The sequence below is a fragment of the Spodoptera frugiperda genome, chromosome 20 (genome assembly GCF_023101765.2).
Source record: "Spodoptera frugiperda isolate SF20-4 chromosome 20, AGI-APGP_CSIRO_Sfru_2.0, whole genome shotgun sequence".
Lineage (NCBI taxonomy): Eukaryota > Metazoa > Arthropoda > Insecta > Lepidoptera > Noctuidae > Spodoptera > Spodoptera frugiperda.
The window spans coordinates 1245642-1510280 of record NC_064231.1 but is presented as its reverse complement, the minus strand read 5'-3'; the positions used below and the strand labels follow the sequence as shown (position 1 = coordinate 1510280).

General features: G+C 35.6%; 4 protein-coding genes and 2 long non-coding RNA genes across 15 annotated transcripts; 2 read left to right on the top strand and 4 right to left on the bottom strand.

The window, feature by feature from the left end:
• Nucleotides 1-42426: 42426 nt before the first annotated feature.
• Nucleotides 42427-94308, bottom strand: LOC118282289 (rho GTPase-activating protein 100F). Of its 8 annotated transcripts, none has more exons than XM_050701429.1 (21): nt 94099-94308; nt 55001-55120; nt 54464-54547; nt 54016-54114; nt 52588-52864; nt 52056-52185; nt 51417-51596; nt 51183-51332; nt 50970-51097; nt 50427-50889; nt 50266-50351; nt 50039-50190; nt 49696-49957; nt 49348-49607; nt 49076-49261; nt 48741-48957; nt 48237-48437; nt 47601-47882; nt 46689-46769; nt 46298-46410; nt 42427-46187 (listed from the first exon to the last, which is right to left on the bottom strand). In XM_050701429.1, exons 1-21 carry the CDS (start codon nt 94183-94185, stop codon nt 45573-45575), a joined length of 4173 nt encoding a protein of 1390 aa, XP_050557386.1. In that variant the 5' UTR covers nt 94186-94308; the 3' UTR covers nt 42427-45572. The 8 variants fall into 8 exon arrangements, with proteins under 8 accessions (XP_050557386.1, XP_050557388.1, XP_050557387.1 ...); XM_050701431.1 differs by having other exon boundaries at nt 50039-50166; XM_050701430.1 differs by having other exon boundaries at nt 51192-51332.
• A 6405-nt stretch (nt 94309-100713) lies between these two features.
• LOC118282273 (uncharacterized) lies at nt 100714-102558 on the bottom strand. The gene is made up of 2 exons (XR_004784281.2): nt 101826-102558; nt 100714-100954 (listed from the first exon to the last, which is right to left on the bottom strand). It is a non-coding gene; the product is annotated as an uncharacterized LOC118282273 (long non-coding RNA).
• A 1263-nt stretch (nt 102559-103821) lies between these two features.
• LOC118261731 (uncharacterized) lies at nt 103822-108589 on the bottom strand. Its single transcript, XR_007706532.1, has 2 exons — nt 108260-108589; nt 103822-104021 (listed from the first exon to the last, which is right to left on the bottom strand). It is a non-coding gene; the product is annotated as an uncharacterized LOC118261731 (long non-coding RNA).
• A 4370-nt stretch (nt 108590-112959) lies between these two features.
• On the top strand, nt 112960-181249 carry LOC118262119 (dedicator of cytokinesis protein 4). 3 transcript variants are annotated; one of them, XM_050701428.1, is made up of 37 exons: nt 112960-113141; nt 114679-114762; nt 115890-116083; nt 121803-121951; nt 144500-144614; nt 151844-152131; nt 153956-154168; nt 154460-154559; nt 157563-157798; nt 158495-158654; nt 159109-159232; nt 159688-159842; nt 160757-160925; nt 161217-161351; nt 161741-161987; nt 162453-162645; nt 163204-163451; nt 163836-163997; nt 166620-166748; nt 167195-167339; nt 167904-168132; nt 168822-168839; nt 169365-169521; nt 170069-170182; nt 170536-170664; nt 171113-171307; nt 171678-171819; nt 172338-172498; nt 172618-172725; nt 173007-173320; nt 173729-173818; nt 174954-175050; nt 175619-175794; nt 176514-176611; nt 176701-176847; nt 177422-177592; nt 178954-181245. In XM_050701428.1, the coding sequence occupies exons 1-36, from the start codon at nt 113105-113107 to the stop codon at nt 177589-177591; spliced, it is 5628 nt and encodes a 1875-aa protein (XP_050557385.1). In that variant the 5' UTR covers nt 112960-113104; the 3' UTR covers nt 177592; nt 178954-181245. The 3 variants fall into 3 exon arrangements, with proteins under 3 accessions (XP_050557385.1, XP_035429154.2, XP_035429155.2); XM_035573261.2 differs by having other exon boundaries at nt 177422-181249; XM_035573262.2 differs by lacking the exon at nt 168822-168839 and having other exon boundaries at nt 113083-113141; nt 177422-181249.
• LOC118262120 (innexin inx3) lies at nt 123037-137542 on the bottom strand. The gene is made up of 9 exons (XM_035573263.2): nt 137231-137542; nt 132989-133179; nt 126765-126961; nt 126373-126495; nt 126010-126105; nt 125526-125636; nt 125269-125405; nt 124960-125107; nt 123037-124856 (listed from the first exon to the last, which is right to left on the bottom strand). Exons 2-9 carry the CDS (start codon nt 133149-133151, stop codon nt 124671-124673), a joined length of 1161 nt encoding a protein of 386 aa, XP_035429156.1. The 5' UTR covers nt 133152-133179; nt 137231-137542; the 3' UTR covers nt 123037-124670.
• A 7293-nt stretch (nt 181250-188542) lies between the features above and the next one.
• Nucleotides 188543-189425, top strand: LOC118282317 (ubiquitin carboxyl-terminal hydrolase-like). Its single transcript, XM_035603340.2, has one exon. The coding sequence runs from the start codon at nt 188673-188675 to the stop codon at nt 189357-189359; it is 687 nt and encodes a 228-aa protein (XP_035459233.1). The 5' UTR covers nt 188543-188672; the 3' UTR covers nt 189360-189425.
• The last annotated feature ends 75214 nt before the right edge of the window (nt 189426-264639 follow it).

Sequence of the window (264639 nt, the reverse complement as noted above, 5' to 3'; positions counted from 1 at the left end):
GGTGGGATATAAAATGGTGGTGCTTCGCTCGATTGCTTTCCTTAAATCTGGTTTGATTTAATTTAATTTATCGTGATTCGGCCGATGGTACGCTTCTCGAATATTGTAGCATGTAATCGTAGTTGTATTAAAAGTACATAGATGTTTTTACGGTATAAGCCGGTAAACGAGCAGACGGGTCACCTGATGGTAAGCAATCGCCGCTGCCCATGGACACTTGAAACACCAGAGGCGAAACAAGTGCGTTGCCGGAAGTTAGAAATTGCTGTTAGAGAATCGGGGATTGAAAAGAATGGAAAGTGGAAGTAATTCTGCCTTCGGTAACCTCACTCACACAACGAAACACAACGCAAGCGTTGTTTCACGTCGATTCTCTGTAAGGAAAATAATCTGTATCCTTGAAAAAAATTGCACAATAACAAATTTCCTTTACCTTGAACCTTTTCTAACAATCATGATAACATACAATAATACTACCTCATCTTCATATTTTTATCCTAAAATGGTTCCCCTATTCCAATTTGCTCTCAAAGTGAAGAGATTGTCCGGAAAATAGGCGAGATACAAAATCATACACACACTCAATCACTACGTTATTGGTTAGCAAAGTTTGCTTTTGTGGTTCAAAATAGTAGAAATGGTGTGCATTTTGTTACAGCTTTGTTTGAACAATTAATTATTAAATTAGTTTATGTAAAACCATTAGCCGTGGAACAATTTTGAATGCATTTTAATTATTATACTTTTGGTCATGTTTCAATTTGACAATAATCTTTTCTAAATCAACTACAATGGTCTATGACAGTTCACTAACGGAAGTAGTGGATTAAGAGTCTCCTTGACGTAAAGAGTTTATGATAATCTTCAAATTTAACAGGTGGGTTGGAGATAACAGCTCAAAATAGACAAAATTAAGTCACAACCTAGACATAATTCACCTAGACCGGAACACTGGTATATATGTTAACTACATCATTATAAACAAAATGACATTTTGTCATCACAAATATATAAAACTTACTATTTCTGTGAAAAACGGATAGAACCGAATTATATCAGGGTCAAATGTCTATCTTGACCGGGCTGTAATAGATTTTAAGCTGATCAGAGAGAGCTTCTAACTAGTATCTATGTATGTATTGTATGTATTACCTAGTCTCTATAATGTATGTATTCTATCTAGGCAACACGCGTGAAAAGTTGGGGAATTTATTGCACATTAATTGCAAACTAGTCAGTAATAATACTTTACCCGACTTTGATATACAGTCTTGAAACTAATTTTCCATACAAAAGCTAATTATCGTAAGAAAAAACAAAGCAGTATAAATAGTCAATTAAGAAATATTAACGCACAAAAACTTAACACAAATAAATGGAGCCTCATTAGGATTTTTCCAGACCCCTTTTCCTGTCTGCGATCCCAGGGGGTAAGAAAAACAAAAATTGATTAGCTAGGCTGAAAGGAACTTTCTGCACTGGTTTCATGGTTCATTTTTGGTAGCTTTACAAGTAAAACAAATGTGCAGGGGAAAATAATAAAGACAATATAAATCATAACATTACATTCCTAATATTATTTCTGAAAGTATCGAAAGAAAACATATTATACCAGGTTCTATAGTATCATATTATATGACTTCTGTACTATAAGTAGTATATGGTACGTGCAAATACGCCGTGAGACAAAGCCAAAGAAATGTTTATATCTAGATACTATGTATTCCCATCTTCTCTGCTTTGCCGTGGGTGTCCTAATAACCACCTTTTTTTTTTTTTTTGTTTTGAGGGGGAAAATCATCCAATGACTTCTCCCGCCTTGGGCAAGGCGAAAGGGAGTGTCAGACTCTTACTGACTAAAAACCACCCCGTTCCTTCTCCTGCTTTTCGACCCGAAGCCCCGGTAAACCCGCTAGGTAGTCCGCAGCTCCGGATCAGGCATCAGCCCTACTGGGCCCCATCTGTGGTGGTCTGATGGCTCTTTGAGGCGCGCGCGGAACGCGACGCGCCGCACGCACGGGTCTGGATCTGGTCGGGCGGCGAGCTACCCTTGCTCGCCGTCCGCAGGCCCGCACTTACGGTGGCCGGAGATCGTCTCGCGATCCCCTACGCCCGGAGTGTCTCTCGCGACGGCTGGGGCGTGAGGAGGTTTGTTCTCTCACGCGCCCCGCCTCCTCCTTAGCTAGCATGACTGCTTCGCAGAAGGAGGAGACGGCATCCCAGTCCCTCTCGGTCCTAATAACCACCTAAGGTACTATTTGTCATACATCACACATGCCCATTTATCAGAGCAACCGAGATATCCAAAAAAGGTGGTGCACAGGCAGAGGTGCACCAAGTTTTCGGGTGGAGCCTATTGCCATATACCGGGCACAATTCCAGACTTCGTGCTACTACTGAGATATTTATGAAAAACCGGAAAAAGCCTAGTAATGCTTTGCCCGATCCGGTTATCGAACCACCAAACCCTTGGCCCGGCAGTCGCATTTGCCACCACTCGACCAACAAGGTAGTCAATAATTACAGCTTCTACATACATAATTGTTGACAATTAAGTATGAGCTGTCCATGGACGGCGCTGATGGCTTACCATTAGGTGAGAAGTCTGCACATTAGACCACTATTTAAAATTACCTAAAAAATACCTAAAAGTTTTTATTCCATGAATTGTTGTTGTTCGTATTCTCCGAATACTCAAATAATATTATCGAGTCCACGTTTCACAATATTTATAGTCCGATTTATTTATTAAATTAACAAACTCTCGGATACTCCTGCTAGCCTTCCTCGGATCACGTCCCACCCATCATGTCTCACAAAATAAATTGTCTTAAGTAACAGCTATATACATTTATATCCTTACATAAAACACGCGATTTTATGTTTTATTCGAATTAGGAAAAGGTTCTATTTTCAGCAGCAGTTTTCAGTTCATCTTTTCTACGAATTTGAGTCGTTAATGTCTTAGAGTAATACAATTACATTTTGCGTCGGACATTGTATTCTTCAATTGATTGATATACTTAGGTATTTCAGTTTTTCGAAAATTTCTTAGTAATCGTAGCACCGAGTACCTATACATGGGACTTATAAATGGTGAAAAGTGGGTGTACATTATATAGCGGGACTACCTGCCGTAATTTGCACCTCTGCCTACCCCTTCGGGGATAAAAAGGCGTGACGTTGTTAGTATTTGCTTATACATAATAGAATTGATCAATAAAAAAAAACCAGTTTGTGGGTTAAGCACAGTGACGTTGCTCAGTATACACGATAAGTAGTTTGGATTTGTAGCCTATAAACATAGTACCTATTTGAAGTCAACATTGATACCTAGAATCGAAACTAATGGATATCACACTAAATAAAGACGCTCTAACAGCACCAAATTACTCGATAAATAAGTTAATGAACACACGAATCGATTTTCCTTAAAAGAGAACCGACCTTGACCAAGACCCGACGTGACCCTAAAACACACGGACAATGCGATCAAAAATTTACCACGTACGGTACAAATTGACTACAATTTTACCTTTGACAATAACTCAGTCTAAACGGCAGCAACAATTAAATAAATTATAGCTATTGAAAATTGATGGTACGGCCTTGTTGTAGGCACCCCTCAGTATTGTGTACTGTACAACCATTAATAATTTGGGCAACACCATTAGGCCATCGGGCGTTCAGCGAACTTCATAATAAATCATCATTTTTCACCGCACCCTGTATAAATAGGGTCGTCAGTATGCGTCTAGGAAAATTAGTATTGACAACCCTCGTTTAGGGATCGGCATCGACATGGATATTGACGAGATAAATCCTATGAAATATTTTATTTCACTTTTGACACGAAAATATTTTGCAAATCTTTCGCTCGGATATATTCGATTTGTTAGCTTTGGCGTTTTTTAACATGACAGCTGCTATTTATTATCTAGAAACTGATAGAATAACGATGATATCTGATAAATAAAGATTTGTCTACTTACCTAAATAAAAAGAGAAAAGACAGTTTAAAAATTGTTCTCATATAAAATACCAAACATTAGCAATACAATTTGCAAGAAAACAAGGCTAAAAATACGGAATTGTCTTGTTCCATTTTAGTGGAAGCGCACCTAATGTCGGTGGAACTTGGTAAATGACAGCCCTGCACGCAATGCCCATGACTACGTACAACGAATGTAAGTTCTTTCCGAATGTAGACTGGAAAAACTTTGCAAATATTTTTGTACATTTAATATGGACTGATTTTTTTAGCTTTAAGGTTTTTTTTTATTGTTGCTTAATTTGATTACGAAATTCGTAGTTTCATAGGGTTACTAGCAAGCTAAAGCTGTGAAACTATGTGACCATTTTCAGAAATACTAAGCTATGTGTTCCAGCTCGAATATATGCGATGTATCAATAGTAAGGAAGCCATCAATAGCACGGATCTATAGCACGCATCTTTCTATATAAACAACATAGCTTTGCTAAGTCCATATCCACTGGTGATAAACTGTGTGTACCAATGAATGTGACTGGTGGAAGCCACAGCAACGTAGCATAACACATCTCTGGTGGAAAAGCACCCTTTACAACATTCAAAAACCAAAAGAACACTACAATTATAACCTACTAAGTATAATCTGCATAGACGCTGTAAAGCTGATAACTACGATCCACCTATAAATGTAACACAGAACTTAATTATAGTACTACGAGTGCCACTCAATTAACATTGCATATAACGTGTAATCCTACAGTATAGTACTTGCTCTCGAGCGCCGTATCATCTTGTATCAAGTGCATGTCAGCTTACAATGTAGTTATGATTAAGTGTGGGAGAGCCATGCTTCGGTACGAATGGGTCGGCTCAACCGGATTGATACAACGGCCTCACAGAAAAACGACGTGAAACAACGCCTGTGTTTCGTTGTGTGAGTGAAGTTGCCAGAGGCCCAATTGCCCCCTTCCCAATCCTAACAACCCTTAAATAGACCCTAGCCCCCAAAAGGTCGACAACTCACCTGTAACGCCTCTGGTGTTTCGGTTGTCCATCGGCGGCGGCGATTGCTTGCCATCAGGTGATCCGTCTGCTCATTTACAGGCTTATACAATAAAAAAAAAAACAAAATATCACACCACCTCTTTTCGAGAGGTCGGACAGTTGAAATTGTGTATTTTTATTTAAAAAAAGAACATCAAACTTTGTCCGTCTCGGAAATTGACCTACAAAGCAGAAAATTAAAGTTTCCGCCATACAAAAGTTTTCCGCTTACACTAACAATAATGACACTCTTGGATAACTACTGACACCCTTCGCTCAAGATTGGACTTAATTAAGGGTTTTGGATGTCCCGAAGATTTTACCTAACCAGTTTAGTTCGTGAAAGTTGGGCGAATTCTCAAAATCCCTAGTCAGTGATACTTAGTGAGGAAACCGTGATTTACTTACTATGTATTGACAAAATATTAGTATCCAACGTGTTTTTTAACATCTTCAAAGCAGTTTGTTCAAAAATCAGTAGAAAAAAAAGTTAATTTGAATTATACAGATAGAAATTTAATATGGTACTTAAAACAAAGCCAAAACATGACAGAAGACTGTATATTCTTATAATAACTATCCTGAGAAATTAAATAAAAATCACGGGTTTACTTACGTACATTAATGGAGCAAAGCTCTATAGTCCAGTCAATTTAGGAATTCACCTCGGAATTCGAGATACCCAGCTGTAATTTTGTATATACTTGTATATTGACCCCCTAAAACTTGTCTCAAAACCTTATGGTAAACCCTTAAAATTCGGGTCAAAGGGCCCAAAAATCGTTTTTTTGCGGTTTTTTCGAAATATCTCATTTCCTATGGGTTTTTGGTAGTTGTATTCAATAGCAATATTGTGGAATACAAAATTCTCTACAACTTTTGTGGAATATTTTTTTTTATACGGTACTTTTCGAGATAGAGGGCGGAGAGCGCGCGGTCACTGCATCTCTTAAAAAAAAATTTTTTCGTCTAACCTATCCGTGATGGTTGTCTATGGATAGGACATAAAAAAATACGTCATGGTTCCTAAAACCATTTTTCGTCAAAATCAATCGTTTGAAAGATAGACGCTTCCAAAGTGGAAAAATGAGGTCTATCGAATGTGTCCTGCCCTCTAACTTTTAAAATAAGTGAGTAAGAGTAGATTTTAATGGAAACTTTCAACGAAAATTGGTTTGAACGAGATATCATAATTAGTTTTTAGGAATTGATACATTTTTAAAAAAACACAGTTAATTTTCCACTTTCTCAATTCTTTTAATCAATTCTTAAAAACTAATTATGATATCTCGTTCAAACCAATTTTCGTTGAAAGTTTCCATTAAAATCTACAGCATATGTTAGAGGGCAGAACACATTCTATAGACCTCATTTTTCCACTTTGGAAGCGTCTATCTTTCAAACGATTGATTTTGACGAAAAATGGTTTTAGGAACCATGATGTATTTTTTAATGCCCTATCCATAGACAACCATCACGAATAGGTTAGTGGAAAAAAAATTTTTTTTAAGAGATGCAGTGACCGCGCGCTCTCCGCCCTCTATCTCGAAAACGGATCACCGTATAAAAAAAAGTTTACACAAAAGTTGTAGAGAATTTTGTATGCTACAATATTGCTATTGAATACAACTACCAAAAACCCATAGGAAATGAGATATTTCGAAAAAACCGCAAAAAAACGATTTTTGGGCCCTTTGATGAATTTTAAGGGTTGCTTAGTAGGTACAAGTTTTAGGGGGTCAATATACAAGTATATACAAAATTACAGCTGGGTATCTCGCATTCCGAGATTCTTACCTAATTTTGCCTTATTTGACTGGACTACTAATAGTTTTGAGTCATAGTGAAACTATTCATCATGAGCAACGTGCGCAGACGCGTAAGGTGCGCGATGTCGCCGCAATTAGGTTAAAACTAATAAATGACCTGTAAAACCTAACATACAAAGAAAAACGCTTAAGTGGCTTTGTACAAACTTTTTGCCTACTTACTGGAATAAATTTAGCAAAAAAAACAAAAAAAAAACAAAAGCGTTAGACCCGCAGCCTAGATAGGTGGCGTACCCTTATAAATTCTGATAAATGATAGCAAGGTCGACGGCAGCCATTAAGTTCGGAAAAATAAAATATACAATATTACAGAGACTGGAAAACAATGACAAATTGTTGCTTCATCGTCGTCCGGACGTTTATCATTGGTTATGCGAACTTATTTTCTTCTATAAAATTGTTTAATTAGGTTTAATGTTATGATAAATAAACTCAATTTCTATATATGACCCGTGAATACTTGACCTTTGGAATGAAAAAGTATCATAAGTCAGCTTTGTCTTTTTATCAAATTTCATCATAATCCGTTCACAGATTCATCGTGATTGACGGATAAACATCCAGAAAAACAAACTTTCATATTTATAATATTAGGGTAATTGAATGAACTATAAAGAGTAAACAGTAAATATTAAATTCTACATAGCTACATATTATAAATACGTTCTGAGAAAATACACATTTCGCATAAAACTCTTTGTGCTGTGAAAAATATGCTTACATTTCCTTTTCTGAGAAATTTGCAATTTAAACGCATATAATCATCTTAAATGGAGGCTAATACATTTGCTGGCACACTATTAAATAAGAAATTCTGGGAAACACTGAACTGTAGGTGAAGAAATCTTAGTAGTTTTTAAACAAGACTATCGTATTTTTTTGTGTGTGTGCCTTGTATGTTGTTTTGTTCCTATTAAGGTATTCACTTCACTTATTAAAGACATACGTTTTATCATCATCACAACTAGACTATGACATCATTCATCAAAGGCCTCTTCTCACACGGAGAAGATTTTAGCATTAATCACCACGGTTGCTCAATGCGGGCTGGCGATTTCAAACCTATAATTTAGAAATTATACTTTATTATAATTAGACTATAGCATCACATCATCCCTATCATTCATTAACAGTCCATGAGAGCTCAATGCTAAACTCTATTCTAGAGATCGCACAAAACTCTGCTGCTCAATTTCCAACACATAGACAAGGCACATGCTATACTATATACGAACTCAAATCAAAACAAGCAATCTAACAATTCTGAACAGACAGACTGACTATATAAAATATTTCTATAAATTATGTAAAGAAAAAAACAAACCCGTTCGTCGGTTCGTACCTTTCATTGCCATGAATAAAATACAAGTAAAAAGGTCCTCTCGATACAACCTTCAAGGAACAACGAGTAGGTACTGTGACAACGATTTTCTTCTGTCTTATACATGAATTATAAACGGTAGAGGTAGGGAACACGAGAAAGCAAGCAGTGGAGAGACTATGATCGATGTATGATGGTGTAAAATACCAAACTTTGTTTTAACGTAATGAGATTTTGAAAAAAATAAAACTACAATCTGAACTGATTCATAGAACCAGAATCGACTTCCACACTGTTCTCAATTGCAATATAGCCAGGTTTAAAATGTTTTAAGTACGGAAGAGCCATGCTTTGCACGAATGGGCCGGCTCGTCCGGAGTGATTTCACAGCCTCATAGAACACAACGTGAAACAACGGTTATGTTGTGTGAATGAGGTTACCGAACACCAAATTACCTCTCTCCCCAATTTTTACAATCCCCAATTCTCCCTTCCTCAACCCTTAAATTCCTAAAGTTCAAAACTTGTAAAGCCTCTGATGTTTGTGTCTGTCTGCTCGTTTACCGGCTTATAACGTAAATAAATGTCTACTACACATTAATATTTGAAACTATGACATCTCCATTTACTAACTACTCAGTGTCTTAACAATAGAAGTTTCTCCCGAGATATTGGTCTCAGGTGAGCCATTATGCAAATAGCAACTATTTAACGGAACGTACCGTACTGTGAATGTTCCCAAGTATTTACTTAGATTGACATTAATCTGTTTGCTTTGTTTCAAGTTCTTGTCTATCCTTGAAAGATGTTTAAATACTATAGTTTAGTAGAAGAGTTCTACAAAATTAACAACGGAAAGTGGCATTAATAAGTTGTAGAATCTATAGACTGAATGTAGGGCTGATACAAAGTATACTTGCACAACTAACTTGGAATAAGTCACATTGGTACTTGTCGATGGTAGGTTTCGAACCCACACTTCCATGCATGAGAAGCGACTTAAACCTTCGGGCTACTATGACATGTACATTTTAATTGTAATAATCTAAAACGTATAAATAATTCAATAACTTTCTTATCTTTCAACGGTGCAATAGACATGACGGTTCTTTGAACTTAAAATGCTAAACAGATTTCAAAACTTCGAGGCCCTTATAGTTCGCTTATTCGCTTAAAATTGAGCTCTAATTCTTAGATTATGCTGAATAAACTCAGTTATTTCAATGAATTTGTATTCAAATGCCGAGTTTTGAAAATCTAGTACTACAGAAGTTTCCATGAGTAATTTACTTAATATTACAATTTTCAATACCATTAGTACGAGTTTGCTTTACGTTTAAGAGAGCGTTTCACTCTGATTGGCCGACTCGAATAAACTAACCATTCAGAGCGCACCCACGTTGTGATACAAACTCATACTAAGGGTATTATGAAAGTACTTCTTACGACTTTTGAATGCCAATCATGTAGTAAAACTTGAAAATATTTTGTTGGGATACTAAGGCGACACGGATTATCTAATAGTAAAGAATTGGAGCCGCCAATGGTCACCCGAAACACCAGAAGAGTTACAAGTCATTTGCCCTCTTTTTGGGGATAAGGGACTTAACGATTAGGGGATTTGGAGATGGATAATGGGGTGCCCTTCCCCATCGGGCCTATGTATGTTAGACTACACCATTACTTTAATTATAATACCGTAACTATGGTATTAACAACTTGTAATTAAGCCGGTAAGCGCCGTCGGCTGGCGGCTAGGATAGATAAACGAGTGTAATTAGTGGACACACCGGTGATTATCACCGCGAACATTTCGCTATTATTATTATAATGGTCTATATACTATTTGGTTTATATATCGACGGTTAAAAGGAAATAGGGTATAGGCGACAAAAAATGAAATGTTCAGGAGAGCCGTTTAAACTCGTCGGTCGTCGAAAGAATACTAGGAAAATGTTTTTTTTTTTTAGGGTATAAACGCCAAAAATGTCATCGTAGAGCCATGAGAGTAAGCGTATTCGAAAGAGCGGAAAATTTTACGTAGGATAGCATAATAAACTCATTTTTGACCAAAATGTCGCTTATACCCTTTTAACCGTCGATATTAATGGGGCATTGTTTTCATTTAATTTACTAGCTAACGTAAAAGTATCTAGTATTTACTTCAAGTTCGTGACCCCATAGGTACATAGCACAAAAACTACAGATAAATAAAACACTGTTTTTTTTTTCATTTCACGCACCTGTGACTCCTCTAGAGTTGCGGGTGTCCATGGATGGCGCTGATCGCTAACCATCAGGTGACTCGTTTGCTCGATTGCCATCTATTTCATAAAAAAAAACTGCTGTGTCAGATATTATGCTGAACATACACTATTTAGAAATGCACATAATATGTAAGTATATTTTAAACAGCTTTTATGAATAAAAGACTTGTTGACTCCAAAAATTCTAAAATTAAATAAGAAATATAAAAATATCTTGAACATTTTTCTAGATGTCGCGTGTGTCATGCATTCTCTCCATATGAAACACTATCCAATCCGGACAACATTGCAGTCTTTGCAATTTATGTGCTAAGCAGGGTCCATTAAAATTTATAACGTTTACTAAATTCGAACAAATATACCAAAATCTATTCTTTGAAAATAACAGCAAAGATATTTATAGCGTCTAGTCTTTCCATTAAAGAATAAGTAACAATATACATTAATGCGAAAGTTTGTTTGTTTCCTCTTATCTGGTCTAGCAATCTTCTTGAAATTTTACATACATATTGTTGGGAGCCCTGCGAATATCATGGACTAAATTCACGGACAAAGCAGTGGGTATATACTAGTTTTAAAATTAAATGAAGTTTTTGTAAGACTCAAGATTAAATCGTCAAATGTTTTATATTGAATTCAAAGTAGTAGTTTTCATTAAAACTTTTTCTATTTAAGATAAACAATGAACAGCATTTTGAGTTGTTAAGTTATGAAAATTATTTTATGAATTTTATAACTTCTTAATGTATGCACGGAATGTTTGATTGGAATGCTTTTTATCTAAATAAAAAGGTAAGATAACACATTTTTACACAAAAGGCGCACCATGCCTTTTTTTGCAGTGTCCAACTTCTATTGCTTGATAGCTTTTTTACGCACATGACGAAACTCACCGCAAGCGTTATTTCACGTCAGTTTTGTGTCAGGCCATGGTATCAATCCGGTCGAGCTAGCCCATTCCTGCCAAAGAACGGCTCTTGCGTACGGAACACTTAAATACACACTTAAATTATGGCTATATTTGGGTCGTAATAGCATTTCCGAAAAATACCTTGAAAAAATATCTACCTATTTTAATCAGAACATTAACTACAGAAAATTAACAAAAAATAAAACAAAACCTTTCCTTCTCCATAATCTTGCAAAAACAACCCTGAAAGAATTGTGTCCATTAACGGCTTGAAATTTAGGTGAAAGTAAAAAAAAATATTTTGACGAAAATGTTCAGTTTTTCAATCCACGTTGAAAAATATTGTCGGTGACATCCCGTCATACTTAATTCGTGCACCCCTGACTCATTACATGCGCGGGTCTATAGAATATTCTAGAAGCGGCGGCCGAAGCACCGCTCTCCACAACATAGCCGCTTTATTTGCATAGAAAATAAGAGAAAAACATAAATGGAGTGGGAACTCGGAAAACTGGGACTGAATAATTGAAGGCTTTTTATTTGTACGTTGATTGTGGTAATTTGTTTGTAGGTCGAGTAGACATGCTGTGTTGTTGTGGCTTATAATAAAACACATCCTCTATTTTATTTTAATGCTTTATGCTTTCACGTTCTTGTTTGAAGTTCGTAATTATCATGTGGTATTAAAAATAATGTACAGTTGTGCTATGGATTGTGTAAGTATTTTTTTATAGCATAAGCCAGTAAACGAGCCAATAGATCACCTGGTTGTTAAGGGTTGTTGGGGAATCGGGGATTGGAAAGATTGGTAAGTGAGAGTAATTGGCCTCTGCTAACCTCACTCACACAATGAAACACAAGTTTTCTGTGAGGTCATCACTCCGGTCGAGCTGGCCCATTCATGCCGAAGCATGGCTCTCTCATATTTAAATAAGTCTGATTACTCACACAAGAAATACTAAGTCTAACACTTATATTATCATTAACGCGTGGAATTCTAAGTTTTGATCAACAGCTTGTACAAGGTGCATGTAGAGTAGATACATACTAAATCTCACCTTATTTAAAGATTTATCTAAAAAATATGTTAATCCCAATCCCAATCCACGGACGTAAAAAAACCTGAATAATGTACTCTAAGTGGATGTCCCCAGATTGCAACACGGCTTAAAATTTTCGAGGGATTCCTTAGAAAGTCTTCCGCCTTATCAGAATTTCAATGAGGGGTACTCCAAATTTGTGTATAAGGAGAGCCGTGTGATTGTCTCATTTACAATTCAAACTATAATGCCCCAAAAGCCTTCCACGGTTTTAATTATATTAATTGAATAGCTATCTATTAAGTCGGTCCTGTTGTTTTAACTTGAAGAGACTGTCAACTGCTGTCGCACTTATTAAATTCGCTTTATTAATTTCTGGGAAAGGACTTCATTTTGTGATATTGCTTTGCATGTTATGAGTTTTCTGTATTACGAAAAATAAGTGGTCTGTATTTTTGATTACTACAATTCAACCTACGTTAATGGTTCATGAGAAAAATTCAATATAATTTATTCCCATAAATAACAGTTTTTTTAAGATGCCGCACATGTGACACGTGACGTGAAAAGTAGGTATACATTGTATAGCGACATTACAATATGCCGTGATGTGCACCTCTGCTTACCCCTTCGGGGATAATATCCGTGACGTTGCATTGCATACTTTTACAATATAAATAAATTTGACAAACAGCAAACATATACAGCATTCACAAATAAACCAGAAAGTTTATTCCTAGCTTTGCAAAATGAAATATGAATTTTACAAAAGTCGTTTCACCAAACAAAAATACAACGTTGCAAAGGAAAATTTAATATTGAAATGTAGTTCCAACGATCCGACAATTTTGGTCGGCTCCAATATTGCTCTTACGGGTGTAATCGAAAATAGTCATGATTTATACCGGTTTAACCGAATTGGGTTTTAGCTGTAGTGTAGTCGGTGTGTACGGTGTACGGGTATTTGCTTGTAGTGGATATTGATTATATTATTTCACTGGGTTTGATATGTACATTTCTTGTTGTTGTGTGAAATACTGGCTAATGCCCGCTGCTTCGTGTGCGTGGGTAAGGAAGATGACTAATTTTTATTTTCATGTCCGTCTTGTAGATTATTTTAAAATATGACACGTATTGTTTTTACTTTCTTACGGAAACAAATACCTACTTTCCAAGATACATCAATTTGAAATATCGCGTGATGGTACTTCTAGGTACATTTTATGCGTAGAAATGACGTATTTGTTCCGACTCCTAAACTTTGATTTGTTTTGTCTAAGTATTGTTCTCTTATATGACAAAATAAAAAATTACGTATCTAATATTTTTTCATTACCTAACTGATGGACTACATAGGTTTTTAATTTACATACCCCGTCGTCATCCCTATTAGTGACTTCATTTTGTTAAATAATAAATGATATTTATTTTATATTAGTCTAAGTTATTCCTTAGTACATCAGCTACCTGCCAATAAAAGTCCCGTGTTTTACTACATCGTAAAAATAGTTATTAGTCTAGAAAATATGACGCCATGCATATTGATCTGCGAAAGGGTTAAGCAGAGATGCACCTTTTCAATGTGACTGGCGCAGAAACAGACCATGTGCTTACTATTTACGTGTTACTTCAAAATTTCAGAAAACTAAAAATACCCAAACTTGAAAATTTCACAATATACCGTTTGTTTAGCAATCAAATATCAGTAAAAATTGCAAATGCAATGACATTGTAGTGACGTCACTTGAATTCGACCAAATCAATTAATCACCATACAATTTAACTTTATGAGTCGAAAACATGTATCAGTGTATTGTGAAATTGAATTAAGCCGCACAAAGGGAAATCACGAGAATGCTACTTAAAAATTAATCCTTTGACTGAATTAATTATGTTGAGTGTTGTTCATGTTAATGTCCAATACATTTTCACTACATACATTTACGCCAACAATTTTAACTTGGTTTTATACCTATTTTGACTCAACCGGATTTATACCACGGCCTCACAGAAAACCTAAAAAACCTACGTGAAACAACGGACTGTGTTTCGTTATGTGAGTGAGGTTACCGAAGGCCCAATTACCCAATTTTCCCAATCTCTGATATCTCAACAACCCTGTAATTCTTAACCTACAAAAGGCATTCTAATATAGGCACAATAAATGCATATTAATATTGTATTTTAAATAATTACTTAACACATCCTGCACGGCGCTGCGCAACGTTTAGCGGGTTAGATTCCCGCACGGAGCAACTCTTTGTATCCAATGTTGTTTCGAGGCTGGATGTAATGCGTATGTGAAATTGTATGTTTATAAACATACCCACGACACAGGCAAACAGACTAGTGTGGGTCAAGGCTTTTAAAAGAAGATAAAAGCCGGCTTTCCATATACAATTTCCTTCAGCTCTTTTAAAGGACTTAAGAATCTATAGTAATGACATCAGATACTCTAAAGTTCCTTGAAGTATCGATTTTATTCCTTACTTACGTAGCTTAAGTAACTCGTTCCCTATCTCTTCAGTTTACAGCTAATGCGCATGCATTTACGATCACTATTAATGGCTCGTAAGAACAGAGACTCGAACACTAAAATCGTATAATATTATTACCTATAAATAGTATTTCTCAGTCAGTAGCGTAACTATACCTATTACATACCTTTATGTCAATCGTAATATGTTCCATGTAAAAATGCGGTGAAATAGTATTCATTAGTCATTTCATCTACACTAAACAAATGTAGGTTGAGTATTTGTTCCTGGAGCTGCGGACTGCCTGCCTGTTTCGTTGTGTGAGTGAGATTACCGGTGGCCCATATTACCCAGTCTTCCCAATCCCTGATTCCCCAACAACCCTTAAATTCCTAATCCCGCCGGCAATACACTTGTGATGATGATTGTGTGTCCATGGGCGGCGGCGATTGCTTACCATCAGGTGATCCGTATGACCGTTTACCGGCTTATACCATAAAGTTTGTTTGTTCTTCTTTTAAGACACAACGAAGCGTTTTTGAATCGGTACATGAATAGTCAGGAGGTTATAGAGTAAAAATTACTATGGACTGGGTTAAGTAACGTTTAGCGTTAGCTTCCACGAATGCATAATCACGCAAGGACTTCCTACTTCATACTCATCAAATTCCATTTTAATAATCATACCGCAGTATCACTACGTGTTACGACTCCTCTGGGCTCAAGTCTGTCACTCCCTAAGACACTTGACCCGTCACCACCACCTATTCAGGTCAACGTTTTAATTAGTTCATACCACAAGTTCTATTAAATGCCGTCATAGTTTTATAAACGAGAGAGGTTCATGAATGGTGAAGTTCAACAGTTGTATAGTGAATCTGACGACAAATTAGGACGAACTGCAATAAAGATTTGATATTATGATAAGTTAGGCATGAAGGACTTAGTTACCTTAAATATATAATTATGTTAGTTTTTTTTAAACGCCGCCCTTAACATGTGTTTTCTCCGGTGTCGTAGGTGCATTTATAAATATATTAGTTAAGACCCGAAGCAGCAACTTGCGGATCACGCAAAGAGTTGCTCCGTGCGGAAACCACACCCGCTACACGTTGCGTGGCACCCGGTTGCCTATCCACCGCACTTACCGTGCAGTTTATGTGCAGATAGGTAATAGGTAATTTAGAATTTTATCCCCTTCCTAAAATATACCTGGTCTGTGATTTGGTACACACTCTTTATTTTGATGATAATACAATAATTATAACCGCTTAACATAAAACATATATTTTATATATTACTTATTTAATTTAAAATTCTACTTAGTTTTATATAAATACTTGGTTATGGTTACTTCAAAAATATCATTTACCTATCGTATTACATTAGTTCTTTACCTTCCCGAAAAACAATTAATAATTGTATTATGCATACTACGCAGTGTCTATTCACTGTCTTAATTATTATGTTATCGGCTTACTCACGTATCGTTTTGACGAGGAACTCGACTAGTTTCAAGCCATGCTAGAGGCTCCTATTCATGAGCAGCATTACGCAACACACGACGCGGCGATTGTCGCACTGCTACTGAGTAAGCCGATAACATAATAATTAATTTAGTATGTCTCACGAAAGTTACAATAAATTCACTGTCTTGTTTTCAATGGAATAGCTAATAGCAGATCCTGTTGCAGTAATTAAATTCTATGTTCAATCAACTACGACGTCTCGAACAATACGCTGTGAAGCTGTGCTGTGACGTTTATTAGATGTCTATTATGTAATTATATTAAACTGAATATTATGCAGGTATTAAATCTAGTATCGCGATCGCTGATCCGGAGCTGCGAACTACCTAGTGGGTTTACCGGGGCTGAGGTTTGAAAATCAGAAGGAGGAACGGGGTAGTTTTAGTCAGTAAGAGTCTGACACTTCCTCTCGCCTCGCCCAGGGCGGGAAAAGGCATTGAAACACCAGGCACAATTAAAACCATATATCATACCCACCTGAATACAAAATCCACTAATAACATCGATCAGTAAAACAAATATTCCAAAATTGCATACCTAAAACCTTTCTTGATATAAGATTGAAAATAAATAATTCAAGATCGCAGCGCACGGCCTATCAAATGTTATACAACAGTGATTTCATAGCTGACGTAAGGGATTTTATTAGAAGTTCACGAAACCAATTTCAGTATATTGTCTTTTAAATATTTTATGCTGCCGAAGCCGTGGCCTTAATCATGGCGGAGGATTTGTACCTTCTTTATTGTATTGACGTTGTTCAGAAACCGTGCATGCTATATCAGTATTAAATAGGTTTGTTTATGGTTTAGCAGTTTCTGGTTTCGATTTTTAAGGCAATAAGTGAGTGTTTTTTTTTTCATTTTTTTAACAATCGTGTAGATAAAGAAAGAAAAACAGTTTATTTGCTTATATGTTATAAAAAATTGCAAGCAAAATAAGAAAATAATTTGAAGAGTAAAGAAATAATCAACACGGCGCAAAAAGGGCAGTGCTCAGCTGCCAAAATTTTCAACCCGAGCGCGACGGCTCGATTCATGGCGCGGATTTTCAGCACTAGCTAAAGATGATTATTTTTTACTTTGACTAGTACTTCACCTGCACAATAAAAAGATAAAATAAAACTTATAAATTATTGCCAGCATTCTAATTATCTTCATAACCAAAAAATATATCATAAAATCCATCCATCGCAAAATGTAAAAATACAAATAAACAAACATACATAAGAAAAAAACAAGTTAAAACTATTGTAACAATATTTCATTGTAGTACAAGTTATTTCGAAAAGATTTATATAATTACTTAAGCCGTACATTACCGTGTATTATTATAATAAGAATTAATAATACCTTCGTCCTACTTGTATTTGTTCCTGACACGAAACAAGCGAAGTGCTTTTAATAATAAACATGCAAATCCTCTTTTACATTACATAATAATATATTAAGGCTTATGTTTTCGCTCCGAAATTAAACTTTAAATGGAAAATATTTCATAATGTAGTTGGTTATTAGACGTTGCTTAATAAAGCTATTTATAAAAGCTTTCACATCAACAGTCTATACGTGGCCACTGCTGACCAAAGGGCTCTTTTCGCACGGAGAAAGATTGAGTATTAATCACCACGCTTGCTCAATGCGGGTTGGCATATCAGTCTATAATAGCTTTATTGTATATTTATTATTTTTATTGAATAAACTTCATATTATTAAGTCACAATAATTATGTTATACAATCTCTTTTTTCGTTTCTGTGTATGATCCACCAAAATTATTGTTCTGTTTATGAGCGTAATATGTATATGTTATTTTTTCTAAATGAACCATGACATTGAATAAAATTCTAATAAGAAGCCACGTCGATTTGGACATAATTATGGTGGCCTATGTTCAGTAGTAGACGTCTTTCAACTAAGATGACTATGTGTCTTTGTGTGATAATTATCCTTCTTCGTTTGAGAAGAGCTCATATAATTACCCACTAATAGGACGTTGATGTTATGTAATCAATATCCTATGATACAGTAAATTGTCTAAATCTACTTTAAATATAAAATCTTACTTAATACTAAAACAAATTACAAATCTCGTCAAAGATTTAATCAACAACACAAATACAGTTCAATAGATTCACGCTTAAATTGCTTTTGTTAATATAGTTACAACATGGCCAAAATCATTGAAAACCGTCTCTAAGTCACCGACCGCTCTTATTAGTACCCAGCTTTAGTAATATCGTATCTCATAGTTATTGGAACTTGGTAACAGGAATTTAGTTATTTGTCTCTCTAAGAGAAATATCTATGATAAATAATATTTACTTGACAACTGCTGAAAGCCTTTCGATTTTAGCTTCTTAAAAATATACTGAAGTGTTAATTATTATCGAATTGACACTTATAGCTTAGAAGTTAGAATTGGTTTTTGCTTATCCTATTGTCCAATGAATTTTATTTTGTATGATGTAGATGCAATTTTTAAGTTCAGTTGAACTTTTACTCGAATCATTCGAATGTGATAGATTTCTGTACTTTAATTTCGATTAATAATTCAATACTATAAGGAACAAAGATTGCAGCATTATTGAATTCTATGCTGTAATGAAATGGAAATTACATGCAATAAAAATATACTGTTACTCATTAAGCGCTAACCCTTAACAAAAGTAATTTGCTAAATAGTACGTACGTCATACAACCTCGCATATAAATGTACAACATGAATAATGTATCCAGAACAAAGTATTCACGCTCAGGTGAAGGCCCCATACAGCCTTCAGCAAGTTAAAACTGTGCCTTTTTAGACTACGTCAATATTTGCGTAGCAGGCCTGCTACGTCGTAGGCGTGCTACGAGATGTGACTACGAGATTGTGCTACGAAGATGTAGCCGAGAAATCCACTCATTTGTGATGAATGATATCTTTTCTAAGCCCGTTTATACGTGCGCTCGTTTCATTCAAGCTTTTACATAGGTTGTATGTTTAGTAACAGCTTTGATAGTGAATTTAATGGGTACTTAAGAAAGTATTTATAATTGACACTCTACTTTTAGAAGCTTAAAGGTCAAAACACTTTCCGCAGATGCATTAAGTCCCTAAACGAGATAATTAAATCTGAAACTGAATTAGTCTACAAGTCTACTCAATTACGTCATCCTTATTATCCACTAAGAGCACACTTCAGAAGATAACCTCAGGCAAATTTAGCTAAAGTGCTTCCATAGTATTAAAATAGCGAGAGTATTGCACCGAGGTTGCCTAATGTAATAACATCGTAGTAAAAGGTGTGAGCACATTCACATTACCGAGAAAGCTTTTTCCACGTAATAAAAAATACACGAAAATATACCTACGTACGTTAGAAACGCTTTGCTGTAATTTTTCAGTGTTCAACGTACAGGTGTGGGAGATGTTTAATGTTTATGTTTTGTTTTTTTTCTAATGTGCTTTAAAGTGCGGTATTTGTTGGTTGCAAAAGATTTTTAGAAAAGGTTTTGGTTCACAATTCTTTAGTAAACACACATTTATAATGGAGTGAAATAAAATTATTTTCTCTTTAATGCATTTAGGAAATTAAACTTGCACACATAGTGTTTATAAAACAGTGCGTACACACACATTGTCCACACACATATACACAAGACTAAATTAGGTCTATTCTATTGTAACGCCAAATTAAACCTGAGATCACGTGTTTGACAATCATAATAATTAATGATTACCCACCAAAACTAGGAAGTAACTACTCAATTCTTCGAAAACTGTTAATTCCCAAACGTTAACTCGAAACTGTAATCTAAATAGTTTGTCAGTCATTATTACTTGTTTAATTAAAGTGACAAGCAAGTTCTTATCTCAAACTACGGTAACAGGCTCACGTTATTCGATTACGTTAAATTTTAGGCCTAGTGCGCACCAGCGGACGCGCGGCAAAGATACTGAAAAAAAAAACACCATTTAGTGTGGGAGAGCTATGCTTCGGCACGAACGGGCCGGCTCGACCGGATTGGATACCCCGATATATGGGGTATATCTATATGTATAGGTAATATATGATATATATGGGATACCACGGCCTCACAGAAAACCGACGTGAAACAACGCTTGCGTTGTATTTCATTGTGTGAGTGAGGTTACCGTAGGCTAAATTAACCCCCATCCCACTTCCTGATTCCCCAAGAACCTTCAATTCCTAACCCTCAGAAGACCGGTAACGCAGCACTTGTAACGCTTCTAGTATTTCAATTGTGCATAGGTGGCGGCGATTGCTTACCATCAGGTGATTCATATTATTATGCCTTTTCCGTATAGCGCGTCTAGTCTTTGGCATGCTGTTTTCACCCATTTGCCATAATAGCTAAATTTCATTTTAATTTTATTTATTCTAGTACCTTTACCGCGCGTCCGCTAGTGTGCGCTGGGCCTTTAACGGCAGTTTAAACATTGTGTCAATTTTCATTATAGTTCTGACAGCGCACCGGTTCGAATTCGTTAACGTTTTCATAGTGCTAGTAGGTAAGTGAATTTTTAATCGAATCAGCGTCTAGTGGAGGATAACAATGTATGTTGTTTTTATTTTGTTAATTGATTTTGGTACGAGTAAATTGGGATTGGTGTGAATGGAAATGTGGAATGTTTTAAATATCATGTTTTCAGAAATTTCCTTTACATGCTGTACATTCAACGAAATCTTATTAAATCTGTTATTCTTCAAAGAGGTAAATATAGATATATTTTCATCTGTTAAGTTATCACATTCTTTTATGAAACCCTAGATAAAGATTTCCATCAAAAATCATATTTGCCGTAATAATGTCTAAAATGCAAGGCAGTTTGTCTATTCACACATACGTTTTTGTTACTTTCTTTACCTATATATGTATAGAGGCTTTATATACAAGCATGATTAACTTAATCTTTAGTGTATGTAATTTAATATTTAAGTTTATGTATGGTATATAAGGCCTTGAAGATTATACTGGTGTCTTCATTAGGAGGGATTTCATATACCCTTATTAATGACCGAAGCTTAGTCCAAAATGTGCTTCCGTTCGCCTCACTCTCATTAATTTAGATTTTGTTAATCATTCCTGATTATCTCGTAATCGCCGACTTTTCCTGGGTCAGATTTTTCAATAAGATGAAGTATTAATGTATTTTTTTACTTTTTAAATGTATCTAACTAATAGCAGGTATGCTACGAGTACGAACATGCTTGAAAAGACTGATAACTGTTAATGAAGCAAAAGAGGTACCGTATGTAAGATTCGTAGCAATTAGCGTTGCATTGTCTCTGCCTAAAAAATACGGCATAACCCCATGGGAGACAGAAGTATATTGTAAGTTTCTATATCAACTATAGTTCTATTACCTTAACTTCTGTTATTTACATTATGCTTTCTCTTCTGTAACTTTGCACCTACCACTACGTCATTCTGCACCACCTGTCAAAGAATGCCCTTGGCATTAAGCCCACCAATTTTACAGTGTATGCGCAATAAGGTTTTAAATAAATAAATATATAAACATTGGAAATAATATAGACATAACTCCAATCTGCATTCAAACTACCACCTTTTATACAATTGGGCCTATTTCAACACGTGAAATTAATTTACCAATATAGTTAATCTACGAAGGTGTCTCTGTCTATAGTCGACATAAAGCGAATACCTAGACCCGATTGTTCCCTATAACGTTGACGAGACGGGGACGACATGAATAATTCAACGACGCATAAATCACTTCATCTGTACCACGACACGCGACGGAGCCGTAACGTGAACGCTACGATTTTAAAATTTTATGTCACATTCGAATGTGGAGCGATATGGTTCGTGAATATCGAATTGAGTGTGTTCTTTAGTTATGAGTGTGGAGATGTAGTTATATAAGTACGTGTTTATGATCTTGTGTGATATATGAGAAAACTTCATGAATTTATAAATAGATGCTTTGGAAGAATGTGCATGACAAATAAATTATATAATAAGGCTTTCTATCTAGCGGATCACCGGCTCCACCTCGTAGAGCTGGAAAAAGAACGGGGTGATTTCTAGTCAGTAAGAGTCCGACAATCCCTCTCACCATACCGTAACTCCAAAAATACGGCTTACTCACAAAACTGTGTAATTTTATAAGTTCCTAAGAAAAACAATTACTTTCCATGTTTGTACATGTACAAGTTACTATGTCTACTATGTAAGACTTAGGCGGTGAACAAAATAGAAGGCAATTTCCTTTTTAAAAAAAAAAGAAGTTATCGTTAAACCGCTATCCGAAAAAAACACAAAAATAAGGGAATTCCAGAAGGAATTTATTAATTTAATATATGTACGTAATTTATCTTATCCTTGGAATCGTCATATTGTTCTGAAGCTAAAGAACAAAGAAAATACAAGCTTAAAGGACAATAGAATTTAAACAACACTTTGTTCTCAATGCGGTTACTAATGAATTATTTATGTGGGATTTGCGTTCTCAGGTAGAGAGGATGCCGTTATGCTACGACACGCCGTCAGCCTTATACTGTGTGGCTAGGTAACCAGCGTCTTTGAATGTTTTATTAAGCAAACATGCCCATGAAATCAAATAAATAATATAATAATAAATCAAACAATATATCAATGCTGTCTGTCTATGCAAAAGACAGTGAAAAGATACGAAATGTTAATCTATTGAAAATTGAAACGCAATGACCAGCCGAATACCTAATACAATGCCATATCTACCGAAAAGTTTAAATTTGTGAACATAATTAATAACAGAAACTAACGATAGTATTCCAAAAACAGTTTGTTATTATAGTAAATTAAATATCTGTCAGAGAATGTTTGATCTACTTAATCTTATGAGTTATTAGTGCATAAACATACCGCTAGCGAGCAATAATAACCTTACCTTACAACAATAATTTACACCGTCACAAAACAAATATCTTTAAGTGATTTTTTACCGCCGCTTTCAAAGCCCAACAAAAGCCTAAAGCGTGAGAACAACATCTCTCAGCTCGTAACTACGCACGTGTAAATGTAATAATGAATTATTGCGCCGCTGGTTTCGGGGCCCGACCACTAATCCATTTACACGGCATATAATCGTGTTTCAAATCGTTTCCAATCATTCCAATTATTATTCTGATTCTGAGTTACCAATTTTCGTGGCTACAGTTACGAGTATTTAGTTGCTTACAAAATATACTAAATATTATATATCCAAGAATTGGATCTAGACTAATAAATAAAATTGTAATGTCTATTTGTAATAGACGTACGATACACATACCAAAATAACATATTTGTCTGTCTGTGTATTCAAGCTAATCTCTAAAATGGCTGGACCGATTTCGATGGGACTGGTACTGTTTGTAAGAAAAGAGAGATCTTTGCAATCAAACGGGATTCTAGATTTGAATGTTATAGACTGTTTTGAAGGGCCTGAAAACATATTTACAAAATCTCTTTCATTTGTTATCATATTGGTTACATGTTACGAAGGTCAGATTTATATCTACAGATGATATTTTCATTATTGTGAATACTAAAAGTTACGATGTAGCCTTTTAGCAAACAAAGCCAAAAAAATATTGTTATAGTTACATTTTTCAACTCATGTATTTTCCAAACACGAAATGAACATTTATTTGTAAAGAAAGAGCATTATAATTCAATGCAGACGAAAATCCAACTTAGGTACATATTCCAAGGAATCTGATTTCTACGCTCGCTTCACAGTTTTCAAATAAAGTTTCATTCGAATACTGAAATATTTGGTAGTACGAGTAGTAAATCGAGTGGCGATATTGAAATATCGGATATAAACTCGATAAGCACTAGTTTTCAAGATTCGGTATACGAAGAATGTTCTTTTTGGAATGAAATATGTTTGTGTGTACTGGAATTATATTAACAGTAAATCCTGCAAAACAGTAATATTTGTTTATGTTGTTTGTCTATTCATACTCTATTCGAAGCTACATTTTGGAATCAACACTTAGCTTCACTGACAGACTGACTGACGGACGGACAGTTCCATTTGACGTTTCAAAAGTGCCTGATTTAAAATTGATTTAAATAAATAATTTGACTTTGACTTAAACATAAAAAAACATTCTACACTCTGTTGACAAAATAACCGAAATCTTGACTGTGTTTCAAGTCCATGGAAATATGAAGATTTCCATAAAAATAGTGTTGACCAGATTAAAATCTTCACAGAATTGTTTTTATTATAAAAATAGAATAAATAAAATTTCGGTAGATTGGCCCTAAGAAAAATGAAATAAGTACCTATTGTCTTAACTGGGTAGCAACCTACGCCGAAACTCGAAATACCTAAAAATAATACTTAAAATAACAAAATAAGACATTTCTACAAACAAAATATAATAAATTCAGTCATCATTACGCGTTGGCAACATTAATACCCATAAAAATTCTGAACCATAAACGCTCCAGGTAACTATGAGTACAAAAGGGACGGGTTCCCTTTCAATTCCTAATGATAACAAAAATCCCCTTGGCTCGGAAACTCGTGGGCGAAAACATGAATATTTCTAATGATATACGAATACCTTATTCAAGTGCTCGCCTCTCAGAACGGTAGGTAAAGGCTATTCAAGGTATTCCGCAAATTTTCTATACGCTATCCATTGAATTCTAATAATACTGGTATTGTATACAAATGCTGTTGTGTTTAGGTTTGGTAATATTTTTTTTAATTAACAATTTGGGAAACAAGTATTTAGTTACTAGTCATATTCAATACGTTTTTCATATTCAAAAACGATATTTTCTTGAAGTTTTGTATGAAATAGTCCGTTATCATGTCATCAGATTTTTACGTCAATTAACAGAAAATTTGCTAAATTTGCTAAAAAAAAATTTGCTAGAAAAAATCATAAATTAAAATCTATAAAGGAAAGTGTGATTATTTTTTAATATTTTATCGTATTGAAAAGTTGAAATAATTAATTTTTGATTGAGGAAACTACCTAATTGTTCGTTAAGTTCTAGATTATTTTCGAAGGATATTGTTGGACACCTAAAGTCGTCCATACTTTTATGTATAGATTCTGAAAGTAATCATTTACGAGAAACGACTTTATTTTCAAGAAACAATGATTAAAACATAATGAGTTACTATCTAATTTCAAATAAATCACTAGTTATATAATAAAACTAGCTACAAACACCAGCTATCGTATACAAAAGCTTCTACTAAAATCGATACCACTAAGCCTTTTCCAAAAACCATAATCCTTACCTTTAAAGTACCTGATCCAATCGTTTCTATTCCAATAAAATAGAGATTATAATTTGAACAAATTGGAAACAAATTCGATCGTGGATCAACCACGAGACTTCGTAGTCTGATGAGATTTGATAAATTAAGATTATGAGGTAATATCTATCTTAGGGGATGGAGATAAATAGATAGGTTGCGGTAAATTGACCTAGATTGATGATTTTGAAGTCAAACTGGTAGGTTGAGAGCTTGAGTCTTGAATTTTACGTGATTAGAATGTAATTTTGTTAGGGCATACATGATTTTTTAGCTGTTTTCTTTCGTTGGTGTAGTCTGAAGGAGAGAAATAAGTTTTATTTAATTAAAACGTGACAAAGAATATCAGTATTTTTATACTTAATCATCAAAATGGGAACTGCATGCTTAACCGCTGCCGGGCAATGTGTCGTGGGTTCGATTTCTGCACGGAGCAACTATTTGTGTGATCCACAAATCGTTGTTTTAGGTCTGGGTTTCATGTGTATGTGAACTTGTATGTTTATAAACGCACCCATGACACAGGAGAAAATCCAAATCTAAGTTTAAAAAAAGCATTATTATAGTGCAGTCATAACTTCCATGCGACTGCAATAAATCATTTTTGTTGTGTTTATTATTATAAGAAATGTATAAAAGAAAAATTTAACATAGCGTTCATGCAAAGCCAAGTCAGGCAGCTACTCAAATATAAATTCATATTACAGTTGCGAAAAAAAATTAAAAGGGGCCGAGTTCCAACGTAATTTATATGACACACGCAACGTTGGAAAAGAATTGTTTTAATTAACTGAGGCGATAATTCCAACCGCGTACTAACAGATGACGTTTATATGGGTGTAGGGTAGTAACTGTTTAATGACGTCATAAGGCAGGCATAAAATATTGGGTTATTAATTTTCTGGTTCACGATTTCTGGTGAGGAGAGCCATACTTCGGCATTAATGGGCCGGCTCGACTGAAATGATACCTGGTTCAACTTTTCTGGTAAAGAGAATCATGCTTCGCCACGAATGGACTGGCCTCAACCGGTGTGATACCACATTTACAGAAAATCGTCGTGAAACAACGCTTGCGTAGTGTTTCGTTGTGTGAGTGAAGTTACCGGAGGCCGAATTAACCTCTACTTCAATCTTCCCAATCTGCGATTTCCTAATCACCCTTAAATTCCTAACCCCCAAAAAGCCGGCAACGCACCTGTAACGCTGGTGATACGGGTGTCCATGGACGGCAGCAATTGCTTACTATCAGGTGATCCATCTGCTCGTTTACCAGCTTATACCATAAAAAAGGTATACTTAATACTATACTTAATATACATTATATTAGGATAAAGATACTCTGATTACTATGGTAAACGTATAAAAGCTTATTCAATTCAAAAGCTTCCCTTTAAAACCACAAAAATAACAACCACTGCAATATTTCGCGAAAGTAATTAATTCTCTATAAAAATACCATAGATTTCGACACGTTTATTGGTAATTCTTGAAATGCCTTTCACGGGAAACGTGGTATATTGCTGGTTGAATCCCCGTAGGTGTTTATAGCGCTGTTCATTTTTAGTACGTTGTTAAAAAAACAGAACAAAATGGAGTTCGTGGTAAAAGTATATTGATTTTAATATATTTTTTTTATCAGTTTGACACATGGATGATTAAAGCAGTGTACTTTGAATATGTCGTAAATTTTAATACTACTCCTGCATTTGATCTCGCAGTAGGCAGTAGGTTGGCCCGGTGGCTGGGCAACTGGCTGACACGTAACGTGTAGCGTTATTCACAAATTATTGTTTCAGGTCTGGGTGTTATGTGCATGTGAACTTGTATATTTGTAAACGCACCCGCGACACAAGAGAGGTTGCCAATTTAAAAAAAATGTAAGAGAGAAGTTGATGAGTACTCATAGACCCACTTACGTAGTTAATCATTCAACGATTTGTGTTAATACAGATTGTGATAATTTTAACGTTACAGATTTCCAAAGGTAAGTGATTTCCATCAAGCGAATCGTGAACTTGTAAAATAAGATACAATTACTACAAGTAAGTACATTGACCCACCAAGAACCGGTCTATTCTTATCTACAATAAAACTAAACTCCCTTATTAACCGTCTTTGAAAAAAAGAGGATGCGATAGAATACAAAGGAACCGAGTAGGATGTCACTAACAAGCTTTGAACAGATGTCACTAACAACGGAACAACGTTATTTGTACGATTTAATTTCCTTTTATTTTTGCGAAAAGGATAAACGTACATTTTTGTTCTAGAGATTTTTCTTGATCGCGTCGAAAATGTAACTAATGAGAATGTGATCGTCGCTTCTGATATTTATTTAGATTTATCTTTTTCCAAATTGTGACTTTATCTAGTTTAGTTAGTGTGTGTAGTAAGTTAAGGAGTAGAACAATTGAACTGACATGACATACATACTTACATACATATGTATGAAAGTTCTCTGATTAAATAACAGAAAAAACACTGACTTGATTTCCCAAACATAATTTTTATTATGGGATACGCAAACGAGCAGATGGGTCACCTGGTAATTCTTGACTGCCCATCACTCGAATACCAGAGAAATCACAGGTGCGTTGAAATTTATCTTTAAGGGGTATAGGCTCTTCAATTTTATACAGGGTGACTTTGAATTCGACGTAATCTCGGGAGGTGATAATACAACTAATTTCCTAATGTATTTCTGAGGTCCTTGGGCATAAAGTGGCTACGTTCTGAATATTCATACATTTTTGGTTTTGATAAAAAAATCCCGAATATGATTACGTCATCAATAAATAAAAAAAAACTGGTTGGATTTTAGTAAAAGTTTTAATGTCAGTTGCCAATACATCAGTTATTTTTTATAAATACTAATAATAGCAGGAATATCATTCGTTTTAAAATACAAGTATTTCCTATAAATTTTGTTTCGTGTCACAATTTGGTCGATAGAAAACTGGATTTATTTCAAAAAAAATATATGACACTAAGCGTACAAACTGTTAGAAAAACTTCCTTGATTAGCACTCAATATAAAATTATTTTAACATTCTCAAAAATAAATGAATTAATTGACTGATCTTAGAGTGTAAAGAGAAAAGGGCAATTTTAAAAACATAATTCGCAACAATTTTGTTCAACAGTGACTGTATAACAAGGGAAATGTAAAAATCGACCGGCGTTTTATTCATTCGAAAACCATAAGTCATGTAGTGGGATCGCCGCCAATATAACTCGTGGGAATCGAGACATCTTACCATTGCCGCACAGTAGTTCGATACTGCGCTGGATAAACTATCACAATATCCTTATTAGCCCCAAAAAGTCAACTGAGGTAATCTAAAAAAGCACAATTAACAGGTCAACGGATACGGTTTTGATTCAAATGTTTGGATGGGTATCATTAATAATGACTTGATTGGGCTCTACTTTTTACCCAACAATTTAAATGGACAGAAATAAGATGCATTTTTAAGAAATGAGCTAGGATCATTGTTTTAAATTTGAATTAAGAAACAAGATTATGAGTTTATTCGAACACGACGATTGTTTAGTGCACTATCAAACTACTGTGCGGCAGTGGTTGGATACATCGGTTTTCAGGCGTTGGATTGACAGGGTAATGTCCCACTACATGACTAAATGGCATGCACAATGAATAACCTAAGGCCGATTGATTTTTACATGAAGTTCCTTGTTTATACAGATGGAAAGAGGAGTATGTATCGAAATTTTTCTCCGAAACATATTTGAAGATAATGACGAAATAAGACGCATATTCAGTCCAAGAGTGACCGTCATAGAGATAAGGAAGCGTGTTCGAATATATTCGTCATAGGGGTCGACAACTTTGAACAAAATTTTGCAAATAAAGATATTTTTGAGTTGCCCTTTTCTCTTTACACTCTACTTATCATCAATTAATTCATTTGTTTATTGAAATTTTGAAATAATTTTACTATGTCTGGGTAGCTAATAAACCAAGGAAAGTTTTTCTAATAGTTTGTACGCTTAGTGTCAACATATTTTTTTGAAATAAAGTTTTCTATCGACCAAATTAGTGACACAAAACAAAATTTGATAAGAAATTACTTGCTATTTTAAATCGAATGATATTTCTGCTATTATTAGTATGTATAAATGATAACTGATGTATTGGCAACTGATTAAAACTAAAACTGCTACAATCCAACCAGTATTTTTTTATTTATTGATGTTTTTGTAATCAATTCGTAATTTTTTTACCAAACCCAAAAATGTTGAATATCTCAGAAACTAGCCACTTACCGCCCAAGGACCTCAGGGCTAATTTTGTAGGAAATTAGTTGTATTATCATTCCCGAGAAATACGTCGAATTCAAAGTCACCCTGTATATTTGGATATATTGTATAACTTTTGTACAACACGACTATGTCTTCAAAACCATTTTTCTTTTATTAAACAAATATACATATTAAGTCTAAAACGCCTACCGACTATCTTACATCAACAAGACGACCCAAAATCTGTCCAAATATATCCCCCACACCTGTCAGACGACTGATAACAAATAATAACCGCGTTTTATTACGAAAAATAATAGGTAAGGTCCCGACAATTCCTCATTTTAACACCTAACCCTTTTCAGAATATCGTGGTACGACAATAATCCTTATAAATGTGACACTGAGGTACATTCGACCACAAAAGATCCGTCTTTCAAAGTATTCGTGGACCCTTCCCCTTGCTACCTGGAAAATGAGGTCGACTCTCTTCATTATCGATTTTTCTTGACTATCGAATGGAAACCCCTATTTTTACAGTCCAATTCATTTCTCGTTCACGGATTATGTAAGATTTTTTTTATCTTGTAATGTACTTGTTAATGTGATGGAGGAATAGTTTTTTGCAAGGGGGTGAAATCATCCAATATCTTTTCCCGCCTTGGATAAAGCGAGAGGGAGTGGCAGACTCTTACGAACTAGAAATCACCACGTTTCTACTCCTGCTTTTCGAACCGGAGCTCCGGTAAACCCGCTAGGTAATGAAAAGTTATCATTACTTGAGCTCTGAAAATTCCAACCTTAGAAACAACCTTTACATACACAAACTTCCAACAACAGCCAAAAATATCTCATTTCCCATTCCACGACAAATATTGGCGAACACTGCACAAACATGACTTTCTTAGATACAACATTGACCTCACAGCTCCATTCACCCTTAAGGTGATCCCAAAATATTTACCGGGCGGACCTCTTAGATACAAAGTGTTGATGTACCCTTCTTGATCAAAAGGAGCTTTAGATAGTCCCTTTAAGTACAGCAAAGTAAATCTTCCTTCAGTGTATTATTAATGCTCATAAGTTAGATAAATGACTTATCTCCTAAGCCCGGTACGACAAAAATTGGTTGAGAAATTTTGGAGAAAATGGCAGTACGGCTTACTGCCATTTTGGGTTAAGTTAAAATGTACATAGAGTTTAGAAGGTGTAAACTAAAATATGTCGGAAAGCAAACACAATATTAATGGAATAATTGAATTAAGCACTGTCCAAATATGACTGTCAAACTCAGAGACATTTAATTATTACTTAAACTATACCTTAGTAACGATTTGGTATCGAAAATAATTGCTAAGGACAGGTTTAAGTAACCATTAAATGACTCTGAATACAGTGGTGAATGCTTAATGTAATAAAAATCAACAACACAATAGAAAGAAAAGAATCTTTTTAAATAGATAATTAACAATATCTACTCAAAATATGTATTAATGAGAATTTTTCTTTAATTCACCTGAGTAAATAGTTATATTTCTTTAGCAATAGTTTTGTAATATTATTTCTTACTGAATGATTTAAATTATGTCGAATCTTACATTTGTTAAAGGTTTTAAATAAATTGAATAGATACAATCATTTATCTTTTTTATGGTCGATTGCTTTTTTTGTTGAATGCACGAATACTTTTTATTTGAAAAACTAAGCAGAATATTAATGAAAACTAAAATAAATAAGTATCTAAGCTATAAGTAGATTAATTTTAACGTGGTAGGGGTCTTGAAACGTTACCTCATTAAAAACAAAATATACCTAACCTTATTGAAACACTAATAATGAATGAATTGAAGTACAAATAACTTGTGTGATATTATTTCAAGGTTATACATATTCTACAAAAAATCCACACTAATATTATAAATGGTAAAGTGTGATTGTTGGTTTGTTTATTTATCCTTTCTTCACATCCCGGGCGAGTTTATAACGAGATTTTTCAGTAAAGTTAGTTGTTAAATAGTTTCACAGCTTAGCTAAGCTGATATCTGATAGAAATGTACCTTAAAGCTAGCGACGGTTTACATAAAAATTAGAATAAACAAATCATATCTGTGTGTGTACCACAGCATAATTTCAAAAACCAACAAAGTAAAACCAAGTCTTGGTGGATATTAAAATTTCACTTGCTTACATGCAATCTGGAAAGCTCACGTTGGATTTTCCCTTTCGGTTTTTATGCAAATATTAATTCGACCATTCTGTGTCCACGCTCAAACAGCGGCGGCTTTGCGGAATCCATTAGTGATCATTACGAAAACTGACGTGCGGTTTAAACGTTAAACCATGTTTTTAAATGGTTAAACTTTTAATTCTGTTATTGTAAGGGAGTTTCAATATTTTATCCTCTGTTATAAAATAGTGTTTTATGTTATTTGTCATTTTGTTTTATCTCTAATTTGTAAAAGTTATATTTGGCTATGTTTTTTAATCGACTCCAAAAAAAAAACAGATTCACCGTTTTACCTGTATGTATGCATGTATGTCTTTCGGCATAGTATTTTTCAGACGTAGGAAAAGGTTTTAGGGATATTAACTGTCTTGCTAAAAATATAGGTGGTAAAGAAAATTGATTGCGATTCCCTTATTTATTAAGAGTTTTATGTTAAGTTCAACTCATTCTTTCACTATGAGCTCATCTCATTAATTTTAAAGGATTGGTGTATACGTAATATATGACAATATCAAACCCATCCTTCTTTTTGAGACATCAGTAAAATTATTTCTTCAATACCAATGAAGACATCAATAAACCCTGTCTAACAAAATAAATTGAAAAATAGTTCAGTAGCAACATAATCTGAGAGGGACATAAAAACCTTACCAGGGCTTACATAGTGGGGCTAAGGGAAACCAACTGGGAATAAAATTGAGCAGTCCTAAGGGCGGCTATGATACAACCAGATAAAGGCTTGAAGGGCTCCCCCAGACCCTTTCGAAAGCTGTTATTTGTATAGAGAATACAACGACGGAGCAATTTATTATATTGAATGTATTGCTTATTGCTTCGGGCGAATATATTAAAGTGTAACGAAACTTATCTGTCTTGTTTGACGCAGAACATATTTGTATTCTAGTATTTCATTGGAATATAATCAAATTGGACCTTTGAACAGTCTGGCCTTTGGATTTAAGTTTAAAAGGTTTTGTATTTACGTCTTGATACAAGTCTGTAAATATGCTCTACTTGAAAATTTTACCTAGTCACTAGTTCAGGTTTATTAAAAGTCATTGAGATATTCCTTGAATCGTACCCCTCTAAAACAAGCGAACCAATTCTTCGAAGCGTTTTAATGACAAAATATAAACAAAAATACTTAGCTGTAAGAATTAATAAAAATACTCCTAATTATAATATTATTTCTTATCCTAATTATTTCTAGCAACCTATCTCTCTAATATCGGCTACACAACTTTCGAGTTAACTGTGCAGTTTTAACTGTCCAGTCGAATTGTACAGTTAATTGTAAAGTTTAATTGTTTGTTGTATATGTAAGGTCATCAAGGCTGTACAGTTAAAACTGCACAATTAAACCGTAAGGGGTATAGCGTGCACAAAGACATCTACAACATAATTCAAAGAAAGAGTAAAATATCAAAATTCTAGTATGAACGTTTAACAATAAAGTATAATAAACATATTATTTTTATAATTCACAAAACGTGGGTTATTCATAAGTTTGAAAGGTGCACCTTTGTCCTTATTGTGCTAAAAATCCAATTTACCGCTGTCATCCCTTGTCAGAAAATATTGTTTTGTATCATCATATGGCTTAGTAAATCCTAAACTAAATAAAACGTGTTCATTTTCTTCAACTAGACACATGTACACTTTGCTGTGGACTAGCCTAGCGGGTTACCGGGGCTCCAGCTTAAAAAGCAGGAGTAGGAACGGGCAGGTTTTTAGTCAGTAAGAGTTTAACACTCTCTCTCACCCAAGGCGGGAGAAATCCCTAGATGATTGATGATCCCCTCAAAAAAGAGCCTTGTACATTTTAGTTAGATTAAGATTTCCTCATTTTAAAACGGACTAAGGGATTACACATTCAACACATACCAAGACAGAGAGACCAGATCTTTTAAAGTGCGATCTCCAACTAGAATATTATGTCCGTTAAAATATATGTACCTAACAAAATTTGTTAGTTTGTTTCGTGCCTGGTGCTAAATAAATATATTTTCTTTCTTTCAAATTACTTTTATAAGTCCTGAGGTTCAAAAAAGAAATAGGATGCTTCAAATCTAAGACCAATATCTTCGAAATACCTTGGTATCGGAAATCTTAAAATAGACTGTGGAAAGAGTATATTTGTAGCTTAGAATTCTTGGTTGCGGTCGTGTGACATTTTGTATCGAGGCAACAGTGCATACGTGATCAGGGAGGCTATTTTTAAATACTTTGTTTTGTAACTTACTCATGTACTTATTGTCGTCGTCCATCCTCTATGCCTTTTATCCCCGATGGGGTAGGCAGATGTGCACATTACGGTACGTAATGCCACTTTCCTATATACACCCACTTTTAACCACTTGTGTTAAGTAAACTATCATGTACCTAATGTATGTCGAGAAATGCTGCTTATGAAGACGCTCTTATAAGCGTCTAGTGTGGCTTGAAACTAGTCGAGTTCCTCGTCAAACAGTTACGACTAAGCCGCTAACCATAATAACAAATTTAGTATGTCTCTCAAAAGTTATAATACATCTATCATGTATGTACAAGTATTCATTATGTATCTACATAGTAATCATTATGATAACGAATTACACATCTTTGGTCGAATAACCATGACAATCCATTTCACAAACATAATTATTTGCAACAGCTAAGTACGTTATCTACAAACGAGAGGACCAACACGTCAGTTAGACTTGAAATGATTAATTGACTAAACCTCGTTATTAAAATACCTTTGACAGAGTAATCGTTCTTCTTTGATTGATGAACGAGTGAGCGTACCTGTTCGCAGATCTTACAATTTTAACGAGTTTATAGGTATTTTAGTTTCTGAAATTCATTGATGGTAAGTACACTTAAATGCTTAGTAATTGGATGATAAATGATAGTAATTGCTGATACAACAAAATATAGTTCTAAACTAAACGTTAATGTTTATTTACAACTAGCTTTTGCCCGCGACTTCGTTCGCGTGGAATAGTGACTTCCGGCAAATTTTTGGTTTTAACCACATAGTTCCCGATCTCGCGGGATCTCTTCAAAAATGAGATGTGGAAGATATTCCAGGGAACTCTTCAAAAATCAACATAATGAGCTCTGCGTTTGAATTTAATAGATGTATACTCACTTAGGGCATTGAAAAAATAGTTTAAAAACGGACTTAAACTAACTTAAAACTAAAGAAAGCTACTAATTTATAACAATTAAAAAAGAAACTATATTACAACCTATCCTCTATGATATAATAACCAAGCTTAAACTAAATAATTTAAAAGAAACGACTTAAATCTAATCTAATTAATAAAAAATTAGACCCAATTTTATTAAAAAAACTAACTACAGTAACTACTAATAATCGATATCAAACTAAACCTACGTTAAATAGTTTAACCAAAAAACCAGGAAAACCCAACAAATAAACTTATTAATTGACAAATACAACGAAACCAATTTAGAATATACGAAACAGCAGGACCACTACAGATAATCATACGACTGATAATACACTTTTTCTACGATAGTACCGAAGCGCTCGGCCGATACCCAACCAAATGAATGTAACGAAACCATAGCGCGATCTATTTCAATCCCAACGCCATCTATCGAATAAAGACAACTTGGATTATTTATTTATACTCCGTTCGGGCATTTTCTTTGTACTAAAAGTTTAATTATATTGATATTATTTTTTTCATACCTTTTTACTATTTATTTACTTTTTTTCGATGAATTAAAACAATAACATGAACCGAAGTCGTGTAACGATCGACATAGAATTATTTATAAATAATTTATTTCTTATTTTTATTTTTTGATTTTTGAAATAAAAATATATCTATGTCTTTTCTAAGGTTCTAAACTATATCTGTACCAAATTTCAACCAAATCCGTCAAATAGTTGCGGAGATTAATGGTATAAGCATAGAATGTTCGACGTGATCCTTTAATTTGACATAACTTCTTTGATTTATGAACCGATTGACATGAAACAAACACTAAATGTAAATTTAAGCATCCCACAATATATTCGTGAAAACCGCATCCAACTCGGATTTTAGCCGTTTCTGAGATTAGCGCGCACAGACGAACAGACAAACAGACAAACAGACAAACAGACAAAAAAAAAGTTAATTACATTTTTGGGTTCGACATCGACATAACAATAACCCCTGCTATTTTTTTTATTTTTATTTTCAATGTACAGACAGCACTTTTCTACGATTTTATTATATGTATAGATATATCTTTCGTCGCATAGGTAGAGACTGAAAAAAGATTCAAAATTTCCCATTAAATTCATGACCCCCAAAAGACCGGCCCCATAGGGCGGCGGAGATTGCGTACCATCAGATGATCCGTCTGCTCGTTCACCGACTTATACCATAAAAGTAGTAAAGCAACGAATAACACAGAAATAAAAACATCAAGTAGAATTTTTAACACAAACTATTGTAATATTTTTACTAAAGCGAAAGTACTCAATAATAAGGACATGCATCATCCACACCATTGCAAACAAAATTCAAATAAGATTACCGTACACAATATTTGCGTCCTCCTACTATCAGGATATTTCAAAGTAAGACGTAATCTAATATTTAAATCTTTATTAGAAAACAACATGGCTGCGTAGTCCTTAACAAAACCCATTTATTTTAAGAAAACAAGACAGAGAAGAAGATAAAATAATTAATGGACCTCTCCAAAAACAATTGCTTGCCAGCGACATTCATTTATGGTCGCAAAAAAAAAATATTCAAAATTCGAATACTCGACACAAACGTTTGAAAAACGAACGAATGAGACTGCTAACTTTTTTTTTGTGAGAATCAAAAAGTAATTTACGCTCCCGAAGCGCCTATCTATTATTACATTCTGTATAATTCATTCTTTCTTCCTTTTAATACATTTTCTCCTGAACTTTTGATTTGAAACCTTCAATTTAGGTCACAACGTTCATTTTACCATTTGTCCCTTAGACTTTAATGGTGCCTGAAGAAAGGAATTAGTCTGGAAATAAGCCATTTACATCTCTCAATGATTTAACTACTGTTTTGTGTTTCATCGATCAAGTTTAGTGGAGTTTTTAGATTTTTCAAGGACTATAAGTTTGTAAACTGACATGGTCACTAACACTATCATTAGACGAGATTATGAGTTTCCAATATTTCACCACTGTTGCAAGCGCCATGATTACGAATGAACTGATAACATTAATAAACATGGTAAATATCTCGTCTCAAGTTCTAATGATAATGTTTCAAAGTGATAAATGCAATTTCAACAACTATAAGCATGTATAGGTGAGAAGTAGTAACTTGTACTTAATTTACACCACTTTTTGCTAAGTTTACTCTAATAATATTGTTCCGTATTTTACTAATTGATAATTACATAATCCTTTACCACCATAATTTCCAAGTTAAAACATTTCAAACCAAACAGATCTTAATATCTCGTTTGATTTCATTCCCAAAAGGAGATGCGGGTCCACTGTTTTATTATCGAAGTTCCCTGCATATTTCACTTTATAACCAAAGTTTAACTTCAGTAACTTGCAATGACATTCCTTGAGGTACGATTTCCATCAGCTACATACCGGTTTTTACGATGTTTGCCTGCAGAAGATTCTATAATATGTTGGTTAATACGTTTGCTTTCAAAATTGCAGTATCTGCATAATAGGAGATATCAATATAGGAGATTTACTATATGTTTGTCCTCGGAGTGATATTAAACAACTACTTCACACCAGTATTCTTTAAAAGGATAATACATAACTATCGGTCGAGCCGACCCAATCGAGCTACATAATATAATAGCAACTAGGCTGATATTAGATAACATACTGGTCGCAACCTAAAGATTTTCTAAAGGTCACTAAAAACCAAAAAGCCACTGAACTTTAAATTGGCAAATTTTAACAAACCAGAACACAAATTGACCTTTCGAAATGGCACTTGAAGGCGCTCGTGTGCTCTCCTTGCCTTGAAACGTTGCAAATATATTGAAGCTTGGCTCTTGAGTGGATTTAAGTGATCCCTCTGATGGAAACCTGATTAGTGGGGTACTGAGAAACAGTGCCTTACTCTGAGATATACGTACCTACGTACATACATACATACATAAGTACGTATGTAGAATTAGACTTGTGTACTAATGTCATTTCTTGTGCCTTTAGTCGGTGTAAGATTGAGTTGATGCATTCAAATTGTAAGTTGATATAACTGCCTTGTAGATAAAGTGTAGAAACAAAGGGTAAGACGATTTCGGTTCTTGAATCGGGTAAGTAGCCATAGATTTTTTTCCATAACCAATTTCAGTACAAAATCTGAAATCGTGCTATTTAAAATGTAACAATAATCTCCTCCCTCACAGACCCATATAGATAACATCACCGGTCATGATTTCACGAATCCAATACTCCAGTACAAATGAGAAATAATTCAACCAACAACCACAAAAATAACAACCGCAAAATCCAACTCTGTTCCCATTAGCATAACAACAAAAATAGCATATCAGTGCTTTAATTAACGCAGTCACAAACAGTGCACAAGTTGGCAACAGAAGTACAACAACTAGTACAAGTTGTAAGTAAAAAACTTTTAGTTCGCAGCGGTTAAAGGGAATGCTGTGGAAATGATCTCTTTACTCTTTCTTGTTTTTGTTTCAAGTTTATTAAAACTGAGTTTTGCTTTTGTATTGTTTTGTTTTGTTTTAGTTCACTGGTTTTAATTTGTGTTGTAAAGAAATATACAACAGTCCCTGGCCAGATTAGTTAATGCATCTACATTATTTTAGATGTTTAGACGTTTCTATTAGAATGTAGAGTGATGTTATAAATCTGATAACCTATCTTACAAATGGAATATCCTCGACAAAAGATTTTTAAAGCGCAGAACAAACAAAATTTACAATTTTGTATTATGTAGTAGATATAGATATTACTCAACATTGTGATTCTACATTTTATAATATTGTGTAGTAAAGATATAAAAATGTACTTTGTTCTAATTCTACATTTAAAAAATTACATAACCCAATTCCAAACTTCATTTTGATCCCTTTAGCCATTTTGAATTAATTGCGTAACAAATATACACACAATCACACTAACCCACTAATTTTTTTTACATTTATTAAAATTTTACATTTATAATATTAGCAAGATAAACATATGAACCGCTGCGCCTTAATTCGGCGTTGTGTCGGACAAGTCCGTGAAGCCGAGCCTCGGTCGGAAACGGAAATGAATTCGATATCGCTATGTTATAGAGATGTTTAATATTGGAACGAAATCCAACCAGTTACACCTACATAGCTATACGTTTTATTGGTAAGCTGGGTACATTTAATACTGAGTACCTATTTTTCATTTTTGAGGGGAAAATTCGTCCAATGACTTCTCCCGCCTTGGGTGAGACGAGAGGGAGTATCAGACTCTTACTGATTAAAAACTACCCCGTTTCTACTCCTGCTCTTCAAATGGAAATAACCCGTTAGGTAGTCCATAGCTTGCTCGCAAAACTGTCGCGAAATACTGCTTATGAATATGCCTCTATATTTATTTCAATTAATCCTAAATTAGGCACTTTTGAAACGTCAAATTGAATTGTCCGTCAGTCTGTATGTCAGTGAAGCTAGGCGCTCGTTCCAAAGTGTAGCTTCGTATGGAGAAGAACGAGCAAGAAACTCTATCGTTACTCTTATTAAAAAGAAATGATTTGAAACTAGTCGAGCTCCTCGTTTAACAGTTACCTAAGTAAGCCGATAACATAATGATTAATTCAGTGTCTCACGGAATTTATAATAAAATTTTGCCATTTGTGTACATTAAGTGAAATACGGAATTTATTTGCGCAAATAATTTGCGGAATAAACGTTTGGATTCCGGAAAATTGTTTCAATTCTTGGAAGATTGGAATGTTCTCGTAATGTTGGATTTTGATCATTTCTGCGAATCCCGTAAGAGGATTTCCATAGGGAATCTTTTAATCATCCGATTTGATTCAATCTCAACCGGTACTGCTATTTATAAAGTAACTTTTCAGTAAAATTACTTCAATCCCAAAATATTTTAATTGTCATTTTGAGCAAATATATGTTATGGACATTTAATGATCTTGAAGTTATTGTGTTAAATAATTAATAGTATGTTCTTAATATGTCTACACCAGCAATGATAGTATGTGTGAATGTTTTTATATTTATAATATGATCTCAATGTAGTATCTAAATTATATTATATTCTATTCTAAAATATTTCATTTCATTTCTTCATATTTCTTTTTGCTTCGTTCACCAAGTGAAAAAAGATTTTCTAATCTCCTAACTACTACAAAATAATAATTTTAATACTTTATATAGAACAAATACATAATAGAACCTTTGAAGCGAATTTTTCAAAAATTATTCAGCCATTAGTCTCGTTTAACATTTTTCCAATTTATCTTCAAGGTTCCAGTGGTTTGTGAGAGCTTTTTATATATTTGTTATTCAAATAACTAAACAAAAAGGTTTACTTGAAATTTAAATTTGGGTACTCAAGTGACTTGAATATCTTCAAGTGCTCTATTTAAACAAACCTCGTCTTTTTAGAAAGTCAATCTGAAAGTAAACAAACGTAAAGTTCAAAATTAATGTAAATTGAATAATATTTTTAAATTCGAAGTGACTACGTAGATGCTAATAAGAGTTGATTGGCAATATCGAAAGCCTCTTGCCTATGTACCTATCTAAGAACAAATACTGATTTGCTTAAATCTAAAATTAGTTTATACGATAAATAATAATTAGTTAAATTAAGGATTTGATACAATGTGTTTATATAACTTTAATTTTGCTTTCTTTGCTTTTTCATAGGATAAAAGGGCCAAATCAAAAGTAGGTACTTTGAATAGACTGATGAACTGTTGATGTAGCGAAAGACGTATGTATGTATGTAGACCTATGGAGTTTCTTGCTCATACGTTATCTATAAATCTACAGGTTTGGAATGTAGCAAATAGCTTTACTAGAGGACTGATCAACATACATACGTTATTAATATTTATCTACTATATGCTTTGACGTTCAAAAGTGCCTACCTGGTCTATTTGAAATCCAATGATCTTGATTTTGACTTTTAAGATTCGTACATCATTAAACGACATCTTTAACAAGCCGTGGTGGTCACCGGTTAGACCGATAATAATAATGTTTATCGGAGGATATGTTGCCTTCAAATACGTTAAATCTATGCCTTGGCATGTCAAAGTTTCTTAACCTTCTCTAGTTGTAGTGAACCGCAACGCCATCTACCGCTAACATACTAAAGTAATTGCCAACCAAGCTGATCAACTCCTTCAAGTTTTCTTCTGGAGTTGTATAGTTGTTTAAAATAAAATGTTAAAATTCTTATAATGTCCATAACTTTACATAGGCTCTTGACCTAGTAGTAAGTTTAAGATTATCTAGAGGGCGCTTTTTATTTCTTGCAGGCATTGTAGAGTTCACATAGGTTTTTTTATGGAATAATTCGGTAAACGAGGATCACTCGATGGTAAGCAACTGCCGCCGCCCATTTGAAACACCAGAAGCGTTACAAGTGCGTTGCTGGCCTTTTGGGGGTTAGTAATTTAAGGGTTGTTGGGCCTCCGGTAACCTCACTCACACAACGCAAGCGTTGTTTCACGTCGGTTTTCTGTGAGGCCCTATCACTCCTGTCGAAACCGGCCTATTCGTGCCGAGGCATGTGAGAGAGCCACACTCAGCTATGCTATAGCACTTATGTATGTGATTTTAGTTTCTTGTCTATTACAGGGGACGTAAAGAAAACTAACTATATTATTAATGTGTTCTACGCTACAACGAATTTCATTATGGAAACGATTCTGCAAATTATTGAAAGGATTTATTTTGCTTAATATATGTATGTTATCTACCTTTCCACGGCATGATTAGGTACTAGATGAAAAACAGTTTTTTTTTGTGAATCGAATTCAAAATTCTCACTTGTAGCACAAATAATAAAATCTTGTTCATTCTTTGTTAATATCGTTCTACTCGACTCGATCTTATTTAGTTTAAGGATTAGCATTGAGTATATTAACCAGGTTTGGCTGAATGACAAGAATGGCTGTATCTTGATTAGAGCAATTAAGAACTGCCGCTCACAGTTTAACCAAATCGATTGATATAACATCTACTAACAACAATGGTACAATGCTACAGGGATATGAATAAATGAAACGATTATAACGTCGTATTATTTATTTTCGTGTGTGTTCCAGCCGCCCGGTACATATACGGGCAGCGTGTACTCTTTACGTTAAATTCACGTATGTAACGCTACTCTTTACCAAATTGTCGAAATACTGATATTATCCGAGGGACCATCGTCCCGCAACACAAACGTACAGCGGCATCAACTTTGAGAGAGTAACACTTGGCCATCTCTTGCATCAAATGTAACATCATAAAATCTAACAATAGAGAAGATTCTTTATAAATAGATATAGAAAAACACGATATTCTAAACTTTAAAGATATAGGTAGTCGTATCGAGTTTGTACGTAGGCCAAATTATATAGGTACTTTCTTATAACCAAGTTTGCTCTATAAATGACGCTATATAACCATCAGTTTGCATATAAAACTCTATCACTGTGTACATCAACAAACAAACAAATATAAAAATCAATAATGAAATTGTTTATCTACATTAAAATATATAGCATCTATCAATTAAATCGTTATATTCATTTAATTTGGAATATATCTAGTTAAACTTTTAATTGTTATAATATACAAGATATATGGGCGGGCAGATATCAAGTCAATGAATATGTAACTCTAATCGTGTATAATAAGTTTTTATTTTCAATAAATTAATTTTATATACTTATAGATGGATTCTAACAAGTGCTAAAATTACAAAGACGTAATAACTGTATTACAATTCATTGGTACCTAGGTGTAACGTTTCAGAACCTAAGTGTAGTCTCTCAGAATTATTGCCCCATTGAAGCCAACTTAAGCTGTGCGCCGTAGTCACTACACACTACCGCCGTATCGCGGCTGGCTACAGGACTGTCGAGCGACACTTCAAGCCACTCACAACATTTAGAGCTTGCTCGCATCGCTAACCTTCTGTTATACTGTTTCTGCCATCACTCGTCTCAACAAACTAAACCAGACCTTCTTACTACTGCTTTACGTTATAAATCTTTCAATAACTGACCCTACTTACACTTTTGTATATTACTCAACGCGGTACCCAGACAGTGACAGAGAACAACTCGTATAACAAAACGTCGACCATGCGAACACCCGTACAGCTATGAATCCAACCACCACGCCTTAGTCATGATTAAATGTGAACAATACAAGTCATGATCAATCGTATCAAAGTCTAAAGTAGTATAATAAAAGGCGATAGACCTACTGTCGATTACAATGTCTTATGATTACACGTGTATATTTTAAACGAATTTCGTTAAGCTCATAATTTTACTAGAACGAGTAAGGCGCAGCGAGTGGAAGCCGTCGGTCCCCATTACCGGACAACTATCGTGATAACAGTCACAACTAGATTTTCGTCCTTCAGACCAAAAGGACATCAGAAAAGACTCAAATATCTTCAAAATATTTATATAAGATCTCCCACCGAACAAAGAACTTATGACTGTACTACACTAAACACGTTTCTGATCAATATGATCCACTGCGATCATCCTCATTTATCTAAATTGAGTGTTTAAAACCCCTCTATTCTCTAATATTTAATATTAATATTTTGCAATAGAAATCATTTTTCCACACGTATATAAATAACATCTAAAACATTGAGTGTCCGGCAATACGAACCGACTGTCAAAATCTTTATGAAGGCGACCGTTCGATTAATACAATCCGTACGATCGGTTAAAATTATCGCTACATATTGTCATCGATTTTCAGCCTTCATACAAGATAATGTAACTATGTATTCGTACACGAATTCCTTTATAGTAAAACGTTATGACTGACGTCAGGCCCCTGCGAAGAATGAACTGAATGATTGAGAATAAAAGGAACTCGTGCACCAATATTGATATTATATAAATTTATAGAGGTACAGCAAGGCGAGGTTCTCCAACGAAGCCCTAGTCATTATTACAAACGAGGAACAGGTACAAAAAGTAAAAAGTATCAAAAACATTTTGTGTCCCATATCAGTCGTGTTATTTGTGCAATGCTATTTTTATAAACAGTTAATATTTAATAACAAAATTTCGTCTTGAAGTGTCGCTCAAAAGTAATAAGTAACCGTGTAGCCTCCGACAGACATATAAACAAGTGTATAATTAATATGCTTTCTAGTATAAATGGACCAATCATGGCAGTGAAAGTAGGATCAGTGCTGTCATTGGTCGATTTCTCCCACTCTTATATGTCTAGCAGACGCTAGATAAGAACTGAGGTTATGTTTTCGAATTTCGAATGCTAAACAATTTTGAATACAGTATAGTCTATAGCGAATCCATTCGACCATTCACATTATCCGAATTTCAAACACATCGCCCCTGATCTTGAGAATGCGACCGATCCACGCATTAAATTCCTCTCCTTCATAGAATTAGCGACTCGTAAAAATGCGTTCTAATACTATATTTAATTAATATAATAATATGTTATATATTTATTACTTTATTAAAGAACAGGGATTATTTGAATAGTACTTTAACATTCATAACAGCTTTGCGTTTTCTAGACGTTTTCCAATATGCCAACGTAATCGCTCGTTCTACGACGGATAGCCTTCGAGTCTACGAGCTACTCTGATATGGTCTCAGTCTCAAGACAGTCCGTACGTCTGATCTATGATACACTCTCCCTACTCGAGCTACTGACTTGTGTCCGTCGTCGATACTAACATTATAGTGTAATATTATTTATAGGTTAATTGTTTGGTTCTCGTAAGTCTTGTATTGGAAGCTGCTTTGTTTGGTGATTCTAGTCTGGACATTCACTTGATTGTTTCGATTCCGTACACAAGTCTCTGATATGTGGGATGATGTGTGTAGCGCCGCGGGCCGCCCGCCGCGGTCCCACCCGAATGGTACAAAATTGGAGCGTACCTACATATACGTTTATTATATACAATGTACAATACAATACGATAAACACTATAGTGGCTACGGGGCGGGACGCCGGCGGCCGGCGAGGCGTGTCACCTCGCGCCTCAGCATGTATACATTCTCACAGTAATATACATCGTAACTCGCTCTATATATAACAAACATTACACGAACGCGCACCACGCTCGTCGAATAAACAACATAATATACAGCGGAATCGTAGCACTCTTTCGATTCGATTAAAAAAATTGACTAGAAAATCTCAATTCGCTACGAGCACTATGCGTGCGTGGAGGACGAGGAGAATATGTCGGCGGCGCGCCACGCCTCGGCCTCCTCCTCCGCGTCGTACTGCTGCAGGAACGGGTTGGTGGAGCTGTAGCGCGGGCTCAGGCCGCCGCCCGCCGCGCGCCCCGGCGAGTTCAGCGTCACGGCCAGCCCCGCCGACGTGCCCGGGATCACTGACCGCGGGGACTCGCGGGATCCCGGCTCGCGGGGCCCGTCTCGCGGGGTGTGCTCGCGCGACGTATCGCGGGGCGTGTGCTCACGAGAGTTGTCACGAGGGGTGTGCTCTCGCGACGAGTCCCGCGAGGCATGCTCCCGTGCGTCCCGCGGCGTGCTAGTCCGCGGGGAGTCACGAGGCGAGGCTCTGGGAGACGCGCGCGGAGAAGACCGCGGTGACGACCGTGGTGATGCAGCGCGCTCCGGTTGCCTCAAAATGGAGGATACAGATCCTCCATGTTTAATAGTGTCCGCAGGGCTGTGACTGCCTGAGCTGCTACTGGGTGAACCTGGAGAGGAGACTGTCACCTGACGGGACCGAGGTGGAGCGGGCAGTGGGCCTCTGAGCGGCGACTGCGGACGATATTGGCCTGCCCTGACTGATGAGAGAACCTGCAAAAATATCAACATAACATAAGGCTCCTGACAGTCACTGAAATTATATGACCATTCAAATACAGGCTATTATATAAAAAAAAAATTGTATAATAATGATGACTTACATGTGCGGGCGGCGAGCGGTCTGGCGCGGGCCGACCCGAGAGAGCTGGCGGCGGAGATGCTGCTGATGCTGCCACTTGAGGCCGATATGGACTGACTGAGGGCGGAGCTCGGCCTGCCGACAAACAATACCTACTTAAACATCCTACCACGCGGCATACAAACAACCAAACGCTTTCAATTTCATACCAAGGAGGAGATGATTAGTAGACTCAACAGGAAAATGATTGAAAAGTGAAATGAGAAGTTTATTGAAGTTGACAAAACTGGGTAGGTACTAGGAACTATTGAAGTATTTATATTGAGTAAACTTGTTTTGTTTTTAGTCAAGTGTTCTCCTCTTTTTGTAAGGTATAATATTGCTTATTATACTCGTATTAAGGTATATTATACCTTGGGGGAGCGTGAGTGAGGCCGCTGGCGACGCACTGACTCTGTTTCCACGCGGCCCGGTTACTGACTCGCCGCGCCGAACTGTCTACAAACATACATGCGTTAAGGTACCGCTTAGCCTTTAGACATTCAGTGTTCTTGTCTAGTGTATAAGTATAGTAATAGAATAGCTAGAGCATGCAGAAGAAGGAATTGGAGAACTAAAGGGTGCTAATATGACGCGATAGACTTTAAAATGTAGCTTTAATCAGGCTTAGATTCACAGGATCCCTCTAAATGGACACTGGCCTTTGGACACCTCAGTTACAACTGCTATTTCCAGAATTTGAAGAAAAACATAAATTGTTTGTGAAGATCACATTCCTGATTTTTTATATCAGTTGTCTTCTCGGGTATTACTGCGATAAAAATTTTAAAAGTGACAAACTTTTCAGTGTCATATGAAAATATCAAATGACATTCATAAAATTGGTGTTCGCCTGGATAAGTTCGGAGTTAGATTGACAAATTCCAATCGTTATTATTATTTATTTGATATTAAGTATTTTTTAAATTATTTGGCCCTGAACAGCTTCAAAGATGAAATGAGTAGAGCAATAAATGAAGATAGCAACGTGCGGAGTGGATGTTGTCTAGTCGTGTCATGGAGGTTGGTTGGAGTATTCTAGTGGGTGCGTGCGTTTGTACTCAGAGTCAGTACAGGTAATGATGTAAAAAACAACAGTCATTATAAATTGAGATAGTGGTTCTAACTGCAGCCTTAATATTATGTATTTACTTTGATATACAAAAAAATCATCTTGTAAAGTTAAATATAAAAAAATAAAAATTAATTCCGACAAGAACCACAAAATATTGTTGTTTTTTACTCATTAAATGTAGTGTAAAAATTAAAACGGGAGATGACATTACCTGAACGTTTAGGCGCTGGCCAAATTTGCAGCAGACACTGCAGAACATTGATAGACCTCTGATAGTCCAATTCTGTTGGTGGTTGAGAATGGAGCATCAGAGGTGGTGCTAGAGCCACTGCAAGATGCTGTGGAGACATCTTGTTACGATCCTGAGCAGCTACCACGAGAGCCAAGTGGTCCAGTAAGAAGACCAAGGTCGCTCTCGAAGCTCGTGGTAGTAACTCGACTACTGAAGCCATCAATCGAGCGTTTCCTTCTCTGTCATCTGGGAGACATATGCCTAAAAGGAATTTAGGTGGTTAGTATGATTGATTAATATCATAATATAAATGACTAGCTACTTCCGCACGATTTCACCCGCTCTGCTTGGTTCCTATTGGTCATAGCGTGATGGTTTAGAAACTATAGCCTTCCTCGATAAATGCACTACCCAACACAAAAATTATTATTCAAATCGGACCAGTAGTTCCAGAGATTAGCGCGGTCAAACAAACAAACTCTTCAGCTTTATAATATTAGTATAGATATAATATATTTTTCATAAGATAGACCAAAGTAGTCATAAAACTGTTCTAAAACTAGAAATGAATATCTTCAGAGATGTACTCAAGTTACTTGGCAATGGAATACAAACCTAGAGCATCAAGGGTCATCTGATACATGCAGCGGCTGAACAGTGGCTGTGGTAGCTCCCGAAGGTAGTCCTTCAGCAGACCAGTGATGACGTTGATGTCTGGCACTGAATCCGGTGCCAGTTCCACGCCTCGAGCATTTCGTTCGAACGCTTCCCGCAGAATACGTTTTTTACTTGCCGACCCACATAGACGGTAAAGTCCTAGATACAAGAAGAACAGTTTTGTAATTTAAGAAAAAGAAATACAAAGGAAATAATCAAGATGTAATTATCTTAACTAGATAACTTTTGTGTTAAACATTCTGTTCCCTCAATTCCTTACTGAACAGTAATTTGTCGAAAACTGAATTTCCAATGGATTAACATTATTAAAGAGTTTTCTTTTAAACGAAAGCTGTTAGGTTCACTATGCGACAAATACACACAATAGCACTCATCACTCCAAATGTCTAAAGGATAAAAATATTTTATATTAAACTCAAAGTTAAAAAACTTTATACTCACCAATGATATCCAATCCACGCCTCTCAATCTCTTCAACACATCGCCTCACTATCAATGGCACAGGTGGAGCGTGCGGCGGGCGTGGTTCCCGAGCTACTACTGTGTCCAGTTCAGCACCGAACAGCGCAGAGCTTCGGGGAGGTGCGGGCCTTCTTCGGAAGAGATCGTGTGGTTCCGTGTGTCTCACACGCACGTATAGAGTGCCTCGAGGTTCCATCTGGAAATATGGTATGTAAACTTTAAACTGATTGCCTGTACTACCTTTTCTAATGATGATATTTTAGTGGTGGTTAATTAGTCTAAGGTGACTTAACACGTGATATTATGATATTTACCTTAATTGCCAGCTGATGAGCAGGTGCGCGCGACAACAAGTCAGGCAAAGTGACAGCGCCGCGGTAGCAGAGCTTGTGCCGATGTTGAGGGTCCCACGAGTAGACCAGGACATCCAACTGTCTGTTGTCAACTAGATCCAGCTCAAAAGACTCGTCCCAGTCGAATTGCAGCTCACCAGTACGAACCTGTAACAAAAATCGTCCCAAGTTTTACAATGGAAATCACCAAAAATACTTGTGTTGTAAAATTTTATTTTATCCTGAATACTTACCACTGTACGGGCTTTGTGTACACGATCGCATTCCAGTACGCAATACAAGTCTCTAGGTGCAACTGGAGGTTGTGCTGGCGCCAGTGGACCTGATGGTGGGGATCCTGGCGATGCTCCTGACGGCGATGGCCGAAGACCACGTCCAGCCAAGAGATGCACCCACAGCATACCAGAAATGCCACCAGACAACCGAGATAGACCCGTCATCGATGCAGAAAGACCACCAGTCGCTGGTTTCTCCACTTTATACTTTAGGAACTCTGCAAAAATGATGATTATTTAAGCACATGTATAAATAAACTTATTTTAGATATATTTTATGTGACAAAATGAACTCATAGTATTTACCGCTAGGATTAATATCAAGATGCCTCTGGTGCCGAGAACCAGGAGTTGGGACTGGGCTTGGGTTGGGGCAGTTGAACCGAGATCCTAGCTCAAGCAGCTGTCGGACCCGACGAGCTGATGGGGAACCGCCGGCTCCTCCTCCAAGCTGTTGCGTTGCTCCTAACTGCTGCGATGACACTGAGCGAGCTGGTAAGTGCCGCGGTCTTTCCACTCTACGACCCGCAAGACCTAATGATGATCCGAACCTGCTGCCACTTTCCATCTGAAAAGATAATGTATTAATCGCAAAGAAACATATCACTGCCATTTTACTTAACTGACCGAATACTGCGACAATTCTTACGTTTTTGAGCGCATCGTGTATATTTTCAGCTGAGTAGTGCGTAGGAAGTCTTGGGCGCAGTGTCTCGTAGAGTGCACTGGTGGAAGGCGCTCGGGACAGCCACGCTCTGTACTCGTCTGAAGTAAACACTGAAGGAGAGGACGGTAAACGACCTGTACATGAAATGGTGCCTTAAAAATAAGGTCTTTTAAAAAGGTTTTCTATTTTTAGTTTCTAATTTTACTCACCTCTGGAAGAACGAAGATCTAAACGAGAAGATAAAGGCTCCGGCTCATCTTGGAGAACACTTCCTGCACGTCTACTTAATCCCAATCTATACGAAAGGACAATAAATAATAGCTTTAACCTATATTACATACCAAATAATGTCATTGGAACCAATGCTTACCTTTGACCAGTTCCTCTCACATCCCTCGGTAAAGAATTAAACTTCGATCCAATATCCCTTCCTAAAGTGCTACTCCTGTAACCACTAAGTCCTGAGTAATAAGGAGTTCTAGTAGGAGCCGTAGCCTCAGTGTCTGAAGAGTAGTCGAGACTTCGATTCCTCCTAGCTGTTCCAAATTTACTACTATACGACGGTAGACCAAGTCCAGTGGTACCGTATGCTCCACTCAAAGTGGAACCTAGCCCTGTTCCTCCTAATCCTGAACCTAGGCCGGAGCTCGTCAACCCTGAACCGACGAGGCTGGAACCTGTGAGGCCGCTGAGTCCGGTGGTGGAAAGGCCAGAAGGAAGCCCAGGGCCCAAGCTGGTTCCAGTTAATGCAGAATCTGTTAATCCAGTGCCTGTCAGGCCAGATCCTGTCATCCCTACACCACCGTACCGTTGATTGTATCTTAAGCTTGACGCTAAAAGGAGAAGTATTTATTAGAAATTGGAATTTTATACTGACATACAAGATTATTTTCAAATATAAACGTTTTTTTACCTCCTGTCGCAGCAGAGGCCTTTAAGCTAGATCTGAGCAAAGAGTGTCTACCGAAATCGGAATGAGTTTCTGCCCTAGGCAACTGCTGTTCCGATCCTGATCTTGGAACTCGACCACCAAACCGTGTACTGAAATAAAAAAGAAAACAAATCAAAAGTGACCCTTAAAGAAGGTAATTTTAAGATAGTGATAGTAAAAAAAATCTTTTAGTACCTATCATACCTTCCGCTGTCGGCAGGGTAGAAAGAATGAACCTTCTCTGCCAAGCTATCCAAAGTATTTGGATAAGACCTTTCGTACGGTACGAAATGGGTCGCTTGGGACTTCGGCTGCTCTGTAATTACCGGTGGTGGTGGACGGTAGCTGAGAACGAAACGAAAATATATAACGTTTTTTAACGAAAAGAATGGTACTTAGATAGACCTTATAAGATGGTGTTGACCTTACCTCCAGGTGGAATGATCAGACGACGGCCGTGGATTGTAATATAAATCCAAAGCCGTGGAATCTGGTGACAGAGCACCGAGCTGTATCCGACTTCTTTCTTCTCTTCCGTCGCCAACTGGGCGAACTCCTCCACTGGGACCAGTAGACCGAAGTGTCCCATGTCTGGTGAGATGAAAATCACTACTCACTTACTTATTACACTGACTCTATAAATCTTCTTACTATTTTATGTTTTTAGTTAATTAAAGAGTTTCATTTACAATAGGGTAGATGACAAATTTTTATTTTAATATCCGTGTTGTAGATTGTTTTAAAATATTAGACACACATTTTTTATTTTCTTACAGTGACAAATACTTTCGATCTTTATTACTGTAAAATATCGCGGGACGTCACTTTTAGGTACATTTTATATGTAGATAATATGACGTATATGCTCCCACTCCTAAACTTTAAAATTTTATGCATGTCTAATATTTTTCTAAATTTTTTTATTACCTAACTGACGTACTACATAGATTTTTTATTGTCACACCCCAGCATCAACCCTATTATTATCAAGCCACTAGCAATTTCACAAAAGGGTCAATTATTGATATCTTGACGATTAACTAATTTATCTGTAGTTTGAATACTCACTGCGAATAAAGGCCATCAACCCTGTCCCGGTCTCTCTCGTCGTCATCTCGACAGTCCCTCTTGAGCACAACAACTGGCGGTGGCTTGTGCTCCGACCGCGGCATCGATGGAGAGCCTGGTCCTGATTTGCCTAATAATGATAATTGACAATAAATTTGATACAGATAAAAAAATTAGACCAGTTTTAAGAAAGGTGTACATACAAAAATTTTGATGTATTCAATTTGGAGATTTTTTAATCTTTTATTTTAGGGGTTTTTATTCTTAGATGACAACAACGGGGTCGTTGTTGTAGTAAGCAATACAACCAAATATTATATTCTAAGTAACAGGATATCAATTTGGATAATTTAATTTTAACCCCAGGATTTCTAACATATCTGAATATCCCACTTAATTATCATTGATTAAATGTGTTCTGCTACTTGATTTAAGTCTCCTCACAACTGCTCACCATGGAGTCCATTAGCCAAAATTAATCGATTGTCTTACATCTATGAGATTAATTTAAAAACTTTTTCCTTATACCAACCTTTCCTCTGCCTCGTACATAACAGTAGCCTCCTTGGTATCGACATGATGATAACGACATCATCCAGTGACATTCTCCGCACATCAACTAGATTCACCGCAAGGATCTCATCCCCAACTTTGAGGCAGCCACTGTTATAGACGGCAGATTCCAAAGCTATCCGAGATATGAACACTCCGTCTGTCCTCGCTCCACCATCTCCTTCTCTGATGTACAGTCCCAGGGTTTGACCGGGACGCTTCACAATTTCAACTAATTGGACTATGTGTCGAGAGTCCTGGGAACAATATGAATATTCATTGTTAATATTAAATAAGCCCATATAATAAAAAAAACCGTATTAAAGAAGAAAAAAAATAGAGCACAAAATCTTCAATACGTTTCATTGAAAATCTGGCAACAGATGCAGCCGTTTTCAATTCGAAACCAATCTGACACCTTACGACAATAGTATTGTATTGCACAAAGCAAAACCGCCGCAATTCAAGGAAACCGCAAATGGAATAAACCACAGAATCTATAGCGAACAATATTACATAGCTGTGGTATGAGCCGTACTGCACATCCCAACAATGCTGGTCTAAATTGCGTTCACATTCCCTACGATCTAGGCCAGCCGGGCTCGAACAAAAGGGTTCACTAGAGTAGCGTTCTTTCACAGTGGGTCCCGTACTAGGTTACGAGCAGACTATTCGGGTCAATGGAGCGGGAAAATTACCTGAGAACACTGGTGTTTTTCAAAAAAAGTAGTCTTCAAGTCTCAACGTCACCTCCACCGCCACTTCCAATCACAGTTCCCAACTAGTTTAAATATTCATGACCCTCGTTCTTTGTAAAGAACAGTGAAATGATTGGAGTAGGTATTTTATTGTTGTCTTCTTTTATATTTTCCAATCACGATATTCTAGTTTATTTTCATAGAAGTTCGTGGTATGATCAGTATTCAACTATTCATTGCGGCTTACGATTTGTTTTCAATTTATTGTTGTTAGTTTCGCTATTGTGTGTTATGGAAGACGTTGAGAGTTTATACAAAGTTGCTCCGACTTGAGGTAAAGGTATTGTTACGAACATAGATTGTTGTAAAGCGAAAACTATTAACTGTTCAAGTACGGAGTAATACAAGTTAGGCTAGCAGTAATTACAGCTGTACTCTACCAACTCCATACAAGTGTTTACTCGTTAGTCAATAAGATTAATTATTTTTCCAATATACTTCATACTGTAATATATCTGATTAATAAAGTTAGATGCTACTTTCATATCGAGAAATTATAGTTACTTGATTATAATTTACAGTCGCACTCAGAGACATTAAATGATTACTTAAACTATTCCTTAGTAACGATTTTGTTCTGAAACCAATTACTAAGGACTGGGTTAAGTAATCATTAAATGACTCTGAGTACGGCTGTTACTTTTGCTTACCTGTAATGAGAAGAATTTCTTGGCGGCTTCAATATTGTTACGGCCCACTTGTCTGATTTCAAGAATCCGTACGATCATCTCGCCGCGGCGCTCGACCGCCTGAAAGTAAAATAAATCATAACATCAAAATAAGATTAATACATTTATTAGTAGTTCATAAACCGCATGTTGTATTATAGAAGAAGCCTTAACTATTTATTAATAGAAATTTCCCTTGTCCAAACCAGGAAATAGACCCGATGATTTGACTTACAAATCAGTTACAGACTACATTTATAGAATCATCGTTTATACCATTGACTTAAAAGCAATATTCCAACCATTCCCTTACATAGCCTTCATTTAAAATCAATTAAGTTGAACATCAAAACATTTTCCCTGAGATATGCTTTGAATGCAAAGTATTTCACTTCTAAGAGAATGCATTAAATAATATTAAGGTACTGACCTCGAGCGCCGCGGCGGTGGTCGAATCGTGGTCATTCTCCACCATTTCAATCTGCCTGAATATTTCATTGCTCACTCCTGATACCTGTGTTACACAAATAATGACTTTAAATATAGGTTAAAGAAGATTTATTTTCAATCAATGGAAAAAACTGATGCAAACGTGTAAGATGAAAGAAAGTAGATTCGCGCCATAATGATATAAATAAAATGTGTTATTCGATTACAGATAAAAAAATGCGTTCATATTATTTCAAAAATGGAATGCAGACAATATTCCTATATTTTTTCAAATAAAAATACAATTGTTTTAACATTCCAAACTTAAAACACAATAAAAGTTTAGACAAATAATATTGTGATTTCAATTTGTATTTGTTCGATTTTTAAACATGCTTTTTGAACACGTGTTCCGAGCCATATTTAAAAAATAACCGGTGAAAGGCAAACTCTTCTAAACCTTTTTGTTAAAAAAAATGGAACTTGTAGAAAATGTAATGGTAGTATAATATACATATAATATAATATAATAATATACCTTTCGGAAGTCTGGCTGCAGCACGCAGGGCGGCGCATGGTTGGCGCGCGGCGGCTGCGGCGGCCCGGGCGGTGCTCGGCCCGGCGAGGCCGTCAGGTCCGGCGCCGCGCGCCCGTTCTCCTGTAACAATAAATATTATAATCACATTAATTTTGTAAAACATGATCTTAAAGAAACAATCGAAGTCTGTGGCATTAATTTGGGTTTACTATAACCTCATCTTTGTATATTGTTATAAAGAAAATCAAAGACGGATAGAATTATTTCAATTTCACTTCAACTACGACAGTAACTAGAAAAATTGGTCCGTAATATTAAACAAAAAGTCTCAATATTGCAGCTCCTTTTACCATTTACTGTTACCTAACCATAACTTGCTCTGTGTAACGCCTGTAAGTGACATTATTAGTTATTTTCTCCCACGATAACCGTTGAGCTACGTAAAACTGTATAAAAATAATGCCTAGAATAACTTTCTTAAGTGAAATGACCCTATTTCTTGCACTATTTGACGTAAAGTAGCAGTTTTATTTTATTTATTATCGTGACAGATCATTTTTATTGATCGCTTTACTACGTGTTTCTAGTGTAAAAGCTTTTTAAGGTCAGCTAGTGGTAGTTATGTGAAACAATTGACCATCTATGGCAAAGGTAAACTGAAGTTACACGCAATTGTTTCAATTTCATTTATAAAGATCATAGTCAAAACCTTTGCATTGTGTATAAAATCAATTTTTATTCACAGTTATATACGTATTTTACAGTAATGTATTTATCATAATATGTTATTGTATGTACCTATTTATATCGTACATTTATCCATTCATCAATTATTATCTTATCTAAAATTTCATGTCAGACTTATTTGCTCCTACTGTAGTATCAACATATAAAAGTTGACAAGAAAGAATGACTGTTGCATTATGTCCACCTTTGTACCATAATTATAAATAAATGAATAAACAGAAAAATTTAAATACGTTTATGTAATCATAGAAAATTTTCAATTCATTTACATCATCGGACTTATACTACGAAATTATATTCCAATTCTCAACCATCAACATTTTAACACAACATTCAATATTAAATATCACACCACAATACAGATCAAGTTCCCACATCCCAACAGATACAATATCCCGGGCCCCATCTCCTTCTACATTCCCGTCATTTCCTAGAGCCCGGCGCAAAGGCACAATACCTACATACAAGACACGTCCTATTGCTGATGAGATAAGATACTAATTAGCATATCTTATGAGTTCGATTTTCTACCTCGCGAAGGCTCTTTGAACGTCTTAATATGATATTAAATACGTGCTCCGTCGACGTTAAACAACGGGAATATTAGCACGTGAAAGGAAAATTCAAAATTATTTTACATATACATACAATATACTTCATTTATGTATGTATGTATGGCCTATGTAAACGTTACATTCTCTTCCTACACGTGCCAGGTTGAATGATTGTTTAAACTCTTGTTGTTGAAATGGAAAGACGAATGTTTAATTCTTTTTTCAACTAGTCCTTCCGATTTTTCAAAACAATTTGTCTTTCGATAACATTAGCGGCTTAGTTAGTCATGAATGGTTATTCTTAGTCGGTTGTCACTATTGCAATAGTTTAAAGGTAAATCTGATTTGAACAGTTCTCGATCCTAATTTAGATAAAACTCATATATTACACGTCGTTATTTATCTAGTCACTAGCTTCCCGTGGGGTAAAAATAATCCTATCACTAAAATCAGCTCATACTCTGTCTGTATACTAAATTTCATCGAAATCCGTTCAGTGATTGACGGAAGTATATCCAAACATCCCAACAAACAAAATATTCACGTTTATAACATAAGTGTGATTATAATTTAGATAGTAGATAATATATAGAACGTTCAAAAACCTCACTTCTAACAAATCCAAAATAATTGGAATACTTTCAAAAACTGTTCACAAACTAAATACAATACTGACCGCAGCCTAACCAAAGAAACTTTCATTTGAAATTCAAAGGCCACCGTCAAACACCGAACATAATGTAATGTATCGAACCCTTTTCATTCAAATATTATTAGACTGCAAACAAACATGGCCGCTATTCTTATTTCCTACGTTCTTCCGACGCGGGTAATATTGTCACATTCTTTGAATGTGGAATGTGAATGCGGTGCGAAGATATCGATAGGAAGGAGCCATTTTTATTTTTAAAATATATTATGGACTGCAGAGGTTTACTTTTTGAAATGTTATCTACAGTGTAGTATTTTAATGTAATATAACACTATTATGTGGTAAAAAAAACTTAAATAATAACGATCAGATACTATTTGGTTACTACTTGTTTGATATCAAATAGTTATTATAGCTCCATTTTTATTTTCAGGTTATCGTTTAAACTTTGTGTAAATAGAAAATATCAATCACATCACATTTATGAATAAATCTTTAAATAAACATGGAACTGAATGAAAAAACAGCGAATGACGTCACGTCATACAACGGTTCATGAATGATGAATGAAAACTCGAGTAGAAGTCAGCTGCAGCATGCAATTATTCATGAATTCCTAATTCAAATGATGGAAATAGAATGGAAAATACCAATGAGAAATATCAGCCAAACGAGTGCGTCACACAATTCTTGTAAGATTAGAACTTCTATCAAAAACTGATAATGTGTTTTAGAATATTTTCATGTAGTTTTAGGGATTAGTTCGCTTTTGTTGAATATTACTATAGTACTTCATTATTATATCATGCAATTACCTCAAATAAAATTACCTAACATTCAAAAGATTAAAAATAGTCAACCAGATTTTAATCTATTTTAAAGGAATCCAAAAGCCCTGTGTACAAAATTGAGTACCTAAGTCAAACTCCCCAATCTAATATCATCTTATAACAAATCAAAGAACGATTTGTCGGTCTATCATTGTCGTCCATCCCCTGATTCGTTTGTGTGAGCGTTAAAATTTTTGGCGGTCGATCAAGTGCGGGGCAGGGAGCCGAGGGGGCGGGGCCCTGACCTAGTTACGAGGCGCCCCTGCGCCCCTCTCGCGTACGCATGAGGTCACTGTACTGCAGTTGCAAGCCCCCAAATACCGCAGGGTGACTGGACTCATCCCACGACTGTATTAGCCACGCAACAACCGTACAATTGTATGCCAAAAACCGGTAAAGTTAAAAGAAATATGCACAGCCATGTGTCAAAATTAAAATTCGATTTGGGTTGGATGGGATGGACGTTTCAATTTTAGAATTGTATGTATTGTAGGTATTGTCACGAGGTTTGGGTAGTGATAACAAATTTATTTTTTAATAATAAAATGTCAAACATAACAAATGTATTTGAATCCTAAATATATGTATCGGAAATCTTTACATCAAATATGAGATTTTTTTATATTGATATTTCAAGTAGAAAAAATTAATATTTCTTTTTTTTAAGATTGCAGTAAAAATTCAACCACATGTGAAGATTTTATTTTAAATCTACTACATACACAAGAAGAGACTGCATCTGTATAGTAATATATTCAAGTAACTTGTATTCAAGCGCTACGCTACATGCAAATTTCTACGACAGTTAGACTGCTACGAGTTGCTACGAAATTCGTAGCCGCGTAGCAAAGTCTATTTTTTAAACATTCCTTTGTGTCTTTTACATCTTTACACGACGATGTATTTGTATGAACTCAATTTGTTCAACTTACTGAATAACCTTCCACAATAGAATAAATTGTATGGAATAAAGTAACGAAGTTTCGTAAGAAACGTTGGTTTGTAGGAAGACAAAATATTTGATGTTTTATTTCGTTTATAATGAGATCTTTTATTTTGAAAGAAGCGTCATAAAGTTGTTTGCTTCAGTCAACCTTCAAACATAACAAAAATATAAAAGCATGACTCAATTTTCAACAAAAATCAAGGCAGAGTTAATGATACCTAATTAAAGACTAGACTGCGAGTGTCTGTCTGTCTGAATTACATAATGATGGAAAATACCAACAAAAGGGTCATACAAAAAGTAATAAATATGTATGTTTATACACTACAAAGTAAATTCAAACCACACAATAGTACTAACGAAGTAATGACAACGTAATATAAAGGAGCGCGTCATGCAACAATATTTCACTTCAACAAATGTACCGTTGATTCATTCTGAGCCCGCCCTAATAGCTCCGACAAAAAAAAGTAAGTAAAAAAAGATCCGATTAAACCACACGATTCAGCAAACGGGCCTGCTAACCTTTCTGTTTGCATACCAATTACATGGCCAACATGGCCCATGTATTTACAAGAAGCAACTATGCAAACCACAACGACGTAACCACCTGCCGTTCGACATTAAATCCTATTCCAACAACGTAAGTGTCATTTTCATTTGTCAGTTGTTTTAATATTCTGTGGATAATAGACTTCTGTTGGCTGTCATGCAATATCCAGTGCAATATGGCTGCGGGATCTAATCTTAGGTTTTATTAGAGCACTAGACATAGGACACTGACTCGTTTGCTCGTAATCTAGGTCTTAAAGATATATTTAATGGCTTAGCCGAGTACTGCCATTAGATAAGAGTAGTTTAAATCAGATCGTTTTAACCTGTTTATTTTTATGAGTGATTTTTTTCCATCTGTTTGGCAAACAGATGTTATTTACGTAGAATAAAGTATCGGTGAGCTCGGTTTTTGAAAAAGTATCGATGGAGCAAAAACTCTATCGATACTTTTTGGAAAAAGCTTATTCTATTTTGACCTTTCAAAAATGCCTTTAAAAGGTTTAATTGAAATAAATGCTTTGACTTTGAGTGTAACTTTCAACTATCAATTGTAACGATTTACCTTAAAGGTATAATGAAACTCATTGGGAATTTTCCAACACTGATTAGACTTGAAAATTCCCAAATACTTTTAGTTGTAACTAAATGTCTGTAAAAAAAGAAATTAATCAAAATACACTATTAAAAATTAAAAGAACCCTAGTTCCAAGCTAGCTAGTCTCAAGCCATGTAAATATTTCACAAAGCTAAAAGGTCGTATTCATTGCTTATACGTTCTTCGAACGCCCACAAATAGATTACTAGGGGTTTCTGAATAAATGATTTTGACGAACTGCCGTCAAACAGGGCTAGACCTGTCATGCTCTGTCATGTTAGTCGGAAAACAAACTCAGGTACAAAGTGAACTTAAAGGGCATGTACTGTTTATATATAGAACTGAGATATTATGTAAGGTAAAATGTTCTGTGTTATTAGAAACTGTAAGGAGTAAGCCTTTGTTTCGCTCGTGGACGTCTTTTAGGTGATGATGATAATTTAATTAGACGCTAATTTTCTCTTTAAATTTTGTAAATACATACATACGAAAACTAACATCATTGTCTTATCAGGAAACATCTTTCATCTGTGATACTTTTAGCAAGGATGTAGATTCCTGAGAAAGTAGCCATTAGCTGAATACAAACTTTGAGAAGAGTGACGTGAAAAAAGTAGCATTAACTGCCAAAAAAAAGTGTTAAAGGCAAATCCTCTGTTAAGCGTCGGTCACCAGTGTCTGACGTGGCGGTTAAAGGTTTAAAAACTAAATCCGACTACGTGTTTTCACACCCTTTTGTATGTGCAATGAAAGTTAACGAATGCGTACCATTCAGGCTACATACAGGAAATCCTGTAAACAAACTTTACAGACATGTAGTTATAAAAATAAAACTAGTTTCTAGGGCAAACATAAAATAATTTTCAGTAGCTATCTCGCTGCGGATGCGCGCCGCGGAGTAATCACCGGCTCTAGTAATAAAACTGTCTCGCTGTACCCTCCTAGATTTATCATGTAGCTGTTCAAGAGTTCAACTACACTGATCTATTGAACTTTTCTCTAACATAACAGAAACTTAGGCTTGGTTTTATCACTAAAAATACAATCAATCAATTTACCTTTAAATGTAAATGTATGAACACTTTTTTCCGTAGGTACTTGAAACATGAGCGACATATTCGCTTCACGTATTGTCATATAGATAAAAATACTTCGCTTCAAATAAATTGACACCCGGAAAAGTAAGAGTGACATTTACGCCAATTTGATTCAACCTAATGATGACTGATTCAATGAACTCGCTACGCTACGCATGCATCGTAGCAAAAACGTAGCGTTCTCGTAGCGTAAAGAGTAACGTTTGTAGTAAAGTGCTACGCGTGAGTTGCTACGATCCAATTTGTGTATAACTGGTTAGTACCGTACGTTTGCGGTATGAAATGTGATTTAGATTGTTTAAACTGTTTTGAGTTTACTTTAAAAAATATGTGCATTCAAATATGATTACAAGATTCTATGACACACATAAAACAATAATTCTAATTTATGTCCCACAATATGTATCGACACTACCATAATTTCCAAACATAAATATCCCACTCAATAGCGAAACACGAGCACATAACAAGCCCATACATTTATTTAATACACTCATTACCCGCATAATTCCGAAACACAATAAATGGGAACAGGCTCGTTCGCAAACGTTGTTATCGGTATTAAATAACTCGGATTCGCCGCAACGTTGTAAATTCCATTAATTCACATAAACGTAGTGACAGCGAACCATTGCCGGTAATTAATACCAGACGCTGCTCATATTAACTACTGGCTTCTGCCAGTGGCTTCGCCCGCGTTCCCGTGGGGTAAAAAGTATTCTATCACACAATTTAGTTCATACCCTATCTGCACACCAAATTTGAACAAAATCCGTTCATTAGTTTCACCGTAATTGATGAACAAATATCCAAACAAACAAACTTTCATATTGATAATATTAGTGTAAAGTGTAATGTTACATCAACTAGTTTTTAAATTAAATAGCTATATTCATTGTTAAGTAATGCTCATGAACTTAATTGATGTTTTTCTTTAATTCAAGCAAAGATTTTTATTTGCCTGAAAATAAATACAAACTTCTGTAATTTTAAATCGTTAATTTGTAAGCTATATCGGTGTGCAGGCCGTAAGGACTTACGATTTAACTGTACAGTTCGACAGTTCAACTGTACAATTAAAACTAAAGGTGTAGCGTGCATAACTGTACAAAATGCCATGACCTCCATATCATTACAATCAATCATAGTCTTTACGGACGACCTTTGAAATCAATCATGGCTCTCTTTGTGTATTTAAATTTTAGATTAATTATAGTTAAAACAAACACAACATCCATTGGAATAATATACCTGAGTGATACCACGGCCTCACCGTAAACCGACGTGAAACAACGCTTGCGTTGTGTTTCGTTGTATGATTGAGTTAACCGGAGGCCCAATTACACCCCTTCCTCCCAATTATTCCAATTCCCCAACAACCTTTAAATCCTAAACCCTCAAAAGGCCGGCAAAACACTTGTAACGCCTCTGGTGTTTCGGGTGTCCATGGGCGGCGACGTTTGCTTACTATCAGGTGATCCGTCTATTCGTTTACCGGCTTGTACCATAAAATAACAACTATTTAATTTAATCCAATTAATATACATTACATTATAATTGTTTTTCACGAAGCTTAGACCTTGCAAACTGAATCTTAATATTATGAAAACTAAGTATAAATTTACTTTAGAAAACAAAATTAATAACGCTCTATAGAGAAACTTATTACATTCACTCTGTTTAATTAAATAAAATTAGTTCTTCGTTTATGTAAAGAATAAAGAAATAATTAATATTATGAAACATTGTACTGTATTAAATAACTCTAGCTATGATAGTTATTCTTCGTTCTTTAATATTCCTTTAGTTAGTTTTCTCAATCATTTGACTAACTGTTTTTCTTTTTGCTACCATTTAGATTGGTCATAAGTAATTTAATTCCTCACAATTTTAATCTAACAAAACAAATTAATATTTTCAAATTGCTGATATATGAGATTTGATACTTGAAAAAGTACCTTATTCGAAAATTTTGTACTATATCTATCATTTGTATCACTTCTCAATATTTCTTAAATATCATATAATAAGTCCAAATTACCTTCAGACTACACACGCGACATCAATCTGCATAACCTAAGCCACTTTAAAAACGTTTACCCATTCAAAAACTGACCGCGGCAAACGTAGCTTACCCTAATAGCGGTTAGTCCACGCGTCTATTACTGCGAGCTCCAACCAGTAATGAGTAGTTATTACCAAGATGAAATATGATGGCAAAATGAAGATCCTGACAAGAATGAGGTCAGGTGAACTGTGATAAATTATATTTTTAATTTTTGTAAAATATACTGGGTCGAGTTGTAAGGATTGCTTTATGTTAAATATGTTGTATGTTTAAGGGATGCAATGAGACTTCTAAAAGTTGTTTTGTATTAGTGTCTCCGTATGTGAGAAGTTATTAAAAAATCTGTATCTAAGGCAGCATAAATTCTACTGAATAAGGCCGTTATGTCCGTAATTTTGTTAGAACTTTAAAACTAATGTTATTAGATATTATGTGATAACAACAGACACAAATAACAATACAACAATTTCAAATAATAATTAAATCAGTCATTATAAGTATATCATTTAAATATGTCAATAATTAATGTATGTCATATCTAGGACAAATGGAAGCGTCGTGTTATGTTTTATTAAGTTTACGAGTTCAATGCTACAAGGCTCAGATTCGCGGTATGAATGAATAGCAATTTGTAAATTATTAACTTCAAAGTGAATGAATTGGAATAATGGTTTGCATTTCTCATTGTTAAGTTGTATGTATCAATTGGTTGTGAGTCAAAAAGTTTTTAACCGGCCACTCCCAGCGCCTCCCGAGCTTACACTCGTACAAATCAAAGTTACGTCAACGCCCTGAATGCCCCACGTGTTCCCGCCGCTATTCAATGGTAAATCGAATATACGCATATCGTGTGAACTGACTTTCTGCAGAACATTGAATAAAATGTTAAAATAAAAATCTAGGTAAACTAAATGAAATTTTTAAGTCAACGAAAATTAAACGTTCGTTTTGCCAAGGCAAACTATGTCCAACATATAATTAGTTGAAAAAATATACAGACAAATCCAAGACGTACATTAAAAAGACGTCGTGAAGCACACAAGGGGCCTCGGATCGATGGTCCGTCGTACTCCTAATCGATAGCGCCGTACTACTACCTCAATGGGGTGCGCGCGCCGCCCGCCTTACGTAACGCGCAGAACACCACCTGTTGCTTAATACTACCACCCATTTATAACCCGACCACGTTGAAAATGCCGTCTCACCTTCACGTAGAGCCGATGGAGCGGTACTACGAAATTTGGGCGGGTTACCTGGAGTCAATGCACTTGTGCAACCTTCGGCGCTGCACTCAAGGGTGCATAGTGGGGTAGCGGTGTGTAGGTATGATAATGATCTTCGTTACCGTTATTGGAAGGCGTAATGAAGAGTTTACGCTGCAAAGGGCATAGTAGTGCATAAAGTTTCTTGGTACAACTCGAGTAAAAATGGAGTCCTAACTAAACAGATTTGTACTTGCAGATTTTTAAGCTTGAGTGCAGAATGTTGTTTCACGGTCTAAATAGAGATTTAGATCCTGCATAATAATGTTATTGCAGGTTTTATTTTGGTAGTTTTTGAATTTTTCTCTTTTCTTTTAGTCCAAAACCTCTACAGACTTCGAGTGAATTAGCGTTCACCCGTAAATAACCGATAAAATCGTGCGAGAATCCGGTTTTCCGGATGGTTGCAGAGATCAGACGGCGCTACGCATAGGACCGGAAACTGTGCACATCACGGATGAGTGGACCGGTCGTATGCTTGTGTGTCCACTTGTTTCAAGTGCGGAACCCGGCAATCAGGCGGGAAATACTCAGACAAAATGTCTCAATGGAATTAGGTAATAGAGAAAGACTTACGAATATTTTAGAGCGTCAATAATTAATTAACTCAGAAATTTCTCAACTCTTTTGAAGTATGGCAAGAGCAATGACCTTTCAAATAAAAAAGCGATCTCAAAAAATATATTAATTAAATTACTTACCCTAAAAATGTACAAAAGGTTACTCGAACTAAATACGATATTGTTTTGAGATTTCACATTTAAAAAAGTTGACAAAGGGACCCTACGCACCCACGCAGGGTTGTTTAAAGAAGCCTGGGTACGAAGATCAAAATCATTGGACCAGTGACAGGTTGATAACTAACGCCTACGGAACCCAAGTTAAATGTTACCCTTGTTGAAGGGTAAAAGACATATTGCTTGACAATTGTATGGTATTAGGGTAATTGTTAAGAGCTTGTGTTTGCTTTAAGAAATGGCGCTCGATAACTGTCTTGACCTATCTAACACTGCGTTTCTGACTTAGTGAATGGTGAATTGGTTTTCACAATGATGTATTTATCTTTCATTCTTTTTTTCTTTAAAAAAAAACATAGCAAACAGGCCGCGCTAAGATTTTCTCCTGTATCGTAGGTGCGTTTACAAACATATAAGTACACATGCACATGACAACCAAACCCGAAATAATAATTTGTGAATCACACAAAGAGTTGCTCCGTGCGGGAATCAAACACGCTACACGTTGCACGGCAGTCAGTTGCCCAGTAAACACGTCAACCATGCAGTCTAAGACTTTTGCGATTTTTACAAGATAATTACTACTGGAGAAGAGCTACTTCAATGATGAAAGAAGACATTAAATTATCATACTATTAGATTCTGTGTCAAATTTTTGAGTCCAAAAATAGTTGTGCAACCTCTTGGCTTCAAAATAGAAGATTAAGATGAAAATAAGAGCACCAATCTAATCATAAAAGTAAGTCGTAAGTCGTTTAAATATAGACAACGCATAATTTCACCAATAAACATTATAGGATATTCTAAGACAAATGTCTCAAAACGACCTTTAGAAAATCATGCACATACGACATACAGGTACGACATTTCGTAATTCAATGAACAGGAACCGAACATAGACAAGATATTAATCAGTAACACTCATAACATTTATGTGAAATTGACACATGAAAGGTTCGTGAGGCGTATGAGCTCAACCTTTCAGCCCACGTGCCATCTGTACCGCCCACACGATGATATTCCCCAAATATTCTTATAAAATAATAATCGCTGACATTAAAAACATAGCCTTTAGCTACTTGAATAACATTATTTTAAATTAATGGTATTTTCTTACAAAAAATGTTATTTTTAAACACGTATTTAAATGAGATTTTTGGCGTGTTTGTTTACAAAGTAATTATTTAATGGTTAGTCATGTGGGTGGTTTCGGTTTGTAGACTTGTTCTTGAGTTTTATTTTAATAAGAACATTTTGTACTTCAAATAACATTGTACTTATTTATATGCCGAATAGATCACTTTTCATTCAATAACCTACTGCGAAAAGTACCAGCCACAATTCCAGACTTTAAACTGTCGGTGAAAAATCGGAATCAAAATCCGAATAATTGGCCTGTCCTCTTGTTCGGCCATGACACATGAGTCCACTCTATCAACAAGGCTTTCCAGTACAATTCAACCTACATTTTAATTATACCAATCACAATCATGTACAATGATAGATGATATTGATGATATTGACGTGTAAAAGTGTTATTTTATAACCTATTTACAAAATAAATATCATTTATCATTTATTTAACATGATACTTTGGACTTAAAACACCCAAAACGACCTATAATCAACAGCTCAGAGTAGAGTAGACTGCTGGACTATTGGTATCCTCTACAAAACAATGGATTTGCAGGCTAGGCTAGCGCTAGCGAAACAAGCGTGATCGTAGTTTTTTTCTGTCTTTTTTAACTTTGCCCACACTAGGATATCTTCGTATGCTGTGGTTGCGTTTAGCGACATACATACAAATGACACCCAGACCGAAACAACAATTTGTGGACCATACAAAGAGTTGCTCCGTACGGGAATCAGATGCGCTACATGCTGTGAGGCAGTTCGTTGCCCAGCTACTGCAACCGAGCAGTTTAAAACGGTGAGATATAAGAACATTGCTACTTGGTCTCTGTTAAATAATTATGTAGTCCCTTAGTTCACTATTACTCTTACGACCATGAAGCAAATACTAAAAGGAAATGTCATAACTGAATTTCCCTTTAACATAATGCGGGACAATGTCCTGAGAACGTGGGACGTTACAAACCACGCCTCATTTTCGTTCTCTAGGTCCAGTTGCCTACAAAATCTTTGCCAGTTGTCCACATTTTTATGTGCTACTTCCTGAGCGCTTATAACCTTTTTACTTATAATATCATTGGGCAGGGCCGTTTTTATGTGTCACCTCTTTGTACTTGCTTCATGCTTACGACCGCCGTGGGAAGAGTAGGTGACAAATGGTTCTACTTTACTGACACTATACAGCTAAAGTGACCCAAAATTAAATAATATTACATTCAGAATATCTTCGTAACCAAATTCCCATTGACTTGGTTCCCGTAACATAATTCTGTTACCCGTGATTCAAGCATTAAAACCACTTAGAGTTTCCTCACCCCATGAGAGAATTAGAGCGCGAAGATAAGTCCATTCAGTTTAATTATCCCATTCCAAGGGATACCATCAGATTGCTATGGAAGTTGGAAGAATTAGCTGACGAAATTATTTAATAATATGGCGTTTATGGAATTGTGAAAGATTTTTGGGTGAATGTAGGTAAATTATTTTTTATTGCTAATATATCATTGGTGTTATGGGAAAAACTATTAAAGAGCTATCAGACCAACACAGATGGGACCCAGTAGGGCTGATACCTGATCCGGAACTGCGGGCTACCTAGCGGTCTAATCGGGGCTCCGGCTTGAAAACCAAGAGTAGGAACGGGGTAGTTTTGATGAGAAAGAATCTGACACTCCTTCTCGTCTCGCCCAAGGTGGGAAAAGTCACTAGAGGATTTTCCCCACTCAAAAAAAACCTTTTCATAATTTGGTACATCGTTTTGAAATATATCCCCTATGTAAATATAATAAGTATCTATCAGTCTGTCTGTCTTTAGAATAAATTGATCGAATTATGGAAAAAATTTTAGAACTATAAATATTCTCGCTTAGACTTATCATATCTATATGCCTTTCTAGATACAAAGAAGTTACATAACTGTATTGTTTGGAGCCAAACGTATACGAAAAGCAAAAAGGATATGATTTGTGTTTACATTTTCTTTTCACCTCTTGCCAAACACTAACATCAAGCGCAGGAAAAATAAATTGTTTTCAGATTTAAGGAGATTTTAACAAAAACTTGGCATTGTATCAAGAAAGAATAAAATTTTTGGAGAGGAAATTATTTCGTTACGCAAATTGTTACTGCTTATAATATCTACAACTGAATGCTAAATAAACAGTTAAATACAAAACGGAATCATGATAATACGTTTGAAAACGACTCTTCAAAAATTCTTTTACAGTCCCATAATTGATTTTATTTCTTTCTCGAGTCTTACTTTTTTTGGGCAAAAATCAAATGACTTCTCCCGCCTTAGGCGAGGCGAGAGGGAGTGTCAGACTTACTGACTAAAAGCCACCCCGTTCCTACTCCTGCTTTTCGAGTCGAAACCTCGGTAACCTGCTAGGTAGTCCGCCACTAGAAATTAAATCTAAACATCATTTCAACCTACATAATTTATAAAAATCACTGTGCAATCACTTTGATCATCAATTCCTTACAGAAAAACCTCATGAGATATATATAACACAAGTAAATTATTCATAACCTCGTTTCCACACAACTCAATCTCCTACACACCTCACAGAAGCCTAACTAGAAAATATTTCATTAAATTCTTTCCACTTTTAGTGTACCCTAAGGTGTCAGTAAAAAGGAATAGCGAAAACACACGTCGCCCTATATAAAACATGTGCACATGAAATGGAGTGGTTTCAAAGACCCGTGAAATGGTGTCTCGTGAAAAAGGCACTTCGGAATGCGATAAAACTTGCCACAGCGTTTTGACGTTTTACTTGAAGATGCCAAGTACAATTTTTACTGTATACGAGAAGATAGAAATCTTTGCGACGTATGTAACAGTTGTAATTGGGTTGGAATTATTTTGTAGAAGTTCATGCTTAGTTAAAGTATTTTCAGTACAACGTTAATATTGTTTTTTTATGGTATAAAATGGTAAACGAGCAGACGCATCACCTGATGGTAAGTAATCGCCACCGCCCATGGATACCCAAAACTCCATAGGCGTTACAATTGCGTTGCCGGCCTTTTGGATTTAGATGCAATACTTTACAAGACGACACGCATGAATCTGATAACGAAATTTCATATCGTACTATTTCCGAAATACCTTAGCGTCTCTTGGTTAACTTTATCTCCCTAATGCTAATCACAAATCTATAAGAAAATCCTATAAGCAATTACTCACACAAACATCACAAATGGAATTTAGATTTTCACTTCAAAAAGTAAATAAATCTGCTCAATGGACTTGAAGGCATACATTGAATATTTGAATACCAAACAGTCTTCGATCTTTGATCAAAATATTCAGACGTTTCACTTAAGCTAAGCTGTATCAAAAAAAAAAACAAAACTAAAAAAAAGAAACGGTTGGTTCAAAAGCTTACAGGGTTACCACAAAATCAATTTTCTTGAAACAAAAAACAGGGGAAATGCAGTTTTATAAAAAAGCAATCAAGTTTTTCAATCAGGAAGGCTGCATGTAATATCTGAGGCTTGGGGCGATGGCTCGAGCAGGCTATTGGCTAGACAGGGCACGGACAACTGTCGGCTCTGATCATGTCATCTGATCTACAGCCAATTGCTTTCTATCATGAAATTCAGACGTTATTAATGTAACTGACTTGGTTTTGTTGAAAATTTGTACTAAGTAAATTCATAAGTTTGCCTTCGTATGATAATATTATTATTTTAAATCTTAGAGACATTTAATGATTACTTAAACTATTCATTACTGCCACACTCAGAGTCCTTTAATCATTACTGAACCTAGTCCTTAGGAATTGTTTTAGTAACGGAAGGACTGGGTTAAGCAACCATTAAATGATTCTGGGTACGGCAGTTAGATCTTAAAAGAAAATCTAATATCGCGTTTACTTTGCTATTAAATCTTTCCATACTTTCACCTACACATACTTTTTTTGATAGAAAATCATCACTTGCATTGTAAAATTAATCTCATGATTACATTGTTTTATTTTTATAATAGAGTTCTTATTTGTCCTCCATATTATTACAGTGCGAGAAAATCGAAAGAAAAAACAAACATCCATTAACTTTATATACCAAAGAAAATCTTAATCTTAATTTCAAATAACTTCTTCTAGAATCTACTACCCCTTAGCATAATTCTGTTTGGTAGTAGTTAGTAGCTCAAGGATATCGTCTAGACAGGAGACAACCACCATTATTAATAATGTCTACTGCAATATGTTTTATTGTTCATCTTGCTGGAAACTGATGTGTGTCGAGGTTAGCTAGACAAGTTTTAGGCTACCTAAACTTATGTATTATGTATTCCGTGGAAAATTAATGGGAATGCCATGGCAGATGAGTCATCGGGAATTCGTATCATATAAATTATGCAACTTAACTATTTAATATCACAATATTTTTGATAATTTCGTGAATGAAAATGTAAATCTAAGGACTTGTTACACAATGTCTGATTAACCGCTATGTATCAGATAACTTTGAATTAAGAACGTAATTTGTATGCTCTATCTGTCACATAAGTTTATCGGGCTCTTATATGAAGGTGGTAAAACAGACATTAAGTTTACGATGATTATTAAAAAAGCATAATAATTTTACCGAAATGTACTCTTTGGCTGACTAGATATCCAACACAAGACCACGTGCAAAGTCAAAGTGATCTGTCTATTTTCTATTTTTTATAGACTTTATATTATATGTAATAGACACATATTAAACCTAAATAAATAAAGAAAGAAATAACAAAAGTGCTAACTAAAATCTTCCATTAAAACCGCTTAGTGCGAAGTCGAGACAGGCGCCAGCCGTCAGCTAAACCCCATTACAAGGCTGGTGACACTATGACGTCATCACCCACAGATAATTGAAGCTTACGAGGACATCCCATGACCTTTCTGTGAGAAACGACCTATTTTACAGATGAATTGGTATCTTTTATCTTATATACTTATTTTATATTGATGGGTATTCTGTTAATTTGAGTTTACCTAGATTTTTGGTAACCATCGCATGCATACAAGACTGTATGTGTAACATGACCTCGGTACAAACTGGCCATTTAGAATCTTAAGGTGTTTGAAAAAAGAACTGAGATTGAATTTGAATTTTTCTTTTTTTTTGGTATTTTTAAGTTGTAAATAATGTGTTAGTTTAGATGAATAATATAATTTATTTTATCTTTTTATTTTGCTATTTTTGAGGATTGTTTTTTTCTTTTATTGACAACATTTTTACTGATACTATTTTATTCGATATTTAAACTAAAATAATTTATATGGACTGTGAGTGGTAATGGAACTGTCAAAGGATAAGTAATTTTATTACAATGTAAAATAAAGTTCACATTACTTCGTTACACACTTAATTCGTTGAAAAGCAAAATAATATTATACACAAGATAATAGCAAACGCACTAAACAATAGAATACACTACATGTTTCATACATTAAACATTTTCAATTCAAAGTAATAATTCTCTGAGAAGAATCCTCTACAATACATTACTGCAATTTATTTCAATTAAATACCTTATATTAATGTACAAAACGTGCAATCTCCTATAGAAACCTTTTGTGGCCACATACACAATGAAATGATTATATTTTATGATTTATGTCTAGAGATTAATTTTCATTAGTAAGTCTAGAATTTTCTGTCTAAACCTCTTTTAATTTTCAGTGGTGTTTTCTTTTAGTGTTTTTTATTAGATTTTTTAAGTGAATTCTATTTTGTTTAGTGTGTAGGATTAATAAATAAATAATTAAGCACCGACTGTAATTACTTTTTTTCTACGTAAATTTATAATGATTCCAAAAGTACGTGGCAATATTCAGCTGGCACCTTTATACGAGAGGGTTTGCCATTCGTTTTACGAGCTTACTCTAGAATCCAATTCCGATCGATCAACATTGATATTGTCAAATTTTGTACTCTTGAGTATGGGCTAACGCCCAGTGTTGCAAACACTAACGCCCATTACATCAGTATTGCGTGGATATTGAATGAACTAAATAGTTTTAAGTTTTGTTTCATATTCCATACTCTGAGTGCTATTTTAACAGCTACGATTAGGGTTGTATAGTTTTGACATTGAATAATTATTGAGATTTTATTGGATTGAAATATCATTAACATTGAGATTGGTTTCAAGAGCAAACGCCCTGATTTGTAAGAGAGCATTGGACCTATTTCTCTGTAAAGTGTCTTACTTTTTTTTTTTTTTTTTTTTTTTTGAGGGGGAAAATCTGAGTGCTATTTTAACAGCTACGATTAAGGTTGTATAGTTTTGACATTGAGTAATTGTTGAGATTTTATTGGATTGAAATTGCATTAACATTGAGATTGGTATCAAGAGCAAACGCCCTGATTTGTAAGAGAGCAATGGACGTGTCATCTCTGTAAATTGTCTTATAATTAATACCCACAGGAAGAATCAGGGTGCTGACAAACGTACTATTCTTCTCTGTCGTCACTACACTCCACAACTCTACTATGTAAATGTTAGTAAACTAAAGATGCTTGTGTTTGTCTGTATATGTGGGATTATCCTAATTATATGCTGTTTTGCAGAAGTAGTGTCATAATCCTTTTATCTGTGAGTTGCGTTGTGTCTGCGTCACTAGTGCAAAGTTTAAATATTAAAATTATGCTTGAAATATAATATTGTAATGTATGAGCTTAAGGAAACTATTAGAGTATGATATACGATGCTTAATTAAATCAACTTGAATATCTGTTGAAAACTGAAACCACTCAGCTACTTTATAATTTAATATTATATTTACTCTAATCAGTCAAAAAGATACTAAATTATAATCATTATTGCGTTAAAATCTAACCGAAATTTCAAATTCATTTTTTTTTTCAATATTGTACATGCTTGTAGTCTTAAATAATTACATCAATTTGAATTAGCCATGTCCTGCCCTTTAGGCAAACAAATAGTCAGGTAGAAGTATGAGTAAGCACATTAATAAATACAATTAATTCACGTAAAAAATAAAAACAAAGAAATACATCAATTATGATTTAGGGAGACCACATTATAGCAGTGATTAGTCCCATAAAAAGTATTTTATAGAGTAGAACTTGTGCACTTAAACCTAACATAAATTACCAATAAATAAAAACATAAACATACTACTTTATGTAGTAAACCAACAACACAATTTCCACCAATAAATGTCGTATTTAACCGACAAATAATTGATGTAGGAGAAGCCTTGCGGCGGTAATTCCACATAATTGTTTCATACGGCAAACTGTTGAAAGTACCCTTTGTACCCCTTAATTTATTCTCGACGTTTATACGTATATAGTACAAAACAAACGGTTACCTTGTAAACAATGCCGTCAGAGGAATTCCTTCGTCGAATAAAAGCTTTATGATACATCCCTCAACTTGATGTAATCTCAAGTATTACAGGATAAGTTATGGATAATTTTGAATTGTTTTCATGTTACCGTAAGTTGGGAAGAGCAAGTAATTTTGATATGAAACACGTGGAAGGTATAGTTTGTGAGTTATATATGTTACCCTTTGAAATCTGGACACGATGCTGCCGTTAAGAATTTTATTATTTATCTATAAATAGGGATGATGACGGGTATGAGAATTAAAAATCTATTTAGTCCGTCAGTTTGGAATTAGAAAATATTAGACACGTAGCATTCTTTTAATTCTCATGTAAGATAACAATACTTAGATAAAACGAATCAAAGTTTAGGAGTGGGAGTTAGGTACATCAATTCTACGTATAAAACGTACCTCAATATTTCGACATCACGCAATATTTCAAATACATAATATTATCTTTGAAAGTATTTGTTTCTCTTAGAAAATAAAAAAATACGTAGCTAATGTTTTAAAAAAAATACTGGACGGACATTAAAATAAAAATAATCATCAACCCTATTATCAAAACTTTGATCGATGATCAAAACTGCTTGTGAAAACCTAGTCCTCAATTTTGAGCCATGAGAGAAGCATCATCATTAATCCCGCTCCTAACTGAATTCCATGTTACTTTTCAAGCATGTATTTCGCCATTTATGTGTGAACAACGAAGTGTAAACTCCACAAAGCTGCCAGAGTCTAAATATCCCAATATCCCAAGTCAATAGTTCACTGTCTGGCGTTGTAGATTCAACCTTACCACAGACCACTAGCCTAGCATGCGGGTATTGCAAACAAATTACTCGATCTGCTATAGCAATGGGTTTGCAGATAGAACACATTGTTGAAGAAATGGGGTAAGGATTCCTATAGATATTGGCTCTTACTAGAATTCTATCTAGCCTATTTTTTTAATTTTATTTATGTCTTGTTTTATAATAGTTAATACGTACTGCTCATGTTGCATCCATAAATGAATATAAATAAAATAGAAAAAAAAGTGATTATATTTTTTTTTTTTTTTGATAAAAACCAGGTAGCGAGCAGATAGATCACCTGATGATAAGCGATCGCCACCGCCCATGGTCACCAGTATCACTCCGGTCGAGCCGGCCCTTTCGTGCCGAAGCATGGTTCTTCTGCACTTGAAAAATGTATAGAAATTAGCACGTCTTGGTTGCAAACTTTATAGATAGAATGCTGTAAATAAAACTGAACTCCAAACTCTCATTTGGTAAAGAAGTCACGTTAAATCAATCGTTTACTGTTTACTGCTTTAATATTTAAAAACCAATACATTAACTTGATAAGTTGCTTCTAAGTAAGTGAATCAATACGTCTTAAAGATTTCTCTTAAAGTTTATTTATTGAGCTCACGAACTAAGCTGCGATTTACGGGTTTCTTTGAAATCTATAAGAAAAGAAAATAAATATTCTAGTCTTCTAAAGGGGATTAATTCTTTGAATCTGTGGATTTTATAAATTCTGTGTAATCTATTATACGAGAATTCATATGAAAGCGTTGCATTACGAAGCTTAGAGGTCACAAACACATATTATTTTAACTTTTATAACAGTAATTTAGTGGGACGATTCTTCAACTGTCTCTCTAAGATTAAGATATATGACCGTTATTTTTTAGCCTTACTCTGAACTTTTTGTCTCTTTCTCTCTTTCTTTGTAAGGTTTTTCTAATAACTAATTTTCTTTTTCGCAACATTCGAAAGCTTAAAATAATAAAATTAATTTACAAAAACATATTTCTAAGTATCATGTTACGTTTTTTGCTACAAGTTGTCTCGTCCTACAGTTTTAATGTTTAGTTTAGAATAAGCTAAAGAAACCTTAGACAAAGTGTGGAATTACCAGGAGACGCCTACCCCACATAGCCAGGGGCTTTGGTGACTCACCGACTAAATTAATTCCTTTCTTTGTCCCGTTTGTACCGAGGGTGATTCAACTAAATAGGTATTAAGACTATAGTGAGAAGTTCTTCACATGTTTCTTAGTCATATGTTTACATTACTGCAAATATTATAATAGAGTAGTTGAGTAAAAGGAACGTTCTGGATAGTGATGTGATGTCACTTGTCCTTCGAAAAGGTTAAGTACTTAATTTATAATCTAAGTGAATCGACAAAATATACATACAAATGAAATAGAGGATATGATGAATCACTCATAATATGCATTGTTGTTTCCAATATGACTAAATAAAACCTACAATTTTCTCGCTATAACAATCTACATGAAACCCAGTGTTCTAGGTTATAAAGCTCGCACAAATCCATTGTTTACTATTTTCGATCTACAAGTACAATATAAAGACATCAAGCTTTACAAGGCAAAATTTAATAAAACACATATTTTAGGGCCCGTTGTACATTATTATAGCCCCAAAATAACTGTCATCGTCCCGGCCTATGTAAATATTTATGACACAACATTGCCAAAGTTTCATACTAAAAGCTTGAAGCTCTTGGCGAAAATTTTTAAGCGGGACATATTCACAAGTCGCGTAATGTCCCGTGGTGCTATTAAAGGCACTCCAGCGTGGTCCCACGTACGGGCCATTATAAACTTTGTACCATATTACCCTCTACGTCTTATGCCATATTGGGCTACTTTAAAAGGATTGGATATTTGCATTTTTAAATTTTAAGCAAAACTTCTTTGGTGAAGATTGATGATTTTGTTATTCAAAATTAAGTTGGAACCATTACTTGTGCACACATTTTCATTAAATGTAATCGTATATATCGTTCTGAAGAAATCCTGTGCTGTGGACTACCTAGCAGGTACTGGGGCTCCAGCTCGAAAAGCAAGACTAAAAATGCGGTGGTTTTTACTCAATAAGGGTCTCATTAACTCAAGAGTCTGATGACTCCATCTCACTCACTGAATTCATTCTCTTACTGACTAAAATCCACTGCGTACCTATTTCGACCCGAAGCCCGGTAAACCTGCTAGGCACTCCGCAGCTCCGAATCTGAAGAACCTAAAACTCTAAACATAACAAGCCCTTTATTTAATAAGATCAAAATTAAATGTAACTAAACCTTTCATATAAACATATATTTTACCATCATATTTGTCATCATAATTTTATCTTTAACCCTTTGTAAATAAAGGTCAAGTTGCATCGTAGATGTTACAACTCATTAAGGACGCCTCCACTCTACTCTAGACGGCCACGCCTCCTTGAATCTTACACGAGTTCTAGACAGATTTAATGTTGAATAATTCGTACATAACGAGTATTTGTTAAATAATTTCAGAGTATCTTGTTACTGAAATTGTATATTACAATAGGTAACAAACATTGCCTATTCTCTAATACAAAAGCTTAAAATAGGGTAGATGACTAATTTTTATTTTAATGTCCGTCTTGTAGATTATTTTAAAATATTAGACACGTATTTTTTATTTTCTTACGGAAACAAATACTTTCGAAGATATATCCATTTGAAATATCGCGTGACGTCACTTTAGAGTACGTTTTATACTCTATAGTGACGTAGTTAGCTCCCACTCCTAAACTTTGATTCATTTTATCTAAGTATTGTTATCTTATATGACAAAATAAAAAAATACGTGTCTAATATTTTTTCATTACCTAACTGACGGACTAATTACATTTTTAATTTTCATACCCCGTCATCATCCCTATTGCGTTACTAATCTTGTGTGTCTATTTAGGTTCAGTTTGTGTGTGTGATAATATTTAAATAACATAGTATATAGGTCAAATTGTTACTAATGAACACTGTGAGTTAAAATAAATAAATAACAATAAATAAAATGAGTACAAATTAAAACCCCGTTACAGTCAATATAAAAACCGATAAGTAACTGCAATAGAAATATCTAATGCAATAGATTAAAAGTAGTCAGCAAAATAAATAGTTTAGTAAAAGACCAATTGTATCAGGAAAACCTTAAATTCAAGTCACATACTCAAATGAATCGCGCACGACCAATTAAATGCAACTACAAATTACCGTGCAGCTACAACAAACTCAGCGAAGTATAAAATAAACGAATCACTCATAATCCAATTTGCAACTAGTCAACTACATAGTAATTGTTACATAGTACCTAACTGGAAAATTAATCACGTACTAAATACTGTGTTGTTTTTCAAGTCCATTAATTATTGTAGCACACATAAAATTACTCCTTTAATTGCTTGATAAGTGAAATGGCGACCGACGCTTTTAAGCGCTTCCCACCGCAGGTGTCGAACTATACATTATAAGTATGTTCTATTATGTGAATTATTGTAAGAGCTCTTGCTGTATACTGGGCGTTATGTAGTGATTCAATAGAGTTAGTATTTTAAAGCTATTTAGTGGATCAGTCATGAAGCATTTAACACCTACTTTCGTTTTCTAATTAGGTGTTACGTTATGTCCAAATTATACGTCTCAGATGAAGCGTATATACTTTAAATATTGCATGCTAACCAAATCATTATATCGAACAACATTTTTAATGTTCCAATTTTGACGTAAAATTAGATTTACCACTCGTAAATAATGTTGTAAATTATTACTTTAATTTGTTGTTCGCAGTGCTTAACGCCTCACGTTTTTATTTCCACACTAAATTATAAGTTACAAAGTCATAAAGCAACTTGTAATCATGGTTATTTATTGGTTTTGTCTCGCGACGAGCCTTACGAGCTTTCTGTTTTGTTATTTTTCAACGAAATCCCACGCATCAAAGTGCGCTAATATCAGTAAGTGAGACTGCGTGTAAGACTATGTACAGTTGTTATATAAAGAGCTGTGGAACAAAACGCTTCGTCTTAACGTACAATAGTCCTCCCGGTCTGACGCCCGACCACCCTCCCCCCCCCCTCCACATCACACGCCCTCGCCCGCCTGTCTCTGTGAGCGGCGCCTAATGAGAAGCGTTGAAACCTAAAATTTGGTGCCAACTCGAACTCTGAAGTGCTCTAGACGGTCGAGAGCTGAAACGTCGACAACTGGAGCGAAGCGTTAACATCAGTTACAAAGGAAAATAGCCCCTATCTCATAGAGATAAAAATAGAAAATGGATTCTGTAAATATATTTGTCAGTCTCAAGTGGCAAATGGCGGTATTGATAGAATTTTTACGGTTCTATTTTTAAAAGCTTTTATGTCAGCTGTAACCTGATTTTTCAAATACGATTGCTTTTACATTTCTTAAGCTTGCATTTCGTGTGGGACATTCCCAATACTCTTTACATTAATGTGTCAAACGAGTATGAAGTGACAGTAATATTTTGTTGTGACATGCAATTGTTTCTTTTCCCATTACCTTGTTGTATAACCATGAACACAAAATCAATACTTTCATCGTTAAAATTATTACTTAATCACCCCTACAAATCAACCGCTCGACCTACCAATCATTATGTTGATGTATAATTAAGTAGAAAGACACAACACATGATTAAAAAATACTTACGTAGAGTAATTGGTCGAACTGACAAAAAAATATACTGAGAATATTAAAGGAACCTAAGACTATCGGAAAACATGTTTAACATAAAAGAACTCCTTTACGGGCAAACAATGAGATTCATTAAATAACAAATACTTTGTCTTGTTAACAAAAGCTTTTGCAGGAAATTTCTCAATACCGAGCCTTCTTATGAACCCACAAAAAATGTCTTAAAAGCTATCAACGCGTACCGTTCCAAAGGCACTTTCTGAGTAAAGATTTTTTTGTATAAAAAATCAAAGTAAATCATTATCTAGAAGCAAATTAATAAGGTTTTTTCAAAGGAATGTCTAACAAAGAAAACATTTAGAGCTTATTAAAATTTTCTAAGTTGTAACGATGAATAGTTTTTCATCGTAGCTCGCTACGAGGGCTACGAGACTACGGGGGCTACGAACTTTCGTAGCATATTAGCGTTTTTATGGTACATTAAGGAGTTTGTATATTGACATGTTTATATAGTCAACCTCTCTTAAATATTCCTTATTGTTCTTCATTTTAAAGAAGTTTTTAATTTAAACGATACCCATATTCCATAGGAGTTACAACTTGAAGTCACTAAAGCGTGAAGTCCTGTTAGTCCAATTACTGAAGCTGTTAAAAGTTTACTCACTAACGGTTTACCATTAGCCGAGTGACTATTAGTACACAGATTTTACGCTACACTTACGCTTCTAGCGTGAAAATCGGAACCAATGTTACAAATGCCAGAGTATGTTTGTCTTTCTTTTACGTCACAACGAAACATTTTAGTATTTTTTTTATCTGGAGATATAACCATGGTTGGGAAGTTAATTCTTAGAAAAATTATCAAGTCGTTGTGGTCCCAAGGTTTAAGACACCTACTTCTTATGCATAAGTGTGCAGGTACGAAATCTACCATCGGCTAGTACCAATGTGACTTTTTCCGAGTTATAATGTGTACTTTCTTGGACCAATTAGACATCATTGACCAACAGTGAAAAAATATAGCGAAGAAACCTGGGGTTATGATTTCTAATTATAAATTTAAAATTGCCAACCCGCATTGAGCAAACGTAATGATTAATTCTCAAACCTTCTCATGCAAGTATAGGTTAGGTGTAAACGTTCACCGATTTCTTTCTAATTAGTATTTAAAATAATCCCTTCCTAAAACTAGAATGTAAACAGCTAATGGGTAAATAATTGCATTGACTTTCCATATCTATCGGTCGACTGTAATTTCAGTGAGAGATAAGAATCAAAATGGATTAACATTTCGTATTCCCGACGACCGCTTCTTTGAATTTTTTATTTTCATATTTATGTCAATGTGTGTGTAGAAGACATAGAGTTATTGGTGGAGGGGGACTTGTGTTGTTCTTTATTTAATCACTAGCTTCCGCCCGCGACTCAGTCCGCGCGGATGTCGGTCTTCGCTCGGATGTTTTATTTCTCCATTTTGAGTAACTCTGACAATGACATCTTATAAATATCTATTGGACCCAAATATGGCTAGGCCCATAATAATTAAATAGATCCCTCTATTGGGCTACTGCTGTTGAGCTCGCGTTCTATAGTATAAAACAGAAAAATTAAGTTTTTTTTTACGTATTTTTCCAGGATAAATGTGTCCTATTTTATGGCCACGATTTAATGAATTGTGTATTTTGAAATCAAAATCTAGAGTAATAATATGAATATTCTAATAATAATTGAGATCTAAACGATTGAATGATTACTTTTCAATCTGAAATGAAACATAAAAGGTGTAGAATTACGAATCCATCACCCAAGCTCACCATATTCAAATATTATGTTTGCCTAACTTTATACTTACTAACCAACTTTATAACCAACAGAAGCCGCGATAAAAATAATAAATTTAAGTGATATACATGTTATTCTGCCCCAAATAACATCAATAAACCATGGCGAAGAGCCAAATAAGGTCTATGGAAGGTTGTTCTGAAAACTAGGTTACATATTTATTTATGGTCTTAGCAAATCTATTGTCAATAATACAAACATAACCTACTTGGCATCGTCTGTGTTAGATAAACCAGATTTAGAAAAATAGAGTACCTATACTTTTTTTGGGATAAGACAGTAAACGAGCAGACGGATCACCTGATGGTGAGCAATCGTCGCCGCCCATGGACACTTGAAACACCGGAGGCGTTACAAGTACGTTGCCGGCCTTATGAGAGTTAGGAATCTAAGGGTTGTTGTGGAATCCGGGATTGGGAAGATTGGGAAGGGGGTAATTGGACCATGATAAAACATGATATAGGTACTCTATTTTTCTAAGCATAGACTACGGCCTATGTATATACTTATATGTACCAGAGTCTGCTATATTATGCTTAGACGTGCTCCATCATAGGCCGCATCAGCGCTAACCACCAGGCAAGATAGTGGCCAAACATCGACCCCCTCAAATATATAATATAAAAAATATATATCACGGAGAAAGCAATGGCTTTGACAGCCTTGATTTTAGAGGTATCCTTAGAAGAAATAAAATTTTATTTCTCCTATCTAAATGACTACTAGGGTCTGTAATTTACAAGAGAAGGCACCGCAATATAAAGTGCTAAATACGTTTCATCAACTTTTCGCTCGTTGCTTTAATTAACATTCTCTACCAACTAAAAATAGTCTCACCGTAGATTTAGTATGTGTGACTGAAGTCAGAAATGAAACTAAATTTCCCAGGAGACATCATAACCGTCCACTTAAAATGAAATAAATAAAATAAACAGACATATTTTTTATGTATACATTCCATATAAGCCGGTGATACCAATAAAGTAATAATTATGTTAAGGAAAATTCATTGTAAAAGAGATTTAAAGAGAAAAATCCGTCGAAAAGATGTTTTCCTTCGCATTATCTCGTACATTTACAAGGAAAACGTGTACAAATAATGTTTTTATTCAAATGTTTTCCTGATATTTCGTCCTTTAAGATTAACTTTTATTCTAAACCATTCTTGTAAGCAATAGGATTACATAAGATGAAATGAACACCAATAGAAATGAACTAGATGTTTTATCTTGCAAATATGATTTAACGTTTTTCTGTCCACGTCTTATGACACCATTAGTAACATAGGATATCGGAACATTAAATTAGGTGTAAGATTTTGTAATAACTATTGATATTGCAAATCTTCGCAAAATTATCAATAACTAACTTTCGGATTTTTATAAATATGAAAGTACACACGTGACTACAACAGAAAGGGGTAGGCAGAGATGCACGTCTGTTACGGCATGTAAAACCGCTATACACTTGTGTTATAAGTCCCATGTAATAGGAGATGATCATATTGCCATATGAATAAACTTTACAAGTTAGGTATAATCTGACACCCTTACTGACGCACTTTTTAATTCACTAAGGTTTCTCGTTCGATGCATCTACGTCCCACATGACGTCAGATGAGATGACGTCATTACGTGGGTGTTTATCTAAAGTTAGGTCACACGAGATGAACGCTTCGATGGATACAAGGATGCGTGATCATTGTGTGACATTTAGAATATTGGTAGCGTTCTATATTTTATGTTACGTTAGGTACCTATTAGTTATATTATTTTAGAAAGATCGCTGCTTCCACCTCCAACAGGGTTTCATAAAGTGAGGTCTAGAAGTTCGTAGTAGGTATGTGTACCAGCGATCCGTAGTAAGTCAGTTAAAAACAGTCTCTATGAGGTCAGGTTCTCGGTTTTGGTGTCGATAAATACAAAAAGTCGAAATCACTTGAACGCCCCCGATAACATGCGCCTTGCTTTGTTGAAGACAACTTCAGAATTCAACGTTCTTACCTTTTATTCTGAAGTGAAAAAATAAGTACAACACATCGGAAAACCTCCTTTAGAAACCTACAAAACTTGCCAAAGTCTTAACCTCGCCTAATAGTCTTCAGACTGTTGAATGTGACAGGAGATTTATGCTCATTAGTGACTAACTATTAAGCCCACTTACCCCAGTAACTACCAATTAACCGAATCAAATGTCATAGCAATTCATCAAACGAAAATTCATCAAAAATAATTCTAGTAATTTTCCTCAGCAGCGACAAAGGTTACAAACGTAAAACAAAGAAAGAAAATATACTTTTATACTGAAACAACGTTAAAAGTTGGGTAAATTGGTTAAACGACGAACAAAGACGGGAAAGTCGACGGACGATTGAATTTATTATATAAACCTATTGTGAATTGCCTCGGCTGATTTATTTAAATTGAGCCAGCTAAATGGAAGCAGTAGCTAGCTTCGAGCAATGATCCTTTCAATTTGTTTAAGATATTGTCTTAGAACGTTTGTTCTTTGATTCTTGCATTTTTTGTTATTGATTTTATAAGTTTTTTTTTAATTGTGATTGAGTTTGGTACACTTTTTTTAAGAGGGAAAATCATCCAGTGACTGATCCTGTCTTGGGCGACGCGAAAGGGAGTGTCAGATTCTTCTTGACTAAAAACCAGCCCGTTTCTACTCCTATTTTTCGAGCTGCAGCTCCGGGGTTTGTTAAAATAAGCAACCTTATTGAGATGTTTTTCTTTCATTGTCCTAACACCTATTTGTTGATAACAGCAATACCAATATTTTTTAAATAACCTTGTACTTTTTCTTTTTGTATTATGTACTAGGTATGTACCAACAAAAAAATACTTTTATATTTGATAAATGAACAGTATAAACATCTACTCGTATCACATCAATTTGCAATAATTACAGGTAATTCCAATAACAATATTACAACAACCCATCAAGTTCAATGAACTTTATAAATCGAAAACAATAACAATAACCATCAATAAACAAAAGCAACACAATATTCGAAATTCGAACGAGACAGCGAATGGATGGTTCCATAAATAACAGTTAATGCACTGTTACAATAATCGAATGAAATATCGATACGATTTCGAGTAATGTCATCGATGCATTGATATTCTTGTCTATGTATTGTTGCTGTTCTTGATGAAGAGTGATAGAAGAATAACTATTGTATACATTAGTTAATTCATGCTCCTAATTTTCTTTTTATGTGAATCATAGAAAGTTTTAGAAAAAGATCACCTTTGCCTCTACATTGTAAGCCAAGTGAGTAACAAGGAAAATATATGATACCTAAGTAGAATTCCAGAAACTCTCACATTTAGGATGCTTTTCCAGCAGAGATGTGCTATGCTATGAAGATGTAATAGCTAAGCTGTGAAACTATGTGACCGTTTCCACCGATAGTAGCAGTGCGAGGAAAATACGCAGCTCGAGTATACGTTGTATCGATAGTAGTGAAGCCTTTCATAGAAAAAACATAGCTTTGCTAAGTGAATTTCCGCCAGTGCTAAGCTACCTGTACCAATGAATAAGATTGGTGGAAGCCAAACGCATCCACAATAGGGTGGAGCGTCAAAAAAAATTTTTGATTTTCACATTTGAATAGCAGCAGTTTGTTGTATTGTACTCCCAAATGTACGAGAAAAATAATAAAAAAAATATTGGAACCCACTTTTAGCCCTCTACTGCCGCTTGAAGTTTATAAAAAATCTTGAAATCGACCCATACTAAAGAACTTCATATACAAAGAAATAAACAATTATTTTATTATTATTGTGAATTATAATATCCTGTATATCATAAATTTCATAATAAGTAGTCCATATAATGGTAATAAATTGCTAACGTATGATAATACTACGCCAAATTTATTAAAAATCCAATAGATAGTAAGATAGTGGGTACTTTGTAAGTTGAGTTGTGTAGTTGGAATGTTTTGATGATGATGTTATTTACATTTCTACCTTCACGTTAACATTATTCCAGTGCTATTAATTGTGTGATTCAGTTCGTTTTAAATTGTGAGTTTAAAATTAATAAAATACCTACGTTATAATGTCGAAGAGAATTTTCCGAAACGAAGCAGATTGCCCCATTTTTGGATCACCTTGTTTGATAAATAAATCTGTGCTTCCAACTGTAGCAGATACTTTAAAGCATATTATTTTTGTTAGAAACAAAGAAAAAGAGAAAAATATTGGAACAGCCTCTTATTTCTAGTGTTTACAAAAATCCGGGTAAAATGGCTCATGCGCGTTGGTTGACAACAGCTAACAGAATCTTGAGACTATATGTTTCCACACTCAATCCTTCAACACAGTTAATAAAGCTCACAGAATATATTGTTAAAGTTTATGCTCCCGTTTGGTTTTCTATAAAGAAAGAAAGTTCATTTAAACAAGGCCCAACACACGTATATAAATTAATAGAATTTTCCCGAAACCTTAGCTCTGACGTTAAGCAGATTATTGATCCAGTTATACAAAGAAATTCATTTTTTGCACATCCTGAAAATCTTTTATTAGCTATGTTATACGATAATCGGCCACATATAAAAGAATTGGCAATAAGACGAATAATCGCAGCCAGAAAAAGTCAACAATCTGGGATAAGATTATTAAAAGTTCTGAAGTTAAACTACGACGCAAAAGACTATACTGATATGATTGTATGGAGTGAATCACAGGTAACGTCTCCTCCAATATTAAGGGATATCAGTGACATAGAATTGGTAAATCTACTTGCATCTGACTTGCCAATTATGGTGGAATTGCCGGATTACCCATGTCACACAAAGCGGTAGAACGATGTGTAAAAATGGTCACTGAAGCATCAACTACAGTGTTTGGGAAAAAGCCAGAGATGGGTTAATTCGTTCTATAATAAAATTACGGTCAATAATGCCATATTTTGAGACGAAAAGAAATTTTGTGGTACCCAAAAAATAAATTAATAATTTCGGATTCTTTCTCGATTTTACCACTTCTTGCATTTCAATTTCTTATTTTTATTTTATTTTATTTTTCTCTAAAAAGATGTTTATATAAAACTGGTTTGTTTTTTTATAATCTGAATGATAAAATATACTGAAAATTTGATTTTTGTACCATTATCTATATGTTCAGAAAAATACATTATTTGATTTTTTTTTGAAACTTTAAGCTTTGGTAGAGGGCTAAAAAGTATATCAAAAAAAATAAAAAAATATATAATTACGTATAATTTTGCCAAATGCAACTTTCTGCAAGTATTCAAAAACGATTCGATTACTTTTTTTTCTCCATACATTGACGCTCCACCCTAATCCACAATAACGTAACATAGCACATCTCTGGCGGAAAAGCACCCCTAAACTAACACCACATAACACAACAAACGAATCAATCCACCTGTACAATAAAATCATCAATGCACAAAAGTCCTTGAACTTTGCCTATCATCCTATCGATATCCGAACACTGTTCCCATTCATGAAACAAGTTACCCTGAGTAAAGTTGTCCGCCCACGTAGTGACGTCATCAGCTGCAATATTGTGTGCTGTGACAATAGATAGTGGGACACTTTGGCAAGATAAAGAGGACGCACTAAGCCTATTAGCACGCTTCACTTAGCTGTTATCGTATCTAGTTGTCAGGGTTTTAGGGCTGCTTTTGTGAAAGAAGAAAATGTTTCGTATGTTTTGTGCTAAAATCTTTTGCTAGTAGTCCATTGAAATGTTACATGAGCTTTACATTTTTAGAGGACGCAATTTTATTTTTTGATCATGTAGGGGGGTCAATAGAAGCTTAACTTGAAGTTTGTGGGGTCGCAACCCTTGTCCCTCGGCCGCCATCTTGGAAAAAGGGATGGAAACACTTTTTTTGCTATATCTCGGAAACTATGCATCGTAATAAAATTTTTAAAATCATAATTTGTAGAAAATTATTTTGCCTACAAATATGTTTAATAACTTTTTGCCCTAAATTAACAATTAAAGAAGTTATAAGTAAAAAAGTGAAATTTTGTTAATAAAATTTTCTCTTTTGCTCTATAACTTTTTTTTTACATTTTATAAATAAATGGCTTCAGACCAATCTTGTAGAATATTTTTCGAGAAAAATTTTTCCCTACAACTGTTTTCAATTTCATTCATTAGAAACTCAGTTACAGCGCTCCGAAGTTAACCGGGTTCGTCAAATTAGTCCAGTCAAATAAGCTTAAATTAGGTAAGAATCTCGGAATGCGAGATGACCAGCTGTAATTTTGTAAATACTTGTATATTGACACCCTAAAACTTGTCTCAAAACCATGGTATATATGGTAGGGTGTAAGCAACTCTTAAAATTCAGGGTCAAAGGTCCCAAAAATCGTATTTTTGCGGTTTTTTGGAAATAACTCATTTCCTATGGGTTTTTGGTATTTGTATTCATTATCAATATTGTAGAATACAAAATTCTCTACAACTTTTGTCTAAATTTTTTTTTACATGGTGAACCGTTTTCGGGTTAGAGGGCGGAGAACGCACGGTCACTGCATCACATATCAGACATTTTTTTTTTCAGCTAACCTATCCGTGATGGTTGGTTATGGATAGGACATTAAAAAAGACGTTATGGTTTCTAAAACCATTTTTCGTCAAATTCAATTATTTGAAAGATAGACGCTTCCAAAGTGGAAAATTGACTGTGCGTTCTCCGCCCTCTAACTCGACAACGGTTCACCATGTAAAAAAAATTTTGACAAAAGTTGTAGAGAATTTTGTATTTTACAATATTGATAATGAATACAAATACCAAAAACCCATAGGAAATGAGTTATTTCCAAAAAACCGCAAAAGAACGATTTTTGGGACCTTTGACCCTGAATTTTAAGAGTTGCTTACACCCTACCATATATACCATGGTTTTGAGACAAGTTTTAGGGTGTCAATATACAAGTATTTACAAAATTACAGCTGGTCATCTCGCATTCCGAGATTCTTACCTAATTTAAGCTTATTTGACTGGACTAATTTGACGAACCCGGTTAACTTCGGAGCGCTGTAACTGAGTTTCTAATGAATGAAATTGAAAACAGTTGTAGGGAAAAATTTTTCTCGAAAAATATTCTACAAGATTGGTCTGAAGCCATTTATTTATAAAATGTAAAAAAAAGTTATAGAGCAAAAGAGAAAATTTTATTAACATAATTTCACTTTTTTACTTATAACTTCTTTAATTGTTAATTTAGGGCAAAAAGTTATTAAACATATTTGTAGGCAAAATAATTTTCTACAAATTATGATTTTAAAAATTTTATTACGATGCATAGTTTCCGAGATATAGCAAAAAAAGTGTTTCCATCCCTTTTTCCAAGATGGCGGCCGAGGGACAAGGGTGGCGACCCCACAAACTTCAAGTTAAGCTTCTATTGACCCCCCTACATGATCAAAAAATAAAATTGCGTCCTCTAAAAAATGCATAATTCGGCCCTCAAATTGTAACATTTCAATGGACTATAGTTGTTGCAACTTTTAACAATTTATCTTAGATAAACTAGAGCTATTGTTTGGTAATATATATTTTTTTATTATATTTCGTAGGAGTTGTGATGCATTTTTAGCTAAACTTTGGGAGAAATAATCCGTTAATATTATACCAGAAATGTATTCATTTCGCTCATAAAGAGTATGAAACATAAATGCCATAGAGAATCTGGCTATCATTGTGTTGAATCACACTGAAACTAAGCAACTCGTCAATAAGTACAGAACCTTTTACTATTTGGGACGGACTATCAAAGTTTTTAACAAATGTGTCAGGGTTGGTATATTTCAGCTGTGCATACAATCATATCTCATACATATTTTGCATCAAAACCTTATCAGTTTTTGAAAGCAACGAACTGCAGCTACGTTACACATAGGTAACAAATTTTATTTTTCCAATATTGCAGTCACTGTCGTGATAACAATTTTAATTTAGAGTATACGTCAGTATTGTTTCTCTTTTCTCTTTTCTCTTTAAAAAAACGTTGCCCCACATTAGGATTTTCTCCTGTGTCGTGGGTGCGTTTACAAACATACAAATTCACATACACATGACACCCAGACCCGAAACAACAATTTGTGGATCACACAAAGAGTTGCTCCGTGCGGGAATCGAACCCGCTACCCGTTGCGCGGCAGCCAGTTGCCCAGCCACCGCACCAACCGTGCAGTCATTTGTGATGCCATGAACTTATAAGCGTAAACAATTTTATTTGAGAGCGTTTTTCAGACTTTTGTGTATCGTTCAATGATGTTGAGTTTGGAATGAAAGAACCTATTGAAAAAGTAGGTATAATTACCTACACCTTCACTGCTAACGCGGTCATTATTGCTCTAAGTTAAATACCTTAGAATTTGCCTTCAACAGCTTTCAGTCAGCAGCTAATAAAGTCTTAAAAAGAAAAACCCGTTCAGAACTGCGAAAACAGTTTCACTAAGCCACTTAAAAGGACTTTCCAAACATAACCGAGAAATGTTAACTTCTCGGTATTTAAACTCCTTAACATAATTACTTTAACTATGTAAATCTACCCTTAACTGGGTGACACTTCATCATCGAGTCGCGACGGTAAATAGTTGTCAAGTGGTTCTAAGAAACCATGGAAAGTTAGTTACTAATTCAAAGTGCGTCGTACTTTGATTATCGTAATTTGACGTAAGCCACGCCCAGCTCGGGTAGCTCAACCCTCGGTGAAGGTTGAATGGAGTGGAGTACTGGAGTCACTTCACATCACAATATTGTGCCGTAGCGTTGATTATCTCTGTCGGTCTCGAGTTGTTTTGAATGCGGTACGCGAATGAAATATTGTTGTGTGTGAAAACTATGGAAAAGTGCGGTTGTACAATTCTTTTTAGAATGGATTGTATTGTTTGTTTCCTAACGGTTTCTATTGCAGTTTTCAAACTAGGTAATAATTAAATGGAATATCTACAGAAATCGATTTTACAGATTCGATTCCCGGGTCGGGCAAAGGATTACTGGTCTTTTGCCCACCCCTTCCGGGATAAAAAGCGTGACGTTGACGTTGCATCTACAGAAATCATTATATCCTTTTATAAAGTTCTTGTTAATTTATCTGAAAGGAACGAGCGAGAGCTTGTAATAAGTCTTATCATTTTCTTTTTGCCCAACTGCCAAAAAGACGATACTCAAAGACGAAACAACTCATGTCGCCTTAAAATACAACCTAATTACTAAAGTGTTTTAACATTTAACAACCAAAATACACTCGAAAAATGAACCAGTAAATATAAAATCGTTTTGATGGTCCCTCCCATCAGGTATGGTTCATGATGTAAGGTTGTATAAAATATGAAGACCCCCTACATATATTACGTCATCAGTGTAAAACCGACGGAATGGTTGATGCAAACGCTCTGTTGAATGTAGAAAAGTGTGGTACTAAAGAAAGAATGAGGGAATATGAATATTAAAGGTGTGTTTTACATGTGCAGGTTATGTCTGTCACCTTCGATTTGAGTTTGATATCAAGGTACAGTCATTTAAACTAAAAACTCACTGTTTACTTACGTACATTAATGGAGAAAATCTCTACTAGTTTCGAGTCACAGAGGGACTCTTTATTATGAGCAGCGTGTGTGGCGATGTCGCGCAGGCTACTGTCGGCGAAACTAGTAGAGCTTTTCTCCATTAATGTACGTGATTTTATTAGTTAATTTAGTATGTATATGATAGTTATTATAAAAATTTAAACATACTGAAATATAGTGTATTTTCAAGTTTAATTTTATTTATAAACGTTAGACACCCTAGTTTTATTTTAAATGACTTTAAAAAAGTAGGTTCTCTTTTTTACCTTGCAAAAATGTCTGCGAATAGCAATCTTTATTAAACAAAAATCTTTAAAATATCCCCATTTTACTCAAATTAAGAACAAAATCGTAAAGAACAGAGTTGAATATTGAATACCCATTTTTTATATCTGCCGAATTTCACCCCATGCTTTTTTTGGGGAGGATCATTGACCTACATAACTCGTAACCAACACGGTAGCGTTAATTATTAATTATTAAATGTAGCAATTACTTCAATCGGGATTTCTGTTTATCCAAAAATTAATAAAAGATTTATACAAACAGTGTAAATCTTTGAATTAAGTATACCTAAATGTATTTTTGATCGTTAAGTCGAAAGTTTTGAGCCCCTTTCCGCCTTTTGTAATTATGTTATGTGACTATATAATAAAGACAGAAATATCTCAATAAAAATGATGCTCCTCACCGAATACACACAAGCCGAATTCCAAGCCCATATACCGAAATATAAACCATGTAATGAAGTTACATCTTCACACAACTGAATTCTAAAAAATATTCTACCTAATGCCTTGTTCGGACTACGCGAGTACTTACTTTAGTCAAGTAGCGAGTATCTGGTAGTTCTCTCTCGCTTAGATTTTGGGACACGAGCGAGAAAGAACTACTAAGTACTTTGCTACTGGACTAAAATACTGGCGTAATGTGAACAAGGCATAAAGGTACTCAACAAACGGTCAACCAGTAAATCAAAAAGACAACCCACCCACATGGGACTTATAACACAAATGGTGAAAAATGGGTGTACATTATATAGCGACATTACATGTCGTAATACCTCTGCCTACCCCTTCGGGTATAAAAGGCGTAACGTTGCTATGACAACCCACAAAAAAGTATCTAAAATTAAAAATTCCCTTCAATCAAACCTAAAAACATCTAGATTTGTAAACTCAGTACACCTATATCAGATATGTATCTATACATCTATCTACACACAGTGAGCGATTCGTGACATAAATCATTACAGCGATATGACAATAAAACGCGACGAATAAAAGTCGAACTTACGTGATGGTAACACGAGTTATAGTTGTTCAAATATCCATATTTATAACATTACGGACGGAATGTAAAACATTTGTTTAGTGTGTTAATGTAATTACATCTCTATCTGCCTTGATATAGATGTGGTAATTGTGCAACTGCTTAAAAGTACTAGTAATAGAACTTTATCCGGCAAGACACAAATCTCGGTAGATGTAGACGACTATTCGACCAATGAGGTTATCGTATATATGCATATACCTATCTACATACTAAATAAATATATGATGCCAGATTTCATTGTAACTACCTATGGCTTTTGCAACCTGCCTGATACTTACTTACCATTTGTGTTATAAAGTCCCATGAATAGGAGGTTAGCCTTAATTAGTATTAAAGATAAATTATGAAAAGTGGGTGTACATTGTACAGTAGCATTACATGCCATAATTAGCAACTTTGCCTTCCCCTTCTGGGATAAAAGACGTGTCACGCCTTATATCCCAGATGTATTAATACACCTAAATAAATACATTATATCGATCTCAACCTTAGTAGTAGTACTCTCAACCTACTTAAAGTAATAAAGACAAAATTTTCCCCAACACTTCAGTAAGTAACTAATTTCTATAGTACCATTTGTAAAACGTTTACATTTAAAATGATTAATGATAGGCGACAAAAGTAATTCATAAGTATGTAGTATTTGAACTTAAACATCAGTTTAAGTGACAGCGATCGCACGATAACGTGTAATTACATTTCCAGTTTAAACGGCCATTAAATCTTCTGTGTGTGAGTATAAATTTGTATCTATGTTGTTATAATCTTTAATATGTGTGAGTATGTCAGGGGGTAGACAGAGTTGGAGCTATAGTCCAGTGTAGACATGGGAAGTTACGCTGTGAATGTTGCTTCAATGGTAAAGTGGCCGTAAATGCGACTGCTAAGTAAGATGTCTGGGGTTTGATTTCCATTCTAGGTAAAGTTTTAGAGCGACTTTTTCCGGTTTATCAATAATATGGAGCCTTTTTTTCTTTTTAAAAAATAACACTTGAGTTTTCTCCTGTGTCGTGGGTGCGTTAACAAACATATAAGTTCACCTACACATTTATGGATCAGAGTTGCTTCGTGCGGGAATCGAACCCGCTTCACGTTGCACAGCAGCCGGCCGAGCCCAGCCACCGCGCTAACCGTGCAGTCCAATTGGAATAGCGTTGAGTGTATGATATAGATATACGTTTTTGAGGCAAGTCAGTAGTGGTTGGTAGTGACTTACAACCACTATGCTATACCTAAGAGATAATCACATACATAATAATGATGCTATATAATTATGTGATTGGAAAATCATTTAATCTCCAAACATTAGTCTACTTCTCAACCTAATTGCATTTAACATTACCTAATAATTAATTTAATGTAAAACTAACCCTATTTCAACGACAAATTATGTTCAATATACCAAAGCATTTTCTTAACATAAAGATCAAAATGTTCAGTACAACAATACAAGCTATTTTATAATTATGATAAAACTTCACACTTATCAAAAAGCCCATTATCACACACATTCATCATCCAATCGATAAAATTAATGGTCACATAGTACTACGAACGATAAGCGACTACGGTACCATGAAACTTTACCTATAAGTTTAGCTTAGTACCAATGTCTTTGAACAAGATGGCGAGATGCTGCACGTACCATGTACCCAAGGCGGTATAGCGCAACCTTAACGATCACTACTAACCAATCATAGTTTAAACAGATTTATATTCGAATTAATAGCTACTGAGGGTATAGTAATCTTCTATTGAAGAAGTTTATTTCAGGACCCAGGCGGCCGGGCCGTACCAAGTTAAAAATAGAGTACCTACAACTAACAACTATGTATTTTCTATAATCATCAAACCACATAGTCGATGGTCACAAATAATGATCGATTCCACGGCCCACTTTCATATGACCTACAGATTGATTACCCGCCCTTCAACGTAACTTCACTAATTGCTTAGAAAACGTGAACTTTTCAATGCTCAGTTCTTTGATTAATTAATCGTCAGGATACTTTAATAAATACTTCTACAACTACAGGTAATTAAGTAATTAGTAACAGTTAAAGCAGTTTAGGACACCAAGCTACTTAAAGAGAGGGCATGGGTCATGACAGCTACAGTATGGTTGCAACTAATTAATGGGAAAACTACAGCATGAGGAGACATTTCATGACACAAACTTAGGCTAAGGAAAGATGGGAATCAAGAAGAAGCATGATTTAGTGAGGCATTAGTGAGCGGGGTCGTCGAACGGCGTAACGAAACGGCGTCGGCGTCCGGGCCGGGAGGGGCGACGGTTTCGGCGCGCGCTATCGATCGGATCGCATACCTTCCTGCGGCCGCAGCAGAGCATCCTCCGAGCGCGCGACTGTCCGCCCGGCGAAGACTTCAACCTGGTAAGTTTTCGCCACTGCATGGGTACCGGTTAACGCGGCGCTTGCGGGAGCGGCCGCGGGGCCGGCTGCTCGCGCATCGCGACGCCGCGGGCTGGACGCGGCCGGAGCGCGCGAGCCTTCCTCGCGAAGTGCCCGCCGCACGCCCGCGCCTGCGCGCTGCTCGCCACTCCGCCACCCTCTCGCCCCCTTACTCCTCGCGATTAATAATTCCGGCTACGCTGCCAGTGCGTATGTGGGTTAGTTTTTTGGCGATCGATGCGATTATTCGGTGCGAGCCGCTTCCGGTCGCCAGACCATCGCGGTGCACCCCGAGACGCCAGACGACCTATTAATCGCTTTCTGACATCACCCCTTTAAGTGTCGCGTTGACGCTATAGGTGTCCTTAATGCTTACCGTGAATATAGGTCAGCCGCATTAGTAGTAAGTATAAATCACTTAACATGCAAGGAACGATTATGTGCCCCATTGAACTATATTGGCAGCCTTCATTGTAATGAACTGAATGCTGAGGAAGCTCATAGGAGATTGATTGATTCTCGTTTCGCTTAGGCAAATTCATACTTCATTAGTAACGAGCTCCTGGATCTAGGCATTAGCTAACTACACTAATTTAGTCTAGGCACTACGTCATAGTAGCATCAACAGGTACTAAATACTATATCGTCACTCGACTCACTAAAAGCAAAATAACCCAGTGAAAGGTTCGCAGTCTAAAATTGTAAATAAAACCATCACATCCCAGTTGAGCATAATAAATTCATCGCAAAACGTTCTAAAGCGCCAATAATTAAGGGTATAATAATTACGTACGAGGGCTAAAAGTCAAACGTGTTTGGACTGATATTAGCCTACAATACGACGGTGAGGGTTACATCCGACCGCACAAAGACCGGTCAAAACCACACGAGGCCCTCCCAGCCCTCCGAGAGGGTTGTACAACCCAAAAACGAGCTTTGAATCGTCCGGACGGATCACTTTCGTACTTAGGACCAAATTAATGAAATTTCACTAACGTTTTTCCCGTACGTTGTTTTCCCTATACGGGATCCGTTATCGTGAGGCGATCCGGGAGAATCTCTTTCGAGGAAAACTCGGGGAAATGACTTGATAACTTTGAATGTTATCTACTTTGTGAGATATTGTGTGTAGCTATTTTCAGTTAAATTGCTATTGTGAGACGTTTATGTTGATTCATAAACAGTGCCTACATTTTTCATATAATATCTCTATATAAGGGTACATGGCGATAGATTTTATTGTATAGATATTTATTCAATCTCACAATAATTAAACGCGCATAATTTATAATTCGATTCCACTCAAATCAAATGTACACAAAACTTACCGATATTACATCCCCGAAGAATTTTACGTCCAAACTTTCGTGGGCTAGAAGACAGACTCTAATCTACCCATGGACATGAATGGGCGAAGATAATGATTATGACATAACCTTTGCCAATCTCCTGGATAAAACGCTATTGTGTAATAGTGCACACTATTACTATTGTGTAATAGTGCTCCCCTTTGTAAGAACATTGACAGTAAGAGCTAAGCATTCACCCGAATAGAGCATATTGGATTAAGTACTTAGCTGCAGACTTCTCTTTAACACGCAGAATAAATGCATTGTCCAGTCTACTAATACCGAATGTTGTTACACACCCATTATTACTATTTGAATGGTTACATATGTATAACTGGCTCACTGGATGATCCTAAGTACGACTGCCGAGTCAAAAAAAGTACTAGGGTGCTTTTTCAGAGATGTACTATGCTACGTTGCTGTGAATGCGTTTGGCTTTCAACAATCATTATTCATTTGTACTCATAGTAAGCTACCTCGGCTCGAATAAACCATCCAATCAGAGCGCCAAACGCGCTCTCGTTTCGATTACTTTAAACGTAAAGCAAACTCGTACTAAGAGTACAGTTTCTTAGTAAAAAAAAGTTTCCATTAAGAGTCAGCTTCATCCTTATTGTAGACAAAAACCGTGTTGGGGTGCTATACTATAAATCTTCGCATGCCAAGTGGAACTGACGTCGAAGATATTAGTTCATCTTCCTGGGAAGCGAGGAGTTTAACTATCTAGTGTTTTTGTGGCTGAATGCTTCTACAGATTCTAGGTTAGTAACTACTTACTATTTAATTTTGTAAAATTGACTGCACGGTTGGTGCGGTGGCTGGCAACTGGGTGCGCAACGCGGGTTGCGGGTTCGATTCCCACACGGAGCAACTCTTTGTGTATTGTTGTGTCAGGTCTGGGTATCATTTGTATGTGAACACTTGTATGTTTCTACAGACAGGAAAAACACTAATGTGTGACAACGTTAAAAAAAAATTGAAGTGGAACTGGCAGACATTATCTAATATATTGATCACAATTGGTTATACCGGGCATACAATCTTACTACAGGTCCTGAGCTAAATTCGATCTACGGAATCAACACTGTTTAATTTAATTGACCATTAAAACAGTTAAGTAAGAATATAGTTTATGTTGTTAAAGCAACGCATAGAGAGAATGGAATAAGCACCCTGTCGTGATGCCCAACAACAACTTATGTTACTTAGTTCTTCAAAACAGAGGCAGTGAAATTCCTCTTTTTCTGTAAACGTACTCTTAATACTTCTGGTATTGCAGGTAACACATACATAATGCAACATGACCATCAACCACCATGTAGCCCGTAAACTCTGTTGCTAACCATAAGGACTACGAACGCAATATAAAAAAATCACAAGACTGTTTTAACGAAGTAGTCTTAAGACGCAAAAACACTTTACATCGACCGAAAAAACATCAGAATCTGCATAACAAGGTCACGGGTCCCTAATTCCAAAATGGCGTGGTCCTCAACAGAATTGATTAGGGCAATTTCGTAAATTATATTTATTTTAGTTTCACCGTTTCATCGGCTCGATGTGGCGAGAGCGTCCGTATCGAGTGTTGACTTTGTTAAGAAGTAATAAAAAGAAAATTGTTGTTAGCCAAAGGAAATTAAAGGATCCGTTCTTATTTTTTTCTGCTATTGGGATTTTGTTTACTGGCAAAATCAACTTTGAGGAGATAAATTACGTAAATGATGATTATATTGGGAGCAATTAATTTGGTCATATTTTAGAATATTATACATCTAAATATTTTAAGTTATACGCGTCAGGCACTCAACCTGTTAGCTCAGCCGCAGACCCAAGAGGTAAGCTGTACCAAGGATATCCTGGACATCAGCCCATACGAGATTAGAACGGCCCGCAAGCAGATTAAGAACAACAAGCCGCGAATAATTTTATGACACATACGACTTAGAACTGTTAGCGCCTACAGTTTTTCTCAAAGCAAACAGTAACATTTTAATAATTAATCTTATCTTATATTAAACATATTTTAAGACTACTCCAGAGAATACTCTAGAGATATTTGTTACACAGATTTTATAGTGTTGTAATAAAAAATACTAATTACCTACTATAGTGTTTTGTTGACTGCATACACATAAACTTAAGACTTAATTTTTAAGCCCATTTGTGTTGCAAAGCCTAACTAAAATGTCCCCGTGGTAATAATTTTACTAAGGCGACATAAATTCACTGAACGAGAGTAACCAATTTTTGCTCCAGACGGGAACCTATTAAACGATTATTTGTCGGTGTTTTACCGCCGTTTCTGCCGACAAGCACTTAGCTACACTGTATTGAGCACTTTACGACTAATAACTATTACTGTGTGTATACAAAATATTTGTATTATGACTGGCTCTTTTGGTCATAAGTGCGACTGCTAAGCAGAGGGTATCTGGTTAAATACTTAGTGACAAAAAAGTTGTCAGCTTCGTGGGCCACATAGTATTTTTATATTATGTGTATATTGTTTTTCAAAATGCTCCACTTCCATACCCACCACCCCCATCATATAGAACTTTGGCTGGCAACAACTAAATAGGTATTAAGAGTTTGCCCATGCAACGCGCCTTGTACCTTTATAGGCCATAAATCACTTACCGAATATATACCGATATTGCCGAACGGATAACTAATCTGGTCTTGCGTCTATGCGTCTGCTCGTTTGCTTCCTATTACATTTATAATTAATAATGGTTTATCTTAATAGGCTCGCCTCACGTTCTTACTTTTATTCATCAATGACGTAATTGGCAAAAAATATTATAACTATACTATTTATTATTTTCGTTACAAAAAATGTGATATCCCTCTCCCCACACCTCATATGGTACGTTATCTTGTACCATTTATTTATTAATTAACTTAATTACCAGAATACATCTAATCAAAACAAAAATTAATGACAAAAATGCATTCATCATAAAGTCCCCTTTTGCCCCACAAACAAACACATCCCCACTTATTACTAAAAAACATCCCCACTTATTACTCAAAAACATCCCCACTTATTATTAAAAATTTCGCAGTAAAGAATGACACATTCTGCCATTCTGCACCGTTCGATGTGATGGAGCAATTGCGTATAGGTGTGTCTCAATAATTGGCCAATTTCAAACCAATTTCGTTTGATCCATCTTGATAACGGTTGATTGACTTTTCAATGGAGTTACAGGAACTATTATAAAATGGTAGCTAGGTAAATTGTTATTGATTACTTTGTCATAGTTTGTGTGTTTAGTTTTGATAATCAATGTTTCATGTAGTGTGGTGTGGTGATTTTATTTTGATGATTAGGTATGTTTGAGTTCGTGTATAATTTGAAATGAAAGTGGTGAATGAAATACATTTTGTCACCGCCCTTGGTCTCTCTTTTTTATGGTGGAAAATCATCCAATAAATTCTCCCGCCTCGGGTGAGTCGACAGAGAGTTTCAAACTCTTACTGGCTAAAAACCACCCCGTTCCTACTCCTACTTTTCGAGCCAAAGCCCCGGTAAACCAGCTAGGTAGTCCGCCGCTCCGGATCAGGCATCAGCCCTTCTGGCCCCCATCTGTGGTGGTCTGAAGTTTCTTTGAGGCACGCGACGCGCCGTACCGTACGCGCCGTTGGTCTCCCTGTGACTTTGTCCCACAATTGACAGAACCGGGCAGCTGCACTCGCTTATCTTATAAACTTGAACTTTTTGAACTCCAATACACTTGTCTAGGGTAAATATTAAGACAAACTCTCTTTTATACATTAAATACTTAATGTAAATAAAGCTATAATAGTGTACAAGCATTTAGAGCCACGTAACTACCGCTACTGAAAGTCATGTATTTTTTTTTAAACTTTCCAATACGAAATCTACTGGAAAATGTGAAAGATATTAAATATTATACCGCAAGATACAACACTTTTCCTTTTCCTAAAGGGGTATTTAGAATTCAGAAGTACTTATTAGTAGGTACTTTACCTTATAGTGTTTTGTAATAATTACTAGCTTCTGTAAGTGGCTTCGACCGCGTTCCCGTGGGATAAAAAATACTGTTACCTAAGTCAGCTCATACCCTGTCTGTGTACCAAATCAAAATCCGTTCAATTTTTTCAGCATGATTGACGGACAAATATCCAAACATCAAAACAAATAAACTTTCATATTTATAATATTAATGCGATAGTGTGATTCTACAACTTTTGAATTGAACTCCCTATACACGCCAACTAAAACAAAGTTCTCCAACAACAATAAATAATAATTAGATATTAATGAATTAAAATTATTGACCTAGAAATATAATGATACATGAGTAATGTACTCGTACGACATAAATTAGATATCGGAATGAAAAATAAATATTGTTGTCCCGAGCTCTGACACATGCATATCTGGGTTAAAAGATAAGGATATAAAACGAATTTGACCTCATTTCTACAAATAGTTTTCTTTGTCGCTTCATCCAGCTTTATCCATACGCTTGGTCGCAGTTACTTTTAAAAATACATATCTTGATATATATACAAATCAATTACTTTTCGTTAGTCTCGCTTAAACTTGAGAAAGGCTGGACCGATTTGGCTAATTTTGGTCTTGAATTATTTGGTAAAGTCCAGGGCAGATTGAAAAGGTAAATAAAAAAAAATGTTTACCTGGTCAGCTTGTTCGTAATTAATGTATACTTTTAAACTGCGATCTCCAAACCGCTTGTTGTAGAGATGACATTACCTTCTTTTGTACAGAAGACCTATTACCAATTTACCTAAGACTTAGTCTATGTTCACATGGCAAGCGTCAGGGTGCTTTTTCACCAGAGATGTGCTGTGCTACGTTGCTGTGGATGCGTTTGACTTTCACCAATTATATTAATTGGTACACGCAGCTTTAGCACTTGTGGAAACGGACTCAGTTAAGTTATGTTTTTTGTATGCAAAGATGCGTGCTATGGATGGCTTCGCTACTATGGAGACATCGCATACTCGAGCTACGCATCTTCCTCGCACAGCTACTTTGCGGCAGCGCATCTTCGTAATACAGCTACATCTCTGGTGGGGAAGACACGCTTAAAACTACGTGAATTTTAACCAATAAAATATAAATAGACAAAAGGTAAATTCTAAAGACCAACGACTGACAGAAATCACTTAAAAATAAAACTCAACAACTAAACCCTCATTAAATATTTAAATAACTTAAATTAAACATACTTAGGTACACTTAGAAATAAATGTTCGTTAAATTAGGGACATTTTTCCACACATTCATTGGTGATGCTGTCTCGGACGGTCCCAGGGTTACACCAGCAGTCGCAGTAGTGTCGTCTTGCTGAATGGGCGCTTGGAAGACCACAGATGACCTCGAAGGAACAGTCAGGGCCAGGATCGTACTGGCCTGGTGGACATTCCGCTGGAATTTTCAAAATGACAACGATTAATTCTACGTAGGTAATGTAAACTTGACTAATCCTAATATTGCGAAGGTGTTTTAATAATTTGGACTATGGTAATGTAAACTTTTTGTATTTAAATTGGTATTGACTACGCATAGTCCTGTTATACTAGAGGTTAACTGATTAAACCTAGATAATGTTCAACAACCATAACTATTTTCTGACCCGGGTATCGAACCCAAAACCTCATACTTGGCAGTAAAACTAAACTGGTCATTATTCTGCATTAACAAATAAACTATGTACCTAATACATTAACTAATCACGTTTACAACAACTAAGTATACTTAAGCATTACCTACTATTATTAAAAAAAGAAAGAAAAAATGAAAAAGTATTTATTCAACAGTAGACATATTACTAGTAGTATTACTTAAGCACATACTTTTTACTATTCATTCACACAGCCTAATGTGAAAGGGCAGAGACCTTATAGTTATTTATAATGATACTACCCACACTAACACCTTATCTATAACTATATCTATCTACTTATATATTGACTTGTATACTTAGTTATACAGTATAATAGGCAATAGGCTCACCCCCTATTACATAGCACTTCCACTTACACAAATGGTGATAGTGTAATATACACCACATTGGATTGCGTGCCGTTATGTGCACCTCTGCCTACCCCTTCAGGGATAAAAGGCGTGATGTTGCATCATACACTTAGTTACACACTTCACTTAATCATTCAAATAAACACAATTAATGTAATCAGAACTTGTTCTAAACTGTGTCGAATAACAACATAAAAACACATGTAGTCGTTTGGGAAAACCCTATGTAAACAATAAATATAATATAAAGAAAACAACTTACCATACAATTCTTGTAAACTTAAGACGATAGTGAACAAAACAAATAAGACTGTCAAGCGAATCATGTTGTCGACACACACACACAACTACGAATGCAGTGTATCACAACACATCAAGTGTTTAAATAACTTCTTCACCTTGATTATCTGTGCCACTAATTTGTTCAACTAGCACACAAAAATTATACATCTTAAACCAATCATCTTACACTGTTTAAACCAGCATTTATGACTTCAAAACTATGAATTATTTTAGCACTATTCCATTCTGTTGTAACAAAAATAGGTCACAGTCATTCATTGATAGATAGATCTATTTACTTTACTTTAATTAACAAAATAAATAACGCACATTGAAGTCAATTTAATGAATTGTTATCAATATTAACACACTATTATGAAGAACGATAAAAATACTTTGTGGTACAGAAAACTAATTTGAAAACGATTAGCTTCAAGCGATGAGATGCGACTGATTGACGTAGACCTGTTTCTCACGTGTTATATACAAACGTAATATAACAATAGAAGTATATAAGTACTTACATGTATAGGTGTATTCGTGTTTTTATGAAGCAGGTTATAATTATTCTATTTTGGTCACGATACGTTGGATGTTTCTAGGCGTAACATTACACTTGGTTTTTCCGATGAAGTAAAACGTAAGTTAATAAAATTCTGAAAATAAATAGATTACGTATAGTGATATCCATATACCTATAGTACGAAGAAACATTTTATGCGTTACATTTTTTTATTTTGCCTTACAGTATGTCGATTTGAGTAAGATGTGCTAGGAAGATGCGCTGCCGCAAAGTAGCTGTTGTAAGTACTCTGATTCGACCATCTATAGTTGAAACTTTTATCTTATTAGTTGAAACCTTTTCCACCAGTGCTAAAGCCATGTGTAACAATAAATATGATTGGTGGATGCCAAACGCATCCACAGCAACGTAGCATAGCACATCTGTGTTGGAAAAACAACCTTAACCATACTTAATATAGTTCAGTCACCATTGGCTCAGTCACTACACCAACCAAGTTCTTGGAACTATATGTATATTATCTTACCGAACTACGAGTATAATAATTAAGTCATTGTCGTCCCACGTAGCATTCAATATCCTATAGCAACTTCTGACGTCACACAGCACGAAGACTCATCATCCAGGAAGCTAATAAGTCACCGATATACAAAATAAAACGTACCTATTGAAGATCTCTTTGCATATACCTGTATATATGTAATTGTATTATATCATACTAATGACTTTTTTAACAATAAATGCTACGGTTTGTGAGCACATAATTACAAGTCGTCAGTCATTGTTGTGCGGTTTAAGAGAACGAGGGTTTTCTGCCTTTTTCGGTCTAGTGACCAATTAATTTGCCAGGCGTAATAGAGCCCACAAAATATGATGTATAGATGTTTTTTGTAGGGAATCAGTGTGTTCTGGTTCGTGGTAAAAAATGATGTAGATCGTTAATTGAGGAATTTAATTAGTCAGAAGTAAGCATCATCTGTCTATTGACTAATGTGTTTTGGGTGTGATGATTCATATGATGTGTCTTCTAGATATCCTTTTAGTTATTTGTGTAGTTTTTGTTTAACGTGTAGAGTTTAAAGAACTAAATTGATGTTTATGTACCTATAAATATAATAAGTGCCAGTTAATATTGTTTGTATAATACTTATTTATTAAGCACCGTCCTTGTTATATCCTATAATGTAGAGAAATAAACTAAAAACAATCTGATCTACAGCTAGAGTACAAGCAAAATAAATTGCTTTTATCTTTAAACAAGAAAAATATTCGGTTTCGCATTACATTGGAGGTGTTGTTATTTTTAAATGTGTGACACTTTTTCCAGTAGCATCATTAAGCATATGCAATAGGCTTCATTCGTTTTGCGATTCTCCGGACATAAACAGCCCATACTCGTACCTATATGGTATTTAAGATGTACAGTATGATACAAAAAGTAATTAAAACACAATTTAATAATTAATAATACTAAAATTTAATGTTAACATCCTTTAAGGTCGACGCATGCGTTGGTATCCAGATTTCTGTACGTGCCAGGTAAACACCAACAATCGCAGGTATGCTTCGGGTATGCGTGAGAGCTTCTGGTTGAACATGATGGTTCCAGGCCACAGTTTGGTCCAGGGTTGTATTCACCAGGTGGGCAGGCCGCTGGAAAGTATGTATTTTAGTGTTAGTTGAAGTTTTTTGGCTTGTGGACGTAAATGCGTATATCTATATATTAATACGTGATGCAAAAACTTTGGACCACATTTTACGAAAATTGCGCGGACGTAGGAGCATAAAATTTGGTACACTTATAGTTTATGTGTAGGAGAAGTGCATAGCGCTAATATTTTTCAAAAATAGTGCTTATAAAGTACATTAAATCAATAAATAAAACATTACACACACATGCATAGTATCTGATCGTATTTGACAAAACGTCAAAATCGATAGACATTGCGATGATATTCTCACGTCTCATATGAAAAGAGTTTTATAAAAGAGTTTGAATTAAATAAAAATTATCCTTCAACGTACGTTAAGTGGTATTGTAAATTAAATCATATATGGTCGAATTTCGGCCACTAGGCGACCACTAGTTCTAATTAATAGCCTTAGTTCTAATTAGTTTGGACTTAAATTCCTATAGGACAATAGACCAAAGTGAGTGCTTTTTTTAAGGGGGGAAAATCATCCAATGTCTTCTCCTGTCTTGGGCGAGGCGAGTGGGGGAGTGTCAGACTCTTACAGACTAAAAACTACCCCGTTCCTACTCTTGCCTTTCGAGCCGGAGCGTGCCGGAGCTCCGGTAAACCCGCTAGGTAGTCCGCAGCTCTGAGTGCTACATTTGAAATATACGCCTTTGCTAATACTGTAGTCTTCAAGGAATAATATTTTCAAATGTTATGTTTTCTGACTCTTCTAATGTTAATAAAAACTTAATATAGATACCCGAGTAGGCCCGAAAGCTAGTACGGATTTTTAAGTTCCAGACCATAGGCACAGGCCAGTGCACGCGTCAGCTACGTCATGCTACCGCTTGCCGAGGTAAGTAACAACCTCCTTAGACCTTAGACGCATCAACATTGCAGTGTTCCTATACACGTAAGGTTTGACTCGTATAAGGAAAAGATTTAATAATGATATCATCACATCATGTACATATTGTATCTTCAATTCTACATTCCGTAATTCCGATATTTGCCCCTGTATGTTATGTACCTCTATCTACCTATACCTACCACATATTATCGTCACGATAGGGGTGTATTGTATGGTAGTCAACTCGTTCTACCCTGTTCACCCCCAATTTTATCGCAATTATGATAAAGGGAAGAATTGTGAGTAAATGGAATGTTTACGACCAATAAAAAGATAAAGATTGAATAATTTACCAGCCGTTTTATCAGAGCGGTATCCGGTAATGTTATGGAAACCGGTAAAACTTTGGTAATTGGTTCAAGAGGTAGGAGTTCTACATTTCTACAATCAGCCGGATATAAGAAGTTAAAAGATAGGCACTGTTGTGTAGTGACTAAGGTTTCACGATGTCAAGGAATTATGAAGACTGCTTAAAATAGCAAGCCTTACCTATATGTAGGTATTCGCTAATGGGACAGACAGAGGTGCACATTAAATTATGTAATACAACACCTTGGTGATAAATAGTATCACCATCTGTTGCATTGACTGCACGGTTGGTGCGGTGGCTGGGCAACTGGCTGCCGCGCAACGGGTAGCGGGTTCGATTCCCGCACGGAGCAACTCTTTGTGTGATCCACAAATTGTTGTTTCGGGTCTGGGTGTCATGTGTATGTGAACTTGTATGTTTGTAAACGCACCCACGACACAGGAGAAAATCCTAGTGTGGGGCAAAGTTTAAAAAAAATATACTTATTCTGTACCTACTGGTGCAGGAGTTGCACGAATTAAAACCCAGTGATTTACGTTGTGTTAAGAAACATAAGTAGGTATTATGGCACATCCTATCGCACTGTGCATAATTATATTATTATTTATAAATGGGTCACGCCCTATTTATCTTGTAAATACCTTAATAAGTATGCAAGAGTATCTGTATACATATGTATAGGTTAGATAGGTAGCCAGTACATAAGTAGCACATTCATTATAATAATGAATAAGTAACTAAATATATACTAATTTTAATTACGAAGCAGAATAGGTATCACAATCCTAATCTAGGTACCTACCTACGTACCTATATTTATTCATAGGTAGGTTTAATAATATCATCTTTGTGATAGTATCATTACACTTTTTATGGTAAAGGCCGGTAAACGAGCAGACGGATCACCTGATGGTAAGACACCAGAGGCGTTATATAGGTAAGTGCGTTGCAGGCCTTTTGGAGGTTAGGAATATAAGAGTTGTTGCGGAATCGGGGATTGGGAAGATAAGAAGGGGGGTAACTAGGCCTCCGGTGAGCTCACTCGCACAACGAAACAAAACGCAAGCGTTGTTTCACGTCGGTTTTCTGTGAGGCCGTGGTATCACTCCGGTTGATCCGGCCCATTCACACACTTACACATTTATAATGTAGAGATTTTCAATTTAGTTCACTTAAGTAACTGCCTAATTAGCTACCTATGCATAGGTATTGTTTTTACTCAGAACACTAAAGTAACTAGGCTAGCTCTAAGCTGAACAGTAAGCAAGTAAATGGTTAAGCAAACCCAACACTTTGAATGAAACTTGGACGCCTTACCTACAGTAAGTTACACTACTGCAAGTTTCTTACCAAGTTCTAAGTTGAAACGGGCAGGTGCACCGCTAGAACAATACTCCTGCAGATAGTTAAACACGTCACCATTTGAATCAATGGGGGCTAGAACGTACCGTTTTTTAACCGACTTTCCAAAAAGGAGGAAGTTCTCAATCCGGCCAGTATGGTTTTTTTTGGTCTTCAGATGGCGCAAATGTAGCTAGAATTATTTTTGTCCAATCACTGCAGTTGTCAAATATTGAACGCCCAATGGTGTGACACTAGCTAGTTCCTTATTGGACAAAAAATGGGAAGTTCGCACTAGTGCCATCTGGTGAGCAAAAATATAGTTAGCCCCTATTGGGAAGTTCCAATTAAATTTCTTAGTAGGTAGGTACTTAAATGCGTAATTGTAATTATTAATTACTTAAACATTAATGTTATCTGCTTCGCAAATAGGTGCCTCGCTAATTGTTAGGCGCCACTACGCCACACTAGATACTTAGTAATTGTTACTAATCAATTACAATGTTAATGAACTGACGTACCTAAGTAGCTACATGGTAGTTAGGTATACCGAAGTTGTCTTTAACAGCTGATAGTTAACCAGATACCTACGCCTCATCTCTCGAAAATATTTAATATGCAACGTAAACGTCACGCCTTTTATCCCTGAAGGGGTAGGCTACACATTACGACACGTAATGCCGCTATACAATGTACACCCACTTTTTCACCATTTGTGTCATAAGTCTCATGTAATAGGGGGTGAGCCTATTGCCATATACTGGACACAATACCAGACTGCGACTACTGAGAATATTTTCGAAAAACTGAAAAAAGCCCAGTACCTAATACTTTGCCCGACCCGGGAATCGAACCCGAGACCCCTTGTCCGGCAGTCGCACTTGCGACCACTCGACCAACGAGGTAGTCGAATATATTTAATCTAGAAGAAAATATTTAATCTATCTATAGGAACGAATTTCGACATGAAGACACTCGAGGGCTAAATACAATCCTGTAGTGTATCAGTTTTTTTTTTAAATAAACGTTGGGTGTGTTTACAAACATACCGAGTTCACATTCACACACAAGACACCCAGACCGGAAAAAACGATTTGTGGATCACACAAAGAGTTGCTCCGTGCGGGAATCGAAATCGCTACACGTTGCCGTACAGTCAAATTAATTCATAACAATAAGCTAGGTACCTATGTTAGATTATAGAGCAATATTTTAAGTTATTGCACATAAATCAAATTTTTTATCTTGAAACCCAATTGGTACTTACTTCTTAAGCAGTTATCTCATAATGATATTTAATAATACTGGGAATAATACTTAAAACTTTGTCAACTTGCTTGATATTTACGTATCTAGGTACGTGTGTGTACCTATCTAGGAATTATTTATTTACAGGAATAGACAATAGCATAAAATCTATACTAGAAAATAAGTAGGTAGGCTTTTTTGAGAGGAGAAAATCATCCAATGACTGCGAGAGGGAGTGTCATACTCTTACTAACTAAAAACTACCCCATTCCTACTCCTGCTTTACAAGCAGAAGACCCGGTAATCCGCTAGCAGTCCGCAGCACTGGGGGTAGCTAGCTACCTAAGCAATAATTCATTAGCGATCTATTTACAAAATAAAAACTAGTAAAAAAGAAACTCACCTAGAGCCAATGCCACATTTAAAACCACAAAACACAACACTAGCTTCAAAAACCTCATATTTTCCATGTGTTAGCAAGACGTGTATAATGCAAATACGAAGCGATGCACCTTTATAAGACCTCTAGAACTATCGAAATATCGATTGAAAAAATAAAACAATCACAACCGGTCCGATCACTGTTCATTTCGAATCTGTTTTGTTTTTGTTTTACGCGCACAGATAAAGGGTTATAAGGACGAGTAATTGTGTGTTTGTACTGTTAACAACTCAAGTGTTGGAGAATTTAGGTCATAACTTAAGTACCTAGGTACCTATTATGTGCGACTTTAAGTCGGGTGGGTAGACCTTCGTAGTATCGGAGTAGATAGATAGGTACCTCTACCTATTTATTCTTGCAGTATGTATAGAATTTTAGGTACACAGTGTCTAAGTACCTACATCCTTAACCTAATTTAGGACTACCTAGTGGGTTTACCGGGGCTCCAGCTCGAAGGGCAGAAGTAGGTTTTAGTCAGTTAAGACTCTGACACTCCCTCCGGCCACGCCCAAGGCGGGAGAAGATATTGAATGATTTTCCTCCTTTAAAAAAAACCCAAAGTAGGATCTTTGAATTTAAGCGATCCATTTTTGCGTTATGCTGACTCTCCAAGTTAATGGATAGTGATTATGTTGGTAGGTATCTAGATACCTACGTTCCTTATTAGGTTTATTATTATTTACACTTTGATTATTGGATCGTGTTCACTTAGGTACTTAGGTATCTACATACCTAAATAAATGTACCAATGACCAAATTTCTTTCTTCTTTCGTTCAAAAAAATAAAAAAACCGACTGCCGACTATCGTGGTGGACCCCACCACGATAGTCGGCAGGGTAGCTACACCTAGGCGTTACTCACAATTACCCAATCTAGTCTAAGTATTTCTACAATAAAATCAAGCCACGATACAATATTATATGCATATATATATATATATACATATATGGGTATATGCATCCCTTGTCCTGATTCTCACAACCTTGACACAGTTACACCCTAACATAAGACGAATGGGAAGGTATGTACTTACTTACTTATGTATACACTTCCTATAGCAGATCCCATACACAATTTACGTTGTGACCATCTGTACTTGTACCTCTTTATATGATAGCTATCCATCAGATATAGGTAGATACTTAATCTATTACATTAAGTAGATACTTAGGTAATTATACAGATGATAAATTGTACGTTAAAGTAGGTATCTAATTGCCGAATAGTTGTTTGTATGTCGATAAATCAACAGGTAAATGTTTAATTAAGACCTACGTGGATAAGTGGGGAGGGACACTTCGTCACAAACCAGGAATCATACTGGTAGTGAAAGCGTCACGCGCACTCGTAATCTTAACTACTAAATCAATAAGCCATCAATGAGCAAGAATCGATTAATAATAAGTAATATGTAGTACTAGCTGTCCCGTCACATTTCGTACTGCCCCCAAACTTTTATTTTCTCACCTTTTAAACCTGCCCTGGAAAATAAATTATTTTGGTAATGTGCAGGACATTACCAAAATAATTTAATTCAAGACAAAAAATTTCCAAATCATTCCAACCGTCTCGTGTTTTAGCGAAACTAAAGAATAGCAATTGATTTTTATATAGGTATATAGATTTAAATAAAACATGTTTCTACCAATGTACTAGATAGTAAAATAGTTGTTCTAAAAGGTCAACATAACAATGTTATTTTTTTCTGCTCAAACTGCAGTTTTGTTTTTATTTCTGATAAGATACTGGTTAAATAGGATATAAGAAAGAGAACAAAAAAAAATATATTAGAATAGCTGATTAACTGAATTTAAACAAAAACAAACTGTATTTTGTAGCTAAATAAAGTAGATTTTCAAGTTGGTAACAGTATTTTTGATGTTTTGTTTAATATGATTGTGTTTATTTACTTTCACAGAAATGGTAATCGTACTGAAAAAAAAAAAACCAAAAATAAATGATAATTTATGTAACAACAAAGTTTATTTAATGCATTATTCTTACATTACATAGAAACATTGATGGTTTCAGTCTAGTTATACAAATATGTACCATAATTGTAACAATGGATGACTTTACTAAAATATGACTTACAATACTATGCCTCCATAGTTAATTAATTAATTAATAATTTATGGGTGTAAACAGAATGCTCCCGAAAAACTGGTAACTGGGAACCAGGCGAGCCGGTGGCCAAATGCCATAATTTATCAATAGTATAAAAATAATGCTAGAATTTTCTTGTTTTTATACTTTTAGACATTTTAGTTTTTGTGTTATTCATGCAACGTCAGGGTGGTTTTCCGAAAAACTTTAACTTTTATTTAACAAATCATTAATCTCCTGCATTATTAAGCATCGCGGTAACTTATTATCATCCTTATTTTTATTGTATTGGTTGAGAGCAGTGTCACAGCATATTTTATTGAAACCAAATTTTGTGTTTCAATCGGCAGAATTGTTAACTTTTGGTTGAGGCTAATGACGCCGTTAACATTTTGCGATTTTTTTCGGAAAACCACCCATCAGCCTTAAGCAGTTGATTACAACTAATATTACATGAAATAAAAATTGAGTTCCTCAATTATTTGAAAATATATGTCTTATTTTACCATCACCTATTAGCGGCATTTGGGAGCATTCTGTTTACACCCAGTATAGCTTGTTGATTACTTGATTAGAATAACAAAAAAATAATTACTTATATCAACTCATATTTCCAGTGGCTTGCAATAATACCAAGTAGAATTGCATGCCATTATTAAAAGTTGAATATCAAGCATTATAAAAAATAATGATAAAATTAAATAAATCACACTAGTGACCAGTCACTATATGTACCCAATAGTCTCAAAGTTTAAAAACCATTCTAGAATCAAACTAATTTGTTTAGTATTTAATACACAAAATGTCTACAGATAACAACAAGGACTTGTTCTACAATTACTCAAAAATTAGATATTTTTAAGACATATAATTTAATAATAATTATATCAAACAATCAATCAATTAGAATAACAAAAACACAATCAGATATTGTAAAACAGACATTAAGTTAACTACAAAATTCCTAAACTAGATCCTAAATCTTAAATACTAAGTACTAATTACTACTATTCTGAGCCATTTCTCTTCGCAGCTCAGCCCAAGGATCTTGCAGCATTGACGGATGTATGTAAGCTTGTACATTGAACCTATCATGTTGCGGACTATGGTTGCCACCACCATAGCTTGTGTTACTGGAGTTGCTCTGAAATTGGAAAGAAAAACATAATTTAGTAAAGGATTAGGTGTTATATGGTAGGAGAGATATTGTGGATAGTAAATGGTATGTTATACAGTAGTTCTGAGCTTATAAGTGTAAAATAAAAGTTTAAGTATGCTTATTGTTTTGGTTAGTTGGTTTTTAAGACTATGTTACAACTATGACTAGGTCATTACATAATAACTTTTTAACATGTGGTGATTAAATCACCACATTTTAATTTCCCAAAAATACCATGTGGTTTGTGGTATTATTGCTTTACATTTTTTACATGATTATGGGACTTTTCCTGTATGGTCTGACAATAATTAATATAGCATGGTAAGCATGTATAATATTCAAATCGTATGTGATAAAATAGCACATTGATCGCTTTTTTACTTAGATTTATAGGCCACTACATTGAAAGGTTTATAGAGACAGTTTGTGGCGCCTTATGTAAGTTATGATAACTTTTTTTTGCTTTATCCGGTACTAGTAATGAAAAGTACAGTATCAATATAGGTTTTTGATGTAAATCATCATAAATAATTGCAGTTAATACTCACTCCATAGCTAGATCGAGAGTTATTCCAGCTATTATTGCGACCACCTCGATTTCCACCGCCACGACCCTTATATCTTTGGTTGTGACTATTGTTATGTTGCCATCTGTTCTGAACTGGCGTGCTCTGGTTCAAAGGTATAAAATTATCCGACATTTTAATAGTTCAACCTTTTTAAACTTCTTAAAACTCCTCAAATTAACACAAACAAAACAAACGTACGTATGTTTATGAATGAATTACAAGTGTGACAAGTTGACAAAAATAAGTCAAAGTTGACATCATTAGTGTTGTCATATAAGAAATAACTTACAAATAATTATTAATCGACTATTACGGAATAATAAACAATTTATCATTTACATTAAAAACATATTAAAGTCAAGATATAAAAACATAGTTATCCTAATAATTTAATAAATTGTAATATGAACAACACAAATATATTATGTATTTACAAATTTGATGAGTTCCTTCATTTAGAAAACATTCTGTCCTCATTCGAATATTTGAATGATCTCAACTTTATTTCTTCTTTTCGTAATATATTTCAATATTATTAAATTATTTAAAGTTAAAGTAGTAATTCTACTAATCATTACAAAATATTTTCAGGATATAAGATTATTCATAATTACCTAGTGTTGTGATTTTGTGTAGTATTTATTAGCAATAAGATATTTTTTCCACCTAAAATATCCTCAAATATAAAAAAAATGGTTTGCTTCAATACGTTACATAATATTTTGTCATTCAATTTAGTGTTTTTCTTTTTGTCGTAATTATTTAGTTTACTATTTTCTCCTTAATAAATGACATCTGTTAATAATACTAATTCACATCACTTCGACTCTTCTGTCAAAAATTTGATCGAACGCAGGTTTTTGTTCGGAATTGATTAAATCTATTTTCGGAAGAAAATAACAATTCTTCTAATATGATTCAGTGAATGTTGTGTATAAAACTTGTTGAAGCTGGCGGCGTTTGGTGTAAAAATGTGGATTCCTACGAAATCACCAAAGCTAGCTGTCGGTAAGTTGTATTTTTTTTAATCAATCAGCATTACGCGGTCCGGATACATCCTGCCAATTACAGCGGAAACGAAATAACATGTTATGAATTTTAACTAATAAAGACAAAAGTTATGAGAGGCTAGCTATGGTATTATGATAACTTCTTATAATGAAGGATGTTCTTGATTGGTCACTCAATCAAAGATAGAATGCATTGTTTGTCAACCAAGTCTGTTTTCCTTAGTTTTCGGCCTTGTTTTTCTGACTAAGAAGTTGTTTTTTGTAATGCCTATTTATAGATTAACTTGTACTTAGTGTTCAAAATACATGCCTCTTTTTTTTCTTTTTACATGGTATACTTTAAAAATATTTGTATATTTTTTAAGACAGTTTATTCTTTTTTTAAATATTACTATAATAGGTAGTATCTTTATTGTGTTCCCATTTCTTTGTTAGATAAATTCAAATATAAATAAAAAGCTTATCTAAATCTCTTAAAATTGAGTCCAACTTTTATTTAATAAATCTGTTTTTATATCAACTAAGACTAATTAGGTATTCAAAAATTCAATAGTAAAACCTAGTTATAAATACACCAAAATAATTAATATAAAATTCTATGAGTAATATGAAATTCCTTTATCATAATTTCATTTTTCTCATATTATTGTGTATTGCAACAATACTGATTTTATAACTAAAGCATCCTATCTTATCTACCACTCTCAATGGTTCATTTATTTCTCTGTGTAAAGTTACATAATGTACCACAAATATTGCATTCATAGTAATATGCTGAATGAAATACAAAACATTTTTCTACCTTTTGCTTTTACCTGGAGCTGCAGATTACCTAGTTGGTTACTGGGGTTTGGGTTCGAAAAACAGGAGTAGGAATGGGGTGGTTTATAGCCAGGAGAAGTCTGGCACTCCATCTCGTCTTGCCCAAAACCTATGCTTTAAAAAAATATATTACAGATGTAATGTCTTGATATTAATTGTTATCCATTAATAAAAATTGATTAGTTTGTAGTTATGTATCTAATTGTTTATTATCTTCTTCAAAATATTATAATAATGATTAGCTGAATGTGTTGCTAAGCGCAAAATAATCTCAAGATCAACTTAACAGATTTCTCTAATTCTGATTTGTTGGCTTCGTTTTTGTTAGAAGAAAATTGTTATGTAAGAAAAAAAAAATAACAAAGTTGTGCAGAAAAATTGCATACACTAGTATCCTATAATAATAAACTTTTTGGCATTAGGTCCGGTGTATTAGGCCTCACTGGAATGTAGGTTTCAGATAAACTTATTTTCTATTCCATCTCATATTGCAACACTTCAAAGGTTAATAAACCTTCTAGGCTACGGATGAATAATCTCTGCTTAGCCTTGAGAGTCTGTTCGTCGAAGATTTTTCTTTAATAAATAAAATAAAATAACAAATATACTTAGTAAAGGTACAATTATTTTATAAATATATTTGTCTAAGGCTATCTGTGGTAATATTGATCTTCAATAAAATAAGTTTTATTATGTAAATATTTACATTTCAGCTGTTTATAACTGGAAAGGCGATGTCAGATATGGATTACCATTGGAAATCGGAGAGACTGTCCAAATATTGGAGGAAAATGGAGGTAAGTTCTTCTGTATTACATAACTTTATTAACATAACAGTAATTGTGGGAAAGTAATAAAAACATATTCAATGTTTTATGTTTGTGTGATGAAATACTTTTATGGTGTACTTAATTAACAATTTATTACTTGACAATGGCTTAACAGAACAGTAATTTAATTATATATTGTTATTTTCCCGTAGATATTATAAAAGACATTTTATATATCAGTAAAAAGGTCACCTAAATAGTTGATAACTATATCTACAAAATTATAAATTAATTTGAATTGGTAAATCTTTTAAAAAATGTTGTAAAGTAGCACCACAGCATAGCTCAGCCAGATCAAAATTTACTAACTAGTAAAAATATCTAAAATTGAAAATTGTAAAGAGTTAATAAAATCACAAATGTTATTAGCTACTTGTTCTCCAACATTACATCACTGCACAGAGTTTATAAATTAATTTATGCATACAGACATTGACACAAAAACATAACATGAAATGTTAATTAGCTACAAATTCTAGTTCTCTTTAGTGCTTATCTATGAAACACAACCACTATTATAATGTACTAAATGTATGTAATTATTATCATCCCACAAACTAGGTACTTGGCTGACCTATAGGAAGAGACCTAGCTCTATTAATTAATTTAGGACATCAAGTATTAAGTACTCAATTGGGACTTGATAAAATTATCTGCATAGATAATAAAATTATGTTTGTTAATACGATTAACTAGTATTAAGTATCTGTATCAGTAATTCATGTTTTTGAAATGTACTTAAATAACTATGTACTATTATGGTGCTTATTCCCTTGAAAGTCAGAGGACTTAATACTAGTTTATTTTACGTGAAAGAGATCGGAATGATATCGCGTTCTGCGCCGTGATTGGCCTGCTCGAATGAACCAACCAGAGCGCCGAATGCGCTCTCGTTTCGTTCTCGTTAAATGTAAAGCAAACTCGTACTAAGTCTAAAATTCCCCAAATGTGAACGTTAGAAATTACACCTCAAAACCTGTTGAAGGCAAATTACTAATTCCTAAGATTATTTTTACTTAAGACAGGATTTCTTACTAAGATACACCAAAAACTCAGCATAATTTTTATCTCATAATTCTTCAATTTCCTTCCAGTCTGGTACAGAGGCTTCAGCTCCAAGAACAGGTCTTCGTGGGGCATATTTCCATCATGTGTGGTGTCCATACGGCCATGCATCGTGAAGGGATCAGGTGCCACAGCCATAGCAGAGCTGAAGGATGACCCTCTAGTCCGGGAGATAGCATGTGTCTTGAGAGAATGGGCCCGATTGTGGAAAAAGCTTTATGTGGTAAGTGAGATCTTATTTACTGAGTAAGGATCTGATCAGTTTCAGATCATTAAGACGTGATTTGAGTAATTAAGAACATTGATTTCAAAGTCAATGTTCTTTATAAGAATCTATACTTTGAAAGAGTAAAATTTCATCTAATTAAAAGAAGTGCAATGCGACTGTCGCCTGCCGCGGAATGGTGCTCATGAATATGAGCCTCTAGCATGGTTTGAAACTAATCGAGTTCTTTGTCAAATAGTTACGTAGCCGAAAAAAATATTAATAATTTAATATGTCTTACGAAAGTTTACAGAGCATTGATTTGCACCCCTGAAATAATAAAAAATCACTTAAATGGAAATTGTCTTATTGTTTTTAATATATCAGAAATAAAAAAGGATGTCTTAGCAACATACGAGTATCATAGCAACTTTAATAGACCACAAGTATCATTAATGTAGATCACTGCTCGAGTCTACAAGTACTTGTTTAGCAATGAGCAAATGATTCATACTGTAATGACCGTAGACTGTCTTTGTCTCGTCACAACTGCTGTATGTTTGTGAAACTTCTACATGTTTTATTGTTTTATAATTACACGACAATTAAATTACATTGTGTGGCTTTCAATAATATTTATAACTCGTTTTACTAATATTATAGGAAGTTGTAGTTATAGAATAGTTGAACTTTAGAACTGCTAAACTGCTTTACCTACACCTCATCATTATCACATACATTAATTAATGTTACGTTGTTCATTACCTTGTTCATACATAGCATATTTAATACTAATTAATTTTAGCAAATTACTTTCAGTAGGTAGGCAATGGCAGCTACTACAAGAAACCAATACTTATAAAATTTCGTCTATAACAATGATTTATTAGAAGTTTTATACTTAAACAATAAATCATACGATTTATACGTTGCGAACGAAGTTAATTGCAAACTTATTTAGCCATGGCATTACTTGAGGCAGGAAACTCGTCACGCGTTTAGAATTTCTAGTGAGCCACGAGCCACGATTGAAAGTAAACGAGCAATAAATAAGTATTTATTTAAGCATATAAACGTACAACGCATATTCGCATATTATAATGATGTGTTACGAAGAAAAATCTGCTTTCCGGTACCGATAAACTGAAATGTTTATGTGGGCTGTTTTTATTGAATATTAATTGTTTTATATTGATATGTTTTGTTGAGTGACGTTCTTGTCGTTTCTGCTGTGCCTTTAGAACGGTGTAATGACAGCAGAGTACCTCATAACACCTTAGTCAGTAGGTAGTCTAGGTAACTGCTAACGAGTCAATTCTACCCTGAGTTTCCTGATGGGTATAACCTGTCTCTCAAGGCCCGAGTGAATAGTTGCTCATCAGACTTCACTTACCACCAGGCGAGATAGTAGCGAGTAAAAGTCGACCCATCAAATATAAAAAAACTAGGTCTCATAAGTCATAAGAGGTGACTAACGAACTAACTACATATTGGACAAAGATCGTGCAGCAGCACTGATAAAATCCACAACGTGTGGACATTATTAGAAACCCCTTTTATGTAGAGGAATCCCATAGTATTCCAGCAATGGACTGTCACGGATTTTTCATGTTACATTTAACCAGTTAAGTTATTAATTCAATTGTAATAGGGGACGAGTGGACGACAGAGGATTTCGATGACGGAAATCGCATATTTATCTCAATTACGCCAAGAAATAATGTCGTGTAGCAGAGTAGGGCTCACTGTGTGATCAAGAAAAGTATAATACTATACAATAAAGTTTTCCCAGCAACGAAACGCGTTTTGCTATTTGAAGTGGTGTCCAAAAGTGTACGTATTATTTTTTACACCCATAGGTTGCAGTTACAATAGGGTCTTATTGCTTTGTGCTTTAAACAATATTATTACCAAATATTTCTATAGAAACGTTCAATGGACTGCGATTTGTAAAAAGATCCCAATTTACTACAATGTTGTATAACGGTATTTTAATTGATTCCGGGTTTGTGGAACTACGAAAGAAGCTGTAAGGCAGTTGTCCCACCGGCAACGATTAACGAGTAACGAGTAGAGCTAGAACTAGCAACGAGTTAGCGAGACGCGGGGAGCGAGTTTTTCGATATTTGACTTCGAAAAGTGTGCGAGTAAGGCGGGCGATTACTCAATTACGATACGCCTGTATGACCGTGTCGCTTGGCGAGTGTCGCCGAGCGAGTGTTATCTTTCATAGCTCTTGTCGCTCAGCGACAAACTAGTGAAGCGAGCACTCGCCGGCAGTGAGAACAGTCAGCGATCAACTGTTTCTATACAATGTGATAGGGGTGGGACTTCTAACCGGTTAAGGCTGAGTACTACATCTAATTTTATCGACAAAAATAATTATATGGGGAACCCCTAATTGAAAATATTGAAAAATAGCGATTTTTTCGCGTAAAAATAATTCACAAATGATTTTTTTTTCTCACCAAAACATTATCAAATATATGAAAAAAGTAATGAATTAGTTAGCCAAGGTTATTAGCTACCGTTTGTTGTTTTTTTTTTGTTTCTACGACGCATACAACCTTTGATATCAAAAAAAGTAAAAAAAATATTAAAATAGCCATAACTTTCAAGGGGAGGGGATTCGACCACTTCGACCCCCGACTTTTGTCGATAAAATTAGATGTAGTACTCGGCCTTAACGGGTTAGAAGTCCCACCCCTATCACATTGTATATGCATCTCTTTTGTTTACACGGAAAGTATATCTATTGTACGTTTCTTGAGCGAGAAAATAGCCGATAGTTAGTCGTTTTCTCGCCGTTGGTGGGACAACTGCCTAACACATATAATGACAAATAGTTAAAGTACACAACATATTTATAGAAGTAATTTAACTGTATAACGCATATGCAGTTAAAATTCTAGTTGTCCTATAGGTAATATCACACAGGTATTTCGGAAAATGAAGACCCAGCATAGCTGCTGTAATGAGTATCAGCAAAGTTACGTTTCAAAATACAAGTGAACCTAACTGCAAATATTCACACTAATGAATAAGTGAATGAATTATTTCAAAATTTAAGATAAAGGAATTTTTTAGGGTTCCGTAGCCAAATGGCAAAAACGGAACCCTTATAGATTCGTCATGTCCGTCCGTCCGTCCGTCCGTATGTCACAGCCATTTATTTCCGAAACTAGTTGGGCCTACATAGGTGAAACTATGTAAGATGGTGTATTTCGGTAACCGCTATTAGAATTTTGAATAAAAATTAATAAATTTAAAAATTAAAGGGGGCACTCCATACATGGAACTGACTCAAAAAATAACTTTTTTTATTACATATCCGTGATGAGTGTCTATGGATAGGTCTTTAAAAAAGACATTAAGGTTCCTAAAACCACTTTTCGTCAAAATCAAGAAGACCCAGCATCCAAGTAGGGAATCAATTCCGAGACACTCACTCAAAAAAAAGCAGTCAAAATACTAGAAAAATAATCTATTAAGTACTCAAGTATTTGCATACCAACTCACAATATAAAATATTATCGTCTTACCTTAAATACACTAAAGTATAGACATGAGACAGAAATTCAACCGAAATGTTAGTTATTTGCTTTTAAACATCCATACCTATAGGTATCTACTTAAAAATTCAAACACATCCTATTCACAGATTTCTTTGTTATTTTCTCAGTTATTCATGAGTCATTGTTTGTCGTGACTCGTTTTCCGTGTGAACTACTTATTTTCTATGCTTTTTAAGAATATTATGAATACTCGAAGACTTGGTGGTAAGGTTTTAAGAATTGGTTGAACTTGTCATGTTTTGTAACTGGCCATAATTTCGGGATTTATTCGTCTGGCTGCCTGCTGTCTTGGTACTGCTATTTATTATGAAATTCAGTAATAATATGGGTTTCTTCTCGTATTTGGAAGGTAGGTATTCATACCTACCTTCCTTATAAATACTTTGCTCAGCCAGCATTAGGCTTTTGTAGGCTGATGATGTTGATGATGAATTGTTCCCGATATAATGTTATGGTAATACATATAAGTAGGACTGTTTAATTGCGTAATCCTTTTTGAAGATAGAGGTTTCAAAGAAGGTGGCACAATCAATTGGATTGAACAACTAAAACTCTGTGCACTTCATACATATTTATAACATCTGTAATAGACCGAGTAGGAGGTAGCTTTCGACTATTACGCAGTAGATGTAATGAACAGCATATTATTATTAAATTGTTCGATGACGATATTGTTAACGTCTATAATGGGGGACCAATCAAAGCTAATTAGGTACCTATGTTCAGCTAAACGGCAACTTGTCACTCATCATCTTAATTGGCAGTTGATTTGATACCTATGGGTGCTATTGTAAGTAAACTGTAGATACACTAGAAAATATGCGAGAGTGATAATCAGTTTTGTTTTTGAAAGAAATAACAATACGTAGTTGCAATGCAATATTGCTTTAGATGTCAAGAACAATATTCCCAATCTTCGTCTTTAAAGTCAAAGTCAAATCATTTATTCCAATCAAACCAAAAATAGGTACTTTTGAAATGTCTACGAATAAATACTAATAGTCTAAAATATATAATAATCGAAATAAGTAATAGTCTATCAGTCTGTCCGTCAGGTGCTAGGGCTAGGTGCTCGTTCCAAAGTGTAGCTGCGTCTCCGTCCCATTCCAAGAGAAAGAAACTGATGGCTTTGGTTGGACTAATGGTTTTACCGCTTTTCAAAAACAAAACAAATACTTATTTGGAAATAAAAGCCGCTGGTGTGGGTGTGCATGTAATACCCTTCAATGAATATACTTACGCTATTCTACGGATTTTCCCACAGGGCGCAGTCACAATAAGTTCTTGTTGCTTTGTGCTTTAACAATATTATTACCAAATATTTCTATAGAAACGTTCAATGGACTGCGATTTGTAAAAAGATCCCAATTTACTACAATGCAGTATAACGGTATTCTTAATTGATTCCGGGTTTTGTGGAACTACGAAAGAAGCCGCAATACAAATACATAATATGATAAATAATTAAATTTAACAACACATATTTACTGCATAAGGCACATTGAGTTAAATTACTTCATTGTTCACTATAGTCAATAATATGTCCCCTTACAGTTTGTCTGTTCTCAGACGAGATGCAGGTACTTCCCGCTTCGTGAATCCCCACATCCTTATTTTCACTTAGTGCACATACTCCACTTGTTATAGCTTTCTTTCCAGACATCTGTTGTCTTGCGAGATCGTAACACAATGATTTATTTCCTCTTGCGATGTAGAAATCGCGAGCAAATCAAATATTCTATTTGGTTACTTAATAACAGGCAAACTTTTCTAATTGAAGTGATAGCGTTTTCAATACATCAATAATCAGTTTTTGTTTTATTACAGGCGCTATTACACCCTATATCAATGCTGGCTTAATCAGTAATTTGACATACCACCAAAAGTTAATTTTATTTGTTTTATCTATAATAAGGTACATCAACAATATGCAGAAAAATATATTAGTTATATATATTTTTTTTTACCGAGACAGATATCTTGTATATCTTTAACAGATGTACACAACGTTCACTGCAAACATCAACGTAAAAAACAGGATAAAGTGCGGTCTTAATTAGTTAGAAAAAGTTGTTCACCTTCGTAACCTATAGCACCACAATAATTAAGCATCAAATAAAAAACCATTATATCTTAGTTATAATTTTTCTTTATTTCTCCAGGAGCGGGAGACCTACAGGTTCAGTGCAGTAGCCAAGGTGATGCGGGAACTCCTAAGTGGGAGACGAGCACTCCTGGCCGGTACCCTGACCCAGGACCAAACTCGAGCTCTAAGACTTAAGCTGGTGGCCAAACTCGACTGGGGTAACAGGTGAGTCATAACTGCATGTTTCTTTTGAAGGATTCTGAACTTATGAAGTTTGCGAAGTAGAGACTTTAAAGTCGGGTTTCGCTTGTTGATGCCAAATTGATAGGGTTGGTTTTTGTTTGTCTACATTAGAGTGTGATAGCAGCTGAGATTAAAGCCAATTTCTTAGCCAATTTCGACGATTAACATGTAGTATTAAAAAAAAATATATACCTTCCTTGATAAAAATTGTGTACTGGATATAAAAATTGTATACTGGATACAATGAAGCATACGCTAGGGTGTTATAAAATGTAGTCAGTACTATCAATAATGATGGCATAGAACCTCTTACATTCTATGTATTACATTATTTGTTGACATAAAAAAAAACCTAAAACTATGTATATTTCCATCCAGTTATATAAATGAATGCTAGAAAGTAGGTAATTGAGTAAAGGAATCTTCGCTTCTAATAAAATATAGTTTCACCGTTCACGTGTTTATTGTGTTTAATTTCCTTTCTAGTAATAAATTATGATTTTTATTTCTTCGTATCTATTGACGTTTTATTTTTTTAAAGCAGTTTCTATTGACGTCTTACGGCTGAAAGAATATTGTGTGGTTGGCTCATTGCTTTACTTTATTCACTTGTCAATTGTACTGATCATTTTCATCTTTTCTTTGGTGTCTAAGTAAATAAACTTGCAAGTAAATATTTTCTAGAAACTGTAATGCATTTTATCAACACATCAATGCAATGCAATTTAAAAGGCAAGTTGTTAAGTCACTAACTGAAACTGTGTAATCTACGTATTAACAACAATCGTACAAATCTTACATCCATGTCCTACATCTGACCGAATTTTAATTTAAATTTTTAATAGTTAATCCGCGAACAATGGTGTGGATCATATGTTTGTTAAGTGTTATTTATTACTTTTACTGTACTAATGTAACATATGATTGTTAATTGTTCCTAAATAAATAAATAAATAAATACATCTTTGAGAATTACGTCATGATTTGTACCTGCGTATTTGTCTTTTAGATAATATCTAGGTACTTACTTTATTTTTTAGCTAAAGGGAACGAAAATAAAACAGAAATTAAAATATTTGAAGTCATTTATTACCGAATAATAATGTAGAATAATGTAACACATTGAAATAATGATTGTTGCAGTCTCAGAGATATTACGTAGGATATGGGCAGCATCTTATATTCACTACAAAACATTTTATATAGGAATGGCAAAGTTTTATATTATAAACTAGTCAATACAAAGCAAACTGCCGTAGTCCAGTTCCATTGCAACACAACAAGGTGCATGGAAGACATTTTTTCGAGATTCCAAGAGTCTAATTCATTTCATTCACACAATCTATTAAAATAATGCATGACTCAAAATCTTATTCTACAATAATATTTGAGATACGTTGAGAATCGTGGCCTTTCCTCTGGACATCTTATTTAATGGCACATTTGGAACAATTTATGAGTATAATTATTCATTTCGAACTTATTGACACACGTACCTTGATTATCCATTCACACGTCATACATTTACATAATTATGATCGTTTGTCTTAGTACCAAATATACTTTTGATATCAATCACGAGATTGAAGTAACATTATATAAAATTTGACTATCAGCAGATACTCCCAGACCTAACTACACATAATATTAGTTACATTTGTATCCTTACCATAATGCTTACTAAAATCAATGGAACAAAAGAAAAGCACGTATAAAATACTCTATATAATATCTATCTACTTAATTATAATCGAAAGACTTATTCAAGTCGATATGTTTATTCCGAAGCATTGTTATAGCTTTACGTCTACTACAATTAACTCACTGAATATTTCATATCAATTGGGTAAAATCTAAGACCAGCCAGTACAGCATGGAAATATAGATCACGTTTTATCGAAATGCATGGCTTTGTCTTAACATTTTATCAAATTATTAATACACGAAAAGAAGTTAAAATTAAACATGTCTTAAATATCTCACGTGTGAGGCTACTCACGAAAAGATGTGGGCAAGTCTATAATATATTTGATGAAAAATATAATAATATAAATGTCTATATATAACTTGCCCAGATCTCCCTTGCTGTTAACCTCTATTATAGTAAACTAATACAAAAGATAGGCTATACTTATGATAGAAATGATTGTATGTATACTTCGTGTGTACTTTTAAATATCATTTGCATTTTATTTGCGAGTTGAATTGAACTTACAACACTAGATAAACACGAAACAAATAGTATTCAGTAAACAGTAAAATGTTGCTTATTCGCAAAATCAGTTAGTACCACAGCAAATTCCGTATCAGTATAACAAACAGTTCTTTGTACATCATACGAATGTTTCAACAATTTTTTTTTATACTAATTTAATCGTAGTTTTTCACTAAATTTAAAGCTCGAGGCAAAAAGGCAATTGTTGTCTTATTTTTAAAACAGGTAAAATAAGGAATGTCATGGTCATTCATGTCGTTGGAACTGAATTTTCTTACATTACTGCGAATGAGCGTTACGATTACTAAAAGAACAATACACTGCGTCCTACACGTTCTGTGAAGAAAGTAGTCTTGGATACAAGAGCTGAGATTGTAATAAATGAATTGTATAGGAATCTCACTTATATGATCTTCTCAGATATCGTATTCGGGACTACATAGGACGATGATAGCGTTGCGTGTATTGCTTGCTCAGTCTCAAAACTTACGTCTCTGTTTCCTTGGCGTACTTGTCAATGTTTGGGTAGATCGGGGCCATCTCGAGGGTGGAGGGTGCTGATGGTGCGTTGGAGTTCATGTGCAGCCTTCGTGACAGTTCGTCTAGCACTTCACCGAACACGCGCAGTGACATGTTCTGTCCTAGCAGATGCAGGAGTAGGAAGTCACCCACCTAAAAAGAAAATAACATTTAACACACGTACTCTAACATATTGACGCCAAAAATCGTTTGTATTTGCACTGTTTTCCTTCATCTTTATGGGCCTTTTACGCACCTGAGTTTTCCTAACGAGTGATTCGACTCCAGCTGGTGTTCCGAAACGGAAACGTCTCTTCAGGATCGTCTCGCGAGTGCTTGGCAATAGGATCACTGCTGCTGAGTACACCAGGGCCAAACCGCTCACTACTGACAGGATGATGAACCTGGAAAAGAAACACATTAATAAGTAAACATAATTTAAAGTAGACACGTACAAAACTAAGGATAACATGATACTCTAATTCCAAAGTAAAACAGACTGTAGGTAGTGTTAAATATGCAATGCATGAAATCATGCATTTTAAGTAAATAGAGGTCAACTCACCAGAACCACAGGAAGATGAAAATCTTCTCATTGAGAATGTTCAAGGCGAGTACGCAGAGAGCGTCGTGTTTCTGGATCGTTCCAGAAGCTCCGAATTTGTGGAATGTACACTTGGTCAGTCTTGGGAAGACTTCGATCTGGAAATAGGAAGTTTTACATTAGATAACGGTAGTAGAAAGTCAAATATGTTTAGTAAATGATATACACACAGTTAAATGTTACTGTGATAGGTACTTGTCTCAAAGTTCTGGACTTACCATAGGGTCAGTTCGTTGTTCCTGGTTCATGTTAGAGAACTTCACCACATCGGTACCGTAAGTCAAGAAAGCACCACCGAGGAATGTGTCCAAGAAGAAAATGTTTCCGACCTGAAATTATCAAAGTAGTCTGTTAATGTATGTCTTTTAAGATCATTTTCATTTAGAGAAGATTAGCCATGACTTGGCCACGCCTCCCATTATATGGGGTTTAATCTTTTTAGGCTATCTAACAATGGCCCCTTGTATCTTCCACTCACGATTGTAATACATCTCCATACATTTTTACTGGTTATTTATTCATTTTATATAAATTTTACGTCTGAGAAATACAATATTGGAAGTGTTTAAAGCAGAATGATATTATGTTGACCTCTAATTAGCTACGATAAGGGCACAAGGCTACTGATGATATGTCATTACTATTATCTTAAAACGAGCATATTAATACTTTGTCATAGAGCATTAGATTGTAGATACTTACCACGTTGACGAAGTTTAGAATCTCGCAGAAGAAGTAACCGAAGGAATAAGTGTTGTGCATGTGCCTAGTATCCACCAAATACTGGACAAGCCGGTTCTGTAACACACAAAACAGAATATTAGTCATGAACAACATAGGTCTCTCAACAGAACAGAAAATTACATAATAGACGTTCCAGGCTCAGTTAATTTGTCTTATTAGGGACGTTCATCAAGTTTCATTAGTATCGGGACTTATCTCAATTGTGCCACTTTATTAAGAAACCAGATACCTATGTATATTGGCCTTATTAATGTGCTGACATTATCTGTTTACCGTTCCACTGGGAATATTCTACAAGTATATCAACGTTGTGGTACTTACCAAACGGTTGTTTTTATCGTCTGCAATACTGGCAGCGGTACCTCGCATACCATCAGAGATCATGCGGACTTTGCCCTCTTCCCAGTTCTTCCAAACCCAGTGAGGCACGTAGAAAAGCAGACCCTGGAAACAATTAGGTTAATTGTCAATTACATCCAATATAACATTATTTCAGCGTACGCAAACGTCATGGAATTGAATAGAAAAATTATGATCGCGCTTCAAACCTGTTTCTAGTAGCAAAAACTTAAGAGGTAGCAAGTCAGATTTACTCGCTCGAAGAAAAATTACATCATACATTGCGCAACGCAGTACAAAGACCTCTCGGTCGATTACAAAGAAGTCTGCAATTTTTAATGACTGGTATTTATTGATTGGTAAAAATATCTTACTTGGAAGAACAGCATGAAAGGCACCCATTGGTAGTAGGCGTGGATGCGTCTCTCTTCCTCGTAGTCGTTTCCAAGACCGGGATGTGCGATGCCTCGGGCAGGGGAATTTGGTAAAGTGAATGTGTAGGTGATCCAGCAATAGGTGTTCAGAACGTGGCCAGGTACAGCTCCGTCGTTGATACATGAGATCGGTTCGCCTGGAAGGAAATAATAAAGTTATATCATACATTCTTAAGTACTTACAATCCCACGTTTCTTTGTGCGCAATGAAAATATAGTCATGATGCAAATATTTATTTAACCTTCAAAGGAATATAATCATTTTTATTAATGACATGTGAGGAAAGTAACAGGACCTCTCTATTTCTTGGTATTTAAAAATGGTGAAGTAAGCTGAATTGCGAAAGTTTGTCCCCTAACCGACGTAGGCAATCGTGCTGTGGTTTTTTACCTGACGTGGATTAAATGTAAATCGTGGTGCGTCATTGTTAATTTAGGGTAAATTATAGCTGCATTTTCCTTATCAAAAGTTTTTTTTTATAATATAAGTTGTTAGACCCTTTTCTGAGTCACGTTATGACTACTTAACAGTGTACAGTTATGTTAAAGTCCACATTAACATACTCGCTATGATTAAGGCCATTAGAACTTTGCTTCGGGACGGAATCAGCTATATGGCAATATGCATTAAGATGGCTTGTTATACTTATTGAACTTATCGATATTCAAATTAAGGATATTATGTTTACGTTGTTGCAAATCTATGCTTGTACTCCTTTCATATCCATGGGAAGTGTTTGTGTAGTAGTGAACAGGACCAGATATAATTAGTTTGTTAATATGAATACCTATTCATAGCCCTGACATTGCAACAACAAGTTGCGGATGACGCTAATATCGTCAGTAATAGTGCATCTGCCCGTCCCGTCGTAATTGTCGACCGTGATTCAAATCACCTTGTTCGCAACGAGGGCTGAGTTCCGATGTTATATGTTCCTGTTATCAATTCATAAACGGCCCGACGTATAACACAAAATTGTTTAATTTATCTCAAAAGAACGAGGTTTGTTTTTAAAACAAGGTTTTTATTCATATTTTTTTCACATACCATGTGAAATGTTTCATTATGTACAGTAATGTGAACAAACGAGAATTTAATTTGTCCTGTTTCGTCCAGTTATATATAATCTCATTTAATTTGGGTGGACGGCACAATGACATGTCAATACCACTCTGTTGGATCACAATGTTGGGAGTGACCACACTTGCTGCAAGGCGGATGCTGTGAACAAAATTCTGAGAACGCCGCTTACAACCAGGCAGTGTGTTAGTTTACCGCTTGTTTTATCCGATTTCCTCAGAGGAAAATATCATGATTGATACTGCGTTCATCGATATTATTGCATATGTATTTACCTACAATGAAAACACTAGCTTCCTACAACTACGTACGTATATAGAAACGAAACCTATTACTGACTGGTCAATATGAATGACCTAGATACGTTACATAACGAAATGAAAATATTCAACGTTTCCAAAAAGCATTAAATAATTTCCGCTTTCTTTCGATCTATGAATGCCATTTGCATAGGTCACAATGCATTTCGAAATATTGTATCATATGAATACCGTTAGCTCTGACTCAACAGTCGAGGTGTCGAATTGACCGAAGTCACATGCTTGCTAATTGCCCCATAACGAGCACTTGCAATTGTTAGAGCATTTATCGCCGTCTTGATAATCTCAAACGAACATACAAATAAGAAATAACGACTTAACAAGTAACGCGTTGACATCTTTATAGCTTGGTGCATGACAAAGAGTCCACAGTCGTAACAGAGAAAGGCAAGTTGTATAAGAATATAATCTAAAAAGTTTGCAATAAGGAAGAAATGATAAGTTTCATCGACAAAGAGACAGTAGCAGTCTTCTTTATCTTCAAAAGTGCATTGACTTCATAAATTCTTACAATCGAGAGAAATCGACCACGACACATAACTGCGATATAATCACAACTCAGGCTTTTACCAACAACAAAACGAGCAAATTACCTTTCCAATACTGTTAATGTTATCACCAAGCTATTCAACTTATGCTAATTTTAAGTTACGTTGTGCACTGTAAAAGTACTTGATAAGGATTTAAAACTGTTCTATCAACAGTACCCTGAAATACTCGTTTTGCTGCGATTGCCTGGTTATTACTGGGTCATGGTGAGCTAGGCTGCATAAACTTAATATTATTGTACCTACATCATAGTGTACAAACATGGCATATGCTCATTTAGAACAAAAATATCATAAATGTCGTGTGGAGAATTTAGGTCGTGACGTTAACCAGTGTCATAATAACGTTGACCATTGCAAAGTGACGCTGACAGTTTATGTTCGTCCAAAATTATTATGGATCTATTGTTCGTCACGTACTACAAGCTTTATCTCCCTACACATCCCTTTTTTACAATTTATGTACCGATAAAATGTTGCGTGTGACTTACGCAGCTATGATGCAAGCAAAATCATAAACTTTGGACCAAGTTTTTTCTAGTTTTGTTCATTGTTGTTATACAATTCATGGAACGCTCGTATCAATAGTATACTACAATTAAAAGAAAAAATCTTTGTACGTTGTTGTAGGCAAACCTGTTTCCAAATCAATCGTCTTTATATTTTTAAAACAATTAATCAATGCTCGTTAGTTCATTCTTACGCCATGATGCATAGTAACAGGCAATCTGTAGCAGTCTTATCGTTGCTAACTATGGTATTATGATTACTAACACCTGAGGCGTAAATGTGATTGTATAGGCTGCATGTAGGGCAAAATATCGCCGACTACAAACATTGCAATAAACTCCATATGGATTGCTGACTAACTACCTATGAGACAATGTGCACCGAGTACGTGACCCAGCGTAAGGAACCTGGACGCTTTAGTATGCAAGTTTATTTGATATTACTATTGTTGGATGGTATGTAGAGTTGGAAAGTTACAGACAATGAGCCACGGCCTAATGACCCATTAAATGTCTTCACCTAGTGAAAATTACTAACACACTTGCACGTAATTGTTTATTTTAGAATTCAAACTCTTAGACTCAATTTCTACATCTCGAGACACTAAACAGATTTGTTAAGAACAGGTTAGCTAATTTGTCTAATGCAATTTGTCTGTCACGAACTTTAGAAACTGCAGTGGATAAGGAAAACTGTAAATAGGGAGATCAAATGACAGTTGATTTTGAACAATACGTTTATAAACAATAAATCCATTTAACATACAATTGGAATTAATACAGACCTTGTGCGTTTCAAGTGTAAGTCACGAAGTATGATCTTGTTTGAATTTGAATACTGTATTTTAACTATTCGTTTCCTCACTGAGCAATATCGTCGTATGGTTAATAAGTATAGGTTACAAGTGGTCATTAAGGAGTAGTTTGTTTGTGTTTGTGCCTCATCAAATGGGGAGCACGCGATAACGTCGAACGTAAACATCGTTTGTTCCACCGGCTCATTGGAGCACTTCCTAACATCACGTTCGTTATTATGTAAAGACGTAATAAATGGTAATCAGCTCGTTCACATGGCAAAGAACTAGTTAGTTCTATCTGTTTCTGTATCGGAAACACTCCAATCACTTACTGCCTAATAATAGTTTTCCTTAAAAAAGTCAAGACAAATTAATGTCACCTCTTTTCTATGAATCATAGACGGAAAACTTGTTGAGCAAGATAAAGGCAAACCTTAATTTTTGGACGATAACAATCGTAAGGTAAGCAGCCAACACGCAAACGTATTGCATGTGTGTCATAATCGCTTCATTAACACGTAAATCATTAGGTAATTGGGGATAATGTACCTAATGGACGGACGAGTCGTTTAACGACTGTTTATGGTCTTTATCGAGTTCATGATAACTGTTATAGTTCTAATAAGCTCGCGTCTTGATAGCATCCAGATGTGCGTTATGTAACAGACGCTCAGGCTCGTCAATGGGACATTATTTGGAAGCTAAGACTTAAGACTGATACATTGTTAGGAAGTAATTATTTTCTTCCTTGAAACTCTATTAGTGCCCACTTTATTCAGTTTTCATAATGTATCATTGAAGAGTACATAACCTACACGATGAAACTGTCATTTTATAATGGAGTTTATGAGTAATGCGGATAGATACCAATATTTACTTACGATAAATATAGCAGTATCATACATATATGTTTAATTTTTAATTTATGAAACGAGTGAGTGTAAAACGGAACAAATAGCAGAAGATAAATAAAAGAAAGGATTCCCACAGGATTTCACTAGTAACGTAATATAAACATCCGCAATAAAGGCTATTTATAACAGTTTAGATGTAAACACTAACATTTAACGCGTTCTACATTGTATTTGACTTTGAACTGCTGTTACTGTTAAACTCCAGTCGACCGTAGAAAGATTACCATGACCTTTGCTTTCCATGCTTTGGTGATCAAATGACACAATTAAAAACGTGGCTTTTTTGTCAAATGTATTTATAATCGAGTTTTCCATTTCCAAGGATTGTGTTTAAAAGTCAGATGTGTGAATGTAGAACACAGAACAAATGTGAAACGTTAAGTTAGAGAGAAATGATGATGCAATAGTTACGGAAAATGGGTCATTTCACATTTGAATTGTCTTTTTTTCGATATCTTATCTAAAATGTAGGATGGGAAAAGCGAAAATTGTCAAGTCAACGAACGATTGACACGAACCGTGCCTAAATAAGGACAAGCGAGAGATGCTTTTGTTTTGACGGGCTGGGAAGCGTCGATAAATAGATGCAAACGCTCGCATTGTCTAGCAACACACGTAAATTACTATGCACAAACTTTCCACAATCGGTTCATTCGAACACTTGTTGCCTAATACATAATCTCATATGCTTTGTAAGTTCACTGACCCGTTTCGCTCTACTGAATTGAATCTTATCACGTACGCTTACGAGTGTATGTTTGTACAATCAATTTGTCATGACGTCTCAATTTAGGTAACTGTTACACACGGTGTTCCTGCACTGAACAATGACCTGAAAATGATTCACAGTTTTTAGGTATTTACAAGATTTGACCAGACGGACTGTTATGTCTGTTTAGAGTCTTTGTGTTATACGGTCTTTAGGTTACTGTCTAGGTCAAGATTTGCATCTTTGAAAACATTAACGTTTGTAATTAGGTGTACTGAGTTCAGCTTTCACTAGATTTTTATGATTCTTAGTAGTACTTTCTCGCATATGATGGTAATGTTTGTGATAATTTAAAGTTTATTGCGTACTTTAGTTAAATTTATGGTCTTTTCTCATGCTCGCGTAAAATGTGGGGTCTATATTTAATCACAATTTGTAATAAACTTTAAGTCTATGAAGGTATTAAACGATACAAATGATTTCACAAGACTCAATTTCAAAATAAATAAACGCAAATAGCCAATTGTGTGCAAGAATATAATAAGACTAAAATAAGCAATATTATCAGAACTCTATCAAGTTACAAGGTTAACAATAGTTAAGTAATTCCATCTCATACATAATGTTTAAATTATAATGCACCTTGTTAGGAAACAGGTTGAATCTCCATGGAGCGTGAATAGGGGAAATATTAAGTCCTAGTCACATGTTTTCATGGGAACTATTAAAAAAACTTCCCTTGAATTTAAATGTTCACTAAGTATAATTATTCTGAAAAGTTACATTTTATCTCTTTAGTTTTACTATTGGTTTCCTGAATTTGCCACTTTACTACTTATCGTCGTTTATTTTTGTCTGTTCATTAGTATCTAAAGCTTCCTTATTACAGTTTCTCATGGATTTAACAAAGGATGTGTTCATTGTATCAATACGACAATGACATTCTCCGTTCAGTAAATTGTTGACTTTATAGCCATTTCTTATTGTGTGTTTCGCTAATAAACTATAGACAATACGTATAGAGCTGTAACCTGTTGCCGTCCCATCGTCTATCAGTCTAGCAATGCGACAATGACCCATATCCCGTTTACGACTTCCGTGAGTAAATCACTAGCTGATATAGGCAATTTTCTAACATTATCATATCAAAGAGTTTAATCTACGAACGTGCGTACTTACTTACTACCTATTTGTGTTATAAATGCATAATTTTACGCAAGGAACTATCTTAGGACCAATGTAAAAATCATAGGCCCTAAAAGAGCAAAAAAGAAAAGTAAACTTACCAATAAGGTTATTAGCGGTGACAAGAATACAGCACAGGAACAAAATGGCTGATGTGATGCGATAGTGCATTCTGAAGACCATGTTGTCGATGACAGCTTTGTCGATTAGGTAGCGGACCTTCACGAAGCCCGCCACCGACGATACCAAACCAAATACCGCCATTTTAGATGTGTTTCTTTACTTTCGTTGTCTGAAACAAAAAGCAATACAATCAGTATACAGAATATAGAGTAAATCTTATCTAGATCCAGATTTACTCAATGTAAATCATTATCAGATTTAAAAACATGAAATTTTAATTGATTTGCAAGTGAATGTTTTTTTGCTATTGCTTTTTATCAAATACATGACAAACTAATAACCCTTTGTCTACATTAGAACACTAGTCACAAAACATCACTATAAATACATCGACGCGTCTTAACTAACTTCGTGACAAGTGCCATACGCCACCCATACGAAATTAGAACTTAAACGGTAAACTTTATTAGTGTTTTGATTCTCTCAATGTGCGTAACAGCTGTGTCGCCTCGTCGTTCTCATGTCTTCATTTTCGTATAAACATTGGCTTTGTACGTTTATATCCCAATTTGATAAACAGTTATTTGATGAGAACACGATTCAGGTTTACTAGGGCTGGTCATTTCAATCAATGACCCCAAACATAATTCAACGATGTATCTACTTGTCGTGCCTCCCGCCCACGCCTTGTCCAGTCGGGTCCAAGTTTTTGTAAACCAATATTTTTTCTTCACAACTCCACGTGTAAATATGTGGAGTCGTCGTATTGACTTTTATACTTTACTAACTAAACCTGTGTTCGCTGTGGTCTATGGCCGTAGGATGTGTATAAATGAATGAATAGTTACAATAGTCTGGTAGACAACTCATGATAAATGGATCTAACCTTGACGACTTCTTGATCCCGTTCCTACGCGGTGTCGCTTCTAACATGTGCTATTTAGGTCGCTCGCAGGGGGCAATATTAATTGATCATTGAAATTTGTTATGAAATCATCTCGGACACGAGCGTCTATTGTAATATTGTTATTGACAGAGTCGAATATTGGCTTTTCATTCTGTACGATATGTGTCGGCATTTGATAGCCTTAGTTTATGTCACTTTACTCGACTATTGCACGCAACTCTTAAGTTTGTAGCATGAAATATTTTTTAACTATTTTGCGAACATAATCGTAATCGTGTTAGGATTGAGTGCGGTGGAGGCGAATGGTGCGCCGGCGCAGGGCATGTGGCGGGTCGTCGACCGGCCGCTGTTCGTGCGCCTCCTGCGTTTTTAACCTCCCTCCTCCCCCGTGCCCCCTCGCTGCTTTACCTCAACCGACCCTGGCTGATGCATCGCTTGGCAACGCGAATTTTACGCGGAAACCAGTTTGAACGGCGACAATCGTTACAAGTTTGCATGTCGCGATCTTGACAATTGATTAGTATTAGCTAGCGTCTAGTGTATCAATTCAAATCAATTTCTCAATTGGTTATAATCTAACGTTTGTTAGATTCGCAATACTTCTAAATGACATTCTCATCAAATACAAATATTTACTTGTCATTCGGTCATCGGTAGAATCGATACGTCGACGTATTCCCAGAGTGATAAATATTTTGAGGAACTCGTTGTTTGCTAACGCCGTGACTGATAATGGGCTCGTGGAAGAGGGGGAGGTGAAGCGTACATTCCGCTGTTTATGACATGCACAGGCGCACAGGCAGTGGCGGGTGGGTCCGTCCCTGAACCTTTTGTGCCGGTCTTAACTGCATATCCTTGTTCCACTCGCTTATTACCGCAGCCCATTTATCACCGGCACTTCGCCTTGCTAACTTGCTTTTATATCTTTTGTTATAAATTACTTCGGCATTTATTACTTCTTCTCTTGTAAATCAAAACAATTGACTGTTTTCATGTATGCCGAACTAAATAAGTTCGATTTTATTCCTATATTCGTTATGATGAGCTACGGCATATGCAAGTTCATTACTTATTTTAAGTCAGGGCACGCGCGCCTAACAATCACAGCTGAATGGGCACTAATTGCGGTAAATGTGAGTCGCTTCGAGCTACACAGCACACGTTCAAATTTAATACAATACTGACTACTTTCGTGGGAAAGAATCTCAAACCTGCGGTATCGATGCCTCAGTCGGACAATAAAACATTTCATCAGAAAGCGTGACTAATGACGTGAAACGATTGCTCTGAATATTAGGTAACGTTCAGATTTGCAGTGCAAGTGAACGGCCCAGTTTGTCGCTTCTGTTGTAATTTACGTCTCAAGTCTCGCTCGCGGCTAGGGAACGTACTGATTCAGTTTGGTCGGCTACTGTCGTCTCGTGCTTGATATAATTAACTCTCATTGACTGCGTTGATTGTTACCAACATTCCTTCCCGCATTGTTTACATTGTAAAAAAATACGGAACCACGTGGTACCCCTTCTTAACATTCGTTTGAGTTGAAATTATAGGCGGTGGTCAGATAAGTTGTGTTGGTCATAACATCCGCGGTGACTACGCCCGCCTTTCGTCATGTTTTGTGTCCACTCGCACGGAAATGCGCTTCTAATGTGGACCTGCGGTTGCGTTAATGTGGTCCAGATTATATTTCACAGACCTTTTTAACTACACGCTCTGATAAAATTCTCGAATGCTTTGCTTATTGGCGTTATTGCGATTGCAAAGAATTAATATCTCACAACAGATAATCATTATAATAATATTTTATCTTCCTCGGGTCAAAGATCCACGTTGGAATTATTTATGGTTTGTAAACAAAGTCATGTTTTATAAAACTTATGCGGGCTAATTAATAGCGCGTGTGCAGCGTACGCAATGAGGTATATAATAGGACTTTCGAACGTGCTTAGTATTTATCTACATTTCTCTGCTGGCATTCTTCTAATGCCAGGCAAAGAAATTCAAGAATCATTTTCTCAAAATCCTCCTTACGTTCCCGGTACCATTTAAATATTTAAAACGAACTTGAAAGCTTTACAAGTACAAGAATAGGCGTGACTGTACTGCCAATTAGTGTTACTATTATTTTTATATGAGAAACATGAATACTAAACAAGTTTGCAAGTTCAAGGCATGTTTTAGAGGTTATCGCCAGGCGCTTCGGCGTCATCATGGATGCAGGTGCCGTGGCCGCGCGCCGTGACAAGAATAATATGTGAGACCGGTTAAAGATGCCCCCTTTTGTGGCATCATACCAAAGAAACTCTCACACGGTACCTAATGAGAAGCCGATAATTTCTTACTCTTTCATACGTTATTTGAAATTTAAATGTGCTATACGGTAACTGTTACGAAATCATATTTAAGGCACTTGATATGCTGACCTTTCTAAATGATCACCTTAGATAACGGCAACACTCCATGATTACATTAATGTCATTACTGAGGAAACTACTGTTGAAATTCATTAAATGTTCGTAATAACCAGTAATTATGACGTCTAAATTAACTAGAGTAATACAGTCCACCTATGGAAGTTATTATTAGTACGCTGTCGTTTGTACGGTAGGAAATTATTTTCTAGTCACTCGCAATGTAATTGTTATTTTGTTTTGTACGCGAACATGTCCGGGTTGTTAAAATTAAGCGGGCAGAGGTTTGATTGTTTTTATTTCTTTATTCACCGTGTCCTTGGTCGGCACATCTTCAATGAAGTTTCATGGACCGTGAATTTTGCGTGTGTAACAACATGTGTAGCCGATCTTATTAAGAATCTCCGCAATTAAATAACACGATCTGTATCTTCTAAAAATACACCGAATTCTAAGTTTTATGAATTAAAACGTGGTAATATTCATTCAAACAATGCGGTGTGAATTTGTTCATCCCTTTAGCTGAACTTGCTTTGTCCATTCTATTCAAATGGAGTTCCCGGTAAATAGAACGGCGTCCCTTTCTCCCTTACTCGTCGCTCAGGTAAACGGGCACACAGCCGCTACCTGTGACCATGAGAAACGACACTAACTCTTCCATGCGTCTTTAATTCATAACATCATTAGGTTCATATGGATTCAGTAATCATTCGTTCATTACTTATCCACCATTCCTACCTCGCAAGACAGCGATAGGAATAAAAAAGAAATGTGATGACTATGCACAAGGCTTTTGTTCCCGCACATGTATGCTGTCAAACAACATTCCTCGCGTCGTCGATATGAGTTAAGCTCGACTCAATCCAATCCAGTAAGCTTTTGTGACACAACTCACTTACCTTTTAAACCTAACTGTTACTTCTCCAGCAACTCCGGTATCAAATATTTAACGATAGCAAGTCGCTCGTTCTTTTGTACACAACACTGATCACAGCCTCACTTATTTATCTAAAACTACTTTGCTACAATAGTTCAACGTCATTGTATTACAAGGGATATGTCATACAATAAAAATGAAGCGGTTCAAGTAAAACGAGTGGCAACTAGGGGCCCGCAGCACAGCGCACCAGCTGCTCGTGGGTCGGAAATGTAACTGAACGAACTAGCGGCCCGATTCGATCGGCCTCGTACACGGTGACTCGCGCGGGATTTTACTACCAATGTTTGGCGGCTGTGTTGCGCGCGCGCATCTCTATCTGTCTCTTTCTTACCCGCACCAAGCGCGTCTGGCTCGCATGTCTGCCGTCTCCCTCTAAAGCTAAAATGCACAGTAGCTGGTAGCTACGGGTACTGAGCGCGTTCGAGTCGAGGGTCTTGACTCCGTCTTGAGGTTTCACCGTGAGCAATATCTCTCGTGTCGATTTTTTTGGCGAGATTTTGATGACTGGTTTTGAGTTCGACGGGTGAAGATTGCTTGCGGCTGTTAATTAACACATTTTCAAGCAATAATAATTTACTTACTAAGTTGCAGTATTTTCCTTAAAAGATATAAATGCATTTTTATAACAATTTGTCCTTAATCTTACATCTTTACGAGTTGTTTTGAATGAGTTTAGAAACTTTATGTCAATGAAATCAGCTGGCTAGCTGTGGAGTGTTGTTTAGATAAAGGAGAGCTTATAATTCTTTGTTCAGATGATATGTCTAGATTGAATATATTAATTAAATAAATATTGTGACAGAAATTTTCGGTCATTCACTTTTAATGTTCCGATTTTACGAAACTTATTAACAAAATCAGTGTGACTTCTTCATAAATACTTAAAGGTTCATAATGATTATTATTGGTCCAGTCCTTGCGAAGCTCTGTCGGCTGCAACCTCATTGGACAGGCATGCGACCGTCTACCTGTTCCTTAAGTCGATATAAAAAGCTAAATACAGCTGAGATGTGGTCTTACCCGATTGCCCATATTAGTACTTTATCATTACGTAAGTTTAAACCAGGTCCATTATTGACAAGCCTACTTCGTTATTATTATTTTTATTTCACCACGTACCTACATTTTCTAAATGCTTTATCGCCATATTTTAAGCTAGCAAGCCAGTTTTGCTGACGTCCGTGCTTGCAAAAATATTTGCTTCTCATTTCTTGGACCGTGGGACGATGATTAATAATCTTTTTTGGCAGCCGTTCCTTTTTTAACTTAATTAAGACCCATGAGTTATGGTTGTCCAGTATTTTACATTTCTTCCTAGTAATATGTTCTTTTACACCTTTTCTTCAATGCAGTTTGTCTGCATTCTAAGTTTGTGAAGCTAAAATGGGAGATTAGCAAAAATATCAACCGGTTGTCCCGCCCATTAAAATAACTTAAAAGCCTTCTGAGTCATCGCTTGTGAGCCTATCTCTTCCACGTGGTATTTTGTGTGCAATGTTACTTAACCTTTTTCTTCCATTTTTTAGCCAAATACTTCGCAGATTTTAGGTCTTATTACCTACTTGCCTAAAAGTTCTTTAGTTTTTCTTTAGAAGTTTCCAGTGTTATTTAAACATTTCAATGCTGATTATCTAGAATATTATAATTAGTCCTCAAATATTTGTCTAAAACAGAAACATAAATAACGGTTACTACCAAATACAGACATCATTTGAATATCACCGCGAATTTGTAAGGAAAATTTCGTTCCAAACCACGTAAGAAACAACACAAAGAAAGCTTTTTAAAATTCACCAGTCGTAACAGCATTTTATATAAAAGTATTACGAAATAATTGTCTAATGAAACGTTGTAACGTGATGAAGTTCTATGCGCCGGATCTCTGCAAAACTTGATTTACCTGTTTGGTCTGTCACGATGAAACCTAGCTTCATTTCTCGTTTATTTTCGGCTGCGAGAGAAACACTGATTCAAGTCTGTGCTAGGAATTTATTAAAAAAAAACGCTCGTAGAATTATAATGAAATTCCTTTACGCATCTTGCTTGGTATGTAAAATGTTGATGGTTTCTAATAAAATCACAGTGTTTGATTTAATAATGAACAATTTTAGCTTTATTTAGATTCATTTATAAATCTGTATAAAAATAAATATGATGTATGATAATCCTTGTCCAAATGAATAAATGAGTTTAGTTAGGGTTACACCCTAATTTAAACCCTAACCTTGCAAAAATAGGGGTTTATTGCATCATCTCACTTCTGCTAATAGGTGACTAATGTCCACATTAAAGAAAGAATATGAATATGTAGGTAAGTACAGTAAGAAATAGATATGTCTCTTCTAGTCAAAGCATTATTTATTGGCTTTGGCACCTGGATTTTCCAATCCTATTAAATTGTGAGCATTTTTGTAGCCTAATTTTGGTGATGATACGTGCCATAGCTATATGTAGGCAATATTAAACGATTGAAACCACTAAAATATGTTTCGTAATAATAATTACGTATTGCTATAATTGATATTACCCCACACAATTAATTAAAGACCTCGTTGGTCAAATGGCCGTAACCGCAACTGCTGAGTATGGGGTTGTAGTTCCGCTTTCCCGTTCTGTTTTTTATTGATTGGAAAATAAATGGGTTGTGTCTAGCATATCGATACCTTAATAGCAAACCAGGCAACTCCACATGTCGTCAAATTTTATTTTGTTAACATCGAATGGAACAAAAAATATGATAGTTTCAAGGGTTTTCTGAAAAATTTGCTCATAAGGAGTTAGCTGGTTTGCCAATTAAGGTATCGATATGAAGATAGGCTATAAAATACTAAATGAGCCGAGTACTGATAGTGCGAGAATGATGTTTAACTATTTGGCTCTGATTGAATGATATTTGGTTGATTTGTAGTATAAAAGTCCCTAAAATTAAAAAGAAAATAAAAATAGGCTCTCCCGTAATGCAATATTATTAGACTCAAACTTCGGGAAATAAAAGATGTGACGTTATGATTAAGGTACTTAATTTGTAATTAAGTAAAGATAATACAAAACAAATTATTTACGACTAAGTAGATAAGTGCATCAACATTAATAAACTTGACACTTCTGGCTTGGCCTTGCGGATATCAAACAGGGACCCACACTTAGAAATAACAATACGTATATGTATAGAAATGACGTAAATATACTCGTCAATATTTGTATACCTACCAAAGTTTACAATTTACAACTTCATTACTTCGTAGTGAACCATAATAGGCAATTTATCCCATAAACCGTTGGTATGTAAAACCGTCATCAAATAACAAAATATATACTCATATTATGGCGCATTAACTTATTCTATCAGCCTTATTCGGAAATTATATGCAAGCGTGACGTCACTCAACTAATATATTGGAAATATTGCCTACGTCATCACCATGTAAATGGTAGCCAGATAATTTTATAGCCTTTATATCAAACGTCGATTAGACAGGTCATTCAACTTTGAATATTTAAGTAGGTGGCTATGCTATGTCAATTGGTCGTTGACCATGAGTAGAAAAGATATTCACACTATCTTTGGACGGGCTCGTCTACAATCTACATACTACCGATTAAAATGGATGATGGATGGTAACAAGCTTCTTAATATGGTAATATTTATACATATTTTCCTCTAAACGTGTTGTGTTTGGGTAGTTTCCTCTTAATTTTATTACCATATACAACAAAATCACAGTTGTAGTATTTGTACGTTCCCAAGTCACCTACTGCATGCCAAAGAATGCCATATTTAAAGTTTCAAGCATTCGGAATATCGGACAAAGGTACCTCGTCTGCATACATAGTTACGTTCACACCTGTGAACCTACATTCAAACGATATTCCAGTTGTGTAAAAAGAAAACAGTTCCACGTATGTATCACAAACGTTAAATTCGAAGAAAAACATCGGCAAATACACGAATTCTGCCCATACGATGAAGTATGCGAAAGAACCGTTAGTCCCACCAATCGAACTGATACAAAAGATGATACCAAAAGTATGCAAAGGGTATAAATTATGGCGTAATTATTTCTTTAGATAAAATCCCTTGGATAAAATGTTCTAAAGTGATTATATCTAGCATCGTCACTTCACATTCCTAGCAAAGTTCTTAAGTTCTTTTTTTAAGAGTTCTCACTGTTCTCAGTCGCTTGCGCATTGGGTGGCGTGCGGTAACCACCTCCAGACATCAGCCAATGTCGCTTGAATAACTGGTTTGGTGACCTTTCTGTGTTGCACATTAAACGGCCCATACCATGGATTTATTTAGGCTATCATCGACCAATAAAATAAATGTACAAAGCACTTGTAGGTTTTGTTTTTTTTTTATAAATACTTCGTAAAAGTATGTCCAATCAATTCTTTGTTCCACGTTGAACTTTTCGGTTACATAACGATTACAATATGGTTGTATGGTCAACTTTCAAATTGCTCGAACAGTGCGTCAGAATGTAAATGTTTTTTTTTTCATGTGTAACATACAAATTGATGAATAATTTATCAATACTTATGTGAAGCAGGTTTCAATAGCAATGACAATATACAACTGATGTTTACCTTTATTGCTTAGCTTTAGATAGATACTGCATATCAGTATTACAATATTGACAATATTGCATATTCTATTGGCGATAAACAAATTGAAATGTTCTGGAATGTGTTTCGTGTGGAGAACGTTTTGCGAATACGATTGAGCCGGTTCGCGCGCATCAAAGGCATGCAATACTGCCACGTGGCGATGCTATACCATTGTGATGCTCGGAATTTATTCAAAGCTTTGTCGCTTGAACTACCATCTGATTGAACTCAGCTTTACTTAACTTTTGTTCTTTAGGCATATTAAAAGCTTAAACCTTAAGTGTTTGACTGCTTAAAGAAAACTGTTGAAGTATAGCTACCGCTAGTCACCAGTGACCCTCATGGCGTTTGACGTGTGAAAAGGGGAATTAGGTACATTTTTCAATTCTGCTAAAAGAATGCCTGCTAATAAGCTTGGAATTTAGGTTTTACTAAACAATACATAGTATATTTTACTATGGTATATCAGTACAGGACAGTACCTACTTTAAATAATTCTACATGTGTTTACCTTCAACAAATAATTTGACTCATCTTATTTTTCAAAAAACAATCTCAGACGCCTTTTGTTCAAAGGGAATTCCTACAAATTAATTCTACATGCAACAATACAATTTGGAATTATCAAAACATGTGTCATGATTTTACAATAGTTACCTACTTTGGTATTTGTAATTAACAAAATAAACAATAAATTAATATTGCAAAATAATTTGAAATAATATAATTTAAATGTTGGAAATCTTGTCGCAGCTGAGGACTTGATGAGTCATTGTCATCTTAAATTAAATAAACGTTAGCTAATGTCAAGTATTTTTGGTGTTATACGGAAACTCATTGAACACAAGTACATACCAATATTCAAAGCAAGTTTTTAACCAATAGTTTTACAATCAATTACAGCTTGAATCTTTTAACACTATACATTTATACTGTAGACTGCCTAGCCGGTTACCGGAGCTTCGGTTCAAAAAGCAGGAATAGGAACGGGGTGGTTTTTAGTCAGTATGAATCTGACATTCCCTCTCGCCTCGCCCAATGCGGGAGAAGGCATTGGACAAAATGATTTGTGGATTCGGTCCAATCCTTCATGGATGATGGCGAATACCAAGGGATATGGGGGTCTAAAGGGGTCCCTAATACCACTAGATTGTCGTCGTATAAAAGCTTTTATGTATGCATGTAATGAAGTTGAACTTAAACCTTAGTAAGCTTACTGGCATTTCCTGTACCACCTGTCGTCATGTCTTATGAGGTGGTAAATCTGACTCATATTCAAATTAATACATTATTTTTATGCAGACAGATTTCTACTAATAAATAGGTGCTGGTCTAATTGTATCGTTACAATAAATATTGTCATTGGCATTATTTTTCCTGTGAATTCGTGCTATTTTCGTCCCTTTGTTATACTGAAACTTAACAAATAAGTGGAATACAAAGCGACACCATTTGTTCTTCATATTAAACATTGGCAAGAATAATTTATTCCGTAAAGAACATTTGTTTAAAAACATATGCGGAGTAAATAACAATAGTACAACCTTTCTTCAAAACAGACGTAGGAAAATAATATCTAATCCACTGACGATAAGGCTACATTTCAAATGCCACAAACACAAATGCGCGTGAGTGATTGAAAGCTCAGTCTACGACGGCGCAGGCGCTTACGTGACCGTTTATGCGTCCATCTAATCTTCATTCTAAAATGGTTGTTTAAGAACATTTCATTATTATTGTTATTCATTTGCAATTTCCGACGCCTCAATTATCTGCACGACAGTCGAGATCTCTTTTAATCTAATTAATGTTTACCGTCTGAATTCTGATGTATTTTTAGAAGATGCTTTTTCCTATCGTTTTACAGTTTGTGGTAATATTTACTTGATATTTTACCAAATGACGTTTATCGGAAAAGGTAAAGGACACTTATTAAGATTTTTATACAGAGCTAGCACGCAAGCGACACATGTTGTTGCATTACTCTATACGCTGTAGAAACTGCTTTCTATCAGACGATTCTTACCAAATACGTACGTTCCTACAACTCAAGATACTTCAATAGTTTTTTAAGGAAAATGTTTGTTTATGCAAGATATTTTGTCCTTATATTGTAAACAGGTTTTGCGGTAACAAGAATCCTTTTTACGTGATTCATTTTGAACGGGCAACTTTGCACGTATACTGTATGGGGATTTCATAAGGAAATCGGTTTACAATTAAATGTTTCTTATATTTCATCAGTCATTGCAATTACTTACGTAGGTGTTACGTCAAATAGCTACGAAGGTTATATTTGTATCTATAACTATGTTTTTGTTATGTCTATAATGTAATTGGACATGTTTATAACCAAGTTCTATTTACATAAGTATGACAAGAAGGACCACATTTTTAATGTCCTTCTATCCGCTTTAATTTTCGATGTCTTTGATTAGATGAAATTCTTATTAGGAAGATAACAGTATATATCTACTTATTATTTCTTTCTAATATTCTTTTAATAACTATCAAAGCTTAGCGAAATCTTAAGATTAATGAAGTTTTGGGAGTTTGTTTCCTCATAATTTTGCAGACATTTTTAAATGAATTTTCACTTTAAACATTTTCTTTATTATAGAAAACTCGGGCTGGAGTTGGTGCCCCGTCGTGGTGCGGAAGCGGTCGATCCTGAGGATATGAGCCTCGTGGAACTATACAGAGTGCACGTTGAAAGCGCAGAAAGGGCAGCAGCGGTAAGTTAGCAATTATAGGTTTCCTCATCATCATACCAGCAACAAGATGTCCATTGCTATGCCTAGTGCTTCCACAGAAACCATGTTGCGTCAACGAAACATTGTAACCCTCCTTAAAAGTTTTAACCATCTCTCTAATAAAGTCTAGTTGACTGCCGTATTAATATAATTAAGTAGAAGGTATGTAGTATGTATTAGGTAATCTGATATAAAATTTGTTTCTGTCCATTCTTCCCTGGACTATTTTAAGGTTTCAATGATGCACCGTAATCCCGATATTCTGGAGTGTGGAGTCGTCTGAGAAGATTAATGTCTGTAAACAATACTTACGTCAGATCACATAAATAGTTTTGCGTTATCTACCTAATCCTTTATTTTGAAAAGACTTTTATCCTCAACTCACTTGATATTTGGTAACAAGTAATATAGATATGTATTTTTAGTCAAGTTAAGGACAAATCTGGGTGCTGTTCTCATCGGAATGATGAAAAAACGAATGAATCTCCACTACCTACCTACGTCTTTTATATTCCACATTTTTTGTTCGAACAAATCTAAATAATAAAAGGTGACAAATGGACATGTTATCAGAAGCTAATATGTTTGGTTTAACAGAACGACGAACATGAAACTCAGAAATGTGTTGTGGTTAAGCCCAAGTAACAAACTCGTTACTTGGGAGCTATTGACAAATTGTCCATTGCGTAGAACCTTCACAGTATAGCCTCACTTTAATGCATCATTGGGTCAGTGGCTTCTACCACAAGAGGATTTTTTATGCTACTTATACTAGTAACAAAGCTTACGGGCCTTCTGATTGTTATTGGTCACATGGATGCCTCGAGAGCTTTCAAGAGCAGAAATCTGCTAAAGGTCGCTTTGTACTTTGAAAACTACGTGAAACTGTAAGATTTAAACTGGACCTCTCTTCGATAGTATTAGATTACCGTCTCATCGGATCATAAGAAAGTAAAGTGCACAAATATTTGCATACCTACTTGTATTAAATCTCCAACTTAATATCTATAAATTATGATTTGAAACTGGCTATCGAAAATACCATGATCGAAATGGTGAGAGAACACTATTTATGACATAATTATATTACTTATTAGTTTCTATTAGACTCACAGCTGACAACTGTACCCTTAGTATAGTTTGCTTTACGTTAAAATTAATCGAAACGACAGCACGTTCGGCACTCTGATTGGCCAGCTCGAATAAACCAACCAATCAGAGCGCCGAAGGGGACTGTTAGCTGTGAAGATTAAAGCCCTAATTATACGTTGCATTATCTAGTATTTCATAAATAGGCTGAGGTGAGATAAGATGACTCGTCAAACTGGCTTTTAGGTACTATGTAGTGGAAATACATTTTGGTATGTTAGATGGAATGTTTACAAGTCTATCTTGATATTTTTAGGATTTGTTTCATTTAATATTTGTATTACAAGTTTATGTGCTTAATTGTGGTCAAATTAATTATTACCTAATACTTACCTATATTTTTATATTACAGTTGCATTTAATTGCGGTCAAATTAATTATAATTACCTAATACCTATATTGATTAGTGTAATGTTGCCATAAGTGGGTAACTACAATAATTATGTTCGATAGAATTCAAGAATGGAAATTATGTACCTAAATAACAAATCCTGCATAAGAACAACAAAATACAAATATTATTCCTTTGTTTAAAAACGAATTCTTTTTTTATACATTGCTAATATTGAAACGATCTTGTGTCTATTCTAGCTCAGTTTTCCTACAAATTATAGTTATATACCAAAGGATAAATCAAAGTAGTGTATTTAACAACAGAAAATAATATCCTTAAAGGAAAAAAATAGTACTTATGGCATCTATTGACACATCAGTAACTAGTTTATGCATAAACATGGATGATTTAAAGAATAACCCAGATGAAATTTCCTTAGTTTAACTTAAGTATTCATTCATGGCTTTTTTTCCTGTTTATATAGTTTTACTTAGTTAGTGCGTAATAAATGACCTATGTGTGCTATCTATTCAATAGTTTGACGTACATAATGTATAGACGCATTTATTTATGTATATCGGAAACCTATTACGAATTATTTACAAGTTTGCCCAAGTTTCAGCGTGTTGATAGTAAACTTGGAGTTTTTTTCTGGTTCCATCGTATACCTATCTAGAAACCTATACTTGGAACGAGCAAATAGGTTTACTAAGGAACTGATTGATATAATCTTTTATCTAATTTATATAGATCTAATTGAAATAAATTAGGTATTTTATTTTGAAAATGACTTGACTTTATGTAGGAAAATGAAAACTTGTTAATCATTGCATTATTCCCTACAACATGCCTAGTCAAGGAAAGTTGTAATGGATAATGCCTAAATTTTTACTAAACTACCATAAACCTATCCTCACTCGAGCTACTGCAGACGAAAACTGCCTCGTTGGTCGAGTGGTCGCAAGTGCGACTGTGGGGCTACGGGTTTACTTATTATTCTGTGTTACGGGTCTCGTAGCCCAGCAAAGTATTGCTGGGCTTCTTTCGGTATTTCGAAAATTTCATTGTAGTAACACGGAGCCTAGAATCGTGCCCACTATATGGCAATAAGTTTACCCTTTTAAATTACATCGGACTTATAACACAAATGGTAAAAAATGGGTGTATAATGTACAGTGGCATTAAGTGCCGCAATGTGCACCTCTGCCTACCTCTTCGGGGATAAAAGGTGTGACGATACGACTAACATCTCTTAATACTGCTACGAGTTTCATTAACAAGTAAACTAAATTGATTATACCCATATAACATTAAAAGGTCATAACTGTATATTAAAACAAGTACACCTAATAATATAAACAGATGGTTACCTACAGGTTATTCCTGTCCAAGGATACGCGATACACGTTTAATTTTATTTATAGCAATTTGCGATAAAACTTACCCTAACAAACTTGATCCAGACTTAAGTGGGAGTTACGAGGTAGCTTAGGTATGGGATGTACCTTCCCTGTGTTTCTTGTTAACCAATAAGGAAGTTGGTTTAATAAAAATATTAGTTGTTCATCGTGGTTTCATTAACGTACGTCTTTCGTGGTTTTTAGTCGATGTTTATTATTTAGTAAGCTTTCAAGAAAACGATAGTATAAAGTACCTAGTGCCAAACCACTGACCACTTTAGAGGGCAGTTTACTTATTTAAAAGTACATGGATATTTTAAAACCGTCTTTATGAATACGATAATAATGTTTGTTCTTGATTGTTCATATTTAAGTAGGACTTAACCACCAAACAACAGACTTGTGACTCAAACAAAAGAGGAAGAATCAAATTGGGAAGAATTTGAATTTGTTACCCGATAGATTTTTCTGAATTGTTCTGATTGTCAAAAGAAACTACTACCTTATTCCTCTATGAAAAACAAATAGCATCTGATATAAGTTTTTAAAAGTAAATGGCGCTTGCAACTGTGCCTGAATATCGAAAACTCACAAAAACTAATAAATATGGTAAATATCCCGTTTTCAGTTCTAATGAAATAGCATCTGAATTCAGCATTTACTTATTAATTAACAAGACCAAAACTGCGTAATATCAGAAGTACCGTTGTTCTTTCTACAACAAAGCAAGAAATATTGCTATTGGACTAACTGTAAGTCGAGAACTTGAGACAGACGACATCGAGTCACCTGTCAAACAAGTTAGGGACATGTTAAACTTCAGTTAGTGGGTTCTTTGGTGTTAATGTCATCGTATTGTATTGTTGTTTAAACCTTTACCTATTTTAGAGTAATCTACATAGCATATAGGTAAAGTTTTGTGTTGGGGGGTTTTGTGTATTGGGTTTTTGAGTCCTGTGTCATATTTACATTCCTGGCCTGTTGTCATACTTAGCATATTTTCAATTAAATTTTTAAGTTATTTACGAAGCAAAAGTATCTCAATTAACGTAGTTCTGGCTTGAAGTAAGTTGTGGAACATTGGTTTTTAATCGCTACGAGTCTGACACTACCTCTCGCCTCACCTAGGGCAGGAGGAGTATTTAATTCGATGATTTTCCCTCCTCAAAAAAGGATCGACAGCTCAGTCTATCTTTGGTCCTTCATTCATTCATTCATAACTTTACGCCTGTCTCCCATGGGGGTAGGCAGAGACAATGGACCTCTAATAGCTAATTTATTACCTTTGGTCCTTAACCCTATATAATCTAAGAATTTAAAAGAACTGCTCGGATTCATTAACACGGCACCTAGCAACTTGATTCACATAAATGTTTATCCCATTCCAACAGCATATCGACTTACACTCGTAAACGTTCTTCATGAGAACTTAATATACTTCTTTTATATCAATACTTTTCTTCTCACCGGAAACTATAAAACCTACTTATATTTATTGTTATAATATCGTAACTGCTATAAATACCAGTTCAACTTTATAACACGTCTGGGAATTTAATTACGTCTTCAGCATTAAATATTAATTAAGGATATGTTATTATGTATCCAGTATAAATCTAGTAGTAATCGTGGTTGCTAGGAAGTCTATAGTTCGATTTAGATCTTCGTTCTTAAGATACATAATAAATGGCATGAGACTTTATATGCAAGAAGCCAGCAAACGACCAGACAGATGACCAGACCCAGTAAGCAATCACCGCCCAAGGACACCCGAAATACCAGAGGCTTTACTAGTACGGCGCCGGCCTTTTAGGGGTTAGGAATTTAAGGGTTGTTGACGAATCGGGGTATGGGAGGATTGAGAAGGGGATAATCAGGCTTCCGGTCACTTCACTCATACAACGAAAGACGCTTCACGTCAATTATCTGTGAGACCGTGATATCCAGTCGAGCCGGTCCATCCCAAACTTAAAATTTTTAAATGTATTGTATATTAAAACTTTAAACAGTGTTTTAAACAAGGCAATGCTCGTAGGTTCATCGTTTTTCCTGTGCATTAACTTCATTTTATATTCTCAGTAATGAATGAATGTTCTACTGTTACGTACCTTCAGCATAACTAGAATGAATAAGAAACAAGTAATTCAACCAATCATTGTGTAAACGCCGTAAACAAACATATTCCAGGAAAAGGTTTTAGCTGTAGTTGTAGGCTGTGGGGATTTTTTAATTACCGCTTTTCACCAGTTTTGTTATTTATCCCATTACAGTAGGTACGGAGCGTACTTAACTAGTACAAACTCCGTGTTTTCTTTGAAAATCCTGAATACTTTAACTGTCTTTCTGGTCGTGTGGATAGCTATGATATAGATGTGTAATTTGACAGATTAAAGGTGCTTTTCCACCAGAGATTTGCTATGTAACTATGCTACGCAGATGTAATAGCTAAGCTGTGAAACGATGTGACCGTTTCCACTGATACGAAACTATGCGATGTATCGAGCAGGGAAACCATCCATAGCACGCAGCTTTCTATATAAAAAACATAGCTTAGATGAGTCTGTTTTCACCAGAGCAAGTGCTATAATATGATCGTGGAATATAAACACATCCACGGCAACGTAGCATGGCACGTGGTAGACACACAGTGGAGACACATTCTCTGGTACAAAATCACCCTAAGTCTGCTAAAGAAGTAACTAAAAGCCTAATGCTATGTCACTGGTTTGTGATCCATGATCATGATCATCATAAGTTTGCAAAATTAAAACTTTAACCTCAACAGACTCACTTGAATCTACTCAACGTATGAGACAGTATCTAGTACCAAGTAGGTTTAATGAAACACAGTTCAGTAGACTTAATGAATAGCTGATGTCTTACATGGCACGATTTCTTTTAATACTAGTCAGCGAATCAGTGCTTACTTGCCATTAGGCAGGTAATATAACATCGCCATTTATGGGATACGTAGCTAAGTGATTTAAGTGAGGTCGGGTTTCATAACTTAGTAACATATGGTACCGCTTATCTTATGTACTAAGTACATACTTAGATATATAGTATACACATTAAATCATGCCTTTTACTTGTATTGCTTGAAGGGATAGTTTACTTTCAAAAGTCTTGTCTTGACGAGCCTATTGACATAAACGAATTAAATCGGAATCCGAAACGATATGAAACAAATTAGAATTTATTCACACACTGTAATTTAGTAATAATTACTGTTATCTGCTGGGCTGACTTGTGTTCTGTTTACCAGAGTCGGAATATTTATATACCTATCGTCAAGCCCTTTATCCCCGAAAGGGTAGGAAGAGGTGCATATTACCGCACGTAATGCCACTGTACAAGTGTACAATGTACATCCACTTTTCACAATTATTGTTACAAGTTCCATGTGATAGGGTGTGAGCTTATTCCCACTGAGGTACCAGACTCCGTGGTACCACTGAGAATTATTGAAATAATGAAAAGAACCGCAGTTATACTTTACACGACCCGGGAATCGAACCCGAGACACTGTGCCCGGCATAATTAGGGATTTAAAAAACTACCTACCTATATAACGTTATTGAAAAATCTACTACCTATGCCTAGAATAATATAACTGTAGCTAAGGCGATACACACTGTGCTAATAATTAAAAATAGCTTTTTGACAAATAACAACTTCGAACTTGTAACCAGTTTTACAAAGCAATAGTGCTCAAACCCGGTTCCCTTAATAATTGCGGATGGTAGACAGTCGCTCCACATAAAACCAGACTCCAACTTGTTCCTGTACTATTATGGATGAGGAAAACTTGTCTTGTATACTCGTGCGCCTAATGAACTCACGACAAAGTATGTTTTTGAGTGGATTGAGCTTGGACATTGGATCTAAGCATCAGCTAGATAGAATCACAAGTCATCTTATGGGTCAATGCTCTGTTTAATCTAGGCATCGTATTCAAATGTTGGTATCTAAATTGAATTTGCAATTTAATGGTTCATAATGAGTTGTAGGTGGGATTATTTTACTATGTTTTATGTTGTAATACTAGATGCTGATTGTATGAACATGATAACATTTAGAATGTTATGAATAGTTTTATTAACTTTCTACAGCTTTACTAACACGAAGCTTAAGTTTATAAATCCCTCTTAAAAGTAGGCACAATTCTATTAACACTATCCTACCTATCTGACCATCATAAATCTTTTCTTCTCTTTCGTATTACATGTCAGTTAACGTTGATCACACTGAAGATTACTTCTGCTTTGTGACAAAATAATCCTTATTTGTATAAAAACAACAACCTAACAATGATCTTTATTCCCCAGTGGCGTGGCACACTTCGCCGGGCAGGCGGATCAGGCAGCAGTTTCAACTCAGGCACGCTAACCTCAAACAGCTCCACCACATCTACCACCACAGTCCAATCCCACCACCTCATGTGCAGTATGAGGGACTTTGGCCATACTGCCGGAGGTGACGAGGCAGAACTGCTACTCTGGCTGCACGACGCAAGACGAGCTCAACCTTTGTCAGAGAGATTCCGAATCAGAATAGCCAGAGACGGATTCTCGAATTACGTGGATAGATTGCATGCCAACAGTACTTTATTTGCGGTAAGTATTTAGTTTAGAAGTTAGGTTATTTTATGAGACTACAGGTTTTGAAAGTAACAGAATTTCATATTATTGACCAGTCTTCGATAATATGCTTTGGATTATGTTTTTCGGCTTACTCACATAACTATTGGACGAGGAACTCGACTAGTTTCAAGCCATGCTGGAGGATTCATGAGCTCGTATGAAATAGTTACTTTATCAGTATGTCTCACGAAAGTTATAATATTAACAATATGCTTTTGGAATAATAGTGATATGACTATTTAATAGGTAGTACATCAGTAAGTGTACACTAATAAGGTTTGCTTCTGTCTGGTGTACAGGCACTAGACAGATATTACCTTCTTAAAACTTGTAACTAAAATTTAAAATACATGTTATTAATGTAACATTATTCTTACTAATCTTAAAGGTATTTGACGACCTAGTTCTATAACCGCAAACAAATCGCTGTGAGTTTAAGTAGGTACGCCGACTTTGTGATCTTTAAACTATATACCTATGGTTGTAATACCAAAAGCATAATATTTTCCAGGTCACCGATTTATTCGTTTAGCCTCAGGTGAAATGGCAATTGTTTTATTATGAATATTTATCGTAAACTAAACACACATTAATCAGAGGTCATTTCACGCTCCACTGCTGATAAAGTTTCGCTTCGATAAAGTTTTATTGGAGGAGAAATAATAAGGTTGTAGAAATAATGATCCATATTATTCAAATTGACATTATTTCTTTGCCCCATACTAGGAATTTCTCCTCGGTCTTGGGTGCGTTTACAAACATACAATTTCACATACACGTGACACCCAGACACGAAACAACAATTCGTGGATTACACAGAGTTGCTCTGTGTCAGTATCGAACCTGGTTGCCCAGCCACTGCGCCAACCGTGTAATCCATTTCAGTAAATATGAATAATTTGCAGTTCTGTCGTTAATACTGATTGTATGGTCTCGAAGATGTATATAGGTAGTTTGTAATATTTCATGAATATCAGTAAAGCCATTTTTGAGTTGCTGCTTAAGTAGCTTAACAATTAACAGTTACATAATGTAAGGATGTTGAAATATTATCTAACTAATCATACTAGACATTACACATTAATGAACTAAGGTTTATTGTTACATCTTTGCCATATTGTTTGTACTTAAAAAGTAAACATTACGCGTCGACAATTTTAATTGTAATATGATAGTTTTGTAAGACGTCATTGAGGTTAAGGCCGAAACTGGTTCAATGCGGTATATGGTCCGGTGTCGATAACATAACGTACCTTTTTACCTGTTTTTGTAAAAATACTGCAACGGAGTATAAGATAAGGCGATATCCTATGTGTGTTTGTTTAATTAGTATGACTTTTATAATAATATTAAAGCAGGAAAATGTGTATCGATTATTCCTGGTAGTTTAGAATGCAAACAAAAATGGGAATTGTATGCAGTTAGTACGTATTTGATTAATTTAAAAATTCTTCAGTAAAATTATTTAGGTTTTAACTTCATTTGTATTAAGCGTTTTATCAATTTAGCAGTTAATACTTATCAGAGAATATAATCAATATAACAAATAAGTTTTTTTGCAATTTTAACTACACTATGATGTACAAAAAATTGACACCTTAAATACACCCTATAGGTATCAAAACTAACCGGGGCTCCGGCTCGAAAAGCAGAAGTAGGAACAGGGTGGTTTTTAGTCAGTCTGACACTCCCTCTCGCCTCGCCCAAGGCGAAAAAGTCGTAGGATGATTTGCACCCTCACAAAAAAAAAATGGTATCAAAACCAAAACCAGTTTAAAGTATCAACATATCTTCCAGGACCTATCAACGACGGATCTCTCTCGAGAGCTATGGCTGGTCGCGTGGGTGATACGAGTGGGGCGATGGGCTGGAGCCGGCAGCAGCGGCAGCGGGACTGGGGAACGAAGAGGTCCGGTAGCCAGAAGACCCTTGGGTGCTGGAGTGTTACCTCTAGCTGAGTTCTTAAGACAACCTGGACAACATCCTGGAGAGAAGGAGTATACGTTTAAAGTGAGTGATTTAATTTTATATAATAGCGTCACGCCTTTGAAAATAGTTAGGTAGTTACTGTAGTGAGTATTAAGGTAGCATTGACACATGGACTGGGCTATGAGCTATGCGACGTGTGACGAGTCACGTAAATAAAATTGTTCCATGTGAGAATCTAACATGGAATTACTGTGTTATTTGGTCCACAAACATTGTGTTTACCTATACTTTTTAAATATTTGCTGTTAAATCAAATTGCTATAATTACCAGCTGTATTTTTTCATTTCAATGTTTGTATTGCTTTTTCATAGGTGTATCAATGCGAAGAGAAAGATTTCCACCAACTACATGACATGCTAATAAGGAAACAAACAAACAAGTGCAATATTCTACCTGGACAACCCAACTATGGTAAGTCATACTATTGCAGGAAAAAACATTTATTGTATTGCCTACATATTTACCTACTTAATCACGATACCTATACTCAACTAGGGAAAAAAGTACCGATCCTTTAATATTCTAGTTGTGTGTGAATGAAACCGAACGACTGATGTTCCGAACCGATATAATCTACAAGAACAGAGCCTACTCATTATTAAAACATCTACAAATCCATAGTGTTGCTGATTTCTATAGACAGTACTAATCGCTTATCATCAGACGATACGTCAGCTCGTTTTTGTTCTATCTCAGCAAAAATTCAAAAAGGTTTATATATGAAATCCAGCCACTGCAAGACCCACAGACCCGAAGCTCCGGCTCGAAAAGTAGGAGTAGGAACGGGGTGGTTTTTAGTTAGTAAAAGTCTGACACTCCCTCTCGCCTCACTCAAGGCGGGAGAAGTCATTGGATGATTTACCCCCCCCCCTCTCCAAAAAGCTACTACAAGAGACATATCTTAAATACTCAAACTCTTCAGCTAACATAGGTTACAGGCCCTTCTCCTCAAGAAGCCTTGAATACAAAGGTATTCTTTCTACACATTACCAATAGCTTAAGCATGTAATATACTATATTATGTACTTACAAACAACTTAAGATGAAAAATATATCCTCTTAAAAGCTTACAGCTAAGAGATTCGCTAATCTAGTCACATAAGATTATGTCACGGAATAAATTGCAAGCATTAGATAACGCTGCTCATGTCGAGAACCTGTCTGATACCTGTTCTGGGAAAACAAGAGAATGTCTACTGCATATCTATTAGCTTAGACTTTGTGCTAGACTTTGTAAACTGTCTTAGTATTGATGTTTGCTGTGTCAACGATTAAACGGTTTCGGAAAGCTAACATTAAGTAGTGAGTCTTGTTGGATGAGAGTACGACTATATAGCATACTGTTTTAGATTGGATCCCTTGTTTAGTCCAAGGTCCTTTTAAATCGGAGCTGCGGACTACTTAGCTGGTTACCGGGGCTCTGGCTCAAAAAGCAGGAGTAGGATCGGGGTGGTTTTTAGTCAGTAAGAGTCTGATTTAAGTTTTTAAACTGACATGGTCACTAACACTATTATTAGAACTTATGACGGGATATTTACCATGTACCGGGGCTCATGAAAATTAATAAACATAGTAAATATCCCGTCATAAGTTCTAATAAAAGATCTGATTCTAAAGTAAGCCCCCTGGTATTATTGGGTCTTGTTAAATGTTGGCGTCACTCATTGAAAATAAACAATCACCTAATTTAACCATTAAAACTAGTACTTTAAAGCACTAATTCAAACAGAAACATCATTTCTGAAGCCTAATTACATACATGCATACTCCAAAACGAATTACCGTTTCAAAGTATGGAAATTGGACATAGCATGTGCGGTCACTTAATGTTAAACACTTGTGTCCCCCTTACTAAACGTATCAATGGACAAATTAAACACAAGATAACATCATCAAATGATTGCAGGAAAACGACAATTTATTTTACATTGCTCATTAAATACAACAGTATTTATGCACATAAATCTTGATTTACATAATATATTCATGCTACGGTATTCTTGCAGCTATATTTATTTACAAATGACGTATAATGCATTTTTATTTTTATGAAGAAATCAAATAAGTTTTGTAATCGCATCACAACACATCAACAACCTATTAGTAGCCACTGCTGACCAAAGTATCTTCTCGCATGGAGAAGGTTTGAGCATTAATCACCGCGCATTCTCAATGCGATTTCAAACTTATAGTAATTAGAAATTATAAGCCCAGCTTTCCTCACATTATTTTCCTTCACCGTTTGTCACTGGTGTCTAAATAATCTTAGAAAGTACGTATAACTCAGAAAAGTCGCATTGGTACTTGCCGTTGGAAGGTACCGCTCTCTTATGCATGAGAAGCGGGGGTCTTAAAAGTTTTGTAATACGTAATAATAATTTTATTTGACCTTCAAAACGCCAGGTGTGTATGTCCTGTATGCGTCTGCCATCGGATGTTTGTCCTATAGATTTTTTGGCGAACAGAAAGTACACCTGTTTGCAAAAACATCTGCCTGTTCAATATTGTAATACTTTTTATATGTTGTATTTTATAACAATAAACGCGACGGACCAAGTAATTTTAAGACGTAAGGCTTACTTCCTATTAAAATAACCGATCTCAATTTAAAATATTTAAATTCATATCGATTCTACTTAGAGGACTAAGAGGGAGGCCTATGTTCAGCAGTCGACGTCTCTCGGCTGATGATGATGATGATGTTTTTTAACGTTAATAAGTCGTGCCTTTGGCTATCAACCCGCTTACTGCCAGGACGGCGAAGCGAAGATGTGGCTGAGGATGGAGCACACATATTAAGAAAGTACCTATTTACTCTGAGTCTCTGTCAAAAATGAAAATCGATCTAAAGATCTCGAATTAAGATCGGTTATTGCAATTGACCTATGATTTCTCTCAAGAATTGGACAATCAAGTACATTTTTTAAATCTCAAAACTGGAACTAATCGTGTTCAAATAAATTAACGTCTTCTTAGCTTAGCGTGTCGATGGCAATCTAGATTAAATCGACCCAGAATTGGACAAATTAACAAACGGTTTATTCATTAGTTTAAATGAGTTGTAACACACTATACTTAGATATTATGAAACAAAAATATAATTTGAATTTTATAAATATGTTTTATTTTATTTTATGGCATTATAAGCCGGTAAACGAGCAGATGAACCACCTGATGGTAAGCAATCGCCGCCGCCTATGAACAGCGGAAACATCAGAGGTGTTGCCGTTCCAAGTGTGTTGCCGGTCTTTTTGGGGTTAAAACATTAAGAGTTGTTGGGGAATCGGGGATGGTGAAGGAGGGTATACTCTCACACAACGAAACGTAATACGTTGACGGGATTTGACCTAAAACATTTAAACTATATATATTCAAAACTAATAATTGACTTATTATCTACCCAATTCTTTACAGGCATAGTAGTGGCCCTGCGTCTCTTGTCAAACGCGGGGAGCATATCAGAAGCAGTTAGTTCCGGAGCCACCGTGACTGCTAAACGTGGTTTCCCTGACGTCATCATGCCGGGCGACGTTCGCAACGACCTCTACCTGACGTTGGAGAAAGCAGAGTTCGAACGAGGTGGAAAAAGTACCGCGAAGAATGTTCTAGCCACTGTCACCGTACATGATAGTACTGGACAGGTTATTAATGTAAGTTCTTTTTGCTATATAGGTACTTCTTGGTATCTGTATATGGTATTTTAGACCTTAACGTTTCTTTGTTAGGGTTTAATGTTCTTTGCATATCGTGACATTATAGTCTGTTAGTTATGTTTCCTTCCTGTACTAACAGGAATGTACTAACATTAGTATTTAGTTGTTGTTCTATAAAATTTCTAAATACCTAACGGTTGGAGTATGATTACAAACTTGACTAAATTGATTTTCCCAGTTATCGGTCAAAAGCTTTTGTGTTTACTTCGCTAATCAACTGAGGTTAATAGAGTTTTCAATTTCATATTAACTGTTATCGCTGATTAGAAAGCCATTTGTTTGAAAATCACACCAAACGAGTTCACCAACGTAGTGCTTTTATTAATTTGTTCAATGCATTCTGACTGTCAGCGCCATCTGTTATTCAACAAGCGAAGTAAAGCAACTGCATCAAAGATTTTAGTGTTACATCATGAAACGTGAGAATAATAATTGTAATGCTTCAGTAGAACTGTATTATTTTTAGAAATTAATTACATACTTTATATATCATTTATTTATTATTGGCATCATTCTACATTTTTTTAAACCAATACTTGCGTTACGTATTCAGATAACTAACAATGTTCTCTCTTCTGTTTTTTTTTTTTTTTCGTAAATATGCTATAAATAATAAACTAAACCTTATTTCAGGAATGTGTATGGGGAGCGAGTGGCAATGGGTCCACGTCGTACGAGTCAGTGGTACTATACCACAACAACAGTCCGGCGTGGGGAGAGCACCTGCGGCTCACTGTGCCACTGGAGACGTTCACTAATGCACATGTCCGCATCGAGTTTAGGCATTGTTCCAGTAAGTATAAATCTATTACAATATTTATCACTAGCTGACACGGCAAACTTCATACAGCCTTAATTATTATTTTTTACACTTTTAAAACCTTCCCTAAACTTCCACAAATAATTCAAGACCAAAATTAGCCAAATCGGACAGCCGTTTTCAAGTTTTAACGAGACTAACGAATAGACATAATTTTTTATATATAAGAAGAAAAATGTCCATTATATATATTTTGAAGCTTATTTCAATTTATTAGAAGGCTCTTTACAAATTTTATGTGATAATTTTAATGTTGTGGTGGTGTCACAAAAAAAGTTTCAATGCTCCTAAATCATATCATTAGGTTGATTAGAAGAGTAAAAAGACATCGTGCCGGCCGCGCCGTAGATTGGAAGAAATATAAAAATAAATAAAACATAACTTCAGTAGTTTATGTGTAAGTAAATATTATTAATGAATATTACAGCGAGAGACAAAACGGAGAGGAAACTGTATGGTTTCGCGTTCGCCCGATTGATGGAAGCTAGCGGGGCTACTTTGAGGGATGGTGCACATGAACTGTATGTTTACAAATGCGACGATCCTACCAAGTAAGTATACGTTACATGACACCTTCTTAAATAACAACTCTTTAGGCTTAAGGGAAGTGGAAAATTTCTTTTTCACTTCTAATAATATCTTCTGATTTATATCGTTGCGGGATCCAAGACAGTCATTAATGTCCTTGGGACGCGCCGGACTTCAGTGTTCCGGTGTTTTCATGATTGGATCTACTGTAGATCCTGACATACATGAGTTGCACCGGTTTAAGAGCTTGTGGCGGGTTTGACAAGTAATCCTAAGACTACTTCACATACGTTTGCTGAACAACATCTCACAAACAAAAAAAGATTCTAGCGAGAAACACCATATTTTCAGTCCCAATACTAGGTACTTTACTTACAAGTAAAGTACCTAGTATAGGACTACAGTCCAAAGGTATTGTTTGTTTTTTTGTAGCTACTGTAACAACTAGCATAATTTCATATAATACTTTCTTCCCTAGATTAACATCAGCGAGCTACCTGTCCCTACCGTCATGCGCAGCAGACAGTGCCCGCGCGGGCTCAGTCAACGGCGTCGTGCCGACATTCCAAAGAAGTTCCAAAGAAAACTGCACCATCAGCACTTTACTGTGCTCCACTAAGTTAACTCAAAATGGTAAGTTCTTACTAAAAAAATAAAATTGTGTACATACGTCCAGGCTCCGTGTAATCATTATTATCATTAGAACATCTGCCACTAGACGTCCATAACATCACACAGGCCTATCCCTCACCTAATGACTAAAATTGGTGTTTTATTTCTGGTAGTCACTGAATTTATGAGTAGCTTAGCTTATCTGGACAATATAAAATCCTAGCCAAATTTTGTTATGCTTTGAGCTGGGAATCAACACAGTCAACAAACTATGCAGAAACACTAAGCAAAAATGTGTGATTATTTTAAAACGTTATTTTTAGGAGAATGAACATAGTACTTATATTAATTCCTGTATATTTTATGCAACATTATACCACAGAGGTATTATATTCCTTCATCATTTGTCACCTCAATTATTTCTCGCCTCGTAACACAATCTCGTATCATGTGACCAAATCTTAATGGCTAAATAACTGACAGCCAATCAAGGGGTCGCGAGTTCAAACGCTGTTAATTTAACTACGCATCTAATATGTCGGTCACGAGAGTCCTTCTAGCGAGGTTGTTTTAGATTAATAACTTGTTTGGTAAACAATTTGATTAATTTAAGGAAAGAACTTGTGTTTGTACTGATTATCGTGAACATTTCTTAGCATACCTTTTTCTTGTGTATGTGAAAGTCTTTCACAGACATTTAAATTGGTTGATAAACTCTTTCCTGTTATATTTAATTAATGAGAAGAAAGTGTAATTAAAGTACATCAATTTTCGTATTTATACGTTTCGAGAAAAGCATTGTACTTTGGTTTTATTGATCATCTATCGTATTTACAGAAAAACTAAGTATATGTTAGTCTACACACAACCACAAAATCGTGTGGGCCTTCTGATTCGATTATTTACTAAAAGATGTCTCGTATCCACCTCCACAGAGGATCTCCTAGCCCTACTGCAATGGCGCGCCCGTCCAGAGAAGGTGCAAGAGACGTTACTTCGTGTACTGAGACTGGGCGACGGACTCAGCTGTGAAGAACTCATCAAGTTCCTTAGAGATGTACTAGACGCTTTATTCGCGCTGTTCTCTACTGAAGATGGGAATAGGTAAGTTACTGAGGCTCTGGTGCCATTTATTATTAGCGTTTTGGTCTAGTTTAATTGGAAACAATAATCCCAGTTTATTTTATGAATAAAAACGAGCTGATAGATTTTTTAAATACTAACTTTGTGCATTGATAATCTCAAAAATACCAAATGAAGTTGTATGTTATGATTGTCTCTGATAATGGTTTGTTTTGTGTTGAAATCAATTTTACATTGCCAAACTACATAATATAATGCATAATATTCTGCAATATGATTTGTATTAAACTAATTATAACGTTTATTTTCCAGTACGCCACATTCAGGCACAGTGTTCCTGGTATTGATATCGATATGCAGCTTGCTAGACGAGAGTCGGTTTCAACATTTTAGGCCGGTACTGGATGTTTATATCGAAGAACATTTCTCTGCTGCTCTAGTTTACAAGTAAGTTACATTTTGAGAAATTTCTAAATAATATGAACAAGTTCTTCCTACTTGCGCAAAACTGCTTCTAAGTAATATCAACCAATACCTGTCTCGTTCGTCGAGTGGTCGCAAGTACGACTGCCGCACAAAGGGTCTTGGTTTTGATTGCCGGTCGGGCAAACACTTCATACACAAAGAAACTAGCATTAATCATCGTCCTTGTGTACGACCAATTTGTAATTTCATTTGAACAAATTTTCACACTACCGTAATATCAGATTTCTTTAACCCTAGAAGTAACTTAACCCAAACTTTTAGACCAATGAAAAACGAATATACGCTTTGTTCCGGATTCCTATTGGTTATTGGGTCAAAGAAACCCTATCTTACCGATATTCTATTTACAGAGGCCTCCTATCATCAGTACAGCACTGTGCGGAATGGGCAGCTAGCGCGGAAGGTCAGGAACCAATTCGCAAGTGTCTACGTTCTCTAGGCGCAGTGTTCAGACTGGCTGTGAGATCTCGACGTCTGTTCGCTAGAGCTACCGGTGGACAGTATGAAGATAGCTTCAGAAGAGATGTCAGGGCTGCGCTACATGCGCTAAAGGCTTTTGCGCAACACCCTTACAAGGAACATCTTGCACCGGCTCAGGTTTGTTGAATTTGTTTTGTGTTGTGGTAATTCTTGTTTATTTGTGTAATTTGTAGGCATTTTTCTTTGAAATTCTTTTTATATTAATTGTGATTATTTTCAAATTCTAACTTATTATATTATTATACATTCCAGTGGTGATATAAGCCATTAATAAACAATTAACGTTATAAAATGCATACGAATAAAATTTAATTGCTTGCTCATGATTAAAGCATTTTGCGTAAACTGTGTGATGGCTGGGCGACCGGCTGCCGCGCAACATGTAGCAGGTTCGATTCCCGCACTCTTTGTGTGATCCACAAATTGTTGTTTCGGGTCTGGGTGTTATGTGTATGTGAACTTGTATGTACTTTGTAGACGCACTCACGACCGCACATAGACCGTTTTTATAACTTATCCATTTAATCATGCCTTCTTTAACATATACCTCTACAAAAAGAATCTTCTTCTTTCTTGTGTCAGGTGGCGCTGATGTCGTCGTGGGCGGAGGTGTCCCGCGAGGTGTGCGGCGCGCTGGGCGCGGGCGAGGCGGCGCGCGCCGCGGCACTCGTACTGGACGCGCCCCCGCACCACCCGCCGCCGCCGCCACCACTCGCACGGGCACGACTGCACGCCGCGCAGGACATACTCAAGGGGCCGCTCGGGGAGGACCCGGGTAACAACACTCTCTTTCATTATTACTCTGATGAACTGAAAATGTGCGATCAGAGTATCAAGGATTTTTAAGCATAGCTCTGCCTACCCTGTTCGCACTTTGTATGTGTAGCTTTTTTATAGCTACCATACGATTGGACCGTAATTCTGACAGTTTAATAACTGACAAGACTTACAACAGAGCCATGACCATGAGGTCAATTATTTTAAAATGCAAAGGAAACAACCAAAATGCCAAAAAGTTAAAGTAAAAATAGATAAGAACAGGTGTACACTCTAACTTGTACAATGGCAATGACATTTACGAATAAAAGGCTTGACATTGCAAGAAAAAACAAAATCATTGTATCTGTAGCTACAAATTTCAGCTTTTTGGAAATTATTTCGCCAACTACGTTATCAAAACCATCGATTGTAAAATATTTAATAATCATTTCAGACTTCGCTTTCATCATTTACTTTCTACTATCATATGTCATACTTCCAAACACAATAGTTTCATTCCTGAGAAACTCGTATACAAATGCACATTAATGACATAACATTTTTATTTCCACAGAGGCAAGAAACATAATCCTAACAACAGCCTGCCACCACCTACGAGTGCACCTCGCTCGACGGGACGAGCTACAACAATGTGCTGAGATGATAGGAGAACTAGTGGCTCTGCTGTGGAAGAAACCAGACCCCGACCGACCCGTGGAGGATGATGAACTGGACCCCGACGTCGATGTGCTCTGTCTCAACACCTTGGATGTGTTGGTGGAGACTGTGCTGCATCTGATTGGAGGAAACTCGCCTGTGCTTGTAAGTAACTTATTTCTATTCATATTTGAAAGCGAAAGTAGGTGTCGGTTTAGCTTTCCTGTTTAACTTGATGTGATAAAGGTGAAATAGGGCCTTGATCCCAGTTTCTTCTCATTGGCATTATCAACACGGTGACAGTCCACTGATGGACGTGTAGAATTCCTCTGCAAAATAAGAATTCCATGCTTAGCAAACGGATTGGAGATCGCAGATGAGAAGATCCATTTTTTTAGAGAGCGCTGATGCCCAATATCTGCTTAACGTGAATTCCCTTAGTCCGCCCTTTAACACACCCGCGATATAAGTAGCGGTGACAAAAGTACACCTGCCCTTTAACTCATAGTAACTGCCGTGATGTAAATTTTAAACGTTTTTTTCCCCCAGGGATCAATGGTAGCTGGTCTCCTCGGTGTAATGGAACTACTGAAGCCCGTCCACTACCAGCGACTGTGGAGCCATCTAGCTCCACACCCACATGATCGGAAACCACTGAAAGACTTCCTCATGCGAGCCTTCTTAGTCTTCAGGCATCTTATTGAACAAGACGTAAGTATAACCAAATAATATATAAATATAATATAATAGATTATTTTAGATTTTTAAAAGGAATAAAATACTTATTTTACTTATTGCTTGCAATATTAATTTATCTTAAATGGGTAGTATCCTCGGTCAAAAATAAATTATTACAACTTTTCAATACAATAAAATATTAAAAAATAATCACACTCTCATTCATAAAGGGGATTGACCAACTTGTATGGGACTTTGGCTATTTTTGAACAAGCACTTCAGCTAATAATATATGTTTGATTTATTAGTTCATATCAGTAAGAATGAAGATACAAACTTAGTTTTGTATCAAGATTTATATTTAGATATTTTTTTACATTTTATTGAAACTGATTATGCATGAAATAAAACATTTTTTTTTCTATTAAATTGCATTATTAATCCGATTCATATGTAATTAAAATATGGTCAAGGAACCCGGCAGGTGGATTAATAATTTTTTGGTACCTTGCCCAGCTTAAAAACCAAATAATAGTTATTATATGTGCACATCAACCTACTGTTATATGACCCACCATGCAGTTGCAGCAATAATGTTTTGTTAGTGTTATTTTCATATAATATATATACAAAATATGTTTTCCTACTAATGTGTCTACTTTGTATTTTCCCACGCAATAAATTGGAGTTTCAACACTCACAATGCAAAAGAACAAAGCGAATAATATCTGTCATTTTGACGAAAAACACAACAGATTGACAGCAGATTGGCAGCACTAAAGTCAAATTCAAAGCAAACTACTACAAATACTAGGTCTTATCATAACAAATACCAATAAAAATCGATTTTTAAAGTTACAAAGTTATTAGCGTCAGACATTTACTAAAATACTAGCTTTTGCCCGCGACTTCGTCCGCGTGGTTGTGTTAGTGGTTGGTGGTCAAAATTAAAACGCCTTCTACCCTTTTTATTCGCTATAAAAAGTAGCCTATGTTCTTTCGTTCCCCATTAAGTGTCTAAATACAAAGTTTCGCTGTTACAACTTTAAAACTGACGAATTTCCATATGACCATTCATCCCCTATTTTTACCCACTCTCCCCTATTTTTTTTGCAATAAAAAGTAGCTTAGGTTCTTTCGTTCCCCATTAAGTGTCAATGTTGTTCTTCAGGGTCTATTCTATCTCTGTACCAAATTTCATCAAAATGTTCAGTTTACTGGTTTAGTCGTAACGGCGTAAGAGTAACAGACAGCTGTCTGTCTGTTACTCACACAGAGTTACCATTTATAATATTAACCGCGGGTACCTTACTCATAGATCTAAATACCCCTCTCCCGCACGCGCACCCCTCCTGACCTTGGCGACGTCCACTTCGCAACGGGCCGTGCAGAAGAAATCGTAATATTTTAATTTCACCACAAATCCAAAACCAAACGTCCAATTTTAATCATTCAAAGACCAAATATTATCAACATAAACTGTACTTATTGATGAAATAATTTATTTTGATAAGGATTAATAGCATGAGTAAAATAAACGCGTTTAAATGTAGTCCAAAAAAAATCAAGATTTTTAAATAAAAATGTGGTTGTTGTGCCTCACTCGACATAGATAGGTATAGTGTGTCGCGGACTTTTTTGTAGATATTTATAAGATCTACAATTAATTATAACATTTTATGGTTCTATCTTTTGTAGTTTAGGCAGCGTACGCAAAATAAGTAACTTCTTTGATTGATTTTTTTCAGTTTGTGTCCGAAAAATCCAAATATCTTACGGAACCCTATTTTTTTCCAAAATGAAATATAGCCTATGTTACTCGTGGATAATGTAGCTTTCGAATGGTGAAAGAATTTTTAAAATCGGTCCAGTAGTTTTTGAGCCTATTCATTACAACCAAACAAACAAACAAACAAAGTTTTCCTCTTTATAATATTATTTCAAAATAAAATATAGCCTATGTTACTCGTGGATAATGTAGCTTTCGAATGGTGAAAGAATTTTTAAAATCGGTCCAGTAGTTTTTGAGCCTATTCATTACAACCAAACAAACAAACAAAGTTTTCCTCTTTATAATATTAGTGTAGATAAATAAAATTTTTGGTAAATTACATTTTTGTTGAGCAGCCTGTTCAAAAATAGCCAGATTTGGACAATCTCCTTTGATGAACTATTTAATTTTCGATATTTTCTAGATAAATTTCTAGGAATAAGTCTGCTATTTGACGTCTTATGACGTTATAACGCAGTATTTCATACAAAATTCATAGAAAATATCGTTTTTGACGTTTCGAAAAAGTATTGAATTTGACTAGTAGGAAACTAGCCTAATATTAACTATCCACTAGCTTTCAAAATATTGGATAAATCGAATCAATCGAATTTATCGATATTTACAGCCAGAACAGCTGGCAATACTTTTAATCATTAAATAATTAAAATAATCTATTTGCTCAGATAGATCATTGGAGACTCCGCTAAGGGAAAATGGGTATTTGTATCAAACAAACAAACATCTATATTTCATTTTATAAGAAACAACAGGCAAGCAAAGCCCGCTTTCAAGTTACTGAGAAATTTTAAGAATAAATTCATACTTAGTTTCATTGTCAAAAGTAGATATAATAAATTTAACAAATGAGCCTTGTTTATTAGGTATTCCCAGGGGACTGGATGGTACTGCGCGTACAAAGCTGTAAGGTGCTTCTCTCAGCTCTGCAAGACTTGGCTCAGCCGCTACTCGAAAGGTTCCTAGGAGACGAACCGCCTCAGTTTGATTCCCAGGTATGTTGTGAAAAGTTATTTTAAAAATTACTATCAAAGAAAACACAAAAACGTACACGACACGCAACAAAACACTCGATATGAGTGTTTGCACCTCTGCTGCGTGAGCATGCAAATGCAAACACAAGAGCGTGAAAATACATCTACAAGCGAAATAAACAATAAAAACGTTTTGTGTTGTTAGTGTAGCATGGACTTCCGCAAAGTAACACCTATCTCTATCCTGTATACTTTTTAATTTTCTATTTGAATGAATAATAATAAAATCTCAGACTATCGCGAACGTTACTACACATAACACAACTACTTTGATTGGATTATACGCGTTTATTTTAAAAAGTAAATAAAAGCTTGAATCCTGATAAAGGTTTGCCTGTAAAATATAATGCAAAGTTTTGGAAAAATCTATTTATTCCAGCTAATTGTTAAAATATATTTCCTTTTAGTTATGGTCAGGCTACATGGAGTTAGGCGTGGCCCTGGTAACATCTACCGCGCTCCAACCGGAGCGGTGGTCGGGTCGCGGACCGGACAGGCCGCGGATGCGGGCCGCCGCCGGCATGAGGGTACTGGCTACTTGGAACCTTTTAGGTGAGTGTTTGATGAATGTATGTTAAAAGCTTAAATGTTTTACTTTTATTTGGCACTTACGCCCGAATACTGTAACGCTACTCAATTTTAAGGCGTACTTAAATGTCGTGCTATCTCTGTCTTTTATAAAGAATTTGCTTTGACAACTATTCTAGAGAGCATCTTAAAATTGAGTGACGTTTGAGTATTTGAAGATAAGTTTAATAATTTGGGTTTGCGATTAAACATGAGTTACCCTACATTTAGTTTTAATTACGGAGGGGTGGAATCTCCTACTAGAAGCATTCGTATGCTCCAACCACCGTCAGATTAAGAAATTTAGTGTCACGAAAAATATAACTTGCAAGCAGCCAAGTCGGCCGTACCAATCTTTCTACAAAGCAGTTCAGACAAATTTCGATGTCCTCGTATTATTTTCTTATACCCTATAATATCATTCCAATATGAATGCCATGAAAAAAATTACTTTCAACCAGCTAAGTCGGCCGTACAAATCTTTCTCCAAAGCAACTCAGATAAATTTCGTATTATTTATTTTTTTACCCAATATTACCGTTCCAACAGGTCCAGCCCAACTCCACTTAGTACCAGGCGCAGTAGGAGCTCTCCTAGAAATAACACTAGTAGGCGAGCTTCGTCGCGCGGCGCTAGGGGCGCTGGTGTCGTTAATGGCAGCCGAGCGAGCCCACGCGGGACATGCCCGACGGACTGAGGCCGCCTTGGTAGACAAACTCGACTCACTCGTAGCAGATAACAAGGCGGATGATCATTATCGACGACTCTTTGATACTGTGTAAGTATAAAGGTGCTCCCACACAGCAGTTATATAACGTTATACAACATTGTGTAACATTTATAACAGCATGTAACATACTCTACAACCACTGTTATAATTTGTTTAAACACAAATGTTATTGTTACACATTGTTGTATAACGTTATATAACCGCTGTGTGGGAGCACCTTAACATAATTGTACCAAATCCTATACAACTTGTCTCCTTTTCCATGTGAGAAGAGGCTTTGATGGTGATTTTTCGTCCAGGTACTGAATACTACCTAGTTTACTCCAACCAAATTCACCTAGATCGATCATGGCCTTTAATCATTAACAGTAAGCACCTGAAATGTTTGTTTAGCCATACATAGTACTATTAACATTAACACATTATAATTATTTTATTAATTGTTTTCTACATTTTTAAATTGTTAATCGTGAAAAAAAATCATTTAAAAATATAAAACAAAAAAAATCTATAATATCCTGGTGGCCAGACATCAAGACCTTCAGTCTTGATGTCTTGATGATAGGATATATTAATATCCTATCATCTACGTATTGTATATGTATTGTAATAATTATGTATTTTGTTGTCATGTATCTATCTTATCTATGTTATATATCATTTATTTCAACTGTTCATCCTTCCTGTTTGTAATATTTTCCTATTCTAATAACATTTATATTGTCCACGCTACTCAGGGAACATTTGAGCTCAGTGTAAGTATCAACCAACCGTTTATAAACACAACAATATGTATTTAAACTCGTTATTTGTATTAATTGTACACTAATTACCTGTTACTAAAATAGTACTAATTTAGTTTGTATTCTGCGTTAGAGTATACGGTCGTGTTTTGTAGGGAAAATATGTTATTTTATATATAATTCAAGTTAATTTGTGATTTCAATTAGATTGAGTGATACAGAAATTGTGTCTCAAGTGTTGTAATGTCCTAAAAATGTCATCACATAATGATTTGGGACAGATTCTTTCAATTGCAAGTAGCCACAATTTACAGGTAAAAGTAAAGCATTTATAATACTCGTATGAGTAAATTTTAAAGCTATTTATATCTAATTGGTTTTAAAAAGAGAAAGGGTACGAAAACACAGAAAAAAATACGTATAATACCTAAACAAAAACTCATAGTTTATGCAAATACAATTCAAATGCATGTATTTACGTTTCACATGTTTAATAATAACAATTTTAGCTTATAATTTTCCTGTGTTTACACATAGGTTGATGGAGCGAGTATCGACGGAGGGGTGGCGCGAGGCGGGCGCGGCGTTCGTGGCGTGCGTGACGCGTCTGCTGGAGCGCCTGCTGGACTACCGCGCCGTCATGCAGGGCGCAGAGCACAGGGACAAGAGGATGGCCGCCACCGTCAACTTGCTGGTCAGTCTAACTAAAGTGTTATCATCAACGCAGGACATCCTTCCACAAGTTGGATGGATGACTTGATATAGAACTCAGGGAGCCGCTGGATTTGTTATGATATAAGCTGGTAAACAAGCAGAGGGATCACTTGATGGTAAACAATAACGCCGCCGCTCATGGACACCTGACATACCAGCGGCAAGTGCATTGCCGGCTCTTGGGGGTTAGGCATTTAAAGGTTGTAGGGGGAATCAAGGGTTGGAAAGATTGGGAAGGTGGGTAATTGGGGCTCCCGTAACCCCACTCACACAACGAAATAGAACACAAGCGTTGTTTCACGTTGGTTTTCTGTTAAGTCGTGGTATCACTCCGGTCGTGCCGGCCCATTTGTGCCGAAGCGTGGCTCTCCCACACTTCCACAGTGCAGGCTAAATTTGAAATAAGATCCTTTCGCCATGCATGGCAATTGATATACTATATTACCTGTTTAGTTGAGGATTTGGTGGTAGTATGTAATTCTTTTCACCATTCTTATATAAATTATTATCAAATGATTTCCTTCCAGAACTTCTACAAGAACGAGATAGACCGCAAGGAGATGTACCTGCGCTACGTGTACAAGCTGCATGATCTCCACATCGCGTCCGATAACTTCGTCGAAGCGGGCTGCACTTTACTGGTAACTTCATGATTATTGGCTTATTTAAATGTTGTTTGATTTATTTATTCATAAGTAAGTTGTTAATAATAGACATGGTTTCTTATCTCTTTTGGTGAGGAATATAGACGGATAAATTTCACTTTCATTCACCAAATATACTTTACTGGGTATACCAAAAATACTATACTGGGAACCCTATAAAATATTGATATTTTCCAATGATTTAATTCTCATAGTAGGTATACTTTTAAAATAGTCGCATAACTTTGCACGTTGTAACAAAATATTAAAGAATAAATTAAAGCCACAATTTAGGCTGACAGTTATTATTCCTCATTTTACCATCTACAATGTGTGTATTTTCATTTCAGTTATACGCAGAAACATTGAGTTGGGAGAGCGATCAGATTGGCGTGGATCCCGAATACCCGGAGATGCCAGAGTGGAAACGTAAAGAAGCCATCTACAACCAAGTGCTGCAATATTTTGATCGTGGAAAGGTACGTTTGTTTTAAAAAATACTGAACAGGTATCTAGGATATTTGCTAGTGTCTCAAAAAACTTTAATTATTAGGTATTTTGTGACTACCTCACTGGTCAATAGACGTGCAAATAGTGTAATTTACGAGCGAAGATGGTTCATTCAAATCTATTTGTTTTTTATTCGACAAAAACTAATGCTTGACTACAATCCCACCTGATGGTAAGTAGTGATGTAATCGTTGATGGTGAGGCGCACTAGTTTCTTAAGAGCCTATTCACTCTAGACTTGAAGACACCCACATGTTTATAAGCTCACACCCGATTACATGTTACTCCAGCGAGAACTGTGTTACATTTTATCATATTTAAGGTAAAGCGCACATCTATTTAATCCTTCTTTAAAAGTATGTTTACAGCTATTTTGAAACTGTCTAAATAAACACTAACTGCGTTTTTTACTTCCAGTGCTGGGAAAAAGGTCTGCCCCTACTCCGCGAGCTAGCGACACTGTACGAAGTGAAGCTATGTGACTACCCACGTCTGTCGCACTGTCTGCGAACACATGCGACCTTCCTGGACTCCGTCATGGAACAGCTCAGACCTGAACCTGAGTACTTCAGGGTCGGATTCTATGGGAAAGGGTGTCCGTTGTTTGTGAGGGTAAGTTACCTAATTTCAACTTTGTTACCATTCAATCATTGAAGAAAAGTACGTATGGAATTATCGGCATCGTACTAGTGACCAGTAATTCTGTGATTTACCACCTTTATTATTTGTTTTGAGTTTCCGATATTTGGTAATGTAACTGGTGTCAGTACCCTTAGTACGAGTTTGCTTTATATTTAACGAAATCGATCGCGTTCGGCGCTCTGATTGTTTGGTTCATTCGCACCGACCAATCAGAGCGCCGAACGCACCACCATTTCAATTTCATTAAACATAAAGCAAACTTGTACTAAGGATGTATTAATGACCAAATACGAAGAGTGGTGATTATAAACTACATGTATTTACTTGATTTGTTCCTTAGAACAAGCAGTTCGTGTACCGCGGGCACGACTACGAGCGTATCGGCGCGTTCACGCAGCGCCTGCAGGCCGAGTACGTGGCCGCGCACATACTCATGCGGAACACGCCGCCCGACGACTCCGTCATCGCTAACGACGGACAGTGTCAGTAGCATTTTAATTTATTATTATATATTTTATACCTTATTCATGTAGCTGTTTGGCTTAATGAGGTAACTGGACTGGTTTGTGTTCTTGGGTCAAAATTAATTTAAGTAATAGTGTCTCGAGATTTATAAAAAATATTACAGTATTTTGTACTATCATTATAACTTGAGACGGGATATTGTGATAGTGTTAGTGACCATGTCAGTTAAAAAAGGATTTTGTATCCATACAATACTAATTTCCCTTCGCGCTGTTTGTTCGTGATAAATAACGATTGAATAGAGATTTTTCTAGTGGACAGTGATTAAAAAGAACGATTAAAGTATATTTCTTAAAAAAATTGGTACAATAAAAATGTTCTATTGCTATTACCTACACCTAAAATACTTTTTAATAAACGAACATAATGAAAAACTCCGTCCAGATTTTAATTGATCTCACATTGCTACGACAGTTATTTATCTCTACGCAATACGCTTTAAATGCCAACAAATCAAAAATTAAATACATTATAGATATTCAAATCTGCAACGTGAAGCCGGTAGCGTCCCGCCGTCAGTGGCCGTCCGGTACTCCGGAGCAAGTGAAGCGGTTCTACGCCTGCAACGATGTCGACACCTTCCTCTGTGACAGACCACTACAGAAACCTCCCATTGATAAAGATAACGAGTTTAAGGTAAAAGCGACTTACAGTCTATTATTTTAAGACTTAAAATCTAAAATCCCTATGGGTATTTTTTGCTCTTTTATTTACTTCTTTTTTATTAAATGACATTTAAATGTGTTTATTTTCAGAGCCTTTGGATTGAACGAACGACATTAGTGACAGAGAACACACTGCCAGGCATTCTACGATGGTCTGAAGTTATTTCCAGATCTGTTGAAGAAATACCACCAGTAGAAGTAAGTGCACTCTTATCATACCTCATACCCTATCTATATACCAAATTTCATCAAAATCCGTTCAGTAGTTTCAGCGTAATTGACGAACAAACATCCAAACAAACAAACTTTCACATTTATAATATTAGTGTGATCTTACCTAATAGATGTGGCATTATGACATAGGTAATCCTATGTATATGTAAATCTATCAGTCTATTTAACACATCAATTACTTTGAAAGTCACACATTCTTAGTACTCGAAACCTGCAACAGTACTAACACAAACCTTCTCTTCCAGTACGCCTGCGAAACAATGGAAGCAACAGAACGGGAGCTTCGCAGCCTAATCTCGCAGTACACGGCCGACCCTACACTGAACATTAATCCATTCTCCATGCGACTACAAGGGACTATAGACGCGAATGTACAAGGCGGCATCACGAAGTACGAGCAAGCGTTCATGACGGCGGAGTTTGCCCGGAACGCCTCGCCCAGGGAGGCGGCCGCCGCAGCCAAACTAAGGAGGCTCGTGTCTTCGCAGCTTGCCGTGGTAGATGCTGGGCTCAGTCTGCATGGAAGATTGGCGCCTGAGGATGTGAAACCGCTTCATAGGTCTGATTTGTTGGATTGTGTTATCAAATGTTTTATTTGGTCAATGAAACAATGAATTTATATTTGTAAATTAGCCTAGCCAAATGAGCCCTTTCACACATCAAAATTATTATATAAAAAATATCTAGATGAGGTCGGCATTTCCTAACGAAATAAGCCGAGAAAAAATACCGAAACCAAACATAGAGATCGAGCATAGTCTGTAAAATCTATGCTGATTTTGTTATGAAGTCTTTCATTGAGCCTTAATAAAATTTTCATCAGATTGAAGACAAACCAACATCAACTTTAAAAGTAAACTTATTAATGTTCAAAATAGATTACTCAATAGAAAATACTAAGAATATTGATTTCTAAGATTGGTTGAAAAAAAAACTTTATGTACTATGTGATATGATTTATTTTCAGACGACTCGTGGAACGATTTAACCAACTACGCCAAAACTTAGGACCGGGATTGGCTCGGGCACGGAGACAACTATCAGAAAGTATTGTTAAGTAAGTAGTAACAATGTAAATTCTAGTGTTAAAGTCTACAAACTATTTAACTGTTTATCGAGGTACCTCAACTAGTTTCTAGTCACACGGGGCTCATATTTGTGAGCAGCATACGCAATCTTTGTTAATTTACACTAATGGTCCGTCTCGGCAATAAAAAAAACCGGCCAAGTGCGAGTCGGACTCGCCCATGAAGGGTTCCGTAGCAGCAAGTAGATGACAGAATATAAAACTTTTAAAATAACTTGGTTTTACATAGTGTTTGCATGAACGACAAACTTATATTTGCGGTTCTTGAAAATGTTTTATTACTTAAAAACTAATAATGATATCTCGTTCAAACCAATTGTCGTTGGTAGTTTCTATTGAAGTCTACAGCATATATATTTTTTAGATTTTTCACTCTCTTATTTTAAAAGTTAGAGGGGGGGACACTCATTTTTCCACTTTGGAAGCGTCTAACTTTCAAACGGTTGATTTTGTCGAAAAATGGATTTAGGAACCTTAATGTATTTTTTAAAGACCTATCCATAGACACCCATCACGGATATGTTAGATGAAAAAAAATTTTTTTTTAATCAGATCCATGTATGGAGTGCCCCCTTTAATTTTTAAATTTATTATTTTTTATTCAAAATTCGAATAGCGGTTACCGGAATACATCAACCTACAAAGTTTCAACTATGTAGGCCCAATAGTTTCGGAAATAAATGGCTGTGACATACGGACGGACGGACGGACGGACAGACAGACATGACGAATCTATAAGGGTTCCGTTTTTTGCCATTTGGCTACGGAACCCTAAAAACAACAGAGGAATAATGGTCCAATTTGGTGCAGTCGTTGAAGAGTTAATTAGTTTAACAAAACTATGTAGTACTAGCTACTTCCGCGCGGTTTCACCCGCTCCGCTTAGCTCCTATTGGTTATAGCGTGATGTTTTATAGCCTATAGCCTTACTCGATAAATGTACTATTCAACACAAAAAGAATTATTCAAATCGGACCAGTAGTTTCGGAGATTAGCGCGTTCAAACAAACAAACAAACAAACAAACAAACAAACAATCAAACAAACAAACTCTTCAGCTTTATAATATTAGTATAGATGTGTCTTACTATATTGAATTCTTTCAGCACGCCATTACCACCGGTCCCAGCACTGGACAAGCGATCTCAGAGTATACAACAAAGCGACAACTACTATGATGACGGCCATCTCTATGATAAACCAGTAAGTAAAGCCATATGTTGTTTTATACACACCAACACAAAAATCTTAACACATTTTAATGCGACACCTATTGCTAGGTTACAAAAACTATTAACATTAGTGATTTATGTCGTGGTGGCTTAGAGGTTTCGAGCCCGCTTCTTATGCATGAGAGTGCTGGTTCGAAACCTACCAACGGCAAATACCAATGTGACTTTTCCGAGTTATATGTAATTTCTAAGATTATTTAGATGCCACTGACATAACGGTGAAGGAAAACACCGTAAGGAAACCTCAGCTTATCTTTTCGGATTTTAAGTTTGAAATCGCCAATCCACATTAAGCAAGCGTGGTGATTAATGTTCAAACCTTCTCCGTGTGAAATGAAGTCGTTGGTCAGCAGTACTTATAGGCTGATGATGATGTGTGATGTGATCGTCGTCGGTCAATTAGTGGCAAATGCGACAACTTGTATAAGTATTCTATTGTAAACAGAGCCATGACAATGTCTTATGTTATACACCACACAAATATCACCAGATTTATGTTCAAGTAACCACAGCACATAACCTAAATACGTACCCAACAGCTATCAATGGAAGACGCAATGGAGCAGCAGAGTATAATGTCAAGCAGTCTCCCGATCAGTGACAACCGCGACTGTGTAGAAGACAACTCCATGATCAAGTCTGCGCCCCCGCTACCTATCAGACCCAAGTCTGGAGACCCGAGGAGTCCGACAAGACCACCGCTGGAAAAGTACCGGTGAGACTTTCTTTAATACACCTTATAAATCATATTCCTATATTTCCTTTGATCAAAAAACATTCATGAAGACTCTATTAGCACTTTTCGGTTGGATTTCCGGATCGGACAAAGAATTACTGGGCTTTTCTTTGGTTTTTCAAAAATTTCTCAGTTGTAGCACGGAGTTTGGAATTGTGGCCAGTATAAGGTAATAGGCTCCACCCCTATTACATCGCGAGACGATCTCCGGCCACCGTAAGTGCGGGCCTGCGGACGGCGAGCAAGGGTAGCTCGCCGCCCGACCAGATCCAGACCCGTGCGTGCGGCGCGTCGCGTTCCGCGCGCGCCTCAAAGAGCCATCAGACCACCACAGATGGGGCCCAGTAGGGCTGATGCCTGATCCGGAGCTGCGGACTACCTAGCGGGTTTACCGGGGCTTCGGGTCGAAAAGCAGGAGAAGGAACGGGGTGGTTTTTAGTCAGTAAGAGTCTGACACTCCCTTTCGCCTTGCCCAAGGCGGGAGAAGTCATTGGATGATTTTCTCCCTCAAAAAAAACCCCTATTACATGGGACTTATAAAACAAATAGTTTAAAGTGGGTGTAGATTGTACAGTTATACGTACCGTAACGTACACATCTGCATACCTCTTCGGGGATAGAAGTCACGACGATACGAACGAACCATTTGCAATATTGTTTGCCAAATGTTATAAGTATAAAATATTTCTTCACCACAGAGACTCAATCGACGGCGACTTGGTCGACCAGTGCCGACACAGCCGCGCGTCCTGGAGCGAGCCAGGAGACGCACCTCCATTACCACCAAGAGTATCTGGTATGTAAACATTTGAAAATAACTTTTATTGAATTAAATAAAGAACTATGAAAAAGTTGACAAAAATGTGAACTAATTAATTTTCATAGGAGACAAACGGTCTTGGATCGAAGCCCCGCCCGCCATTCCCCGTCGCGGGCCGCGCTGTATGGACACACCGGACGACGCGCGGGACTCCGGCGTCAGCGTGGACCATGCATATGGAAACGCAGATGAACATGGCCATCTGCATAAAGGTAGAACTCTAATTTTTATTAAAAACATAACCAAGACCTAATACCATGTGAATATCAGGTATTAAGACTAGGCGAGTGTTCTCAATTACAACTGCCTAGTAAGGAGTTTAATGATGCTTTTCCACCAGAGATGTTCTATTCTACGTTGCTGTAGATGCGTTGACATCCACCCATCATCATAATAATATGCATTGGCACACATAGCTTAGCTCTGGTGGAAACGGATTTAGCTAAGCTATGTTTTGTATACGGAAAAATGCGTGCTCGCACAACTACTTTACGCCGGCGCATCTTCGTAGCACATGTTACATAGCTTAATATCAGTGGAAACGGTCTCATAGTTTTACAGCTTAGCTATTTACATCTTCATAGCATAGCTACATAGCACATCTCTGGTGGAAAAGCACCCTAAGTGTGAAACACTTACCTAACAAATATTATTGTCTAATTTGATGTTTTACCCAATGTTCGACATTAAGACTTTCATATTCCCATTAATGACGGTTCCATATCAGTATTAACGTCGCTCGGCAACTCTTTCGGAACAAAAGCTATATCACATCAATTCTTCCAGATTTAGATCTCACAGTAGACTCACTACGATATGAGGAAATAATCTCAATGATGTCGGAACCACTCCGAGTGGATGAGGGCGAGAAACCTCCTCCCATACCACCGAAAGGACTCGGCCACCTCAGCTCATTCGACTCAGGACACCACGAGAACGGCGAATCACATTGTTAAAGTAAGATATAACTAAATATCAATATTATAAACATTTTTGTTCTAAGCAAACAGCGCTAGTGTGGCGTTAAGTCCTTTAAGTCCAACGAAGGCAAATTGTGCCACCAAATGTCGCTTATTTTGCCTAGGGAGTGGTTTGTCCAATGGAGAATTTCTTAGTGGCAAACCCAATGGTTTGCCACTAAGAAAGCTAGTAAAATTTTGACAGCTACAGTGTTTGGACAAATATGACTTCAACACTACATAAGTGCCATCTGTACCTTTAGTACGAATTTGCTATACGTTTAACGAAAACGAATTGATTGGTTGGTTCATTTGCGCTGGCCAGTCAGAACGCCGAACGCACTCTTATTTCGTTTTCGTTCAACGTAAAATAAACTCGTACTAAGGGTTACAGAAGCAGGCAACAACATTAGCACTCATTGGGTAAAAATTATCTATAGGCAACAAATTGCTAGAGATATTGTATTGGTTAAAACATAGACTCTACGCCACATTAACGCTTCTCACATGAAATCATGAATTTAATGCTCTGTCAAATATAATGTCTAGTAAAGTTTATGTAATATTGATGCTGGGTAGTCAACGGAACGTTTGCGAAACAAAATGGCGACCTTATCATTTGACAGTTGCATTGACTTGATTATGACTTTGAGTGATTGATCTGTGTTTATTTATTAGAGCAAAATTGACTTTACAAGAATTTTCGTAACATTTGAAATGATGTTACGAAAATTCAAAGGACATCACACATTTTGGGCTAAATTCTAAAGTGAATAATACCGAAGTTATTAGTTCCACAGTTTTGCTGTCATAATAAAAAATGCTTAAGAGACCAAGTAATAACAGATTATTCTATTTTTCTTCAGCATCTTGGCCGGCACTTTCGAATTTAGACCAAAATCGTACTAAACGTGTGGGTGATGTCCTTTGTCTTGTTGTCTTACTTGTCTGAGGACGTTCCATGTTAAAAGCTAACATACAGTTTCTTCAACCCAGCGGATTTATTAAATCGATTTTTTGTTTTGCAATTTGTTCAACATTTGTCAATTTTGCTCTAATTGAATCATTCTTAAAATCAACCATCCACGAGATTACATTATAACGCAGTGCTTAATGCGTGAATATAAAAAGTCCTTTACTTCCAAACTGTACATTTTTAGTACTGGACGGAACTTTATTATATGTATATTTAAGCAAATATCAACTCTACCAAAATGCAATTAATGTTGATTTCAGAATGTTTATGAATGAACAGCAGATTTGCTTGTTAAGAAATATAAACCATTTGAGTATACGATAAAATTGATTTTCCAAAAACATTTGAATATTATATTATGTGAAATATTTCTTTTTTTGCAGTAATCAAGAATCATGAAACTAATAGTGTCCAGACTATTTTAGTTCGAGTTCTAGACGTTATTATCTATACATGATAGGCTTATATTATGTGTTAGATTGTATTTTCAAATATTTATCAATTCCTCGTAAGTGAATTATAACTTTTCCGTCAAATGAAGTGAAATCAATCGATTAAATAGCAATTTTCAATGTAAAAATGTTGACGCCTGATAAAATCTTCATAGCAAAGAGTCGCACGAACGCCATTGCTTTATTATATCCAACAGGCACTCATGGCAAAATATTTCTTTATTTTAATAGTATAATAATTATATAGTATGCATATCATTCCTCGTATGGAATAAAATTATTATTAGATATAATTTAATGTGATTTAAAATTATATTTTTGTTTTGGCACAGAATGCATTTAGTTATCTGTCCGGGGCCATATAACAGTGATATAATATTAATTTAAAACTTAACATTTCTAACAATAGACTAAAATAAATCATTTTCTTACTTCTCTTTCTAAATTTTGTAACAAAAAATAAAAAATATTGCACTATAAAAGAAAAATGTAATTATTATTATTTAAATTTCTCTTCCTAGAATCCGTACTTTTATGTATTATTTACAAAATGTGTTTGATTGTTGTATTTTATTCGTGATTTTATTAAACAATTATGATTCCTATAAATAGTATTAAATTGGTAACGTTATTTTATACATTGACATATTTTATCGTACATCAAAATATTTGAATGGAATTGTATTATTTTTGTATGAATTTTATTGAGTTTTCTCAACCAATTTTACTTTTAAATAACAGTATTGCTTTTGCATAATAATGAATTATATCAACAAATTATTTGTCAAAGTTATTTTGAACTTTATCATCGTATGTTTAGAGAATATTTATGCTTGTTTTACTCAACTATGTACGTAGACAAATGTATCATTTTAGTCCGTATTGCTTTGCTCAATATGTAGTTAATTTTAGTCCGTCTTTGTGTAGTACATACGTGAAAAAAAAATATTTTTGGAAATTTTCATAAAAAATAAAAATTATTTCAAATAATAATTGATAATTATTTTGGCAACTATTTTAGGTAACAATTTTGGCTGAATTTTATTTTGCTATTACCGTAGAATAAATTCTTAATATTTCTTCTTCTATTTCATAAAATTAAAGTCTTCGTAACTACAATTATTTTTCCCTAATAATGGTGCAATTTAATTTAGTCTTGTATTGTCGTGTTTCGATGAATTTTTTCATACAATTTTCATATTCTACATTTATATTATTAGTATAGGATTTGTAACGTTTATTTCTCTTTAACAAAGAATGGTATAAAAAGTGTATTTGTCCTCTCGATGTAAATATAACGCTTTAATTCTATTGATCTCTCGATTTCTAAATAAAAAAAAGTATTAAAGCGAAAACTGATTAAAAAAACATTACAATGTTCCTACATTGTTTAAAAAAATATATAAAAGTTCCAAGCTGACTGCTAAAAAAAATACATAAATAGTTATCTGTTACGTTATATTTTTAAACTGTTTAAAGCAATGCAATATAAATACCAAATAGTATAAGTATACAAGAAAACTAATTCAAACTTTTCTACTCAACAATTAACAAAATCTTCGACAACAAGTCTTTCCGATATAATCAAGTGATATTTTTCATACATTTTACGCGTTAGATTTTTTAACTATAGCCCTTAAGTTCTAGGTGTTAAGATTTACATTTCCAACGAACAATTTCATAAAATCTTTACATCTGTTAATGTGTGTAATCGTATTGTATTGTTCAACATTTTTATATTTATGTATTAACTAGTTTTTATTGCTATATAACTGTTGTAAACTAGATAATTTTTGAATAGCTATCAACATTACTAGTGGAGCGCCTGGGGGTTTTCACCTCGGATTAGAGTTACAGTGAATGAATTAATATGATCGATGTGGGATATTGTTTTTTAAACTATAAATTGCAATGTTTACCCAAAATTTTTTGTGCACTCCATTTTTTTATTGTTTAAACAAATTATTATAAAAAATTAATGTTTGACCATATATTTTCACTTTAAACAGTATTTTTTTTTATTTATATGTTAAATCTTACCTGAGTAGACATATAGGAACATTTTTCAAAGATACCTGTGTATAAAAATAGCAGTATCTCGAACAGGTAGAAAAACGTGGAGGAGAGCGGAGCGACAGCTGCTATGTACAATGGAACTTCTTGGCCAGTTTAATTATAAATGAAACGCACTTTATTGTGTACATTGAAAAAAATACGGTAATTAATTATGACTAATGAAAAGAAAAAAATATTTGTACAAAATCTGTTTATTTAATAATATTACATGGTTGTCTACATCAAATATTTTCTTCTACTTCATCTATCTGTATAATAGGTGAAGTATTGGAACAACTATTTCCGCTGAACTGTAAACATGATACACTGCAGTATAAACTACACTCGCGAGCAACCAAATCGACTCAACCTACATGTGCGCATTCGAAGATGTTTTCTTAAAAATATACTGAATTGCTTTTAAAAACCGATATACCATTAGAAAGCTTACAACTTCAGCTTTATATTGGTACCATTATTATAAAAATTGTATCAGTACTTTTTAAAATATTTAACTTAATTCAGCGGACTAGAGTATTTGCTCACTGCGACTCCAACAAGTTATAACACAAACTACCCCTATAAAACCTCCACATTAAGGTTAACTTTATCTGTGGCTTATCGAAAGTTGATCGTACACATCTCCGCAAAAACGCTTCATTTTATTTCCAAAAATTTTGGATACGACACCAGAAGAAGCCGCTCAAGTCGTTGCTCTACTGGAACAAGGACTAAGTCAGCGAAGAGTTGCTGCTCATCTGAGTTTGAGCCAATCTGCAGTATCAAGAGGGTACAGGTAGTATCAAGATACTAGTGCCTTCAATCGAAGACCAAGAATAAGCCGCCACCGGTCCACCTCGGAGAGAGACGACCGTTTTATTATTTCAACTTCACTACGAAATCGTCACTTAACCGGTGTCGATGTTCAACAGGAACTCAGAAGAGTTCGAAGAGTGGCTGTCAGCGAGTGGACAGTACGGAGACGGTTGAAGGAAGCCAACCTCACCCCTAAACGGCCTACCACAGGCCCGAAATTGACGACCCGCCATCGGCAACACCTCGATTGGAGCATAGAACAATGGAGGCCAGTCTTATTAACTGTCTAATGCAGAATGTGTCTGCACGGTAGTCGTACGGAACGCCGGGCGAACTGGCCAGGTGTTCTCGGGCAAATTGAATGCGCGCTTGCCGATGGCGGGTCGTCAATTTCGGGCCTGTGGTAGGCCGTTTAGGGGTGAGGCTGGCTTCCTTCAACCATCTCCGTACTGTCCACTCGCTGTCAGCCACTCTTCGGACTCTTCTGAGTTCCTGTTGAACATCGACACCGGTTAAGTGACGATTTCGTAGTGAAGTTGAAATAATAAAACGGTCGTCTCTCTCCGAGGTGGACCGGTGGCGGCTTATTCTTGGTCTTCGATTGAAGGCACTAGTATCTTGATACTACCTGTACCCTCTTGATACTGCAGATTGGCTCAAACTCAGATGAGCAGCAACTCTTCGCTGACTTAGTCCTTGTTCCAGTAGAGCAACGACTTGAGCGGCTTCTTCTGGTGTCGTATCCAAAATTTTTGGAAATAAAATGAAGCGTTTTTGCGGAGATGTGTACGATCAACTTTCGATAAGCCACAGATAAAGTTAACCTTAATGTGGAGGTTTTATAGGGGTAGTTTGTGTTATAACTTGTTGGAGTCGTAGTGAGCAAATACTCTAGTCCGCTGAATTAAGTTAAAAATTTTAAAAAGTACTGATACAATTTTTATAATAATGGTACCAATATAAAGCTGAAGTTGTAAGCTTTCTAATGGTATATCGGTTTTTAAAAGCAATTCAGTATATTTTTAAGAAAACATCTTCGAATGCGCACATGTAGGTTGAGTCGATTTGGTTGCTCGCGAGTGTAGTTTATACTGCAGTGTATCATGTTTACAGTTCAGCGGAAATAGTTGTTCCAATACTTCACCTATTATACAGATAGATGAAGTAGAAGAAAATATTTGATGTAGACAACCATGTAATATTATTAAATAAACAGATTTTGTACAAATATTTTTTTTTCTTTTCATTAGTCATAATTAATTACCGTATTTTTTTCAATGTACACAATAAAGTGCGTTTCATTTATAATTAAACTGGCCAAGAAGTTCCATTGTACATAGCAGCTGTCGCTCCGCTCTCCTCCACGTTTTTCTACCTGTTCGAGATACTGCTATTTTTATACACAGGTATCTTTGAAAAATGTTCCTATATGTCTACTCAGGTAAGATTTAACATATAAATAAAAAAAAATACTGTTTAAAGTGAAAATATATGGTCAAACATTAATTTTTTATAATAATTTGTTTAAACAATAAAAAAATGGAGTGCACAAAAAATGTTGGGTAAACATTGCAATTTATAGTTTAAAAAACAATATCCCACATCGATCATATTAATTCATTCACTGTAACTCTAATCCGAGGTTTTACGGTTTTGAATGCTCCAGGCACTCCACTATACGCCATTTTGAAAATGCTTGGGATATAAAATTAAGATAAGCTTTGATTGTGTGTAATTTCCATAGAAATCAAATAAGCGAGATCTTTCTCACAGTTTTGAAACGAGCTTGTTACAACAATTAGACCGTTTTAAAGAACACTCATTAAATATCGAATGCGTAGTCATTATTATGCTAATTGCTATTTTTATAACATTATTCAATGCTATTTTACTCGCGAATTTTTTGTTGAGTATTGCAATGTTTAGGAAAATAAGCTAATAAAACAGTGTTGTAAATCGTTTAAAGACTGTGAGATGGAATTTCCTAATCTGTAATTTTAAGAAATCTGAGCTATTAACGGGCTAAATTCAATGTTTGATAAGTCTTTTTAATTTAGTACTTAGCAGTTGGCAATAGTTAACTGAGACTTAAAGCTTGGGGCGAGGGAGACTTACTCCAATTAGCTTAACTGTTAATAGGTAACCAGTGAAAGGTGTCATAAGCAAAATATTGTTATTGTCTACAGATATTAGCAGTACCTTAGCGCTAAAGTCGCACGAGATATGTAGACTATTTGTGACTTATATGCGCGTTAAATAGCGCAATTTTGCGGGTTTGCGCAACTTCACACAAGTATGGATAGTTCCAAAACCCTTGAGTAATGTTGATAGCTATTGAAAAACATCGCACAAACTTCATACGATTATACTACAGTGTTTTGTTTTACAATAACTTCTCTAGTTAATTCTATACACTTTTTATATGATATACAGTTAAAGGTACGTTCCACTGCTACGACTTCGCAAATCACATTTATTTGTCAATTTTTATATCGGGTTATTGTAAAAGTGGAATTTTGTGGCAGTGGAACGTATCTTTAATGGGAGTTTTCTATACATTTTCATGTTTCTATTGTCTATATTGTACGACAAGTATTGAGTTACCTAAGCTGAATGATTTCGACTGATTTTTCGACTAGTTACTGTATGTTTATGTGTGATTATTATTATATTCCTTTACGTTAATGTTACATACTTCTCAGTAGAATAGATGGATTCGTATTTAAATGTAATTTTAGTGTAATTATACATGTAATCGTACCAAAAATTTCTTCAGCTATTTTTATAAATAATTTAACATTACATACGCATTGGTATTTATTGTTTCTTGTACTGTGTATTGGTAAAATAATGGAGTATTTGGATAGAGTTAGGAGGATAGTTCGCCAAGTGAAATTGTTCAGTACAAAGCGTAGTTGAGTTGAGGCTCGCTGACTAGTAAACGTAGCCATTTATCATCAATATATTATATGTAAATGGGCGAAATAAATATTTAGTTGGATGCATGAATTGCTGTTTTATTTTACAAAACCCGTAACCTATTAGAATAGTGTTAAAAATCGGTACTAAATATTATTTGGATAGATAAATCCAATAAAATCACGATCTCTAACTCTGGTTTTAATCTGCCTTAATAGTTGCACTTTCGACTACTCGACGAACAAATAAACACTACATTTACTCAAGTATCAAACTTTTATCTGGGTCTGCGGACTACCTGGTGAGATTACCGATGGGCTCCGGCTCGAAAAGCAGGAGTAGAAACGGGATGGTTGTTAGTCAGTAAGAGTCTGATAGTCACTCTCGCCTCGCCCAAGTAGAGAGAAGTCATTGGATGATTTTCTCCCCTAAAGAAACTCAAGTATCAAAGTTTTAAAACTATTTCCTTACCTTCCTTATAAGATAAACTTTAACGACACCACAAACCGAGCCTATAATCCTGCTTCAATAGCTAATTAAGTCCTAACATTACCGAAAGTCGACCGCGGCCGCCGCCGGCTAACGCGTTGTCATGCGAAACGATTATTGTATTTACCGATTGAATTTCTAAATAATAAGCGCTCTTAGCTCGGTAATTGAAGGTAGTCACTTCGATCGATGCCACGCCTAGACGCGTGGAGTTACGTGAATTGGGACTGACGGATTTATCCGAAGATAGATCTGCTTTTGTTAAGGTTTTTGTGTTGTCGAGAATATTGTTTTTTTATGGAATAAGTCGTTAAACGAGCAGACGGATCACCTGATAGTAAGCAATCGCCGCCGCCCATAAACACTCGAAACAAGTGTGTTGTTTAAGGGTTGTTGGGGAATCGAGGATTGGGGAGATCGTGAAGGGGCGTAATTAGGCCTCCGGTAACCACACTCTCAACCGTTTTCTGAAGCTGTGGTATCACTCTGGTCGAGCCGACCTGCTGAAGTTTGCATTGTAGGTACTAAGAGTATTTATCTACTAATACTGTACCTATGTAATCAAGGTCCGGGTAGTAAATTTATATTTAATCCTATTCTTCAAGTATTGACTCGTATTGCCAAGAAATTAGACTCACTGATCAATCCTTAGAAACACCTCAACTTGGCACTAAACGGTATTGCATTCCAGTAAAAGTGCCAACTTGAAATGTCAAAGAAGTTCGATCTCGTAAAACCTATATTTTACAAGCCTATGTTAAGGGCTTAAATATCTAGGAATGTGGATGTAGATGGTGTATGAAAAGGAGACAATTAGTCCATGTAATAAAAATAAAATAAATCAAAGCTCAGTGTATGTAAAGATCACTGTTTTTTAAAAAGAGTAGGTACCTAACGATGGAGTTTCCTGCTCGTTCTTCTCCATTCGAAGCTACACTTTGGAACGAGCACCTAGCTTCACTGATAGACAGACTGGCGGACAATTCAATATGATGTTTCAAAAGTGCCTAATTTATGATTAATTGAAATAATTAATGAAATGAAAATGAAATGTTTCCAATCAGGTATTCCTTTTTTTTATTTTAGATATATTTTTTGAAAATGGAAAATAGGTAGGTACATGTCTGATGTAGTTGAAGTTCATTTCAACCAGAAACTTCTACTTTCTTAACAAAATAGCAAAGAAAATAACTTCTTAATCCACCGTCTTAAGACACATCGCTACCACATTAACACCACGTAGAACGGACTCGATAACTTCTCAATATCACCGCCCACTCTTGCCCTTAATGGACGCGCGCAACGTTTGACAATATTCGACACCTTAATGAGAGGGAAGCCTCTACATCACCCATCGAAAGCTTACGATATGTTGCGAATACGCAGCTGATGCAAGCCACTTGTGAAATCGCTTCATTGTACTACGATCCGGGCAATAAATTCTCCACTTACCAATGTGCCTATAAATTGTTATTGTAACTCGAAGATAATTTTATGCTAGGTTGATGTTTTTTTTTTTTTTTTTTATTCCGAAGATAAACTAGATGTAAGAATGTTGTAGGTTTTAAATAGTGAAGCCTATTAGTTAGAATAAGTTCGAATAAGTTCATATTAACATTTCATTATGTTCGCTACTTTTTTTGTGAATGTAAATGGTACCTAATTATGTACCTACCTACCTAATGACTGCTGCACTGTCTGATTGGTTATTAATACTTATTATAATGGGTATTTGAAACTACCGATCACTCCTCAGTCCCACAAATCCCCAAAATCTCGGCAATGCATTAGTAACTTCTCTGAAGTTGCGGCTTACGAGTTTTACCATCAAGTAAAACTTAATTATACTTTGACCCACCCGAGACTTGCACAGTGCACTCAACCTCTTCATCGCCGATTAGCCAGCAATTAAGGCAGTCAAGTAAGTGACTGACATACTAGAATAGACATCCATAATATTCCCATAACTTATAGTTAGGACTTAAAAACTGAAACACAATTAAGCATAACGCGGCTAAATAAAAAGTGAATATCATTTGAATTTTTAATGCTCATGTCAATTGTCCATTACGTTAATAGCGACATAAATTGCTCACATGTATTAAAAATTATGTACAGACCGCCGGATAAGTGAATAAACGGTTCAAGGGACACCTGCTTTTTTCTACCAATTAATTACGATTACACATTAATATCAATAATATCTGCAAGCTGATACGGACATGAGAGTTGAATCAGTCATCCAGGTATATGAACATTGGACATTGGAATCGACTCAGTTACTTCTTTTATTACAACTTTTGTGAGACATACTAAATTAATTATTATGTTATCGTAATAATAAGTAGCAGCGCGACAATCGCCGCGTCGTGTGTCGCAGAATGCTGCTCATGATTATGAGCCTCTAGCATAGCTTAAAACTAGTCGACTTACTCGTCAAACAATTACTTGAGTAAGCCGATAACATAATAATTCAGTTAGGTACTTCTTCCGAATAAACTGGGTTAATAAAAAAAAAAACGTGACAACAAAAAATAATATTGTAATCGATATATTACATAGTATTTATCAATCAACCTGGTTTTAATTTGTGGTTTGCATTAGCACCCATCTCTAAAAGGTCTGAATGGTTTTTCGTATTTTATAAATAAATATAAAAAAGGTAGGCCTTTTTTTTGATGACTGGGGGAAACCTTCAAAAGGCGCCTAGCTTATGAAATAAATAAATATGCCTACCTGGTTACCTAGGTTTGTCCCTATGTAGATACATAGACGCCCAGATGGGTATCTAGTGTTTGGAGCCGAATGATATTACACCGAATCGCCGTTAATACAAAATTGTAAAAATTAAATAACGATGATAAACTTACAACCTAACTAAACCTGAAGTCGCGGCAAGCTAGTACTTGATACAATGCCCATGTTAATAGGCCAGCTATTAGTCTTATTAAACACAATGGTCCGTTCATAAGTAGGGAAGCGTTTTTTCTTTTATTGCTTGGTAAAAAGAGCCTTGATGCTGAATAAATTGTGTTAAAATACGGTCTACAATAGCGTGAACAAGGATATTACGAATATCCTTGTCGAATATCATTAAACTCATTGAAGAGTACTATTATTTTAGATTTTGTGTCTATTTCTGCATCATTGCCATGCCGTTGCCTGTTATGATTTTACAGAACTTCGTGAGGTACCTCATTTCGAACTAAAGTACTGGCTGTTACTTTTACTTTTAAATCTGACAAATCATTTGCACAAAATATACTGTCATTATTGCGTCAGTGACATTTGCGTTATTTTCTGCGATAAATATTATAATTCTACAATATATACTCACTATTTAATTTGTTCTCTAAGATTTAAAATTAAAAATGGCGGTTGCATTGCCCATGGAATCCAATCCGGATACAATGAATAAATATTTGGAGAAGTTGGGCGTGTCCGAAAAATGGCGGATGGTTGACGTAATTGGTTTAGAAGAAGATGCTCTGAACTGGGTTCCTCGCCCAGTGCTAGCCATAGTCCTGCTGTTCCCGCTTTCCGATGCCTACGAGAAGCACCGCCGCGACCAGGAGAAAGAGATGCAAATGAAAGGACATGACCCTCCCAAAGACGTGTTCCATCTGAAACAAGTTCTCAGCAACGTATGTGGAACTATAGCCCTAGTACACAGCGTTGCAAATAATATTCCCCATATTGAACTCAACGACGGCCTGCTCAAGACTTACATCAACGAAGCGAAGAACCTCGACTCGTCAGCTAAAGGCGCACTGTTAGAAAACTCTACTGCTATTTTGAACGCGTACAGAGACATAGTGCGCACGGGAAGTGAGCCCGGTACCGAGGTCGAGGAAACTGTCAACAATCACTTTGTGACTTTCATCCACAAGGACGGCCACCTGTTCGAGCTGGATGGACGCAAGTCATTCCCTATAAACCACGGCGCGACTACTCCCGAGCGTCTCCTAGAGGACGCGGCGAAGGTCTGTCGTGAATTTATCGCCAGGGAACCAGATAACATCGGCTTCAATGTGGTAGCTCTTGTCCCTGCACAGTAATATTTCCCATTTATTTGGCTGTGTATTTCAATTCATTTATTCAAATACATATTAATTACATTGTCAGACAGTCATTTACGAACACGTAGAGTTAATGTAAGTCGTATTCTTTTTGCTACAAGTATCATCGCTAATGAAATAATCGCATAGCAGTGACGTGACGGGGCTGCGCAGCGGCTACACGCGATCCTTCAATATGGCACTACGAAAAATGGCGTTCATTAATTCTCTTCATTAGCGAATACCGGCACATTCAGTTAGCGTACTCTGCTGCACGGACGTCGATTTAAGTCTTTAATTCATAATTAATCTTGCAGTATTTAACAAATCGCCAGTCGGTGTTCGAAACGGTGCGTTCGTCTCAATTAAGATATCCGCGCGCACTGCCGCACTGCCAACACGGCTCCTGCATTCCTCCTTAAAATTCTCTATCTTCGGAAACTAATTAAAAATTCGCCTCGCCTCCGTGGTTCGGTGTTCAATCGGGACGATATAACTTCATTTAAAAACGAGCAATCTTGTCGAAGATAAGGGCTGGCGAGAAAACAACGAAGAGCAGCGCTCGCCACACGCGGCAGCGACGCGGCCGGACAAAAAGACAAACCAAAGAAAGAACTCCAAACTTTTAAATGGAACGCGAGAGAATTCACCGCGTTAACTATGTCGATACTGGGAAGGACGCGACATCGGTAAGTCACGTCACCGAATAAATGACGCCGGCACTGAAATAAATATATAAATATTGTGTAAATAAACAAAATAATACGGCAGGGACCCGAAATGCTTTAAATATTCAAATGAAGCGAGCCGAGGTGAAATACGAAGGTGCGCTCGCTCGAGTTGAGCCCAATTAAATCGGTGCCACTGAGGTAGAAATTAAAAACAAAAGGAAGATGACGGGGGTCCGGCGCGCATTTTTCTCATGAGTATTATTAGCGCGATGTCAACCCACAAAAAATGGAGTTAGAGGGTTGTCGTGGCCGCGATCATTATCGACTACATCCCGCGTTTTGTATTGTTTTGATAAGTGTGATGCTCTTTCGCTCCGACGTTTTGTTGACATTTTATATTCACCATACACACGTGATTGATATGCTCGAGTCTAAATTAATTATACTGAATTTGAAACTGCATTCTTCGCCGGTGGTGTTATGCAAAGTCTTATACAACGTGCGTTATACATTCTCTCGGAACCTGATTACAATTTGAATCGTAATCGGTTCTCACTACTTTAATATCGTATTTCTATGCTGCCTTATGGCAAGTTTACATGTCCTATTGTGCACAAAATAGTGCGTCAATCACCTGACAAGTGCGCATGAGATGAATTAATGGGAGAAAAACAAAACCTTAAACTGTGTTGGGCACGGTCATTAGTCATGAGGGGCTTGGCGAGAACAGATTTAATATTTGCCTATAAATCAATTATAGACGTGTGGAGTCGCTTAGCACTTAACGCTTTATTATTGGACTGCTTTCTTAAACAGCTATGATAAATTGCCTACGTGTGTTCTCTTTACAATCAATTTTGTAGGTATATTGAAACGAAAGTAGGGGGCTTATGTTAAATTTAAGTTGAAATTATGCTCCACGGGGAAGGTATTAAACGGAGATAGGTAAAGGAGGCGGAGTAACGCCATTAGCTGAATAAAAACTTTAGCAACTGCCTCTATTCTAAGTTTGGGCATATATGACTTTCATTCCTTTTTCGAATTTTTGTGATGATGATGTGGTGTTATGACGTAAACGTAAATAGTTATTCTGTATTTTAATCACACTACATTTGGTAGGGCACGGCTCCAATTTGATTCAACTGCACTTGTATCGTATATTTGTTGTTCCCATTCCATTATAAAGTTCAGATTCATTAACACTCGCAGCGACCTATGCGCCTCTCGCACGATTTATCCAAACAAAATACATTTATTTTGATAGACAATGAGGATCTAAGTGGTTATTGGGAGAGATACATACCACTGAAATCACTTGCAAGGCACTTTAGACTAATGCACAAAATACATTGCCGAGTTTAAACTGAGATTGTTAGAGATGGAGTTCAAAAAGCGGTAATGTAGTGTTGAATTTTCTTGGCACGGTAAACGATACTGCGGGCGTGATAGTGTTGGGTGCAGGCGCTCTCCAGGGGTCCCGCTGAGGCCTACCGACGCTCATCACTATTCAATAAGCTCCATTTATTGAAATTACATAATTTGTGTGTGAATAATGACGATTGTGATGAATCTTCGTGGGCGATACGAGTGACTTGAAGCCGATTAACTTTTGACCGGTACACGATATTAATAAGCGGTTGGTTCGACACTCGCTTCGCTTAATGACATGGAAATGGAGTGCGCCATAAGCTGCGCGTTCACTCTGATTTCTGACGTCGTTTATTTGAATGGATGGTATTGTATGGGAAGCTTTTGGACGAGTACTTCGATATTGTACGTTCAATTTGTTTGGATAGCATTCGGTTGCTACGAAGCATATTCTGATGAGTTTACAGTAACGAATAATTTCGGTTGATATTTATCACAAAAATCTTTTACTTTTACTTCTACGCCATATGTAAGGAGATTTAGGGCTTATAAGGTAGTTACCTACTAAATTATAGTCTAAACTTCTTGAAAAATCTAAACCTATACAAAAGTGGTACGTTGATACTTTGTTTTATATGCATCGAATCGAATCAACAAATTCTTCTAAAAAATCTTCGCAATAAAATCATGCTTCCTCAGTAATATTTTTGCTATTTTCTGTGTTTAAAAAAAACACAGAAAACAGCAAACATTTCCTTGAAGCCAGTACGAGACGAAAGTTAAAACAAAGAACATATTATTTTCCCATCACAGCGTTTATTTACAGCGGGTAGGTAGGTGCCTAGTTGTAGGACATTGCAGAAACATTCGCGACGTACATTATAGTGGTTTATGAATAAAACATAATTCTCGTACACTTTACAAAACGCAGGAATGCGACAAACCATTGCTTGATTTCGACATTTTGGTAAATAACGAAACGATTTATGGTGGCACCACCTACTGTGTGTTTTGTAACTATTTGTTAAAACTGCATAATTAATTTGTTTAAAAACTTATGTAGGGATTTCTTAGGTGTTCCTATTTGTTTTTATACTACATCTTTGGTAATCAATTTCTTCTTTGCTAGGTATATAGGAGGCTTTCTTCAATCTTCAGTATTTTTCAAATTGAATTACCTACGTTATCATGCTTTGGACTCTTTTCAATATACCTACCTAGCTGTATCGTTGTATTGTAGGTATACAGAGTCAAAGCTACCTAAGAAAGAAAGAATCCCTTTCTCAACTACTGCAGCTTCGTAAGTCAGTCTTTTTAGTAGAGAATCAGAGAATCACTGAGATCAATAAAACTGGATGGATATGTTTAAGTATGAACTCGATAAACAATTGTCAGGTAAATAAGATCGGTTGCTTTTTATGACCGATTCCTAACTCATATCGAGTAAAAATAATTAAGAGTTTGTTTTCATTGAATTAGAAAATATATTAATATCCCAAAAACTTCCCAAATAGGTATCTACAATTTTGAAATTTTCAAGCGCCGAAGTTCTTTATAATGTTTATTTAGTATCAAGGCTTCATACACATAAACTCGCATAACCTACTAATACGGACACCAACCTAGATCTAGGAATACCTAATCAATATGCACTTCTAAGTTACAATAGCAAAGTACTAAGAAAAACAATTATTTTCTTCACCGATTGTAATGCTAAACGGATGCTCTAGACTTCGCACACGTACTACTGCAGTTATTATTTAGATCGGGTAGAATACCAGCGGCATTCCTTCATGTCATGTAAAAACTATACGACTATACATAACCAGTTTATCATGACCTCGCTTTGACTGATCTTTCCACACATTCAACAGTCAGTTTATACTGGTTTCGTATAGCTTGATGTGCAACTATGTACATTATTAATAGCCAATGAATTATGACGTTCAAAGACTGTCCGCTAATACATTTTCCATATTTTCATGGTAATTAAAGCATTAAAAACTCTGTATTGACTATTTATGGTATATAATCGAGTGGGGGAAATTGGTCATCTATTATACATTACGTTTACTATGTTTCTAATCGAGTTCGCTTGTTTGATGTCTTGCCGTGTAAATTAGTGATTAGCATAATTAATTCCACCTGTGTTTCATTATAAAAACATAACTTCTCTCGTCATACACGTCGGTTGCATTTACAATGCGATCGTTTTGTCGAATGCGTCACATTTGGATGGTAATCCTATAGTAGGAATATTAGTTTATAAAGAGAGCATTCATATAAAGAGCCATATATGTCAAAGACCATGTAGAATTTTGAAGTCTGGGGAAAATCATCCAATGTATTCTTCCGCCTTGGACGAGGCGAAGTGAGAATTTTGAAATTGTTGCAATTTCTGATTGAACATAACTTACCTAATCTAGGATCGATCTTGAAACTTTGTGCAGCTCAATGCGTTCTTCAGGGTATACGATTTTTTCCAATGCACACTATAAACAAAAACATAAAGAGCACAACAATCGTCATTGCAATTAAGTTGTTTTGACAGAACATTATTTTTATCAGCGCCTTTGTAGCTGAGCTCGTAACCCGTACCTCACCACGCCATTCCTGACTTCTCAGAACCGAGACACCCACAACCCACAACCCACCGCTTATTTACCAAATCAAACCATTATTTATATTTTTTCATCCGGATTTTCGGGTAAACGACCGAAACGCCAACATCCAACGACATATACGTAGAAAGCTGGATGATATGTACGTACCAATGCGCCTGGGCAACCATGCCGAGCGTTTACGACTTCCGAGAATACCCGAAGGTACCCGAGGCTATCCGAAATACGGTAAATCGTCTAAATTAAGTAGATGTGACGTCCTCTCGTATTTATTAATATGAGGTATGTATTAATTCTAAGGTTTTGTTTATTTTTAATTACCCTGATGTAGAATGTTTGGTATCGTGTGTTAATTGGTGATCCTCGAGTTGATTGATAAGGATATCGCACATTAGGAGGTAAAATCTAAATATTTTTGGGGGCTTCTGTTTGTGTCCTCACATTTTTTGGTTGTTTACTCAAAATGTTTGTTATTATGTTTTTAAAGAAACTTTGTGTGGTCGAGAGGTCGGTAGTACACTATCCGAGCTAAAGTACTAGTTTAATTCTAAAGGACGGATTAAAATTTACTTTTTGGAATTTTCAATCCCTCATGTAACTCGTTCCCTATTATATCCACAATAAAAATCTAATCGCTTTAATTAAAAATAATGCGACTGTAGGCTTGTTCGTGAAAATTCCCGCCCTTACGGAACTTTCAGGAATTACTTAGCATCATTTGGAACTCAATTCCATACATAGGGTGAACGTTAAACTTCTGTAGCATGTCTGTGGGCTATGTTAGATACTTCTTCATCAGGCTAGTTTGCAATTGCAGAAACATAAAAAATATTGATTCCTGTTGCATGTTGATAGTCTCTACTTTCATAAACCTATAGGTACTAGGTACCAAGTACCTACCTGCTGCACATTGCACACTTAATAAAGTACAACTTCACTGTTGTTAATCTGCACAATGATGGATAGAAGCCCTGACCACGATGCATCTCTGCGTTGACCAACAAGAATGTCTGGACAAGTTATTTCATCTATTTTTACACCGAGCCCAGCCCTTACGGTGTCTTGTATCAATCATTGGACAACTCGTTCTTAGCAACTCCGTACAAACACAATAAATAAACGTATTGACACGTTTTAGCTTATAATTATTTACGCATATTCGCGATATATGAATAAATTTATACATTCGGTAGTGGGCAAAGGGTATAAAACAGTTGTAGGTTCAAATTCGGCAGCGGCCGCCCGCGGCGCGCTCACTCCCTCAATTATGGCCCGAATGAATTCCATTAAACAAACGCAGCGGTTTAGTGCTGCAACATTAAGACGACAGTCCTCGTAAACTCGCCACTTGATTGATAAATTCTCTTCGGTAACTGCCGGAGCGACGGCCGCGTTATGATTGCTACCGAACGACATTAAAATCGCTGCGACCGCGTGTAATGTACCAGCATAGTCGTATTATGAAGTAGGCCACTTAAACTTGGCAATATCAGTAAGTTGCGAACTTTTATGTTCCCCGAGCGAAGTATAAACGTTCGGCTAAATTCATTACTTACATTCTTCCAGAACGCTTCGTTATCCGTTACGTGTCAAAATTATTTCGACCACATATCGTATGTGTTATATTAATAATGCTCCACGGACATTTCTCAAGCAATATGGGCAATAATTTCCCATTTTATTGGCTGGGACAAAGAAAGTGACGAAGGAGAATGAAATACGTTTATTACTCTATAAAATATTCGACACTGACTGCGTAAATAAATTATTATTGTCGATGTTTTAATTTGGAATTCTGTGTGCTATTATTACACGCTTTGACATTCTCAATCATTCCACAACGGATCCATTCTTCGGACATTGTATTTGTTGAATATTAATTTGCTATCTTTTTTGCGTGTTCCAAATGATAATTCAAGTAGCACATTTTTTGTGAAGCTCCTTTGAATATGTCACATGATATATGTCTCACATAATAGGTGTCATAAATCTTGTAATATTGTCACATGGAGTGTCTCCTACTGGATATTAGTTGTTCTGTCAGATATTTTAGGATAACTGTACCTATCTGTTTCTTGGAAGCGTAGATACCTATATACAGTCGTGTCCGGTTAATTGGTAAAGTGGTGGCTTAGAGTGGGGAGTGGGTAGATTAATGAGCGGCTACCGCTTGCTTATCGCGCAGCATCTCGCGCATGACTGATCATCTGTCGTGCCCCTGCGCCTCTATGGGTTTAGTGATGGACAAAACCGTGCCTCTTGACTTTTTCTATCGATCATTTACATTTTTTATTTATAGATATTCATTTTTACAATGCTTTTGTTAAAAGATCAAGGCATTCTTCTTCTGCTAAACATATAAAACTTGCAGAATTTTTAGAAATAACAATTTAACCACAGCCCTCGTTACCTCCACCAAGTAACAGTTCCATCATTAGTATAAGCTTAAATTTTGAATGGGACATCATTGGATAGTGCAGTGGGTATATCGATAATGGTATTCGTAAGGCCGCGTCCAGCCTTACAGTCGTGATATGACGGCGACCGCTTGGTTTCCCAGAATTGCTGGTACCAATGTACCATTCGGCCGTGCCACACTCGACCGAGCTTTTTCTTTCCACCTTTTATCGGACCATTGAAATATTTTTGTGGAGATCAAACGACGTTTAGATAGGTACATTAGGATTAATGTTGGACATCAGTTACTCGTGTGTAGGTACTGTTACTGAGAACTGTGGTTCGACACTGGGGTGCATGTAGGATTGTTCTCGCACGATTTTTTAGATAGAATGCCCATTGTGTTTGGTATTGTTCGTTTGTAAATATGCTATGGAGTATGATTGTTGTTTTAAAGAGAGCCCCGTGGGTAAGTTTTGGGTGTCATTTGTTTGGTCTTTATTAGATCGCTAGTCTAACTGTCTACCATAGTAATACACAACACTGTTTTTGGAAAAGTTTATCTACGTGGACGAATTTTATTCTAATCATGAATTGGGAATACGTTATAAGTATATGTATATAATAAATATTTAACTATCGTAGACAAAAACTAAAGTAGCATAGGTAATAGGCAATTATTGAACAATCAGTATTTTCATTAAAAAAAATACTTACATATTCAATTTCTCACGTCTTCAAATATAGGTAGATCATTAGTAAAATTTATAGCAAAAACAACTTTAATTATCTGCAAAAATTAATTTTATAAAAAGTTACATACTTAACAATATTAAAAAAGTTAATATTACACTTATTGCCAGTAAACAATAATGCTACAGCACTAAAATAACATATTTCTAAATTATAGCGTTGAAACGGAACACTTGTGCCAAAGTTGCGTGATTCGCACACATAATTCTTTTAAAGAAAAATATATCTCACCGTTTTGTATTGTGGACAGCGAATAAGTATAAAAAATATATAAATTATACAATTGTATGTAGCTTCTGTACACTTTGAGGTATCATTTACAGATAAATAAACAAACAAAGTTCAAAGATTTGTATTTCTTATGTATATTACTTTCGTTTTCTTTCTTTTACCTAATACTTTATCAAAATAGAATAAACTTCTGTGATGTACTGATTATTTATTCAAACCACAAATATAAATTAATTTCGCAATAAATATTTAGGTTTAACTATAACTTCAGTACTGAATCGATTCTGATGATATTCCTTACAACCGCAGTATATACTTTAGAAAAAACTAATTTAAAAGCCCAAATTCTGCCATAAGTCATTCTTCTACGCGGACGAAGTCGCGGTTAACAGCTAGTTCACAAACAAAGTGTCAAACATTTGTATTTCTTATGTATATATTTTCTTTCTTTACGATAATAGTTTATCAAAATAATAGTATAACTTTAATGCCAAAACGAGAAGGATGGGATTTTTGTTGTTATATTCATGTAGGTTCATTTCTGACGTGAGGTCTGAATTGGCCTTTCGATAAAATATTAGTCTATCCGACACAGGCAGTATAGTCCACAATATTGAATTGGAAACTCAGATGCCAGTCAAGAACAAAAATAGAGAATATCAACTAGATTTGCCTACTATAACAATTAGGCTATTTAAATGTCGTCAATACATGCTAAAAAGTTCATGTAAATATGCGTGGTGCTCAATTGGAAATGTTGTCGATTCATACGGATGGCTTTCTGGTTGGCTGGCTATCATGTTGAAGTTAAAAGATTCACAACTTTCTTAAATTCCTACTTCACAGTAGCATGCAAACATTACTACACAAAAAAAAAGCAATTCAGAAGCACTCATAAACTATAAATTAATCGTTAATTTAAATACAAAGACTAATTTAATAAGTGACCCGGCTCCGAAATGTCAAACGGTTTAAAAAAAGAATTAATTTAAGAACGATGGCAGCACAGGAGATCGCCCAGGTCGGTGTCAGGCGAGATGTGACTTTTTTATAAACTAAATAAATTGGGAGTCATTTTTTAATGTTTTTTTTTTTCGTTTTGTTTGTTATGGAGTACAATGGGTGGACAAGATGGGCTGTTAGGTAACATTTTAACATCATTATAAGTGAAAAGTTGTGAGTGATGGCCGCTGGTCGCTGTACCGATGGGCTGGGCTTCCTGGAATATTGTGTACCATTGTTTGTTTGGGAAGTGTATTTGTCTTAGTACTTTATTATATTATTTGATATGAAACTAAATATCATTTGATATAACAAACTATTGAGTTTTATAGCAAAACGATAAACTTTTTATGTAGGGTCCATTGATTTTGTATAGGTATAAGTATTACTTTAACTCTAGCTTAGATACTTAAGTCAGACTGGTAATATGGGTTATCATACCAATAATTTCTTCAGATTTATTTCGTTGGGGGATCCAAGACAGTCAGCCATATCTCTAGGAGGCGCTGACCTTCAGTGTTCCGGTGTTTTGATGGTCGTATCTACTGTAGATCCTGGCTTACAGGAGTTGCAGCAGTTTTAGGAGGTTGTGGCGGGCTTGTCCCATTAAAAAACGGGATGAGTGTCCTCACCAACAAAGTATCATAGTCTGAAAACTGCTGACATACCTACCCATATTCAGCCAGCAACAATAATTTAAACCACCCATCAAACCCTCGCCATTAAAACAAACATAGGTAACCAATAAAAACATCTGACAATCAGACGATACTATAAAACTATGATAAGAATCTTTGCCTCACTTCCGTTCGGAATTTGAAGCAAAAAAAAAATACATTTCTACCAAACCATCGTAACATTCTGATGTTGGTACCGTGGGACTGCGGGATTGGGTGCACCACAGGGGCCCGGGGACTTCGGTAGCGCCACCGAAGCACCCCGCCGCTTCGCCACTTATAAAACCAATATTTAATTATGATAAGTTATAATGATTATAAATTAATTTTTAGTAGGATAGCCAGTATTATGGATTATGGATTCATTAAATATAATGTGTGTTCACGCTTTTTAGTGGGACTGTTTATGGGGCTGTTAATGTCGGGAGAAAGGGTTTGATACCTGTGCTTTGTTCTCATAGAAATAAGCACAAACTACCTTTAATAAATTATTTACAAAATAAATAAAATAAAGGTTAGGTTAATAAAATATACTTTCTTATTTCCAAAAGATTCGACATACTACTATTTCGTAGTACTTGAAAAGTGGACAAGACAAAACAATACAACAAAATAGAGATAAAATAAAGCTTTCTAGCTGAAATTAGCTACAATTTCTATAAAATGCCATTGAGAAAATGGTATTCCTTTTCTTACTTATTAAAAAATCTAAGGCCACACAACAGTAAACATACCTACACATGTTTATGAAACACTATACGCGAATATAAATCTTAATAATCGATAAATGTAGTATTAGGTAATGCTTGACATTTGTTATAGAAGCCAAGCAATATGAATCAAACCCAAAAAAAACATTAGCGCACGACAGAAAATAAATCATTTAAATAAACAATGTATAACAGGTCAATGTTAAACATTACAATAAAATATCATTGAAAACTCAAAACTAAATTCAGTCCATCAAAAATAAACTCTAATGCCTTACAATTTAAAACCACAATTCCTATAAAACATGTGGTGTCGATATCTCAAACGAAACATGCAAAGTATTCCTCTAACGATCTCTTATTTTTTATACGGAATCTTTGAATTCTAACCTCTAGTTACTGACTCAAACAGATCATGAGATAGGCGTTGTTTAAATTTTTTTGGTCACATAAAACTACCATAACGTAGTACCCCGAATGATATTTAAGTATCGACAGATACATCTGGGACGTTCGGCTCGAACACAGCCGCTTTCCGATAAGAGATGATAAAGTAATGGCCGAGATAGCCGGCCCGCTACCGAATCTGATACGACACGGTAGCGAGCCGAACACTCACTCAACTCATACGCCATTTGGTTTATTGAATTCCATTCTAATGACCGATCGACATCTCAGTCCGGCTCGACTCGTTACTCATATATAAAAAAGTTAATAAAAAACCCGACTGCATAAAAAACACTTTAAATAAAAACTGAAAAGTAAAAAACAAGCTTAGTCTAAAAGTGTAGATAGCAATGCTATTACCACAAAATTAAATAATTTCATAATCAATACACAAAAAATAATAATCTTATGCGAAACATAATTGAGTGCAACAGTAGGGACCCATATTGAATGATTTTAGTCTAGTTTATTTAATGGGTCCCGACTGTTACACTCAATTATGTTTAGCATAAGATTATTATTTTTTGTGTATTGATTATGAAATTATTTAATTTTGTGGTAATAGCATTGCTATCTACACTTTTAGACTAAGCTTGTTTTTTACTTTTCAGTTTTTATTTAAAGTGTTTTTTATGCAGTCGGGTTTTTTAATTTTTTAAATTTATTTATTTTTATTTAACACTTTTTAGTTAGTTATAATACGGCTATGTGTTTCTCAAGATTTCACCCGCGACACGAGAGAACTACTTCCAATACCAAGATAATAAAAAAATAACACACGTCGATCCAGTTATTTTAGATTGATTGCGTAACACAAAGAGAGTAAAGGAATTAGAAAAAGAAGAAGGATTAAGGGCAGTAAAATTTACTATTTACAAATTTAAACGTAAACGGTCTAATTCTTTAAAAGAATTTTCGTCGTGTGGACTATTTAATATTTTTTTTTCTGATCTTAAAATAAAGCTTATTGTGAGGGGTTTTTGTCCGTAATAGTATTAATCCTTATCCTTTTAAATAGTCTATTAATTTTCTACATTAAATGAAGATAAAATTTGCTCTTTACACTGTTTCAAAATTTCTACTAGTTTTAGACAAAAAACGGTCTTTACAGTTGACGCGTCGCATGGGCTATAGGTAAACGACTATGTAGATAGATTCCTTATTTAACGTTCAGCAAAGCGAGGGCGGGTCGCTAGTCCTTTATTTATAAATAAATTCATTGTAAATAATTTAGTTAAGACGTACTTTTATTATTACTTTTCACTTTTAAGTTCAGACACCGCTAGTCAATCGCGTCGCGTAGTACCTATACGAGTATTTAGTTTGGATAATAAAGAACATAATTGCACATAGTATTTTTTTCTATATGTCAGTGATATACCATTTTGGAATCCTCATGATGAGCTCTTTAATTTGATACCCATATTGTAGCAAATAAAAAAATTTTTTTTTTTTTACTCCTATCTAGGGCGCCTCACGGCCGCCATGTTGGTTTTTGTTTTACGTCACATATCTAAGAACACTTGGGTAATTAAGACGAATCAAACGATACCCTGATTGTCGAAATCCATCAAGCCGTTTCGAAGAAATTAGGTAATAAAGAATATTAGGCTCATACATACAAGATACGCGCGAAAAACATAACCCTTCCTTGGCAGTCGGGTAAAAAGTACGGTCGTCCGCGACAAAGCTAACACTGCGCGCTAATTTTATTACACACAAGCCTTCAGACGTTCCGCTGAAGGGCTAATCCGAATCCCATCAATACACCGTTATCTATAACGGCGCCTGTAAACCAAGTATACGATCCATAAATGAGTCGACAAGTGCCGGCGTCAAACCCTAATCGCCCGCACCGATACCCACGAGGAAGAAACTGCCAATATTTATAATACTGCACATAAAATACCACAATAAAACGAAATGCGTCGACACGCAAAAGTTTATGCTAATCGCCACTAAAAATATAATAAAACTGTGACCTTGGTGGACGCGACGCGTTCCTGGCGTGCCGTTAATAAACCGAGGTGCTGTTCTTAGCCACATAATGTGTGCCTACACAACTCCTAAAATCTGTCATCGTAAGTTAAACGACACATAAATCGAAGAGAATTTGACACCGCATGAGCGAGTACTATTGATTTATAACCTTCCTTTAACATGAAACATGAGACGCGAATAGAATTCATTAGGTTAGGTGTCTGCTGCAGAGATTTGGTAACGAGCCTACTCTGCATGAATATTGTAATGTATGATGCATTTGTTGGAGTAGTTGGGCGCAGTGCGCGGTGTCCATCGGCGGCTAATCACGAACACAGGTAGCGTATCACCATCATCTCGCTCGCGACTTACGATCCATTCCGGTTATTAATGAAGCCGAACCATTTTCGAATTTCGCCGCCGCCCGGACAGACTATTGACAGCTGTTTATTTATCAATGTCTACTTGACTCGGGCCGAGGCATCATCCGTTGCAAATATTTGAATTAGTATTCAATGAGCACTCGCTTCGCTTTCACAACTTTGAGTTGAGCAGCTCGGCAGCGCAGCGTAGCGACGTAGCGACCTATTATTGTTCATAGAAGTCCACAATAAGAAAATCAAACAGAATCCCGCTGGTTTCTTTGCTCGTATCGGTCGCAGGCAGTTTTTCCCCGCGGAGCAGGCAATAGCATTAACATTTCATAACAAACCTGTCGGCAACTGTTGGAATCAATGTTTATTATTACGTAGACATCATGCTAATTGTTTTCTAAAAACTAAACTTCGCCGGAAAAGTTATCCGGCCGTATCCAGGGGTTCGGCGTGCCGCCGTATTACGATTAATTGATGCTAATTAATAAATTAATTAACCATGTTAATACTACGCTTGAGAGATTCCAGTTTTTCATGTGCCACGTTCGCATTTGTCCGAGCTGCATTTGTATTGGCAACCGCAGCATTCTACCTTTTTGTTAGACGTTCTCGATACGGCATGATCTCGTTATGTGACCAGCTTCATATTTCGATATTAATTTATTAAAATTAATTATGTGCGTCGGGATGAGCCACACTCCTAATTGGGAGTCTGTTATGACGGCCATTCATATAATAATGATTGACTCGATGCGGCATTTCATCATAATTTATGTCATATTTTCTCATTTGTTTTCGCAGTAATTAAAACGATCCTGACTCGTATGTGTTTTATGACAAGTTCCTGAGTTAGCGACGTTCAGATAAGCAAAAATGGTCTGTGGAACGTCTTCTTGTAGTGATTCTTGCCTTAGGAAAATATCATTACGTGTCTTAATAGTGTTTCAAGTCTTTTTATTTGTGTTACGCGTGGATATGAAGGTATAATGTCTTATAATACGACGTGTACAGTGGCCGGTGGAAAAACTGGAAAAACATAGTGGCACGCGCGTGGTTCCATTGAAGTATCGCCGCCGCTGAGTACGTTGTCACGTATAGAAGACGGCTGAGATTTCTTCTTCGAAATGCATCCAGTTTCAAGAACACGACACAGCTCGTTCCTTCCTAAATCTAGATTTGGAAATTGCAGTACGTGATTCAGCGAGCGCGAGCCGCCGCCGCGTGGGCGTACCACTATTTTGATACCGTCTTTGTCTTCTCAGAATTTTAGTTTGAATCTAATATGATAAGCAAATTGTACTTACAAAGAAAAGTTAACAATACCCACATATATTCTCGTTATGGCTGGTAAAGATACAACTGCTGTGGCATCGTAAAAACTGCTCCGAGTTTGCGATATTAGAACAAATCATAATAAAAGTGCAGCGAAAACAAATTTTGTTGGCTCGCAAGAATTTACAAGAGTTGGGCTCGCACGCGTCCGCAGCGAACATAAATACGAACTCCTCGGGCACATAATATAACGAGTATAGGAGGCCAATTTAACAGACTTATTGTCTCCGTGCGGCTACAATGCGAGACACGGAGGGAGACGCAAAAGGAGCACGACGCCGGGGACTCCGAGCCTGCCGATACAAAACAATGGTATTTAATCAACGATGATAAATGCTGTATTCAAGCACGTTTTTTAACGATACTGCCGTATTGTTTTGGCGGGAGCTTACCGTTGAATACGGAGATAAGTCGCCGCTGAGAGTGGCTTAGCTGACAAATTGGAATAAAAGGAATATTTATTCGTGTTGGAAATCGTGGGCCTTGACGTGGGGACTTTGCGATTCCTTGATATATTCACATATTCCGCAGACACAAGCCAGACACGACACTGACCTCTTATAAGATGTTCTGCGCAATATAACTTAGCATGTGTTTAAACGTTTAAAGTTTATTATTGAAGAGTGTTACAAAAGAAATATTCATTTTCAGTTATTAATAACTCATTTTCTTTCCCACTCATTCAAATTCTTTACAGTTATAGACGAACTAACCTATCAACAGAGCAGTTACTGTGTATGTCTATCTAAATTATATGATTTCTCAAGATACAATGGTTATACAATACATTTAATATTTAGGAGATTCTGAAACTAGCTGATGCGATATTAGAGCTTGATCAATTTGAAAGCTATTCACATGGATACAACCGATAGCAAGGTTTGTAAAGTGGCAAAACGATTGATTTAATTAGGTACGTAACGGCTCTGCCACGTGTCAAAGGTTTCATGCCCTATTAGCGCTTTCATACATACATACGACCGTACTCAGAGTAATTTAATGGTTACTTATTATGTAGCAGTCCTTAGTAATTGTTTTCGATACAAAATCGTTACTAAGGAATAGTTTAGGTATCATTAAATGTCTCTGTGTGCGACAGATAGCCTCTATATAGATTACTTAACTGATTGCTGCGTGAATTTGGATATGTAATATATTGTGAAATTTGAAGACAACTTTGTATTTTGAAGTTGAGTTCTAGTAAAATCAAAGTGAGCTTGAAAATCATACATGAGAATATTTTCCATTTCTAATTTTATACATGATAACTTGTAGGTATACCTTATAGTTGATAAAGTGATATTAAAGAACTTTCCAAACCTCAACAGCTGAAGAAAGCTTTAAAAACATACTTAACGTTCAAGCTATCGAAATAAAATCAGCTTGGAAAATAAACACGATTTATTTCGTAATTCTGTCTGTACTTGGAACACTACCGATACCAATATTACAACATTACGTCATAAAAGATATATTAGTATTGCATACGATGAGTTTTATATAAATCACGTGCATTTTGTTGAAATAAGGTTGTGTACGATTGGCATCTGGTCTGAGAGAAGAGTCGTAAATTTGTGGAGTATAACAGCAGGATGCCCGAGGCTGAAGGACGCATAGAGCATTGATTTATATGTGCTACGGACAAGTGCTCCGGCCGGGGAAACGTTGAAATCTGCCAATTGGACTTTTTACTACAAACTTTGGATGATAAACAATGAGTAAGATAGTGTAAGCGTAGAAAAAGTCTTGGTTTTCCTGTTATCCTAAGTTTTTTAGTTAAATGCCTTTTAGAATCAGACTCCCTAAGGAATTTTATGCAAATTTCTCCGAGCAGTGAAACGGGTGACCGATGACTGCATTTTTTATATTGCATTTTTTCTCAGTCATTGTCTAAGGGAAGAAATGTATAAAATGATTAAAAACTTCAGTAGCTAAAATCACTGTAACAATTTTCAAACGAGGCTAAGTTCAACTTACCGATATGCGGTTAAGATCCCTATTACCTACTAAAATCCAGTTAAAACTATTTTAAATCAGTGAAACGTATTGACTGCAGCATGCACTGAGCACCGACCACTGGCCAGCCATGACGCACCTGATGTATTTGTTCGACTGTCGACACATGACAATGACGATTGTTCTTTATGAGTTATGAAAGCTACGCAAATATTGCCAATTGAATCGTTGCTACGTAGGTACGCAAATATTGGATTCAGTTTGTCAATTTGTTTGGGATTTTCAAATAAGGTATTTTCTGTAATAATAGCCTTAAATCTTCTCTGTATGAGAAGGTGCCTTTGGTCAGCAGTGGCCATTTACAGGCTGCTGATAATGATGATGAACAGCCTCAATGTAGGGCATAGAAATGTAATATTTACTATCATAACTTTTCTGCTGCTTTATAATACACAGCTAAATTGTAATAGTAGGTCTATTTACAAAGATCTAATTACAATCTATTTACAATTCGGCCTCAAACATGTAGATATAACTGTGCTAATTCTTACTCATAAAAAATTTTTTTTAAGATATATCTCAATCATTTACAGATTCTTTCAAGTCTTTCTACCTAGTCAGAAAAAAAAAAGATATATCTCAAGTATTTATAGTCGGACCCGTGACTTTTCAGTCTCCTTTCAACAGTTTCCATTTTAGGCACACGAATTTTGCAATCCAAATTTTCAAACTCCGTACAGTTAGTTATTCAAAACTGTGTCCCTCCACTGCCCCCATTTATCACATTTCTAAGTTCATAATTGGCTTTTTACAAGGCCTAAAGCTAACGGCTGTAGAATCGTAAGCAGATCTTTTTGCTACACACTTATGATATTCTATTGTTTCGAAAGGCTTCCCATGTATGAATTGTAGCGCGAACGAATATGAAAAAGGGACGAACGAAAAACAAACATACAATAGAACGAACTGGGAGTATCGTTGTCAAATTTTTATAACCTTAAAACCAGGGTTGTCGGTTGCGAAAATTGAATTAAATACGTTGAATTTCTGATTTGTTTCGTCTTTTTGAAGCGGTTTGGTGCTTAGCTTGATGGTAAGTGGGAAATATTATTAAGTATTGAGTATTGAGTATTTGAATGAGGGACTGTCGTTTAGTTTTTTTTTTCAGAGTTTATTTTGTCAATACTGGTCGCTTTTATATTTAATTGTAGATTAGCAGTTTTACCACTTTAAAATTCTTCTGACATTTCTTTAAAAGAAAAAACGGTTCCCCACACTAGGAATATCTCCTGTGTCGTGGGTGCGTTTACAAACGCACAAATCCAAATACACAGGACACACAGAGTCGAAACAACAATTTGTGGATCGAACCCGCTACATGCTATACGTAAGCCGGTTGCCCAACCTTTGCACCGATCGTGCAGTCATTAGTTTTCATACTATCATTTATACCAATAAATATTAATTTTTCATTAACCTGGCGTTTCTAATAAAGGTTATCATATCCTTTGGATCATAGGATTTGAGTGTGGCAACACTAAGAGGCATCAGTGTTGCAATAAATACGTCTGGCGGTGACAGGCAAAAAGGCGGGAATGCGCGGGCGGCAAGCGCGCCCGGCGGTCTCCGCGCATGCGTATGCCGTGACGCTTTTTGGCCAAATTCATATTTAGAAGCACTCCTTTTTGTTCTATTTTGTATATTAACAAATCGTTCTAATGCCATTGTCTTGGGAATATTTGTATAATTTCTCCGTACCTTGTTACAAACTCAGGAAAATAGGACTACTGCACGTTCGTTCTTTGCACTCCTTAGTATTTTAATGTGCGTAGTATAATAATGCTTTAGGGGACTATAATTAATCAATCAGATTTATGATACAAGTGTAACCGGTAATCACGGTCTCCACCGAAAATTGTTGCACGTTGGAATCTTATCTCAAAAGCACAAAATGAAATTGTAGCTGTCAGGCTGGCTGAACGACTGGTACCTATATTTAGTCCATGTTGCACAGATCTAGGAGTAGCTAGAGTTTCGCAAGTCGGCACAGCATTTGCGTGCTGGGCTTGCCCGAACGTGCAACATTCCCCGCGGCGGCCGCTATCAGATGCGCAGGCGCACGTGACGGAATCCCGCCCCCCTGGACCGTACCCCTCCCTCTACCTTCTCCTCTTCCCAGAAACAGACCATCTGAAAGTATTCGAGAGCAGGCGACGTGTCCCCACGTCTAACTACAAGTCTAACGCTACTTCGGAATGGGGCGTGCGTGAGTCGTTTCAAGTCCAGCTTTATCTCGCCTAGATGACTGTGCTCTGGCATTTTTACGACTCGTTCCGTGAATAAGCTAATAAGGATATCAAATGTACCTGTTGGATTACATGTCGGACCATGTAGGGTTAAGCATTTCAAGTAATGTGTACGCAGCGTGTCCACGGAGATCAACAATCGGCGTTTATGTACTGTGTTATGTGCACATAGGTCGGCTGTGGATTGAAAAGCTCGTTGCAAGCAGGCAGTCGAATGCAGCGACGAAATGAGCGCTAAAATGAGTCGTTCTTAGAAATCGGTATGTCAACAATGGCAGTACGGAGCGGGGCGCGGGTCAGGCGCGGCGGCGTGGTCGGCACAGACACACGCTGGATGCCTCTCTTTGAATAATTCGCGTTGTTGTTCGGCGCCGGTGTTAGCAATTGTCGCGCGGTTGTTTTACGATAGCATCGTGCCGCCGCGAGTCGGCGCCGCTGATCTAGATCGCGGCGTCCGCTCACCAAAGACGTGCAGTCGACGGATAAAGTCGTCACACACGACGTTCGCACCCGCGCCAGGTATGCCTTTGAAAAACGCAGCGCAATCGCAAAGTATTCAGCGTGCGCTCGTGATGGCATCCTAGCAACACTGTCGATGGCTTAATTTACTGCGGACCGTATTTGTTTTAAGCTCTGAGAGCTGTAAACTATGTTAGATTTATAATCACTGGCAGTCTTAGTGAGAGCGCGTTTGAACATTGCGCTTCGATAGACGTCCCTATCTCGTATCGCCTTTGAAGTAGGCAGGTGTATGAAATTGATTAAAAATTACAATGGCACGATAGGGACATTTCTCAAGATGTAGTGTATCTTAGTTTATACGGAGGCAAAATAGTTCTCATATTATCGACAGAAGTTAGCTGAACCAAATAAAACTCAGACATTTCTTGCTTCCTACCCAAACAAACTGCTCTGCCTAATTAACGTCTACAATTGTTGCGTGTTTAAATTTAAAGAATTGCCCGCCCAAACAAGGGTGGACGATAAATTTTTTCCCTTCAAATATTAATAACAGCTAAACAGATTATCGGCGCGCCATCGACACGGCAGCGAAGTTTTTCTCACACGGTTGGCATCAGTAATTCATACCATCCTCTCACGTACGGTCTACAACATTTTATCTGTGTAACGACAGCATTCAAAGCTTTCTGTTCGCCTAAAATTATTCACAAACGTCGGGTCGAGGCGTAAGAAGTCCAATTGTTGTCAAAGGAATGCTGTAAGAGTTTTTCCTTAAGCCCGAGTTTTGGCACCAGCCGTGTCGAATATGGCACAGCTTGCACGATGTCCAAGCATTCCTGGTTTTTCTCCAATATTAAGTGGCTGTTATGGACTGGGACACATAGCCGAGTGTATTGTAATGTTATCGCCGCACGTATACGTCGATAGGTAATTTGTCGGATCGTTTCGATATTAATGTTTTTGGCTCACGATTTCGTGTTCTCGTTATAAAGTCGTTCTGTGACAAAATGTTGTAAATGCGTGTGAAGGTACTTTTGTATTTTTAGGCTAATTATTATTATACTAATACTTTTTTAGGGTATTTTCTGAAAAATCTAATAGAAGACGTTAGTAGAACTTGTATGCCCTATTATATCCTCTATTCGTTCTCCTATTTTCTAACATCGGACAATTTCGAGACCACATCTAGTGCTATTAGGAATCTTTAAGACTGCCAACAGCTACAACTTAAAATGAAAATCAGCGCTCGTGCTAATGGTTGATGTAACTTAACATACCTCTTACATTAAGACTTAAATATTTCTTCAAAAAATAAAAGCATAGTATTAAGCTTACTCATTTACCCAACCCAGACCGCCTTAGAGCTAATCCAACCAGCCTGAACTCACCAAACATTGGACTCCTCTAAAAAAAGTTGTTAAACTCTCATTCCCAAATTATAGTGGTTAAACATTTTAATATAACGCTAAGAAATGTGAGTAAAACTTTATAAAATGGTGGTCGGTAATATATGTAGCGGTGCCCACTGGCGACCATTACTTAGTTCCAAGCTTGTTATTAAATTCGGCCTTATTTATTTATTTATGAGCTTGTTTATTGTATGCGATGGTTCGATGGATTCCTCGCCGGTGAACGGTATTTGTGTGAAATTTTCTTTTCGGATTATGTTCGTATATGAGCTATCGTGTCGTTTATGTCAGGGTGGTCTAAATAAATTGTTGGTAAAGAAAAGTTTTTGTAGATGCTAAGGACCAATTGAAATTTTATACAATTTTGATTTGTCTGTCTGACTTAATGTGTGTAGGCTAGGTCCAGATTATACTTTAACACAACTTGGCTGTCCAGATCGGGAAAGCATTCTGAGTATTAAAATTGGACTAATACGAGTATTAAGCACTGGTGAAAAGTGTAACTTAAAAAATTATAAAACCTAATATGTTACAGATGGTTTTGGTTACCAGAAGAAACTACAGAGATCAAGACAGTATAAGGGTCAGAAATAAGTGATCTACTCAAGTATAGGTGGGGCCTAGTAGGGCTAATGCCCGATTCGGAGCTGCGGACTATCTAACGGGTTTACCTGGGCTCCGGCTCGAAAAGCAAGAATAGGAACGGGGTAGTTTTTAGTAATAAGAGTCTGACACTACCTCTCGCTTCGCCCGAGGCAGGAGAAGTCATTGGATGATTTTTCCCCCCTCAAAAAAACCTCTCTAGTAATCTCATTGTTTTAATAGAGACCATAATAGAAAACCCGCTATAAATCGAATCCTCACACCATAATCTGACACTACCACCCAACACAGCACGTTTGACGTCACTTCTCAAAACAAACAACACAAAACAACACAAGTGACGATTATAGCGCCTAGCGACTGAGAATTTTAATACAAAGCTAAGCTTAATTACAGATGAGCGGTGATCACATGAAATATCGATTTTGGTTATATTCAAACGGTTCGGTACAGGTGCCGCGTCACGCCTCCCCCTTGGGGGCGCACACACTTGCTGGTCGAATGTTACTTGCAGTGCTTTTATTAATTTATTGTCGATATGAAAAATTGGAGATAGGAGTTACTCTTCGCAAAATAATCTTCTAAAAATGTTGTTAAAGAAAAATGACATCATGTTAAGAGGTTGAAAGGACTGCCTCGGTGGCCTAGTGGTTGCAAGTGCGACTGCCGGGCAAGGGGTCTCGGGTTCGATTCCCGGGTCAGGCGAAGTATTACTGGGCTTTTTTCGGTTTTTCGAAAATTTCTCAGTAGTAGCACGGAGTCTGGAAATGTGCCCGGTAGATGGTAATAGGCTCACCACCTATTACATGGGACTTACAACATAAATTGTGAAAAGTGGGTGTACACAGTGGCATTACGTGTCATAATGTGCACCTCTGCCTACCCCTTCGGGAATTAAAGGCGTGACGATATGTATGTACGATATGTAGGTTGAAAGGAATCGACAGTAGAATGAATGGTTTGACGTACTTTTTTGGGGTAGGGATATTACGGATGTTGCTGAATTTAGAAGTCAATTTTCTTTGGGCAATCAAAATTTGTGAATATGCAAGAGTCGGAACTAAATTTTGCTAAGTATAGTCTTTGCTATAATTATGAGACCTAGAAGTTAGTCCCATGTAGTAAATCTAGGAATCGACTGATAATTTAGAGAAAATTAGGAAACAACTTATAATTTTGATTGGAACAGAAAATTAAGCTCAATCCTAAACCTTGAATAATCAATTAGCATAAATACTAAAACAATAAATAAAGAAAAGAAATTTAAAAAATTGAAATAAACATTCAACAAGGCAACTCACAACAACTATACGCAGACGTAGGAGTAAGAAAGTATTTTCCCTATCTCCAAGATTTATCTCTAAAACCTACTCGGCTTTCTCGGATCGTTTGCAAGGAACATTAGCGAGGCTCGCGCCGTCGACGGCAGATGCATCGGGCACGAATCGAGTTTCCCAATAATTTCATAGTGAACGAGACTCGATCGAAGCGCCCTCTGTATCTAAGGATCCATCTCTTGCCGACGGCCACGGCTATGTAGGTACGCCCTTATTAAATGCAAAATATTGCAGCTTTACATAAGCGAGATCTCGTTAATATTGCATTAAGTATATTTTACAAGACGCCATGTTTTCGCCCCGGTTGTACGTGATACGTTAGTAACGATGTGTCCGACATGTAGGCTCAATGGTTATGCATTTTATTTTGTTTTGTTCAAGATGTGTGATTGTTCTATCGTTGTTCGTATGAAACTTTGTTTCGTATATTGTTGTATTAATTATTATAAAACTGATTCAGTGTCGTCTGATTGTCCATGACATTGTTTTTATCATCATATTTTCTTTGAAGAATTTCTCTAGTATATTTATTTCCAATTCCAATGTATAATCAGATATCTAAATATGTATATATAACGCAAAGGTGACTGACTGACTAACGTAGTGATCGATCAATGCACAGCCCAAACAGATGTTAAGACGTAGGTATCCGCTAAGAAAGGATTTTGATTAATCCTACCCCCAAAGGGAGAAAATAGCGAACAAAAATTCATATGAAACTTTTTCAATTTAATACACGTATAGCTGTTGTTCTTTATTTTATTATCATCATCATATGTACTTACAATTTGAATAAACTGGGTGAAATCTAGCGCAAAGCCCATACGAATACCATTCATACAGTATCGTCAAATTAATTCAGTAGAAAGAATAACTGAACTTGTAAAACAACTTCGAAGTTTGTTAAGCAACAAAAATGTAGAGATGTACATACTTGCGTACATAGATGATTATCACGCTGAACACGGAGTATGGAAGTAAGGAGTACACACTTATGCGGAAATCAAATTAAAAAAGTGACGACCAAACTGCTTTAATCTGATAGGAATGCTATCTTAACCGTATAAATTATGCATTTACAATTTAATTTTATAAAACTTTAACTACACTCCATGAATAAGGAAAATATATATAGGAAAATACTGTCAAGATGAACGTAATTTTCTCTAAAAAGTGACCATACTCCTTAACCTCAGATTATGCGTCATTTCGTGCCTGATTTTCAACGTGGATGGCCAATGGCAGAAAGCATAGCATCATATAAACACGGACACTCATTAAAATTTCAGTTAGACTCAATATGAACATACCAACTGAACAGTACTCCAATACATTCATACTCCATGTGACCGGTATTCAAAATATGTTCATTTCCCGAATGCAAGGCAGTGTTATCAAGCACAGTATCTGTTGAACACTGCACATCAGTTACTTCCTCTACTGGTCGTAATGTTACAAGTTTACTAGCCCCCTTATTATGTAAGCAGGTGACATTGTTGCAGGGAAAGTAGACTTTATTAATTTTTATTAGGTACTAAATTAGAATGTGTCTTGTGTAGCATGTGGTGAAATATTTATAGTGCAAGTCACAACTAATTTTTATCAGGGTAATAGTAAAATAGATATTGACTGTCCTTTCTAGACTGATTTGAGGCTAATGTGTACTAAAAATCGAATTCGAACAAAGAATGTAGGTGTTAACATTACCTTCTTTACAGGCTTGTATAAATCCTAGTACAGAAGAAATCACATTTCACATCAACAGCCTATAAGTGACCACTACTGACCGAACGCCTCTTCTTACAAAGATATGGTTTAGCCAGTCAAACTTGTAAGGTTTCCTCACGATATTTTCCTTCACCGTTTGTTAGTGGTGTTGAAATAATCTTAGAAAGTACATATAACTCGGAAAACGTTGCATTAGTACTTATTATTGGTAGGTTTTGAACCCCTCTTTAATGAGAAGCGTTAAGCGTTAAGACATAAGTACAGAACAAACAAGAAGAAATCTATCATATTTCAAAATACAAATTATACAAAGTCCATAACTTCTTACCAAACGTATTTAAATAACATTCAAACAAAATACAGAAGTTACATAATTTAAAACTGCAAACGGAACACACTCGTAAATCGTGGGTGGCCAAAATAAACAGTAAACTTACTACAAATTAAAAAAATAATAATTACAACAAATAGTATCAATCTAACATTCCATCAAGCTACTTAAACGCAACTTAATCATAACTTAAGAATAAATTAAGCTTCTCTAAAATGTCAGTCAAGTGTTTAAATTATTTGAAAGTTATAAAAAAGTAATTACTTAGGTTGAATCGTACGACATCGGTTAGTGGCAGTTGCTTGTTATATTTGAATTGTAATGAGTGACTCACGCGCACCTCTGGTTGGACGTGGAGTAGCCTGATGTATTTTTGCTTGATGTCTAAGCTAGCTACAGTTTTTTGTGTCTTTATTTGAAGTAGTACTAATCAAATATGTTCTAGTCATTTATTTTTTTCCAGTTAAATGTTAGCTTCAAAAAGATTTATTTAAAGGCAGGCAGTTGAGGCGGTCAGATTTTTCAACAAACTGTCGTTCGTGCTATTTCTTATATAAATCTATTTAGAGGCATTGGAGGTTTTAAGTAATTGACTTACCTATTCAGTATTAAATATTCAGAGATTTCGGTAGATATTAGACACTTTTTGCCTATGGAGCTAAATAGAATTTAATTTATGCAGTCACCACCGCCCATGGACACCCAAAACACCAGTTGCGTTACAAGAGTGTTTCTCGCCTTTTGGGGGTTAGGAATTTAAAGATTGTTGGGGAATCGGGGATTGGAAAGATTGGGGAATTGGGCCTCCGGTAACCAACACACGCAATGAAACAATAGGTACGCGAGTGTTGTTTCACGTCGGTTTTCTGTGAGGGCGTGGTATCACTTCGGACGCGTGGCTCTCCTACGCTTATTTGCTGATACAAAAGCCTTGAAAGATGTTTAACCACCATTTATCAACCTCTGTTGTCTAACTTGACATCCATAATATCTCCGACAATACTCCAACATAATAATAAATAAACTGGCTACGATAACTTTTTGAAAAATCCTGTAAGTTCCTGTATGTTGGTAGCAATCTCGGCACCTACTTCTGTAACTGCTATCTTGTTTACATTCTTATTAGATGACCACACTGTGAGTTAAACATATACAATATACTGATACTTAATAGTGAGGTGTCTCGGCCAGGTGTGCCCCCACTTATCTTTGTAATCTCAATAAAAACAACTAAACACATTTGTGTAGAAGTTGTATTTGTATCTAGTTTGTTAACATCGATTTCATTTCAATCTTGTAGGGGCTTTTTGGTCACTTATGTAGAAGCAAAGTTGTTGTAAAGTCTTTGCAAATAGAAAGTATCTAGTAGCCTTATCGTAGTGTTTAATTGACCAGTAGTAGATAGTAGAATGGAACCAAAAAAGGTTCTAAACGTTTCATACTCCTTAAAATATTAAGTATCCTCATTGTTATTATAAAAATACTGTATAAGGAAACTCTTTTATTTATTTTTTTGTTCTTTCCCCTTTACAGCGCATAATTGTAGGGATTGAGTACCTAATTACTGGATCAGTTTAGTGTTACTTCGTGGCTAAACATTGGTTATTGTAAAAAATATCGGTTCGAGGCGAGTTCGTTACATCTGTCACAATTACAGGCCGCACCTGCGCGGTAACCCGCACGGCGGCGCGGGCGCACTCTTCACATCACATTTACATAAAATGAAATCGCCCTGTGGACGATACGCCACGGAATTCTGAATATCCATAAACGTAGCTGCCAGCATACCGAGCTCCATACTTAAAAACAAAATTAAAGGGGATAGCCGTACGATAATATGAATTAAAAATAATAAAACAAAAAAATAGGAGTCACGGATCGCCTCGAGTTTAGTTTTTTTTTTCGGAGTTTTTTTAAACGATGCCCGCGAACACAGTTCGGCCGGTATCTCTTGACAATATCTTTGACGAGTTTTTTATGCGGCATTATTTTTAAATGTACAGATTATAAATGGTTGTTTGGCGATTTAACGCCCAATCTAATTAGGCAAATGATATGTGTTTTCTGGTAAAGATCGGAGCGTGATAGCCTGCACTATTCGTTGATTGATTTATATTCGTGTTGTGATTGATATCGTCTGATAACTCACAGTTACGCTGATAACACACATTATATTGTTTTCGATAGTTTCGTAATTATAGTTTCGGTTCGTTTTATAGCTCATTATTATCATTTATAGTGTGTTTTTGTGATGTTGTAATCGTTTGTTTTTTCTACAGATTTATTTAGTCACCACATTATGGATAATAGTGTTCTTTATAATTATAGGTGAGGCAGTGAGGCAGGCACCTACGTTTGTGTCATAATTGGATAGCTTTATAACGAGCGTTTCACGAAACATTATGAAGATATATTTGGTTTAGTTAAGCCAATAGAAAACTGTTGAAGGCAAATCCTCCGCTAACGTCGGTGACCACGACGATGTTCAATGTGTTAATTAGCAAATGATTTTGTTATATCTACAGGAATACACTATTTATTTTATGGAATAGGGGGCAAACAAGCAGACGGGTCACCCAATGGTTAGAGATCAGCGCCGCCCATGGACACCCGTAACACTAGAGGAGTCACAGCTGCGTTGCCGGTCTTAGTAATATTAGTTACCGATTGAATAAAGATAAGATAAAGCAAATGAACAAAATGTTTTTATGTAAAATATCGAAACCAAGTAACTACATCACCCGTTTACATTAATTATTGGTACCTATACCATATCATAGCATACCACGTACCTACCATATTAGATGAAAAATAATTTAATAAGTATAATAATTATATGTTGTAATTACTTATTTCAATTAATTTTAATTGAATTTCCATTAAAAGGATTGATTACTATAAAAGCTTTAATAATTGGTTTTTAAAACGGTCTCCAAGGGGATGGATCGAGATAATTAATCTCATATAACAAGTATGAATATTAATTATTACTATAGAACCTAACCATCTATTTACCGAAATAGAAAAGCAGGTTGGTTGGATGACCAGACTTGCTTATTCCAGTTCAAATTGGACGTATATATTTATCTATTAATACTCGTATATCACATAAACATAAACACATAGAGCACCATAAACAAGCATAGTGTACAATGGGTGGTTTTATCGCATAAGGCGATTTCTTACAGATTACCTATGTAAATGTAACATGTTATAGGTATGCCAATAAAAAATACATAACTACCTAGATAAAATATTCATTACTAAAGTATGATAAGTATGGTAGGTCAATATGGACCATCTCTTTGATACCAAACTTAGATAAATAGTACAGAAACTGGTTGACATTAATTTAATAGTTAAGTAGATACTTGAACTGAATAACTTAGTTTTTTATGGGTTGAATAGGCTATTTATCCAAAATGATAAAGTTTTAATTTGTCGTACAAATTATGTTTTTTTTTTTACTTTCTTAAATGGCCACCCAGTCCCCAATACAGTGTTGTCAACTATACTACATGGGTAAATTATAATTAGATCAGTCTTTAATGGCTGACATTATCAATATAGATTCAATATATCGTAAGTGACCCGGTTGTGGCCACTTTAAGAATTTTGTCGACTTTGAGGCTTTCTTAACTTATAGTTTTTGTTATCACGAACATATTTCTTGTAAAAAGTCATTTAACATGTATTAATCTTGCCTAAGAAAACCCTTTTTTTAAAGAACGTCCAATAGAAAAATAACTGTATAAAAAAGAAAAAAAAAAGGGAGTTTGTGCCATTTTTGGCCAGATTCGTGCCATTTCTGGCCACGGTCGTGTGCCAGTTCTGGCCATCAAAAAATACAATAAAAGTAATCAAAATTTATTAATTAAATTTAACATTTTAGAAACAATGGTTTTCATTTAGTATGGAAAATATTAAATATTATTACTTCACTTGAATTTAACTTACAAATAAAGAGATCAACATTTATATGAAGTTGGTAAAAGCTGCAAAGTAAACTGACCTCCCTTTGTGTGAAGGCAATTTATTACATCTCTGAAAATGAAAAATATGTATTTGTTGATATGTAAAGCCCAGGAAAAATAATAAATAAATTACGATAAATGACTAAAAGTGGGGCGTTTATGTTACAAAGTAAAAGTTTTGGCCAGCCGTGTGGCCAAAGATGGAGAAATTCATAATTTTGTCTCCATTAGTGGCCACCTTCTAATAATCCCACTTCAGAAACATATGGCGTCAAAATAACTTTAGTTCCACTTAGACAATATATTCTTCATGTAGTACTAACATAAACATCCAAACAATAAGCAAAGATTAAAAAAATAAAAACCAAATCCTCACCCGCTCGCCTTAGCCTTTTTGTTAAGATCTTAACAATTTCACCCTCAACTAAAAAGAATGACTTGTTGCATCGAAGTGAAGTTTGACACATCAAAGCTGCCAACGGTATCAGTGTCTCCAATATTCAATATTTTAAATACTGTACATCACAGAGTAATTTATTTGTCCATGCCTTAGTTATAAATATTTGAAGGCCCAAGTGGCCACAAAGGGGTCGATGGCCACAACCGGGTCACTTGCCCTACCTATTAAGACTTTTAAAATAAACATATATGAGGTAGGTTTTTACCTTCTTATTTAGGTAGGTACATAAAAATGTATGTAGGTAGGCGTGTCGTGGTACTTACTTAAAGAAGATATTAATTTGTAGTTGTAAAGAAAGATGAGGGTCTGAAACCTAGCATTATTTTACTCTCATTCACATTTTTATTTCTGATCAACTTTCTAGATGTAATGAGGCCTCATTGACATGCTGTGACGATTATGTGTGAGGAAAGCAAAGTTTGTCATAAAAAAATATCTGAAAATCCATAGTTTGCTACGACGAAGTGTGATAATTAATGCTCAAATCCTTTATCATGTTTCACAACTACTTTTGAAATGGTTTTCAGTAACGAGAAGTTGGTTACACAATTTCAATAAAAGTGCTACGTTTTCCGTAGCAACGTAGCACCAGTAATCGTTGAAATTAATTTTATTAATGTAGAGAAGTAAAAAGATGTAGTTAAGAAATAAATCAGCAGCTCATAAGTTGAGTGTGAGCGGAATCAATGTGCTTAGCCTATCGCCAGGCTTAATGTGGACGTGAGACGAGCTAAGTGGCGAATAACTTAGATGTATCTTGACACTTTGCTCATTGCAAGCACGTTTCATACAATAAAAATCCAATGAAATTAAAATATATTAGAGTGGCAGACACCGCGAGCCTCTCCGTAAAAACTGTGGACCACTCAGCAGTGCTGGGAGATGCTGCAGCAACATCATAATTTAACTTGGCAAAAACTCGCGTCTTAATAAATAAATCAACGTATTTTTTCACCGTCCATAACTTAAGGAGCCGAGGCGGGAAATCGGATGGAAGTCGAGGGCGAAACTTTTAAAAAAGGAAACTGCTCTTGCGGCGTTCGCGCGCGCCGCCATTGGCCCAGCCGGCGGGGGCGGGAAGCGGCCTGCGCGCGATTGGTCGCCCGCCGACGCACCGTAGGCGCGTTCATCTCGAGACACGAACAAATAGATTTTTTTAAACAAAAGCAATTTTCCTATTCTTCTTGTTGTGGCTCCGTTTCTATAGTTTGTTTTTGCTCGGCGACGTTTTGTATTGTTTACAGTGGTCGAGTGCGCGACAATCCGCTGCCGGTTAATTCTCAGTGATATTAACAAGTCGACTCCTCCGCGTATTGTTCTGCGGGTGCATGCAAATATTGTAAAAACAAGCGATTGTTATGAAAAACGAACACGCAGCTTGCTGCAACTGGTACCTAGTAGGCAATAGGAAGGCTTCGGCTTGTACCGTGAATGTTAATTAACGCGAGATACGGACGCATTGTGTGACGACAATAGGCGTTACCACTCACAATCCAAATGAACATTTCTTGCTTGCTGAAGATAACATTAACATTAACTAGGCCCTCATTATTGTACTTATCTTTATTCAATAAAACTTTAATGCTAATTGTCTTCAGCTGATGAAACAACGAAACAATCCTGCGACAAATATTTCCACATTTTCTTTCAGTTGTCTGTGGGAACAAATCTTGATTCAGTTTTTGTTGTCGAACAAAAACGTGTTTGAAGACCTCAATTATGTAGGAACATGGTTTCACTCACGTAACTTTCGAAATTAATTATGATGCCAATTCATAGCAGATTTCTAAGATCATGACCTGAACTAACCTAAGAAGACAAAAGTACCTAGGTAAAATCTTATTAAAGGATTCATCTATTTATCGTAGGTAGACAGAAGGTACTTAGATTCTGATATTTCGTAGATAGTATAGATGCATTAAATAATATAATTTCTGCATCAATCTGCAACTTTAAGCATCCAAATATGTTTGCAGGTTTCCTAACTTTTTAAGATTTCATAAAACTGCAAGTTAGAATATGCCTAAAAAAACGACAATCGTAGTAGTACTACAGACTGATCTATTGTTTTATCTACTTGGAGATAACAGAACACAACTTTCGCCACATTTGTATCCATTAGAAGCATGCAATACACTGCACCTCAGTAACTAGATAATATAAAAGTCGTGTTTCATATTTATACAGAAACTCGGTAAAATATTCATTAGGTGAAATGCAAGTCGTGCAGTGCAAGATATGAATAATAAATAACTAGGTACTTATATGTCTAGATTGGTATCGTCATATTTTAATCTGTATCAGTTCAAACGTGCCTTGAATTTTACCGAAAATATCATCTGAAATCTCACTTCGGTGTCACGAAGTGGAAATGCTTTGAAATGTCAATGTGACCCCCGGTATGTGTGTCATGGAGGCTATTTAGTTCCTTGGTTAATGTTTTATGGGCTGAAACCTAGTGAAAATGATAATCTTGTAGGTGGGAAGCTATAGGTATAACGTAATCACTTAAGCTGTTACTGTGTGTGTTTATTTCGTAGCTAATCCAAGACAGTTCTTCAGGAGTTTTGAATCAAAATCTAAATGGTAAAAAAAAAACAGTTAAAAACGATTCTTCATTGAAAAGTCAAATACAAACCCATACAAACTTGTAGGCAGTCCATCATTTCAAATGACAAATTGAATATCGTGAGAACTCAATAAGTAAAATAGACTCCATAGACGCAAGCGCACTATCCGAGCGCACCCGAATTCGGCCGAGCTCGAGATCGTGGCCATTTTTCCTCCAAATTGCGTCCTTTGTTATGCAAAGCGCGCAGGCGCCGTGTGCGGGCACACAATCGCTCGTTTGTGCCCCGCACCCGTGTGACACGGACTTATCGCTCATCGCTCGGCAAACCACCACACTTTTTACAATGACTAGTGACTGATTAGAATATTTCATCAGCCATCCTAGGCCTAACTCATTCGGTTTTTAATTACGCATTTAAATTCCTACTGGGAGGTCGTCTGACAAATTTGTTTCGTGAATCCAGAGTTTATGTGGTCCCTTTGAGGATATAGTCGTGATGAAATCCGATTGTGATCTTAATGTTATTGTATTATTTAATACGTGTCTATTATGTCTCGGTATTATGAGTTATGGTATTGTTAATCTGTGTTTAGTTGAGGAAGCGTTTGTGTCAATAGCTCTTTATTAGTCTGCGGTTAAGGAAGCACCGTCATGATGTACAGACCCGCCCCGATACATGTCTGTCTCTTTTTTATGATGTCTTCATTTTTTTGTAAATAAGATCTGTTTCTTATCTTTAATTTTTCAGTTTTTTTTTTAAATAACGTTGCTACACTCTAGGATTTTCTTCTGCGTCGTGGATAACAAACGTACATGTTCACATACACATGACACCCATATCCAAAAACAATTTATGGATCACACAAAAAAATTGCTCCATGCGGGAATCGAACCTCTGCCACCTCACCAACCGTGCAGTCAAAATCAGTAATTTTATGACACCTGAATAATTATAATAGTACCTTATTATACTTCTATAACTTAACTGTTACTCACTCATCGATAAAAAAAATCATTTTGGAACGATCTCATTTTCAAAAGCCATCAGACATATTACTCTACTCAGTAACATTTAACCCTATCCAAAGATAAGTTTTCACATAAAAACCTTTATATAAAGGACAGTCGTACATCAGCACAAAGGTCCAATCATTCATTTCGTAGCGCAGTAATCTACAAAATGAGACCTCATTGATTTTCCTACATTACTAATTGCGATAGCGAAACAAATACCACTTTACAAATACACTTGAAAACCATCCTATTACATTTAAACACTCTTTATTACCTCAGCTATAAGGTTGTTAATCGTTTGACAGTGAGTTTCATAACTGCAAATGATATACTTTAAACGGTTGAATTCTGTTATCGTTCATCGTGCCAATGCATCATATTTGCCGTGTGTTTCGTCACAGATCGCCATCATATTGATAATGAAGCGACTACATTAAAAATATTAGCTGCAAACTCGACTGGCTATAGTATTCGTCATTGTACGAATAAATTATAGCACCTACATAAATAGGGACCAATTAATTTCTGTTTGGTATGCAATGCATCAATTTCTTTGAAGACATTCTTACGTAGGCTTAATATAATGCATTATGATGAAATATTATTTGTTTCGATAGGTATTTTATAATATATCAAGCAGGTAATTGAGTGACAGACATTTTTGGGGGATGGGGGATATCTAATGACTTCTCCCGCCTTGGGTGAGGCGAGAGGGAGTTTCCGACTCTTACTGACTAAAATCTTTTCCTGCTTTAAGCAGGACCCCCTGTAACCTGTTACCCATATAGCCCATTTGTGGACTGGGCCCCATCTAAGGGTCACAGACGTAACGTGCAGAAAACTGGGCTTATAATAATAATTCCTAATCTTAAGTTTGAAATCGCCAACCCGTATTGAGCAAGCGTGGTGATTAATGCTTAAACCTTCTCGGTTTGAGAATAGGTCTTTGGTCAGCAGTGGCCACTTATAAGCTGTTGATTTAATGTATCTCACAGACGTATTGATGAAAATTTGGAAATGAAAAGACGGTTGAACACCATTTGACGGGGTAGTCAATCCTTACCAATTACATTTAATATTTATAGGAAGACATAGCAATTAATACATAATATATTACGATAAAGATAAGCGTTAATCACAAGGATAAAAATTACATTAGTAACAAATAAAACATTTAATTTTCGGAATTAAATTCCGATAAATTCTTACGATCTTTATAATTAACATAAAATGTAAAGAGACAAGGTATTATCTTAAAACGATAATTAATATTATGATTTCGGTAAAATGTCTCAATTTCAATTATTAAATGAAATGTAAATAAAATAAACATTAATATGTCAATAAGGACATTAAGATAAAAATAAAATGTCAGTGTTATAATTAACAATTTAATTCGGACGTTGTCAATTTGTATTAAAAACCAAATGGCTATCTTAAAATGCATGAGTATTTGTGTTTGTTTACTAATTTGTCTCATTAACTCAGTAAATCATTGACATATCAGGTTTGAAATTAATAAATCAAAGCTCAAAGTTATAAATATCAGTAAATTAGTTTTGTGTGCCATATAAGAATTTTCAACTTCATGTGCACAGACAAAAATTTGTTCTCAAAATGGTATTATGTATTAAAAAAATCCGTACGAAAATAGAATATACAAAAAGAATATCTCACATCCTTACACATCCCACTATCTCACGCTTTTACACATACACGATGACTCCGCGGTAAAATTCGCACAAACCAATCAGCGGTAAAAAGTCTAAGGCAGGCCATACACGGTGCAGATCACGTGAGATTAGTCGCATTTCGCTTGCCTTGTTTTTACTCAAAGCCCGCCTTAACACGTATAAAATTCAGTCCTGTATAAATTTAAATTTGCCGTGTTATCGAAATAGTTGGGTAATTTATGATCGTCGTTGTTACTTTGGATGAGTTATGCCTTCGTTCCTAATGTTTTGCTGGATACACGCATGTTATGTCTAATTGCATTCCTTGATAGTATTAACATTGTGCTTTTGTGTTCCTGTTTGTCGGATGATGTATGGGTTTAAAGAAAGGTATGCTAGTATTTCGCTTGGCAATTTTTATGCTTGTTTGTTTGCTTAGTGCAGAAATGTTACAAATTGCGTATTTGCACTTTTTTTTACTTTCCAAGATTTTTTATGCATTGGATTTATTATAACAGTTATATTTTATTTAAAGATAAGTAAACATTTTATGCTGTTCAAAGGAGATATGCTAAGGTATCAAATTACTTAAGTACAATAACTTTTGTTTTAGAATGAAGGAGACAAAAATAACTAATTGTTATTTCATACTATCTTGAAAACAAAAACTTCGTCTCATACTTCATATCATCATCGACCTGTAAACGTCCACTGCTGGAATTAATATTAAATTCAAATAAGAAGACAACTATATATATTCGAGCTTAACATTTCTAGTACCTCAGTTAGTTACTTAGGCAACTAACTAATTTTATTTAAACTTCAAAGAAACGCAACTCAACCGCAGACTATTAACAAACGAAAACAAAAAGTATCACAATTTAATCAATAAACAATTTTACAAAGTAATAACTTAAACTTAAATTGAATCACCAATTTCTTGAGGTTTGCGGTTAAAGACTCGTGAAACACATGTTTTAACATTTACCAACACTCTTGACTTGGTAAACGTAGACACACATCAAGCTACCCTAATCCTTTACATTTTATTAATGCATTTTCAACCTTATCGTCAGATCTTTGACCATAGAATGATCGCCTTAAAATTGACCTTCCTAAAACAGGAACAATATTATAAGGTTTTAAACTGACATGGTCACTAGTACCAGTTACCAGTACCATCTTTATTCGTGATCATGGCGCTTGCAACAGTGCCGAAATATCGGAAACTCACAAAAACTAATAAACATGATAAATATTTTATCCAGTTTTAAATTCTAAGGAACAATATTCTGCTATAGAGTTGAAATTGGTTTGAAGAGATAGACAGGGGAAGGTTCATGTGCTGATGTGCAGACTTGTTGGTCACGCGACGTGTCATCAAGTCATCAATGTGGTTTCAACAACGGGTGTCTGATGCTTTAGCTAATCTAAGACTGATCGATCATTTCCTACCTCGGTTTCTTAGTTAAATGACAATTTGAGAAATTATTGCTTTAAGGAATTATCCTCCTTTTATTTAAAAATAATTGCAATTCAAGAATTTTGTTTTTGTTCATTCTTCTCCATGAGAATTTACACTTTGGAACGTGCAAATAGAGGACTGACTGACGGGCTGACATTTTTATTCTTGTGTTGTAGATGCTTTTACAAACATACAATTTTAATATTTCATTTGACGTTCAAAAATGCCTTCCTGGTCTAATTGAAATAAATGATTTTGACTTTTTCACTGTATTTACCGCATATGTAAGTGCAACTGACTTAAAGAAGAGACATAGATTAGGTATTTATCTTTTTTTCATATTTTTTAGCACATCCAAACTCTTTTATTTCTACGATTTTGAATCGTCAACATAGGTTTTGTTAGTTTTATTTTCATATTTAAGTAGTAAAAAGTAATATTGAAATGATCTATAGTAGAATATTATAAAGGATTGATTGTAACATTACCTAAGTAATGTAATTATAAATTAAATTGCTTTATATTACCATACACGACATTAATTACGAAAGTGTTGAAAAGTGGGTGTATTCCACAAATTCCTACGGGGAAGTGGTTTGCATATGTATGTTCTAAGTTTTGAAATAGTTAAATAACAGGGGCATTAAAAACTATGGCCCAATAGAACTATTTTGTGTCACTAAGGTTAGTTAATACACTTACATACTTACATTAATTCGCGATATTAATCTCATTTGAGTTTCCAAAAATCAATGAGAATGACAAACTAAAATGTCCTTAATTCTTTTTAACTTCTGATCTGAATTTTATTGTCAACCCTATTTTAATAGCGTATTCTTAAACAAACATATAATTAATAGGTAAATTAAAAAAGCTCATAATATTTAATAAACTCAACTACAAATAACACGAAGATTATGTCGTAAACAGTCGATGATAAAGCAATTAATCTTAAAATGACACTGTGATATGCAATTATACTTTACAATACTGATAATATCCAAAGAATGGAAGGTGGCGACACCTGCACATCTTCTTATGACGTAGGTACTAATTATCTATTTACAAAATTACCTTCTAAACTAGTAAATTACAAAACACTTAAAATAGAGTTCTATCTCCTTCACTTAAGGTCCTGTTCCAATTAATTCGATTGTAAAACTATGTTGGTAGTATTTTTCACACCTGAATAAGCTCTATTAAGAGATATATAGAGCAAAGTGGAGTGTTCATAGTGGGCTGATTAAAATTATTATTGTTTTTAATTAATCATACTTCATACGTAGTTACGTGTGCAGTTGATAGCATCGGAACTTGTGAACTTTTTTGCTGAGTACTGTCTGCAACGTATTTACTATTGTTGGTTTGATTACAAAGTAATAAGTATCTTATGGCCAATATCATTTAACCCCGCATTGGGCAAGCGTGTTAATTAATGCTCAAATTTTCTCCGTGTTAGAAGATGCCTTTGGTCAGCAGTAACTATTGATAAATAATGTAACTGAAATTCACAAGCAATAGCAAAAATATATAGATTTTCATTGTTTATGTTCATTAACAACATCATCCGGAGCTGCGGACTACCTAGCGGGTTTACCGGGGCTCCGGTTCGAAAAGCAGGAGTAGGAACGGGGTGGTTTTTAGTCAGTAAGAGTCTGACACCCCCTTTCACCTCACCCAAGCCTGGAAAAGTCATTGGATGATTATCCCCCCTTAAAAGAAAAGGTAACAATTAGATTCATTAACACAAAAAATGGTCTCAAAACATCTCTAGACACTTCTATCTTTAATAAAAAACTAAATACTATTTTTTAAAAGAATGCTAAAACTTTCCCCTGCTGTCGGTACAAGTTGAGCGATTGCATCGTCTGCCTTACGCCCTAGCACGACGCCAGCGACATGCCAACACACACCCAAACACACACACACACACACACACACACACACACACACACACACTTTACACGCAACATCCATACACACATTTCATACATTCGTGCAGTTATGATATTAATAACTAATGTTCGATAATTGAGATATAATTAATGGAAACTCTTTTTATTGGTTTCATATTGATACGTTTCGATGTTTAATGTGTGTTGGTGTATCATCCAAGATATGTATTGTATTCTATGTGTAATTTAAGCCTACAAGAAAAGAGCGTACTCCTTTTTAAAAGGCCGGTAACGCACCTGTGACTCCTCTAGTGTTGCGGGTGTCCATGGCGGCGCTGATCGTATACCATCAGGTGACCCGTCTGCTCACTTGCCCCCTATTCTATAAAACAAAAAAACATGTAGACACATTTTTTTTTAAATAGTTTTCTAAATTAATAAATCAATTTAACCATAGGTATAAGAAAGTCTTACGTGTATAATACATACTTATAGGTTACTAGTTTCTGCCAGCGGGTTCGCCCGCGTTTCCATGGTATAAAAAGTATCCTATTACCCTGTCTGTATACTAATTCATTTCATCAAAATCCGTTCGTAGTTTCAGCATGATTTACGGACACACACCCAAATCCAAACACAATGTTGACCATACTGAAAATGTTTTCTCTAAAATACTTATACATAACCTCACGCTCATCTCCCATTGGGGTAAGCAGAGACAATAGAACACCAATTGCTACGAATCTTACATACTTCTAACAGCCACTTGTAAACATAATACGACAAAGCATCTTAGACATTAATTAACCCATAACTTCACCATCACTCAATCCCTTGTAAGCCCAACAACAAATAGAGACTGAATTTTATCTATCTTGATTTCTGCCTAGATTTTCCTTAACTTTCCTCAGCTAGGCTTATCAGCTTGCTACGCGGTTGCATCAGTTGGATATCGAACCTCAACCTTTACTAATTAGACAGGGAACTCCTAAATCTTGATTGTTCATTAGAATTAAGTAAAGGTCTTTAATGTGACGTCACTAGTCATTCGTTCTAAGAGGTTTTCTTCGGGAAAAACAAATAGTTTTGAATAGGATTAAAAACAAATGCTTTAGATATAAATTTTTTTCAGGTAAAGTAAGTTTAATAATCTCGCTTAATAGAAGAAAGAAACGAAAGAAAGAAAGAGAGAAAAGAAAAGCAGTTTATTAGAACCGTTACAAGATATTGCAGACAAAACAAGTAAATAATTTAAAAATAAATAAAATTAAATAATCAATACGGCGCAAGATCGCCGGTGCTCAGCTAAAATGCCGTAGTTCGAGCACGATAGAAAAAATGTATGTATATGCGTCTGTCAATATTTCAAAGTAACATATCGCCAAAATATATTTAATTTCTAAAACAATTTAAAAATAATCATTTTTCTTTGTATATAATTCTATAATAACTAGAAGATTAAAAGTATTATAACGTTCTATTTGAAATCCTTAGTTTAATTTCCAATATATTTACTTAATTTACCGGACAGACAATTTGTCCCTATTTCACAAACCAGCTGCCTACCCTTCATAAACATGTAAGTACTCATCTATCTCATAAAAAAACCTAATAGCTTTAAAAAACTCACCACTTACCTAATTAAAAAATATTTTAATTCCTTTCCATTTAATTATTATATCGTTAACTGCCAATTAATTAGCACGACTACTAAATATTCTCATGTTTATATATAAATACAGTTGCTTCGCAAAGCTTGTTCCCTCTAAGACGGAAGTTTGATATCATTTTATCGGTATTTATATCAAAAAGCCCGCAACTAGGGATGCACCGTTACGTTTTTACAAACACCGATAAACAGATACACGACAATTAACCGATGAAATCGCGAATTCGAAAGCGAAAATGCTCATTCGAAGTAATTTTCGTAGTTATTTGCATTGAAATTGAATTTTTTTTACGGCTGCACCGCGTCCGTCCGCCCGATGCGTACACGCATGTTCAATGCGCATGTCCAATTAAAATGCGCAATAGTACTTCATTATGTTAAAATATTTTTATTCGACGCTCTATATGTACGAAAGTTTTCGCGTGAGAATATAAAAACACGTATTATTCCCAATATTACCAGTTTTGAGCGCTGTAACCTTCGGCATTGAACTTGTAAGTCGTTACTTTGACGAGTATTTAAAAATATGCGTGCCGATACCGATCTTAACGTTAACAGTTTGATGTAAACAAATAACTCTTTTTTCCATTTTAAACGAGTGAAATTCAAAACAATCCACTTTTATACACCTTTTTAAACTTAAACAGGGGTCGCTGACATCATTAGTTTTAATTTTAATTAAAACTATTTCATTTCATATTGTTTTCTCAAATGTTTCAAGCTCTAAGCATCTAACTCACTCGAGTTAATTCTAGAATAAACAAACGGAACAAAAACCCGACTATTGTTCGAGAGCTAGCGCAGACCTCTATTTGTATCCTATACAAAACGTTTATATTGATTAAACCATTTTTCAAACAAGCAACAAGGCAATTAACAACAGCAATGGGATTTTATTCAGATTCATCAAACCAATTCGAAATCATAATTGATCTGCCATGTAAAAAAATATAGAGGGCTGTTAGGATTGGAATAGGCGCCAAAAATACAAAACTAGAGCGATGACTGGCCGAAACACTTGGAGCCGAAAGTCAATTAACGATCGGTCGGGCACGTGGAACAGAACCGACTGATAACGCAGTATATGCTCAATATACAGACGAAACTGCCCAAAAATCTGGTCAATGAATAAAAAGTATTTAAAGAATTTGTTCAGCAGTGGACGTCTCTCGGCTGATGATGATGATGAATAAAAAGTATAAATGTGACAGTTTTACTTTTTATACGTGAGAACATTAAAACATGAAGATGGGAGGGAGGATGAGTTATGGCTACAAAGTAAAATGTGAACTAATTTCTATGAATATTTGTCTCCATTAATTAAAAACAAATGGCTGGTCAGCTCTGGAGTGTTTTTTCCCCATGCATCAAATAACTTATTAAGGCAATATTACGTTATCAATTCAAAAATATCTTTGAAATAGTTTAGACTCGATAGTACTTATTAAAGTACTGAAGGTACATCAGTACATGAAAAAGTATAATAGTAAAGTCACTTAGGTATCTGATCATAGTAATTTCTAAGCAAAACTAGCTATTAACAGTTTACATTGATGTATCTGAAATCGTAGCGTATACTGCGTAGAATTTAGTAGTGTATTCGAGGTCCCAGTTGGCAGACTCGTGTCCGCTGCACGATATCGTCCATCCGAATTTCTGCAATTCGAACGTACGCACACACCATCACATGTATTTTTGATAGTATGTTCCAAACTAAGCTTTTATTTTAGGTCTAACATATATTATAAGCATAGTGTCCTTAATTAATTGTGTCCTCTACTTTAATTTGTATTTATAAATTGTAATGATGACCCATAAACCAATTTTGGGCAATTACAATTTCTCATGTCATGTTTTTTAGTACAATTTCACGTTAGACCACAGTTAAGGGCCATAACCCCCTTCTTAAAAGCAACCGTCAAGAAGAAAAATCGTCAGATACCTAGATACGTCAGATCGTATTTGATTGACAGATTTGTCAAAAATATAATGCTAGTTGCAAACTAAGTATATATATCTATCCGCCTTTCGCCGCACTCGAAGAAAATTAATGTTTACTTAGCCCAGTGCTTCGCAATTGTTTTCGAAACAAAATCGTTACTAAGGAATACTTTAAGTAATCAATAAATGTCTCCGAGTACGACGGTATGAGTCATAGTTGCCTGAAAATAAATAGTAAATAGCTACCTAACTAACAAAAAAGCCATATCGCAAATACATAACAAGCATTATTTATGTAAGTACACAAGCCACTTTTCCAGCCATAATTTCACGAGCCGCCGACATGAGTGGCAACTGGCATCGCATCGTTGAATATCGTTATCTATGTAACAATGAGTTTCTGTCTGGCTGACCATCTTCAAAAGTAATTCGCATTTTTCACGGCGAGAGGCGGGACCGACCCGTACCGCACTTATATAGGCAGGCAGCGCTGTATCGGTGATGTATGCTTGTAATTTTGATTTGTGGGTATCTGTATGGATATTTTTTGAGCTTTATTTTTGGATTTTGTGAAAGTTAAAATGTGAAATATATTCACTACACAAAATGTTTGTGTAGTGAATATGTTTTAATTGTAAATCTAACCTTGTTTTTTCAAATCTAATTATCTAATTGAGCGTAGCATTTTAAGCCTAGATAAATAAATAAAGCTCATGAAACGAGTACGAGTAAAGTGACTGAATTTTACGGAACGTGTTATGTGGGCCTTTACCTAAACAGTAATTTCTAGTTGAGAGAATAGAAAAAAAAAATTAAGCCAGCATAAGAATTTGGTGTTTTTTCCTTTTATCCAAAATAATGAGTGAACAACTTTACAACAACTTGTAAAACGTTGTCATATCCGAATAGTAACTGAAATACTTTGAGGTATAGGTTTATAAAAAAACCTTCCATTTAAAATCACAAAATAAATAAACAATATAAATAAATACTTATATTAAACTCTTCCAGTGGTCCAGTTATCAGTTCACGCTGCGATGGCCACAGTATTGTAAATCGGATTCCACCGACAAAAGGGAAGTGTTTACGAATGATATAGACTTATTACTTATTAAAATTATCATTAATTAATAATGGCAGGTTGGACAATAGCTTCGAATTCATCTGTTAATTAAATTATTAAATTACAGTCATATTTTTCCTTTTAATGTAGGTTGTGATTTAATTTTCATTTTGTAAATACTTGTGACTGAGAAAAACATTGCAGTGAAGAATCTGAATACTTAACCTGTTTTTCAGTTTCAGCATAGTCTAATTACCTAAGCCCACTCCCTATATGCCTAGGTAATTTCCTGGCTTGGTAGCCCAGTATTAGCGAAGAATTTGCCTTCAACCGTTTTTTGTCCACAGTAAAAGACTTAAGGGTCTTAAGAGAGGAACACTTGCTACGGACTACCTAGCGGGTTTACCGAGGCTCCGGCTCGAAAACCAGAAGTAGGAACGGGGTGGTTTTTAGTCAGTAAGACTCTGACACTCCCTCTTGCCTCGCCCAAGGCGAAAGAAGTTATTGGATGATTTTCCCCCTTAAAAAAGAGATATACATACGTAGGTGTTGTTCGATAAAATAGATAAAACTATCTAACCTTATGACAGACCATCACCCAATCGTCGTCTTAGCTAATAACTCATTTAAAGTACTGCCCAAAATATAGTAAAAATATACCATTACGCACAATGCATGTAACTCCACTTACATTATACAAAAACAAAATTTACCACAATAAAACTCGAACAACCAATAAATCATAATACCAACAACAAAATCCACACTTTTACGTAAGTTCTGGGAATTGTGTGGACTAGTATTTTAGTGTTGTATGACATTGAGCCAGCTTCAAGTGGCCACGAGTGGCGACCATACATTGTTCTAATTAATTGTTATGGCCGCCGCTGTGTACTCCAATGGCCGAATGGCATGAAACCTTAAAGTCACCTACTTACAATAAGCATTGTCACGAATGTACCACAGATAAATTTTCCCTTTAATCACTTTTAAAGACGGTGGAAATGGGGTTTTCCTTTCTTTCTTTTCTTGAGGATTTTTTGGGCTTTTTGAGGTTTTATGTGTCAGTTTAAGGTAGGTTTTAGCAACATTGTTTTTTAATTAAATGTGAATGATTTTAATTCGACAAAAATCTTGGGGTAATACCAATGTATTATTTATTGGCTTTTGCCAATGCAAAAGTCAGTGCAAAAATCAGTATGTAGGAAATAAGAAATTAACTATTAGTTGACTACTATATTAGAAAGAGGTTATGTTTGTAAATAATACAAGTTATCTTTGGGAAATGCACGTACATTACTCGTTTAATAAGGTTTTTAATTTGAGAAAAGTCCCTTTCTCTATTCTCCATTCATAACTCTTGCGCTACCTACGCACTTCAGACAAGTAGGATTCTCATAAAGTTTAATTGTCCACAGTAAAATATATAGATAGATACACTAGACAACGAAACCCGCTTGATTGCTACTCAAACACTTTCCACCAATAAAATACACGCAACCGAAATAATTATCCACCAATTACACGGACGTATTAAAAGTTTATTTTACGTCTAGGAAAACAATAAAACTACTTATACGACCAAAAACGAAGCCTGACTTGTATCGGTTCCAAACGGTAAGCTTACTAAACAGACAGATTTAGAACTCAGAAGGCTCACTTTGTACTGAGGTTCCTTAAAAAAGGATCAGCTTGTATTTTGCTGTGCCAATGCAGTTCTGGAGGTTCGAATCCACAAAGTTTGGCAACACACTTGCAAATTCTCTGCTTGTATGTAGGTTCATTGGCGGCGTTGATTATTTACCATCAGAATATTCGTCTGCTAAACATCTTTAGGAATATGCCAATGTCAAGACGAAAAAGGACCTTCCTACACCTTTCTTAAACTCGTTTTTGTGTGGCAAAACAATATGTCATCGATGGAGATAATGGTGCCCAATTAAGAAGTCTTTAAAATCAGAATCATTTAAAATGAACCTTCTAACTCTTACTTGTAGTGGCACTGTCTTCAACCCCGCATAATTAAAAGCTGGTCAAACGATTACTATGCAAATAAGAGGAGGTAATGTCGTAGGAACACGACTGCCGTACCTCTGTGTTTAGTGCGCGTGTTAGTTATGTGTGTCTACACGATGTATAGATAACGTTTTGGTGATCGACGATGTCGTTTTAAATTTGGTCTCGGTCTCTCGGCTGTTATGTTGACTTCTTATAGTAGGTAGGTACAAGTACATTACATTCTAAAGTTTGGCTTTCACTTGTTGTAGCTTGCGTTACTAGCTCATTGATTGAGTAGTCACTATAATATGAGTGAGGTTGCTGAATGCGAGGTATAAGTTTCAGTTCTAGATACAAAAGGTTTTAACAAATATCAAGCTTCGCAATGTGGAGGTACTGTGACGGGAATCGGAAAACGTAGAGAATAACACAATTGGCGAGCAGTATTTGTAACTCTCTTCAGCAGTTTACAAAAAGTTTTTGGGTGTTAGTCAAATGAGGGAAAATCATTCCGTTCCTACTCCTGCTCTTCAAGGAGCCCCGGTAACCCGTTAAGTTATCCGCAGCTCCGGGTCGGGCATCAACCATACTGGGCCCCATCTGTGGTTGTCTGATGGCTCTTTGAGACGCGCTCGGAGCGCGACGACGCCGTAACTACGCACTTGGTCTGGCTTTGGTCGGGCGGCAAGCTACCCTTACTCCCGCGCTTACGGTGGCTGGAGATCGTCGCGCTGCTAATGTTATGTTTACTTGCCTTTTCTAAAATTACAATATTCTGTTTATAAACCTTCTGCAAATCACCTCTACTGTCACCCTACAGGTAACATTGTAACACAATGATGTTTCCCTTTCACTAATCATTACCTCCAACCTCTGACCAAGGTGATGTCCGGACACTAGCACATCAACCTATACCAACATACGACACATATCCAATCAATAATAAACTTTATTACCCAACGTTAAAAGTTGTAAGTCTATTAGCAAAATGTGTAGACAGTGACATGAATAAATCAGCAGGGAACTGACCTGCCTGACCACTGATTACTTATTAAGAGACCTCCATTATATAAGGACAAGCATTTCTATAGATTTCTATTGCTACCTTGTAATTGTAGGTAATTGTTATCTTGTAAATAATTTGAATTGTATAGATTAAGGTGATGTAGTTACGAAATTTATCAGATGTGTTTTGTGATTAAAATCTTTTTAAAAGCCTGTTGAGTGAAGTCCCTAAACCTAGAAGTATATGTGTGCTCATGGCTCTCGTACATTAGACCTCTGTTTATATCCAGGAGCTGACAGTAACAGCTGAAGTTAATGGAAAAATATTTCACTTATGTCTCCTTATAATTTAACCCGCGGAAGCTAGTCTTAGCTTAGACTCAGACAATATGTAGGTACCTAGTGTTATAATACTATATTACTTATAACTGTCTTACACTTGTGTAAGAAGCGTAGCAATTGGCGTTCCATTGCCTCTGCCTACTAGGGAGAGAGGCTTGAGATTAATGTATGTATCTAGCTAACTAGTGTTAAATATTTAATTGTGAACGTTTGTGAGTAAATGTATACTACTCAATTACGTTAAAATGATTACAAGGACACGAGATGACATTTGAAACAGGGGTAGGTTATGGTCTGGAATAACACATAGGACACTTTTTATCCCTCGAAACCACTGGCGAAACCACTGGCAGAATCTAATGTGTTATAATACAAAGTTACAATTCTCATGATCATGTCAACCAAGTATTCAAGTGACAGTTTTATATTGATCCAAACGAGTTATGAATTAATTTAAAGGAACAGTTAGTTGAAACAAAACATCAATCATTGTATGTTGATGCGCTGTGACTTGTGACATTATACCAAGCTCCCAATCCTGGCAACGTACAATAGAGTGACGATGTAACGATTGATGTTCTTACATAATGTTTTAATTAGAATAACAAATGTTTTTTGATGCAATTCACACCTTGTAAGACATAAACATATTATTATTTGGCTTTAGGTACAATGTCGTCGTCATATCAGTTACAAGACTCCTGCTGGACACAGGCCTTCTCCAAACACTTTATTTTTTAGTAAAATATAAACGAGCAGACGGATCGCCTGATGGTAAGCATTCGCCGCTGCGCATGGAACCCCGAAACACCAGAGTCGTTTCAAGTGCTTTACCAGCCTTTTGGGGTTAGGAATATGAAGGTTGTTAGTGAATCTAGGATTAGAAAGATTAAGAAGAGGGGTGATTGGGCGTCCTGTGACTTCACTTACACAACGAAATATAACGCAAGCGTTATTTCACGTTGGTTTTCCGTGAGGTCGTAGTATCACTCTGGTTGAGCCGGCTCAATAGTGCCGAAGCATGACTCTCCCACATTATATTGAAGACCCGAATATAATGTACTTACACTAAACTATACCTAAACTTTTAGCAAACTAATTTATTAATAGATTAAACTAAATAATTTAAAAGAAACGACTTAAATCTAATCTAATTAATTTATAAATTAGACTTACAATTTTATTAAAAAAACTAACTACAGTAACTACTAATAATCGATATCAAACTAAACCTACGTTAAATAGTTTAACCAAAAAACCAGGAAAACCCAACAAATAAACTTATTAATTGACAAATACAACGAAACCAATTTAGAATATACGAAACAGCAGGACCACTACAGACAAATAATCATACGACTGATAATACACTTTTTCTACGATAGTACCGAAGCGCTCGGCCGATACCCAACCAAATGAATGTAACGAAACCATAGCGCGATCTATTTCGATCCCAACGCCATCTATCGAGGATAAAGACAACTTGGATTACAGTAGAACTCCAATTATCCGAACTCCGACTATCCGAATCGCCGATTATCCGAATCACAAAAATTGTCAAAATAAATAAATTTAAAAAATTAAAAAACCCGACTGCATAAAAACACTTTAAATAAAAACTGAAAAGGTAAAAACAAGCTTAGTCTAAAAGTGTAGATAGCAATGCTATTACCACAAAATTAAATAATTTCATAATCAATACACAAAAAATAATAATCTTATGCGAAACATAATTGAGTGCAACAGTCGGAACCCATATTGAATGATTTTAGTCTAGTTTATTTAATGGGTCCCGACTGTTACACTCAATTATGTTTCGCATAAGATTATTATTTTTTGTGTATTGATTATGAAATTATTTAATTTTGTGGTAATAGCATTGCTATCTACACTTTTAGACTAAGCTTGTTTTTACCTTTTCAGTTTTTATTTAAAGTGTTTTTTATGCAGTCGGGTTTTTTAATTTTTAAATTTATTTATTTTTATTTAACACTTTTTAGTTAGTTATAATACGGCTATGTGTTTCTCAAGATTTCACCCGCGACACGAGAGAACTACTTCCAATACCAAGATAATAAAAAAATAACACACGTCGATCCAGTTATTTTAGATTGATTGCGTAACACAAAGAGAGTAAAGGAATTAGAAAAAGAAGAAGGATTAAGGGTAGTAAAATTTACTATTTACAAATTTCGTAAACGGTCTAAGTAATTCTTTAAAAGAATTTTCGTCGTGTGGACTATTTAATTTTTTTTTTTAATCTTTTATTGTGAGGAGTTTTTGTCCGTAATAGTATTAATCCTTATCCTTTTAAATAGCCTATTAATTTTCTACATTAAATGAACATAAAATTTGCTCTTTACACTGTTTCAAAATTTCTACTAGTTTTCAAAAAACGGTCTTTACAGTTGACGCGTCGCATGGGCTATAGGTAAACGACTATGTAGATAGATTCCTTATTTAACGTTCAGCAAAGCGAGTGCGGGTCGCTAGGCCTTTATTTATAAATAAATTCTTTGTAAATAATTTAGTTAAGACGTACTTTTATTATCACTTTTCACTTTTAAGTTCAGACACCGCTAGTCAATCGCGTCGCGTAGTACCTATACGAGTATTTAGTTTGGATAATAAAGAACATAATTACACATAGAATTTTTGTTTCTATATGTCAGTGATATACCATTTTGGAATCCTCATGATGAGCTCTTTAATTTGATACCCATATTGTAGGAAATAAAATTTTTTTTTTTTATTTTACTCCAATCTAGGGCGCCTCACGGCCGCCATGTTTGTTTTTGTTTTACGTCACATATCTAAGAACACTTGGGTAATTAAGACGAATCCAACGATACCTTGATTGTCGAAATCCATCAAGCCGTTTCGAAGAAATGAGGTAATAAAGAATATTAGGCTCATACATACAAGATACGCGCGAAAAACATAACCCTTCCTTGGCAGTCGGGTAAAAAGTCTAAGTGCGCTATTATTCTCCCCCCCGCGAAGCCAGTGTTTGTCAAGTCTTGACTTGACTTGTCTTAACTTGCCGTTGTGCCTACGCTGACTTCCCCCGCAATTTAATTCAATAAAAAAATAGTGCAATATCAAAACCGTAGCTTTTATTCTCTTCAATGGCAATTTTTTTGGGTCCCGGTCCCCATTAATTCGGATAATTGGAGTTCTACTGTATTTATTTATACTCCGTTCGGGCATTTTCTTTGTACTAAAAGTTTAATTATATTGATATTATTTTTTTCATACCTTTTCACTATTTATTTACTTTTTTTCGATGAATTAAAACAATAACATGAACCGAAGTCGTGTAACGATCGACATAGAATTATCTATACTCCGTTAGAGCATTTTCTTTGTACTAAATGTTTTATTATATTGATATTATGTTTTTCATACCTTTTTACTATTTATTTACTTTTTCGATAAATTAAAACAATAACATGAACCGAAGTCGTGTAACGATCGACATAGAATTATTTATAAATAATTTATTTCTTATTTTTATTTTTTGATTTTTGAAATAAAAATATATCTATGTCCTTTCTAAGGTTCTAAACTATATCTGTACCAAATTTCAACCAAATCCGTCAAATAGTTGCGGAGATTAATGGTATAAGCATAGAATGTTCGACGTGATTCTTTAATTTGACATAACTTTTTTATTTATGAACCGATTGACATGAAACAAACACTAAATGTAAATTTAAGCATCCCACAATATATTCGTGAAAACCGCATCCAACTCGGATCAGCCGTTTCTGAGATTAGCGCGCACAGACGAACAGACAAACAGACAAACAGACAAACAGACAAACAGACAAAAAAAAAGTTAATTACATTTTTGGGTTCGACATCGACATAACAATAACCCCTGCTATTTTTTTTATTTTTATTTTCAATGTACAGACAGCACTTTTCTACGATTTTATTATATGTATAGATGAGAGAAACCTATGTATAAATCAAATACAAGCAACGACAACAATTCAAAGCAAATACTGTGCCCATAACGACAGTTGAATCTCTATCCTCACACATAACAGTTACCCTTGCTATTACTGCACCATCTAGGCAGCCCGAATCTATAGTATATCATTGACAAACAAACACACAAGTAGCTTACAACAATATAACTAAAGATTTCACAACGACATTGACTGAACATTAAGCTTATTGTCTAATGAAAAGTAATTAACTGGTGGACGTGTGAGGGTAGGGGAGAGGGGGGGGAGTTTGACAGACAATGAGGAATGGAACAATCAGTGGGAAGACGGTAAAGAGTAGACGCTGAGTCAGCAAGTATGGAGTATGGACGCGGCCGTAACTAGGCGCGTGCGACTGAGGTAACTGGCGGTGAAGTAAGAATTTAAGCTGGAGATCTTGGGTTGGAATGTTAGTATTGTAGGAAGGGAAATGAATGGAATGGATGAAGAAAAAGAGATGTGGAAAATGAGATTAATGGGGAAGATGTCACATTTTTATTTTAATGTCCGTCTTGTTTATTATTTTTAAATATTAGACACGTATTTTTTATTGGTTTACAGAAACAAATACTTTATAAGATACTTTCTATACTTCTGGCCATATTTTTTAAGTGAAAATGACGTATTTGCTCCCACTCCTAAACTTTGATTCGTTTTATCTAAGTATTGTTATATGACAAAATTTAAATACATGTTTAAAACAATAAACAGAATACAGAATAACCGACAGACTAATTAGATCTTCCCTGTGGTCACGTAGAAATCAGCTGAAATAGAAAATTTTCTTGGATTTTCCCATAATAAAATAAGATAGAAAAGAATTTGTATGGAAACAAATTCTACTTCTTATTTAGTTCTTACCAGTAACAACACAGTAATGTTATAACCTAAATCTTCTAAACCAAAATTTACCTAAAAATAAGTCTGCGTAGTTCGCAAACCTCAATTTTTGCTATTGAATTAATTCTCTAAAACATTTTTTCAGCGTCTAGGCTAAAGTTTGAAATTAGTTAGAGGAGGACAAAAAATTAAAAAAGAAGTTTCCAAATTAGCTAAGTTTCGTACAATGTACTTTTATAAAGAAGATAAAAGATATACTTTTAGAGAACTTGCATAGGAAGGACTAAAACTAAAGTGTTTAACTTTTAGCCGTAACTTTATTTTAAATGTTATCTTTTTAAGAAAACTTTCACATGTTGCTGTAATCTCAGACATTTTTGGTACTTGTAATGTAATCTTTTTGCATTTAGGTATCTATGTGGTCGAGTGAAGGTTGACTTTCCTAAGTCTTTTTTTTACAAAATAAGTTACTTTGATAAATCTAAGCATAAAATAACAGTTGGAAAATACTATAATGTGTAGTTACGTTGAATGAATCAAATGTAGGTTTGTGTTGAAAATAGGATCTGGCTCATAGCTTTGATTACATGTATCATGAAATTGTAGACAAAATTATAGAATATGAAAATGACTTTGTGGTTTCACCCCTATTATAATGGAAAATCTAATAAAGAGTACTATAATGAAAAACCTTAGCTTTTGCCCACCCTTAGTAGAATTAGATTTAACAAACATTTCATAATTGTAATTATTTTTTAATGCATATTAATAGTATTTAAAAATTTAGTGTATTAGTTTATAGTATTTAATATGGAAACAAAAATTAAACATCATCATTACATTTCAACAATCAATAGATAGTACAATTGCATTAGACAAACCGCTATACAACATTCTGAGAAACATTACAACAACCAGATTTTAAACTTATTTAAACAACGAACGATCAATTCTAATTTCCTCAACCATGCCACATCCATTGCTACGTACATCTAACTTTGCTCGGTTAGTTAAATCTTAAAGACGCCGACATAACTTCATTGATTAAAGTTCATGTTGACTGCACGTTCTCTGATTTGTGAATTTGTTCTTCAGAAGGCGGTTAGTTTGTTTGTTCGTCCGTTCGTTTGTTTGTGAAGTATCATGTGACTGGGTGCTGTGAAAACGTGGTTAGTACTTGATTCTAGATCTTGGTTTATTATATTGTCTGTATTTAGTATTGGATTGTCTGTTTACGCCTTATTTTCTATGAACTTAATTAAGATAAACGTCTTATTTTTTATACTATTTTAGAATGGCTAATAAGTTTTCATAATATTCTATGAATGGATGCCTCGCACGCTGCTCATGACTATGAGTCCCGGCGTAACTTGAAACTAGTAGAGCTTTTCTCAAATAGCACACATAAGTCGTACAATTCAATATACTTTGTATGTCTTATAAAAAAAAAATCCTATACAAACGAACAAATTGATTTTCAAAACCACATTTTAATTAATTTTTACTGGCGACGGAACTCGAACCCCTTAGCAATTGGTTATTAAGCAACCTCCTAACTAATCAACTTAGCTGTTGGAAGGGGGCCGCGGTCCGCACGCACTGCGCGCACGCCGCGTGAAGATGCCGAGATAGTAACCGCCGCGCCGATACACACTGTATATTTAAATACAGAAGTGACATTTGGAACTGCCATAGAGCTTCAAGACAAAACATGGCGTACCATACGTTCTCTTTATGAAAACAGTAAGTACCAAATGATTGGTGACAGAAAACTCTTAACCATTTTGGCCATCTCTCCATTCGAATTTTAAGTTCTAGGACGAACGCGTGTTTACCGGGGCTTCGGCTCGACAAAAGGGGTAGGTACGGGGTGATTTTTAGTCAGTAAGAGTCTGATACTTCCTCTCTCGCCTCACCAAAGGCGGGAGAAGTAATTGGATGATTTTCACCTCTTAAAAAAAAGGACGAACAGATTTACAAACAAACTATTCTATTAACGTTTTAAAATTAAATATCAAAAGATCTGTTTCACCATTGCCGATTAGGCTTCAGGTGAGCTTAACTAACATCATTATATTTAGACACATTAATAGACCTATTGATGATACATCAAATTATCCAGTTAAGCTAACAGAGCGAGTGAAACAAACCCTTTTAAATAAAGAAGTAAAACTTCTGTCCTAAAAAACTTCGTAGTGTAACAACCGCCGGCCACATGACGGTGCTCCTGCGCAGCCGCGCGGTCGCACCTCACCGCGCTTGCGTGTCACACTTGCGAAATTAACTTTCAGACCAACTATTTTTTTATTTATTTTAATTTATTTATTAGACGTTGAACATAAATAGTCGATGTCCATTTAAATTGAATTTGCATGATCAAATTCAGTTTCAGCGGTATGTAGGCATGCCTTGTGATTTAAATGCTCGTTATAATTAAATAATTAAACGTTTTAATAACTTAATTTAATTAATTTTATGCTAGCATGTGTTTTTAATTAATTCATTTTAGTGTCGCTAAGTTTTAATTGCTTTTCACTTCTTTATTTTATTTTAATATTTATTCTTGTAGCTCGTCGGTTAAGGCTACTTTTAATTTGGCCCTTCTTTAATATATCGCCAATCTGGTCGCTATATGTTCATCTAGAGCGCCCTCTACCGACGGCCCCGCCTTGTATATTTGGTTTCATAAATCTCCTTTCATCCATCCTTACTACATGTTCGAACCATCATAACATTCCCTTTAAAATCAATACTTGTCACTACATGGTCTTTCAATATACACTTTTCTCTAAAATATTTTGTTACATAAAATGCAAAAATAATCTTTAAAATAATATTTATTGTATTATTATTTAAGTTTCCTCTCATACACATTCCACAGGAATCTAAACACTAATCACAAACGTTGGTACTTGAGCCACAAAATGACATTAGCATAATATTTAGTCTGCTAGACGTTTGCGTCGTTGTTTTAGCACTCTACGTGATTATCATGCTTATTGGATAATCTAGTCTCTAGACAGGTGACCTGTTCAATATTCAATCCTTTAATGTCCTTTATTTATGTAAACTTGTTAAAGTTGGCTGATTTTTAGGTGTTAGTGTGTATCTCAACTTCTAACAGCCGCACTCAGAGGCATTTAATGATTACTTAAACTATTCATTAGTAACGATTTTCTTTCGAAAATAATTGCTAAGGACTAGCTTAAGTAATCATTAAATGACTCTGAGTACTCTGAGTCAGACTTTATTAAATAGTATGAATATCATTCTAGAACCTGAGTTTAGGCACTTGATTATGATGCAGTAGTTATAAAAACGAGAAACTACCCTATTGCTTCTTCTGGTATGACACGTTTATTCAATGTGATCTAAATCAAACTTAGCTACGGTAGTTATGGCAAGGACAAGGCTTGCTGAACACGAGACAATTTCTTAGTCGTATATGCGGTGCACTGAACACCTGTACAGCTTCGCCGTCTAGGTACATTTTGTTCATAAAAATATTATATGTACTGTGAAGTTGCAAATTCATGAACATGTTCTACAGATTTCCAATCATCCTTCTCATCACCCAGTACATGATTCTCAATCTTAATAATTTCCAGCAACATGAGCGTATCACCAGTTCCTCGTAACAATGAGGGGAGGTGCTGTTTTACATCACATAATGAATCTCAGAACAAGAGGGCAATCAAACATCGCCGAGTGTTCCATACGAACCTCTCCGGCTCTCAAATTAAATTAATATTGTAACAAACGGTCAGGCTGCATGTAGGCGGACTTGAAGCGCAGAAAACGATGATTGCTTTCTGATACCGTCTTACGAAATACACCGTTAGTAGACAAACTAAAAATTAAAATAGCTAAACGGCCGGTGGTGAGGCGGCTAAGCAGGGCAATTGTAGAACCCAGCGGGCGGTTCGCCTTTCATTATTTTATAATAACTCGTATAGAGGGCGAGCGAAACCACCGTGTCATGCTGCCGGCCCACGGCAAATAAGCAACTCTTACCGAATTAATTGCCCCATTCTGGGCGGTAACGTCAATCTGGACCGACTCGATCGGCTTACAGACGATTCGCAGAAACGTTAGATCCGCTACTTATTGTTAGAAGATCTTTTATCTGACACTTAGTCAACTTTTAATCCAGTAAAGAGAATTAGCTTTGGCTATCTACAAATTCATTACAAAGAACAATCACAACACATTCAATTCTGAACTTCTTAATTCTAGGATTAAGTTTAAGGAAGATCATCCGCGGTCACTATGAACAATACTTTTCACCGAACTTGCTGTGTTTCATACAGCAATTACAGAAAGTGTCCGGGGATTTCCATCGATGTGACGCATGTTATTTAAATTTGATTTCAATTCCAATTCAATTGCATGCAAACCACACGTTTTCCTGTTTTACTTTGTGTGATTGGATCAAGAATTTTTGCTATCGTTCATTAACGAATGACGACTATCTATAAATTAGCATAAAAGTATTAACGTTGTAAAACATTAATAAGACAAAGTGAAATAATTTATACGTGAGTGTGAATGAAGAAAAAAAGGAACAATCGAATCGATATCAAGGCAGGGGTATCAGGCACAGTGCGAGATCCCATCCCTAAGTTCACACCGATATCCGGCACGGGAACTCATAACCGGGCGCCGCAAACATCTGTACCAATCGATATAGCACTCGATCGAACCACAGATTATGCTAAGGCGATGTCGAGACGTGTCGAACGCCTATCTCAGATCGATATAAATCATCTTATTAACTATTGTTTTGGGAGGTGTGGTGTGAACGAGCCGATGTTATCCGGACTCTGATGTGTTTTAAATTAACATAATAGGTTTTGTGAATGGATATTGCCTTTATGTTTGTTGTGACTGAGGCCTATGGGAACGTTTAGGAGATAGTGTTTAATTTGACAGATGTTTTCTTTTTTTAATTGAAGTTGATTGGTGTTTTAATAATAAAGGTGTTAAATAGTAGGTAACTATTTTAACTGTCGATAGATGCACAGATTTCATTCTTGTCTTCTTTTTGCATCTTTTAATCATGACACTCATGCCTCTTCCTCTAATATTACCTATTCATAGCTGTTGCAGTCTGAATAATACTAGTACACTATACTACTTTTGCGAGGGCTTCGTCCGCGTTCCCGTGGAATAAAATGTACCCTATGTGTTATTCCAGACCATAATCTATCCCTATTCCAAATTTCATCAAGATCCCTTCAGTAGTTAATGCGTTAAAGAGCAGAAAACATCCATACTTACAAACTTTCCACAGAGTTTGGTGTTCCACAGGGAATACGAGAAAGAAATAATCGTTTAATAAGTATGCGTAAAGTAAGAGTAACTCTACTAAAACACCACTATAACCTCCCTCAAACTGCAACAAAACTGCGATGTCATAACCCAACCATACATACACACACAGATTATAATTTGATAAACCTAGTACCATACCATAATTGAACGAATGATTTGTTGTCATACAATAAAAATGGTTACTTAATTTTAGTATTTGATATTTACAATCAAATGCCTCTGGCGATTACTGACAATGTATGCTACGGACCAATGTATCACGTAGGCGGTGGCGTGTGTATAGTACACCCACATTAATTTGTGGATGAAAGTGTTAAGTTCTAATATGATAGGGCTGGGCTGATCATCTTGAGATAAGTAAGAGCAATGGTACGGACTGTGTGTGAATGCAAGTATGTCTTTAAATTGTTAAACGATGAAAGACGGTTTCGTTCTATAGTTCGTTGCTGCCTATAGTAGTTTAGTAAGGATTTTGGTTTTAGTTTCTGGGGTTAGAAAAAATATTATAAGATTTTTAGATTTTTTATTATGTCACTTTATGGGACCCAGAACACAGTATGTCAAAAATATGTGAGTCCTTTAGTTTTTTTATGGAATAGGGGGCAAACGAGACGGCAGGCGTATGGTAAGCTATCAGCGTCGCCCATGTACACCCGCAACACTAAAAGAGACACAGGTGAGTTGCCAGTCTTTAAAAAGAAAAACGCTCTTTTCTTGTAGATTTTAAGGCCGACAACAGCTCATTCCAGTTTTGCTGTGCGAGTTCCTTGTACAAGGACTCTTTTAAAGAAAATAAGAAACAAACGAATTACAACGAGGAAAAATTGGTCTAAAATTATTAAGGTCTTCCAAATTTCATAACTACATACTAGCAAAACTAAACAATAGACCTATTGAGTACCGCAAACTACAAAGCCTAGATGACCTTATGAGGTACAAATACATCCGTTTTGTCCAATTTGTACTCACACAGTCTACTTACACGTTTCTGATTGTAATGTGTCATAAGAAAAAACTAAGTTGAATGTCCGTAGTACAGCCGTGTATGAATGTGTGCCATTGTTTCCTTTTCGAATTCGCTATTATGTAATGTGTTTTTGATTCACGAATTTAAGTAGTTTGTATTGATCGTGTAAGGGACTTTAATGTATGTCTCTCTATCTCTAGTGAAGTTTAGATGAGCTATGGGGTAGTTGTTATTTATTATACTCGAATTCATGACTCTTCACTACATAGTATAAAACAAAGTCGCTTTCTCTGTCCCTATGTCCCTTTGTATGCTTCGTCTTTAAAACTACGCAACGGATTTTAATGCGTTCTTTTTAAAAGATAGAGTGATTCAAGAGGAAGCTTATATGTATAATACATGCATATTATATCACCATTGCACCCATGCGAAGATGGAGCGGGTCGCTAGTACGTTTCTAAGAATCTTCTCATTTTAAGCCTTTGGACCTAATGATGGTTAACCATGGTCAGATCTATTGATAGAATTTTCTATCATACTAAATAGTTGATGAGAATCACTAGAATCAAGCAATTGACAATTTCGTGACTTTATATTTTAAATTGCAGATAATATAATTACATTATAAGAAATTGGATATACATAGTTATATTAACAAGCAAAAATAGACCTTATTTATATGTAAAAGTTGACGTACCTTTTATAGCTATGACTGTACAAAACATCGAATTAGTATGTATGCGGCGAGACTTAGCGGCGAACATGAGAACGCTTGCCGCTGACTCATGCAACCAGCTATCATCTTAGGAACATGTTCTATGAACTTTTGGGAATTTATTATAAACCTCTTGAATATATTAAGGATTTATTTTAAAGGTTACATCGTTTTCGGACTTCGAAATTTCAACCTAGATTTTTATTCCTGGAAATTTGTGGTTGGTAGGGCTTTTGGTTGTCCTCTAGTTCCCACGATTAAATTGAGTAATACTTTTATAAAAATATGTGTGCGTGTTACTTTAATACTTAGAAAGATATATTAGACATATTATCACGCCGCTTATTCACATGTCACTGATTCACGTGTCTTCAACTGCTACGCGCGATGCAATAATTTCGAATATCAATTGAGGTAGGAATATTGATTGAGAAAGGAATAGTCCAAGTGAGTATATGTGAAACTAGAAAAATCTTAGTTACTCTTTGTAATGTTCTTTTCAACTTGTTTTGGGGTAGCATCGAATTTCGACTAGATCCAAACTAAACGTCAATAATCATGTCTCTTTTTTGCAGAAAAGAAGGAATCTTACTAATATTATAAATTTGAATGTTTGTGATTTGTTTGTTACTCAATCATAACTGACGGGATCGGGATGAAATTTGGAATAGGGGTAGATTATGGTCTTAAAGTTTCCTACGAAAGCGTCCTACAGAAGTGTCCTATGTGTGTTAACAAAAGACACTTTTTATCCCTCGGGACCGCCACTGAAGCCGCTGGTAGAAGCTAATGTTATATAAAAAAAGTAACTATCAGATGTGTTGTTGTTATTGTTTAAATGCTATATAACTGATTATTCATCAACATACTAATTTCAGACGTATAATAAATCACAAGATCCTCAATTTTTTTCCAACATCCTGTTCAGAACACAATGCATTGCTAAACAGTTTCCATGTCGGTTTTAATTAGATCCATTTAGTTCCCCTGTAATCCTTCTTACTTTTTGTTGGCTACGGTGATGTAGCCAAATTGTATGGTAAGTTGCTATAAAGTAATGGAAGAGGCATTTGTTTGTTTATTAGTGGGTTATTTTTAGTTTTATTTGTATATCTATACATAGATATATGTACATATATATATACGTATATGAAGGTTGGGACTGTAAATGTGTGTACATTACATCTACCTTCTCTGTCATATAGGCAGAGAACTTTACGTGAAATTTAAAACGTCTTAAAATTATAACTTTCAGAATCGTAGTCATATCTATTATTACCATTTAGTTTTTTTTTATGGTATAAGCCGGTAAACGAGCAGTCGGATCACCTGATGGTAAACAATCGCCGTCGCCCATGGACACCCGAAACACCAGAGATGTTACAAGTACGTTGCCGGCCTTTTGGGGCTTAGGAATTTAAAGGTTATTGGGAAGGGGGTAATTGGGCCTCCGGTAACCTCACTCACACAAAGAAACACAACGTAAGCGTTGTTTCACGTCGGTTTTCTATGAAGCCGTGGTATCACTCCGGTCGAGCCGTCCCATTCGTGCCGAAGTATGGCTCTTATACTAACCGAATTTAATATAGTTAACCCAACGCTTAGAAGAAGCCTCCTATCACAGTTGACCTACAAACACGACAATAAATAAAAAAAAAACAACAATTAATCAAGACATTCCATCTACCTACATTAACAGATACATCCATTCTCCAGTCTAGATCCGTTTACATTGTTAGGTCTCTTCTAGGAACTTTATGTCCGTGTCAATGACCTTATTAGAAGCGAGTGTGACGGGAAGTGATCGTCACAAAATATGATTAGTGAATAATGATTATTATTGAACGGTTACTTAACAAATAGGTATGCTATTGTTACAGTGTTGTATGTTATGTAATAGAAGATTTTAATGTGTAGCTAATAGTGTTCGTTTTTGTTTGGAGGCTCGAGACAACTGTCGAAAACATTACCTATTTATTGGCGTGCTCAGACACATTTAATAATTACTTAAACTATTCCTTAGCAACGATTTTGTATCGAAATCAATTGCTAAGAACTGGGTTAAGAAACCATTAAATGACTCTGAGTACGACAGTTAGTATATATGTATTTAATATTTATAAACAATGCTTTAATGGAATAAGCTGAAAGAAAATTTAGTTCTGTTGGTAAATGTTATTTTCATATCAAACTTAATACAATTCATGAAATAATAGCTGATCTCTTAGTTTCGGCATTTCTTCTCAGAGTAGTCCGATTGGAAATTCCTTATCTAGTTATTTTCGAATTTGACGTGTAAAAGTGTTATCTTGTTACCTATTTGTAAATATAAATTTCAATTTACCATTTAATATCAACCTTTTTATGATCAACCTTATTATGGACATATGCAGACTTACAATTAATTCACTTTTTTGACCTATGTTTTGCTAAGACCGGGAACTTGTTACCTTACGACGGCCTTACCCTCATCCTCCTCGTTATAAATGAAAAATATATAAAAAAAAAAACAATCATTCTTTGCCCCACCTGAGTAATTGAACGTAAGTGCCTTTTTCTCAGCAGTAGCATTACCTATGAATTTTATATTAAAGTTTCGTTGACGAGAATTTTAATATTATGTACATTACCCATTTATTATATGAGTGGATCCTCCCCAAGTCTGCGTGTTCGTACCAACTGATTGATCTGCGTGACTTATCTCCGGCGAGCTCCTTCATTTCATACATGTATTCATTTCAATATACGCCCCTTTTTATATAAGGTTTTTAAAAGCTTGCTTTTGCACGTGGCTCTGTCTGTAAAGAAATAAAGTAGCGATGGTTCATGAGCAGCGAGCGCCGGTCAATCTGCTCGTCATCTTATAAAACTAATGCTGAACGTAGTTTGTACTCTTACCCGGAGCTACAGACTGCCTAGCAGGTTACCGGGGCTCCGGCTCAAAATGCAGGAGTAGGAACGGGGTGGTTCTTAGTCAGTAAGAGTCTGACACTCCCTCTCGCCTCGTCCAAAGCGAAAGAAGTCATTGAATGATTTTCCCATCTCAAATAAAACATAGCTGGAAAACTCCTAAGTTATTATCATGAATTCAAACTATGTTAATATCAATGTCCATATACCTAAATAGACTTGAAAGTGTCATAAAAATTATCGCACAATGAGACAAAAGGACTTAACTTTTGTATGTATAACATCACTAGAATGAATGAATACCAAAAAGGTTGTGAGCGATATGAAATAATGAATATCCAAATATGGGTGTTGAGACTAGCAATTTTATAATTTTTCATTTAGATGTGATACATTTTCTTAAAGCAGGTGTCTGTAAGAAATAAATAAACTATTTAAACACCATCTTATAATAAACATGGACGTGGACAGAATGTTAAAGCTATACATAAGTATAGCTAGGTATTTTAAACTATATTCAACTAACACTTTAATGAATCTAGGTTTTTAGGTTTAAAGAGACTTTATTCTCTCTCTGTTCACTAAGTTGTACTATCTATAGCTTCTACCAGCGGCTGAAAGATTAGCACTGCTAACATATTGCAAAGTTTAACTCTTAAACCAATAATAGTTAGACAGATACCTGCACACCTGCTAACCGCACAACACGTAAGAAATAAGAAGCTTACTTTTTTTGTCAAAAACACTAAACAAAAAGAAAATTTGAAAGTAATTTGTCACTTTTGCTTTGCCTATATATTGTTGCACAGGCGCCAAGTGAAAGTTCAATTAGAAGTTAAGATCTGCACTTGCACTGAATCTTAACTAGATTTTTCGACTAACATTTGAAATTTTCAGTTACACTACAAGTTGATACTAAATGTAATCTAAAATCAAAAATCAAATCAAAATCTTTTTTATTGTAATTTTTTTGAGCGAGCGAGATATTGAACGAAGGTGTCAGACTTTCACTGACTAAAAGCCACCCCGTTTCTACTCCTGCTAGTCGAGCCGGTAAACCCGCTAGGTAGTCCACAGCTAAATAATAAAATTAAATCCCTTTTGGTTATCGATATTGTGCTATGAATTGAACTAAAAATACAAAACATAGGTAGGAACTTACTATATTCCAGAAACTTTCACATAAACACATTAACTTATTGCACAGAGTTGTAGTTGCTTCACATGGCTTATAATAAAGCTTACCTACAATGTATAAAATTAAACTACAATGTATAAACCTATACAAAAAATACTTTTTATAAAAAGGCTCTCTGGTACATAAAGTACACGCACCAAACCCTGTTAGGTGTTACCAGCCATTATCATGTCTTTCATAATGTAATATGAATACTTGTCCGAAGTGATTAGTAGTGGGATTGTCCCATAAATAACGTCTCATTATAATGGCGGCTCCACACAGATCGGTCGGTATTTCGCGCGCCCTCGCGCTTTGGGGCGCACGCGCAGGGCCGTAGTGAGATCTTGATGGAAAATATTATTTTGTAACGTTAATTAATGGTATTTTCTTTAGTGTAATATACGTACTTGATTAACTGCGATATTTTCTTTAGTGCACTGCACATATTTGATCTACGTACGTAAATATTTTTTAACTTTTCTTGTTAAAATGAATATGAAATGATGGAAGGGTAACGCAGTGAAAAAACACACATAGATAAACAAAGCAACATCTTATTATTTATATTTTCCAGCAATTTTCCCTAAAATTATTTCAAAAGACGTTTTTTCTCAGGCATTGACATTGAACACTAATATTTTGCACCTTATTAGTTTAAAAGATTCTTGTTACACCATCATTTTCGCAGTAACACGCACAAGTCCAGGTCCGCTCCTGGTGGGGCGTGGTGGTCGTGCAGGCGCCGCCGGCAGGGGGCGTGCGCGGGGCGAACGCGTGCGATAAATGGCCCGTCCGAACCTAAGCCGCAGGCGCATGCTCTGCTTTGCGCACTTTTGTTATTACCGTTCCACTATGCGAATGATTTTCTTTTTGAAGGATGGATTTTCTTGGGTTTTGTAAAATGTAAAAGTGTACTCTATTAATGTGCATGGCAGCTTTTAAAATTATGCGCCAAGAATAATAGTTATTGAGTATCGTTAGTCAAGCATATATGTACTCTGGTTAAAAAAACATGTATTGGTTATTGGTCGAATGTTTGAGATTTCAATAATTTCAGATTTCTGACTTGACATATTTAATAGGTAGGTATAGGTAAGAACGAATGCTGAAAAGCAGAAGCTCTTAGGCAATTAAGCAATTTCAAATATATTTATAAACTATAATCCAATAAGTGTATATTTTAGTACCGTACGGTATTATAATAAACCTTTTCACTCAGTAAGAACCACCCTTAACTTCAACTCGATAGAGAAGGAGATTTGCTTTTTATCACAAACGCTTGAGCAATGGTGGATATTTGTCATGAAATACATAGATATGGATACATGCTTATTACGACTTAGAGCATAAATATCAAAATTTTATATACATGCATAACATGAGTCGTAAATAAAAGGTGTTTGAAATTTATAGTAACAATAGAAAGCCTGTTAAATTACATGTACTAGTAAGAGTCTTGTTGTTAGATCGTAAATCTTTAAACTTTGCACTTCTAACACATTGGGAGTCGCAATATCCTTGTGTGGTGCGATTGGGTTAATCTTTTGTGTTGTGGGCGAGCTGGAAATGTAAGCAGTGCCTAGTTTTGTTATTGAGTTTGTTGTTACTTGGGTATCAAGCTTGTAGCTTAGGAGTTACTTATTTGCTTATGTGTTCCTCGTTGGTTGGTGACTATTGTTAACATCTTAAGATGATTCTGATGAACAAGTTGTTTAGCTTCGTTGTTGGTTATTTGAAAACTGAAATTAATGCTAGCTTAGAACCCTGAGCTTCACCCATCTTAATAGAAGACATGCGTAATGCTTCGTTATATATCTTTATGTTCATAAAAAATCGATTTCGGAAAGTAGCCTGATTTGCTGCTCTATATGATAAGTAATCTTATACTTGTCATATAAAGCTGAAGTTTATTTTGTTGCTCAGTTCATTTATCAAAGATAAAACATTACGCTACGATCAATACGAGGTAAGTAGAGCGGGTGAAACCGCGTGGAAGTAGCTAGTTTTAGAAATACCTAGTAATAGCGCTTGTAGTTATACCTTCACTTAGAGTAGTTACCATACTTAAACAGAACCTTTTGGTTATAAGATTTCATTTACCTTAGACTTCAGAATTTCTAACAATCATAACATAAGACACATTTCTAAAACACTCTCCCCAACACACCCGACTCCCAAATCTCCAGTAGGTGTGAATGATAATTTCTTTCAAGCTCGAGTGTTATCATTAAACAATGATTCATATCGGCCGAGGTGAGTCTGGTTTAATAAACAGCGATAATTAAATGTTGTACTTGAGTTGTTTATGCTGTAGGATCCAGCTCCGCCTTCAGATCCCGCCTCGTTATAACCGTAAGGGATTAACGAGGATCTCTTATTGTTGTGTGTTACGCTTATAAACACTTCTTTGTGTTGCATGTGAGAGATCTTCGGGATTTAATTTTGTTTTTGACGTTTTTTTTTTATTTCGTAAAATAAGTTTAGACGTAAGTACCTAAATAGAGGTGGATATCTATTCACCAGTGTGAGTGTCATGTGATTAGAGGTAAATCTATAGTTATCTTCATCATTATCATTAACAATAGCCGTTGCGGGTTCGATTTTAGGGCAGATTAATAAATCTGCCCTAAAATCGAACTTGCAACCGCTTACTAATAATAGTGGTACTTCACGTGGTGAAAATTGTATTTACAGCCATACTCAGAGTCATTTAGTGGTTACCTAACCCAGTCCTTAGCAATTGTTTTCAGAACATAATAGTTTAAGTACCTAATCATTAAATGTCTCTGAGTTTGGCAGTTAATGTCATAAGATTTGACAGTTTTATTTAAATAAATTAACATTCTTACAAATGATGAGCACCTAACTTCACTGACGGAGAAACTGAAGGACAATTTAATTTGACGTTTCAAAAGTGCCTAATTGAAATAAGTATAGGTACTTTGACTTTGCTATAACCACAATATTACTCATTTTTCTGACATTAAACTCCGATGTAAAGCTAAGAATTATAATTATAAAAAAATAGTAGAAAAAGGAGTATCCATCACAAATGTTATTTAAAATACAGGTTTCATAACCATTAAGTATAAAATTGAAGTGTTACAAGAGTGATAACACGCTGATATTTAATATTTAATAGCTGTAAATGAGAAACAATTATAACCCACCCGTTACAAATACTTATTACAAAATATTTATAATTTAAAGATGCATCGTTGATAGTTTTAATATTGGACGTGTAAAATAACTTAAAGTACTACAAAATAAAATAAGTAAGTAAGTAAAGTTAATAAGCCTGTCCTGAGGTTCAGTGGATTAATAGTTTGAATGACTGGACCTACAAATAGAAATTTCCAATCGTAGTTTATATATACCTATGTTAGATCAGTGAATAGAGAGAAGCATATACTATTTGATATAATGTTTGGACACCCATAACGCCTCTGGTGTTACGAGTGTCCATGGGCAACGGTGGTTGCTAACCATGAAGTGATAACATAAAAAACCTAATATATTGTAAATCTTTTGACATAAAAACTAAGCAAATAGTTTACCAAAAATCTACTTATGATACTTGCGGTTTCTATTATATTTTCTAAGACTAAGTATTTGTATTATTATATAACATTATTACGTACTTTATAGCACATGGCAACCCACACAATACAACAAAATAATCTAAATACTAACTCCACCCACTCCACAAGAGCCAAGAGAAACATATAACAGAATACGCAAAACGAATTTTAAAGTCATTTATGTTCCAAATCTCAAGCATATTGCTAACAAATCACTAGCGAATGGGTCGTTTAGCCAGCATTTGTTGCCCTGGGCGGGTTGGGTGGTAATTGTGTTTACAATACAACCCCCTTCACCCCAATTCCCCCCTTTTTCCGCTCATTCCTCATCCTCAAGCATCAGGGTGAACGCTTAGCGATTTTACCTCGAAGAAATCTGAGGAAAAGTGGAAAATGTGAGTGTTATGAGAGTTTGATAACTAAATGCTGCTCAGGAATGCCTTTGTGGTCCAACGAGGTGGGTAAGTTGGGTACCGAATTGGGAGGGTATTAGTATTGTTGTGGAAGGTGTTGGTTTTGACTGTTTAGTAATGGGGTTTTCTTTTTTGGATCATAGAATGGGTATTACGCAGGCAGTCATTCTTCTTGGTCAAAGTTTGTATCTGAGCATTTAATATAGTTATATCCTATATTATTAAAATTTTAAGCCAAAAAATAATACACGATACATATTACAACATAATGCAATGCAACGTCACGTCTTTTATCCCTTAAGGGGTAGGCAGAGGTACACATTACGGCACGTAAATAGAGATTTTACAGAACAGAGATAAGTCAGTTTTAAAAGTTCGACAACATTCTTACTACTAATATGTGTAGTGTATTAAAAAATAAGTAGTAACAAAGTATTTTTCACGCCAAAGACTGCTCGCGTTACTCGAACAAATATAATAAAAATATACAAAACGTACTCCCTTAAAGTATGTAGAACAAAATAGTTTGTTTTAAAAACACGGCCAATTTTTTAGCTGGCTTTTATGAGCACAGGTGATCTCGGATTATGAAGAAATGGAGTGCTAATCGTAGCTGCAGTAGTTGTAAACGCACGATCATGATTGTGGTTACTGATGAGAGATGATATGATGACAAGCTAATGGCAGATGTGGTAGTTTTGCATTATGACTAAAATTGTATAAAATATTTTTACAGATAGAGAAACTAACATTGCCTACATTATATAAAGATCATAGGGTAGAAGATATAGGTAGAAATTTTAATAAATAACAACAGTAAAAGTGACTATATTCTACTTGATAAGAACAATATTTTTCTTACTAGTTGATTCTAAACATTTTTAACATGACCAGAATGCAAATCTCGTAGCAACCTTTATTTTTATATCATCTATACTTATAAGTTTAGGTTATAAGATTAACACTCCATTAGTTGCCGAATCAATGTTCGCGTCACCGTTAACGAGTCGGCTACGATCGTTCTCATGAAAATCTCATAAAAAATAATAAACAATTTACGTTCAGCGACACGCCTCGACTCAGTCGCCTCACCTTTTGTATTAACCAACAAGTTTACAACGCAATTTCTTAAAAAGAAATCTGCTTTCCTCCTGAGATAATGGGGGAGAGATATAAAAAAAAATATAATTACGATGGTGGCCTAACTCTTTTGAACAAGTCTTAAAGAAAATGTTATTCGTATTCTATGAAAAAGGTCATTGTATTGAAAACTAATTAAGTATGATGATGATAAAATAAAGAATACTATTTGTATCTGTTTCAGTAAATAAATGTCTCGTAAAAGACTGATAATTATTGTAATTAAATTGTATTATGACTCATTTATAATCAACATAATATATAATAATCAATGTAATTGATGATTTCGATTGTAATCAATGAAAATTATTTAAGTGAATAAAATGGCTGAAATATGCCAATAACCAATCAATACCTTGCCTTGACTATCTATGTGAGCACCAATAATAGCATAAAGATTTTAAAATACATCATTACTTTTATACCTACGTTTTGAAGAAAATCGACTTTTTTTTTTTTTTTGATGGGGGAAAATCATCCAATGACTTCTCCCGCCTTGGGCGAGGCGAGAGGGAGTGTCAGACTCTTACTGACTAAAAACCACCCCGTTCCTTCTCCTGCTTTTCGAGCCGGAGCCCCGGTAAACCCGCTAGGTAGTCCGCAGCTCCGGATCAGGCATCAGCCCTACTGGGCCCCATCTGTGGTGGTCTGATGGCTCTTTGAGGCGCGCGCGGAACGCGACGCGCCGCACGCACGGGTCTGGTTCTGTTCGGGCGATGAGCTACCCTTGCTCACCGTCCGCAGACCCGCACTTACGGTGGCCGGAGATCGTCACGCGATCCCCGACGCCCAGAGTGTCTCTCGCGACGGCTGGGGCGTGAGGAGGTTTGTTCCCTCACGCGCCCCGCCTCCTCCTTAGCTAGCATGACTGCTTCGCAGAAGGAGGAGACGGCATCCCAGTCCCTCTCGCTCCGCACCATGGCTTGAACCAGTGCCGGGCGCGAGAGGTCGCCGTCGCCGACCACATCCCTGAGGACTTGGCGGTGCTCAGCCCAAGCAGGGCACACCGCCACTGTATGTTCTACAGTGTCCTCCGGGCGGTCCTCGCAGTGATGACACCCGGGCGTTTCCTCCCGCCCAATAAGGAACAGGAACCTACCGAAACTCCCATGTCCGGTAAGCACCTGCGTCAGGCGGTAGGTGAGGACACCGTGGCGCCTCTCTAGCCACTCCTCAAAGAGGGGACTTACCGCTGCAATGACAGCGAGCCCAAAGAAAATCGACTTAGGTGGACATTACGCTTCACTTGTCTTAGCCCGTGTTACACGCGGGGATATTTTTGAGAACCCAAATAGGCTTCTAAATCATGTGTCAACACACAAACTTGCAAACAAACACACACACAAATAACAATAAATATCCAAAAAAGTAATTAAAACACCAGAACAAAAAGTATTTTATAGAATAGTTTTTATAAAATTAATTTGTTCCCGGCATTGAGCGGCTCGATGGGTGGAATCCCGTGTAATCCCGGGATTATGCGACAGTCACCACTGGCAGCCGGTGGTCATTAGTAATGTTCGAGAACTGTGCGATGTAGCTCATGTATGATGTCCACTCAGCTTGTTTGGACATCACACTGTGATGTGATGTGATAGGTAATTGTTTAATTAAGGATTTGTGAGTTAAATGAAATCAGTTATGAAATGGGATCGTTATTTTGTCATTAATAATGTTGAATACTGTGAATATTTGGACTATCATAGTGTGTGGTCTGATTTTTTTTTATAAGTACATATAGTATCAAAAGGTTTTTTTTTAAGCTGCAATACATATAAGTATGGCTCCCTTGTAAGCCTTGTAACTACATTAGCAATTTTACATACACATGAACGCTGTTAAGTAACAACATTATGTAGTCTTAAAAAAATACTGTAAATTATGAATAAATAAAACACAATTCATACAACCGATTAATTGCTATTATAAATGAGCTTAAATACATCAACATATAGCAATTGCCACATTTGACCCACTTAAAAATAAAAGGTGCAAAAATACAATAAAAAATAATAATTAATCATCCGACAGAACAACATCAACGTAGAGGACGTTATTAATGTCAATAAACATGAAATGACAACATAATAATAGCTCACTTATAAAAAAGAGGACTTATTAAAAACTAGTACATAAGGCTAATAAGGCTAGGCCTACATTTTTCATGACTATTTATCCAAACTGAACTCAAACGAAATACGGAGAAGTACGATATCATCTATTTATCTGGTTAGACCATTCATTACGGGACACTGAAAATAAACCGGCCAGAGAGACCAACAAGTGTATAATTCCTGGAATACCTAACAAATGTTACGTTTTTTCCGTCGTTCTGTACATGGCCCAATTAAGGGCCCGACAACGTCCAACCGACTCTCTTTATAATTTATTCGCTAAGGATTTTGTCTTGTGGCACGTTTTTCGAGATCGAAATCGGAATCGTAAACACCTTGTTCAGCTCTTTTGTTATCGATAAAGTTTTGTAATGCTATATCGATTGTTATCGATATTGGGTTTCATTAGGTTTCGGTTATGATGATTTTTATGGGAGCGTTTTAAAGATAAATGTTGGAAATTAGATGCAATCTTTTTGTGTATTTTTATTTGGTTCCTTATCTTTATATTTAAAAAATGCAATGAATATTTGGATGAATGTTGTAATTTGATATGAAACGGAATTCATATAATATCATGATGATTGAAATAATCGTTTGGTTGTAATATTTATCTTCGTATGCGTTTGAGTCGGATATCTGTCTTAGGATCATCAGTTTTTCTCGGAATCAAAGATCAAATAGTGTGTAGTGGTTCCCAATGAACAAGTGATATTTATTACATAGATTTTAAGCGTAGGTTCGGTTGTATGATTGGAAAATATCTGATTAGATTGGCAGGGCCCTATCAAAAAGTAATTTCTTAGTTACTTTATCACCTATATGTAAAACGATCACGATTCCAGAATATAATGTGCATCACCCAACATATAGAGATACAATTATTTTTATTCGCTGTTCATACGAATGGCGTAACTATATTCGTGCAGGCTCCGTGCAGTCCCGGAGCATCGATTCTCGGAACTCTTTAATTGCACCCACTCCGACGCAGATCGAACGTTTAAAATCGATTTTTTTATTCGATTTATTTCATGTGAGCCTCGAGTTCGAAATCGTGTTTTTGTTTTGCGATAGCGAACGCTGTGTATATGCAAATTTTACACGCATCTCCTGAAACTTCTCAATTAATTAAATTGTGTGACAGACATTTTTTGTCATAATATTGTGGCAGCGTTAATTAACTTATATTTACTGTGATAATTTGTCGGTGACATGATGTAGAGATAAGTTATACATTTATAGACTCTTATGTCAAATTATTTAATGAAACTACAGATAGGGAATGAGTTATGTTCATAGAGCAGTTCGTCGATAAAAATACATTATGTACTGGTATGATATCACCTCAATATTTCCCACCATTAAAAATTCCTAAACCGGTATGATCGAGTAACTGGAAACGATTTAATTGGTAACATAAAAATAGCGAACCATTAGTCCCACTTCTGTATGCCAATGAGCAAAATTGTCGCATTCACCCTGCGTCCGAACAAACAGCCAGCTTGTGTTTTCACACCTAAGAAATTCTATGTTATCCAAGCAAATCCAATCTTTACCACATTAGCGTTAAAGTGCAAGTTCCGCTGTTAAAAAAATCATAATCAGGGCAGATATAAAATCAGGCAATTTAGAAATTTCTAGCCCAAAGTTTTGAGTTGAATTTTGTATAGTTACCGTCTGCGACGGAAGCCAGGAGCTTTGGATAGTTATTTAAAACGTGACTTTAGCTGTGTTGGTTTACAGTTGAAATTAGTTTGATAAATATGGCGTAAGATGGAAGAAATGTTGGTGATATTCGTGCACGTAATGAGGTGAAACAATTCAAAGTACGAATGGACAAAGACTTATGGGGTTTTTATTTTTAAATAAATGAAATTAAATTGGATACATTCTCAAACCTTGTTACAATGTCACTCTTTAATTTTCTTTTGTCAAAATATTCCAATATGTGGGTTTAGTTTTATAAAATGTGGGAGAACCATGTTTTGGCATGAATGGCAAGGCTCGACCGGAGTGATATCACGGTCTCACAGAAAACCGACGTGATACAACGTTTGCGTTGTGTTTCGTAGTGTAAGTGAGGTTATCGGAGGCAAAATTGATTGGGAAGGGGGGTTCCCAATCGCCGATTCCCCAACAATCCTTAAATTCCTAACCCGGCCGGCAATGCAGGCAGACAATTGTAAGCTTTTTGAATTTATTTTAGTAATATCCACCATAACCATTCCATGGGTATTTTTGCATAGTTAATAAGAACTGTTTTACAAATACGATATTTCACCTTGAGACCTCATGGAGCCCGTAAAACCATCACTTTCTTGCATTTAATGATGTAAAGGCCTTCTAAAAGACAGAAGGTTCAATAGTGTGTACGATATCTAGGTAGTATTTCTTTGGATCAATGATGCTGTTTGGCTACAGATGTGACTGCCACGATAAAATAATATATAAAATAATTATCTATATTTTACTTATGTTTTTAAAAAAGGCTTACAGTTAGTAAACCGTTGGACCGTGCCCGCGGTTTACAGCACATTCGATTAAACTTCTAAAAAGTAATTTTGATTTAACCTTCTGCCCATATTCTTACATAATGACGCTCAAATTTGGAGCAAGGTGCACCAAGCCCCATCGATCAGGTGTATTTGTTTAAACAAGGTGCACCCAAAACCCAAGTTATTTCGTAAAATAACCTATTTGGCAGGTATATAATTTGTAGACTTTTACTATTGTATTAATTAAGCGGTTTCCTCAGTTAAAAACAAATTGGTTTTTAGTTGTAAATAAAATAGAAAGAATAATGACGTTTGAATCAATGATGTTGGTATTTTACTTTTACATTTCTCTAAATATTTTGCAGAGGCTGAGCGACAGCGTTCTCTGATATATATATAGCACCTTTTAAAAACTGCAATCTTTCACTCGTCTGCTAAGCGTAGAGATCCTAGTAAACCCCAAAAACCCTGATATACAGGGAAGAATTCAGACATTCACTTGCTTCTTTAACAGCAGTACTCAGAGTCATTTAATGGTTACTTAACCATTGTTTTTAGAACAAAATCGTTACTAAGTAATCATTAGTGTCTCTGAGTACGATAAAGGTAAAGTAAGTAACTCATTTTAAGACACGTTAATACTCTGTCTCACTTCTTTTACCTCTTAGTGAAAAGGACAACAACATGGCCCTTTTTGGTCTAAAAACCAGAACCTACAGCCGAATTCCTATCGTAATTCGACCAGGTGCTTGGCACGCGTTGTCAGTGCGTTGATCCGCGTATAATCTCCAACGGGGTGACAGCGCCGGCGCACTTCGTATCACGTTACCTTTCATTATAGGTTATACGAATTTGTGGTGAAAAGATTTTGAGATAGAATATTGATTATTTAATGTTCTACTATGTTTAATGGTCTTGTATCGATAAAGTACTAAGATAATATACTGAAAAGATTTGTGGTTTGTAGAATAGAAGTATGCAATTACCTATGCTGAGAAAAATGGTTTATTTTAAAATGTACTTTTGCGGTACCCCTTGAAGGGGGCGCCCTTCTTCAAAAGGCGTTATTTAGCTAAGTGCAAATCAAGGAGAAACATCTTGTAGATTATTTTAATGTCACTTCTTGGTACTTACGATTTTTATACGTAGAAATGACGTATTTGCCCCCACTCCTAAACAATGATTCGATTTATCTAGGTATTGTTATATTATATGACAAAAAATACTTGTCTAATATTTCTTCATTACCAAACGGACGAACTAAATAGATATTTAATTTTCATACCCCGTCATCATCCCTATTGAATTTAATATTTGTACTAAGGCACTGAAAAGCTTTTAATTTTATCTGGATAAAAACGTATGAGAATGCTTAAGCACTTTCTTAAGCACATTCATGTTGAAATTAAAAGAATAATTCTAGGTCTTTTGTCATGTTCTAACATTTTTCTTTTTAATTACGATGTTACATTAAAAAACTGTGACATAGTACATGACATAAGGGTTTTACTTAGCCAGCGCTTACGTTTATAAATACGTTCAGGTGCGCGTGAGTTGATGCGCGAGTAATGTTTGGGTAGTTGTGGTTAGCATCGCGTTTTGCTATCGAATTACCTTTTCTTATAATATTACGGAAAAAAGTATTATAAATTAAAGACAAATAAACTGTCTATAAAATAAGACTGTCTCGGCCGAGTGGTTGCAAGTGCGACTGCCGGGCAAGGGGTCTCGAGTTTGATTCCCGGGAAGGGCGAAGTTTTGTTTTAAATTTTTCGAAAATTTCTCAGTTTTAGCACGGAATCTGGAAATGTGCATTACATGGGACTTACAACAATAAATTGTGAAAAGTGGGTGTACATTGTAAAGTCATTGGATTATTTTATCCACTCAAAAAAGGGAGCCACCAGAAAAAAATACGGGGTTATAATTGTAAAATAATTCTCAACATTAACCCTAAAAACTTTCTATAATAGAAAGGCGACATATAAACAATTACATCTAATAGATATACAAGAGATATAAAGGTGTTAAGGGCAGGTGCACACCGTTGTCACCGTGCTAACGATGCAGATTACACAACATTTATTAATTACCACAGATTATAATAGCATTAGTTGTAAGAACATGCAATTAAAATACTAGAGTGACAGCGATAAGTGGCCAGTTTATCTTTTTGCTAAATAATTATTGGTTATGTGGTATTGGAAATATAAAGTTCATATTTATTTTATTTATTTATTATTATAAGTAATGTGCAGTGTTTTTTTCTTATATGATTGTGTATGCACGTCTTTTGATATATGCAAAGAGTTTTTCAGTGTGGAAAGCTTTTTACAATACCTTTTTTGCTAAGCAAGGTGTAAATAAATTATTTTATGGTGTACTTTTTTATCTAACGACCATCACACCCTAACCGCCGCTACAGATTCGGTTTTTACGTTATACTTACGTAATTTCGTATTTAAACTAGCTAATACTTTACAAACAAGCTATAGATACATTACACACATACCGCCCAGTGCTTAGTGATTGTTTCCGGAACAAAATTGTTACTAAGGAATAGTTTAAGTAATCCTTAACTCTTCGTGTGCCCGAACGCGGATCCACCCGAGACACAATGCGTTTTCTATTGTTGTCTTTCTGAAACCTTTCGTATATCTTGTATATCAAGAACTGATCTGGTCTGAGTCTGGCAGATAGTCATATAGATACTTTTAAAGGTATAACAATAACAATTAACCACATATAATTCCCAGTGCCTTTTATTTAATTTAAAAACCAAAATGCCTCAAGAGTAAACAACAAGAAAATAGAAAACAAAGGGCTCTATTTTACCCCACAAGCAATACACGGTAACCAGGTCAAAACTGTATAGAAGGCACTAAAAGGTGCGTAGGTACTTCCGTTCGAGGGTCGGAAGTTAGGGGGCTTTCGATCAGGACATAAAACCTCAAGTAAAATGGTTGAAAACCTGAACGGGTAATCACCTGGTAAGGTTTTAAAAAACGCTTGTTAAAGGACTGAAAAATAGAAGCGATTTAGTTGTGTCTAAATATAAAAGTGAGTTAAAAATTCATTGTTGCTATCTATCTATGGGAGAGAGTTATGAAAGTATGTATGTTTACAAATAAATAATTATAAGACAAAGACATTTTCTTTATTTAATGATTTTTTTAATTCTATTTAGTGATTTTACAGACACGTCTAATGTCTCACAGACATTTTTTTGTAATCTACGTAGATCTTCTTCTCTGTTATTTCGATCGTTTCAGAGTGGTCGTGGTCACTTTGAGGCGGCCGTATTTGTATTGTAGGCGGATACTGCTTTCCTCACGACCTCAAGCCATTTCCCACTATTTGTGGAATATCTGGTACTGTCTGACGCAGGTTTTCTGACTTGACTTGATCAGTCTGACGCATAAGTGATCTGCCTAGTGAGCTTTCCTCTACTTCCCCTGCATGACAAAGTTTACTGTAACCTTATTTGTCCACTCAGAGGTAGGTATAAATAAATATGTATCTGCTTAGAAAACCGTTTCTTGTATGTTAAAACTAATTAATCATTATTTTTCCTAAATTGCACCAGTACTTTTCCGTAATAGTTTGACTAACAGAATTGTTTCGTATGCACACACGTTTTTGTAGCTTAAACAAGTAATAAATTAATCGAGACGAGTGATATTATTTAATTTTAGGTAGCCAGACACAACTGTAGACGTTATTTAGTGAATCATCCTACTAATATTATAAATGCGTAATTTGTATGTTTGTTACTCTTTCACGTCAAAACGGCTGAAGTGATTGGGATGAAATTTGGAACAGGGATAAAT

Excerpts from the sequence above, each read along its gene's own strand:
- LOC118262119 (XM_035573261.2), top strand. The coding sequence starts at position 113,105 with ATGTGGATTCCTACGAAATCACCAAAGCTAGCTGTCG. Across the intron at positions 154,169-154,459 it reads AGAAGGAGTATACGTTTAAA|GTGTATCAATGCGAAGAGAA; the intron begins GTGAGTGATTTA and ends GCTTTTTCATAG. Across the intron at positions 172,499-172,617 it reads ATAAAGATAACGAGTTTAAG|AGCCTTTGGATTGAACGAAC; the intron begins GTAAAAGCGACT and ends GTTTATTTTCAG.
- LOC118262120 (XM_035573263.2), bottom strand. The coding sequence starts at position 133,151 with ATGGCGGTATTTGGTTTGGTATCGTCGGTGGCGGGCTTCGTGAAGGTC. Across the intron at positions 126,962-132,988 it reads CACCGCTAATAACCTTATTG|GCGAACCGATCTCATGTATC; the intron begins GTAAGTTTACTT and ends ATTTCCTTCCAG. Across the intron at positions 124,857-124,959 it reads CACTCGTTAGGAAAACTCAG|GTGGGTGACTTCCTACTCCT; the intron begins GTGCGTAAAAGG and ends TTTTCTTTTTAG.
- LOC118282317 (XM_035603340.2), top strand. The coding sequence starts at position 188,673 with ATGGCGGTTGCATTGCCCATGGAATCCAATCCGGATACAATGAATAAA.
- LOC118282289 (XM_050701429.1), bottom strand. The coding sequence starts at position 94,185 with ATGCAGTGGCGAAAACTTACCAGGTTGAAGTCTTCGCCGGGCGGACAG. Across the intron at positions 52,865-54,015 it reads AGAAATTCTTCTCATTACAG|GACTCTCGACACATAGTCCA; the intron begins GTAAGCAAAAGT and ends TATTGTTCCCAG. Across the intron at positions 50,890-50,969 it reads GGCCTCTGCTGCGACAGGAG|CGTCAAGCTTAAGATACAAT; the intron begins GTAAAAAAACGT and ends TTCTCCTTTTAG.